General features: G+C 51.0%; 1 protein-coding gene across 2 annotated transcripts; it reads right to left on the bottom strand.

Annotated features, from left to right (window-relative positions):
• Nucleotides 1-215: 215 nt before the first annotated feature.
• LOC138260858 (ceramide kinase-like) lies at nt 216-179,408 on the bottom strand. Of its 2 annotated transcripts, XM_069209279.1 has the most exons (13): nt 178,901-179,406; nt 132,485-132,592; nt 114,061-114,183; nt 110,889-111,014; nt 108,186-108,249; nt 52,371-52,516; nt 46,677-46,751; nt 42,250-42,402; nt 18,350-18,455; nt 11,642-11,736; nt 10,281-10,480; nt 9,514-9,704; nt 216-851 (listed from the first exon to the last, which is right to left on the bottom strand). In XM_069209279.1, exons 1-13 carry the CDS (start codon nt 179,052-179,054, stop codon nt 776-778), a joined length of 1,617 nt encoding a protein of 538 aa, XP_069065380.1. In that variant the 5' UTR covers nt 179,055-179,406; the 3' UTR covers nt 216-775. The 2 variants fall into 2 exon arrangements, with proteins under 2 accessions (XP_069065380.1, XP_069065381.1); XM_069209280.1 differs by lacking the exons at nt 11,642-11,736; nt 18,350-18,455 and having other exon boundaries at nt 178,901-179,408.
• Between the last annotated feature and the right edge of the window lie 64,385 nt (nt 179,409-243,793).

Below are 243,793 nucleotides of genomic sequence, written 5' to 3'. Positions count from 1 at the left end.
TGACTATCAACTGCCCCAAGATATCCCTCACAGACCAGCACTTGCGAAGCATTGTTGCAGGCAAGTAACATTTGTGTGTGCTCTGTTCACACAGTTTATGCATGCGTGTAGGCATTAGTGTTCAGAAGCACTAAACCGTAGGTTGAGTTCGGTGTAGATCGTCTTGCAAAACAGATTTCTTGAACACGTACATGGAAAGAAAGCAGAGACACTGCATCCTCACAGGCATCTCTTTATTGGTGTTCGGTTCTGCAGGAAGCGCTGATCTGGTCAACGGTGCAATCCCACAAAAGAGACTTCTGCCCCTTTGCCCAGTGTGCTTCTTGGCAGTGACCCTCCACCATATGGGTCTGTGGTTCTGGGCAGACCAGCTGACCCGGGTTTCAGTCTACATGGAGATGGGACAACGCTAATGAATAACAGTACTTAGGTGACTACGGTGTTCCTACAACCAACTAACACCAAAATCTACTGGCAACAGAATCCAATACTAGGTCTTGCTCATAACCGAATCTAACACCAGCATCTGACGGGACCCAAGCCAGTCCGGTAGAATTAGAAGACAGGGAATTATGTTCCTGGGAGAGGGAGAGCAGCTCATGCTTCGTTCAGTTCTCTGGCCTCAGCTAATCCGGAGATGCCTTCACCATCCCAGGTCTGGCTGATGTTGCTCGGGCTCCTGTTGAGGTGACGCTGTCTGCCATGCTTGAGATGAACGAGACCTGCTTGAAGTGCCTGTTTGAGAATGCCGGAAGGATGAGAAGATGAGGCTTGGCTAGTATTTGAAGAGTGAGGCCCGCCGCACTCCTTCTATCCCACGGGCGAAGAGGTTCACCAGCTGGCAGTGCACTCTGAAAGAGAGGAGACAAAGGGGTTGACAATCTGTAAAGCATGTAGTGCACCATGACACTCTTACAAGCCTCCTGCCTTCAGTTTCTCCTGAAAGCACCTGGGTGGGGTTCCCCTATCCCCACACTGGAAATGTTTTAAAGACTTGTCTCAGTATTGTACACAATCATCAAGAGCCCACAGTGGAAATGGCCCAGGTGGGGTTTTCCAACTCAGTGTGTTTTTATCTAACCCCTGCCATGCAAGAGACATTACCACATGTGCGCCTGTACCCGTAGTCTCATTGCCCAGGCCCTGCTGCACATACCTCTGCGTAATAGACAGTCATTTTAAGATGACTGCGGCGGCCCCATATTATTCGGGAAACTCCCGTGGCCTTGGGTGTTGACCTGGCACTGATCATTTCAGCTGGAAGCCTGACACATATGTTGAGTTTATCTGACAGAGAAATCTAGCTGCAGAGCCCTTACCTTTGAATTTTCCAGGGTTCATACTGGATCCGGAAGATTTTTGAATGAGCAGTACCCCTGCGTGCTAGTAGATGGCTTCAATCGGCTCTGCACATCATCAGCTGCGCCGGAAGTGACATCCGCGTCACCTATATAGGCACCACCTCGACCTGCTGATGCCAGTTATTTTCTCAACAGTTAGCACTGATCCAGAGAAGAGCCACCCCTCTGTTTTTGACAGGGTTTTTTCAATGTTTTGTTGACTTCTTTTTAAAGGAATCCTTCCTCCTGGTAGTGTCGACGATGTCTTAGAGGAAGATGGGTTTTAAACCTGTCGTCGTGCCATGTTGGTTACAGACCCACACCTCGTGGTGTCTTAATTTGCAACCCCAACTCCAAGTCATGCTCTGAATGCCGGGCTATGGCACTGAAGACTATGAAGGAGTGGTTTGTGAAGCTGCTACATGCCCTGCAAACAGCACTGCATTGATCTCTGTCCCGGTCTAGTGGAAGGTCACAGACCACTCCAAAAGCCCCAAGTCCTCTTCATCCCACTCCAAGTCATCGGGACACTCTGGAAAGAGGCAAAAGAAGTTTCAACTCCTCCTCATCCATTGGCCAACGCGACGACGGAACAGCGGCGTTCAAGTCACAGTTCTTTGGAGCCGTTTCCAGGACCAACTCCACGCCTCCCCGCTTTTCTGATAGACAGTGTGACCCCTGCTCAAGTAAAGGATTCTACAAGGCTATGTGCTGCATATTTGAGATGGCCGACCCCTCCAGAGCTCCTTTTGATCCCGATGGGCCCCCACGGATCCAATGACAGACCTGACCAGCGTTGGTCGTGCCACTGCAACCTTCCCTGATGCTGATGCTCCCGGCGCCAGCCCCATTTGGATTCCTGAATCCGACACAGAGCTGGAACAGTCGATCAACACTGATTATGGGGCTAACAGGACGCTTGTGTTCTAGGTTGGGGCTGGAGCCTTATTCTGAAGGGCAAAGCCTCGGGGAAGAATGGGAGGGGTCACTGGACCCTTTAGAATACCAGTTAGAAGCACAGGGAAGCATGGACTGGTGTGAGGAACTGGGTGATGCCAGCATACTGGACACATCTCCTGATGTCGGTATGCTACGGAGCAGGGAGCGACATATGCTATGGTGGTGAAGAGGGGAGCTAAGATCCTGGTTCTTGAGTTGCCTCCTGTGGCGGGCAAGACTATCATCTTGTCAGAAGTGCTACAGCCGGGAACTTCCTCTTCAGAACCCCTGCTCCCTTGCAATGAAGCATTAACAGATGTCTTACTGGGAACCTGGTCCAAACCCAGTACAGGGGCTCCTGTGAGGAGGACAATTGCCCATCGCCCTCAACTGGGGACCCAAACTTCCTCCCCCAACACCCCATCCCTGAGAGCTTGGCGGTTCAAGCTGCTACATCCCTTGCACATGCCTGGACAGAGAATCCAAGAGACTGGCTAGCTTGGGAGAGATGTTTTCTTCCACCAGCCTTGCACTGTGGTTAGTGAACACCGCATGCCTATTGGGCCGCTACTCCCACACTCTGTGGGACACGGCTGTGCAAGTACTGCCACAGGTCATGGAGGAGGCCTGGGCTGTTTTCTTTCAAGCAATCAGTGATGGGAGAGACACAGCAAAGTCCACCATTAGGTGTGGTTTGGACACGACCAACTTACTGGGCAGAGTGGTTTTATCGGCAGTGGCGCAGAGACATCACACCTGGCTGAGAATATCTGGCTTTTCAGGGGATGTCCAGGCTGCCCTCATGGACATGCCCTTTGATGGCAACCATCTCTTCAAAGACCAGGCAGGCTCTGTGCTGGAGTACTTTAAGGACCCGCAGTTTACTGCCAAGTCCTTGGGCCTTTCTGCTGCCCCATGTCCCTAATCTGTCTATTGCTCCTTCCAAGGCTACAAAAGGGGCATTCAACTGTGCCAACCCTACTCCAACCACCGTCCTGCACATGCTTCCCAGCCTATGCGTGGGTGTAGTTCATACTGACACGTTGGGCAGGTAGCCAGAGGTCTACTACAACCACCAAACCCCCTGGCAGCCGCAGCCCCTAAGCCCTCTTAATCCTGCCCTACAAGATCATGAGCATCCAGTTGGTGGCAGAATCCGCCATCATTTCCACCACTGGCAGTCCATTAAATCAGACCGGTGGGTCCCACAGATCACTCGGAAGGGCTGCTCCCTCCCCTGGGAGTCGGTTCCTCCCCATATATCTCCATCTCATGAACGGCCGGCAGAGAATAACTTGTTGCTCCACCAGGAAGATGCGGCCCTCTTGGCCAAGGGGGCCATGGAGAGGGTTACTAAAAAGGACAAGGGTATTCATCCTGTCCTAGATCTACAAACCCTCAACCTCTTCCTCAAAACAGAGGAGTTCAGGATGCTCACATTGGCTCAGGTATCGTCTGTTCTGCACCTAGGATGCTGGATGGTTGTGTTGGACTTGCTGGACTCATATTTCCACATTCCTGTCTTGCCTGCCCGTCGGCGTTACCTGCGGCCTACAGTAGGTCACGAGCACTTTCAATTCACTGTGCTACCTTTTGTCCTTACTAGTGCCTCTTGCATGTTCACCAAAGTGATGGCGGAGGTCACAGCTCACCTGTGGGTATCAGGTGTGCCAGTCTTCACCTATCTCGATGATTGGCTGTTAAAGGCGACTCGCCCCTGCCTGTCATTTCCCATCTACAGACTACTGCAAACCTCTCACAATCAATTAGGTTCACTATCAACGTGCCTAAGTCACACCTGACTCCCTCTCAGAAGCTCCCTTTCATCCGAGTTGTTCTGAATACAGTGCAGTTTTGGGCCCATCCTCCCAAGTAGCGAGTCGAGGATATTCAGGCTATGATTCTGAAGTTTCAGCCTCTATCCTGGGTTTCGGTGTGAGACTGACTCTGGCATAAGCAGACTCTGCAGTGGGACCTGAAGTTCCAGAGGGAGCAGTATCAGGGGAATCTTTTTGACATGGTCCAGATCTTGGAGGAAACAGCAAAGGACCTGTAGTGGAGGCTAACGAACCGTGATTGGATGAGATGAAGACCCCTCTCCCTACCCCAACTAGATCTCACAGTAGGGACAGATAGTCACTCCTGGGATGTGAGGGTCACTTGGGAGAGGTGAAGGTCAGTGGACTCTGCTCTCCAGGGGGAATCTGCACTCCACATTAACATGCTGGAGCTCCATGCGACCCGACTGCCACTGAAGGCCTTCTTACCTTCCATCAAGGGAAGACTAGTGCAGGTGTTCACGGACAACACCACTGTCATGTCGCACTGCAACAAGCTGGGCGGGTGGGGTCATGGGCCCTCTGTCAAGAGGCCCTGTGTAAGAAAGCACCCTTTTTGACATGGTCAGACCCCACTTTTTGCCTGGTTTCTGAAGTGGCCTTGACAGTTAGTGTACTGGGTCCCTGTTAGCAAGGTCCCCAGTGCCCGATCTCTTTCCCAAAAACTGCACAATTGTTTTCTAGTAAATGGTACCCCTGGTGCCTGGGGTACTAAGGAAGGTCTCTGAGGGCTACAGCACCAATGGTGCCACCCCCAGGGACCCCTCACCAAACCCACACATTACTGCCCTTGAAGACTGCATGTGTTGGTGCAGGCTAAATTGAAAACATGACCTGTCACGCACCCCTGTGTTCCAGGCCCCCTATTGCTGCATGTGCCAGGTGTGCCACCCCTAAGGCAGGGTGCATCCAGGCACATGGAAGGGCATATATGCATGAGCAGATATGCCCCTGCTACGTCTCTGTTGATTCTGAGACACAGTAAGTGCACAGGAAAGCCATTTTAAATGCATGTACTGGACACTGGTTGTTACGTGTTCCCCAGCTACATGATGGCTTCTCTTAATCCTGGGATGTTTGGTATCAAACATCTCAGAATAATAAACCCTCACTGACCCCCAGTAATAGATTTATTAATAAATGCACACAGATGGCACCTTAGAGATGCCCCCTGAAAACCTACCAACTACTAGTGTGTTGACTGACTGGCCCTGACCAGTTCAGCCATAACAGACGTGTTTCTGGCCACCCAAGGTAAGAGCCAGGGCTCTCGAGGGCCGGAGACAAAAGCCTGCACTGGGCAGAGGTGTGACCCTCCTCGCCTAGACAGGATGGACATTCCAGGGTGGGAAGCTTCAAAAGCCTTGCTGCCTTTGTAATGCCACCCCAGTCTCCCCAAATGGCGGAGATGACCAATTCCCCTTCCTTACGCCACTTTTAGTGGCAGCACAGGCAGGAAAATTAATTTAATTAGGAGGAGTGCCCACTTCATGTCAGTCCCACCCCTAAGGTGGACGAGCTGAAGTGGACACTACTTTTCTAATTCCTTTATCCTGCTGGGAAGGAATTAAGCCACTAGGGTTAGGGATTGGCCCACTTCCCAGCGGAAGTGGTCATAAGAAGGGTGTCATTGCCCTAAAGGTAGTCAGCCCATTGACTACCGCCTGGCACTCCCCGTAGCACCCCTAAATTGAGCAATTAGGTGGCACCCCTGAACCCTAGACCTCAGATTTCGACAACCAAAGAAGAGTTGCATCTACAGATGAGGGAAAGAAGACGCAGCTGACCAAGCCAGGCTGCCTGCTGACCTCAAAGGACCCTGCACAAGAAGCCAACTCATCCAGTGTTTAATAAAGATTGAAGTTTCCCGTAGGCAGCGGACCTACCCTGCAAGAAGAAATTCCAAGGAAAAGACTCCTCAGCTGCTGGAACCATAGAAACCCGACACCTGAAATTACCACTGCACCCGACATCCAGGACCCAAGGTGCAGCCAACCAACGGTGCCAACACGGTTCCCCAGCTGCCCAGAGACTGAGTCCAGTATGGTCTCACTCATCTTGGACTTACCCAAGACGCCTGTAACCTCTGCAAGCCTGCCCCCTCTCCCACAGCCTGGTGGTGAGAGAAAATCCGACACAGCCAGCAACCACTGTACCTGTCGCCCCTGACCACATCCGAAGTGGGTTACTGGTTCCAACGATGTCCCCCGGCTCCTCTGAGCTCTAGTCCACCCTGGGTCCACCGCTGCCGGACTCCCTGATGACGCCTACAGCCTCAACACACAGGACCCCTCACCGCGAGTGCTCCCGGTTGAGGAAACCAGATTCCTCGAGACACCTCTGCATCTGTCGCCCCTGGGCACCAGAGAAGAGGATCAAAGATGCACCCACCTCCCTGAGCACCCAAAGTCTACTACCTACCTGCTTGTTGTCTCCGACTGGATTCCCAGCCAGAGCCTGCAGCCTATTCGTCATGATGTCCAACTCCCATTAAGAACCATTGGGCACCCAATGCCTTACTGCACCTCTGCACCTGGCCACCCGTGTGGCCTGTTGGTGGTTCTGATCAGTGGACAGTACTCACCTTTGCTGCCTGAACTTGACCTCATAAGTTGTTGTTAACACTGTGTTTGCTGAACATTGTTTTTCCTCCGCAGGATAACACTGAGGGAACTCTGAAAAGTGCACTAAGTATTGATTTGTGATACTGCAAAGTATTCATGCCTAAAAGTCTGCTTACTGGATTACGAAGTTCGTGGGTTTGAAACATGTATAAAAAGAATTGTTATTTTTCTAAACTGGTCTTGGATTTAGTCTGTGTGTGTGTCTCACATTTATTGCCTCTGTGAGAACAACAAATGCTCCGACAAGCCTAACTGCTCGCCCACACTACCACAAAATAGAGCATTTGTCTCATCTACTTTTGCCTCTGCAAAACCAACCGGGGATACTTTGGACTCTCTGCAGAGTGTACTTCATTTTAGTGCACAATATAGAGAGCCAGCTTCCTACACCCTGCTTCTCTGGGTATGGTTGGAACAGCAGGGCATAGCCCTGGTGGTTCAACCTCTGGCAGGTTCCCTGAACGCCAGAGTGGACAAACTCAGCCATCGATGCCTAGCGGATCACGACTGGTGTCTCCACTCAGAGGTGGCGTAAGGTCTCTTGCAGCAGTGAGGAGAGCCATGGCTAGATCTGTTCGCCTCCACCAAGAATGCACATTGTCAGCAGTCCTGTGCACTGGAGTTTCCAAGGCAGCTCTCGCTCTGAGACGCTTTTCATCTTGAGTTCAGCTCTTGCCTCCTGTACACCTGCCTATACCACTCTTGCCCAGAGTTCTCAAGAAGATCAGGAACGACCGGGCCCAAGTCATCATTGTGGCTCCAGGCTGGCCACGGACAGTCTGGTATCCTGAGCTTCTGCCCTCGAGCATTGCTCCTCTGCCCAGGCTGCCCCTTCATGGGGGATCTTCTGTTGCAGCAGCAGGGGAGGGTCCTCATGCTTATCATAGCCTTTGCTTAAACCTTCCTCTATTAATCAGCTTTCCATAAAATAATTTTGAAACAGATGGGCCTTATCAAAATGAGGAAACTTTCCTTGCAGGTTTAGGCAAAGGCAATGACAAGTAGGAGCAGATTAATGATGTTCACATCTGCTTGCCCTTCTAGTGATGTAAAACTTGATGAGATGTGACTCCATAACAAACAGAAGGAGAAGGTGATTCTCTTAATACGGTAGGTAAAATGGGAGATAATTGTGTGTGTTGAATAAAGGAGGTCACCTGTGAATTTGAGAGGACTGTTTTTATTTTTATGTTTATTTTCTTTTGGACTGTGTAAACACATTTTGAATATGTGCTGTATGTTAGTTGATCCAGGGTTATGCACAAAGAAAGGTATGAGAGAACACATCCAGATTAGAAAAGGTGTGAAAGTTGTTATATCAAAGAAATTAAACTAATTATCAATGTGACTTCTGTATATATGTCTTCACCATAGGAGCAGTTGGGCACCACAAGTATAGAGCTTGTGATGTAATCGCGTAGATTGAGAAGTCCAGGAAGGTAAAACCCATATCTGGGCACTTTGGGATCTGTAGATTCTTTGGTCCTGAAGAAAGCCAATGACCCTTTCGGGCAAGAGTGGGCTGAATCATGTCGACCTGACCTGATATGTGTGAAGGACACGTAATTCATTTTTAAACATACCTTACCTAGCCATAATAAAAGTTGGATTGTAGCTGAGTGATATAGGCATTTTTAGATGACTTTCACTGCACATTTAGTATTTTTGTTCGCAGTTACCTAATAGTTTCCTGGAAACTACTCCCTTGGTTAGTGGAAGGAGGAGACCCCATGATGATGCTATTAGCTATGAGTACACAAGAGTAATAATTTACTTGTGGTAAAATATAGCTGGTGGGGGACTCCCAAAAGAAACTAGAGGGACTCCTTGGTGAATACTGGGACAAGTGGTTACTCTCCTGTTAATATTAAAAGATTGTTGGTTGGGAAGCTGAGTGGTAAGCTGATAATTCTACCTCTCCTGTTTGATTCTGGTGTAGTTAGCAAGTACACCTAAATCCTGGATGTCTGTCTGTGGTCTAGGAGTGGTTTTCAAGGGCCTAAGCACTTGGTTGTGCTAGGTTGTCTCAGCCTCAGATGGGATAAGTGCTGTCATCAAGGCAGATTTGGATGGATTGTGGGCAGGTCTGTTCTTGGAGCATGGATGTGTGCGACCATCTCTGCCAACACAGGAGCAGTCTTTATAAAACTGTTAATATGGGCATGTGCCTGTTTGAGGAGCATTTGGTGCTCACCGTGGTCTATCAATGATCTCTGGGTATCTCTTTACCACTGGAGGTCTTCCAGAGCCCATTGTGGGTCATTAGATGCCCCTCTGTTTCAGACCTGTCTCAGGTGGGGCGTGTGCCTGCCACAGGAGGTGTTACCATAGTCTTCCAGGACCTGTCACTGATCAGTTGACATGTCTCGCCCTCAGAAGGTGTTTGAGTGGTCTTCAAGGACCTATCCTTGGGCATCTCCCTGCCTCAGGATGCTTTAGAGTTGTCTTCTAGGACCTGAGTGGGCATTTCTCTTTTTTCAGGAGGTGTTAGAGTTGGCTTCCAGGACCTGTCTGTGGTCAGTGGGCATGTCTGTCTTTCAGGAGGTGTAGAAGTGGTCTTCCAGGACCTGTCAATGGGCAAGTCTCTACCTCAGGAGGAGTCTGAGTGAACTTCCAGGACCTGGGTGGACGTCTCTCTCTTGGGATGTGTTAAAGTGGTCTTCTAGTAGCTGTCAGTGGGTGTGTCTCTGCCACAGGAGGTGTAGAAGTGCTGTTTGAGGATCAGCCACTAGGTGTGATGATTGGAGACCGTGCAGGGCGGTGGGTACTTACCTTACGCTAATGTCTTCATACGGCAGCACTTCCCCATCGCAGTTCCAGCAGCTCTGAGTACATGAAGTTCCACAGAGTCTCGCAAAGAAACTCTTTTTACTGCCAACTCCACCCTCAACATCACTCTCCTGCCTCCTGGGCATGAATCGCAGGGTCTTCACTCGATATACATCCACGAAGGGCAGGTCGAACTGTAGTGAGAAGAGAGAGGAGCTGCTGTCAGTTCAGAGCCTGTCTAGGTATAGCTGAGAGATCAAACCTATCACCAGGGAGAGCAGAGGTCTCCATGGCCTTTCTACAGAAAGCCAATGTCTTCTGAACAGGTCTCCAGAGAACTGAGACCGCCGGCTTGGGTTCCTCTTTTTTGATTTACACCAAAGATGAGCCCGGGTCCTGCTCCTTCACTTGCCCTGTAAATCACCCAAAGCTCTCCTCCACCTGTAACATCCTGTCAGCCTCCTCAAATTAGATTTCTCCTGACATACTCTCAGAATCACCCGTGATCCTCTACCTCGGCCACACCCAATAAATTGTTCCAAGTCCACCCCTGATGAGCCTCATGGATCGCCCCAGTGCCTCCAACTCATGCACAGCCAATGGATCGCTCCAAATCACCCACCCCCAGCTATCCTCGTGAATCGCCCCAGTGCATTCCCCTCAGTCACACCCAGTGGATCGCTCTGGGTCCTGCTTCCAGACGTGCTTCATGGATTCACCCCACCTTCCTGCTTCCTGACTGCCATGAGACTCACCCCAGCTCCGCATACCTGGTCCTTCTGGTTGGTGTGTCGACTCAGGTGACGTAGGAACTGGAACATGGAGCATTTCTTCACTAGGATTAGGTCGGCAGTGCCATCAGCGAGGTGGGCTGTGGGTGACAGTCCATCGGGGCTCTTTGGACAGGCACTGGAGATGGCAGTCAGATTGACAGCAATGAAGGAGCCTTCCGCCCTCTGCCAGTCACTATCTGTGGAAAAAGAAATGATTCAAGGTATAGCCAACCAGTCAACTTAATGGTAGAGGAGATCTGCAAGGGTTCTGGAGAGGGGCCTGGGAGAGCAGGATGAGAACATCTGCTACCTCAGGTGCCAGGATAGACAGTCCACTGAAGGATAGACAGTCCACTGAAGGACAGAAACGACCATCCCCCGCAGGTGTCGATGTCCAGGACAAAGAACTAACAAAGGGAGAGAAAACAAGTCCACCCACCCCTCAGGAGTCCATGTCAAGGAGAAAGAACAAACTGGGGGACACATGTACACACTGTGCCCTCAGAAGTCCATGTCCAGTGCAGAAACGTGACCATGGGAGGCGAGGAGGATGACCTCAGTCCCTCAAAAGAAATTGGATATATAGAGCCATATTTATGACCAGGTTTGCGTTACTCTTGCACCACGTAATATGGTGCAAGAGCGACGGAATTCCTAGGGCAGATTTTTTAAGCCACGCAAGGCCACCTTAAGGTGGTCTTGTGTGGCTTCACAAATCAACTAACGTAACGCAGCAAAAATCGCTGCGTTGCGTTACTTTGCCCTGGAAAGGCATACCATGGGCGTTGTGTGGGTGTTCCCATGCAACTCTCATGGATTTTGACGCATTCCTAAATTTACTAGATGTTGTAAACCTGGGAATGAATCAAAATATTGCACCTTCCCAAGGCAGGTGTAACGAGAAGAAACAGCTTTATTTCTCCTAGGTTGTTTCCTCTATGTGTGCTGCATTCTGCATAACGCATAGAAAGAGGAGTATGCCTCACAGGATTGTTTTTGTGCAAGAAGGTGCCTCTTCCTGCACAAAAACAATCCTGCATGGAACGCAAGCACCCTTGGACCATGATACAGGACGCATGCGTCAGCGCTAGGCAGCGAAAAGGGATACAGCGCAGGGGAAAATGCAGGGCTACGCGCTATTCTTTTAAATACTGTGCATTGTTGCCCTTTCCCTGTGACGCAGCACAGCAAGATGACTCGCCGCACTGCACTCCGTCACTTTTCCATAAATACGGCCCTTGGATTAGAGCCCTGTGCAGGGTAAAGTGTTCGGCGGGCGTTGATAGAGCGCTGCGCGCCCTACGGTGCAGGTAGGTGCAGCGCTTGGTGGGATCTCTGGGCGAGGCCTGGGGTCTTACTCGGATTCTGACGCGGATGTGTCTGGTTGGCTTTGGCCTCGGCCTCCTCGCAGTCTTCCTTGAGTCTTCCTGAGGACTCTGAGCAGACGAGGCACCTAGAAGAGAAGAGGACAGCAGGTGAGAGCGCGGAGGCCACAGTCACATGAGCATCCCAGGGCCAGCGGGGCGTGGAAGGCCGGGTGCTGTCGTCTATCCAAGGACGCTGGCTGGCGAGGAGAAGGCCACCGAAGGAGGCGAGGTGACCAGGGAGGGGAGCAGTTCATCTAGGTTCCTTAGGGTAGTAATTAGCACTTCACTGTAAGTACTAAGTAGACAGTTATTAGTAATTCCTCAGAGATACCAGTGGCATCCTTGCAGTGCATGCATCTCTCTTTCATACAGAGCTTTGCAAAGTCAAAAACCTGCCTTCAAATGTTCGTTTCCTCGATGCACAGGCAAGACCTCGCGCTTCTGGCCCATCCGGCTTGTAGCAGGGTGCATTAACCTGCGACTGAAGAAGCCATGAGGTTTGCAAGGTCCAGAACCAGTGAGAACGGAGCGTTGCAGGCCTTTTATGGAAGACCGGTTCTGCACTCCTGACCTGGATCCAGAGATGATAACTTTGCTTTTAAGAATTAAATAAATGTATCGTGGGTGCCCGGAGAAGTTCAGGGGTTCTGGAGAAGATGGTGTAGTTGGTGCGCGGAAGAGGTTCAGTGGAGGCTCTGGTCACTGAGGTGGCGAATGGTTGTGTTTTGCGCTCGGGTTTATTCTATGGAGCCATTAATGGTTGCAGAGCCAGGTGTCGCCTGGCTTGCTTTACTGAGTGACTATGCTCCCGGAAGGAACGCGTTGATCCCTAGAGTAATGGGAGGAATGAGGCCTGAAAGGTCACCCAGATCTCACTGCTTCCCCTTGGGATGTGAATTTAGTTTTCACTTTATTTGTGACGTGGCTATTCTTTCTTCAAGGCAAGTACCTCAGAAATGGGCAACTTTATTGTGCGTAGTCTCTTTTAGGAGGGTCTTAGATGGTGTAACACTGGATGTGCAGCGGATATCAGTCACCCAGCGGGGTCCATTCTGATATGTGGAGAAGGACTGACCCTGCTGAGTATTTTTATCCGCCGCCTCAGGATTGCGCAAAGATGCGCCTGGTTACTCGCATGAAGGCGCACGACGAGGAAATGATGGGGTACGCCAGGCGCTGAACTACAGCTGTTGATTTCATATGTGAAGCCTTATAATGTCTTATCAAGTGCAGCATGAGTTAAAACGTCAATGAAAGAAGTAGGTGAAGATGTATCAAAGTTTGGGGCTGATTCTTCTGGGGTGCTGTGGCTAGCATGGTCTCTGGGGCAGGAGAAGAGGGTCGGGTGCTTGTGTCTTTGAAGGGTCTATTGCAGGAAAGGGGCCCGCGGGACCAGTTGGCAGTGGAGCGCGTTAAGGACTGGTAACCAGAGCCTGTGCTCTTGAATGACACGGCGATCCCTTCTAGAGAATCTTTATTTACTGAAGGTACCGAGGCCACGTTATCCGCCCCCTCTCAGTTCATTGCAGGAAAAAGCGGGATGAGAGAAAGGAAACGCGTCAGTGAGTTTAAAACGTTATTGTGTCAGTTGAAATGAAGTTGTTTTTTTGCTGGTAATACACTTTCTTGAGGAGTCGTTTACTTGTTTTTTTCTTTTGCAGACAAGAGCATGCAATGAAACAATCTCTTCACAGAGGGGAAGAGAGTAAAGATGGGGAATGAGAAGGGATGCTGTTTCGGAGGTACCCACCTGAGCATCGTTACATGGTCTGGAGTGTTCCCTGTCGAAGCTTGATGCAGCTGCATATAGTCGGGAGCTGCATGTTTGTGGCAGCAATAAAGATGTATGTCTAGTGCTAGCCTGGTGCCTTCAATGAAATCAGGATTCTGTCAACACACCACGTGCAGAATCACCACCCTGTATAGAACTCATTGCTGTGCGGGTGATTACCGCACTCGGGGTGGACCCCCTCTGCGGTGAGTGCGGGAGGGGGTAGATCCCCTGCTCCAGGCCCTGGCGGGGGCTGTACCCCGGATAAGAGGGGGTGATTACCGCACTCGGGGTGGACCCCCCTCTGCGGTGAGTGCGGGGAGGGGGTAGATCCCCTGCTCCAGGCTCTGGCGGGGGCTGTACCCCGGGTAAGAGGGGGTGATTACCGCACTCGGGGCTGGACCCCCCTCTGCGGTGAGTGCGGGGAGGGGGTAGATCCCCTGCTCCAGGCCCTGGCGGGGGCTGTACCCCGGATAAGAGGGGGTGATTACCGCACTCGGGGCTGGACCCCCTCTGCGGTGAGTGCGGGGAGGGGGTAGATCCCCTGCTCCAGGCCCTGGCGGGGGCTGTACCCCGGATAAGAGGGGGTGATTACCGCACTCGGGGCTGGACCCCCCTCTGCGGTGAGTGCGGGGAGGGGGTAGATCCCCTGCTCCAGGCCCTGGCGGGGGCTGTACCCCGGATAAGAGGGGGTGATTACCGCACTCAGGGGCGGACCCCCTCTGCGGTGAGTGCGGGGAGGGGGTAGATCCCCTGCTCCAGGCCCTGGCGGGGGCTGTACCCCGGATAAGAGGGGGTGATTACCGCACTCAGGGGTGGACCCCCCTCTGCGGTGAGTGCGGGAAGGGGGTACATCCCCTGCTCCAGGCCCTGGCGGGGGCTGCACCCCGGGTAAGAGGGGGTGATTACCGCACTCGCGGTGGACCCCCCTCTGCGGTGAGTGCGGGAGGGGGTAGATCCCCTGCTCCAGGCCCTGGCGGGGGCTGTACCCCGGGTAAGAGGGGGTGATTACCGCACTCGGGGCTGGACCCCCTCTGCGGTGAGTGCGGGGAGGGGGTAGATCCCCTGCTCCAGGCCCTGGCGGGGGCTGTACCCCGGATAAGAGGGGGTGATTACCGCACTCGGGGCTGGACCCCCCTCTGCGGTGAGTGCGGGGAGGGGGTAGATCCCCTGCTCCAGGCCCTGGCGGGGGCTGTACCCCGGATAAGAGGGGGTGATTACCGCACTCAGGGGCGGACCCCCTCTGCGGTGAGTGCGGGGAGGGGGTAGATCCCCTGCTCCAGGCCCTGGCGGGGGCTGTACCCCGGATAAGAGGGGGTGATTACCGCACTCAGGGGTGGACCCCCCTCTGCGGTGAGTGCGGGAAGGGGGTACATCCCCTGCTCCAGGCCCTGGCGGGGGCTGCACCCCGGGTAAGAGGGGGTGATTACCGCACTCGCGGTGGACCCCCCTCTGCGGTGAGTGCGGGAGGGGGTAGATCCCCTGCTCCAGGCCCTGGCGGGGGCTGCACCCCGGGTAAGAGGGGGTGATTACCGCACTCGGGGTGGACCCCCTCTGCGGTGAGTGCGGGAGGGGGCAGATCCCCTGCTCCAGGCCCTGGCGGGGGCTGTACCCCGGGTAAGAGGGGGTGATTACCGCACTCGGGGTGGACCCCCTCTGCGGTGAGTGCGGGGAGTGGTACATCCCCTGCTCCAGGCCCTGGCGGGGGCTGTACCCCGGGTAAGAGGGGGTGATTACCGCACTCGGGGCTGGACCCCCTCTGCGGTGAGTGCGGGGAGGGGGTAGATCCCCTGCTCCAGGCCCTGGCGGGGGCTGTACCCCGGATAAGAGGGGGTGATTACCGCACTCGGGGCTGGACCCCCCTCTGCGGTGAGTGCGGGGAGGGGGTAGATCCCCTGCTCCAGGCCCTGGCGGGGGCTGTACCCCGGATAAGAGGGGGTGATTACCGCACTCAGGGGCGGACCCCCTCTGCGGTGAGTGCGGGGAGGGGGTAGATCCCCTGCTCCAGGCCCTGGCGGGGGCTGTACCCCGGATAAGAGGGGGTGATTACCGCACTCAGGGGTGGACCCCACCTCTGCGGTGAGTGCGGGAAGGGGGTACATCCCCTGCTCCAGGCCCTGGCGGGGGCTGCACCCCGGGTAAGAGGGGGTGATTACCGCACTCGCGGTGGACCCCCCTCTGCGGTGAGTGCGGGAGGGGGTAGATCCCCTGCTCCAGGCCCTGGCGGGGGCTGTACCCCGGGTAAGAGGGGGTGATTACCGCACTCGGGGCTGGACCCCCTCTGCGGTGAGTGCGGGGAGGGGGTAGATCCCCTGCTCCAGGCCCTGGCGGGGGCTGTACCCCGGATAAGAGGGGGTGATTACCGCACTCGGGGCTGGACCCCCCTCTGCGGTGAGTGCGGGGAGGGGGTAGATCCCCTGCTCCAGGCTCTGGCGGGGGCTGTACCCCGGGTAAGAGGGGGTGATTACCGCACTCAGGGGCGGACCCCCTCTGCGGTGAGTGCGGGAGGGGGTAGATCCCCTGCTCCAGGCTCTGGCGGGGGCTGTACCCCGGGTAAGAGGGGGTGATTACCGCACTCGGGGCTGGACCCCCTCTGCGGTGAGTGCGGGAGGGGGTACATCCCCTGCTCCAGGCCCTGGCGGGGGCTGTACCCCGGGTAAGAGGGGGTGATTACCGCACTCGGGGCTGGACCCCCTCTGTGGTGAGTGCGGGGAGGGGGTAGATCCCCTGCTCCAGGCTCTGGCGGGGGCTGTACCCCGGGTAAGAGGGGGTGATTACCGCACTCAGGGGTGGACCCCCTCTGCGGTGAGTGCGGGAGGGGGTACATCCCCTGCTCCAGGCCCTGGCGGGGGCTGTACCCCGGATAAGAGGGGGTGATTACCGCACTTGGGGTGGACCCCCCTCTGCGGTGAGTGCGGGGAGAGGGTACATCCCCTGCTCCAGGCTCTGGCGGGGGGCTGTACCCCGGGTAAGAGGGGGTGATTACCGCACTTGGGGTGGACCCCCCTCTGCGGTGAGTGCGGGGAGGGGGTAGATCCCCTGCTCCAGGCCCTGGCGGGGGCTGTACCCCGGATAAGAGGGGGTGATTACCGCACTCAGGGGTGGACCCCCCTCTGCGGTGAGTGCGGGGAGGGGGTAGATCCCCTGCTCCAGGCCCTGGCGGGGGCTGTACCCCGGGTAAGAGGGGGTGATTACCGCACTCAGGGGCGGACCCCCTCTGCGGTGAGTGCGGGAGGGGGTAGATCCCCTGCTCCAGGCTCTGGCGGGGGCTGTACCCCGGGTAAGAGGGGGTGATTACCGCACTCAGGGGTGGACCCCCTCTGCGGTGAGTGCGGGAGGGGGTACATCCCCTGCTCCAGGCCCTGGCGGGGGCTGTACCCCGGATAAGAGGGGGTGATTACCGCACTTGGGGTGGACCCCCCTCTGCGGTGAGTGCGGGGAGAGGGTACATCCCCTGCTCCAGGCTCTGGCGGGGGGCTGTACCCCGGGTAAGAGGGGGTGATTACCGCACTTGGGGTGGACCCCCCTCTGCGGTGAGTGCGGGGAGGGGGTAGATCCCCTGCTCCAGGCCCTGGCGGGGGCTGTACCCCGGATAAGAGGGGGTGATTACCGCACTCAGGGGTGGACCCCCCTCTGCGGTGAGTGCGGGGAGGGGGTAGATTCCCTGCTCCAGGCCCTGGCGGGGGCTGTACCCCGGGTAAGAGGGGGTGATTACCGCACTCAGGGGCGGACCCCCTCTGCGGTGAGTGCGGGAGGGGGTAGATCCCCTGCTCCAGGCTCTGGCGGGGGCTGTACCCCGGGTAAGAGGGGGTGATTACCGCACTCGGGGCTGGACCCCCTCTGCGGTGAGTGCGGGAGGGGGTACATCCCCTGCTCCAGGCCCTGGCGGGGGCTGTACCCCGGATAAGAGGGGGTGATTACCGCACTCGGGGCTGGACCCCCCTCTGCGGTGAGTGCGGGGAGAGGGTACATCCCCTGCTCCAGGCTCTGGCGGGGGCTGTACCCCGGGTAAGAGGGGGTGATTACCGCACTCAGGGGTGGACCCCCTCTGCGGTGAGTGCGGGAGGGGGTACATCCCCTGCTCCAGGCCCTGGCGGGGGCTGTACCCCGGATAAGAGGGGGTGATTACCGCACTTGGGGTGGACCCCCCTCTGCGGTGAGTGCGGGGAGAGGGTACATCCCCTGCTCCAGGCTCTGGCGGGGGGCTGTACCCCGGATAAGAGGGGGTGATTACCGCACTCAGGGGTGGACCCCCCTCTGCGGTGAGTGCGGGGAGGGGGTAGATCCCCTGCTCCAGGCCCTGGCGGGGGCTGTACCCCGGGTAAGAGGGGGTGATTACCGCACTCAGGGGCGGACCCCCTCTGCGGTGAGTGCGGGAGGGGGTAGATCCCCTGCTCCAGGCTCTGGCGGGGGCTGTACCCCGGGTAAGAGGGGGTGATTACCGCACTCGGGGCTGGACCCCCTCTGCGGTGAGTGCGGGAGGGGGTACATCCCCTGCTCCAGGCCCTGGCGGGGGCTGTACCCCGGGTAAGAGGGGGTGATTACCGCACTCGGGGCTGGACCCCCTCTGCGGTGAGTGCGGGGAGAGGGTACATCCCCTGCTCCAGGCTCTTGCGGGGGCTGTACCCCGGGTAAGAGGGGGTGATTACCGCACTCAGGGGTGGACCCCCTCTGCGGTGAGTGCGGGGAGGGGGTACATCCCCTGCTCCAGGCCCTGGTGGGGGCTGTACCCCGGGTAAGAGGGGGTGATTACCGCACTCAGGGGTGGACCCCCTCTGCGGTGAGTGCGGGAGTGGTACATCCCCTGCTCCAGGCCCTGGCGGGGGCTGTACCCCGGGTAAGAGGGGGTGATTACCGCACTCACTCAGTGGCGGTGGGGTTGCCTCGGGTAGGAGGGGGTATTTACCCGTCTCCGGGCGGGATCTTACCCGGTTCTGCAGCGGCTCTGGTCCCTGGGGTTGGACTCCACGTGCTCCGCCGCCTGGAACTCCACGGTCCCCGCGTAGCACCGGTTGCTGAGGACGGTCTTCAACCCTGCGGGAGAGCAAACGAAACTTGGGGTAACAGAAGACGGGGGGCTCACAGGTGTGTTATTTCAACTGAAATGGTGGGGTTAATCTATTCCATACAGCAAGGAAGATGATTCGGTATCTGTTATCTTACCTGTTTTTAAACTTTTATTTAAATTCTCCAATCGCTGAAACACAAGTGCACGCGCACAAACAACTAGACAATTTATATATATTTTTTTTTACAAGTGTTCAAAGTTGATTACTTTTGGTCAAACTTTTTTTCCTTATCCAAAGCTCAGCAACAGTTTTTCGACAAGTGTTTAAAATTATGGCCCATATTTATACTTTTTGACGCTAAACTGCGCTAACGCAGTTTAGCGTCAAAAAATTTAGCGCCGTCTAACGCCATTCTGAAGCGCCATGCGGGCGCCGTATTTATGGAATGGCGTTAGCCGGCGCAAGCAGACCGGCGCTGCCTGGTGTGCGTGGAAAAAAACCACGTAGACCAGGCAGCGCCGGCGTTGGGAAAAAATGACGTTAGGGCGTCTTAAAATGGGGCAAGTCAGGTTGAGGCAAAAAAATCGCCTCAACCCGATTTGCGCCATTTTTTTACGACACCCAGACGCCATTTAAATGACTCCTGTCTTAGTAAAGACAGGAGTCATGCCCCCTTGCCCAATGGCCATGCCCAGGGGACTTATGTCCCCTGGGCATGGTCATTGGGCATAGTGGCATGTAGGGGGGCACAAATAAGGCCCCCCTATGCCACAAAAAAAAATTAAAAAATATAAAAAAATTATACTTACCTGAACTTACCTGAATGTCCCTGGGGTGGGTCCCTCCATCCTTGGGTGTCCTCCTGGGGTGGGCAGGGGTGGCAGGGGGGGTCCCTGGGGGCAGGGGAGGGCACCTGTGGGCTCATTTTGAGCCCACAGGCCCCTTAACGCCTACCCTGACCCAGGCGTTAAATTGTGGCGCAAATGCGGGGTTTTTTGACCCGCCACCTCCCGGGCGTGATTTTTGCCCGGGAGTATAAATACGACGCATTTGCGTCGCCGTCATTTTTTTAGACGGGAACGCCTTCCTTGCATCTCATTAACGCAAGGAAGGCGTTCACGCAAAAAAATGACGCTATTTGCCCATACTTTGGCGCTAGACGCGTCTAACGCCAAAGTATAAATATGGCGTTAGTTTTGCGCCGAATTTGCGTCGAAAAAAACGACGCTAATTCGGCGCAAACGGAGTATAAATACGGGCCTATGTATGTATAGTAGTGAATACATTTTTGAAACAAAAGATGGACATAATTCCACCATGTTCTTAATAATACGTTTTAATCCTATCTACCTGCTTTTGTTAGCTAAAAAGAAAAAGTCAGGTATGTTTCTTTACAGTACTTTTCACAATACTGCTGAGCTGAAAGACATTCACATATGGTTTCAACATGTTCACTCATTTCACACGTACTAATCGCATGACACTCGAGAAGTCATTCACCTGGTGCTCTAGTCACATTCAATCATGCACGTGCAGCTCAGTCATCTTAATGATGCTTTAAGATTAGATGCCTTTAAGATGGTTATATTACTAAAGTTTCAACTTTAGGTACAAATCAATAATCCTTCTTCAGGACCCTATTTTCCACGCGAGAACATGGGTAAGCGCACAAACCGAAACAATGTTCCTTCCAGAATTATTCAGTCATTGGAGTCGACCAAACACTGAAGTGCAGTAGTTATGTCAGCAACATTTACTGTTCCTAATCCATACCTCGCGCGGATGGTTAGTGAGAAACGCAAACGGGACCCTGTAGTCCGCTGATCCAGCGGTTTAGCGCGTGATGCTGCTGAGTTACCAGGACACGATGATGCGCAGCGCAACGCGGATCCATACGAGAGCCTTCTTGGGTTACTGTTTCCAGCAGGTCCAAATGATGATGTGGAGCGCAACGCGGATCCATGAGAGAGCCTTCTTGGGTTACTGTTTCCAGCAGGTCCAAATGATGATGTGGAGCGCAACGCGGATCCATACGAGAGCCTTCTTGTGTTACTGTTTCCAGCAGGTACAAATGATGATGTGGAGCGCAACGCGGATCCATGAGAGAGCCTTCTTGGGTTACTGTTTCCAGAAGGTACAAATGATGATGTGCAGCGCAACGCGGATCCATGAGAGAGCCTTCTTGGGTTACTGTTTCCAGCAGGTCCAAATGATGATGTACAGCGCAACGCTGATCCATGAGAGAGCCTTCTTGGGTTACTGTTTCCAGCAGGTACAAATGATGATGTGCAGCGCAACGCGGATCCATACGAGAGCCTTCTTGGGTTACTGTTTCCAGCAGGTACAAATGATGATGTGGAGCGCAACGCTGATCCATACGAGAGCCTTCTTGTGTTACTGTTTCCAGCAGGCACAAATGATGATGTGGAGCGCAACGCGGATCCATACGAGAGCCTTCTTGGGTTACTGTTTCCAGCAGGTACACATGATGATGTGGAGCGCAACGCGGATCCATACGAGAGCCTTCTTGTGTTACTGTTTCCAGCACGTACAAATGATGATGTGGAGCGCAACGCTGATCCATGAGAGAGCCTTCTTGGGTTACTGTTTCCAGCAGGTACAAATGATGATGTGGAGCGCAACGCGGATCCATACGAGAGCCTTCTTGGGTTACGGTTTCCAGCAAGTACAAATGATGATGTGGAGCGCAACGCGGATCCATACGAGAGCCTTCTTGGGTTACTGTTTCCAGCAGGTACAAATGATGATGTGGAGCGCAACGCGGATCCATGAGAGAGCCTTCTTGGGTTACTGTTTCCAGCAGGTACAAATGATGATGTGGAGCGCAACGCTGATCCATGAGAGAGCCTTCTTGGGTTACTGTTTCCAGCAGGTAGAAATGATGATGTGCAGCGCAACGCGGATCCATACGAAAGCCTTCTTGGGTTACTGTTTCCAGCAGGTACAAATGATGATGTGCAGCGCAACGCGGATCCATGAGAGAGCCTTCTTGGGTTACTGTTTCCAGCAGGTACAAATGATGATGTGGAGCGCAACGCTGATCCATGAGAGAGCCTTCTTGGGTTACTGTTTCCAGCAGGTACAAATGATGATGTGCAGCGCAACGCGGATCCATGAGAGAGCCTTCTTGGGTTACTGTTTCCAGCAGGTACACATGATGATGTGGAACGCAACGCAGATCCATACGAGAGCCTTCTTGGGTTACTGTTTCCAGCAGGTACAAATGATGATGTGGAGCGCAACGCAGATCCATACGAGAGCCTTCTTGGGTTACTGTTTCCAGCAGGTACAAATGATGATGTGGAGCGCAACGCGGATCCATACGAGAGCCTTCTTGGGTTACTGTTTCCAGCAGGTACAAATGATGATGTGGAGCGCAACGCTGATCCATGAGAGAGCCTTCTTGGGTTACTGTTTCCAGCAGGTACAAATGATGATGTGGAGCGCAACGCGGATCCATACAAGAGCCTTCTTGGGTTACTGTTTCCAGCAGGTACAAATGATGATGTGCAGCGCAACGCGGATCCATGAGAGAGCCTTCTTGGGTTACTGTTTCCAGCAGGTACAAATGATGATGTGCAGCGCAACGCGGATCCATGAGAGAGCCTTCTTGGGTTACTGTTTCCAGCAGGTACACATGATGATGTGGAGCGCAACGCAGATCCATACGAGAGCCTTTTTGGGTTACTGTTTCCAGCAGGTACAAATGATGATGTGGAGCGCAACGCGGATCCATACGAGAACCTTCTTGGGTTACTGTTTCCAGCAGGTACAAATGATGCGGAGCGCAACGCGGATCCATACAAGAGCCTTCTTGGGTTACTGTTTCCAGCAGGTACAAATGATGATGTGCAGCGCAACGCGGATCCATGAGAGAGCCTTCTTGGGTTACTGTTTCCAGCAGGTACAAATGATGATGTGCAGCGCAACGCGGATCCATGAGAGAGCCTTCTTGGGTTACTGTTTCCAGCAGGTACAAATGATGTGCAGCGCAACGCGGATCCATACGAGAGCCTTCTTGGGTTACTGTTTCCAGCAGGTACAAATGATGATGTGGAGCGCAACGCGGATCCATACGAGAACCTTCTTGGGTTACTGTTTCCAGCAGGTACAAATGATGATGTGCAGCGCAACGCGGATCCATACAAGAGCCTTCTTGGGTTACTGTTTCCAGCAGGTACAAATGATGATGTGGAGCGCAACGCGGATCCATACGAGAGCCTTCTTGGGTTACTGTTTCCAGCAGGTACACATGATGATGTGCAGCGCAACACGGATCCATACAAGAGCCTTCTTGGGTTACTGTTTCCAGCAGGTACACATGATGTGGAGCGCAACGCGGATCCATACGAGAGCCTTCTTGGGTTACTGTTTCCAGCAGGTACAAATGATGATGTGGAGCGCAACGCGGATCCATACGAGAGCCTTCTTGGGTTACTGTTTCCAGCAGGTACAAATGATGATGTGGAGCGCAACGCGGATCCATACGAGAACCTTCTTGGGTTACTGTTTCCAGCAGGTACAAATGATGATGTGGAGCGCAACGCGGATCCATACGAGAACCTTCTTGGGTTACTGTTTCCAGCAGGTACAAATGATGCGGAGCGCAACGCGGATCCATACAAGAGCCTTCTTGGGTTACTGTTTCCAGCAGGTACAAATGATGATGTGCAGCGCAACGCGGATCCATGAGAGAGCCTTCTTGGGTTACTGTTTCCAGCAGGTACAAATGATGATGTGCAGCGCAACGCGGATCCATGAGAGAGCCTTCTTGGGTTACTGTTTCCAGCAGGTACAAATGATGTGCAGCGCAACGCGGATCCATACGAGAGCCTTCTTGGGTTACTGTTTCCAGCAGGTACAAATGATGATGTGGAGCGCAACGCGGATCCATACGAGAACCTTCTTGGGTTACTGTTTCCAGCAGGTTCAAATGATGATGTGCAGCGCAACGCGGATCCATACAAGAGCCTTCTTGGGTTACTGTTTCCAGCAGGTACAAATGATGATGTGGAGCGCAACGCGGATCCATACGAGAGCCTTCTTGGGTTACTGTTTCCAGCAGGTACAAATGATGATGTGGAGCGCAACGCGGATCCATACGAGAGCCTTCTTGGGTTACTGTTTCCAGCAGGTACAAATGATGATGTGGAGCGCAACGCGGATCCATACGAGAACCTTCTTGGGTTACTGTTTCCAGCAGGTACAAATGATGATGTGGAGCGCAACGCTGATCCATGAGAGAGCCTTCTTGGGTTACTGTTTCCAGCAGGTACAAATGATGATGTGGAGCGCAACGCGGATCCATACGAGAGCCTTCTTGTGTTACTGTTTCCAGCACGTACAAATGATGATGTGGAGCGCAACGCGGATCCATACGAGAGCCTTCTTGGGTTACTGTTTCCAGCAGGTACAAATGATGATGTGGAGCGCAACGCTGATCCATGAGAGAGCCTTCTTGGGTTACTGTTTCCAACAGGTACAAATGATGATGTGCAGCGCAACGCGGATCCATACAAGAGCCTTCTTGGGTTACTGTTTCCAGCAGGTACAAATGATGATGTGGAGCGCAACGCGGATCCATACGAGAGCCTTCTTGGGTTACTGTTTCCAGCAGGTACAAATGATGATGTGGAGCGCAACGCTGATCCATGAGAGAGCCTTCTTGGGTTACTGTTTCCAGCAGGTACAAATGATGATGTGGAGCGCAACGCGGATCCATACGAGAGCCTTCTTGGGTTACTGTTCCCAGCAGGTACAAATGATGATGTGGAGCGCAACGCTGATCCATGAGAGAGCCTTCTTGGGTTACTGTTTCCAGCAGGTACAAATGATGATGTGGAGCGCAACGCGGATCCATACGAGAGCCTTCTTGTGTTACTGTTTCCAGCAGGTACAAATGATGATGTGGAGCGCAACGCGGATCCATGAGAGAGCCTTCTTGGATTACTGTTTCCAGCAGGTACACATGATGTGCAGCGCAACGCAGATCCATGAGAGAGCCTTCTTGGGTTACTGTTTCCAGCAGGTACAAATGATGATGTGCAGCGCAACGCTGATCCACGAGAGAGCCTTCTTGGGTTACTGTTTCCAGCAGGTACAAATGATGATGTGGAGCGCAACGCTGATCCACGAGAGAGCCTTCTTGGGTTACTGTTTCCAGCAGGTACAAATGATGATGTGGAGCGCAACGCGGATCCATACGAGAACCTTCTTGGGTTACTGTTTCCAGCAGGTACACATGATGATGTGGAGCGCAACGCGGATCCATACGAGAGCCTTCTTGGGTTACTGTTTCCAGCAGGTACAAATGATGATGTGCAGCGCAACGCGGATCTATACGAGAGCCTTCTTGGGTTACTGTTTCCAGCAGGTACAAATGATGATGTGCAGCGCAACGCGGATCCACGAGAGAGCCTTCTTGGGTTACTGTTTCCAGCAGGTACACATGATGATGTGGAGCGCAACGCTGATCCACGAGAGAGCCTTCTTGGGTTACTGTTTCCAGCAGGTACAAATGATGATGTGGAGCGCAACGCTGATCCATGAGAGAGCCTTCTTGGGTTACTGTTTCCAGCAGGTACAAATGATGATGTGCAGCGCAACGCGGATCCATGAGAGAGCCTTCTTGGGTTACTGTTTCCAGCAGGTACAAATGATGATGTGCAGCGCAACGCGGATCCATACAAGAGCCTTCTTGGGTTACTGTTTCCAGCAGGTACAAATGATGATGTGGAGCGCAACGCGGATCCATACGAGAACCTTCTTGGGTTACTGTTTCCAGCAGGTACAAATGATGATGTGGAGCGCAACTCGGATCCATACGAGAGCCTTCTTGGGTTACTGTTTCCAGCAGGTACAAATGATGATGTGGAGCGCAACGCGGATCCATACGAGAACCTTCTTGGGTTACTGTTTCCAGCAGGTACACATGATGATGTGGAGCGCAACGCGGATCCATGAGAGAGCCTTCTTGGGTTACTGTTTCCAGCAGGTACAAATGATGTGGAGCGCAATGCGGATCCATGAGAGAGCCTTCTTGGGTTACTGTTTCCAGCAGGTAGAAATGATGATGTGCAGCGCAACGCTGATCCATGAGAGAGCCTTCTTGGGTTACTGTTTCCAGCAGGTACAAATGATGATGTGCAGCGCAACGCTGATCCATGAGAGAGCCTTCTTGGGTTACTGTTTCCAGCAGGTAGAAATGATGATGTGCAGCGCAACGCTGATCCATGAGAGAGCCTTCTTGGGTTACTGTTTCCAGCAGGTACAAATGATGATGTGCAGCGCAACGCTGATCCATGAGAGAGCCTTCTTGCGTTACTGTTTCCAGCAGGTACAAATGATGATGTGGAGCGCAACGCGGATCCATACGAGAGCCTTCTTGGGTTACTGTTTCCAGCAGGTACAAATGATGATGTGGAGCGCAACGCAGATCCATACGATAGCCTTCTTGGGTTACTGTTTCCAGCAGGTACACATGATGTGGAGCGCAACGCGGATCCATGAGAGAGCCTTCTTGGGTTACTGTTTCCAGCAGGTACAAATGATGTGGAGCGCAACGCGGATCCATACGAGAGCCTTCTTGGGTTACTGTTTCCAGCAGGAACACATGATGATGTGGAGCGCAACGCGGATCCATACGAGAGCCTTCTTGGGTTACTGTTTCCAGCAGGTACAAATGATGATGTGGAGCGCAACGCTGATCCATGAGAGAGCCTTCTTGGGTTACTGTTTCCAGCAGGCACTCCAGCTCTTCCCGAACTGATCAGCTTCAGCGCCCTTTAGTAAACAGGGATATATCTGCTTTCCTTAAGGCCACCTAATTCACTCTGCGCTTTCACACCAAGCACCGCCTGCCCCATACTCAGACAATGTGTGATTTTCATCTTTCAAACTGACATCATGTGTTGGGACGTGGAAGCATCTTACTCTCTACGCGCCGCCTCCGCATACTACAGATCCCCAATTTGAGGAAACCTTATAAGGTGTTAATTAAACTATGTGCTGCGATGTCACACGTTTAGCCCTTCCTTCGCTTAAATTAGAATTTGATCTCAATTGTTTAATAATTCCACATGGAATATCATTTTATCATCGATTTCGAAAAAGGCACCCAATGGCCGTTGACGAATTCGGTCACTTAATTAGCAAGGAATATACATCGTAGAAAATGAGTTAATGAATTGTAACAAAAAGGTGAGAAAATCTGCTGATAAAGTAACAGAAGCCCTTTGCTGAGCACGTCATCGGGTTGATGAAACCCTGCGCCAGGAAGAGCACGGATGGTGAGCTGCGGAGGTGAGCGAGAGGGTGGGGCGACATGCGCATCCTACAGGGCTCCTTCGTACTCAACCCAAAAATAGAAATATCCCGTATGACATTGATTGACTCTGACAACTAATGATTACAGAAGGCTGAATGATCATGACATTTTAAAAACACTGAGATCTCGATTGGGTCAGCAGGTTTCACTATTCTTTCTCGTTAACTGATTACGAAAGGACTTGTTTTGACGGTTTAGATTAAAATGTAATCTCAAATAAAGTAGTGATGCGATGTATTGACCATGTGGTTGTTTTCTGCACTGCTAATTACCCAGACATTACAGCACTCAAGACAACTTTTATAACGTCAATAAAAATATCAATGAATCATCAGAAGTCAAATTATTAAAGGAAAAAATGTGCATGGCGGGGCGCGACTTAGTTACCTTCGGACACGAGTTATGGTTACTTGAAATAACTATAACTGGCAAATGTTTATGGTTTGGCACAAGCAAATTCAGAAGCTAACTATAACTTCTGTGTATAAAGAAAACTACAGTGACAACAGCGGACACTCATAACCGCTCCTCTCTCACAGTTCCTGATCCACGCACACAAAGCACTGCACAACACCGGACCCACCTACCTCAACAACCGACTCAGCTTCCACACCCCCACCCGAAGCCTCCGCTCAGCCAACCTCGCCCTCGCCACAGTCCCCCGCATCCGAAAAAACACCGGCGGCGGCAGATCCTTCTCCTACCTCGCCGCCAAGACCTGGAACACTCTCCCCACCATCCTACGACAGACCCAGGACCTGCTGGCCTTCAGAAGACTCCTCAAGACCTGGCTCTTCGACCAGTAGCACCCCCCCTCCCCAGCGCCTTGAGACCCTTGCGGGTATGTAGCGCGCTTTACAAATGCAGTGATTGATTGATTGATTGATTGGTTCCACAAGTAAGAACTCGTTGCACTTCTTCCTCAGCACCAGCTGTTTATTGGAACTGCTGCAGCAAACAAGTTAACGTACACAATGTGGAATGGTGCACCCAGTCATTAAATAGTCCAGTATCCAGTATGTGTTTCAACTTGTCAACTTTCTTTATTCCATCATAACAGCACAACAGCCAATGCATTTTGTTCAATACACTTGAAATTCCTCTGGGGTCTCAATACAAAAACACTTTCTTTTTGATCAGTCATGGAAGTGGATTCCACATTGTTGGCGACATTCCGGTGTCTACAGTGGGGTGAAATCCCCCTCCTGCTTTGGCCGTTTGGGAAAAATCCTCCTATTTGGCCCGCATATATGCGACAAATAGTTTGTGGGATCGGATTATGACATGAACATGCACATGTTTTTTTATTAAGAGCCCTAAAGAATTTCAAGTGTGACTGTGTGCACCATTCCACATTGTGTACTTTTATAATGTCCCTGTGACGTTTGATTTTTCAAGTGAATTTGTTAGGTTTTTCTAATTATATGTTCGATGGCATGTGTGGCTGTAGATGCACATGCTCTGCATTATCTTGCCATCTAGTGCTGGGTCCGGGGTGTTACAAGTTGTTTTTCTTTGCAGAAGATGATTTTCGATTCACAGGATCGAGTGACGACTCCTTCTCGGTGATACTGCGCATGCGCATCGAGTCCTTTGTTAAATTGTTTTCTCTCCGCTGGCTGGTTCAGACGTGTAATCTTTTTCTCTGATTTCAACTTTCTTCCCGTCTTTTCTATAGTCAAAGGTATTGTACTTTCGATTGTGGTTTCTCTTCGCACATCGACTTTTCTATCTCGTCTGGTCCAGTTTTTAGACAGCACGCCCTTGTGGGCGCACCCAGCCAGCCTTCAGACCTACAAACTCATACAGCCAAAAATAATGTAATGCTGATGAAACGGACACCTTTCGATTTTGTCCTCGGTACCACTCGAAGTACCCTTAGACTGATCACCATCAGGTGCGTAACCTGTGCCTCTCACTGGATCATCAAAAGGCTACTTGTGAGGGGTGTCGATCATTTCGATCCAAGAATACTGTTTAGGGCTGACGAGGTCACAGGTTGGAGATGGCACACAGATCTCCAGAAGGCACCCCGGATAGTTTCAGGGAGGAACATGCACAAGAACAGTCACAACAAGAAGAAGCCGCCTTCAAGATTCGGATTCCAACATCAAGTCCGACATTCAGAGACCAGAACTAACGTCAGCAGACACCATGAGTACTGTGGGCCCCTCCTCACACAAAAACCCAGAAACAGTCCCTATAGAGGTCACACGACTACCACTGCAGTCAAACCACGGTCAGTCTCGGAACGTCAGTTCCGCTGCCCCACCTACCAGCTCGGGATGAAACTGATGAAGGCTGCTGCAGCTGCGGCATCAATCTCATCCACTTTAGTCTGACCTGCTATGGGCAGACTTTCAGCACCGACTGTATCTGCCTCGGGCTGAGCGTATGCGGAACAGAGTTTGGGACAGAAAAAGGTCCATCGACCAAAAACATTGGTTCTAAACCGTAAAGACACTGCAACTTCGGAACCTTTGGACTCAGGATATTCTTGTTTCACACCCTCCCCTATCCAGCTCATACTTGAGACTATGGACGCTAATCAGCACTGACTATACATTCAAGAAGGCAGAGGGCGCATTATAGCTTCATCTACTGTGACTTTTGGAAGGAAGCTAACTTTTCAGGAGGCAAGCCTCAAGCTCTTACACCACAGGCTCCTTTAGGGGTACATTTAGAGGCAATAATGTCATAGGCAGGGACAAATAAATAGCTCCTGGGGCTCAGCTTCCACAGCAAAGCATTGACTACCTCAAAATACCACAACCCCATATCTCACCAGTTGGGGGACGACTTCAGCACTACTACCACAATGGACAGACGTAACATCGGACCAATGAGTCCTCTCCATTATCCAACATGGTTATTGCCTGGAGCTTACTTCCACACCTTCCAACATCCCTCCTCGCACTCACAGGTCATCTCAGGAACACCTCGCCCTCCTCAAAAAAGAGGTACAGTCTTCTTCTGAAAGGGGCGACAGAACCGGTTCCATCCCAATATCACGGAACAGGAGTACACTCACTATACTTCCGCATTCCAAAAAAGTACAGGTCACTCACAGACCCATTCTGGACCTCAGGCATCTAAATCAATACTTTTTTTAATAACATTTTCACACGGTCACTCTTCATAATGTCATCTCACTCCTTCAACAGGACGATTTCATGATAGCTGTGGACCTGAAAGATGCATAGTTCTACACCCCCATCTACCCTGCACAATGCAAATATATAACAGGTTGTCATCTCACTCCTTCAACAGAGCGTCTTCATGACAGCGCTAGACCTAAAAGATGCATACGCCCACATCCCCATCCACCCTGCGCACCGCAAATATCTAACAGGTTGCCATCTCACTCCTTCAACAGGACGATTTCATGACAGCGCTAGACCTGAAGGATGCCCACATCCACATCCCCATCCACCCTGCGCACCGCAAATATACAAGATGTGTGGTCGTGGGCAAACATTATCAGTTCAAAGTACTCCATTTTGGGGTCACAACTGCTTCCAGGGTATTCAGCAAATGCCTAGGGGTTGTTGCAGTGCACCTCAGAAGACAAAAGTTTCAAGTCTTCTCCTACCTGGACGACTGTCTTACCAAAGTCAACACGCTACAACAATGTCAATTGCACACACAAGTTACAGTAAACCTTCTTCACAAGTTAGGGTTTACCATCAATTGTCTAAAATCTCATCTACAACCCCTTCAGATTCAGATTAGGGGTTGTTCTAAATATGCAATTAGGACCAGCATACCCCAATCCAGCTTGCATACAAAGTTTCCAAGATCATCTTCCTCAGTTTCCACAAGATCACACTACCACAGTCAAAACTATCATGTGTCTTTTAGGGATGATGGAATCCTGCATTGCCATCGTCCCACATGGCAGACTTCACATGCGACCGCTACATCAATGTCTGACTCCTCAACGGTCTCAGTCACAGGGTTGTCTTCAGGATCTAGTGTTGATAGACCTCCAAACCTACCACTCTTTACAATGGCGGAGCTCCTCACGCCTTTTAAAAGGGAAGCCTTTTGTTTGCTACCGTCAGTCTGAACACATTTACCTAATTAAAGCATCTGTCCAACATATTATTTGCTACACTTGCAAAAAGCCAAGTTGGCTTACACTTCAATCAGGCTAACCTTGCAGCCATAGTTGCATGCTTACAAAATAGAGAACACACTTTATTGTTCAGAATCCTAGTCATTAAAACCTTCATGGAAGGACTTAGATGAGTAATCCCACCTAGACTTCCTCCAGTTCCATCATGGAATCTTAATGTTGTACTTACTAGGCTCATGGGCCCTCCTTTTGAACCTCTTCTCTCATGCCCTATCCAGTTCCTTTCATGGAAGGTGGCTTTTCTAGTCGCAATTACTTCCCTTAGACGTGTCAGTGAACTCCAGGTATTAACTCTGGATGACCTTTCTTTCAAATACATAAAGATAAGGTGGTCCTTCGAACAAATCCAAGATTCCTACCAAAAGTGGTATCTCAATTTCATATCAGTCAGACCATTGATTTGCCTGTTTTTTCCCACAACCTGATTCAGTAGCAGAGAGAGAGCACTCCACACTTTAGATGTAAAGAGAGCACTCATGTACTACATTATCTGATAGAGACTTTTAGCTGCAGATTCCTTACCTTAGAATTTCATTGCGTCAGCTTGGAATCTGGAACTTTTGCAGAGCAATACACCACGCCCTCCTCAAAAAAGAGGTACAATCTCTTCTTCTGAAAGGGGCGACAGAGCCGCTGTGCTGTTGGGTGGCGTTGTTCATATCCGCGTGGCGTCATCGTTGGAGCCGCCTGTGACATCACGGTCGCCTTTAAAGGCACAACCCAGGCGGGCGTGCGTTAGTTCTTTTCCTTTGGCGTGGGTTAAAGCACAGATCCGGAACAGAGCTACCCTCTGTCTTTTTTCACAGGCCTTTTTCAACCATTTTGTCGACATTTTTTTGTGTCTGTGCGAGGATGACCTCGAGGAAGACCATATTCAAGCCATGTGACGCCTGCCATCGCGCCATGTCGGTGTCAGATCCACACTAGGTATGTCCCTGGTGCTTAGACTGAGACCACGACTCAAAGTCGTGTTCCGACTGCCAGACCATGGCTCTCAAAAGCTTTGAGGGAGCGATCCCTGATGCTAATGGCGGCCCGGCAGCCGACATCAGCTGGCATGACTCCTCATAGATCACAGTCCTGGTCGAGGAGGAGGTCGCAGAACCACTCCAGGAGCCCCAAGTTCTTTTTGTCCCACTCAAGGTCCTCAGGGCACTTGGGGAAGAGGCACAGGAAGAAGAAGTCCAAGCAGACTTCGATTTCACCTCGCCCATTGGCCAACAAGCCAAGTCAGGAATGTTGACATTGCAGGCACTGTTCTGCTGAAGCGTTGCCAGGGCAGACTCTGAACCTCTCCTACTTTCTGGGAGCTGGGGCAACCCCCACTCAGCTCAAAGAGTTTTACGAGGCCATGCATCTCGTATTTGAGCGGGCTGGCCCTGCCGGTGGGCCTTCCGGCCCTGCGGGGTTGGCAGGGGCCTCGTCAGGTTCCACACCGGCGGCTTCAGCCTCGGCACAGATGTGGGTCTCTTGGATCCAATATCGGATCCGGAACGACGATGAACCCACACAGGCTGCCTCCTCTGGCATCGCTCCCAACGTCTAAGCTCCCGGCGCCACCGGCGCCCACTGGTGGCGCGAGCCCATTTCTAATAACCGATGATCCAGAGCTGGAACGGCATCGCACGACGTTGATTCTGTCACAAACAGGTGCCAGGTCATTGCCTGAGCCTTTTTACAATCAGCCAGCCACTGGTGAGGAACGGGAGGGGTCTCAGGACCCTCTGGAGTCCCAATTGGGGCCAATGGACTGGTATGAGGATTTAGGAGAGGCCAGTGGACTAGATACCTCTCCAGATACTGGCATGCTCTCACCTCCTACGGTGGCAACGCAGGAGGGAGCATCGTATGCAATGGTGCTGCATAGGACAGTTGAGGCCTTAGACCTAGATATGCCTACGGTGCCGGCCAGGACTAACCTCCTGACTGAGGTGCTTCAGCCAGGGGTTTCCACATTGGAACCAATGTAACCCTTTAATTAAGTGCTCACCGATGCCCTGCTGGGGACGTGGTCGAAACCTAGCACAGGGGCTCCTGTAAATAGGACAGTTGGCCACTGCCATCGCCAAACTCCGGCTGATCCTAGCTTCCTCATGCAACACCCCACCCCAGAGAGCTTGGTGGTCCAAGCCTCAACTTCCCATGGCACCTTCCATTCCTCTCCCCTGGATAGGGAATCCAAGAGGCTGGATGAGCTTGGGAAGATGTTTTCCTCCTCCATCCTGGCATTGAGGTCGGTAAACACCTCATGCCTATTGCGCCGTTTTTCCCATACTTTATGGGATGCGATGAATCAGGTGCTGCCTCATGTCCTGGAGGACATACGGGCCCCTCTCTCACAGGCAGTCAAGGATGGGAGAGATGCAGCCAAGTTTACCATCAGTTGTGGATTGGACTGACTCACTGGGTAGAGCGATTTCTTCGACGGCGGCCCTTCGACGCCACACCTGGCTTTGTACTTCTGGGTTTACGTGGAATGTCCAGGCAAACCTCCTTCGATGGGGCCCACCTATTTGTCGAAAAGGCAGACTCAGTGCTGGAGTACTTCAAGGACTCCAGGGCTACGCCAACTCCATGGGCCTCTCGGTGACCCTTCACCAACAGTCTGTCTTTTGCCCCTTTCGAGGTTTCGGAAGGGGTGGGGTACTACGACACCCACAGACCAGCCACCATCCTCCACCAGGGCAACGACTTGCGCGGGGACGAGGTTGTGGTGTCTTCAGACCAAGAGGGTCAGGCCAGAAGTCATCCACCACCCAGCCCCCCACCTCCACAACGTCCAAGCCCTCAAAGTATGATTCTGCAAGACCATCTACGTCCAGTTGGAGGGAGGATTCAATTTCATTTCCCTCACTGGTGGTCCATAACATGGGACAAATGGGTTGTGGAGATCATATAGAAGGGCTATTCCCTCCCCTTCCAGACTTTCCCTCCCTCTAAGCCTCCATTAAAAGAACGCCTGATGGAGGATCACTTTGTTTTGCTCTGCAAGGCAGTTACGTCTCTCTTGGCCAAGGAAGCCATAGAAAGGGTTCCGATATCAGAAGTAGGCAGTGGTTGTTATTCCTGCTACTTTCTGATACCCAAAAAGAACAAGGGGCTTCACCCTATTCTGGATTTGTGGAATGTCAATCTCTTCCTCAAAAAGGAGAAATTCCAAATGCTCACTCTTGCTCAGGTCTTGTCTGCCCTAGACCGAGGAGACTGGATGGTCGCGTTGGACTTGTAGGATGCGTATTTTCACATCCCCATCCTGCCTGCCCACAGACGTTATTTGGGGTTCAAAGTGGGCCATGAGCACTTCAGCTTACCGTGCTCCCCTTCGGTCTCACCAGTGCCCCTCGGGTGTTCACCAAGGTGACGGCGGTGGTGGCAGCTCATCTGCTCAAGTTAGGGGTTTCAGTCTTCCCCTACCTCGATGACTGGATGTTGAAGGCTCCTTTGTCCCAGGCTCCCATCACCCACCTTCAGACTATGGCGAACCTTCTGCATTGGCTGGGGTTCACTATAAACGTGCTAAAGTCACACCTGACTCCCTATCAGAAGTTCCCATTCATCGGAGCTGTTTTGAACACAATGCAGTTTTGGGCCCATCCTCAGCAGCGAGTCCAGGATATACAGGTTATGATACTGATGTTGCAGCCTCTATCCTGGATTTCAGTGGCAAGGCTGCTACACCACTGACCTAGCACGAGGTGTTCCGGTCCTGGATATCTGTCAGGCAGTGACGTGGGCGCCAATGCACACGTTCGCAAAACATTACTGCCTGGACGGTCAGGTCCGTAGAGACGGGCACTTTGCCCGTTCGTTCCTACAAATCAAATCAAATCATTAACATTTATAAAGCGCGCTACTCACCCGTGCGGGTCTCAAGGCGCTAGGGGGGAAAGGGGGGGTTATCGCTGCTCGAACAGCCAAGTCTTTAGGAGTCTCCGGAAAGCGGAGTGGTCCTGGGTGGTCCTGAGGCTGGTGGGGAGGGAGTTCCAGGTCTTGGCCGCCAGGAAGGAGAAAGATCTCCCACCCGCCGTGGAGCGGCGGGTGCGAGGGACGGCAGCAAGTGCGAGGCCAGCGGAGCGGAGGGGGCGGGTGGGGACATAGAAGCTGAGGCGTCTGTTGAGGTATTCCGGTCCCTTGTTGTGGAGGGCTTTGTGTGCGTGGGTGAGAAGACGGAAGGTGATCCTTTTGCTGACTGGGAGCCAATGCAGGTGTCTCAGGTGTGCGGAGATGTGGCTGTTGCGGGGTACGTCGAGGATGAGGCGGGCCGAGGCGTTTTGGATGCGTTGCAGGCGGTTCTGGAGTTTGGCTGTGGTCCCGGCGTAGAGGGTGTTGCCGTAGTCCAGGCGGCTCGTGACGAGGGCGTGGGTCACGGTTTTTCTGGTGTCGGCGGGGATCCAGCGGAAGATCTTACGGAGCATGCGGAGAGTGAGGAAGCAGGCGGAGGACACGGCGTTGACTTGCTTGGTCATGGTGAGAAGAGGGTCCAAGATGAAGCCGAGGTTGCGGGCGTGGTCTGCGGGGGTCGGTGCGGTGCCGAGGGCCGTGGGCCACCAGGAGTCGTCCCAGGCGGACGGGGTGTTGCCGAGGATGAGGACTTCCGTTTTTTCAGAGTTCAGCTTTAGGCGGCTGAGCCTCATCCAATCTGCGACGTCCTTCATACCCTCTTGTAGGTTGGTCTTGGCGCTGGCGGGGTCCTTGGTGAGGGAGAGTACAAGTTGGGTGTCGTCGGCGTAGGAGGTGATGATGATGTCGTGCTTGCGTACGATGTCGGCGAGGGGGCTCATGTAGACATTGAAGAGTGTCGGGCTGAGCGATGAGCCTTGAGGTACGCCGCAGATGATCTTGGTGGGTTCTGAGCGAAACGGAGGGAGGTAAACTCTTTGGGAGCGGTTAGCGAGGAAGGAGGCGATCCAGTCCAGGGCCTGGCCTTGGATCCCGGTGGAGCGTAGGCGGGTGATTAGGGTGCGGTGACAGACGGTGTCAAAGGCAGCCGAGAGGTCGAGGAGAATGAGGGCGACTGTTTCACCGTTGTCCATCAGGGTTCTGATGTCGTCTGTGACTGAGATGAGGGCGGTTTCCGTGCTGTGGTTGGTTCGGAATCCGGTTTGTGAAGGGTCGAGCAGGTTGTTGTCTTCCAGGAAGGTGGTCAGCTGTTTGTTGACGGTCTTTTCTATTACCTTGGCTGGGAAAGGTAGAAGAGAGATGGGGCGGAAGTTTTTCAGGTCGCTTGGGTCAGCCGTAGGTTTCTTTAGTAGGGCGTTGACTTCAGCGTGCTTCCAGCATTCGGGGAAGGTAGCAGAAGAAAAAGAAGAGTTGATGACGGTCTGGAGGTGCGGGGCGATGATGTCGTCGGCTTTGTTAAAGATGAAGTGCGGGCAGGGGTCCGAAGGGGCGCCGGAGTGGATAGAGTTCATGATGGATTTGGTTTCTTCCGTGTTGATGTGGGTCCAGTTGTTGAGGGTGATGTCCGGGGAAGCGGGTTCAGTGGTGTATGGTTGGGTCTGGTGTCCGAAGCTGTCGTGGAGGTCGCTGATCTTGCGATGGAAGAAAGTGGCGAGGGATTCGCACAAATCCTGTGAGGGCGTGACGGCGTTGGCGCTGGCGCTGGGGTTGGAGAACTCTTTGACGATGCTGAAGAGTTCTCTGCTGTTGTGGCTGTTTTTGTCTAGTCTGTCGGTGAAAAAGTTCCTTTTGGCAGTGCGGATCAGGTGGTGGTGTTCTCGTGTAGCGTTCTTGAGGGCGGTCATGTTGTCAGCGGTGTGGTCCTTGCGCCAGGACTTCTCAAGGGCACGACAAGTTTTCTTTGATTCTTTGAGGGTGTCGGAGAACCAGAGAGGTTTTTTGGTGTTGGTCTGTCGATGCGTGCGTTTGAGGGGAGCAAGGTTGTCAGCGCAGTTGGAGATCCAGTTTGTGAGGTTGAGGCTTTTTAGTGTAAGGAGATCTGTCACAGCCCACCGCCTGGAGGTTATGGCTTGGTTATCTATTCTAAGGTAAGGAATCTGCAGCTGGAAGTCTCGCTCAGATGAACAAGTTGCTTACCTTGGGTAACGCATTATCTGGTGGAGACTCTATCTAGCTGCAGGTTCCTTACACCCACCCTTGCCTCCCTGCTCTGTGGGCATGTCTAATGGGGTCAGGGATTGTTCCTTTCAGGGCCCTAGTTTTTTGCACAGACTAAATGTTAGTTCTTTCCATGTCTCTCCTCTTCTGGCGTTAAAGTTCGAGGAAAAAGAACTGACGTACGCGCACCTGGGTGGTTCCTTTATAGGCGACCGTGACATCACAGACGGCTTCAACAAGGCCGCCATGTGGATTTGGACCACGCCACCGGACGGTGCACACAAGGGTATTGCTCTGCAAAAGTTCTGGATTACAAGCTGATGCCAGGAAATTCTAAGGTAAAGTATCTTCAGAGTCTCTACCAGATAATGCGTTCCCGAAGTTAAGTAACTTGCTCGACAGGACAAAAGAGTTTAGGAAAACAAAACAACTTTTTGGAGCTTTTGCTTTGACATTTAAGGGCAATCCAATTTCCAAAACTGGCATAGCTAGATGGAGTGTTAAATGCAAATAAACATGTTATGCTAAAGGAAAAAGCCAGTTGTCACGGATCCCTAGGGCACATTCCACAAAGACGTGCTAATATGGCATTTTTGTGAAATATTCCTTTAGTTGACGTATGCAGCTACTTGGTCTACACCGCACACATTCACAAAGCATTATTGTGTAGATGCACTAGCATGACAGCAGCAACGGTAGAACAGGATGTCCTAAGAACACTTTTCCAGACAACTGCAGCTCCCACAGGCTAGCCACTGCTCTTTGGAGGGACTGCTTTACAGTCTATGCCGAGCACGCGTATCTACAGCCACACATGCCACCAAACGGGAAATGCCACTTACCCAGCAGACATCTGTCTGTGGCATGTAGCGCTGTAGATTCACACGCGCCCTCCCTTCTCCTGTGGCTGTTGCAGTTACCTTACATTTCTATATATTTGTCTATATGTAGATACACTTGCATGGACATCTCTTTCTCGCTACTTCCTTCTCATTCCTCTTTTCTACCCGCCTGCGGGAAAACCATCTAACAAAGGACTCAATGCCCATGTGCAGTATCACCGAGAGGGAGGAGTCACTCGATCCTGTTACTGATAAAAATCATCTTCTACAAAGAACAACAACTTGTAACACTACAGACCCAACACTAGATGGCGGACTTATGCAAAGCATGTGGATCTACGGCACTACATGTCACTAACAGATGTCTTCTGGGTGTTGGAAAGTACCCTCCTTTTGGCATGGTTAACCCCACTTTTTGCCTGCTGTCAGTGTGTTTTGACTGTGTTCACGGGGATCCTGCTAACCAGGACCACAGTGTCTGTGCTCTCTCCCCCTAAATTTGTTCCTGACTTCGTATACCCCACAATTGGCTTACTGGTGGCCCTTCGTAAGTCCCTAGTATATGGTACGTAGGTACTTAGGGCATTGGGGCACCAGGGATTCCCCATGGGCTGCAGCATGTATTATACAACCCATGGGATCCAATGCAAAATGTGTCTGCAGGCCTGCCATTGCAGCCTCGTGAAAAGGTGCATGCACCCTTCATTGCAAGTCACCCCTATGGCAGTGTATGACGGATCCAGTCTCGTTGCCTGGGGGAATTCTATGGTAAGAAATTCTAAGGTAAGGAATCTGCAACTAGAAGTCTCTATCAGATGTACAAGTTACTTACCTTCAATAAGGATATATCTGATAGAGACATATTCTAGTTGCAGACTCTTTACCGACCCGCCCATCCTCCCCGCACTGCGAACTTATTTCTGGGGACAGGAACTTCCCTCTAAGGGCCCTAGTTTTGGCGCACCATTCTCAGTGTTCTTCATGGCTCTGCGCTACTTGCGTTGAAAGTCATGAAAAGAAACTGACGTCAGCGTGCCAGGGTGGCGCCTATATACGACTGCAGTGTCATCACAGCGACCACGACCCCAAAAGTCAGTCACTTATACAGGCACTCGTGCAGCCATCCACTCACCCATACAGACACTTCCACATCCAGTCAGTCACCCATACAGCCACTCATGCATGCACTCACCCACCTACCTACACAACCGCTCAGGCACTCATTAACTCACCCATACAGACACTTGCACATCCAGTCAGTCACTCATACAATTACTAATGCTCCCACACACTCACCCATACAACCACTTATACACTCAGTCACTCACCCACACAGGCACTCATACAGCCATTCACTCACCCATACACCTACTAATGCAGCCACTCATTCATCCATTGTTTAAAGTAAAAGAGATGTTTCTAACAAGAACCATTGTTTTGTGTTGAAACTTTTTGTGTTTTTTCAACAATTTTGGAGATTTCTTTGGGGGGTTTGGATATTTATTTTAGAAAAAAAAAAGTAACGACTTGCAATGGCAAGTAAAAAAAACAAACAAACAGTGAAATTCCAGACTATGGAAAAAATGTACATTTAGGTGCATTTATTATTTGCACAAGTACAGGGACTGCTTGCTCCCCTATAGTTAGAGTTGGAGTGCATTTTGGGCAAAAAATGTAAACTTTGCCAAACTCTGGAATTGTAGGTGTCACACTGGAGGGATGAGGAGTGCTTGATGACGTTCCCGGTTGGTTGTTCCCAGAAGATGTTGTTCCTTTCTCAGTCTCCAACCTTCCCATCTCTGCTCTTGCCGAATGAGTGGAGTGTATGGTGCCGAGGTGATTGTACATACTAGATGTACTGCAGCTGTAATCCTTGTCACTGCCGCTCGAAAGTACCTTCTGGCAGATTTTACAGGTCACTTTACGAGCATTTACTTTCTTTTGTCCTTCTGGAATACCGAAGAACTCCCAAACAATGCTCTTTTTCTTCCTTGGAGGCTCTTCTTGTTCCTCCTACACAATATTCTGGTCTTCCTCTGGGACATTTTCTGCAGCCACTGCCATTTTTCCAATGCTACCAAAATCCAAAATAGAAAGAAAACAAAATGCAGTCTCTAGCTCTTCCAGTAGAAGTGTGCACATGTGCTGCCACAGCTAAAATGATGGAGAAAAGAGGTGGGGCGTTTCTCTATCATTGACGGAAAGGTGTTCCACCTATGAGAAGCAACTTTTCCTATGTCACATGGGGTGCATAGCCGCTATGTGGCACTGTCGCGTAGAGGTTATGATTACATAAAGTATACCAAAGCAAGTTTAGAAGTGCATAATTTTGTTATCTGCACTATTGTTTCCACTATTAATAAATGTCTTTAGTTAAATTACACTTTAGAAGTGTGTGCTATTATTATATATATATATATATATTTTTTTTAAAACACCGTAGCCACCCACCCATGGCAATTCTGGAAATACGTGCTGCCAACATACACGTACAACATACATTCTCGTCGGAGTCGAGTACCCATGGTGGAGGTTTGCAATGGGTGCGCGACTCCCAAAATAAAAAAATAAAAAAAACAATAATAATTCTATTTTAGAAATATATATTGTAAATGAAATTGATTGGACATTCTTTAAGCTCTTTCCTTTCCTACAACTGATTAGATACAATCGTTATAGTGGTTTGATTGTCGGAGTGTAATTATATTACCTTATTTTTAAAAAACTTGAGAAATTTACTAAAGCAACCATAGGTAACAAAGACATAATGGATTTGAAATAGGATTATAAAAACCATAGAAATTCACTGACCAAACCAAAGGTTACACCGACATTATAATTAGGCTGACATTCCATATGTTCAAAACCATAGAAATTCAGCAGTTATAATTACCTGAGCTAACAACTTGCGGACCCGTAATGCACTGCTTATGACCTCACATATTACATCACTGATGAATATAGTTATGATCTGTTTAAAAACCTTTTTTTTTTTTTTTTACTTGCCTATATCTTTGCCACTGCCTCACAAATCTTCCCAAAACTTTCCAAAAAAATGTGTTTGTCACGTCAGCTGCTGTCTGGAAAGATTTGGGGTGATTCGTCAGGGGCGGACGAGAAAAAATGGGGGGGAGGGGGTGGAGGCCTAAAGCACGTTTTCCCCATGCATTTTTCCATAGGGATTTTGAACAGTGATAGCGCCGAAACTACTGGACAGTTACACCAAATCTGGCAGAACGGTAGATCCTGGCCCAGTAAGAGGCTTGTTTGTTCTGGTGTAATTCTGTTCAATAGTATTTGAGAAATTAAGGGGAAAACAAATTTGTATGTATAGGGACGCAAAGGATTCGCAACCCCTCCCGATCTCGCGGTGAGATCGGATTGGTTGATAACACACACAAGCTGTTCAAGTGTTGTCAGACATCTTGGGACTTTCTGATAACACCTGCGGTTTTCTGATATCACCTGCAGTTTTCTGATAAACTTTGTAGTTTTTTGATAACCCATGCAGTTTTCTGATATACATTGCAGTTTAGTTTTCTGATAACCCCTGCAGTTTTCTGATAAACATTGCTGTTTTCTGATAAACATTGCTGTTTTCTGATAAACATTGCAGTTTAGTTTTCTGATAAACCCTGCAGATTTCTGATAGCCCCTGCAGTTTTCTCTTAAACATTGGGGTTTTCTCTTAAACATTGCAGTTTTGTGTTAAACTGTGCAGTTGTCTGATAAACATTGCAGTTTATTTGTCTGATAACTCCTACAGTTTTCTGATAAACATTGCAGTTTTCTGATAACCCTTGTGGTTTTCTGATAAACATTATAATTTTCTGATAAACATTACAGTTTCCTGATAAACGTTGCAGTTAAATTTTCTGATAACCCCTGCAATTTTCTGATAAACATTGTCGTTTTCTGATAACCCATGCCATTTTCTGATAAACATTGCAATTTTCTAAAAAACCCTACGGTTATCTGATAAACATTGCAGTTTAGTTTTCTGGTAACCCCTGCGTTTTCTGATAAACATTGCAATTTTCTGATAACCCCTGCAGATTTCTGATAACCCCTGCAGTTTACTGATAAACATGGCAGTTTTCGAATAACACCTGCAGTTTACTGATAAACATGGCAGTTTTCTGATAACCCCTGCGGTTTTCTGATAACCCCTGCGGTTTTCTGATAACCCCTGCGGTTTTCTGATAACCCCTGCGGTTTTCTGATAATCCCTGCGGTTTTCTGATAAACATTGCAGTTTTCTGATAACCCCTGCGGTTTTCTGATAACCCCTGCGGTTTTCTGATAACCCCTGCGGTTTTCTGATAACCCCTGCGGTTTTCTGATAAACATTGCAGTTTTCTGATAAACATTGCAGTTTTCTGATAACCCCTGCAGTTTTCGGGCCCGATGAAGGGGTGTCTGAGATCTTGGTTACCTGCATAGTTGTATCTGAAGGGTCCCATCCACCGGTGCTGGTCGCTTTCCCGGAGCACGTCCCCGTAGAACCCGTAACCAGTCAGGGACACCGAGTATTTCGCCAGTCTGTTCTGATGGTGGACAGCACAGACGTCCAGGGGCTGAGAGTCACCTGAGGATGGAGAGCAGATGGAGGTGACTGCTCACCTGAGGTCACCCAGAAGGTCCGGGCAATAACTTGGGTGAGACAGAGATACTCATAGCTTAAGGGTCTTACCTGAGGTCACAGAGTCAAGGACACACCTGGGGTGACACGAGGTACCCAGCAATATGGGACTTACCGGAGGTCACACTGAGTCAGGGGCACATCTGGGGTGACACTTAAATACCCAGCAACAGGTGAGTTACCTAAGGTCACACAGAGAGTCATGGGCACACCCGGGCTGACACTGTGAAACTCAGCACCAAGGACCTCATCTTTGGTTCTACAGAAGGTCCAGGGCATCCCTGGGGTGAGAGTGAGGTAGGAGGAAGTGACAGAACTTGACTTACATTGGGACAGTGACTTAGTGGAGGACAGTGGTGCAGGGCAGAGGTGACCGTCATGTGCCAGCCCCAGAGTGGACACATTCAGCCTCGTTCAGAAGCCACAGTCGCATGAATGTGGTGCTGGCATGTGCAGACTGCCTTACATAATCCCTTTCTCAGATGCAGGGACCTCTTTACACATCACATGATGGTTTTCACCACCACACGTTTCTGAACACAAACACATGCAAAGTCACCTTGTCACCGCAGGTAACTCCCTACGAAATCTGGGGTGATACCGGGTGGTAACCAGTTTAGCACAGGCGGTATTCGCTCACCTTGCACTTCATGTGAGAATGAGGGGTGAGGAAATCACCAGAAATCATCCAAAACTCTGAGAAAATGAGTTTACACAAATATTTGAAGGCTGAAGAGAGGCATCTGGGGTCCAGAGTCTAGTAGAGAACTGGGGGTCACTCCTGGGAGAGGGCGCATAGTGCAAAGCCAGGGTCACTGCCAGTAGAGGGCGCATAGTGCAACGCCGGATCACTGCCAGGAGAGGGCACATAGTGTAATGCCAGGTCACTGCCAGGAGAGGGCACATAGTGCAATGCCAGGTCACTGCCAGGAGAGGGCACATAGTGCAGACCCGGGTCACTGCCAGGAGAGGGCACATATTGCAATGCCAGGTCACTGCCAGGAGAGGGCACATAGTGCAGAGCCAGGGTCACTGCCAGGAGAGGGCACATAGTGCAGACCCGGGTCACTGCCAGGAGAGGGCACATAGTGCAACGCCAGGTAACTGCCAGGAGAGGGCACATAGTACAGAGCCGGGGTCACTCTCAGGAGAGGGCACATAGTACAGAGCCGGGGTCACTCTCAGGAGAGGGCACATAGTACAGAGCCGGGGTCACTCTCAGGAGAGGGCACATAGTACAGAGCCGGGGTCACTCTCAGGAGAGGGCACATAGTACAGAGCCGGGGTCACTCTCAGGAGAGGGCACATAGTACAGAGCCAGGGTCACTGTCAGCAGAGGGCACATAGAGCAGAGCCGGGGGTCACAGAGTGCACACAGTGCAGACCCAGGTCACTGCCAGGAGAGGGCACATAGTGCAGAGCCAGGGTCACTGCCAGGAGAGGGCACATAGTGCAGACCCGGGTCACTGCCAGGAGAGGGCACATAGTGCAACGCCAGGTAACTGCCAGGAGAGGGCACATAGTACAGAGCCGGGGTCACTCTCAGGAGAGGGCACATAGTACAGAGCCGGGGTCACTCTCAGGAGAGGGCACATAGTACAGAGCCGGGGTCACTCTCAGGAGAGGGCACATAGTACAGAGCCGGGGTCACTCTCAGGAGAGGGCACATAGTACAGAGCCGGGGTCACTCTCAGGAGAGGGCACATAGTACAGAGCCAGGGTCACTGTCAGCAGAGGGCACATAGAGCAGAGCCGGGGGTCACAGAGTGCACACAGTGCAGACCCAGGTCACTGCCAGGAGAGGGCACATAGTGCAACGCCGAATCACTGCCAGGAGAGGGCACATAGTACAGACCCGGGTCACTCTCAGGAGAGGGCACATAGTACAGAGCCGGGGTCACTCTCAGGAGAGGGCACATAGTGCAGACCCAGGTCACTGCCAGGAGAGGGCACATAGTACAGAGCCTGGGTCACTCTCAGGAGAGGGCACATAGTACAGAGCCGGGGTCACTGACAGGAGAGGGCACATAGTGCAGAGAGTAGTCACTGCCGGGAGAGGGCACCTAGTGCAGACCCGGGTCACTGCCAGGAGAGGGCACATAGTGCAAAGCCGGGTCACTGCCAGGAGAGGGCACATAGTGCAGAGCCGGGTCACTGCCAGGAGAGGGCACATAGTGCAGTCGGGTCACTGACAGGAGAGGGCACATAGTGCAGAGCCGGGGTCACTGCCGGGAGAGGGCACATAGTGCAGAGAGGAGTCACTGCCGGGAGAGGGCACATAGTACAGAGCCGGACGGGGTTACTCTCAGGAGAGGGCACATAGTACAGAGCCGGGGTCACTCTCAGGAGAGGGCACATAGTGCAATGCCAGGTCACTGCCAGGAGAGGGCACATAGTACAGAGCCGGGGTCACTCCCAGGAGAGTGCACATAGTGCAACGCCAGGTCACTGCCAGGAGAGGGCACATAGTGCAGACCCATGTCACTGCCAGGAGAGGGCACATAGTGCAAAGCCGGGTCACTGCCAGGAGAGGGCACATAGTGCAATGCCAGGTCACTGCCAGGAGAGGGCACATAGTGCAGAGAGGAGTCACTGCCGGGAGAGGGCACATAGTGCAGACCCAGGTCACTGTCAGGAGAGGGCACATAGTTCAATGCCAGGTCACTGCCAGGAGAGGGCACATAGTGCAAAGCCGGGTCACTGCCAGGAGAGGGCACATAGTGCAGACCCGGGTCACTGCCAGGAGAGGGCACATAGTGCAGACCCGGGTCACTGCCAGAAAAGGGCACATATTGCAATGCCAGGTCACTGCCAGGAGAGGGCACATAGTGCAGAGCCGGGGTCACTCTCAGGAGAGGGCACATAGTATAGAGCCAGGATCACTCTCAGGAGAGGGCACATAGTACAGACCCGGGTCACTCTCAAGAGAGGGCACACAGTACAGAGCTGGGATCACTCTCAGGAGATGGCACATAGTGCAGAGCCAGGATCACTCTCAGGAGAGGGCACATAGTACAGACCCGGGTCACTCTCAGGAGAGGGCACACAGTACAGAGCCGGGGTCACTCTCAGGAGATGGCACATAGTGCAGAGCCAGGATCACTCTCAGGAGAGGGCACATAGTGCAATGCCAGGTCACTGCCAGGAGAGGGCACATAGTGCAGAGAGGAGTCACTGCCGGGACAGGGTACATAGTACAGAGCCGGGGTCACTCTCAGGAGAGGGCACATAGTGCAAAGCCGGGTCACTGCCAGGAGAGGGCACATAGTGCAGAGCCAGGATCACTCTCAGGAGAGGGCACATAGAGCAGAGCCGGGGTCGCTGCCAGGAGAGGGCACAGAGTGCCTCGATGGGGATCATACTCAGGAGAGGGCACAGTGCCTAGATAGGGGTCAAGTCACTCACAGGAGGGTGCACACAGTGCTTAAACGGGGGGGTCACTCTCAGGTGGGTGCACACAGGGCCTAGATGGGGGGGGTCACTCTCAGGAGGGGCACACAGCGCCTAGATGTGGGGGGGGGTCACTCTCAGCGCCTAGATGGGGGGTCACTGTCAGGAGGGTGCACACAGTGCCAAGATGGGGGGGTGGGGGGGGTCACTGTCAGGAGAGTGCACACAGTGCCTAGATGGGGGGGGTCACTCTCAGGAGGGGGCACACAGCGCCTAGATGGGGGGGGGGGGACACTCTCAGGAGGGTGCACACAGTGCCTAGATGGGGGGTCCCTCTCAGGAGGGGGCACACACCGCCTAGATGGGGGGCACTCTCAGGAGGGTCACACAGCGCCTAGATGGGGGGCGGGGGTCGCTGTCAGGAGGGTCACACAGCGCCTAGATTGGGGGGGGGGGGGGTCACTCTCAGGAGGGTGCACACAGTGCCTAGATGGGGGGGGGGGGGTCACTCTCAGGAGGGTACACACAGTGCATAGATGGGGGTCACTCAGGAGGGTGCACACAGTGCACGGATGGGGGGTCACTCTCAGGGGGGTGCACACAGCGCCTAGATGGGGGAAGGGGTCACTCTCAGCAGAGGCCCCAGGGGTCTGCACCAGCCTGAATTCACTGGACCCCCCTTAGTTGAGTTTGTTTCTGTAACCCCAGGCGCCTCACTGGACTCAGCTTGATGGAGGCGCTGCAGATGTCTATGATAAGGAGGTATGTGAGCCCCCGCACCCCGGTCCCCCAGACTCCCCCATGTCCGCCCCCACCGGACCCCCTCATACCTATAATGATGTGAAGCGCCGAAGTCATTGGGTCGTTGATTCCGACGGTGGCGAAGCAGATGCAGTCGGTGGACCCTGCGGGGAGAGAGGTGTGGTGGGTGAGTATGAGCCTGTGGCGCCTGCGAACTGTGCAACACCCTGTGCACTGCGACCTGTGCAGCGCCACCTGTGCACTGCGACCAGTGAAATACGACCTGTGCAACACCCTGTGCACTGCGACCTGTGCAACACCCTTTGCACTACCATCTATGCACTGCGACCTGTGCAGCGCCACCTGTGCACTGCGACCAGTGAACTACGACCTGTGCAACACCCTGTGCACTGCGACCTGTGCAGCGCCACCTGTGCACTTCGACCAGTGAACTGCGACCTGTGCAACACCCTGTGCACTGCGACCTGTGCAACACCCTTTGCACTACCATCTATGCACTGCGACCTGTGCAGCGCCACCTGTGCACTGCGACCAGTGAAATACGACCTGTGCAATACCCTGTGCACTGCGACCTGTGCAACACCCTTTGCACTACCATCTATGCACTGCGACCTGTGCAACACCCTGTGCACTGTGACCTGTGCAACATCCTGTGCACTGCCACCTGTGGAGCCCCCTGTGCACTGCCACCTGTACATCGTGACACATACAGCAACCTGTGCACCGTGACCTGTGCAACACTCTTTGCACTGCAATCTGTGCACTGCGACCTGTGCACGGCCACCTGTGCAATACGACTAGTACAGAAACCAGTGCACTGCGACCTGTGCAGCATCTTGTGCACTGTGACCTGTGCAACATCCGGTGCACTGCCACCTGTGCATCTTGGTCATACAGAAACTTGTGCACTGCGATCTGTGCAACATACTGTGCATTGCCACCTCTGCACTGTGATACATACAGAAACCTGTGCACTGTCACCATTGCATTGCGACATGTACAGCAACCTGTGCACTGTGACCTGTGCAACATGAGCACTGCGACTTGTGCATCACCACCTGTGCATCACAACACATACAGAAATTTGTGCACTGCGAACTATGCAGCATCCTGTGCACTGAGACATGTACAGAAACCTGTGCATCATGACATATACAGCAACCTGTGCACTGCCACCTGTGGAAAATCCTGTGCACTGCGACCTATGCATCGCAGCACGTACACAAACCTGTGCACGCTAGCTGTGCAACATCCTATGCACTGCAACCTGTGCACTATGACCTGCTGGGAGAGAGCTCAAGGGTGCCATAGCTTTGTAAATATGGAGCATTTCTGCTCTTCCCTTTCATGCAGCCTGTGTTGTGTAAAATAATAATAAATCTGCCACAAGGTCACTGAGCCGCTCCAGGCCGCTGCCTAGTGGTTGCTGTGGGTCTGCGGGTGAGTATGGTAATAACTCCTAGGCTGCTGCCTAGTGGCTGCTGTGGGTCTGCAGGTGAGTATAATTACAACTCCTAGGCGACTGCCTAGTGGCTGCTGTGGGTCTGTGGGTGGGTATGGTTAGAACTACTAGGAGGCTGCCTAGTGGTTGCTGTGGGTGAGTATGGTTATAACTCCTAGGCGACAGCCTAGTGGTTGCTGTGGGTCTGCGGGTGAGTAGATTATAACTCCTAGGCGACTGCCTAGTGGTTGCTGTGGGCCAGGTCATAACTTCTAGGCAGCTGCCTAGTGGTTGCTGTGGGTCTGCGGGTGAGTATGGTTGCTGTGGATGAGTACGGTTGCCGTGGGTGGGTACGGTTGCTGTGAGTCTGCGGGTGGGTATGGTTGCTGTGGAAGGGTACGGTTGCTGTGGGTCTGCGGATGGGTACAGTTGCTGTGGATGGGTACGGTTGCTGTGGGTCTGCAGGTGAATATGGTTATAATTCCCAGGCCGCTGCCTAGTGGTTGTTGTGGGTCTGCGGGTGAGTATGGTTGCTGTGGGTGGGTACGGTTGCTGTGGGTCTGCGAGTGGGTACAGTTGCTATGGGTCTGCAGGTGAGAATAGTTGCTGTGGGCGGGTACGGTTGCTGTGGGTCTGCAGGTGGGTACGGTTGCTGTGGGTCTGCAGGTAAGTATGGTTGCTGTGGGTGTGTACGGTTGCTGTGGGTATGCGGGTGGATACGGTTGCTGTGGGTCTGCGGGTGGGTATGGTTGCTGTGGGTGGGTACGGCTGTGGGTGGGTACAGTTGCTGAGGGTGGGTACAGTTGCTGTGGGTCTGCGGGTGGGTATGGTTGCTGTGGGTCTGCGGGTGAGAATGGTTGCTGTGGAAGGGTACGGTTGCTATGGGTCTGCGGGTGGGTACTGTTGCTGTGGGTCTGCGGGTGAGTATGGTTGCTGTGGGTGGGTACGGTTGCTGTGGGTCTGCGGGTGGGTACGGTTGCTGTGGGTCTGCAGGTGGGTATGGTTGCTGTGGGCGGGTAACGTTGCTGTGGGTGAATATGGTTGCTATGGGTCTGCGGGTGAGTATGGTTGCTGTGGGTCTGCGGGTGGGTATGGTTGCTGTGGGTCTGCGGGTGGGTATGGCTGCTGTGGGTGAATATGGTTGCTGTAAGTCTGCGGGTGAGTATGGTTGCTGTGGGTCTGCGGGTGGGTACGGTTGCTGTGGGTCTGCAGGTGAATATGGTTGCTGTGGGCGGGTACGGTTGCTGTGGGTCTGCAGGTGAGTATGGTTGCTGTGGGTGGGTACGGTTGCTGTGGGTCTGCGGGTGGGTACGGTTGCTGTGGGTCTGTGGGTGGGTACAGTTGCTGTGGGCAGGTACGGTTGCTGTGGGTCTGCGGGTGAGTATGATTGCTGTGTGTTGGGAACAGTTGCTGTGGGTGAGTATGATTGCTGTGGGTGGGTACGGTTGCTGTGGGTCTGCGGGTGAGTATGGTTGCTGTGGGTGGGTAGGTTGCTGTGGGTCTGCGGGTGAGTATGGTTGCTGTGGGTCTGCGGGTGAGTACGGTTGCTGTGGGTCTGCGGGTGGGTACGGTTGCTGTGGGTCTGCGGGTGGGTACGGTTGCTGTGGGTCTGCAGGTGAGTATAATTACAACTCCTAGGCGACTGCCTAGTGGCTGCTGTGGGTCTGTGGGTGGGTATGGTTAGAACTAGTAGGAGGCTGCCTAGTGGTTGCTGTGGGTGAGTATGGTTATAACTCCTAGGCGACCGCCTAGTGGTTGCTGTGGGTCTGCGGGTGAGTAGATTATAACTCCTAGGCGACTGCCTAGTGGTTGCTGTGGGCCAGGTCATAACTTCTAGGCAGCTGCCTAGTGGTTGCTGTGGGTCTGCGGGTGAGTATGGTTGCTGTGGGTGAGTACGGTTGCCGTGGGTCTGTGGGTGGGTACAGTTGCTGAGGGTAGGTACGGTTGCTGTGGGTCTGCGGATGGGTACAGTTGCTGTGGATGGGTACGGTTGCTGTGGGTCTGCGGGTGAATATGGTTATAATTCCCAGGCCGCTGCCTAGTGGTTGTTGTGGGTCTGCGGGTGAGTATGGTTGCTGTGGGTGGGTACGGTTGCTGTGGGTCTGCGAGTGGGTACAGTTGCTGTGGGTCTGCGGTTGAGAATGGTTGCTGTGGGCGGGTACGGTTGCTGTGGGTCTGCAGGTGGGTACGGTTGCTGTGGGTCTGCAGGTAAGTATGGTTGCTGTGGGTGGGTACGGTTCCTGTGGGTATGCGGGTGGGTACGGTTGCTGTGGGTCTGCGGGTGGGTATGGTTGCTGTGGGTGGGTCGGGCTGTGGGTGGGTACGGTTGCTGAGGGTAGGTACGGTTGCTGTGGGTCTGCAGGTGGGTATGGTTGCTGTGGGTTTGTGGGTGAGAATGGTTGCTGTGGAAGGGTACGGTTGCTATGGGTCTGCGGGTGGGTACGGTTGCTGTGGGTCTGCGGGTGAGTATGGTTGCTGTGGGTGGGTACGGTTGCTGTGGGTCTGCGGGTGGGTACGGTTGCTGTGGGTCTGCGGGTGGGTATGGTTGCTGTGGGCGGGTAACGTTGCTGTGGGTGGGTATGGTTGCTATGGGTCTGCGGGTGAGTATGGTTGCTGTGGGTCTGCGGGTGGGTATGGCTGCTGTGGGTCTGCGGGTGGGTATGGCTGCTGTGGGTCTGCGGGTGGGTATGGCTGCTGTGGGTCTGCGGGTGGGTACGGTTGCTGTGGGTCTGCGGGTGGGTACGGTTGCTGTGGGTCTGCGGGTGGGTACGGTTGCTGTGGGTCTGCAAGTGAGTATGGTTGCTGTGGGTGGGTACGGTTGCTGTGGGTCTGCGGGTGGGTACGGTTGCTGTGGGTCTGTGGGTGGGTACAGTTGCTGTGGGCAGGTACGGTTGCTGTGGGTCTGCGGGTGAGTATGATTGCTGTGGGTGGGTACGGTTGCTGTGGGTCTGCGGGTGAGTATGACTGCTGTGGGTGGGTACGGTTGCTGTGGGTCTGCGGGTGAGTATGGTTGCTGTGGGTGGGTAGGTTGCTGTCGGTCTACGGGTGGGTACGGTTGCTGTGGGTCTGCGGGTGGGTACGGTTGCTGTGGGTCTGCGGTGAGTGTGGTTGCTGTGGGTCTGCGGGTGAGTGTGGTTGCTGTGGGTCTGCGGGTGAGTGTGGTTGCTGTGGGTCTGCGGGTGAGTGTGGTTGCTGTGGGTCTGCGGGTGAGTATGGTTGCTGTGGGTGGGTACGGTTGCTGTGGGGCTGCGGGTGGGTACGGTTGCTGTGGGGCTGCGGGTGGGTACGGTTGCTGTGGGTCTGCAGGTGGGTATGGTTGTTGTGGGCGGGTAACGTTGCTGTGGGTGAGTATGGTTGCTATGGGTCTGCAGGTGAGTATGGTTGCTGTGAGCGGGTACGGTTGCTGTGGGTCTGCGGGTGAGTATGGTTGGTGTGGGTGGGTACGGTTGCGTACGGTTGGTGTGGGTCTGCGAGTGATTATGGTTGCTGTGGGTGGGTACGGTTGCTGTGGGTCTGCGGGTGGGTTCGGTTGCTGTGGGTGGGTATGGTTGCTGTGAGCAGGTACGGTTGCTGTTGGTCTGCGGGTGGGTACGGTTGCTGTGGGCCTGCGGGTGGGTACGGTTGCTGTGGGCCTGTGGGTGGGTTCGGTTGCTGTGGGTCTGTGGGTGGGTATGGTTGCTGTAAGCAGGTACGGTTGCTGTTGGTCTGCGGGTGGGTACGGTTGCTGTGGGACTGCGGGTGGGTACGGTTGCTGTGGGCCTGCGGGTGGGTATGGTTGTTGTGGGTCTGCGGGTGAGTATGGTTGCTGTGGGTGGGTACTGTTGCTGTGGGTCTGCGGGTGGGTACGGTTGCTGTGGGTCTGCGGGTGAGTATGGTTGGTGTGGGTGGGTACGGTTGCTGTGGGGCTGCGGGTGGGTATGGTTGGTGTGGGTGGGTACGGTTGCTGTGGGGCTGCGGGTGGGTATGGTTGGTGTGGGTGGGTACGGTTGCTGTGGGGCTGCGGGTGGGTACGGTTGCTGTGGGGCTGCGAGTGAGTATGGTTGCTGTGGGTGGGTAAGGTTGCTGTGGGTCTGCGGGTGGGTATGGTTGCTGTGAGCGGGTACGGTTGCTGTGGGTCTGTATGGTTGCTGTGGGTCTGCGGGTGGGTACGGTTGCTGTGGGTCTGCAGGTGGGTCTGCGGGTGGGTACGGTTGCTGTGGGTCTGCGGGTGGGTACAGTTGCTGTGGGTCTGCGGGTGGGTATGGTTGCTGTGGGCGGGTAACGTTGCTGTGGGTGAGTATGGTTGCTATGGGTCTGCGGGTGAGTAGGTTATTACTCCTACCTGCTGGGATGATTCCGATGCGGATGGATGAAGGCTGGAGCTCGGTCTCTTCATCATCCTCAGACACCCCCGCTTCACGCTGAGTGCGGCCGATGAGCCCGTGCATCAACTCACTGAACATCCCGTCACCCCCGACGCAAACCAACCTGAGGGGGAGTAAAGTATAGCGCTGAGAACACACTACTCACCAGAGAGCACTCACACTACTCACTAGAGAACACACTCACCACGCACAAGAGAACACACTACTCACTAGAGAACACACCACTCACCAGAGAACACTCACACTACTCACTAGAGAACACACACTACGCACTAGAGAACACACACTACGCACTAGAGAATCACACTACTCACTAGAGAATCACACTACTCACTAGAGAACACACTCACTACTCACTAGAGAACACACCACTCACTAGAGAACACACCACTCACTAGAGAACACACACACACTACTCACCAGAGTACACACACACTACTCACTAGAGAAAACTCACACTACTCACCAGAGAACACACACACTACTCACTACAGAACACACTTCTCACTAGAGAACTACTCACTAGAGAACACACTCACCACGCACTAGAGAACACCGACTACTCACTACAGAACACACTCACTACTCACTAGAGAACACACTACTCACTAGAGAACACACACTACTCACTAGAGAACACACACTACTCACTAGAGAACACTCACACTACTCACTAGAGAACACTCACACTACTCACTAGAGTACACACACTACTCACTAGAGAACACACTCACTAGAGAACACACTCACTAGAGAACACTCACTAGAGAACAGTCACCACGCACTAGAGAACACACTCACCACGCACTAGAGAACACACACTACTCACTAGAGAACACACTCACTAGAGCACATATTCACTAGAGAACACTCACTACTCACTAGAGAACACACTCACTACTCACTAGAGAACACACTCACAACGCACTAGAGAACACTAACACTACTCACTATAGAACACACTCACCACGCACTAGAGAACACACACTACTCACTAGAGAACACACACTACTCACTAGAGAACACACACTACTCACTAGAGAACACACACTACTCACTAGAGAACACATTCACTAGAGAACACTCACTACTCACTAGAGAACACACTCACTACTCACTAGAGAACACACTCACTACTCACTAGAGAACACACTCACTACTCACTAGAGAATACACTCACTACTCACTAGAGAACACACTCACTACGCACGAGAGAACACACTCACCACGCACTAGAGAACACTCACACTACTCACTAGATAACACACTCACCACGCACTAGAGAACAGTCACACTACTCACTAGAGAACACACTCACTAGAGAACACTCTCACCACGCACTAGAGAACACACACTACTCACTAGAGAACACACTCACTACTCACTAGAGAACATATTCACTAGAGAACACTCACTACTCACTAGAGAACACACTCACTACTCACTAGAGAACACACTCACTACTCACTAGAGAACACACTCACCACGCACTAGAGAACACACTCACCACGCACTAGAGAACACTCACACTACTCACTAGATAACACACTCACCACGCACTAGAGAACAGTCACACTACTCACTAGAGAACACACTCACTACTCACTAGAGAACACACTCACCACACACTACAGAACACACACACCACGCACTAGAGAAGAATGACTACTCACTAGAGAACACACTCACTAGAGAACACATTACTCACTAGAGAACACTCACACTACTCACTAGAGAACACACTCACTACTCAACACACTGCTCACTAGACAACACACTGCTCACTAGACAACACACTGCTCACTAGACAACACACTGCTCACTACTCACTAGAGAACACTCACTAGAGAACACTCACTAGAGAACACTCACTAGAGAACACTCACTAGAGAACACTCACTACTCACTAGAGAACACACTCACCACGCACTAGAGAACACACACTACTCACTAGAGAACACACACTACTCACTAGAGAACACACACTACTCACTAGAGAACATATTCACTAGAGAACACTCACTACTCACTAGAGAACACACTCACTACTCACTAGAGAACACACACCACGCACTAGAGAACACTCACACTACTCACTAGACAACACACTGCTCACTCGACAACACACTCACTAGAGAACACTCACACTACTCACTAGAGAACACACACTACTCACTAGAGAACACACACTACTCACTAGAGAACACTCACACTACTCACTAGAGAACACACCACACTACAGAACACACTCACCACACACTACAGAACACACTCACCACGCACTAGAGAACACTGACTACTTACTAGAGAACACAAACACTAGAGAACACTGACTACTCACTAGAGAACACTGACTACTCACTAGAGAACACATTAGTCACTAGAGAACACACTACTCACTAGAGTACACACTACTCACTAGAGTACACACACTACTCACTAGAGAACACACTCACTAGACACACTGCTCACTAGAGAACACACTCACTAGAGAACACACTCACTAGAGAACACACTCACTAGAGAACACTCACTACTCACTAGAGAACAGTCACCACGCACTAGAGAACACACTCACCACGCACTAGAGAACACACACTACTCACTAGAGAACACACTCACTAGAGCACATATTCACTAGAGAACACTCACTACTCACTAGAGAACACACTCACAACGCACTAGAGAACACTAACACTACTCACTATAGAACACACTCACCACGCACTAGAGAACACACACTACTCACTAGAGAACACACACTACTCACTAGAGAACACACACTACTCACTAGAGAACACACTCACCACGCACTAGAGAACACTCACACTACTCACTAGATAACACACTCACCACGCACTGGAGAACAGTCACACTACTCACTAGAGAACACACTCACTAGAGAACACTCTCACCACGCACTAGAGAACACTCACCACGCACTAGAGAACACACACTACTCACTAGAGAACACACTCACTACTCACTAGAGAACATATTCACTAGAGAACACTCACTAGAGAACACACTCACTACTCACTAGAGAACACACTCACTACTCACTAGAGAACACACTCACCACGCACTAGAGAACACACTCACCACGCACTAGATAACACACTCACCACGCACTAGAGAACAGTCACACTACTCACTAGAGAACACACTCACTACTCACTAGACAACACACTACTCACTAGTGAACACACTCACTAGAGAACACACTACACTACTCACTAGAGAACACACTACACTACTCACTAGAGAACACACTCACCACACACTACAGAACACACACACCACGCACTAGAGAAGAATGACTACTCACTAGAGAACACACTCACTAGAGAACACACTCACTAGAGAACACATTACTCACTAGAGAACACACTCACTACTCACTAGAGAACACACTCACTAGAGAACACACTCACTACTCAACACACTGCTCACTAGACAACACACTGCTCACTAGACAACACACTGCTCACTACTCACTAGAGAACACTCACTAGAGAACACTCACTAGAGAACACTCACTAGAGAACACACTCACTACTCACTAGAGAACACACTCACCACGCACTAGACAACACTCACACTACTCACTAGACAACACACTGCTCACTCGACAACACACTGCTCACTCGACAACACACTGCTCACTAGACAACACATTCACTAGAGAACACTCACACTACTCACTAGAGAACACACACTACTCACTAGAGAACACACACTACTCACTAGAGAACACTCACACTACTCACTAGAGAACACTCACTAGAGAACACTCACTAGAGAACACTCACTAGAGAACACACTCACTACTCACTAGAGAACACACTCACTACTCACTAGAGAACACACTCACCACGCACTAGAGAACACACACTACTCACTAGAGAACACACACTACTCACTAGAGAACACACACTACTCACTAGAGAACACACACTACTCACTAGAGAACACACTCACTACTCACTAGAGAACATATTCACTAGAGAACACTCACTACTCACTAGAGAACACACTCACTACTCACTAGAGAACACAAACCACGCACTAGAGAACACTCACACTACTCACTAGACAACACACTGCTCACTCGACAACACACTGCTCACTCGACAACACACTGCTCACTAGACAACACATTCACTAGAGAACACTCACACTACTCACTAGAGAACACACACTACTCACTAGAGAACACTCACACTACTCACTAGAGAACACTCACACTACTCACTAGAGAACACACCACACTACAGAACACACTCACCACACACTACAGAACACACTCACCACACACTACAGAACACACTCAACACGCACTAGAGAACACTGACTACTCACTAGAGAACACACACACTAGAGAACACTGACTACTCACTAGAGAACACATTAGTCACTAGAGAACACACTACTCACTAGAGAACACACACACACTACTCACTAGAGAACACACTCACTACTCAACACACTGCTCACTAGACAACACACTGCTCACTAGACAACACACTGCTCACTAGACAACACACTGCTCACTACTCACTAGAGAACACTCACTAGAGAACACTCACTACTCACTAGAGAACACACTCACTACTCACTAGAGAACACACTCACCACGCACTAGAGAACACACACTACTCACTAGAGAACACACACTACTCACTAGAGAACACACACTACTCACTAGAGAACACACTCACTACTCACTAGAGAACATTCACTAGAGAACACTCACTACTCACTAGAGAACACACTCACTACTCACTAGAGAACACACACCACGCACTAGAGAACACTCACACTACTCACTAGACAACACACTGCTCACTCGACAACACACTGCTCACTCGACAACACACTGCTCACTAGACAACACACTCACTAGAGAACACTCACACTACTCACTAGAGAACACACACTACTCACTAGAGAACACTCACACTACTCACTAGAGAACACACACTACTCACTAGAGAACACACCACACTACAGAACACACTCACCACACACTACAGAACACACTCACCACGCACTAGAGAACACTGACTACTCACTAGAGAACACACACACTAGAGAACACTGACTACTCACTAGAGAACACATTAGTCACTAGAGAACACACTACTCACTAGAGAACACACACACACTACTCACTAGAGAACACACTGCTCAACAGACAACACACTGCTCAACAGACAACACACTGCTCAATAGACAACACACTGCTCAATAGACAACACACTGCTCAATAGACAACACACTGCACACTAGAGAACATATTCACTAGAGAACACACACACTACTCACTAGAGAACACACACACACTGCTCACTAGAGAACACACACACACACTGCTCACTAGAGAACACACACACTGCTCACTAGAGAACACACTCACTGCTCACTAGAGAACACACTCACTGCTCACTAGAGAACACACTGCTCACTAGACAACACACTGCTCACTAGACAACACACACTACTCACTAGACAACACTCTCACTACTCACTAGAGAACACTCTCACTACTCACTAGAGAACACACACTACTCACCAGAGAAGACATCACTCACTAGAGAACACTCACTACTCACTAGAGAATACACCACTCACTAGAGAACACACCACTCACTAGAGAAGATACTCACTAGAGAAGACACTACTCACTAGAGGACACACACACTATTCATTAGAGAACACTCACTACTCACTAGAGAACACACTGCTCACTAGAGAACACATTCACCACGCACTAGGGAACACTCACACTACTCACCAGAGGACACACACACTACTCACCAGAGGACACACACACTACTCACTAGAGGACACACACACTACTCACTAGAGGACACACACACTACTCATTAGAGGACACACACACGACTCACCAGAGGACACACACACTACTCACCAGAGGACACACACACTACTCACCAGAGGACACACACACTACTCACTAGAGGACACACACACTACTCACTAGAGGACACACACACTACTCACTAGAGGACACACACACTACTCATTAGAGGACACACACACTACTCATTAGAGGACACACACACACTACTCACCAGAGGACACACACACTACTCACCAGAGGACACACACACTACTCACCAGAGGACACACACACTACTCACCAGAGGACACACACACTACTCACCAGAGGACACACTTACTACTCACTAGAGAACATTCACTAGAGAACACACTCACTACTCACTAGAGGACACACACACTACTCACTAGAGGACACACACACACTACTCACTAGATGACACACACACTACTCACTAGAGAACGCCACACTACTCACTAGAGAACACACTCACAACGCACTAGAGAACACTCACACTACTCACTAGAGAACACACACACTACTCACTAGAGAACACACACACTACTCACCAGAGGACACACACACTACTCACTAGAGGACACACACACTACTCACTAGAGGACACACACACTACTCACTAGAGGACACTCACTACTCACTAGAGGACACTCACTACTCACTAGAGGACACTCACTACTCACTAGAGAACACACTCACCACTCACTAGAGAACACTCACACTACTCACTAGATAACACACTCACCACACACTAGAGAACAGTCACACTACTCACTAGAGAACACACTCACTACTCACTAGACAACACACTACTCACTAGAGAACACACTACTCACTAGTGAACACACTACTCACTAGTGAACACACTACTCACTAGTGAACACACTCACTAGAGAACACACTCACTAGAGAACACACTACACTACTCACTAGAGAACACACTCATCACACACTACAGAACACACACACCACGCACTAGAGAACACACTCACTACTCACCAGAGGACACACTCACTACTCACCAGACAACACACACACTACTCACCAGAGGACACACACACTACTCACCAGAGGACACACACACTACTCACCAGAGGACACACTTACTACTCACCAGAGAACACCACACTACTCACTAGAGAACATTCACTAGAGAACACTCACTAGAGAACATATTCACTAGAGAACACTCACTACTCACTAGAGAACACACTCACTACTCACTAGAGAACACACTCACTACTCACTAGAGAACACACTCACCACGCACTAGAGAACACACTCACCACGCACTAGAGAACACTCACACTACTCACTAGATAACACACTCACCACGCACTAGAGAACAGTCACACTACTCACTAGAGAACACACTCACTACTCACTAGACAACACACTACTCACTAGAGAACACACCACTCACTAGAGAATACACCACTCACTAGAGAACACACCACTCACTAGAGAAGATACTCACTACTCACTAGAGAAGACACTACTCACTAGAGGACACACACACTATTCATTAGAGAACACTCACTACTCACTAGAGAACACACTGCTCACTAGAGAACACATTCACCACGCACTAGGGAACACTCACACTACTCACCAGAGGACACACACACTACTCACCAGAGGACACACACACTACTCACTAGAGGACACACACACTACTCACTAGAGGACACACACACTACTCATTAGAGGACACACACACGACTCACCAGAGGACACACACACGACTCACCAGAGGACACACACACTACTCACCAGAGGACACACACACTACTCACCAGAGGACACACACACTACTCACTAGAGGACACACACACTACTCACTAGAGGACACACACACTACTCACTAGATGACACACACACTACTCACTAGATGACACACACACTACTCACTAGAGAACGCCACACTACTCACTAGAGAACATTCACTAGAGAACACTCACTAGAGAACACACTCACTCCTCACTAGAGAACACACACACTCCTCACTAGAGGAGACGCACACTACTCACTAGAGGAGACGCACACTACTCACTAGAGGACACACACACTAGTCACCAGAGGACACACACACTACTCACCAGAGGACACACACACTACTCACCAGAGGACACACACACTACTCACCAGAGGACACACACACTACTCACCAGAGGACACACACACTACTCACCAGAGGACACACTTACTACTCACTAGAGAACATTCACTAGAGAACACACTCACTACTCACTAGAGGACACACACACTACTCACTAGAGGACACAACCACTACTCACTAGAGGACACAACCACTACTCACTAGAGGACACACACACACTACTCACTAGATGACACACACACTACTCACTAGAGAACGCCACACTACTCACTAGAGAACACACTCACAACGCACTAGAGAACACACACACTACTCACTAGAGAACACACACACTACTCACCAGAGGACACACACACTACTCACCAGAGGACACACACACTACTCACCAGAGGACACACACACTACTCACTAGAGGACACACACACTACTCACTAGAGGACACTCACTACTCACTAGAGGACACTCACTACTCACTAGAGGACACTCACTACTCACTAGAGAACACACTCACCACTCACTAGAGAACACTCACACTACTCACTAGATAACACACTCACCACGCACTAGAGAACAGTCACACTACTCACTAGAGAACACACTCACTACTCACTAGACAACACACTACTCACTAGAGAACACACTACTCACTAGTGAACACACTACTCACTAGTGAACACACTCACTAGAGAACACACTCACTAGAGAACACACTACACTACTCACTAGAGAACACACTCATCACACACTACAGAACACACACACCACGCACTAGAGAACACACTCACTACTCACCAGAGGACACACTCACTACTCACCAGACAACACACACACTACTCACCAGAGGACACACACACTACTCACCAGAGGACACACACACTACTCACCAGAGAACACACTTACTACTCACCAGAGAACACCACACTACTCACTAGAGAACATTCACTAGAGAACACTCACTAGAGAACATATTCACTAGAGAACACTCACTACTCACTAGAGAACACACTCACTACTCACTAGAGAACACACTCACTACTCACTAGAGAACACACTCACCACGCACTAGAGAACACTCACACTACTCACTAGATAACACACTCACCACGCACTAGAGAACAGTCACACTACTCACTAGAAAACACACTCACTACTCACTAGACAACACACTACTCACTAGAGAACACATTACTCACTAGAGAACACATTACTCACTAGAGAACACACTCACCATGCACTAGAGAACACACTCACCACACACTAGAGAACACACACTACTCACTAGAGAACACTCACTAGAGAACACACTCACTAATCACTAGAGAACACACACCACGCACTAGAGAACACTCACACTACTCACCAGAGGACACACTCACTGCTCACTAGAGAACACACACACTACTCACTAGACAACACACTGTTCACTCGACAACACACTGTTCACTCGACAACACACTGCTCACTCGACAACACACTCACTAGAGAACACACTCACTAGAGAACACACTACACTACTCACTAGAGAACACACTCACCACACACTACAGAACACACTCACCACAGAACACACTCACCGCGCACTAGAGAACACTGACTACTCACTAGAGAACACACACACTAGAGAACACATTAGTCACTAGAGAACACATTAGTCACTAGAGAACACACTCACACTACTCACTAGAGAACACACACACACTACTCACTAGAGAACACACTGCTCAACAGACAACACACTGCTCAACAGACAACACACTGCTCAACAGACAACACACTGCTCAATAGACAACACACTGCTCACTAGACAAACTCACTGCTCAATAGAGAACACTCACTGCTCAATAGAGAACACACTCACTGCTCACTAGAGAACACACTCACTGCTCACTAGAGAACACACACACTACTCACTAGAGAACACACACACACTGCTCACTAGAGAACACACACTGCTCACTAGAGAACACACTCACCACGCATTAGAGAATACTCACACTACTCACTAGAGAACACACTCACCACGCACTAGAGAACACACTGCTCACTAGACAACACTCTGCTCACTAGACAACACACTACTCACTAGACAACACACTACTCACTAGACAACACACTACTCACTAGAGAACACACACACTACTCACTAGAGAACACTCACTAGAGAACACACTACTCACTAGAGAACACACTCACTACTCACTAGAGAACACACACTGCTCACCAGAGAACACATCACTCACTAGAGAACACTCACTACTCGCTAGATAACACACCACTCACTAGAGAACACACCACTCACTAGAGAACACGCCACTCACTAGAGAAGATACTCACTACTCACTAGAGAAGACACTACTCACTAGAGGACACACACACTATTCATTAGAGAACACACTGCTCACTAGAGAACACATTCACCACGCACTAGGGAACACTCGCACTACTCACTAGAGAACACACTCACAACGCACTAGAGAACACTCACACTACTCACTAGAGAACACACACACTACTCACTAGAGAACACACACACTACTCACTAGAGAACACACACACTACTCACCAGAGGACACACACACTACTCACTAGAGGACACACACACTACTCACTAGAGGACACACACACTACTCACTAGAGGACACACACTACTCACTAGAGGACACTCACTACTCACTAGAGGACACACACTACTCACTAGAGAACACACACACTACTCACTAGAGAACACACACACTACTCACTAGAGAACACACACACTACTCACTAGAGAACACACACACTACTCACTAGAGAACACACACTACTCACCAGAGAACACACACACTACTCACCAGAGAACACACACACTACTCACCAGAGAACACACAAACACTACTCACCAGAGGACACACTTACTTCTCACTAGAGAACACCACACTACTCACCAGAGAACATTCACTAGAGAACACTCACTAGAGAACACACTAGAGGGGGGACACACTACTCACTAGAGGACACACACACTACTCACCAGAGAACACACACACACTACTCACCAGAGAACACACACTCACCACGCACTAGAGAACACTCACACTACTCACTAGAGAACACACTCACCACGCACTAGAGAACACTCACACTACTCACCAGAGAACACACTCACTACTCACCAGAGGGGACACACACTACTCACCAGAGGGGACACACACTACTCACCAGAGGGGACACCCACTACTCACCAGAGAACACACTTACTACTCACCAGAGAACACACTTACTACTCACTAAAGAACATTCACTAGAGAACACTCACTAGAGAACACACTCACTACTCACCAGAAGATACACACTACTACTCAGTAGAGGACACACACACTACTCATTAGAGGACACACACACTACTCACTAGAGGACACACACACTACTCACTAGAGGACACACTCACTACTCACCAGAGAACACACACACTACTCACCAGAGAACACACACACTACTCACCAGAGAACACACACACTACTCACCAGAGAACACACTTACTACTCACTAGAGAACACCACACTACTCACTAGAGAACATTCACTAGAGAACACTCACTAGAGAACACACTAGAGGACACACACTACTCACTAGAGGACACACACACTACTCACTAGAGGACACACACACACTACTCACTAGAGGACACACACACACTACTCACTAGAGGACACACACACACTACTCACTAGAGGACACACACACACTACAGGACACACACACACTACTCACCACAGGACACACACACACTACTCACCACAGGACACACACACTACTCACCACAGGACACACACACTACTCACCAGAGGACACACACACTACTCATTAGAGGACACACTCACTACTCACCAGAGGACACACTCACTACTCACCAGAGGACACACACACGACTCATTAGAGGACACACACACGACTCACCAGAGGAAACACTCACTACTCACCAGAGGACACACACACTACTCACCAGAGGACACACACACTACTCACCAGAGGACACACACACTACTCACCAGAGGACACACTTACTACTCACCAGAGGACACACTTACTACTCACTAGAGAACATTCACTAGAGAACACACTCACTACTCACTAGAGGACACACACACTACTCACTAGAGGACACAACCACTACTCACTAGAGGACACAACCACTACTCACTAGAGGACACACACACTACTCACTAGATGACACACACACTACTCACTAGATGACACACACACTACTCACTAGAGAACGCCACACTACTCACTAGAGAACATTCACTAGAGAACACTCACTAGAGAACACACTCACTCCTCACTAGAGAACACACACACTACTCACTAGAGGAGACGCACACTACTCACTAGAGGACACACACACTAGTCACCAGAGGACACACACACTAGTCACCAGAGGACACACACACTACTCAACAGAGGACACACACACTACTCACCAGAGGACACACACACTACTCACCAGAGGACACACACTACTACTCACTAGAGGACACACACTACTACTCACCAGAGGACACACACACTACTCACCAGAGGACACACTCACTACTCACCAGAGGACACACACACTACTCACCAGAGGACACACACACTACTCACCAGAGGACACACACACTACTCACCAGAGGACACACACACTTCTCACCAGAGGGGGGACACACTACTCACCAGAGGACACACACACTACTCACCAGAGAACACACTTACTACTCACCAGAGAACACACTTACTACTCACCAGAGAACACCACACTACTCACTAGAGAACACTCACTAGAGAACATATTCACTAGAGAACACTCACTACTCACTAGAGAACACACTCGCTACTCACTAGAGAACACACTCACTACTCACTAGAGAACACACTCACCACGCACTAGAGAACACTCACACTACTCACTAGAGAACATATTCACTAGAGAACACTCACTACTCACTAGAGAACACACTCACAACGCACTAGAGAACACTCACTACTCACTAGAGAACACTCACACTACTCACTAGAGGACACACTCACAACGCACTAGAGAACACTCACACTACTCACTAGAGAACACACACACTACTCACTAGAGAACACACACACTACTCACTAGAGAACACACACACTACTCACCAGAGGACACACACACACTACTCACCAGAGGACACACACTACTCACTAGAGAACACACTTACTACTCACTAGAGAACACACACACTACTCACCAGAGAACACACACACACTACTCACCAGAGGACACACTTACTTCTCACTAGAGAACACCACACTACTCACCAGAGAACATTCACTAGAGAACACTCACTAGAGAACACACTAGAGGGGACACACACTACTCACTAGAGGACACACACACTACTCACCAGAGAACACACACACACTACTCACCAGAGAACACACACTCACCACGCACTAGAGAACACTCACACTACTCACTAGAGAACACACTCACCACGCACTAGAGAACACTCACACTACTCACCAGAGAACACACTCACTACTCACCAGAGGGGACACACACTACTCACCAGAGAACACACACACTACTCACTAGAGGACACACACACTACTCACCAGAGAACACACACACTACTCACTAGAGGACACACACACTACTCACTAGAGGACACACATACTACTCACTAGAGGACACACATACTACTCACTAGAGGACACACACACACTACTCACTAGAGAACACACACACACTACTCACTAGAGAACACACACACACTACTCACTAGAGAACATACACACTACTCACCACAGGACACACACACTACTCACCACAGGACACACACACTACTCACCACAGGACACACACACTACTCACCACAGGACACACACACTACTCACCACAGGACACTCACACTACTCATTAGAGGACACACACACTACTCACCAGAGGACACACACACTACTCACCAGAGGACACACACACTACTCACCAGAGAACACACACACTACTCACCAGAGGACACACACACTACTCACCAGAGGACACACACACACACTACTCACCAGAGGACACACACTACTCACTAGAGAACACACTTACTACTCACCAGAGAACACAGTTACTACTCACCAGAGAACACACTTACTACTCACCAGAGAACACCACACTACTCACTAGAGAACACTCACTAGAGAACACTCACTAGAGAACACACTCACTACTCACTAGAGAACACACACACTACTCACTAGAGGACACACACACTACTCACTAGAGGACACACACTTACTACTCACTAGAGAACACACTTACTACTCACCAGAGAACACACTTACTACTCACCAGAGAACACTCACTAGAGAACACACTCACTAGAGGACACACTCACTAGAGGACACACTCACTAGAGGACACACACACTACTCAGAGGACACACACACTACTCACCAGAGGACACACACACTACTCACCAGAGGACACACACACTACTCACCAGAGGACACACACACTACTCACTAGAGAACATTCACTAGAGAACACTCACTAGAGGACACACTCACTAGAGGACACACTCACTAGAGGACACACTCACTACTCACTAGAGGACACACTCACTACTCACTAGAGGACACCCACACTACTCACTAGAGGACACCCACACTACTCACTAGAGGACACCCACACTACTCACCAGAGGACACACTTACTACTCACCAGAGGACACACTTACTACTCACCAGAGAACACACTTACTACTCACCAGAGAACACACTTACTACTCACTAAAGAACATTCACTAGAGAACACTCACTAGAGAACACACTCACTACTCACCAGAGGATACACACTACTACTCAGTAGAGGACACACACACTACTCATTAGAGGACACACACTACTCACTAGAGGACACACTCACTACTCACCAGAGAACACACACTACTCACCAGAGAACACACACTACTCACCAGAGAACACACTTACTACTCACCAGAGAACACACTTACTACTCACCAGAGAACACACTTACCACTCACTAGAGAACACCACACTACTCACTAGAGAACATTCACTAGAGAACACACTAGAGGACACACTAGAGGACACACACTACTCACTAGAGGACACACACACACTACTCACTAGAGGACACACACACACTACTCACTAGAGGACACACACACACTACTCACTAGAGGACACACACACACTACTCACTAGAGAACACACACACTACTCACCACAGGACACACACTACTCACCACAGGACACACACACTACTCACCACAGGACACACACACTACTCATTAGAGGAGACACACACTACTCACCAGAGGACACACTCACTACTCACCAGAGGACACACACACTACTCACCAGAGGACACACACACTACTCACCAGAGAACACACACACTACTCACCAGAGGACACACACACTACTCACCAGAGGACACACACACACACTACTCACCAGAGGACACACACTACTCACTAGAGAACACACTTACTACTCACCAGAGAACACACTTACTACTCACCAGAGAACACCACACTACTCACTAGAGAACACTCACTAGAGAACACTCACTAGAGAACACACTCACTACTCACTAGAGGACACACACACTACTCACTAGAGGACACACACACTACTCAATAGAGGACACACACACTACTCACTAGAGGACACACACACTACTCACTAGAGGACACACACTTACTACTCACTAGAGGACACACTTACTACTCACCAGAGAACACACTTACTACTCACCAGAGAACACTCACTAGAGAACACACTCACTAGAGGACACACTCACTAGAGGACACACTCACTACTCAGAGGACACACTCACTACTCACCAGAGGACACACACACTACTCACCAGAGGACACACACACTACTCACCAGAGGACACACACACTACTCACCAGAGAACACACTTACTACTCACTAGAGAACATTCACTAGAGAACACTCACTAGAGAACACACTCACTAGAGGACACACTCACTAGAGGACACACTCACTAGAGGACACACACACTACTCACTAGAGGACACACACACTACTCACCAGAGAACACACTTACTACTCACTAGAGAACACCAAGCTACTCACTAGAGAACATTCACTAGAGAACACTCACTAGAGAACACACACACTACTCACTAGAGGACACACACACTACTCACCAGAGGACACACTTACTACTCACTAGAGAACACACTACTCACTAGAGACCACACTACTCACTAGAGAACACACTACTCACTAGAGAACACACACACTACTCACCAGAGGACACACACACTACTCACCAGAGGACACACACACTACTCACCAGAGGACACACACACTACTCACTAGAGAACACACTTCTCACTAGAGAACTACTCACTAGAGAACACACTCACCACGCACTAGAGAACACACACTACTCACTAGAGAACACACACTACTCACTAGAGAACACACTGCTCACTAGACAACACACTACTCACTAGAGAACACACTCACTAGAGAACACTCACTAGAGAACACTCACTAGAGAACACTCACTAGAGAACACTCACTAGAGAACACACTCACAACGCACTAGAGAACACTCACTACTCACTAGAGAACACACACTACTCACTAGAGGACACACTCACCACGCACTAGAGAACAGTCACACTACTCACTAGAGAACACACTCACTACTCACTAGAGAACACACTCACTAGAGAACACACTCACTACTCACTAGAGAACACACTCACTCCTCACTAGAGAACACACTCACTCCTCACTAGAGAACACACACACTACTCACTAGAGGACACACACACTACTCACCAGAGGACACACACACTACTCACCAGAGGACACACACACTACTCACCAGAGGACACACACACTACTCACCAGAGGACACACACTACTACTCAGTAGAGGACACACACTACTACTCACTAGAGGACACACACACTACTCACCAGAGGACACACACACTACTCACCAGAGGACACACACACTACTCACCAGAGGACACACTCACTACTCACCAGACAACACACACACTACTCACCAGAGGACACACACACTACTCACCAGAGGACACACACACTACTCACCAGAGGACACACACACTACTCACCAGAGGACACACTTACTACTCACCAGAGAACACACTTACTACTCACCAGAGAACACCACACTACTCACTAGAGAACATTCACTAGAGAACACTCACTAGAGAACATATTCACTAGAGAACACTCACTACTCACTAGAGAACACACTCGCTACTCACTAGAGAACACACTCACTACTCACTAGAGAACACACTCACCACGCATTAGAGAACACTCACACTACTCACTAGATAACACACTCACCACGCACTAGAGAACAGTCACACTACTCACTAGAGAACACACTCACTAAACACACTACTCACTAGAGAACACACTACTCACTAGTGAACACACTCACTAGAGAACACACTACACTACTCACTAGAGAACACACTCATCACACACTACAGAACACACACACCACGCACTAGAGAAGAATGACTACTCACTAGAGAACACATTACTCACTAGAGAACACACTCACCACGCACTAGAGAACACACTCACCACGCACTAGAGAACATATTCACTAGAGAACACTCACTAGAGAACACACTCACTACTCACTAGAGAACACACACCACAGAACACTCACTACTCACCAGAGGACACACACACACTACTCACTAGACAACACACTGTTCACTCGACAACACACTGTTCAATCGACAACACACTGCTCACTCGACAACACACTGCTCACTCGACAACACACTCACTAGAGAACACACTACACTACTCACTAGAGAACACACTCACCACACACTACAGAACACACTCACCACACACTACAGAACACACTCACCACAGAACACACTCACCGCGCACTAGAGAACACTGACTACTCACTAGAGAACACACACACTAGAGAACACATTAGTCACTAGAGAACACATTAGTCACTAGAGAACACACACTACTCACTAGAGAACACACACACACTACTCCCTAGAGAACACACTGCTCAACAGACAACACACTGCTCAATAGACAACACACTGCTCAATAGACAACACACTGCTCAATAGACAACACACTGCTCAATAGACAACACACTGCTCAATAGACACACTCACTGCTCAATAGAGAACACTCACTGCTCAATAGAGAACACTCACTGCTCAATAGAGAACACACTCACTGCTCACTAGAGAACACACACACTACTCACTAGAGAACACACACACACTGCTCACTAGAGAACACACACTGCTCACTAGAGAACACACACTGCTCACTAGAGAACACACACTGCTCACTAGAGAACACACTGACCACGCATTAGAGAATACTCACACTACTCACTAGAGAACACACTCCCCACGCACTAGAGAACACACTGCTCACTAGACAACACTCTGCTCACTAGACAACACACTACTCACTAGAGAACACACACACTACTCACTAGAGAACACTCACTAGAGAACACACTATACACTAGAGAACACACTACTCACTAGAGAACACACACACTACTCACTAGAGAACACACACACTACTCACTAGAGAACACTCACTAGAGAACACACTACTCACTAGAGAACACACTCACTACTCACTAGAGAACACACACTGCTCACCAGAGAACACACTCACTAGAGAACACTCACTACTCGCTAGATAACACACCACTCACTAGAGAACACACCACTCACTAGAGAAGATACTCACTACTCACTAGAGAAGACACTACTCACTAGAGGACACACACACTATTCATTAGAGAACACACTGCTCACTAGAGAACACATTCACCACGCACTAGGGAACACTCACACTACTCACTAGAGAACACACTCACAACGCACTAGAGAACACTCACACTACTCACTAGAGAACACACACACTACTCACCAGAGGACACACACACTACTCACTAGAGGACACACACACTACTCACTAGAGGACACACACACTACTCACTAGAGGACACACACACTACTCACTAGAGGACACACACACACACTACACACTAGAGGACACTCACTACTCACTAGAGAACACTCACTTCTCACTAGAGAACACTCACTTCTCACTAGAGAACACACACACTACTCACTAGAGAACACACACACTACTCACTAGAGAACACACACACTACTCACCAGAGAACACACACACTACTCACCAGAGAACACACTTACTACTCACTAGAGAACATTCACTAGAGAACACTCACTAGAGAACACACTAGAGGACACACACACTACTCACTAGAGGACACACACACTACTCACTAGAGGACACACACACTACTCACCAGAGAACACACTTACTACTCACCAGAGAACATTCACTAGAGAACACTCACCAGAGAACACTCACCAGAGAACATTCACTAGAGAACACTCAGTAGAGAACACACTCACTAGAGGACACACACACTACTCAGAGGACACACACACTACTCACCAGAGAACACACACTCACCACGCACTAGAGAACACTCACACTACTCACTAGAGAACACACTCACCACGCACTAGAGAACACTCACACTACTCACCAGAGAACACACTCACTACTCACCAGAGGGGACACACACTACTCACCAGAGGGGACACACACTACTCACCAGAGAACACACACACTACTCACCAGAGGGGACACACACTACTCACCAGAGGGGACACACACTACTCACCAGAGAACACACACACTACTCACAAGAGGACACACACACTACTCACTAGAGGACACACACACTACTCACCAGTGGACACACACACTACTCACCAGAGGACACACACACTACTCACCAGAGGACACACCCACTACTCACCAGAGAACACACTTACTACTCACCAGAGAACACACTTACTACTCACAAAAGAACATTCACTAGAGAACACTCACTAGAGAACACACTCACTACTCACCAGAGGATACACACTACTACTCAGTAGAGGACACACACACTACTCATTAGAGGACACACACACTACTCACTAGAGGACACACTCACTACTCACCAGAGAACACACACACTACTCACCAGAGAACACACACACTACTCACCAGAGAACACACACTACTCACCAGAGAACACACTTACTACTCACCAGAGAACACACTTACTACTCACTAGAGAACACCACACTACTCACTAGAGAACATTCACTAGAGAACACTCACTAGAGAACACACTAGAGGACACACACTACTCACTAGAGGACACACACACTACTCACTAGAGGACAAACACACACTACTCACTAGAGGACACACACACACTACTCACTAGAGGACACACACACTACTCACCACAGGACACACACACTACTCACCACAGGACACACACACTACTCACCACAGGACACACACACTACTCATTAGAGGAGACACACACTACTCACCAGAGGACACACTCACTACTCACCAGAGGACAGACACACTACTCACCAGAGGACACACACACACACTACTCACCAGAGGACACACACACACACTACTCACCAGAGGACACACACACTACTCACCAGAGGACACACTTACTACTCACCAGAGAACACAGTTGCTACTCACCAGAGAACACAGTTACTACTCACCAGAGAACACAGTTACTACTCACCAGAGAACACACTTACTATTCACCAGAGAACACCACACTACTCACTAGAGAACACTCACTAGAGAACACTCACTAGAGAACACACTCACTACTCACTAGAGGACACACACACTACTCACTAGAGGACACACACACTACTCACTAGAGGACACACACACTACTCACTAGAGGACACACACACTACTCACTAGAGGACACACACACTACTCAGAGGACACACACACTACTCACCAGAGAACACACTTACTACTCACTAGAGAACATTCACTAGAGAACACTCACTAGAGAACACTCACTAGAGAACACACTCACTACTCACTAGAGGACACACACACTACTCACTAGAGGACACACACACTACTCACCAGGACACACTTGCTACTCACTAGAAAACACCAAGCTACTCACTAGAGAACATTCACTAGAGAACACTCACTAGAGAACACACTCACTAGAGAACACACACACTACTCACTAGAGGACACACACACTACTCACCAGAGGACACACACACTACTCACTAGAGAACACCACACTACTCACTAGAGAACACACACACTACTCACCAGAGGACACACACACTACTCACCAGAGGACACACACACTACTCACCAGAGGACACACACACTACTCACTAGAGAACACACTTCTCACTAGAGAACTACTCACTAGAGAACACACTCACCACGCACTAGAGAACACACACTACTCACTAGCAACACACACTACTCACTAGAGAACACACTCACTACTCACTAGACAACACACTGCTCACTAGACAACACACTGCTCACTAGACAACACACTACTCACTAGAGAACACACTACTCACTAGAGAACACACTCACTACTCACTAGAGAACATATTCACTAGAGAACACTCACTACTCACTAGAGAACACACTCACAACGCACTAGAGAACACTCACTACTCACTAGAGAACACTCACACTACTCACTAGAGGACACTCACACTACTCACTAGAGGACACTCACACTACTCACTAGAGGACACTCACACTACTCACTAGAGGACACACTCACCACGCACTAGAGAACAGTCACACTACTCACTAGAGAACACACTCACTACTCACTAGAGAACACACACCATGCACTAGACAACACACTCACCACGCACTAGAGAACATACAATACTCACTAGAGAACACACTCACTAGAGAACACACTCACTACTCACTAGAGAACACACTCAACGCACTAGAGAACACACTCACTACTCACTAGAGAACAAACTCACTACTCACTAGAGAACACTCACTACTCACTAGAGAACACTCACTACTCACTAGAGAACACACTCACCACTCACTAGAGAACACTCACACTACTCACTAGAGAACACACTCACCACGCACTAGAGAACAGTCACACTACTCACTAGAGAACACACTCACTACTCACTAGAGAACACACTCACTAGAGAACACACTCACTACAGAACACACTACACTACTCACTAGAGAACACACTCACCACACACTACAGAACACACTCACCACGCACTAAAGAATGACTACTCACTAGAGAACACACTCACTAGAGAACACACTCACTAGAGAACACACTCACACTCACTAGAGAACACATTCACTACTCACTAGAGAACACACATACTACTCACTAGAGAACACACTCACTGCTCACTAGACAACACACTGCTGACTAGACAACACACTGCTCACTACTCACTAGAAAACACACTCACTAGAGAACACTCACTAGAGAACACTCACTACTCACTAGAGAACACACTCACTACTCACTAGAGAACACACATACTACTCACTAGAGAACACACTCACTGCTCACTAGACAACACACTGCTGACTAGACAACACACTGCTCACTACTCACTAGAAAACACACTCACTAGAGAACATATTCACTAGAGAACACTCACTACTCACTAGAGAACACTCACACTACTCACTAGAGAACACACTCACCACGCACTAGAGAACACTCACACTACTCACCAGAGGGGACACACACTACTCACCAGAGGGGACACACACTACTCACTAGAGGACACACACTACTCACTAGAGGACACACACACTACTCACTAGAGGACACACACACTACTCACTAGAGGACACACACTACTCACTAGAGGACACACACTACTCACCAGAGAACACACACACTACTCACCAGAGAACACACACACTACTCAGAGGACACACACACTACTCACCAGAGTACACACACACTACTCACTAGAGGACACACACACTACTCACTAGAGGACACACACACTACTCACTAGAGGACACACACACTACTCACCAGAGAACACACTTACTACTCACTAGAGAACACCACACTACTCACTAGAGAACATTCACTAGAGAACACTCACTAGAGAACACACTAGAGGACACACACTACTCACTAGAGGACACACACACTACTCACTAGAGGACAAACACACACTACTCACTAGAGGACACACACACACTACTCACTAGAGGACACACACACACTACTCACTAGAGGACACACACACACTACTCACTAGAGGACACACACACACTACTCACCAGAGAACACACACACTACTCACTAGAGAACACACACACTACTCACCACAGGAGACACACACTACTCACCACAGGACACACACACTACTCACCACAGGACACACACACTACTCACCACAGGACACACACACTACTCATTAGAGGAGACACACACTACTCACCAGAGGACACACTCACTACTCACCAGAGGACAGACACACTACTCACCAGAGAACACACACACTACTCACCAGAGGACACACACACACACTACTCACCAGAGGACACACACACACTACTCACCAGAGGACACACACACTACTCACCAGAGGACACACACTACTCACTAGAGAACACACTTACTACTCACCAGAGAACACAGTTACTACTCACCAGAGAACACACTTACTATTCACCAGAGAACACCACACTACTCACTAGAGAACACTCACTAGAGAACACTCACTAGAGAACACTCACTAGAGAACACTCACTAGAGAACACACTCACTAGAGAACACACTCACTAGAGGACACACACACTACTCACTATAGGACACACACACTACTCACTAGAGGACACACACACTACTCACTAGAGGACACACACACTACTCACTAGAGAACACACACTACTCACCAGAGAACACACACACTACTCACCAGAGAACACACACACTACTCACCAGAGAACACACAAACACTACTCACCAGAGGACACACTTACTTCTCACTAGAGAACACCACACTACTCACCAGAGAACATTCACTAGAGAACACTCACTAGAGAACACACTAGAGGGGGGACACACTACTCACTAGAGGACACACACACTACTCACCAGAGAACACACACACACTACTCACCAGAGAACACACACTCACCACGCACTAGAGAACACTCACACTACTCACTAGAGAACACACTCACCACACACTAGAGAACACTCACACTACTCACCAGAGAACACACTCACTACTCACCAGAGGGGACACACACTACTCACCAGAGGGGACACACACTACTCACCAGAGGGGACACCCACTACTCACCAGAGAACACACTTACTACTCACCAGAGAACACACTTACTACTCACCAGAGAACACACTTACTACTCACTAAAGAACATTCACTAGAGAACACTCACTAGAGAACACACTCACTACTCACCAGAGGATACACACTACTACTCAGTAGAGGACACACACACTACTCATTAGAGGACACACACACTACTCACTAGAGGACACACACACTACTCACTAGAGGACACACACACTACTCACTAGAGGACACACTCACTACTCACCAGAGAACACACACACTACTCACCAGAGAACACACACACTACTCACCAGAGAACACACTTACTACTCACTAGAGAACACCACACTACTCACTAGAGAACATTCACTAGAGAACACTCACTAGAGAACACACTAGAGGACACACACTACTCACTAGAGGACACACACACTACTCACTAGAGGACACACACACACTACTCACTAGAGGACACACACACTACTCACTAGAGGACACACACACACTACTCACTAGAGGACACACACACACTACTCACTAGAGGACACACACACTACTCACCACAGGACACACACACTACTCACCACAGGACACACACACTACTCACCACAGGACACACACACTACTCACCACAGGACACACACACTACTCACCAGAGGACACACACACTACTCATTAGAGGACACACACACTACTCATTAGAGGACACACTCACTACTCATTAGAGGACACACTCACTACTCACCAGAGGACACACACACTACTCACCAGAGGACACACACACTACTCATTAGAGGACACACACACGACTCACCAGAGGAAACACTCACTACTCACCAGAGGAAACACACACACTACTCACCAGAGGACACACACACTACTCACCAGAGGACACACACACTACTCACCAGAGGACACACACACTACTCACCAGAGGACACACACACTACTCACCAGAGGACACACTTACTACTCACTAGAGAACATTCACTAGAGAACACACTCACTACTCACTAGAGGACACACACACTACTCACTAGAGGACACACACACTACTCACTAGAGGACACAACCACTACTCACTAGAGGACACACACACTACTCACTAGATGACACACACACTACTCACTAGATGACACACACACTACTCACTAGATGACACACACACTACTCACTAGAGAACGCCACACTACTCACTAGAGAACATTCACTAGAGAACACTCACTAGAGAACACACTCACTCCTCACTAGAGAACACACACACTACTCACTAGAGGAGACGCACACTACTCACTAGAGGACACACACACTAGTCACCAGAGGACACACACACTACTCACCAGAGGACACACACACTACTCACCAGAGGACACACACACTACTCACCAGAGGACACACACACTACTCACCAGAGGACACACACTACTACTCACTAGAGGACACACACTACTACTCACTAGAGGACACACACTACTACTCACTAGAGGACACACACTACTACTCACCAGAGGACACACACACTACTCACCAGAGGACACACTCACTACTCACCAGAGGACACACACACTACTCACCAGAGGACACACACACTACTCACCAGAGGGGGGACACACTACTCACCAGAGGACACACACACTACTCACCAGAGAACACACTTACTACTCACCAGAGAACACACTTACTACTCACCAGAGAACACCACACTACTCACTAGAGAACACTCACTAGAGAACATATTCACTAGAGAACACTCACTACTCACTAGAGAACACACTCGCTACTCACTAGAGAACACACTCACTACTCACTAGAGAACACACTCACCACGCACTAGAGAACACTCACACTACTCACTAGAGAACATATTCACTAGAGAACACTCACTACTCACTAGAGAACACACTCACAACGCACTAGAGAACACTCACTACTCACTAGAGAACACTCACACTACTCACTAGAGGACACACTCACAACGCACTAGAGAACACTCACACTACTCACTAGAGAACACACACACTACTCACTAGAGAACACACACACTACTCACTAGAGAACACACACACTACTCACCAGAGGACACACACACACTACTCACCAGAGGACACACACTACTCACTAGAGAACACACTTACTACTCACTAGAGAACACACACACTACTCACCAGAGAACACACACACACTACTCACCAGAGGACACACTTACTTCTCACTAGAGAACACCACACTACTCACCAGAGAACATTCACTAGAGAACACTCACTAGAGAACACACTAGAGGGGACACACACTACTCACTAGAGGACACACACACTACTCACCAGAGAACACACACACACTACTCACCAGAGAACACACACTCACCACGCACTAGAGAACACTCACACTACTCACTAGAGAACACACTCACCACGCACTAGAGAACACTCACACTACTCACCAGAGAACACACTCACTACTCACCAGAGGGGACACACACTACTCACCAGAGAACACACACACTACTCACTAGAGGACACACACACTACTCACCAGAGAACACACACACTACTCACTAGAGGACACACACACTACTCACTAGAGGACACACACACTACTCACTAGAGGACACACATACTACTCACTAGAGGACACACACACACTACTCACTAGAGAACACACACACACTACTCACTAGAGAACACACACACTACTCACCACAGGACACACACACTACTCACCACAGGACACACACACTACTCACCACAGGACACACACACTACTCACCACAGGACACACACACTACTCATTAGAGGAGACACACACTACTCACCAGAGGACACACACACTACTCACCAGAGGACACACACACTACTCAACAGAGAACACACACACTACTCACCAGAGGACACACACACTACTCACCAGAGGACACACACTACTCACTAGAGAACACACTTACTACTCACCAGAGAACACAGTTACTACTCACCAGAGAACACACTTACTACTCACCAGAGAACACCACACTACTCACTAGAGAACACTCACTAGAGAACACTCACTAGAGAACACACTCACTACTCACTAGAGAACACACACACTACTCACTAGAGAACACACACACTACTCACTAGAGAACACACACACTACTCACTAGAGAACACACACACTACTCACTAGAGGACACACACACTACTCACTAGAGGACACACACTTACTACTCACTAGAGAACACACACTTACTACTCACTAGAGAACACACACTTACTACTCTCTAGAGAACACACTTACTACTCACCAGAGAACACACTTACTACTCACCAGAGAACACACTTACTACTCACCAGAGAACACTCACTAGAGAACACACTCACTAGAGGACACACTCACTAGAGGACACACTCACTAGAGGACACACTCACTACTCAGAGGACACACACACTACTCACCAGAGGACACACACACTACTCACCAGAGGACACACACACTACTCACCAGAGGACACACACACTACTCACCAGAGAACACACTTACTACTCACTAGAGAACATTCACTAGAGAACACTCACTAGAGGACACACTCACTAGAGGACACACTCACTACTCACTAGAGGACACACTCACTACTCACTAGAGGACACCCACACTACTCACTAGAGGACACACACACTACTCACTAGAGGACACACACACTACTCACCAGAGGACACACTTACTACTCACCAGAGGACACACTTACTACTCACCAGAGAACACACTTACTACTCACTAAAGAACATTCACTAGAGAACACTCACTAGAGAACACACTCACTACTCACCAGAGGATACACACTACTACTCAGTAGAGGACACACACACTACTCATTAGAGGACACACACTACTCACTAGAGGACACACTCACTACTCACCAGAGAACACACACTACTCACCAGAGAACACACTTACTACTCACCAGAGAACACACTTACCACTCACTAGAGAACACCACACTACTCACTAGAGAACATTCACTAGAGAACACACTAGAGGACACACACTACTCACTAGAGGACACACACACACTACTCACTAGAGGACACACACACACTACTCACTAGAGGACACACACACACTACTCACTAGAGAACACACACACACTACTCACTAGAGAACACACACACTACTCACCACAGGACACACACACTACTCACCACAGGACACACACACTACTCATTAGAGGAGACACACACTACTCACCAGAGGACACACTCACTACTCACCAGAGGACACACACACTACTCACCAGAGAACACACACACTACTCACCAGAGGACACACACACTACTCACCAGAGGACACACACACACACTACTCACCAGAGGACACACACTACTCACTAGAGAACACACTTACTACTCACCAGAGAACACAGTTACTACGCACCAGAGAACACAGTTACTACGCACCAGAGAACACACTTACTACTCACCAGAGAACACCACACTACTCACTAGAGAACACTCACTAGAGAACACTCACTAGAGAACACACTCACTACTCACTAGAGGACACACACACTACTCACTAGAGGACACACACACTACTCACTAGAGGACACACACACTACTCACTAGAGGACACACACTTACTACTCACTAGAGGACACACACTTACTACTCACTAGAGAACACACACTTACTACTCACCAGAGAACACACTTACTACTCACCAGAGAACACTCACTAGAGAACACACTCACTAGAGGACACACTCACTAGAGGACACACTCACTAGAGGACACACACACTACTCAGAGGACACACACACTACTCACCAGAGGACACACACACTACTCACTAGAGGACACACACACTACTCACCAGAGAACACACACACTACTCACCAGAGAACACACTTACTACTCACTAGAGAACACTCACTAGAGAACACACTCACTAGAGGACACACTCACTAGAGGACACACTCACTAGAGGACACACACACTACTCACTAGAGGACACACACACTACTCACCAGAGAACACACTTACTACTCACTAGAGAACACCAAGCTACTCACTAGAGAACATTCACTAGAGAACACTCACTAGAGAACACACTCACTAGAGAACACACACACTACTCACTAGAGAACACACTACTCACTAGAGACCACACTACTCACTAGAGAACACACTACTCACTAGAGAACACACACACTACTCACCAGAGGGGACACACACTACTCACCAGAGGACACACACACTACTCACCAGAGGACACACACACTACTCACTAGAGAACACACTTCTCACTAGAGAACTACTCACTAGAGAACACACTCACCACGCACTAGAGAACACACACTACTCACTAGAGAACACACACTACTCACTAGAGAACACACTGCTCACTAGACAACACACTACTCACTAGAGAACACACTCACTAGAGAACACTCACTAGAGAACACTCACTAGAGAACACACTCACAACGCACTAGAGAACACTCACTACTCACTAGAGAACACTCACACTACTCACTAGAGGACACACTCACCACGCACTAGAGAACAGTCACACTACTCACTAGAGAACACACTCACTACTCACTAGAGAACACACTCACTAGAGAACACACTCACTCCTCACTAGAGAACACACTCACTCCTCACTAGAGAACACACACACTACTCACTAGAGGACACACACACTACTCACCAGAGGACACACACACTACTCTCCAGAGGACACACACACTACTCACCAGAGGACACACACACTACTCACCAGAGGACACACACACTACTCAGTAGAGGACACACACTACTACTCAGTAGAGGACACACACTACTACTCAGTAGAGGACACACACTACTACTCACTAGAGGACACACACACTACTCACCAGAGGACACACACACTACTCACCAGAGGACACACACACTACTCACCAGAGGACACTCACACTACTCACCAGAGGACACTCACACTACTCACCAGAGAACACACTTACTACTCACCAGAGAACACCACACTACTCACTAGAGAACATTCACTAGAGAACACTCACTAGAGAACATATTCACTAGAGAACACTCACTACTCACTAGAGAACACACTCGCTACTCACTAGAGAACACACTCACTACTCACTAGAGAACACACTCACCACGCACTAGAGAACACTCACACTACTCACTAGATAACACACTCACCACGCACTAGAGAACAGTCACACTACTCACTAGAGAACACACTCACTAAACACACTACTCACTAGAGAACACACTACTCACTAGTGAACACACTCACTAGAGAACACACTCACTAGAGAACACACTACACTACTCACTAGAGAACACACTCATCACACACTACAGAACACACACACCACGCACTAGAGAAGAATGACTACTCACTAGAGAACACATTACTCACTAGAGAACACACTCACCACGCACTAGAGAACACACTCACCACGCACTAGAGAACATATTCACTAGAGAACACTCACTAGAGAACACACTCACTACTCACTAGAGAACACACACCACAGAACACTCACTACTCACCAGAGGACACACACACACTACTCACTAGACAACACACTGTTCACTCGACAACACACTGCTCACTCGACAACACACTGCTCACTCGACAACACACTCACTAGAGAACACACTACACTACTCACTAGAGAACACACTCACCACACACTACAGAACACACTCACCACACACTACAGAACACACTCACCACAGAACACACTCACCGCGCACTAGAGAACACTGACTACTCACTAGAGAACACACACACTAGAGAACACATTAGTCACTAGAGAACACATTAGTCACTAGAGAACACACACTACTCACTAGAGAACACACACACACTACTCCCTAGAGAACACACTGCTCAACAGACAACACACTGCTCAATAGACAACACACTGCTCAATAGACAACACACTGCTCAATAGACAACACACTGCTCAATAGACAACACACTGCTCAATAGACACACTCACTGCTCAATAGAGAACACTCACTGCTCAATAGAGAACACTCACTGCTCAATAGAGAACACACTCACTGCTCACTAGAGAACACACACACTACTCACTAGAGAACACACACACACTGCTCACTAGAGAACACACACTGCTCACTAGAGAACACACACTGCTCACTAGAGAACACACACTGCTCACTAGAGAACACACTGACCACGCATTAGAGAATACTCACACTACTCACTAGAGAACACACTCACCACGCACTAGAGAACACACTGCTCACTAGACAACACTCTGCTCACTAGACAACACACTACTCACTAGAGAACACACTACTCACTAGAGAACACACACACTACTCACTAGAGAACACTCACTAGAGAACACACTATTCACTAGAGAACACACTACTCACTAGAGAACACACACACTACTCACTAGAGAACACACACACTACTCACTAGAGAACACTCACTAGAGAACACACTATTCACTAGAGAACACACTGCTCACTAGAGAACACACACACTACTCACTAGAGAACACACACACACTGCTCACTAGAGAACACACACTGCTCACTAGAGAACACACACTGCTCACTAGAGAACACACACTGCTCACTAGAGAACACACTGACCACGCATTAGAGAATACTCACACTACTCACTAGAGAACACACTCACCACGCACTAGAGAACACACTGCTCACTAGACAACACTCTGCTCACTAGACAACACACTACTCACTAGACAACACACACACTACTCACTAGAGAACACTCACTAGAGAACACTCTGCTCACTAGACAACACACTACTCACTAGAGAACACACTACTCACTAGAGAACACACACACTACTCACTAGAGAACACTCACTAGAGAACACACTATTCACTAGAGAACACACTACTCACTAGAGAACACACACACTACTCACTAGAGAACACACACACTACTCACTAGAGAACACTCACTAGAGAACACACTACTCACTAGAGAACACACTCACTACTCACTAGAGAACACACACTGCTCACCAGAGAACACACTCACTAGAGAACACTCACTACTCGCTAGATAACACACCACTCACTAGAGAACACACCACTCACTAGAGAAGATACTCACTACTCACTAGAGAAGACACTACTCACTAGAGGACACACACACTATTCATTAGAGAACACACTGCTCACTAGAGAACATATTCACCACGCACTAGGGAACACTCACACTACTCACTAGAGAACACACTCACAACGCACTAGAGAACACTCACACTACTCACTAGAGAACACTCACACTACTCACCAGAGGACACACACACTACTCACCAGAGGACACACACACTACTCACTAGAGGACACACACACTACTCACTAGAGGACACACACACTACTCACTAGAGGACACACACACACACTACACACTAGAGGACACTCACTACTCACTAGAGAACACTCACTTCTCACTAGAGAACACTCACTTCTCACTAGAGAACACACACACTACTCACTAGAGAACACACACACTACTCACCAGAGAACACACACACTACTCACCAGAGAACACACACACACTACTCACCAGAGGACACACTTACTACTCACTAGAGAACACCACACTACTCACCAGAGAACATTCACTAGAGAACACTCACTAGAGAACACACTAGAGGACACACACACTACTCACTAGAGGACACACACACTACTCACCAGAGAACACACACACACTACTCACCAGAGAACACACACTCACCACGCACTAGAGAACACTCACACTACTCACTAGAGAACACACTCACCACGCACTAGAGAACACTCACACTACTCACCAGAGAACACTCACACTACTCACCAGAGGGGACACACACTACTCACCAGAGGGGGGACACACTACTCACCAGAGAACACACACACTACTCACTAGAGGACACACACACTACTCACTAGAGGACACACACACTACTCACCAGAGGACACACACACTACTCACCAGAGGACACAAACACTACTCACCAGAGGACACACCCACTACTCACCAGAGAACACACTTACTACTCACCAGAGAACACACTTACTACTCACAAAAGAACATTCACTAGAGAACACTCACTAGAGAACACACTCACTACTCACCAGAGGATACACACTACTACTCAGTAGAGGAGACGCACACTACTCACTAGAGGACACACACTACTCACTAGAGGACACACTCACTACTCACCAGAGAACACACACACTACTCACCAGAGAACACACACTACTCACCAGAGAACACACACTACTCACCAGAGAACACACTTACTACTCACCAGAGAACACACTTACCACTCACTAGAGAACACCACACTACTCACTAGAGAACATTCACTAGAGAACACTCACTAGAGAACACACTAGAGGACACACACTACTCACTAGAGGACACACACACTACTCACTAGAGGACAAACACACACTACTCACTAGAGGACACACACACACTACTCACTAGAGGACACACACACACTACTCACTAGAGGACACACACACACTACTCACTAGAGGACACACACACACTACTCACCAGAGAACACACACACTACTCACTAGAGAACACACACACTACTCACCACAGGACACACACACTACTCACCACAGGACACACACACACTACTCATTAGAGGAGACACACACTACTCACCAGAGGACACACTCACTACTCACCAGAGGACAGACACACTACTCACCAGAGGACACACACACACACTACTCACCAGAGGACACACACACACACTACTCACCAGAGGACACACACACTACTCACCAGAGGACACACTTGCTACTCACCAGAGAACACAGTTGCTACTCACCAGAGAACACAGTTACTACTCACCAGAGAACACAGTTACTACTCACCAGAGAACACAGTTACTATTCACCAGAGAACACCACACTACTCACTAGAGAACACTCACTAGAGAACACTCACTAGAGAACACACTCACTACTCACTAGAGGACACACACACTACTCACTAGAGGACACACACACTACTCACTAGAGGACACACACACTACTCACTAGAGGACACACACACTACTCACTAGAGAACACACTTACTACTCACCAGAGAACACACTTACTACTCACCAGAGAACATTCACTAGAGAACACTCACCAGAGAACATTCACTAGAGAACACTCAGTAGAGAACACACTCACTAGAGGACACACACACTACTCAGAGGACACACACACTACTCACCAGAGAACACACACACACTACTCACCAGAGAACACACTTACTACTCACTAGAGAACATTCACTAGAGAACACTCACTAGAGAACACTCACTAGAGAACACACTCACTACTCACTAGAGGACACACACACTACTCACTAGAGGACACACACACTACTCACCAGAGGACACACTTGCTACTCACTAGAGAACACCAAGCTACTCACTAGAGAACATTCACTAGAGAACACTCACTAGAGAACACACTCACTAGAGAACACACACACTACTCACTAGAGGACACACACACTACTCACCAGAGGACACACACACTACTCACTAGAGAACACCACACTACTCACTAGAGAACACCACACTACTCACTAGAGAACACACCACTCACTAGAGAACACACACACTACTCACCAGAGGACACACACACTACTCACCAGAGGACACACACACTACTCACTAGAGAACACACTTCTCACTAGAGAACTACTCACTAGAGAACACACTCACCACGCACTAGAGAACACACACTACTCACTAGCAACACACACTACTCACTAGAGAACACACTCACTACTCACTAGACAACACACTACTCACTAGACAACACACTGCTCACTAGACAACACACTGCTCACTAGACAACACACTCACTACTCACTAGAGAACATATTCACTAGAGAACACTCACTACTCACTAGAGAACACACTCACAACGCACTAGAGAACACTCACTACTCACTAGAGGACACTCACTACTCACTAGAGGACACTCACACTACTCACTAGAGGACACACTCACCACGCACTAGAGAACAGTCACACTACTCACTAGAGAACACACTCACTACTCACTAGAGAACACACACCATGCACTAGACAACACACTCACCACGCACTAGAGAACATACAATACTCACTAGAGAACACACTCACTAGAGAACACACACACTACTCACTAGAGAACACACTCACAACGCACTAGAGAACACACTCACTACTCACTAGAGAACAAACTCACTACTCACTAGAGAACAAACTCACTACTCACTAGAGAACACTCACTACTCACTAGAGAACACACTCACCACTCACTAGAGAACACTCACACTACTCACTAGAGAACACACTCACCACGCACTAGAGAACAGTCACACTACTCACTAGAGAACACACTCACTACTCACTAGAGAACACACTCACTAGAGAACACACTCACTACAGAACACACTACACTACTCACTAGAGAACACACTCACCACACACTACAGAACACACTCACCACGCAATAAAGAATGACTACTCACTAGAGAACACACTCACTAGAGAACACACTCACTAGAGAACACACTCACACTCACTAGAGAACACATTCACTACTCACTAGAGAACACACATACTACTCACTAGAGAACACACTCACTGCTCACTAGACAACACACTGCTGACTAGACAACACACTGCTCACTACTCACTAGAAAACACACTCACTAGAGAACACTCACTAGAGAACACTCACTACTCACTAGAGAACACACTCACTACTCACTAGAGAACACACATACTACTCACTAGAGAACACACTCACTGCTCACTAGACAACACACTGCTGACTAGACAACACACTGCTGACTAGACAACACACTGCTCACTACTCACTAGAAAACACACTCACTAGAGAACATATTCACTAGAGAACACTCACACTACTCACTAGAGAACACACTCACCACGCACTAGAGAACACTTACACTACTCACCAGAGGGGACACACACTACTCACTAGAGGACACACACTACTCACTAGAGGACACACACACTACTCACTAGAGGACACACACACTACTCACTAGAGGACACACACACTACTCACTAGAGGACACACACACTACTCACTAGAGGACACACACTACTCACTAGAGGACACACACTACTCACTAGAGGACACACACTACTCACCAGAGAACACACACACTACTCACCAGAGAACACACACACTACTCAGAGGACACACACACTACTCACCAGAGTACACACACACTACTCACTAGAGGACACACACACTACTCACTAGAGGACAAACACACACTACTCACTAGAGGACACACACACACTACTCACTAGAGGACACACACACACTACTCACCAGAGAACACACACACTACTCACTAGAGAACACACACACTACTCACCACAGGACACACACACTACTCACCACAGGACACACACACTACTCACCACAGGACACACACACTACTCACCACAGGACACACACACTACTCATTAGAGGAGACACACACTACTCACCAGAGGACACACTCACTACTCACCAGAGGACAGACACACTACTCACCAGAGAACACACACACTACTCACCAGAGGACACACACACACACTACTCACCAGAGGACACACACACACACTACTCACCAGAGGACACACACACTACTCACCAGAGGACACACACTACTCACTAGAGAACACACTTACTACTCACCAGAGAACACAGTTACTACTCACCAGAGAACACACTTACTATTCACCAGAGAACACCACACTACTCACTAGAGAACACTCACTAGAGAACACTCACTAGAGAACACACTCACTAGAGGACACACACACTACTCACTATAGGACACACACACTACTCACTAGAGGACACACACACTACTCACTAGAGGACACACACACTACTCACTAGAGGACACACACACTACTCACTAGAGAACACACACACTACTCACTAGAGAACACACTTACTACTCACCAGAGAACACACTTACTACTCACCAGAGAACATTCACTAGAGAACACTCACCAGAGAACATTCACTAGAGAACACTCACTAGAGAACACACTCACTAGAGGACACACACACTACTCAGAGGACACACACACTACTCACCAGAGAACACACACACTACTCACCAGAGAACACACACACTACTCACCAGAGAACACACACACTACTCACCAGAGAACACACTTACTACTCACTAGAGAACATTCACTAGAGAACACTCACTAGAGAACACTCACTAGAGAACACACTCACTACTCACTAGAGGACACACACACTACTCACTAGAGGACACACACACTACTCACCAGAGAACACACTTGCTACTCACTAGAGAACACCAAGCTACTCACTAGAGAACATTCACTAGAGAACACTCACTAGAGAACACACTCACTAGAGAACACACACACTACTCACTAGAGGACACACACACTACTCACCAGAGGACACACACACTACTCACCAGAGGACACACACACTACTCACCAGAGGACACCACACTACTCACTAGAGAACACACCACTCACTAGAGGACACACACACTACTCACCAGAGGACACACACACTACTCACCAGAGGACACACACACTACTCACTAGAGAACACACTTCTCACTAGAGAACTACTCACTAGAGAACACACTCACCACACACTAGAGAACACACACTACTCACTAGCAACACACACTACTCACTAGAGAACACACTCACTACTCACTAGACAACACACTGCTCACTAGACAACACACTGCTCACTAGACAACACACTACTCACTAGAGAACACACTCACTACTCACTAGAGAACATATTCACTAGAGAACACTCACTACTCACTAGAGAACACACTCACAACGCACTAGAGAACACTCACTACTCACTAGAGAACACTCACACTACTCACTAGAGGACACACTCACCACGCACTAGAGAACAGTCACACTACTCACTAGAGAACACACTCACTACTCACTAGAGAACACTCACCATGCACTAGACAACACACTCACCACGCACTAGAGAACATACACTACTCACTAGAGAACACACTCACTAGAGAACACACTCACTACTCACTAGAGAACACACTCACAACGCACTAGAGAACACACTCACTACTCACTAGAGAACACACTCACTACTCACTAGAGAACACTCACTAGAGAACACTCACTACTCACTAGAGAACACTCACTACTCACTAGAGAACACACTCACCACTCACTAGAGAACACTCACACTACTCACTAGAGAACACACTCACCACGCACTAGAGAACAGTCACACTACTCACTAGAGAACACACTCACTACTCACTAGAGAACACACTCACTAGAGAACACACTCACTACAGAACACACTACACTACTCACTAGAGAACACACTCACCACACACTACAGAACACACTCACCACGCACTAAAGAATGACTACTCACTAGAGAACACACTCACTAGAGAACACACTCACTAGAGAACACACTCACTAGAGAACACACTCGCACTCACTAGAGAACACACTCACTACTCCCTAGAGAACACACTCACTACTCACTAGAGAACACACTCACTAGAGAACACACTCACTGCTCACTAGACAACACACTGCTGACTAGACAACACACTGCTCACTACTCACTAGAAAACACACTCACTAGAGAACACTCACTACTCACTAGAGAACACTCACATTACTCACTAGAGAACACACTCTCCACGCACTAGAGAACACACACTACTCACTAGAGACCACACTCACTAGAGAACATATTCACTAGAGAACACTCACTAGAGAACACACTCACTACTCACTAGAGAACACACACCACGCACTAGAGAACACACACACTACTCACCAGAGGACACACACACACTACTCACTAGACAACACACTGCTCACTAGACAACACACTGCTCACTCGACAACACACTGCTCACTCGACAACACTCACACTACTCACTAGAGAACACACTCACCACACACTAGAGAACACACTCACCACACACTAGAGAACACAAACACCACACACTAGAGAACACACTCACCACACACTACAGAACACACTCACCACACACTACAGAACACACTCACCCCGCACTAGAGAACACTGACTACTCACTAGACAACACACTGCTCACTAGACAACACACTCACTGCTCAATAGAGAAAACACTCACTGCTCAATAGAGAACATATTCACTAGAGAACACACACTACTCACTAGAGACCACACACACACTGCTCACTAGAGAACACACTCACTACTCATTAGAGAACACACTCACTACTCATTAGAGAACACACTCACTACTCATTAGAGAACACACTCACTACTCACTAGAGAACACACTGACCACGCATTAGAGAATACTCACACTACTCACTAGACAACACACTGCTCACTACTCACTAGACAACACACTGCTCACTAGACAACACACTCACTAGAGAACACACACACTACTCACTAGAGAACACACACACTACTCACTAGAGAACACATACACTGCTCACCAGAGAACACACCACTCACTAGAGAACACTCAGTACTCGCTAGATAACACACCACTCACTAGAGAACACACCACTCACTAGATAAGATACTCACTATTCACTACAGAAGACACACTATTCACTAGAGAAGACACACTATTCACTAGAGAAGACACACTACTCACTAGAGAACACATTCACCACGCACTAGAGAACACTCACACTACTCACTAGAGAACACTCACACTACTCAGAGGACACACACACTACTCACCAGAGGACACACACACTACTCACCAGAGGACACACTTACTACTCACCAGAGAACACACTTACTACTCACCAGAGAACACACTTACTACTCACCAGAGGACACACACACTACTCACCAGAGGACACACATTACTCACTACAGAACACACTTACTACTCACCAGAGAACACACTGACTACTCACCAGAGAACACACTTACTACTCACCAGAGAACACACTTACTACTCACCAGAGAACACACTTACTACTCACCAGAGAACACCACACTACTCACTAGAGAACACTCACTAGAGAACACTCACTAGAGAACACACTCACTACTCACTAGAGGACACACACACTACTCACTAGAGGACACACACACTACTCACTAGAGGACACACACACTACTCACTAGAGAACACACACACTACTCATTAGAGAACACACACACTACTCATTAGAGAACAGACTTACTACTCATTAGAGAACACACTTACTACTCACCAGAGAACACACTTACTACTCACCAGAGAACACACTTACTACTCACTAGAGAACATTCACTAGAGAACACTCACTAGAGAACACACTCACTACTCATTAGAGGACACACACACTACTCATTAGAGGACACACACACTACTCACCAGAGGACAAACACACTACTCACCAGAGGACACACACACTACTCACCAGAGAACACACACACTACTCACCAGAGAACACACACACTACTCACCAGAGAACACACTTACTACTCACCAGAGAACACACTTACTACTCACCAGAGAACACACTTACTACTCACCAGAGAACACACTTACTACTCACCAGAGAACACACTTACTACTCACTAGAGAACATTCACTAGAGAACACTCACTAGAGAACACACTCACTAGAGGACACACACACTACTCACTAGAGGACACACACACTACTCACCAGAGAACACACTTACTACTCACTAGAGAACACCAAGCTACTCACTAGAGAACATTCACTAGAGAACACTCACTAGAGAACACACACACTACTCACTAGAGGACACACACACTACTCACCAGAGGACACACACACTACTCACCAGAGGACACACTTACTACTCACTAGAGAACACCACACTACTCACTAGAGAACACCACACTACTCACTAGAGAACACACACACTACTCACCAGAGGACACACACACTACTCACTAGAGAACACACTTCTCACTTGAGAACTACTCACTAGAGAACACACTCACCACGCACTAGAGAACACACACTACTCACTAGAGAACACACACTACTCACTAGTGGACACACACTACTCACTAGAGAACACACTCACTACTCACTAGACAACACACTGCTCACTAGACAACACACTACTCACTAGAGAACATATTCACTAGAGAACATATTCACTAGACAACACTCACTACTCACTAGAGAACACACTCACAACGCACTAGAGAACACTCACTACTCACTAGAGAACACTCACACTACTCACTAGAGGACACACTCACCACGCACTAGAGAACAGTCACACTACTCACTAGAGAACACACTCACTACTCACTAGAGAACACTCACCATGCACTAGAGAACACACTCACCACACACTAGAGAACATACACTACTCACTAGAGAACACACTCACTACTCACTAGAGAACACACTCACTACTCACTAGAGAACACACTCACTACTCACTAGAGAACACACTCACTAGAGAACACACTCACTACTCACTAGAGAACACTCACTACTCACTAGAGAACACACTCACAACGCACTAGAGAACACACTCACAACGCACTAGAGAACACACTCACAACTCACTAGAGAACACTCACTAGAGAACACTCACTACTCACTAGAGAACACGCACTACTCACTAGAGAACACACTCACCACGCACTAGAGAACACACTCACTGGAGAACACACTCACTAGAGAACACACTACACTACTCACTAGAGAACACACTCACTACTCACTAGAGAACACACTCACTGGAGAACACACTCACTAGAGAACACACTACACTACTCACTAGAGAACACACTCACCACACACTACAGAACACACTCACCACGCACTAAAGAATGACTACTCACTAGAGAACACACTCACTACAGAACACACACACTACTCACTAGAGAACACACTCACTACTCACTAGAGAACACACTCACTACTCACTAGAGAACACACTCACTACTCACTAGACAACACACTGCTGACTAGACAACACACTGCTCACTACTCACTAGAAAACACACTCACTAGAGAACACTCAATAGAGAACACTCACTACTCACTAGAGAACACTCACACTACTCACTAGAGAACACACTCTCCACGCACTAGAGAACACACTCACCACGCACTAGAGAACACACACTACTCACTAGAGAACACACTCACTAGAGAACACACTCACTAGAGAACACACTCACTAGAGAACATATTCACTAGAGAACATATTCACTAGAGAACACACACTACTCACTAGAGACCACACACACACTGCTCACTAGAGAACACACTCACTACTCATTAGAGAACACACTCACTACTCATTAGAGAACACACTCACAACTCACTAGAGAACACACTGACCACGCATTAGAGAATACTCACACTACTAACTAGACAACACACTGCTCACTACTCACTAGACAACACACTGCTCACTAGACAACACACTCACTAGAGAACACACACACTACTTACTAGAGAACACACACACTACTCACTAGAGAACACATACACTGCTCACCAGAGAACACACCACTCACTAGAGAACACTCAGTACTCGCTAGATAACACACCACTCACTAGATAAGATACTCACTATTCACTAGAGAAGGCACACTATTCACTAGAGAAGACACACTATTCACTAGAGAAGACACACTACTCACTAGAGAACACATTCACCACGCACTAGAGAACACTCACACTACTCACTAGAGAACACGCACACTACTCATCAGAGGACACACACACTACTCACCAGAGGACACACACACTACTCACCAGAGAACACACTTACTACTCACCAGAGAACACACTTACTACTCACCAGAGAACACACTTACTACTCACCAGAGGACACACTTACTACTCACCAGAGGACACACACACTACTCACCAGAGGACACACACTACTCACTAGAGAACACACTTACTACTCACCAGAGAACACACTGACTACTCACCAGAGAACACACTTACTACTCACTAGAGAACACTCACTAGAGAACACTCACTAGAGAACACTCACTAGAGAACACTCACTACTCACTAGAGAACACTCACACTACTCACTAGAGAACACACTCTCCACGCACTAGAGAACACACTCACCACGCACTAGAGAACACACACTACTCACTAGAGAACACACTCACTAGAGAACATATTCACTAGAGAACATATTCACTAGAGAACACTCACTACTCACTAGAGAACACACTCACTACTCACTAGAGAACACACACCACGCACTAGAGAACACTCACACTACTCACCAGAGGACACACACACACTACTCACTAGACAACACACTGCTCACTAGACAACACTCACACTACTCACTAGAGAACACACTCACCACACACTACAGAACACAAACACCACACACTACAGAACACAAACACCACACACTACAGAACACACTCACCACACACTACAGAACACACTCACCACACACTACAGAACACACTTACCACGCACTAGAGAACACACTCACCACGCACTAGAGAACACTGACTACTCACTAGAGAACACACTCACTAGAGAACACATTAGTCACTAGAGAACACACTCACACTACTCACTAGAGAACACACTCACTACTCACTAGAGAACACACTCACTACTCACTAGAGAACACACTCACTAGACAACACACTGCTCACTAGACAACACACTCACTGCTCAATAGAGAACACACTCACTGCTCAATAGAGAACATATTCACTAGAGAACACACACTACTCACTAGACACCACACACACACTGCTCACTAGAGAACACACTCACTACTCATTAGAGAACACACTCACTACTCATTAGAGAACACACTCACAACTCACTAGAGAACACACTGACCACGCATTAGAGAATACTCACACTACTAACTAGACAACACACTGCTCACTACTCACTAGACAACACACTGCTCACTAGACAACACACTCACTAGAGAACACACACACTACTTACTAGAGAACACACACACTACTCACTAGAGAACACATACACTGCTCACCAGAGAACACACCACTCACTAGAGAACACACCACTCACTAGAGAACACTCAGTACTCGCTAGATAACACACCACTCACTAGAGAACACACCACTCACTAGATAAGATACTCACTATTCACTAGAGAAGACACACTATTCACTAGAGAAGACACACTATTCACTAGAGAAGACACACTACTCACTAGAGAACACATTCACCACGCACTAGAGAACACATTCACCACGCACTAGAGAACACTCACACTACTCACTAGAGAACACTCACACTACTCATCAGAGGACACACACAGTACTCACCAGAGGACACACACACTACTCACCAGAGGACACACTTACTACTCACCAGAGAACACACTACTCACCAGAGAACACACTTACTACTCACCAGAGGGGACACACACTACTCACCAGAGGACACACACACTACTCACCAGAGGGGACACACACTACTCACCAGAGAACACACTGACTACTCACCAGAGAACACACTTACTACTCACTAGAGAACACTCACTAGAGAACACACACACTACTCACTAGAGGACACACACACTACTCACTAGAGGACACACACACTACTCACTAGAGAACACACACACTACTCATTAGAGAACACACACACTACTCATTAGAGAACAGACTTACTACTCATTAGAGAACACACTTACTACTCACCAGAGAACACACTTACTACTCACCAGAGAACACACTTACTACTCACTAGAGAACATTCACTAGAGAACACTCACTAGAGAACACACTCACTACTCATTAGAGGACACACACACTACTCATTAGAGGACACACACACTACTCACCAGAGGACAAACACACTACTCACCAGAGGACACACACACTCCTCACCAGAGAACACACTTACTACTCACCAGAGAACACACTTACTACTCACCAGAGAACACACTTACTACTCACTAGAGAACATTCACTAGAGAACACTCACTAGAGAACACACTCACTAGAGGACACACACACTACTCACTAGAGGACACACACACTACTCACCAGAGAACACACTTACTACTCACTAGAGAACACCAAGCTACTCACTAGAGAACATTCACTAGAGAACACTCACTAGAGAACACACACACTACTCACTAGAGGACACACACACTACTCACCAGAGGACACACACACTACTCACCAGAGGACACACTTACTACTCACTAGAGGACACACTTACTACTCACTAGAGAACACCACACTACTCACTAGAGAACACCACACTACTCACTAGAGAACACACACACTACTCACCAGAGGACACACACACTACTCACTAGAGAACACACTTCTCACTTGAGAACTACTCACTAGAGAACACACTCACCACGCACTAGAGAACACACACTACTCACTAGAGAACACACACTACTCACTAGTGGACACACACTACTCACTAGAGAACACACTCACTACTCACTAGACAACACACTGCTCACTAGACAACACACTACTCACTAGAGAACATATTCACTAGAGAACATATTCACTAGACAACACTCACTACTCACTAGAGAACACACTCACAACGCACTAGAGAACACTCACTACCCACTAGAGAACACTCACACTACTCACTAGAGGACACACTCACCACGCACTAGAGAACAGTCACACTACTCACTAGAGAACACACTCACTACTCACTAGAGAACACTCACCATGCACTAGAGAACACACTCACCACACACTAGAGAACATACACTACTCACTAGAGAACACACTCACTACTCACTAGAGAACACACTCACTACTCACTAGAGAACACACTCACTAGAGAACACACTCACTACTCACTAGAGAACACACTCACTACGCACTAGAGAACACACTCACAACGCACTAGAGAACACACTCACAACGCACTAGAGAACACACTCACAACGCACTAGAGAACACACTCACAACTCACTAGAGAACACTCACTACTCACTAGAGAACACTCACTACTCACTAGAGAACACTCACTACTCACTAGAGAACACACTCACCACGCACTAGAGAACACACTCACTGGAGAACACACTCACTAGAGAACACACTACACTACTCACTAGAGAACACACTCACTACTCACTAGAGAACACACTCACTGGAGAACACACTCACTAGAGAACACACTACACTACTCACTAGAGAACACACTCACCACACACTACAGAACACACTCACCACGCACTAAAGAATGACTACTCACTAGAGAACACACTCACTAGAGAACACACACACTACTCACTAGAGAACACACTCACTACTCACTAGAGAACACACTCACTGCTCACTAGACAACACACTGCTGACTAGACAACACACTGCTCACTACTCACTAGAAAACACACTCACTAGAGAACACTCACTAGAGAACACTCACTACTCACTAGAGAACACTCACACTACTCACTAGAGAACACACTCTCCACGCACTAGAGAACACACTCACCACGCACTAGAGAACACACACTACTCACTAGAGAACACACTCACTACTCACTAGAGAACACACACCACGCACTAGAGAACACTCACACTACTCACCAGAGGACACACACACACTACTCACTAGACAACACACTGCTCACTAGACAACACTCACACTACTCACTAGAGAACACACTCACCACACACTACAGAACACAAACACCACACACTACAGAACACAAACACCACACACTACAGAACACACTCACCACACACTACAGAACACACTCACCACACACTACAGAACACACTCACCACGCACTAGAGAACACACTCACCACGCACTAGAGAACACTGACTACTCACTAGAGAACACACACACTAGAGAACACATTAGTCACTAGAGAACACACTCACACTACTCACTAGAGAACACACTCACTACTCACTAGAGAACACACTCACTACTCACTAGAGAACACACTCACTAGACAACACACTGCTCACTAGACAACACACTCACTGCTCAATAGAGAACACACTCACTGCTCAATAGAGAACATATTCACTAGAGAACACACACTACTCACTAGAGACCACACACACACTGCTAACTAGAGAACACACTCACTACTCATTAGAGAACACACTCACAAGTCACTAGAGAACACACTGACCACGCATTAGAGAATACTCACACTACTAACTAGACAACACACTGCTCACTACTCACTAGACAACACACTGCTCACTACTCACTAGACAACACACTGCTCACTAGACAACACACACTAGAGAACACACACACTACTTACTAGAGAACACACACACTACTCACTAGAGAACACACCACTCACTAGATAAGATACTCACTATTCACTAGAGAAGACACACTACTCACTAGAGAACACTCACTACTCACTAGAGAACACTCACACTACTCACTAGAGAACACACACACTACTCACTAGAGAACACACACACTACTCACTAGAGAACACACACACTACTCACCAGAGGACACACACACTACTCACCAGAGGACACACACACTACTCACCAGAGGACACACACACTACTCACCAGAGGACACACACACACCACTCACTAGAGGACACACACACACCACTCACTAGAGGACACACACACACTACTCACTAGAGAACACTCACTACGCACTAGAGAACACACTCACCACGCACTAGAGAACACACTCACCACGCACTAGAGAACACACACACTACTCACCAGAGGACACACACACACTAGTCACCAGAGAACACACACACACTACTCACCAGAGAACACACACACACTACTCACCAGAGAACACACACACACCACTCACTAGAGAACACACACACACCACTCACTAGAGAACACTCACACTACTCACTAGAGAACACACTCACCACGCACTATAGAACACTCACACTACTCACCAGAGGGGACACACACTACTCACCAGAGGGGACACACACTACTCACCAGAGGGGACACACACTACTCACCAGAGGGGACACACACTACTCACCAGAGGGGACACACACTACTCACCAGAGGGGACACACACTACTCACCAGAGGGGACACACACTACTCACTAGAGGACACAAACACTACTCACTAGAGGACACAAACACTACTCACTAGAGGACACACACTACTCACTAGAGGACACACACTACTCACTAGAGGACACACACTACTCACCAGAGAACACACACACTACTCACCAGAGAACACACACACTACTCAGAGGACACACACACTACTCACCAGAGTACACACACACTACTCACTAGAGGACACACACACTACTCACTAGAGGACACACACACTACTCACCAGAGAACACACTTACTACTCACCAGAGAACACATTTACTACTCACTAGAGAACACCACACTACTCACTAGAGAACACTCAGTAGAGAACATACTCACTACTCACTAGAGAACACACACACTACTCACTAGAGGACACACACACTACTCACTAGAGGACACACACACTACTCACTAGACGACACACTTACTACTCACCAGAGAACACACTTACTACTCACCAGAGAACACACTTACTACTCACTAGAGAACACCACACTACTCACTAGAGAACATTCACTAGAGAACACTCACTAGAGAACACACTCACTACTCACTACTCACTAGAGAACACACTCACTACTCACTAGAGAACACTCACACTACTCACTAGAGAACACACTCACCACACACTAGAGAACACAAACTACTCACTAGAGAACACACTCACTAGAGAACATATTCACTAGAGAACACTCACTACTCACTAGAGAACACACTCACTACTCACTAGAGAACACTCACACTACTCACTAGAGAACACTCACACTACTCACTAGAGAACACACTCACTGCTCACTAGAGAACACACTCACTGCTCACTAGAGAACACACTCACTGCTCACTAGAGAACACACACTGCTCACTAGAGAACATATTCACTAGAGAAAACAAACACTAATCACTAGAGAACACACACACTGCTCACTAGAGAACACACTCACTACTCACTAGAGAACACACACACTACTCACCAGAGAACACACACACTACTCACTAGAGAACACTCACACTACTCACTAGAGAACACACTCACCACGCACTAGAGAATACTCACGCTACTCATTGGAGAACACTCACTACTCATTAGAGAACACACACTACTCAATAGAGAACACACACTACTCAATAGAGAACACACACTACTCAATAGAGAACACACACTACTCACTAGAGAACACACACTACTCACTAGAGAACGCACACTACTCGCTAGAGAACGCACACTACTCACTAGAGAACGCACACACTGCTCACCAGAGAACACACCACTCTCTAGAGAACACTCACACTACTCGCTAGCTAACACACCACTCACTAGAGAAGACACTCACTACTCACTAGAGAAGACACTCACTAGAGAACACACTACTCACTAGAGAAGACATTCACTACTCACTAAAGAACACACTCACTACTCACTAGAGAACACACTCACTACTCACTAGAGAACATACTCACTAGAGAACATACTCACTACTCACTAGAGAACATACTCACTACTCACCAGAGAACACATTTACTACTCACTAGAGAACACACACACTAATCACCAGAGAACACACTACTCACCAGAGAACACACTACCCACTAGAGAACACACTACCCACTAGAGAACACACACACTACTCACTCGAGAACACACTACTCACTCGAGAACACACTGCTCACTAGAGAACACATTCACTACTCACTAAAGAACACACTCACTAGAGAACATACTCACTACTCACCAGAGAACATACTCACTACTCACCAGAGAACATACTTACAACTCACTAGAGAACACACTACTCACTAGAGAACACACTACTCACTAGAGAACACACACACTACTCACTAGAGAACACACTGCTCACTAGAGAACACACTCACTAGAGAACACTATTCACTAGAGAACACACACACTACTCACTAGAGAACACCCACACTACTCACTACTCAGTAGTGAACACACACTACTCTCCAGAGAACACACTTACTCACCAGAGAACACACTCACTCACCAGAGAACACACTCACTAGAGAACTCACTACTCACTAGGGGACACACACATTACTCACTAGACACACACATTACTCACCAGGGAACACACACACTACTCACTAGAGAACACACACACTACTCACTAGAGGACACACTCACTGCTCAGAGAACACACACACTACTCACTAGAGGACACACACACTACTCACCAGAGAACACACTTACTCACCAGAGAACTCACTAACTCACTAGAGAACACACTCACTAGAGAACACACTCACTAGAGAACACACTCACTACTCACTAGAGAACACACTCACTACTCACTAGTGAACACACTCACTAGGGAACACACAGCTCAGTAGGGGACACACACATTACTCACTAGAGGACACACACATTACTCACTAGAGGACACACACACTACTCACTAGAGAACACACACACTACTAACTAGAGAACACACACACTACTAACTAGAGAACACACACACTACTAACTAGAGAACACACACACTACTCACTAGAGAACACACTCACTCCTCAGAGGACACCCACACTACTCACTAGAGAACACACTACTCACTAGAGAACACACACTACTCACCAGAGAACACACACTACTCACCAGAGAACACACACTACTCACCAGAGAACACACTCACTGCTCACTAGAGAACACACTACTCACTAGGGGACACACACATTACTCACTAGAGGACACACACATTACTCACTAGAGGACACACATTACTCACTAGAGGACACACACACTACTCACTAGAGAACACACACACTACTCACTAGAGAACACACACACTACTCACTAGAGAACACACACACTACTCAGAGAACACACACTACTCACTGGAGGACACACACACTACTCACCAGAGAACACACTTACTCACCATACTCACCAGAGAACACACTTACTACTCACTAGAGAACACACACACTACTCACTAGAGGACACACACACTACTCACTAGAGAACACACACAATACTCAACAGAGAACACACACAATACTCACCAGAGACCACACTTACTACTCACTAGAGAACACACTACTCACTAGAGAACACACTACTCACTAGAGAACACACACACTTCTCACTAGAGAACATACTCACTACTCACCAGAGAACACAATGCTCACTAGGGAACACACTACTCACCAGAGAACACGCTGCTCACTAGGGAACCCACTACTCACCAGAGAACACGCTGCTCACTAGAGAACACACTCACTACTTACTAGAGAACACACTACTCACCAGAGAACACACTCACTACTCACCAGAGAACACACTACTCACTAGAGAACACACTACTTACTAGAGAACACTCACTACTCACTAGAGAGAACACTACACACTACTCACTAGAGAGAACACTACACACTACTCACTAGAGAGAACACTACACACTACTCACTAGAGAACACATACTACTCACCAGAGAACACATACTACTCACCAAAGAAAACACTCGCTACTCACTAGAGAACACACTCACTACTCACTAGGGGACACACACATTACTCACTAGAGGACACACATTACTCACTAGAGGACACACACATTACTCACTAGAGGACACACACATTACTCACTAGAGGACACACACATTACTCACTAGAGGACACACTCACTACTCAAAGAACGCACACTACTCACTAGAGGACACACACACTTACTACTCACCAGAGAACACACTTACTACTCACTAGAGAACACCACACTACTCACTAGAGAACACTCACTAGAGAACACACTCACTAGAGAACACACTACTCACTAGAGAACACTCACACTACTCACTAGAGAACACACTCACCACGCACTAGAGAACACAATCACCACGCACTAGAGAACACACACTACTCACTAGAGAACACACACTACTCACTAGAGAACACACTCACTACTCACTAGAGAACATATTCACTAGAGAAAACTCACTACTCACTAGAGAACACACTCACTACTCACTAGAGAACACTCACTGCTCAATAGAGAACACACTCACTAGAGAACACACTCACTACTCACTAGAGAACACACACTACTCACCAGAGAACACACTTACTCACCAGAGAACACACTTACTCACCAGAGAACACACTTACTCGCTAGAGAACAGACACTACTCGCTAGAGAACACACACTCCTCACTAGAGAACACACACTACGTACGAGAGAACACTCACACTACACGCACTACTCACTAGAGAACACACACTATTCACTAGAGAACACACACTACTCACTAGAGAACATTCACACTACTCACTAGAGAACACAGAACACACACACTACTCACTAGAGAACACACTACTCACTAGAGAACAGAGAACACACTACTCACTAGAGAACAGAGAACACATTACTCTCTAGAGAACACCCACACTACTCGCTAGAGAACGCTCACTAGAGAACACTCACTACTCACTAGAGAACACTCACTACTCACTAGAGAACACACAAGCTACTCACTAGTGAACACACTACTTACTAGAGAACACACACTACTCACTAGAGAACACACACTACTCACTAGAGAACACACATGCTACTCACTAGAGAACAAAGAACAGACACTACTCACTAGAGAACACACATTACTCGCTAGAGAACAGACACTACTCGCTAGAGACCACACACTACTCACTAGGGAACACACACGCTACTCTCTAGAGAACACACTACTCACTAGAGAATAGAGAACACGCTACTCACTAGGGAACACACGCTACTCACTAGAGAACACACTACTCACTAGAGAATAGAGAACACACTTCTCACTAGAGAACACACACTAATCACTAGAGAACACACACACTACTCACTAGAGATCAATCACTACTCACTAGAGAACACACCTACCAGAGAACACACTCACTAGAGAACAGTCACTAATCACCTAGAGAACAGTCACTACTCAATAGGGAATATTCACACTGCTCACTAGAGAACAGATACTACTCACTAGAGAACACACATATTGCTCACTAGAGAACACTCACACTGCTCACTAAAGAACACTCACACTGCTCACTAAAGAACACTCCCACTGCTCACTAGAGAACACTCACTAGAAACACTACTTACTAGAGAACACTCACTACTCACTAGAGAACACACACTACTCACTCACTAGAGAACACTCACACTACTCACTAGAGAACACACTCACTAGAGAACACACTCACTACTCACCAGAGAACACACTCACTACTCACCAGAGAACACACTCACTACTCACCAGAGAACACACTCACTACTCACCAGAGAACACACTCACTAGAGAACACACACACACACACACTACTCACTAGAGAACACACTGCTCACCAGAGAACACACTCACTACTCACCAGAGAACACACTCGAGAGAACACACACACTACTCACTAGAGGACACACACACTACTCACTAGAGAACACACTCACTACTCAACACACTCACTACTCACCAGAGAACACACTCACTACTCACTAGAGAACACTAGGGCATATTTACAAGGCCCTTGTGCCTCCGCTGGTCACCTTTAGTGACACACAGTGGTGCGGACCTCTCAGCCATATCTGAGGTCTCGCAGCGCCACTTCGTGTGGCTCTGAATGCCTCATGGATAGGGAGTAAGGGAAGGCAGCACAAATCGCTGCGTTGCCTAACTCAGCGCTCTGGAGGTGTTGCGGTGGGTGTTCCCACACCACACTCCCATGGTTTTTGACGTATTACCAAATTTACAAGACCTAGCAAACCTGGGGGATGCGCCAAAACATTACACGCCTCCTAAGATTGTTTTTGTGCATGAAGGAGTCCCTTCCTGCAGAGTAACAATCCTGAACCCATGCAGACACCCTTGCACCGTTTCAATACAGCGCAAACGCAGTGGGAAAGGACAGGAATGCGCCACAGGTACGGCACAATCCTGCCCTTGGACGCAGCGTAGCACGGTGACCTGCTGCGCTGCCTTGCGCCACAAAGCCCAGAGATATGGGCCACTGTGACCAGTGGACATGCCTGCTTCAGACCCCGGCCTGCACTAGGCACTAGAAGGACACTGTGACCAGTGGACATACCTGCTTTAGACCTCGGCCTGCACTAGGCACTAGAAGGACACTGTGGCTAGTGGACATGCCTGCTTCAGATCCCGGCCTGCACTAGGCACTAGAAGGACACTGTGGCTAGTGCACGTCTGGACCAGATCCAAAGGGGTACGACTAGAAGACATGGTGACCACTTATAGCCAGGGCATGCTGCGACCACATCGCACTTATATGCACACGCAGGAGTGCACCCGATTACCCTGTTTGTAAAACCAATAGTCAGTTTATTTGCAACTGTAACAGAAGTCAGTGTGTCCCCTTCTGGGTAGAAAAGAATTTAGAAAGGATCAGTACTGGGACCTGGTCCCAGGCCCAGCTCTCCCCGTTCTCACTCCTTTCTCCTTGCTTTTCCCCCTTGGTCTCACTGCTCTCTCCTTGCTTCTTCCCAGTTTGTTGTTCAGCACCCCACGCAGCTCTACACATCACCCCCTCTCCGGTCGTCCACAGGGCCCTGAAGGCCTGGCTGTTCAAATGAACCCCTGGACCTGCAGGTGCCTGGATACCCTGTTGGTTTATTACCCACGCTTTACAAACCCTGCTTGATCGATTAAACCATTAAACCGAACTGGCAATAAAAGTTGTCAAGATGTAAGGCTACATGTAAATACTGAAATTATTACATTTTATTTATGTTTCTATCAGAGTTTTCTAAACCAACATCACCATAAAGGTCCCGAGTACAAGTGGCTCATGAATTTGCAGAAAGTTCGGTAACTCATAGTGCCGCCGGAATGCTGAGTTTATTGGCATGTGTGTTCCACATATATGTGTACATTCCAAACCTCCTAGAACTAACTGAGGGGGGCGAATGGCTAAGAAAACATTGAGAAACTTGCTTTTTGGCGTGGTAAGCACCCCAATCTGCATGTTCTTCCCCACTTTCAGGACTGAACTCGTATTAGGTGATAATTATCACAGATGGTGACTGGTAATAGGGACTCGAGAGTAGCTATGACTGCTCGGCCTCATCGCCTCTGGAAATGTTTGCCATCCAGTGAGATCACAGTAGTTGCTGGTCCCTGGGGTTGCGGGCAATAGGTACTACTTGTTACAAGGATTTCCCAGCTGCCCCGGAGTTTGCAAAGCCCAGGAGAACTGACCTGTAAATATAGTGGCTCCTGGGGCAGCCCAAGGGCCAGCTTTGTGTATTATCAGACTTTGAGTGGGGTGGGAGTTTCTCTCCAAAGGCCAGGGTCTAGGCCTTCATGGGGTTGCTTGAGCACAGGTTTCCACGGGCACCAAAGGGCTATGGGTAAAAATACTCCCTCTCATGCTCACACTCACCCATCCACACCTTGCAGGTCCTCCTGGAGGATGTGATCTCTGGCATGGTTGGCCCGGGTGGTTTCTGAAAGAGAGTGCATTAGTATCTTAAAGAGCAGGGTCAACCACACAGGACCAATTAAGACCATCAAGAATCAGGTGTGCCCACCCTTACCACCCACAACCACCATGACCACTCAACACAACCAGATCATAAGGGCTCACCCAGGGCTTCTAGATGCATCCTGACCACTCAGCCCACCATGACTGCTCAACACAGTGCAGATCACACGGGCGCATCCAGGGCTTCTAGAGGTATCCTGACCACCAAGACTACTCAACAAAGGCCAGATTACAAGGGCTCATTCAAGGCATCTAGAGGTATCCTGACCACCCAGACCACCATGACTGCTCAACAAGTCCAGATCAAAAGGGCTCATCCAGGGCTTCTAGACACATCCTGACCACCCACACCACCATAACTACTCAACACAGTCCAGATCACAAGGTCTCATCCAGAACTTCTAGAGGTATGATGACCACCAAGACTACTCAAAGCAGTCCAGATCACAACAGCTCATCCAGGGTGTCTAGAGGTATCGTGACCACCCAGACCACTCAACACAATCCAGGTCACAAGGGCTCATCCAGGGCTTCTAGAGGTATCTTGACCACCCAGATCACCATGACTACTCAACACAGTTCTGATCACAAGCTCTCATCCATGGCTTCTAGAGGTATGCTGACCACCAAGGCTACTCAACACAGTCCAGATTACAAGGGCTCATTCCGGGCATCTAGAGGTACCTTGACCAGCCAGACCACTCAACACATTCCAGGTCACAGGGCTCACCCAGGACTTCTAGACGCATCCTGACCACTCTGCCCACCATGACTACTCAATACATTCCAGATCACAAAGGCTCATCCAGGGCTTCTAGAGGTATCCTGACCACCCAGACCACCATGACTGCTCATAAAAGTCCAGATCACAAGGACTCATCCAGGACTTCTAGACACATCCTGGCCACCCAGACCACCATGAATACTCAACACAGTCCAGAACACAAACGCTCATCCAGGGCTTCTAGAGGTATCCTGACCACCATAACTGCTCAACACAGTCCCCAGATCACAAGGGCTCACCCAGGGCTTCTAGACGCATCCTGGCCACTCTGCCCACCATGACTACTCAACACATTCCAGGTCACAAGGCTCACCCAGTACTTCTAGACGCATCCTGACCACTCTGCCCACCATGACTACTCAACACATTCCAGATCACAAAGGCTCATCCAGGGCTTCTAGACACATCCTGACCACTCAGCCCACCATGACTACTCAACACATTCCAGATCACAAGGGCTCATCCAGGGCTTCTAGAGGTATCCTGACCGCCCAGACCACCATGATTACTCAATACAACCCAGATCACAAGGGCTCATCCAGGGCTTCTAGAGGTATGCTGACCACCAAGACTACTCAACACAGGCCAGATTACAAGGGCTCATTCAGGGCATCTAGAGGTATCTTGACCAGCCAGACCACTCAACACATTCCAGGTCACAAGGGCTCACCCAGGGCACATAAAGACGCATCCTGACCACTCAGCCCACCATGACTACTCAACACATTCCAGATCACAAGGGCTCATCCAGGGCTTCTAGAGGCATCCTGACCACCCAGACCACCATGATTACTCAATACAACCCAGATCACAAAGGCTCAACCAGGGCTTCTAGATGCATACCGACCAAGCAACACAACCCAGATCACAAGCGCTCAACCAGGGGTTCTAGACACATCCTGACCACTCAACACAATTCAGACCACAAGAGCTCAAACGGGGCTTCTAGACGCATTGTGACCACCCGCAACCACTCGCAGGTGCTAGGATGAACACCATTCCACCCTGATCATCTGAGACTATCCAGAACCACAGCAGCCACCCAAACCTCCCCTACCATCCAGGTTCACCCTCAGTCCATGGAACCACTCAGAATCATCTGGGACCACCCTGTACCTCCTAGGATTGGGGACTCTCTGAAACAGAAAGAATGTGCATTAGTATGCATTAGATAGAGAGAGGCCGACCACACAGGAACAGTCATGCTCATCATAACCCCTCGGGATCACATTGACCACTCAGCACAATCCTGACCACAGCGGTTCACCAAAGACTGCTGGTGGTTCTTTGCCCACCCAGTGCCACCCACAAAGGGCTTAACTCACTATAAAGGACCCCCATGCACATGCTGGCATCAGCGTACAATTCAGATGACCTGGGACCACCCAAAATTACCCTATCATCCAGTTTCGCCCTCACCACATGGAACCACTCGGGATTCTCTGGAACCACCCAGGACCACCCTAAACACACAAGATGATGCTGGACACCAGCGATCTCCCGTGGCCCACCCAACTCACATAAGTCTGGCAACGACATAGCCTACCACCTCACTACTCAATAGCGCCCTGAGCCCAGTACCACTCCAGACTGTCAGGTCCAAACCAGCCTCCTGTATCAAAGCAGAACCATCCCAATCAGAGAAGGAACAACAAGAAAGAACAAAGAGAGGATGGAGGAAGAGAACGGTGAGAGGAAAGGAGCAGAAGAGGGGAGGGATGAAGAAAGTGAGGAAGCGAACATGAGAAGAAGGGGAGGAACGGAGTAGTGTAGAGGAAAGAGGAAGAGAGCACAGTCAGTAGGAGTGAGATGTGTACCAATCACTCGAGTTCGGATTCCTGCCAGCTGAAAGAGCGGGGACACCTTGGAGTAGATCCGGACGGCCTGACCGCGGCCACCAAAGGGGTTGATGAAGACCAGGAGATTCTTTGGCCTCCTCCCACCTGACGGGATAAAAGAAGGCATTAGACTCATTGTGGACCAGAAAATGCAGCTGTGGGTCAGCCAAGGACTTCAGAGACTGAGAACGAAGACAGGCCTAGAACCATTCAGATGTCACTGAGAGAGACTAAAAATGAATACAGGTCTAGAACCTAAGATGACCTAGAACCATTTAGTCAATGCCTTCAGGTGCCTCGGAGACTGACAACGAAGACAGGCCTAGAACAGAGTGGTCTAGAACCATTCAATGTCTTCAGGCGCCTCTGAGAGAGACTGAGAACAAAGACAGACCTAGAACCATTCATTCAATGCCTTCAGGTGCCACTGAGACCTACAACAAAGACAGGCCTAGAACCTAGAGTAGTCTAGAACCATTCAATGTCTTCCAGCGCCTCTGAGAGAGACTGAGAACAAAGACAGACCTAGAACCTACAGTGACCTAGAGCCATTCAGTCAATGCCTTCAGGTGCCACTGAGACTGACAACGAAGACAGGCCTAGATTCTAGAGAGGCCTAGGACCATTCAGTCAGTGCTGTTAGGCGCCACTGAGAGAGACTGACAAGGATAACAGGCCTAGAAGCATTAAATCAATACCTTCAGGTGCCACTGTTACAGACTGACAAGGAAAACAGACCTAGAACCATTACGTCAATACCTTCAGGTGCCACTGAGACTGACAACAAAGACAGGCTTAGAACCTAGAGTGGTCTAGAACCATTCAATGTCTTCAGGCGCCTCTGAGAGACTGAAAACAAAGACAGGCTTAGAACCATTCAGTCAATGCCTTCAGATGCCACTGAGCGAGACTCAGAATGAATACAGGCCTAGAACCTAGGATGACCTGGAACCATTTAGTCAATGCCTTCAGGTGCCTCGGAGACTGACAAGGAAGACAGGCCTAGAACATAGAGTGGTCTAGAACCAGTGCCTTCAGGCCCCTCAGAGAGACTGACAACAAAGACCGGCCTAGAACCATTCAGTCAATGCCTTCAGGTGCCACTGAGACTGACAACAAAGACAGGTCTAGAAACTAGAGTAACCTAGAACTACTCACTGAGTGCCTTTGGGTGCCAGTGGGAGGGACCAAGAACAAAGACAGGCCTAGAACCGAGAGTGACCTAGAACCATTCAGTCAAGGCCTCCAGGCATCACTGAGAGAGACTGAGAACGAAGGCAGGTCTAGAACATATAGTGACCTAGAACATTCAGTCAGTGCTTTCACGCACCACTGAGAGAGACTGAGATCTAAGACAGGCCTAGAGTCTAGAACCATTCAGTCAGTGCCTTCCGGCACCAGTGAAAGACACTGAGAACGACGACAGACCTAGAACCTAGAGTGACCAAGAACCATTCAATCAATTTCTTCAGGTGCCACTGAGAGAGACTGAGAACAAAGACAGGCCTAGAATCTACAGCGATCTAGAACCATTCAGTCAATGCCTTCAGGCGCCACTGAGAGAGAGACTGAGAACAAAGGCAGGCCTAGAATCATTCAGTCAGTGCCTTCAGGCACCACTGAGAGAGACTGAGAACAAAGCTATCCCTAGAACCTAGAGTGATCTAGAACCATTCAGTCAGTGCCTTCAGGTGTCATTGAGACAGGCTGAGAACGAAGACAGGCCCGGAACCTACAGTGACTTAGAATCATTCAGGGCCTTCAGAATCCAGTGAGATGATGATGAGAATGAAGACAACCCTAGAACCCATAGTGATCTTAAACCATTCAATGTCTCCAGATGCCACTGCGACAGGCTAACAAAAACAGGCTTAGAACCTAGAGTGACCTAAAACCATTCAATCAATGCCTTCAGTTGCCACTGAGAGAGATTGATAACGAACACTGGCCTAGAACCTACAGTGACCTAGAACCGTTCATTCAGTGCCTTCAGGTGCCACTGAGACTGACAATGAAGACAGGCCTACAACCTAGAGTAACCTAGAACCATTCAGTCAATGCTGTCAGCCACCACTGAGAGACACTGAAAACAAAGACAGGCCTAGAACCTAGAGTAATCCAGAACCAGGTCAATGCCATCAGATGCCAGTGAAAGATGTCTAGAATGTAGGCACGCCTAGAACCTAGAGTGGCCTAGAACCATTCAATCAATTCCTTCAGGCACCACTAAGAGAGACTGAGAACGAAGACAGACCTAGAGCCATTCATGCTTCCATGCCCTCTGCCCCACGCTTCAATGCCCTCTGCTCTCCTCACCCATGCTGCATGTCCTCCTCTGTCATGGTTCCATGCCCTCCTCTGTCATGCTTCAATGCCCTCTGCTCCCCACTCCCATGCCCTCTGCCCTCCTCTGCCATGATTTCATGCGCTCCTCTCCCATGCTTCAATGCCCTCCTCTCCCATGCCTCCATGCACTCCTCTCTCATGCTTCCATGTCCTCTGCCCTCCTCTCCCATGCTTACATTCCTCCCTCTCTCATGCTTCTGTGTCCTCTGCCCTCTTCTGCCATGCTTCCAGGCCTTCCTATGCAATGCTTCCATGCCTTCCTCTCCTGTGCTTCTGTGTCCTCTGTCCTACCCTCCCATGCCCTCCTCTGCCATGCTTCCATGCCTTCCTCCGCCATGCTTCTGTGTCCTCTGCCCTCCTCTCCCATGCCCTTCTCTCCCCTGCTTCTGTGCCCTCTGCCCTGCTCTCCCATGCTTCCATACCCTCCTCTCTCATGCTTCTGTGTCCTCTGCCCTCCTCTCCCATGGCCTCCCCCTCTTCCGTGCTTCTGTGCCCTCTGCCCTGCTCACATGCGTTCATTCCCTCCTCTCCCATCCTTCCATGCCCTCCTCTGCCATGCTTCTGTGACCTCTGCCCCCCTCTCCCATGCTTCCATTCTCCCTTCTGCCATGCTTCCGTGCCCTCTGCCCTCCTCACTCATGCTTCTGTGTCCTCTGCCCTGCTCTCCCATGCTTTCATGCCCTCCTCTTCCCTGCTTCTGTGTCCTCTGCCCTCCTCTCCCATGCCCTCCTCTTCCCTGCTTCTGTGTCCTCTGCCCTGTTCTCCCATGCATCCATGCCCCACCTACCCCCACCCCGGTACTCACCATACTGCTGAGTTCTCTGCTGCAGGAGCTGCACCCACTGATGACTGAGGTCTCGGTCCTGGGCGGTGAACACAAGCGTCTCCAGGGACCACTGCTGCCCCGTGCTCCTCTTCACGTAGAAGACTGAAGGCAAAAGGATGAGTCAGTGACCAGTGAGAGAACAGAGGACAAGAAAGAAGTCAGAGACCAATGAGAACACAGAGGACAAAAAGGGAGTCAGTGACCAATGAGAACACAGAGGACAAAAAGGGAGTCAGTGACCAATGAGCACAGTGACAGCAACAAGAGTCAGTGACCAATGAGAACACTGAGGACAAGAAGATGAGTCAGTGACTAATGAGCACAGTGAGAGCAACAAGAGTCAGTGACCAATGAGAACACTGAGGAGAAGGTAGTCAGTGACCAATGAGCACAGTGAGAACAAGAAGATGTCAGTGATCGATGAGAACATTGAGAACAGGAAGATGAGTCAGTGACCAATGAGCACAGTAAGAGCACAAGAGTCAGTGACAAATGAGAACACTGAGGAGAAGGGTCTCAGTGACCAACGAACACAGTGAAAGCATGAAGATGAGTCAGCTCCCAATGAGAACTCTGAAGATAAGAAGGGAGTCAGTGACCAGTGAGCACAGTGAGAACAAGGAGATAAGTCAGTGACCAATGAGAACACCAAGGACATGAAGATGAGTCGGGGACCAATGTGCACAGTAAGAACAAGGAGATGAGTCGGTGACCAATGAACACAGTGACAGAAACAAGAGTCAGTTTCCAATGAGAACACAGAGGACAGGAAGATGAGTCAGTGACCAATGTTCACAGTGAGAACAAGGAGATGAGTCAGTGACCAATGAGAATACTGAGGACAGGAAAATGAGTCAATGAGCACAGTGAGAGCAACAAGAGTCAGTGACCAGTGAGAACACGGAGGATGGAAAGAGGAGTCAGTGACCAATGTGCACAGTGAGAGCAACAAGAGTCAGTGACCAATGAGAACACTGAGAACAAGAAGGGAATCAGTGACCAATGAGCACAGTGAGAGCAACGAGAATCAGTGACCAATGAAACCTAGGAGGACAAGAATGGAGTCCGTGACCAATGAGCACAGTGAGAGCAACAAAAGTCAGTGACCAATGACAACACTGAGGAAAGGAAGGGAGTCAGTGACCTGTGAGAACAGCAACAACAGGAAGATGAGTCAGTGACCAATGAATACACTGAGGACAAGAAGGGAGTCAGTGACCAATGAGAACACTGAGGACAGAAAGATGAGTCAGTGACCAATGAGCACAGTGAGAACAACAACAGACAATGACCAATGAGAACACTGACGAGAAGAAGGGAGTCAGTGACCAATGAGCACAGCGAGAACAAGATGAGTCAGTGACCAGTGAGAACACTGAGGACAGAAAGATGAGTCGGTGACCAATGAGCACAGCGAGAGCATAAAGATGAGTCAGCGACCAATGGAACACCGAGGACAAAAAGGGAGTCAGTGACTAATGAGAGCACTGAGGACAGGGAGATGAGTCTTTGACCACTGATAACACTTAGGGCCAGAAGGGAGTCAGTGACTAATGAGAACACGAGGACAGGAAGTTAGTGACCAATGAGAACACTAAGGGCAAGAAGACGAATCAGGGACCAATGAGAACAGTGAGGACAGGAAAATGAGCCAGTGACCAATGAGAACACTGAGGACAAGAAGGGAATCAGTGACCAATGAGCACAGTGAGAGCAACAAGAATCAGTGACCAATGAAACTTAGGAGGACAAGAATGGAGTCAGTGACCAATGAGCACAGTGAGAGCAACAAGAGTCAGTGACCAATGACAACACTGAGGAAAGGAAGGGAGTCAGTGACCTATGAGAACAGCAACGACAGGAAGATGAGTCAGTGACCAATGAATACACTGAAGACAAGAAGGGAGTCAGTGACCAATGAGAACACTGAGGAGAGAAAGATGAGTCAGTGACCAATGAGCACAGTGAGAACAACAAGAGACAATGACCAATGAGAACACTGAGGAGAAGAAGGGAGTCAGTGACCAATGAGCACAGGAGAACAAGATGAGTCAGTGACCAATGAGAACACTGAGGACAGAAAGATGAGTCAGTGACCAATGAGCACAGCAAGAGCATAAAGATGAGTCAGCGACCAATGGAACACTGAGGGCAAGAAGGGTGTCAGTGACTAATGAGAACACCGAGGACAGGAAGTTAGTCAGTGACCAATGAGAACACTAAGGGCAAGAAGACGAATCAGGGACCAATGAGAACAGTGAGGAAAGCAAGATGAGTCAGTGACCAATGAGAACACGGAGGACAAGAAGGGAGTAAGTGACCAATGAGCACAGTCAGAACAAGAGGATGACTCCGTGACCAATGAGCACACTGCGGACAAGAAGATGGGTCAGTTACCAACAAGCACAGTGAGAGCAAGAAGGTCAGTCAGTGAACAATAAAAACACTGAGGGCAAGAAGGGAGTCGGTGACCAATGAGCACAGTTGGCAAGAAGGGAGTCAGTCACCAATGAGAACACTGAGGACAGGAAGATGAGTCAGCGACCAGTGAGAACACTGAGGGCAAGAGTCAGTGAACAATGACAACACAGAGAGCAAGAAGATGAGTGAGTGACCAATGAGAACACTGAGGGCAAGAAAGAAGTCAGTGAATGTGGGAAACTGGTACTTTGTGTAAGTCTCCCCGCCCCTAACACACACACTTTTTGCCTGGTTTCTGGATGCCAATTGGACTGAAGTGCACTGGGATCCTGCTAACCAGGTTCCCAGTGCCAGTGTTTTTTTCCCTAAAAACTGCAAAGTTAATTGGCAACACCTTTAGCTGCCACTATGAGTCCCTAGTAAATGGTACTGAAATACCCAGGGTATGGGGTACTAAGGGTAGGCAATGAGGGCAGCAGCACTGATTGTGCCATACTGTAGGGCCATGCATTCAGGTGCACCCAAGCGCCTCCATAGCAGGCTGAGTGTTCTGGTGCAAACCTAAAATACAAACTCAACATGGCACACTCTCTGTGTGCCCTGTCCAACCTACACTGCATGCAATATGGGTAAATCACCACTCTGACAGGCCTCCTAGCCCTAAGGCAGGGTGCACCAAACCATATGTGAGGGCATAGTTGCATTAACGATATGCCACCAATGTGTCCTTGCCTAACCTGGGACACAGTGAGTGAACAGAGCAGCCATTTTAAATGCATCTGCTGGACACTTGTCATTAAGAGTTTCACAGCTACATGATGGCCACTCTAAACACTGGGTGGTTTGGTATCAAGCAACTCAAAATTATAAATCCAAACTGGTGCCAGTATTGGATTTATTACAAAATGTACCCAGGGGTCCCTTAGAGGTGCCCCCTGCAAAAGCTAACTACTCTTGCATGGTTGCTGGCCAGTCACAACTAGCCTGCCACTTCTAGACACAAGCCTGAACCCCTGGGGTGAGAGCACCTGCTCCCTGGGATTCAGAACAAAGCCCTTCATGGGTGGGGGTCCTAGCACCCCCTTCCCTCAGGAATGTGCAGTGCCCTGGGGGCAAGCTTCAAAGGGCTTACCGCCCTGGAAACTTGACCCCCAGGCCTGCTGCTAGTAGCAGATGGCCGTTCCTGTTGCAAACTCCCACTTTTGGCAGGACCAACAACGGAAAACTCAAGCAAAGGATAGGAGGAGTGGCCCCACCTGGCCTGCACCACCTCAAAGGTTTTGCATGTGAGGGGGACTCTCCATTTCATTTTCCTCCATCTTGGGTGGAAGGAAAATAGCCAATCAGGTGTAGGGATGTGACCTTTGCCCACCAGAAGTGGTCACTTAGTGGGTGTAGGCACCCTAAGGTAGATGACCAATTGGTCACTACCAGGTTCCCCCTAAAACACCCACTAAATACAGTATTTAGTGGGCATCCTTACACCAAAGAATCAGATCCAATGGACAGAAGAAGACCAGTAATGAGAAGATCTGAAACACGAGATCTATGGACCTGCAGCACCAAAGAAAAGGCGCCAACCCCTGCCTGCCGCACCCAGGAAGCAACAATCGCCACTGATGAGCTGCTGGACAGCTCTACAAAAACCGCAGAGGACCTCCAGGCTTTGCAAATCACCAGAGAACTCCCTCCAGAGTGGAGGTACCACTCTAAACCCACAAGAAACCAACAAGCCAGTGAGAGTCACTTCACTGACCAGCCACTAACTCCAGAACTGGACATCACAGCTGGACCAAACTGAACCCGGCGCCTGCAAGGACAAACCCTGCGAGTGTGCCAAGTTTGGTGGCACTGCGCCCTCTAGGAGCCAACTGTGCCAATACCCTGGGTATAGGTCAGCCCACGTCGGACACCAAGAAAAACAGCCCGCCCGGGGCTGCAAAAGGACCGGGAGGAAGCCCCAGTCCTGGGCCTTCAGAAGCAACCTCGACCTCCTGCTAGAGTGCCCCTGTTGTCCTGCAACCGACTCTTGACCCAGCTTACCTCCTGATCCAGAGGGCATCCTTGCGCACAGCCGCTGGCTCACCGATTCGCTCTGCACCCGGCCGCCCGATGTCCTACACAGAAGAATCAGCTGTGCCCTAAGGGTCCCCCACCCCTTGCAACCTCAACACTCCGAGGGGGCCCGCAGGATTCACTGTTACACTTACCTGTGCAGTGCTTTCCCAAGTGGTCCCCCCACAGTGGCCCTGTACCAGCTCCAGAGAACTTCTCTGCTGATCCCGCCGGAACCAGGAGCCACCCAACCTCTCCAGCTGGCACAGTGTGCCCACTGATGACCTCGACTGACCTGCAAAAGAAGAACTTGGTAAACCCACTGTGTGATTTTATATGCAATTTTAAATGTTATCCTTCATTGAGTCCTATGGTGCATAATTACGCTCAAAAATACTATTTTTATTAAACATCAAAAATGAATATCTCAAAAAGTACTTAACCAATTTTGATGATGTTGGTCTTAAAAATTACATAAAAATCTGAAGTATTTTTATGAATTGGTCTTGAGTTATTCCTTTGAGTGTGAGAGTTGCAAGATTGATGCTGTGAGTACAACAAATGCTTTGCACTTCCCCACAGTTGGCCTAACTGCTCGATCAAGCTACCATAAAAATTGGAGCATTAGGTGGTCTCATTTTTACCTCTGGAAACCAATGTGTGGTTGCCTGGACCCCCTGCACAGTGTGCCTAGCTTTGCACACTACATAGAGGGCCAGTCTCCTACAGTGACCAATGAGCACAGTGAGAACAAGTAGATTTAGTGACCAATGACAACATCGCAGACAAAAAGATGAATCAGTGATCAATGTGCATAGTGAGTGGAAGAAGATGAGTTAATAACCAATCAGAACACAGAGTATAAAGACCAGTCAGTGACCAATGATGACACAGAGTAAGAAGGAGATCCATACAGGTGAAGCGTTCTTAGGAAAATGTAGGCCTCAGCAGAGAATTCCGAGGAAAGTCCTAGAACCTGAACACACATGACCCAGTGGAACCTCAAGACCTGAGGATAGAAACCTTAAGAGAGCCTCAGGGCCTGAAGATATAAACCTCAAGAAAGCCTCAGGACCTGAGGATAGAAACCTCAAGGGAGCCTCAGGGCCTGAGGACAGAAACCTCAGGGGAGCCTCAGGACTTGAAGATATAAACCTCAAGAAAGCCTCAGGACCTGAGGATAGAAACTTCAAGAGAGCCTCAGGACCTGAGGATAGAAACCTCAAGAGAGCCTCAGGACCTGAGGATAGAAACCTCAAGAGAGCCTAGGGCCTGAGGATAGAAACCTCAAGGGAGCCTCAGGGCCTGAGGATAGAAACCTCGGGGGAGCCTCAGGGACTGAGGACAGAAACCTCAGGGGAGCCTCAGGACCTGAAGATAGAAACCTCAAGAGAGCCTCAGGGCCTGAAGATATAAACCTCAAGAAGGCCTCAGGACCTGAGGATAGAAACCTCAAGAGAGCCTAGGGCCTGAGGATAGAAACCTCAAGGGAGCCTCAGGGCCTGAGGATAGAAACCTCGGGGGAGCCTCAGGGACTGAGGACAGAAACCTCAGGGGAGCCTCAGGACCTGAAGATAGAAACCTCAGGGGAGCCTCAGGACCTGAAGATAGAAACCTCAAGAGAGCCTCAGGGCCTGAAGATATAAACCTCAAGAAGGCCTCAGGACCTGAGGATAGAAACTTCAAGAGAGCCTCAGGACCTGAGGATAGAAACCTCAAAAGAGCCTCAGGACCTGAGAATAGAAACCTCAAGAGAGCCCCAGGACCTAAGGACAGAAACTTCAGGGGAGCCTCAGGACCTGAGGACAGAAACTTCAGGGGAGCCTCTGGACCTGAGGATAGAAACCTCTAGAGAGCCTCAGGACGTGAGGATAGAAACCTCAAGAGAACCTCAGGGCCTGAGGATAGAAACCTCAAGGGAGCCTCAGGACCTGAGGATAGAAACTTCAAGAGAGCCTCAGGACCTGAGGATAGAAACCTCAAGGGAGCCTCAGGGCCTGAGGATAGAAACCTCAAGAGAGCCTCAGGGACTGAAGATAGACACCTCAGGGGAGCCTGAGGATAGAAACCTCAAGGGAGCCTCAGGGCCTGAGAATAGAAACCTCAAGGGAGCCTCAGGGCCTGAGGACAGATACCTCAGGGGAGCCTCAGGGCCTGAGGATAGAAACCTCAAGAGAGCCTCAGGACATGATGATAGAAACCTCAAGAGGGCCTCAGGACTTGAGGATATAAACCTCAAGAGAGCCTCAGGGACTGAATATAGATACCCCAGGGGAGCCTTAGGGCCTGAGGATAGAAACCTCAAGGGAGCCACTGGGCCTGAGAATAGAAACCTCAAGAGAGCCCCAGGACCTGAGGACAGAAACTTCAAGGGAGCCTCTGGACCTGAGGATAGAAACCTCAAGAGAGCCTCAGGACGTGAGGATAGAAACCTCAAGGGAGCCTCAGGACCTGAGGATAGAAACTTCAAGAGAGCCTCAGGACCTGAGGATAGAAACCTCAAAAGAGCCTCAGGGCCTGAGGATAGAAACCTCAAGAGAGCCTCAGGGACTGAAGATAGACACCTCAGGGGAGCCTGAGGATAGACACCTCAAGGGGGCCTCAGGGCCTGAGAATAGAAACCTCAAGGGAGCCTCAGGGCCTGAGGACAGAAACCTCAGGGGAGCCTCAGGACCTGAAGATAGAAACCTCAAGAGAGCCTCAGGACATGATGATAGAAACATCAAGAGGGCCTCAGGACTTGAGGACATAAACCTCAAGAGAGCCTCAGGGACTGAATATAGATACCTCAGGGGAGCCTTAGGGCCTGAGGATAGAAACCTCAAGGGAGCCTCAGGGACTGAAGATAGACACCTCAGGGGAGCCTCAGGGCCTGAGGATAGAAACCTCAGGGGAGCCTCAGGGCCTGAGGATAGAAACCTCAAGAGAGCCTCAGGACCTGAGGATAGAACCCTCAAGGGAGCCTCAGGGCCTGAGGATATAAACCTCAAAAGAGCCTCAGGGCCTGAGGATAGAAACCTTAAGGGAGCCTCAGGGCCTGAGGATAGAAGCCTCAAGAGAGCCTCAGGGACTGAAGATAGACACCTCAGGGGAGCTTCAGGGCCTGAGGATAGAAACCTCAAGGGAGCCTCAGGACCTGAGGATAGAAACTTCAAGAGAGCCTCAGGACCTGAGGATAGAAACCTCAAGGGAGCCTCAGGGCCTGAGGATAGAAACCTCAAGGGAGCCTCAGGGCCTGAGGATAGAAACCTCAAGGGAGCCTCAGGGCCTGAGGATAGAAACCTCAAGGGAGCCTCAGGGCCTGAGGATAGAAACCTCAAAAGAGCCTCAGGACCTGAGGATAGAAACCTCAAGGGAACCTCAGGGCCTGAGGACAGAAACCTCAGGGGAGCCTCAGGACCTGAAGATAGAAACCTCAAGAGAGCCTCAGGACCTGAGGATAGAAACTTCAAGAGAGCCTCAGGACCTGAGGATAGAAACCTCAAGAGAGCCTAGGGCCTGAGGATAGAAACCTCAAGGGAGCCTCAGGGCCTGAGGATAGAAACCTCAAGGGAGCCTCAGGGCCTGAGGATAGAAACCTCAAAAGAGCCTCAGGACCTGAGGATAGAAACCTCAAGGGAACCTCAGGGCCTGAGGACAGAAACCTCAGGGGAGCCTCAGGACCTGAAGATAGAAACCTCAAGAGAGCCTCAGGACCTGAGGATAGAACCCTCAAGGGAGCCTCAGGGCCTGAGGATAGAAACCTCAAGGGAGCCTCAGGGCCTGAGGATAGAAACCTCAAGGGAGCCTCAGGGCCTGAGGATATAAACCTCAAGAGAGCCTCAGGGACTGAATATAGAAACCTCAGGGGAGCCTCAGGGCCTGAGGATATAAACCTCAAGGGAGCCCCAGGACCTAAGGACAGAAACTTCAGGGGAGCCTCCGGCCCTTGAGACAGAAGCCTCAGGGCCTAAGGATAGAACCATAAGGGGAGCCTCCGAACCAGAGGATAGAAGCCACGTTCCCCTCTCCCTGAGCTGGCTCTTTCTTCTCCCGCCTTTAGTTAGCTCCAGTTGGTCTGTTGTGGGCTGGGGCCTTTCTTCCTTCAAAGGAACACATCTCCATGTTTGTCTCAGGCTCTCGGTGTTGAATCACTGCTCAGCTCGGAGCCTCCACCTTGGAACCACTTCTTTGTATTTTATATCCTGATGAAGAAACAGGAAGGTTGAGGAGCACTTTGATTTCAAGTTACTGACAGGCTTTACTTGAGCCGGTACTCACAGGTACGGAGCACCAGCACTTCTTGACAGGGTGTAAACTGCGTGTAGTAGTGCAGAGTCCTCTGGGTAGGGAGCATCGGCACTTCTACATTTCCCTTCCCCCACCCGCTGAAGAGCTCTGCTGTCCTGCAGACAGCTGAATATCCTTAAACAACAAGCACTGGTGAAGCCCATTGGCTTTGGGACCTATTGGCTTTGTCAATGGTTTTTAGTGATGTTGTCATGCGTCCCCGATGGGCAGAGTGGCTAAACAGAAACAAGCATTGGCAAAGCCATTGAGCTTGGAAGTCGTGATGTAGCCTTGTTTTCTGGGTATCATTGGCAGTTCGCTACTGGCCATTGCCACTGGAGCAAGGTTAAGACAGTGAGGGTGGTGAATGCACATCAAGCATAAACTGCAAGCCTCAATGGCTGCAAGCAATGAGGTGGCCGGAAGCCGTAGAGTAACTGATTACTGGTTGACTGAGCATTGTAGGGTTTTAGAGTGTTGTGAGCAGCAGAGGGAGCAGAGCAGTCCATCCTGTCACATACAGCCGCTCACTTGGCGTGTATATCTTCTTTTTCTATTGGCCTGAACATCTGTCAAGTAAGAGTTAAGCGGCTCCCTAAAGGATAATGAAAACTGCCATGTAATAATGCTCTCATGAGTAGCTACTGTGACAGGTACGGCTGCCCTCATTTAAAAAGAACTGACTCACTTCAGTCGCACTGTCAAACGACCATCACAGCGCAAATGATAGTAAATTAGGAGGTAACATGGTTTTCACAAAACAAACAGTGGAACAGCAACCACAGAGAATGGATTCACTGTAAAAAGATGATTTCAGTCAGCACACACTCAGATAGGCCCAGCAACAGCCGAGAACTACAAAGAGGGATGAGAGCTGAAAGGGACAGGCATCACGGCCACCTGCAGTTCCCAAGGCCTGCGGCTGCTCCCACTGACAGCAACGTGCGGCCCATAGGTGCAAACAACAAAGAGTGGTGTTTCAGCCACAACTGCTGACTATGGAGCTGGGAAATGCCGGTTTGCGTCTCGGCTTCGGCTCAACATCCAGCGATTCTGGGCAAATCACTTAATCTCCCCTGCCTAAAAAAATTAATCTGTCCTTGTGTAAAGTAACTGAAGGTCCTCCAGAAATACCTTCAGGTGGTGTTTGTGCTATATAAAACTGCACTTAAACCAAAGACAAAAAACGGAGCGAGTGAAAACACAAGCACTCGTTTGGAGGGCTCCAAGACAAAGGAAAAAATAACTCCCAAAACAGGAGCACTAGATGGACTCAAGTACTCTGCCCATGCTCTGGGGGTGGGAAGAGGACGATACATTCATGCCATGGACAAATGGGGAGAAAGCATTTGAGGGCAATGATGAAGCCAATGGGCGGGCTGAATCCCACAGATTGAACACAACACGTCTTTTAGATATGAGACCTAAAAAGATGCTATGATGGCTCTGTGGCCGCATGATAATGTAGGTGAGAACATGCATCACCACACATACATGTGCCCTCAAAACGTTGGGAGCGTTTTTTTCATTCGTGTATACACCGCTCGAAAATGGATTCACAATCTAAAAGTCCAATGTAGTGCCAAAGCATTTTTTTCTCATTAGCAGACTGAAGAAGCAACACAGAGGGTGTGGGTGGGGGAAGCACATGCGCAAGAGCAACATGCAGCGGGGGAGAAGCACATGGGTGAGAGAGAACAACATGAGTTTAAAAGAGAAGTACACGGGCAAGAGAGAGCAACACAAGTCCAAGTGGAAGAGAGAAGCACGAGAGTGACAGCTGGAATAGACATGCACTCAAAAGAAAAATTGCCCCCTAAGAGTGAGCAGTGGATGGGTCACAAGTGAAAAGGCTAAACTCATGGGAAAGACAGACAGAAGATGGAGAAGGAAGTGATCAAATAAGCAACAAAGAAATCAGAGTGCCAGTAATACCAACCAATGGTAAACAATAGGTGCGCTTTAAGGCCATTGTAAGATCTTGTATGCTGACATTATGGCCCTCATTATGAACACAGTGGTGTTTACCGCCATGTTCAGGCTGGCGGTCATTTAGCCCCCCCCTGGGACCCCGTCGGCTGCATAATGAACATTTTGCTGGGCCGGCAGGCAGAAACATTGCTTCCGCCCGCAATGCCTCTGTGCGGCGGTGCAGCTGCACCTGTCGCGCAGATCACTGCCTGTAAATCGGGCAGTGACCTGCACGAAGGGGCACTGCACCGGGGCACCTGCACTGCCCATGTCAAGTGCATGGGCCCCCAGGGGACCCCGGAGCACCCCTTCCGCCAGCCTTTTCCTGGCGTGGGAACCCACCAGGGAAAGGCTGGTGGCTGTAGGGATCATTATCCGAGAGGCAGCAGCCCTGCCCTGTTGGTTGATGATTCCTTCCACCGTCAGGCTGCCTGTCGGAGGCAGCCTGGCGGTGGAGGAGGGCCACCTATGGCGGCCCTCCATGTGTACATTGTATGGCGGTTCAGCACGCCATGCTGGTGGCGGTCTTTTTACCCACCGCCGGCATGGCGGGCTGAACCCCTGGGGATCATAATGACTCCCCAAGTCTTTTGCAACCAAACAGCTGTGCTGTCTCATAGGCTTTACCTACAATAGACGCTTACTCCCCGGAGATAACCGTTAGCCACCATCCATCTTGGTTTTCATCATCTTTGAAACCTTTTACATTTTTACTTCATATGTTTATGATGTCGCCTTTGCTCTGTGGCCTTGTAAAATCAGCAGCCTTGAGAATTGTGAGTTGATGTCTCCTTCACCAGGAGACAGTGCTTGATTCCCTGCCAGGTTTGTGTTGGAGGTAGAATGATTTATTTTTTTGAGTGACCCCAGTCTGGCTCCTGGCGACAGTGACCACCTCCTTGGGTGGATCTGAATGGAGTTTGTAAGTCCGCATCGTGGTCTCAATTGCCGTCACTGGGGCCACCTTGGATTGGGCTGCCAGGGCATTGGTCTAGTCTTCACGTGGATGGTTGTGCGTCATGGTCAAAGAGTCATAGATCTTCTCAGCTTGGAGCAAAGAGCGTGAGAGATTTTTTAAGCAGACCCAGGATGTGGCTAAGAGCTGCCTGGGACGGACAATTTTGGATAGTGGTACTTTTGAATAAAAACATAATAGGAGGATACCCCAGCTGGCTGCCTATAGAGGGACGCGCACTTCTACAAGTGGCCTCGCCGGACTGGTGCCCAACTCCTAAGAGCCAGGTGGGGTCTTGCGGCTATTTTTAAGTTAAAGGATTTAATGACTTCCGGAAGTTATTAGCACAGCTAAAACCCATCAGCATGATTTGTTGAGGTTCCCCATGTCTTGGTCTTCATGGAGCTATCACCAAGGCCCTGAGGAGGTTCTTGATGCATCAGCGTTCCCAGATCCCAGAGGGAGGCTGGTGGATAGAGAGGGGTTGGATCTGGTCCTTTCCTAACTGAGAGGAATGTGGCAAGGATTCCTTTACCGACTCTGCCCTTTTTCCCCACTTGTGCTCCCCTTCTGCCAGATCCCTGCCTGTGATTATGGGTGTTAAGGAGGCCATGCAGCAGGAGAAGCAGATGGGGGCAGCCACTGCTTCAGGCCTATGCACTAGGACGTACCCTGTGGAGGCTCCATATGTCCTCTCACTCTGGCAGTAGATCCAGTGCTTCCAAACCTGGCAGGTGGATCCTCTGCGCTCACCGAGGTCTTCCTCTTCTGAGGTTGTAGATGAGACGATGGATGGGGCTCAGCGAACGTCTACCCAGGAGTTACCTTCTACAGGAGTCTTCATCGCATCCCTCTTCTGCCTCTCGAAGTTTGGTCAGAGACTAACATTCTCTGTTTTTACTTCATGTGGAGCTTTTGTCACAGTCAAAGAGGGGGGCAGGATAAAATTCTCTACAGATGTTGGTTCCCTTGTAACTCCCTGCCCCCCTTCTCTGGAGAGGGGAGAGGCTTTGATCCCAGAGGTGCCATCTGCTTCAGGACCCAAAGAAGAACAAGCAATGGGAGCGTATTCTCATCTCTTCCTAGTGCCAGCGTCTTTAGGGGGTTTCATTGAATCATCAACGTGAAGAGTGCCTCTCACTTTGTATGAGCAGCCCATTTCAAGATGGACACTTTACAGACTATAATCAGTCAAGATGCATTGGATTGGGCGGGAACCTATGTAGACGTTCCATTTGACTTTCTCATCAAAACTGCCACTTTTTGCAATTCTGTCCAATCACTCTCCATTCGAGGTCCAGCACTTCAGCATGAAACACACCTTCAGGGACTTCCCAAGCTGCATAGCAGCCTTCACAACAATGCAACTCCTCTGTTATTCAGCTTTGTATAACGCTCTTATCAACTGAGGGGCATCCAGGCGCTGAACTGGTCCAGTCCTTGGCAGATGTAGAGACTCTTTGCAAACTCCTGTCCTCAGTGAGGCTCTTGACGGTAAACAAGGCAGGGTCTTTGGGTCATTGAGGCGTAGAACCAGGCAGACGTGGGCACCGTCGGTCAGATCAGTTCTCACTTGAAGGCCTCGCTGTGTCTCCAGCCAGCTCCGGCTCGGAGTTGGATGAATGTCCAGACTGAGAGGGTGAGCTGCTCTCCCTTGGTCAGGGGTGAATCTGCTTCTTTCTTCTGAGGATTGCTGGATCTTTACTTCCTTATGTCTTACGCTATCTTCTAGTTTTCCTTCATAGAAGGTGCCCTTTTCCATATGGTGCGGACTTGTCCAGCACCTATCCACTTCTGGGGAAAAGTGGGATGTGAGATCGCTAGGGTGCTTGGCCGAAACACTGACCTTACCACCAAGATTGCTCTTTGGGGTCTTTTGGATGGGACTGGGGGGGGACTGAGAACTGAAAGGACATTTGTTGGGGTGGCTACCTCAGTGGCGAAAAGAGACACTGCACGCAACTGGAGATTGCCAACACCCCCCTCAATGGAGACGTGGCGAGAGGGTGCAGGCTGGTTTGCTCGCTAGGAAAAACCAATCCATGAGGCACGGAGTTACCCCTGGAAACAAGAAAAGACTTGGGGCACTTGGCGGACGTATTATGGGCTGGATGTGGTATCTTATTTTTGTACCTGCAACTATTATGTACTTATCACATAGTAGTGTCCCTTTGTTTTATTGTGTGTTGATATCACTGAAAATCAATAACCTTTGGTTTTAAAAATAGGGGCAATGCCATACTCCCTGTGTGCTACTCATGCTTCCTAGCTGAAGGGTCTTGGGTGGGGACTGCTCTGATCTGTTTCGCCTCATGGGTCTTCTCTTTGGTTTTCTCCGCTTACCACTCATTCAAAGGCTACTAAATCATCCAGTGAGGTTTGGTCAGAAGATCATCCTTGTGGTTCAATTTGACCCCAGAAAGCTTGATTTCCAGGTCTTGGTCACGTGGCTTCTGTTCAGGAGTGGATGCTCCCAGTGTTTCATTCTCCTCTTCATGCTCCTCCCCTCTCACAGTTGTCTTTTCAGAGAATACACCTTTTGATGTGAAGGTTTACCGACCGGGCTTGCAAAAATCAGGGATCCCTTCAGCCATGGTTGTAGAGACTTCCAGGCATCAGTCTACTTGTAAAGCCTATCCCCATCCTTGGATCTCCTTTAAAGGCCATGTGCAGGGTGAGGGCTGCATCAGCAGTGAAAGGACCAGAGTTCAGTTTCCCCAAGAGGGGGTTGTCTGGGTGTTGTCTCCTGCTACCCTGAGTATTCATTGTGTGGCCAGCAGAACTTTTAGGGAGGCTTGGGGGGGGGGGGGGGGGGGGATGTTCTACTCAGTTCTTTGTCTCAAACTTTACCAGTTTTGTCCTGGGGCTGCCCTCCCTTGGATCTCCATTGTTTTCTTTCCATACTGCAGAGGGGGCCCTTTGAACCAGTAGAGGAATCTTGCCTAACATTTCTCATCTTTGTGACCTTTTTATGGTTGTTATAACCTCAGCTAGGAAGTTGGTAGAACTGGGGTATTTGGTTTTCTGGCATCCTACATTTATATTCTAACAGGTACAGTCCTTCTTCAGCTAGGCCCAGGTGAGAGGCAGAGATTCTCCCTCTGATTTCCCACACTAACCCTCTCACTACGAAGCAGGTTGACTTGCACATCCAGGGTGTTTGCAGGGCTGGGGCTGTTTCTATCCACTTGGAAAAGCTCTCTGCTTTCCATCAGTGCAACAACCTCTTTGTGAACTCAGGTGAAGCAGAGGAAGGGTCTTCTCTTGCTACCTTGAGCCTCTGGGTGAGGCAGCCATTTCTTCTCAAGTGACCTCTCAGGTGCGTTCGATAAGGACACAGGTCTCGAGGGTAGGTTAATAAACCTGCTATCAAGGAACTAGAAACTATTAGTTCCTTTGACTGACCTTGATCCTTCTAAGCGCTATCCTGATATTGGGGATGGTTGACTTTGTTATACGAACATAACTAAGTAAGTGACTACCTACCTTAGATTTCGTTGAATATTTATTCCGGAATGTTGGAGTAGATTGTTTTTTGGTCCTGAAGAAGCGTCATAGGATCCGGCTGGACCACTTGGATGCGAAACATGTAGACCTGTTATAGAGCAATACCACATAGTATCTATCTTTTTAGAGTGGGTGACCATCATCCATCACCCTGACACTCTGATTTGTTTTTAATCTTGGTCTTCATCACATATAACTGATTAAATTATGAGTGATATTTGTTGATGATGAACCAATTTTAACTTTTTCTATTTCACTCCACTTACACATGGGCTCTCCAAATTGGGCACCCTTTCAAAACAAAGGTTTTTGGATGTTCAACTTACTGAGCACCCCGGTTAAGAGCTTCCCCGTGTGGGGAGCCCGTTAGGCATTGCAGTACCAGCCTAACGAGGAGCTGTCCCAATGATGAAGCCAGTCATCCATTGTGATGCATGAGGGTCCTTGCTCCTGTACATTTCTGGCTCACTTTAAATGTCTAATTAGATAGGAACAGTGTACTCTTAGATTGTTTACGACTTTATTGGGAGGCTGTACACTGGACCTGTAATCTCCCGGTCCCTCTCCTTTTGATCCGCGGAGTTACCTGCACCTGCTCAAGAATGTTCCACTGGAGAGGTGACTGTCTTGTGAGCCCGGGTGTGAGGGCTCTCGCTCACAGACAAATGTCAAGCAGCTCCTGGGGCTGCACCTCTCACCTTTGCATCTCATTAGCAGACTGATGTTAATCCTTAATTTCCTCTGACATTTGGCAATAGGGGTTTAATTGCGGGCTCAAAATGAGTGAGTGAGTTTTTTTTTTCATTCACGTACACTTGGGGTGTCGCATACTTTCGGTTTATGACTTTATTTTTTCAGTTTAAGCGCTTTTTATTGAGAACATAATCAGAAATAGTAACAAGGTAACAGTGCTTTTGAACATGTGAAAGATATTACAATTATGATACAGGTTTCATCCGTATGAGTAAAGAGAGAGAAGTAAAACGAGGGAACTAGAGTTTCAAGAAAAAACTGTAAATCAGAGATAGAAAAAGGAGGGGTAGAAGACGGAAGAATAAATGTAAACTGGATAAAGGCTGGAGTATTATAAAACAAGACATTGTGAGGAATATAAATGAGCATTACTTATCTTAATAGAGGATAAATCTATAAAAAAACAATTCAGAGAGGTTTGGGAAACTTTTCAGCAAAAATATCAACTGATTTATTTTCGTAACTAAGTGTTGAGAAACAAAGTTACTGATCACGATATTTGTTCTTTAAGAGCTGAGGCAACCTGGGGTACATATGCCCTGTGTAAATGATGATTGAAGCAACCCACATGCCGCCAGGCCTTACAAGAAACGTGAGTATTGTTTTTCCAATTAGAAGTTAGTTGTTGAAAGGCTGTAGCTAGCCATGTGTCCAGTAGGTGAAGTGGGTGCGTCAGGTGGGACCAAACCGGTGCTCGGCTTCCTAAGATAACATTATGTATTGTATGTGGGATGTTGATTTAAAAATCCTAGTAAGCTGACCCCTAACCTGTCGCCAGAAAGCAGCAATGTGACGACAAAGAAATTATATATGCAACAAATCACAATTCGATGGGCTGCAGGACCAACAATTATCATGAGTAGTGGCCTTCATTTTACGCAAGAGCCTAGGAGCAGCAAATAATTTATTATATAAGAACACTCTTTGGGTCACATTTGCTGCTCTTGAAACTGCGTAACTAAGAGCAGATCTTGCCCCAACGTTGAGTGCATCACTGCACATGCAAATCATGTTCCCATGGCAACTCTAAGGCAGAATTGGTTCTCGCTGCGGAAAGAGGGACAAGGTGCGTATACATAGAAGCAGGTTTACAATGATGCCTTACTGAAGTAAGTCATGTATGTTCCTACTGAGGTGACATGTTAGCTTGTAAAGATGAAATGCAGTCATGAATGTGCTGAATTAACTATGTGTATTTATGATAAAGTCATTGGGGTAACTTAAAAAGTGTCTGTACCCTGGGAAACGGAAGAGGAACATCATGAAAAATTAATTGGTTAAGAAATGTAACGCCTTTCTCTTCCCTTGTTTTCCAAAAGAAGACTGTTATTTATTTTAAGGTGTTTATTGTACCAGGGAGATGAATTTATAAAGTTAGTGTGGGATAAGGATTTTGAAAAATCAGAGGTTTTAAAACTTTACATGAGTGCACAATGGAGGGATGGGTTGGAAAGCTGATTTCTATGAAAAGAACAAAAATTCTGCAGATGGACAGGGGGAAATGAAAGAGGACTCAATGGGAAACCGTGAAGGTTTAGGAAAGTCAGTATTATGGTGAAGCCAATGGCAGGACTGTTTCAGGCAACAAGCATCACAGAATATACAGAAATTAGGAAAATGTTTCCGCCATAATTTTTAGTAAGTTTTAACTGTGCAAGGACATGTTTATTATTATTCCATTAGAAATGAGATAGGGTAGAATACTTTTTTTTTTAAATAGAGCAATAAAATATGAACAGGGATCATGGAAATGAGGTTCATTACACATGGAGATTGCATAATTTTAAGAGAACTTAACCTTCCCTACCTTGATATAAATGAAGTTTTTGATTCAGTACAATAATTCCCTTCTGTTTATGACTTCTGTATTGTTTCTTTTCTGCAAAGCTCCTGTCCAGCTTGTGTATCCCTCACTTCTGAGGGCATGGACAAGGAAGGGAAGGGAGCTGATAATGTTCAGATTACTTGGGTAATTCCGTTAACTCTGATTTTTCCTTCCTAGTCCAAGGCCTTACTCCCCCCGGCCTCCCTCCTAGCCGCAGCTTTGGCCTTTGGCTTGGGTAGTTGTGCCGGTACGTGTCATGGGCAATAAGCCCTTTTATAGGGTATCGCAGGTGGGGTAAGAGGCTTTCTATAGGATATTGCTTTAAAGTGTGTCTGCAGGAGGTGTCTTTGTCACATGTAAAGACTGGAACAAGGAAGACAAAAATCAGAGTAAGTGGGTTGCCTGACGAATCTGAGCATTTCAAGCACTGGTAATTGATGCTTGAGAAAATACAAAAATTGAAATAAAAAGAAACTACTGGAATTAATCACTCAAATAAATCACTTTTATTGAAAAATCAACAGGAAGGACTTCTGTATGAGTGCCCTCCTCATAGGTGACAGAAGTGCCCCCGACCACCCTATTGTGCACCCTGAAGCTGGGCGCAAGGCACTGTACCCCCTATTCCGCATTCACTCTCCGCTCACCTGTGAACTGGTTCTCTGGTCCGGGGGGCTGTGGGTCTAGGTCCGAGACACCCCCCCTTCCCACACAGACGTGGACGACCTCGGTGACTGGCAGGCGGAAGCTCTGACCTGCAAGAGAGAGGGAGAGAAGTGACCTGACGTAGGGTTTGTTTTACCAACAGGAGTCCAACCACTCTCTCTGCCGTCTGTCCTGAAAGAGAGGCAGCCCCCCCAGCAGGGGTGGGTGAATGATTGCTAACAAAGGGCAGCCCCCCAGCAGGGGTGGGTGAATGATGGACACAGGCAGGGGGTGGATGTGGGTGTATGATGGGTAACAAGGGGCAGGCTCCTTCAGCAGGGGTGGGTGTATGATGGGTAAAAAGAGGCAGCACCCCCAACAGGGGTGGGTGTATGATGGGTAACAAGGGGCAGGCTCCTTCAGGAGGGGCGGGGTGTATGATGGGTAACAAAGGGCAGCCCTCCCCCCCCCCCCAACAGGGGTGGGTGTATGATGGGTAACGAGGGGCAGGCTCCCTCAGCAGGGGTGGGTGTATGATTGCTAACAAGGGGTAGGCCCCCCAGCAGGGGTGGGTGAATGATGGGCAAAGGCAGTGGGTGGATGTGGGTGTATGATGCGTAACAAGGGGCAGGCTCCTTCAGCAGGGGTGTGTGTGTATGATGGGTAACAAGCGGCAGGCCCCCAGCAGGGGTGGGTGTATGATGGGCACAGGCAGGGGGGTGTATGATGGGTAACAAGGGGCAGGCCCCCAGCAGGGGTGGGTGTATGATAGGCACAGGCAGGGCTGGGTGTATGATGGGCACAGGCAGGGGGGTGGATATGGGTTGTATGATGGGCAACAAGGGGCAGGCTCCTTCAGCAGGGGTGGGTGTATGATGGGAACAGGCAGGGGTGGGTGTATGATGGGTAACAAGGGGCAGGCCCCCAGCAGGGGTGGGTGTATGATGGGCACAGACAGGGGGTGGATGTGGGTGTATGATGGGCAACAAGGGGCAGGCTCCTTCAGCAGGGGTGGGTGTATGATGGGTAACAAGAGGCAGCACCCCCAACAGGGGTGGGTGTATGATGGGTAACAAGGGGCAGGCTCCTTCAGGAGGGGCGGGGTGTATGATGGGTAACAAAGGGCAGCCCCCCCCAACAGGGGTGGGTGTATGATGGGTAACGAGGGGCAGGCTCCCTCAGCAGGGGTGGTTGTATGATTGCTAACAAGGGGCAGGCCCCCCAGCAGGGGTGGGTGAATGATGGGAAAGGCAGTGGGTGGATGTGGGTGGATGATGCGTAACAAGGGGCAGGCTCCTTCAGCAGGGGTCTGTGTGTATGATGGGTAACAAGGGGCAGGCCCCCAGCAGGGGTGGGTGTATGATGGGCAAAGGCAGTGGGTGGATGATGCGTAACAAGGGGCAGGCTCCTTCAGCAGGGGTGTGTGTGTATGATGGGTAACAAGCGGCAGGCCCCCAGCAGGGGTGGGTGTATGATGGGCACAGGCAGGGGGGTGTATGATGGGTAACAAGGGGCAGGCCCCCAGCAGGGGTGGGTGTATGATAGGCACAGGCAGGGCTGGGTGTATGATGGGCACAGGCAGGGGGGTGGATATGGGTTGTATGATGGGCAACAAGGGGCAAGCTCCTTCAGCAGGGGTGGGTGTATGATGGGAACAGGCAGGGGTGGGTGTATGATGGGTAACAAGGGGCAGGCCCCCAGCAGGGGTGGGTGTATGATGGGCACAGACAGGGGGTGGATGTGGGTGTATGATGGGCAACAAGGGGCAGGCTCCTTCGGCAGGGGTGGGTGTATGATGGGTAACAAGAGGCAGCACCCCCAACAGGGGTGGGTGTATGATGGGTAACAAGGGGCAGGCTCCTTCAGGAGGGGCGGGGTGTATGATGGGTAACAAAGGGCAGCCCCCCCCAACAGGGGTGGGTGTATGATGGGTAACGAGGGGCAGGCTCCCTCAGCAGGGGTGGTTGTATGATTGTTAACAAGGGGCAGGCCCCCCAGCAGGGGTGGGTGAATGATGGGCAAAGGCAGTGGGTGGATGTGGGTGGATGATGCGTAACAAGGGGCAGGCTCCTTCAGCAGGGGTCTGTGTGTATGATGGGTAACAAGGGGCAGGCCCCCAGCAGGGGTGGGTGTATGATGGGCACAGGCAGGGGGGTGTCTGATGGGTAACAAGGGGCAGGCCCCCAGCAGGGGTGGGTGTATGATAGGCACAGGCAGGGCTGGGTGTATGATGGGCACAGGCAGGGGGGTGGATATGGGTGTATGATGGGCAACAAGGGGCAGGCTCCTTCAGCAGGGGTGGGTGTATGATGGGAACAGGCAGGGGTGGGTGTATGATGGGTAACAAGGGGCAGGCCCCCCAGCAGGGGTGGGTGTATGATGGGCACAGGCAGGGGGTGGATGTGGGTGTATGATGGGCAACAAGGGGCAGGCTCCTTCAGCAGGGGTGGGTGTATGATGGGTAACAAGAGGCAGCACCCCCAACAGGGGTGGGTGTATGATTGGTAACAAGGGGCAGGCTCCTTCAGGAGGGGCGGGGTGTATGATGGGTAACAAAGGGCAGCTCCCCCAACAGGGGTGGGTGTATGATGGGTAACAAGGGGCAGGCTCCTTCAGGAGGGGCGGGGTGTATGATGGGTAACAAAGGGCAGCCCCCCCCAACAGGGGTGGGTGTATGATGGGTAACGAGGGGCAGGCTCCCTCAGCAAGGGTGGGTGTATGATTGCTAACAAGGGGCAGGCCCCCTAGCAGGGGTGGGTGAATGATGGGCAAAGGCAGTGGGTGGATGATGCGTAACAAGGGGCAGGCTCCTTCAGCAGGGGTGTGTGTGTATGATGGGTAACAAGGGGCAGGCCCCCAGCAGGGGTGGGTGTATGATGGGCACAGGCAGGGGGGTGTATGATGGGTAACAAGGGGCAGGCCCCCAGCAGGGGTGTGTGTATGATAGGCACAGGCAGGGCTGGGTGTATGATGGGCACAGGCAGGGGGGTGGATATGGGTTGTATGATGGGCAACAAGGGGCAGGCTCCTTCAGCAGGGGTGGGTGTATGATGGGAACAGGCAGGGGTGGGTGTATGATGGGTAACAAGGGGCAGGCCCCCAGCAGGGGTGGGTGTATGATGGGCACAGACAGGGGGTGGATGTGGGTGTATGATGGGCAACAAGGGCAGGCTCCTTCAGCAGGGGTGGGTGTATGATGGGTAACAAGAGGCAGCACTCCCAACAGGGGTGGGTGTATGATGGGTAACAAGGGGCAGGCTCCTTCAGGAGGGGCGGGGTGTATGATGGGTAACAAAGGGCAGCCCCCCCCCCCAACAGGGGTGGGTGTATGATGGGTAACGAGGGGCAGGCTCCCTCAGCAGGGGTGGTTGTATGATTGCTAACAAGGGGCAGGCCCCCCAGCAGGGGTGGGTGAATGATGGGCAAAGGCAGTGGGTGGATGTGGGTGGATGATGCATAACAAGGGGCAGGCTCCTTCAGCAGGGGTCTGTGTGTATGATGGGTAACAAGGGGCAGGCCCCCAGCAGGGGTGGGTGTATGATGGGCACAGGCAGGGGGGTGTCTGATGGGTAACAAGGGGCAGGCCCCCAGCAAGGGTGGGTGTATGATAGGCACAGGCAGGGCTGGGTGTATGATGGGCACAGGCAGGGGGGTGGATATGGGTGTATGATGGGCAACAAGGGGCAGGCTCCTTCAGCAGGGGTGGGTGTATGATGGGAACAGGCAGGGGTGGGTGTATGATGGGTAACAAGGGGCAGGCCCCCCAGCAGGGGTGGGTGTATGATGGGCACAGGCAGGGGGTGGATGTGGGTGTATGATGGGCAACAAGGGGCAGGCTCCTTCAGCAGGGGTGGGTGTATGATGGGTAACAAGAGGCAGCACCCCCAACAGGGGTGGGTGTATGATGGGTAACAAGGGGCAGGCTCCTTCAGGAGGGGCGGGGTGTATGATGGGTAACAAAGGGCAGCTCCCCCAACAGGGGTGGGTGTATGATGGGTAACAAGGGGCAGGCTCCTTCAGGAGGGGCGGGGTGTATGATGGGTAACAAAGGGCAGCTCCCCCAACAGGGGTGGGTGTATGATGGGTAACAAGGGGCAGGCTCCTTCAGGAGGGGCGGGGTGTATGATGGGTAACAAAGGGCAGCCCCCCCCAACAGGGGTGGGTGTATGATGGGTAACGAGGGGCAGGCTCCCTCAGCAAGGGTGGGTGTATGATTGCTAACAAGGGGCAGGCCCCCCAGCAGGGGTGGGTGAATGATGGGCAAAGGCAGTGGGTGGATGATGCGTAACAAGGGGCAGGCTCCTTCAGCAGGGGTGTGTGTGTATGATGGGTAACAAGGGGCAGGCCCCCAGCAGGGGTGGGTGTATGATGGGCACAGGCAGGGGGGTGTATGATGGGTAACAAGGGGCAGGCCCCCAGCAGGGGTGGGTGTATGATAGGCACAGGCAGGGGTGGGTGTATGATGGGCACAGGCAGGGGGGTGGATGTGGGTGTATAATGGGCAACAAGGGGCAGGCTCCTTCAGCAGGGGTGGGTGTATGATGGGAACAGGCAGGGGTGGGTGTATGATGGGTAACAAGGGGCAGGCCCCCAGCAGGGGTGGGTGTATGATGGGTAAAAAGCGGCAGGCCCCCAGCAGGGGTGGGTATGATTGGTAACAAGGGGCAGGCTCCATCAGCAGGGGTGGGTATGATTGGTAACAAGGGGCAGGCCCCCCAGCAGGGGTGGTTGTATGATGGGAACAGGCAGGGGTGGGTGTATGATGGGTAACAAGGGGCAGCCCCCCAGCAGGGATGGGTGTATGATGGGAATAGGCGGGGGTAGGTGTGATGGGTAACAAGGGGCAGCTCCCCAGCAGGGGTGGGTGTATGATGGGCACAGGCAGGGGTGGGTGTATGATGGGCACAGGCAGGGGTGGGTGTATGATGGGTAACAAGGGGCAGGCCCCCAGCAGGGGTGGGTGTATGATGGGCACAGGCAGGGGTGGGTGTATGATGGGTAACAAGGGGCAAGCCCCCAGCAGGGGTGGGTGTATGATGGGTAACAAGGGGCAGCCCCCAGCAGGGGTGGGTGTATGATAGGCACCGGCAGGGGTGGGTGTCTGATAGGCACCGGCGGGGGTGGGTGTCTGATGGGCACCGGCGGGGGTGGGTGTCTGATGGGCACCGGCGGGGGTGGGTGTCTGATGGGCACCGGCGGGGGTGGGTGTATGATGGGCACCGGCGGGGGGGTGTATGATGGGAACAGGCGGGGGTGGGTGTATGATGGGAACAGGCGGGGGTGGGTGTATGATGGGCACAGGCAGGGGTGGGTGTATGATGGGCACAGGCAGGGGTGGGTGTATGATGGGCACATGCAGGGGTGGGTGTATGATGGGCACAGGCAGGGGTGGGTGTATGATGGGTAACAAGGGGCAGCCCCCCAGCAGGGGTGGGTGTATGATAGGCACAGGCAGGGGTGGGTGTATGATGGGCACCGGCGGGGTGGGTGTATGATGGGCACCGGCGGGGGGGGGGGTGTATGATGGGCACCGGCGGGGGGGGGGGTGTATGATGGGCACCGGCGGGGGTGGGTGTATGATGGGCACCGGCGGGGGTGGGTGTATGATGGGCACCGGCGGGGGGGGGGGGTGTATGATGGGCACCGGCGGGGGTGGGTGTACGATGGGCACAGGCAGGGGTGGGTGTATGATGGGCACAGGCAGGGGTGGGTGTATGATGGGCACCGCTGGTACAGAGGCAGAAGTGGCTAGATTTGGGTTCCGCCAGCTACTCGAGCCAACCTGCCCACCTAACACTGAGACCCCTTCCTCATGGGACCCCCCGTCCTACTGAGATCTCCCCCACTTTCATATCAAGCTCCCTCACCCCACTCCTGCTTATGATGGCTTCACCTCCGGTTTGATAGTGACATCATAGGCTTCTAATCTGATATAGTGATGTCACAGACCGGTGACCTGATGTGATGACGTCATAGCCCTCACACCTGGGCTGAGGAGGGGGTGGAGTTTGCTAATCTCCGGGCTGGACACAGCTTGGAGCCGAGTCCCACAAACCAGTCCTGCGGGTCAGTCCGCCCCACCCACACCCAACCACACCCCCCCAGCCTCGGGTCACTGCTCCCGTCACCCAAAGGAAGAGCAAACCGGTCTAACCAGGGGCAGCCCAGGAAGAGCCGCACCCCAAGGGCATTCATTAAACCTGCACCCACACAGCTGAACTCTCAAAGAGGCCCCATGACAGCTGCGCCCTCAAAGAGGCACCCTGACAACTGCACCCTCAAAGAGGCCCCATGACAGCTGCGCCCTCAAAGAGGCACCCTGACAACTGCACCCTCAAAGAGGCCCCCTGACAGCTGCACCCTCAAAGAGGCCCCCTGACAGTTGCACCCTCAAAGAGGCACCCTGACAGCTGCACCCTTAAAAAGGCCCCCCGAGAGCTGCATTTTCAATGACGCAACCTGATAGCTGCACCCTCAAAGAGACACAATAACAGCTGTGCCCTCAGAGAGACACCCTAAGAGCTGCACCCCCAAAGAGACAACATAACAGCTGCACCCTAAAAGAGGCATCCTGACAGCTGCACCCTCAAAGAGGCACCCTAACAGTTGTGCCCTCAGAGACGTCATGACAGCTGCACACTCAAAGAGGCACCCTGACTGGTGCACCCTCAAAGAGACACAATAACACCTCTGCCCTCAGGGAGACACCCTAAGAGCTGCACTTTCAAAGAGGCCCCCTGACAGCTGCACCCCTAAAGGCGTACCCTGAGAGCTGAACCCTCAAAGATACACCATAACAGTTGCACCCTCATAGAGGCACCCTGAGAGCTGCTTTCTCAAAGAGGCCCCGTCAGCTGCACCCTCAAAGAGGCCCCCTGACAGCTGCACCCTCAAAGAGGCCCCCTGACAGCTGCACCCTCAAAGAGGCCCCCTGACAGCTGCACCCTCAAAGAGGCAACCTGGTTGATTCACTCTCAGAGAGACACCATGACAGCTGCCACCCAAAGACGCACACTGAGAGCTGCACCCTCAAAGATACACCATAACAGATGCACCCTCATAGAGGCACTCTGAGAGCTGCTCTCTCAAAGAGGCCACCTGAGATATGCACCCTCAAAGAGGCCCCCTGAGAGCTGCACCCTCAAAGAGGCCCCCTGAGAGCTGCACCCTCAAAGAGGCACCCTAACAGGTGCACCCTCAAAGAGGCACCCTAACATGTGCTCTCTCAAATAGGCACCCTGAGAGCTGCACCCTCAAAGAGGCACCCTGAGAGCTGCACCCTCAAAGAGGCCCCCTGAGAGCTGCACCCTCAAAGAGGCCCCCTGACACCTGCACCCTCAAAGAGGCCCCCTGAGAGCTGCTCCCTCAAAGAGGCACCCTGAGAGCTGCACCCTCAAAGAGGCCCCCTGAGAGCTGCACCCTCAAAGAGGCCCCCTGAGAGCTGCACCCTCAAAGAGGCCCCCTGAGAGCTGCACCCTCAAAGAGTCGTCCTGTCAGCGGCACCCTCAAAGAGGCACCCTAACAGCTGCACCCTCAAAGAGGCCCCCTGAGAGCTGCACCCTCAAAGAGGCCCCCTGAGAGCTGCACCCTCAAAGAGGCCCCCTGAGAGCTCCACCCTCAAAGAGGCGTCCTGTCAGCTGCACCCACAAAGAGGCACCCTAACAGCTGCACCCTCAAAGAGGCCCCCTGAGAGCTGCACCCTCAAAGAGGCCCCCTGAGAGCTGCACCCCCAAAGAGGCCCAATGTCAGCTGCACCCCCAAAGAGGCCCCCTGAGAGCTGCACCCTCAAAGATACACCATAACAGATGCACCCTCGTAGAGGCACCCTGAGAGCTGCTCTCTCAAAGAGGCCACCTGAGATATGCACCCTCAAAGAGGCTCCCTGAGATATGCACCCTCAAAGAGGCCCGATGAGAGCTGCACCCCCAAAGAGGCCTCTTGAGAGGTGCACCCTCAAAGAGGCCTCTTGAGAGGTGCACCCTCAAAGAGGCCCTCTGAGAGCTGCACCCTCAAAGAGGCCCCCTGACAGCTGCACCCTCAAAGAGGCACCCTGACTGATTCACTCTCAAAGAGGCACCATACCAGCTGAGCCCTCAGAGAGGCACCATACCAGCTGCCGTCCAAAGACGGACCCTGAGAGCTGCACCCTCAAAGAGGCCCCCTGAGAGCTGCACCCCCAAAGAGGCCCCATGTCAGCTGCACCCCAAAGAGGCCCCCTGAGATATGCACCCTCAAAGAGGCCCGATGAGAGCTGCACCCTCAAAGAGGCCCGATGAGAGCTGCACCACCAAAGAGGCCCCCTGAGAGCTGCATCCTCAGGGAGGCCCCCTGAGAGCTGCATCCTCAGGGAGGCCCCCTGAGAGCTGCATCCTCAGGGAGGCCCCTTGAGGGATGCGGGTCACAGTGGCGCCACTGTGTGTCACTCGATTCCCGGCTGAAAGCCGATATCACATGGTGAGCTGGAAACCCTCGCACAGAGTTGGTTTCCAGCTCGTCCTCGGAGTCTCTGGACAGCCGATGTCCACTGAGGGTTTTTAAACCTCCCTAAGACATGTGTGCTGTCCTCAGACGCTTCCGGGCTTTGACTGTGGAGGGCATCAGGCACCCGAGGCCGCACAGAGGCAGAATACAAAATGATGGGGCCACCTGCGGAATGTGATAAGGGGCCTCTGAGTCTCCCATACATCCCTGAAGGGCTGCAGGGGGCTGTGTTACACCCCTGAGGGTGAACTAAGCACAGGCCTGCCCCCTCTTCACACGGTAAGTATGTTTGAGAAGATAGCAGGTCTGGGGCCCTTAATGGTCCTCTGGACGCAGGACTAGTGACCCTCCGCATCCCTGGATGAAGAGGTCCCCCATCCCTTCAAAGTGCCAGGGCTCCAGGCAGTGGCGTGGGCTCCCACACCAGTGAGAAACTACAGAAAGTTGTGTGGACTCCAAGAGAAGAAGATGCTGGGGAAGGCGAGGCTACTCCGGGTGTGATCTGGAGGAGACCTCCCCATACGCTGGGCGAGGCAAGTGGACCACCCCGCGTTCCTGCATCTCTCAGTGCCCACTGGTACCACCGACCAGGTCTTCTTATGCACCGGGCAGCTACCCACCCCTGCAGCGCCCCCTGGCTTCCAGGTGTCCCACCTGATCCACACAGCAGCAGACCCACGTCTGATGCCCCCCAAAACAGCGGCGCCTGCTACCTTCATTAGACGTCTAAGCAATGGACAGGATGGAGAACCCGCCGAGGCCCCCTGAGGGTGGGCAGCAGCCCTTGACCAAAGCACATGATTAAATAAAAATACATCACAGGACGGGACCACTCTCCCATGGGTGGTCTACACGACATTCAAATATTCTTCATGAGAAGGGTTCCTTCTCTAGTCTACAGCTGTCCCCAATACCACAAAAAGTTATATACTAAATTCATACATCTCACACAGGACTCAGGGGCTGAATACATTGGTGATTGCTGCTATGAAAAGAGAGAGAGATTGCACTGAAAATATATAGGAAGAAGGTGACCTTGTTGTCCGTTGTATCCGGACTCACAGCAAACAAGCAGCCGGGTGCTGCTAGGGGCCTGGGGCGCGTTTACTGCTATGGTCACAGCATTCACAGACAGGTGCTGCGAGGCCAGCGACGGGTGACTCATTCCGTAGGGCATCACTCACTCCAAGCGAGCACCCAGTTGTGTGCCAAGAGGGCACCTTAGGTGCCAGGAGACGACAAAGGTGGTTTTATACCCGGGCTGGAAGCAGAACCCGGGAGTCAACCAGGACAAACCACCATCGGTTCCAGATCAGAGACGTAGGGATCGCCGTCCTAGTCCGAACCGGAGGATGCTCGGTGTTTAACCCGAAGATCCACGCCAAGCAAGGTCCCCAGGGCTTCACGGTTACTGCCGCAGGGAGCCGGCGAGAGGGCATCCCACATCCCTCGAGTGTACCCTGTGCCACCCCTGGGCGCCACCCAACAGCGCACGGGTCGCCCTTACTGATGCCGGACCTTGTGATGCTCAGAGGAGGAGCTGCCCCAAATAAGATGCGTTTCATCATCTGCTGTACAAGCCCTGGAATAATAATAACCATTTCCATTACTAACTGCTCCTGGCTGCTTATTAATTCATGAAGCCTGCGCAGAGCACAGGCCTCAAACCAGGAAGAGATGGCGTTTGCCAACAATGTGACCCCGCCTGGAAAAAACTAGACACTTCCTTATCCAAGGCCTCAAATATGAGGAACTGAAGGGGCGCCTGCGATGGGGGATTCACCCACAGGACCGGAGACTGCACAAGTTTGAATGTATCTATGGTGCATGATCTTTGGAGAAAGATGGACAACAGTGGTGTACGAAAGGTGTACATCAGGTGTAGGACCGGTGTAGGACCGGTGTAGGACCGGTGTACATCAGGTGTAGGACCGGTGTACGACAGGTGTAGGACCGGTGTACGACAGGTGTAGGACCGGTGTACAGCAGGTGTAGGACCGGTGTACAGCAGGTGTAGGACCGGTGTACAGCAGGTGTAGGACCGGTGTACGACAGGTGTAGGACCGGTGTACGACAGGTGTAGGACCGGTGTACGACAGGTGTAGGACCGGTGTACGACAGGTGTAGGACCGGTGTACGACAGGTGTAGGACCGGTGTACGACAGGTGTAGGACCGGTGTACGACAGGTGTAGGACCGGTGTACGACAGGTGTAGGACCGGTGTACGACAGGTGTAGGACCGGTGTACGACAGGTGTAGGACCGGTGTACATCAGGTGTAGGACCGGTGTACGACAGGTGTAGGACCGGTGTACGACAGGTGTAGGACCGGTGTACGACAGGTGTAGGACCGGTGTACGACAGGTGTAGGACCGGTGTACGACAGGTGTAGGACCGGTGTAGGACCGGTGTACGACAGGTGTAGGACCAGTGTACATCAGGTGTAGGATGGGTGTAGGACCGGTGTACGACAGGTGTAGGACCGGTGTACGACAGGTGTAGGACCGGTGTACGACAGGTGTAGGACCGGTGTACGACAGGTGTAGGACCGGTGTACGACAGGTGTAGGACCGGTGTACGACAGGTGTAGGACCGGTGTACGACAGGTGTAGGACCGGTGTACGACAGGTGTAGGACCGGTGTAGGACCGGTGTAGGACCGGTGTACGACAGGTGTAGGACCGGTGTACGACAGGTGTAGGACCGGTGTACGACAGGTGTAGGACCGGTGTACGACAGGTGTAGGACCGGTGTACGACAGGTGTAGGACCGGTGTACGACAGGTGTAGGACCGGTGTAGGACCGGTGTAGGACCGGTGTAGGACCGGTGTACGACAGGTGTAGGACCGGTGTACGACAGGTGTAAGAAGGGTGTAGGACCGGTGTACGACAGGTGTAGGACCGGTGTACGACAGGTGTACGACAGGTGTAGGACGGGTGTAGGACCGGTGTACGACAGGTGTAGGACCGGTGTACATCAGGTGTAGGATGGGTGTAGGACCAGTGTACATCAGGTGTAGGACCAGTGTACGACAGGTGTAGGACCAGTGTACATCAGGTGTAGGACCAGTGTACGACAGGTGTAGGACCGGTGTACGACAGGTGTAGGACCGGTGTACGACAGGTGTAGGACCGGTGTACGACAGGTGTAGGACAGGTGTACGACAGGTGTAAGAAGGGTGTAGGACCAGTGTACGACAGGTGTAGGACCAGTGTACGACAGGTGTAGGACCAGTGTACGACAGGTGTAGGACCAGTGTACGACAGGTGTAGGACCGGTGTACGACAGGTGTAGGACCGGTGTACGACAGGTGTAGGACCGGTGTACATCAGGTGTAGGATGGGTGTAGGACCAGTGTACATCAGGTGTAGGACCAGTGTACGACAGGTGTAGGACCAGTGTACATCAGGTGTAGGACCAGTGTACGACAGGTGTAGGACCAGTGTACGACAGGTGTAGGACCGGTGTACGACAGGTGTAGGACCGGTGTACGACAGGTGTAGGACAGGTGTACGACAGGTGTAAGAAGGGTGTAGGACCAGTGTACGACAGGTGTAGGACCAGTGTACGACAGGTGTAGGACCAGTGTACGACAGGTGTAGGACCAGTGTACGACAGGTGTAGGACCAGTGTACGACAGGTGTAGGACCAGTGTACGACCGGTGTAGGACCAGTGTACGACCGGTGTAGGACCAGTGTACGACCGGTGTAGGACCAGTGTACGACCGGTGTAGGACCGGTGTACGACAGGTGTAGGACCGGTGTACGACAGGTGTAGGACCGGTGTACGACAGGTGTAGGACCGGTGTACGACAGGTGTAGGACCGGTGTACGACAGGTGTACGACAGGTGTAGGACCGGTGTACGACAGGTGTAGGACCGGTGTACGACAGGTGTAGGACCGGTGTACGACAGGTGTAAGAAGGGTGTAGGACCGGTGTACGACAGGTGTAGGATGGGTGTAGGACCAGTGTACGACAGGTGTAGGACCGGTGTACGACAGGTGTAGGACCGGTGTACGACAGGTGTAAGAAGGGTTTAGGACCGGTGTACGACAGGTGTAGGATGGGTGTAGGACCAGTGTACGACCGGTGTAGGACCAGTGTACGACCGGTGTAGGACCAGTGTACGACCGGTGTAGGACCAGTGTACGACCGGTGTAGGACCAGTGTACGACAGGTGTAGGACCAGTGTACGACAGGTGTAGGACCAGTGTACGACAGGTGTAGGACCAGTGTACGACAGGTGTAGGACCAGTGTACGACAGGTGTACGACAGGTGTAGGACGGGTGTAGGACCGGTGTACGACAGGTGTAGGATGGGTGTAGGACCAGTGTACGACAGGTGTAGGACCGGTGTACGACAGGTGTAGGACCGGTGTACGACAGGTGTAAGAAGGGTTTAGGACCGGTGTACGACAGGTGTAGGATGGGTGTAGGACCAGTGTACGACCGGTGTAGGACCAGTGTACGACCGGTGTAGGACCAGTGTACGACCGGTGTAGGACCAGTGTACGACAGGTGTAGGACCAGTGTACGACAGGTGTAGGACCGGTGTACGACAGGTGTAGGACCGGTGTACGACAGGTGTAGGACCGGTGTACGACAGGTGTAGGACCGGTGTACGACAGGTGTAGGACCGGTGTACGACAGGTGTAAGAAGGGTGTAGGACCGGTGTACGACAGGTGTAGGACCGGTGTAGGACAGGTGTAGGACCGGTGTACGACAGGTGTAGGACCGGTGTACGACAGGTGTAGGACCGGTGTACGACAGGTGTAGGACCGGTGTACGACAGGTGTAGGACCGGTGTACGACAGGTGTAGGATGGGTGTACGACAGGTGTAGGATGGGTGTAGGACCAGTGTACGACAGGTGTAGGACCAGTGTACATCAGGTGTAGGACCAGTGTACGACAGGTGTAGGACCAGTGTACGACAGGTGTAGGACCAGTGTACGACAGGTGTAGGACCAGTGTACGACAGGTGTAGGACCAGTGTACGACAGGTGTAGGACCAGTGTACGACAGGTGTAGGACCGGTGTACGACAGGTGTAGGACAGGTGTACGACAGGTGTAAGAAGGGTGTAGGACCAGTGTACGACAGGTGTAGGACCAGTGTACGACAGGTGTAGGACCAGTGTACGACAGGTGTAGGACCAGTGTACGACAGGTGTAGGACCAGTGTACGACAGGTGTAGGACCAGTGTACGACAGGTGTAGGACCAGTGTACGACAGGTGTAGGACCGGTGTACGACAGGTGTAGGACCGGTGTACGACAGGTGTAGGACCGGTGTACATCAGGTGTAGGATGGGTGTAGGACCAGTGTACATCAGGTGTAGGACCAGTGTACGACAGGTGTAGGACCAGTGTACAGCAGGTGTAAGATGGGTGTACAACTAGTGTACGACAGGTGTAGGATGGGTGTACAACTAGTGTACGACAGGTGTAGGATGGGTGTAGGACCAGTGTACGACAGGTGTAGGACCAGTGTACGACAGGTGTAGGACCAGTGTACGACAGGTGTAGGACCAGTGTACGACAGGTGTAGGACCAGTGTACGACAGGTGTAGGACCAGTGTACGACAGGTGTAGGACCAGTGTACGACCGGTGTAGGACCAGTGTACGACCGGTGTAGGACCGGTGTACGACAGGTGTAGGACCGGTGTACGACAGGTGTAGGACCGGTGTACGACAGGTGTAGGACCGGTGTAGGACCGGTGTACGACAGGTGTAGGACCGGTGTACGACAGGTGTAGGACCGGTGTACGACAGGTGTAGGACCGGTGTACGACAGGTGTAAGAAGGGTGTAGGACCGGTGTACGACAGGTGTAGGATGGGTGTAGGACCAGTGTACGACAGGTGTAGGACCGGTGTACGACAGGTGTAGGACCGGTGTACGACAGGTGTAAGAAGGGTTTAGGACCGGTGTACGACAGGTGTAGGATGGGTGTAGGACCAGTGTACGACCGGTGTAGGACCAGTGTACGACCGGTGTAGGACCAGTGTACGACCGGTGTAGGACCAGTGTACGACCGGTGTAGGACCAGTGTACGACCGGTGTAGGACCAGTGTACGACCGGTGTAGGACCGGTGTACGACAGGTGTAGGACCGGTGTACGACCGGTGTAGGACCGGTGTACGACCGGTGTAGGACCGGTGTACGACAGGTGTAGGACCGGTGTACGACAGGTGTAGGACCGGTGTACGACAGGTGTAGGACCGGTGTACGACAGGTGTAAGAAGGGTGTAGGACCGGTGTAGGACAGGTGTAGGACCGGTGTACGACAGGTGTAGGACCGGTGTACGACAGGTGTAGGATGGGTGTAGGACCAGTGTACAGCAGGTGTAAGATGGGTGTACAACTAGTGTACGACAGGTGTAGGATGGGTGTAGGACCAGTGTACGACAGGTGTAGGATGGGTGTAGGACCAGTGTACGACAGGTGTAGGACCGGTGTACGACAGGTGTAGGACCGGTGTACGACAGGTGTAGGACCAGTGTAGGACCAGTGTACGACAGGTGTAGGACCAGTGTACGACAGGTGTAGGACCAGTGTACGACAGGTGTAGGACCAGTGTACGACAGGTGTAGGACCAGTGTACGACAGGTGTAGGACCACTGTACGACAGGTGTAGGACCAGTGTACGACAGGTGTAGGACCAGTGTACGACAGGTGTAGGACCAGTGTACGACAGGTGTAGGACCAGTGTACGACAGGTGTAGGACCAGTGTACGACAGGTGTAGGACCAGTGTACATCAGGTGTAGGATGGGTGTAGGACCAGTGTACAGCAGGTGTAAGATGGGTGTACAACTAGTGTACGACAGGTGTAGGATGGGTGTACAACTAGTGTACGACAGGTGTAGGATGGGTGTAGGACCAGTGTACGACAGGTGTAGGACCAGTGTACGACAGGTGTAGGACCAGTGTACGACAGGTGTAGGACCAGTGTACGACAGGTGTAGGACCAGTGTACGACAGGTGTAGGACCAGTGTACGACAGGTGTAGGACCAGTGTACGACCGGTGTAGGACCAGTGTACGACCGGTGTAGGACCAGTGTACGACAGGTGTAGGACCAGTGTACGACAGGTGTAGGACCAGTGTACGACAGGTGTAGGACCAGTGTACGACAGGTGTAGGACCAGTGTACGACAGGTGTAGGACCGGTGTACGACAGGTGTAGGACCGGTGTACGACAGGTGTAGGACCGGTGTACGACAGGTGTAGGACCGGTGTACGACAGGTGTAGGACCGGTGTACGACAGGTGTAGGACCGGTGTACGACAGGTGTAGGACCGGTGTACGACAGGTGTAAGAAGGGTGTAGGACCGGTGTACGACAGGTGTAGGATGGGTGTAGGACCAGTGTACGACAGGTGTAGGACCGGTGTACGACAGGTGTAGGACCGGTGTACGACAGGTGTAGGACCGGTGTACGACAGGTGTAGGACCGGTGTACGACAGGTGTAAGAAGGGTTTAGGACCGGTGTACGACAGGTGTAGGATGGGTGTAGGACCAGTGTATGACCGGTGTAGGACCAGTGTACGACCGGTGTAGGACCGGTGTACGACAGGTGTAGGACCGGTGTACGACAGGTGTAGGACCGGTGTACGACAGGTGTAGGACCGGTGTACGACAGGTGTAGGACCGGTGTACGACAGGTGTAGGACCAGTGTACGACAGGTGTAGGACCAGTGTACGACAGGTGTAGGACCAGTGTACGACAGGTGTAGGACCAGTGTACGACAGGTGTAGGAAAGTACCATCTTGCCTGGCATGTTACCCCCATTTTTACATGTATGCTAGTTTGTTTTTGCCTGCCTCACTGGGATCCTGCTAGCCCGGTCCCCAGTGCTCATAGTTTGTGGCCTGAATGTGTTACCTGTGTAGTGACTAACTGTATCACTGAGGCTCTGCTAATCAGAACCTCAGTGCTTATGCCCTCTCTGCCTTTAAATTTGCCACTATAGGCTAGTGGCCACTTTTACCGATTTCAATTGGCACACTGGAACACACTTATAATTCCCTAGTATATGGTACCTAGGTACCCAGGGTATTCGGGTTCCAGGAGATCCCTATGGGTTGCAGCACTTCTTTTGCCACCCATAGGGAGCTCAGACAAACCTTTACACAGGCCTGCCACTGCAGCCTGAGTGAAATAACGTCCACGATATTTCACAGCCATTTTCACTTCACTTTAGTAACTTATAAGTTACCTATATGTCTAACCTTCACTTGCTGAAGGTTAGGTGCAAATTTACTAAGTATGAGGGCACCCGTGCACTAGCAAAGGTGCCCTCACATCGTTTTGGGCCATTTGCCCGAACTTTGTGAGTGCAGAGACACCATTACACGCGTGCACTACATATAGGTCACTACCTATATGTAGCTTCACAATGGTAACTCCGAATATGGCCATGTAACATGTCTAAGGTCATGAAACTGTCCCCCCATTCCAAATCTGATATTGGGGAGTCAATTCCATGCATCCTGGGGGCTCCAGTATGGACCCGGGTACTGCCAAACCAGCTCTCTGAGGCTTGCCCTGCAGCTACAGCTGCTGCCACCTCACAGACAGGGTTCTGACCTCCTGGGGTCTAAGCAGCTCAGTCCCAGGAAGGCAGAACAAAGCATTTCCTCTGGGAGCAGGGTGTTACACCCTCTCCCTTTGGAAATAGGTGTTAAAGGCTGGGGAGGGAATAGCCTCTCCTGGCCTCTGGAAATGCTTTGAAGGGCACAGATGTAGGAGCTGTGTAGTACTTGTGTAGGAGTGGTGTACGGCCAGTGTAGGAGTGATGTAGGGGCTGTGTAGTCCTTGTATAGGTGTGATGTAGGAGCAGTGTAGCACTTGTATAGGAGTGGTGAAGGGCCAGTGTAGGAGTGATGTAGGGGCTGTGTAGTACTTGTGTGGGAGTGGTGTACGGCCAGTGTACGAGTGATGTAGGAGCAGTGTAGTACTTGTGTGGGAGTGGTGTACGGCCAGTGTACGAGTGATGTAGGAGCTGTGTAGTACTTGTGTAGGAGTGGTGTATGGCCAGTGTAGGAGCTGTGTAGTACTTGTGTAGGAGTGGTGGAGGGCCAGTGTAGGAGTGATGTAGGAGCTGTGTAGTACTTGTGTAGGAGTGGTGTACGGCCAGTGTAGGAGCTGTGTAGTACTTGTGTAGGAGTGGTGGAGGGCCAGTGTACGAGTGATGTAGGAGCTGTGTAGTACTTGTGTAGGAGTGGTGTACGGCCAGTGTAGGAGTGATGTAGGGGCTGTGTAGTACTTGTATAGGAGTGGTGTAGGGCCAGTGTAGGAGTGATGTAGGAGCTGTGTAGTACTGGTGTAGGAGTGGTGTACGGCCAGTGTAGGAGTGATGTAGGAGCTGTATAGTGCTTGTATGGGAGTGGTGTAGGGCCAGTGTAGGAGTGATGTAGGAGCTGTGTAGTACTGGTGTAGGAGTGGTGTACGGCCAGTGTAGGAGTGATGTAGGGGCTGTGTAGTACTTGTATAGGAGTGGTGTACGGCCAGTGTAGGAGCTGTGTAGTACTTGTGTAGGAGTGGTGGAGGGCCAGTGTACGAGTGATGTAGGAGCTGTGTAGTACTTGAGTAGGAGTGGTGTACGGCCAGTGTAGGAGTGATGTAGGGGCTGTGTAGTACTTGTATAGGAGTGGTGTAGGGCCAGTGTAGGAGTGATGTAGGGGCTGTGTAGTACTGGTGTAGGAGTGGTGTACGGCCAGTGTAGGAGTGATGTAGGAGCTGTATAGTACTTGTATGGGAGTGGTGTAGGGCCAGTGTAGGAGTGATGTAGGAGCTGTGTAGTACTGGTGTAGGAGTGGTGTACGGCCAGTGTAGGAGTGATGTAGGGGCTGTGTAGTACTTGTATAGGAGTGGTGTACGGCCAGTGTAGGAGCTGTGTAGTACTTGTGTAGGAGTGGTGGAGGGCCAGTGTACGAGTGATGTAGGAGCTGTGTAGTACTTGTGTGAGAGTGGTGTAGGGCCAGTGTAGGAGTGATGTAGGGGCTGTATAGGAGTGGTGTAGGGCCAGTGTAGGAGTGATGTAGGGGCTGTGTAGTACTGGTGTAGGAGTGGTGTACGGCCAGTGTACGAGTGATGTAGGAGCTGTGTAGTACTTGTGTGGGAGTGGTGTACGGCCAGTGTACGAGTGATGTAGGAGCTGTGTAGTACTTGTGTAGGAGTGGTGTACGGCCAGTGTACGAGTGATGTAGGAGCTGTGTAGTACTTGTGTAGGAGTGGTGTACGGCCAGTGTAGGAGCTGTGTAGTACTTGTGTGGGAGTGGTGTACGGCCAGTGTAGGAGTGATGTAGGAGCTGTGTAGTACTTGTATAGGAGTGGTGTACGGCCAGTGTAGGAGTGATGTAGGAGCAGTGTAGTACTTGTATAGGAGTGGTGGAGGGCCAGTGTAGGAGTGATGTAGGAGCTGTGTAGTACTTGTGTGGGAGTGGTGTACGGCCAGTGTAGGAGTGATGTAGGAGCTGTGTAGTACTTGTGTAGGAGTGGTGTACGGCCAGTGTAGGAGTGATGTAGGAGCTGTGTAGTACTTGTGTAGGAGTGGTGTACGGCCAGTGTAGGAGTGATGTAGGAGCTGTGTAGTACTTGTGTAGGAGTGGTGTAGGGCCAGTGTAGGAGTGATGTAGGAGCTGTGTAGTACTTGTATTGGAATGGTGGAGGGCTGGTGCAGGAGTGGTGTAGTACTGGTATAGGAGTGGTGTAGGAGCTGTGTAGTACTGGTATAGGAGTGGTGGAAGGCCAGTGTAGGAGTGATGTAGGAGCTGTGTAGTACTGGTATAGGAGTGGTGTAGGGCTGGTATAGGAGTGGTGTAGGGGGCGTGTAGTACTTGTATAGGAGTGGTGTAGGACAGGTGTAGTGGCTGTGTAGTACTGGTGTAGGGGCCATGCAGTACTGGTATAGGAGCGGTGTAGGGCTGGTATACGAGTGGTGTAGTACTGGTATAGCACTGGTGTAGTACTGAAATACAAGTGGTGTAGTACTGGTATAGGAGTGGTGTAGGGCTGGTGTAGGAGTGGTGTAGGGGCCGTGTAGTACTGGTATAGCAGTGGTGTAGTACTGGTGCAGGAGTGGTGTAGTACTGGTATAGCAGTGGTGTAGTATTGGTGCAGGAGTGGTGTAGAGCTGGTGCAGGAGTGGTGTAGAGCTGGTGCAGGAGTGGTGTAGGAGTGGTGTAGGGGGCGTGTAGTACTGGTATAGGAGCGGTGTAGTACTGGTATACGAGCGGTGTAGTACTGGTATACGAGCGGTGTAGGGCTGGTATACGAGTGGTGTAGGGCGTGTATACGAGTGGTGTAGTACTGGAATAGGAGTGGTGTAGTACTGGAATAGGAGTGGTGTAGTACTGGAATAGGAGTGGTGTAGTACTGGTGTAGGAGTGGTGATTCCGATTGCTCTAAAGACTGCTTTTGACGCCGCATGCCCGAGTTTTTTTCTTGCCATCACAGAAGGCTACACGGCAGGGCAGGGTCCACGTCAGTCATCACTGCAGACTCTGTGTGGCAGGTACTGACCCTGGTGGTAATCCACACCACGAGGACCCCTGTTCCACCCAATGAAATATCGGAGCCCTGTTTACCTGCTTACTGCCTAACGCGATGTGTGATTCTAGACTGAAGCCCTGAAAATACTGCCTAACGCGATGTGTGATCCTGGGCTGATGCCACGTGTGAGCTCAGACAAGCCTCACCTCTTCACCAGGCTCTAGACTGAAGCCCTGAAAATACTGCCTAACGCGATGTGTGATCCTGGCTGATGCCACGTGTGAGCTCAGGCAAGCCTCACCTCTTCACAGGCTCTAGACTGAGGCCCTGAAAATACTGCCTAACGCGATGTGTGATCCTGGCTGATGCCACCTGTGAGCTCAGACAAGCCTCACCTCTTCACAGGCTCTAGTCTGAGGCCCTGAAAATACTGCCTAACGCGATGTGTGATCCTGGGCTGATGTCACGTGTGAGCTCAGACAAGCCTCACCTCTTCACCAGGCTCTAGACTGAGGCCCTGAAAATACTGCCTAACGCGATGTGTGATCCTGGGCTGAGGCCACGTTTGAGCTCAGACAAGCCTCACCTCTTCACCAGGCTCTAGACTGAGGCCCTGAAAATACTGCCTAAGGAGATGTGTGATCCTGGGCTGAGGCCACGTGTGAGCTCAGACAAGCCTCACCTCTTCACCAGGCTCTAGACTGGGGCCCTGAAAATACTGCCTAAGGAGATGTGTGATCCTGGGCTGAGGCCACGTGTGAGCTCAGGCAAGCCTCACCTCTTCACCAGGCTCTAGAAAGAGGCCCTGAAAATACTGCCTAAGGAGATGTGTGATCCTGGGCTGAGGCCACGTGTGAGCTAAGGCAAGCCTCACCTCTTCACCAGGCTCTAGACTGAGGCCCTGAAAATACTGCCTAAGGAGATGTGTGATCCTGGGCTGATGCCACGTGTGAGCTCAGACAAGTCTCACCTCTTCACCAGGCTCTAGACTGAGGCCCTGAAAATACTGCCTAAGGAGATGTGTGATCCTGGGCTGAGGCCACGTGTGATCTCAGACAAGGCTCACCGCTTCACCAGGCTCTAGACTGAGGCCCTGAAAATACTGCCTAACGCGATGTGTGATCCTGGGCTGAGGCCACGTGTGAGCTCAGACAAGCCTCACCTCTTCACAGGCTCTAGTCCGAGGCCCTGAAATACTGCCTAAGGAGATGTGTGATCCTGGGCTGAGGCCACGGGTGAGCTCAGACAAGCATCACCTCTTCACCAGGCTCTAGACTGAGGCCCTGAAAATACTGCCTAACGCGATGGGTGATCCTGGGCTGATGCCAAGTGTGAGCTCAGACAAGCCTCACCTCTTCACCAGGCTCTAGACTGAAGCCCTGAAAATACTGCCTAACGCGATGTGTGATCCTGGGCTGATGCCACGTGTGAGCTCAGACAAGCCTCACCTCTTCACCAGGCTCTAGTCTGAGGCACTGAAAATACTGCCTAGCGCGATGTGTGATCCTGGGCTGATGCCACGTGTGAGCTCAGACAAGCCTCACCTCTTCACCAGGCTCTAGTCTGAAGCCCTGAAAATACTGCCTAACGCGATGTGTGATCCTGGGCTGAGGCCACGTGTGAGCTCAGACAAGCCTCACCTCTTCACAGGCTCTAGTCCGAGGCCCTGAAATACTGCCTAAGGAGATGTGTGATCCTGGGCTGAGGCCACGGGTGAGCTCAGACAAGCATCACCTCTTCACCAGGCTCTAGTCTGAGGCACTGAAAATACTGCCTAGCGCGATGTGTGATCCTGGGCTGATGCCACGTGTGAGCTCAGACAAGCCTCACCTCTTCACCAGGCTCTAGCCTGAAGCCCTGAAAATACTGCGTAAGGAGATGTGTGATCCTGGGCTGATGCCACGTGTGAGCTCAGACAAGCCTCACCTCTTCACCAGGCTCTAGACTGAGGCCCTGAAAATACTGCCTAACGCGATGTGTGATCCTGGGCTGAGGCCACGTGTGAGCTCAGACAAGCCTCACCTCTTCACCAGGCTCTAGACTGAGGCCCTGAAAATACTGCCTAACGCGATGTGTGATCCTGGGCTGATGCCACGTGTGAGCTCAGACAAGCCTCACCTCTTCACAGGCTCTAGACTGAAGCCCTGAAAATACTGCCTAAGGAGATGTGTGATCCTGGGCTGAGGCCACCTGTGAGCTCAGACAAGACTCACCTCTTCACCAGGCTCTAGACTGAGGCCCTGAAAATACTGCCTAACGCGATGTGTGATCCTGGGCTGATGCCACGTGTGAGCTCAGACAAGCGTCACCGCTTCACCAGGCTCTAGACTGAGGCCCTGAAAATACTGCCTAACGCGATGTGTGATCCTGGGCTGATGCCACGTGTGAGCTCAGACAAGCCTCACCTCTTCACCAGGCTCTAGACTGAGGCCCTGAAAATACTGCCTAACGCGATGTGTGATCCTGGCTGATGCCACGTGTGAGCTCAGACAAGCCTCACCTCTTCACAGGCTCTAGTCCGAGGCCCTGAAATACTGCCTAAGGAGATGTGTGATCCTGGGCTGAGGCCACGGGTGAGCTCAGACAAGCCTCACCTCTTCACCAGGCTCTAGTCTGAGGCCCTGAAATTACTGCCTAACGCGATGTGTAATCCTGGGCTGATGCCACGTGTGAGCTCAGACAAGTCTCACCTCTTCACCAGGCTCTAGACTGAGGCCCTGAAAATACTGCCTAAGGAGATGTGTGATCCTGGGCTGAGGCCACGTGTGATCTCAGACAAGGCTCACCGCTTCACCAGGCTCTAGACTGAGGCCCTGAAAATACTGCCTAACGCGATGTGTGATCCTGGGCTGAGGCCACGTGTGAGCTCAGACAAGCCTCACCTCTTCACAGGCTCTAGTCCGAGGCCCTGAAATACTGCCTAAGGAGATGTGTGATCCTGGGCTGAGGCCACGGGTGAGCTCAGACAAGCATCACCTCTTCACCAGGCTCTAGACTGAGGCCCTGAAAATACTGCCTAACGCGATGTGTGATCCTGGGCTGAGGCCACGTGTGAGCTCAGGCAAGCCTCACCTCTTCACCAGGCTCTAGAAAGAGGCCCTGAAAATACTGCCTAAGGAGATGTGTGATCCTGGGCTGAGGCCACGTGTGAGCTAAGGCAAGCCTCACCTCTTCACCAGGCTCTAGACTGAGGCCCTGAAAATACTGCCTAAGGAGATGTGTGATCCTGGGCTGATGCCACGTGTGAGCTCAGACAAGTCTCACCTCTTCACCAGGCTCTAGACTGAGGCCCTGAAAATACTGCCTAAGGAGATGTGTGATCCTGGGCTGAGGCCACGTGTGATCTCAGACAAGGCTCACCGCTTCACCAGGCTCTAGACTGAGGCCCTGAAAATACTGCCTAACGCGATGTGTGATCCTGGGCTGAGGCCACGTGTGAGCTCAGACAAGCCTCACCTCTTCACAGGCTCTAGTCCGAGGCCCTGAAATACTGCCTAAGGAGATGTGTGATCCTGGGCTGAGGCCACGGGTGAGCTCAGACAAGCATCACCTCTTCACCAGGCTCTAGACTGAGGCCCTGAAAATACTGCCTAACGCGATGTGTGATCCTGGGCTGATGCCAAGTGTGAGCTCAGACAAGCCTCACCTCTTCACCAGGCTCTAGACTGAAGCCCTGAAAATACTGCCTAACGCGATGTGTGATCCTGGGCTGATGCCACGTGTGAGCTCAGACAAGCCTCACCTCTTCACCAGGCTCTAGTCTGAGGCACTGAAAATACTGCTTAGCGCGATGTGTGATCCTGGGCTGATGCCACGTGTGAGCTCAGACAAGCCTCACCTCTTCACCAGGCTCTAGTCTGAAGCCCTGAAAATACTGCCTAACACGATGTGTGATCCTGGGCTGAGGCCACGTGTGAGCTCAGACAAGCCTCACCTCTTCACAGGCTCTAGTCCGAGGCCCTGAAATACTGCCTAAGGAGATGTGTGATCCTGGGCTGAGGCCACGGGTGAGCTCAGACAAGCATCACCTCTTCACCAGGCTCTAGTCTGAGGCACTGAAAATACTGCCTAGCGCGATGTGTGATCCTGGGCTGATGCCACGTGTGAGCTCAGACAAGCCTCACCTCTTCACCAGGCTCTAGCCTGAAGCCCTGAAAATACTGCGTAAGGAGATGTGTGATCCTGGGCTGATGCCACGTGTGAGCTCAGACAAGCCTCACCTCTTACCAAGGCTCTAGACTGAGGCCCTGAAAATACTGCCTAACGCGATGTGTGATCCTGGGCTGAGGCCACGTGTGAGCTCAGACAAGCCTCACCTCTTCACCAGGCTCTAGACTGAGGCCCTGAAAATACTGCCTAAGGAAATGTGTGATCCTGGGCTGATGCCACGTGTGAGCTCAGACAAGCCTCACCTCTTCACAGGCTCTAGTCCGAGGCCCTGAAATACTGCCTAAGGAGATGTGTGATCCTGGGCTGAGGCCACGGGTGAGCTCAGACAAGCCTCACCTCTTCACCAGGCTCTAGTCTGAGGCCCTGAAAATACTGCCTAACGCGATGTGTGATCCTGGGCTGATGCCACGTGTGAGCTCAGACAAGCCTCACCTCTTCACAGGCTCTAGACTGAGGCCCTGAAAATACTGCCTAACGCGATGTGTGATCCTGGGCTGATGCCACGTGTGAGCTCAGACAAGCCTCACCTCTTCACCAGGCTCTAGTCTGAGGCACTGAAAATACTGCCTAGCGCGATGTGTGATCCTGGGCTGATGCCACGTGTGAGCTCAGACAAGCCTCACCTCTTCACCAGGCTCTAGACTGAAGCCCTGAAAATACTGCGTAAGGAGATGTGTGATCCTGGGCTGATGCCATGTGTGAGCTCAGACAAGCCTCACCGCTTCACCAGGCTCTAGTGTGAGGCACTGAAAATACTGCCTAACGCGATGTGTGATCCTTTGCTGATGCCACGTGTGAGCTCAGACAAGCCTCACCTCTTCACCAGGCTCTAGTCTGAGGCCCTGAAAATACTGCCTAACGCGATGTGTGATCCTGGGCTGATGCCACGTGTGAGCTCAGACAAGCCTCACCTCTTCACCAGGCTCTAGACTGAGGCCGTGAAAATACTGCCTAACGCGATGTGTGATCCTGGCTGATGCCACGTGTGAGCTCAGACAAGCCTCACCTCTTCACCAGGCTCTATACTGAGGCCCTGAAAATACTGCCTAACGCGATGTGTGATCCTGGCTGATGCCACGTGTGAGCTCAGACAAGCCTCACCTCTTCACAGGCTCTAGTCCGAGGCCCTGAAATACTGCCTAAGGAGATGTGTGATCCTGGGCTGAGGCCACGGGTGAGCTCAGACAAGCCTCACCTCTTCACCAGGCTCTAGTCTGAGGCCCTGAAAATACTGCCTAACGCGATGTGTGATCCTGGGCTGATGCCACGTGTGAGCTCAGACAAGCCTCACCTCTTCACAGGCTCTAGACTGAGGCCCTGAAAATACTGCCTAACGCGATGTGTGATCCTGGGCTGATGCCACGTGTGAGCTCAGACAAGCCTCACCTCTTCACCAGGCTCTAGTCTGAGGCACTGAAAATACTGCCTAGCGCGATGTGTGATCCTGGGCTGATGCCACGTGTGAGCTCAGACAAGCCTCACCTCTTCACCAGGCTCTAGACTGAAGCCCTGAAAATACTGCGTAAGGAGATGTGTGATCCTGGGCTGATGCCACGTGTGAGCTCAGACAAGCCTCACCGCTTCACCAGGCTCTAGTCTGAGGCACTGAAAATACTGCCTAACGCGATGTGTGATCCTGGGCTGATGCCACGTGTGAGCTCAGACAAGCCTCACCTCTTCACCAGGCTCTAGTCTGAGGCCCTGAAAATACTGCCTAACGCAATGTGTGATCCTGGGCTGATGCCACGTGTGAGCTCAGGCAAGCCTCACCTCTTCACCAGGCTCTAGACTGAGGCCCTGAAAATACTGCCTAAGGAGATGTGTGATCCTGGGCTGATGCCACGCGTGAGCTCAGACAAGACTCACCTCTTCACAGGCTCTAGACTGAGGCCCTGAAAATACTGCCTAATGCGATGTGTGATCCTGGGCTGAGGCCACGTGTGAGCTCAGGCAAGCCTCACCTCTTCACCAGGCTCTAGAAAGAGGCCCTGAAAATACTGCCTAAGGAGATGTGTGATCCTGGGCTGAGGCCACGTGTGAGCTAAGGCAAGCCTCACCTCTTCACCAGGCTCTAGACTGAGGCCCTGAAAATACTGCCTAAGGAGATGTGTGATCCTGGGCTGATGCCACGTGTGAGCTCAGACAAGTCTCACCTCTTCACCAGGCTCTAGACTGAGGCCCTGAAAATACTGCCTAAGGAGATGTGTGATCCTGGGCTGAGGCCACGTGTGATCTCAGACAAGGCTCACCGCTTCACCAGGCTCTAGACTGAGGCCCTGAAAATACTGCCTAACGCGATGTGTGATCCTGGGCTGATGCCACGTGTGAGCTCAGACAAGCCTCACCTCTTCACCAGGCTCTAGACTGAAGCCCTGAAAATACTGCCTAACGCGATGTGTGATCCTGGGCTGATGCCACGTGTGAGCTCAGACAAGCCTCACCTCTTCACCAGGCTCTAGTCTGAGGCACTGAAAATACTGCCTAGCGCGATGTGTGATCCTGGGCTGATGCCACGTGTGAGCTCAGACAAGCCTCACCTCTTCACCAGGCTCTAGTCTGAAGCCCTGAAAATACTGCCTAACACGATGTGTGATCCTGGGCTGAGGCCACGTGTGAGCTCAGACAAGCCTCACCTCTTCACAGGCTCTAGTCCGAGGCCCTGAAATACTGCCTAAGGAGATGTGTGATCCTGGGCTGAGGCCACGGGTGAGCTCAGACAAGCATCACCTCTTCACCAGGCTCTAGTCTGAGGCACTGAAAATACTGCCTAGCGCGATGTGTGATCCTGGGCTGATGCCACGTGTGAGCTCAGACAAGCCTCACCTCTTCACCAGGCTCTAGCCTGAAGCCCTGAAAATACTGCGTAAGGAGATGTGTGATCCTGGGCTGATGCCACGCGTGAGCTCAGACAAGACTCACCTCTTCACAGGCTCTAGACTGAGGCCCTGAAAATACTGCCTAATGCGATGTGTGATCCTGGGCTGATGCCACGTGTGAGCTCAGACAAGCCTCACCTCTTCACCAGGCTCTAGACTGAGGCCCTGAAAATACTGCCTAAGGAGATGTGTGATCCTGGGCTGATGCCACGCGTGAGCTCAGACAAGCCTCAACTCTTCACCAGGCTCTAGTCTGAGGCCCTGAAAATACTGCCTAAGGAGATGTGTGATTCTGGGCTGATGCCACGCGTGAGCTCAGACAAGCCTCACCGCTTCACCAGGCTCTAGTCTGAGGCACTGAAAATACTGCCTAACGCGATGTGTGATCCTGGGCTGATGCCACGTGTGAGCTCAGACAAGCCTCACCGCTTCACCAGGCTCTAGTCTGAGGCACTGAAAATACTGCCTAACGCGATGTGTGATCCTGGGCTGATGCCACGTGTGAGCTCAGACAAGCCTCACCGCTTCACCAGGCTCTAGACTGAGGCACTGAAAATACTGCCTAACGCGATGTGTGATCCTGGGCGGATGCCACGTGTGAGCTCAGACAAGCCTCACCTCTTCACCAGGCTCTAGTCTGAAGCCCTGAAAATACTGCCTAACGCGATGTGTGATCCTGGGCTGATGCCACCTGTGAGCTCAGACAAGACTCACCTCTTCACAGGCTCTAGTCTGAGGCCCTGAAAATACTGCCTAACGCGATGTGTGATCCTGGGCTGATGCCACGTGTGAGCTCAGACAAGCCTCACCTCTTCACAGGCTCTAGACTGAGGCCCTGAAAATACTGCCTAAGGAGATGTGTGATCCTGGGCTGATGCCACGCGTGAGCTCAGACAAGCCTCACCTCTTCACAGGCTCTAGTCTGAGGCCCTGAAAATACTGCCTAATGCGATGTGTGATCCTGGGCTGAGGCCACGCGTGAGCTCAGACAAGCCTCACCGCTTCACCAGGCTCTAGACTGAGGCCCTGAAAATACTGCCTAAGGAGATGTGTGATCCTGGGCTGATGCCACGCGTGAGCTCAGACAAGCCTCACCGCTTCACCAGGCTCTAGACTGAGGCCCTGAAAATACTGCCTAAGGAGATGTGTGATCCTGGGCTGATGCCACGCGTGAGCTCAGACAAGTCTCACCTCTTCACCAGGCTCTAGACTGAGGCCCTGAAAATACTGCCTAAGGAGATGTGTGATCCTGGGCTGATGCCACGCGTGAGCTCAGACAAGCCTCACCGCTTCACCAGGCTCTAGTCTGAGGCCCTGAAAATACTGCCTAACGCGATGTGTGATCCTGGGCTGATGCCACGTGTGAGCTCAGACAAGTCTCACCTCTTCACCAGGCTCTAGTCTGAGGCCCTGAAATACTGCCTAAGGAGATGTGTGATCCTGGGCTGATGCCACGTGTGAGCTCAGACAAGCCTCACCTCTTCACCAGGCTCTAGACTGAGGCCCTGAAAATACTGCCTAACGCGATGTGTGATCCTGGGCTGATGCCACGTGTGAGCTCAGACAAGCCTCACCGCTTCACAGGCTCTAGACTGAGGCCCTGAAAATACTGCCTAGCGCGATGTGTGATCCTGGGCTGATGCCACGTGTGAGCTCAGACAAGCCTCACCTCTTCACCAGGCTCTAGACTGAAGCCCTGAAAATACTGCCTAAGGAGATGTGTGATCCTGGACTGATGCCACGTGTGAGCTCAGACAAGCCTCACCGCTTCACAGGCTCTAGACTGAGGCCCTGAAAATACTGCCTAACGCGATGTGTGATCCTGGGCTGATGCCACGCGTGAGCTCAGACAAGCCTCACCGCTTCACCAGGCTCTAGACTGAGGCCCTGAAAATACTGCCTAAGGAGATGTGTGATCCTGGGCTGATGCCACGCGTGAGCTCAGACAAGCCTCACCGCTTCACCAGGCTCTAGACTGAGGCCCTGAAAATACTGCCTAAGGAGATGTGTGATCCTGGGCTGATGCCACGCGTGAGCTCAGACAAGTCTCACCTCTTCACCAGGCTCTAGACTGAGGCCCTGAAAATACTGCCTAAGGAGATGTGTGATCCTGGGCTGATGCCACGCGTGAGCTCAGACAAGCCTCACCGCTTCACCAGGCTCTAGTCTGAGGCCCTGAAAATACTGCCTAACGCGATGTGTGATCCTGGGCTGATGCCACGTGTGAGCTCAGACAAGTCTCACCTCTTCACCAGGCTCTAGTCTGAGGCCCTGAAATACTGCCTAAGGAGATGTGTGATCCTGGGCTGATGCCACGTGTGAGCTCAGACAAGCCTCACCTCTTCACCAGGCTCTAGACTGAGGCCCTGAAAATACTGCCTAACGCGATGTGTGATCCTGGGCTGATGCCACGTGTGAGCTCAGACAAGCCTCACCGCTTCACAGGCTCTAGACTGAGGCCCTGAAAATACTGCCTAGCGCGATGTGTGATCCTGGGCTGATGCCACGTGTGAGCTCAGACAAGCCTCACCTCTTCACCAGGCTCTAGACTGAAGCCCTGAAAATACTGCCTAAGGAGATGTGTGATCCTGGGCTGATGCCACGTGTGAGCTCAGACAAGCCTCACCTCTTCACCAGGCTCTAGACTGAGGCCCTGACAAAGGCTGGAGAACAATCTCACGACACTTTCAAAAGTAGGAGCCCGAGACTCAGCACTTACATGGACTGCAGTGTGTTAAAACATCACTTCATTCCGTAGACTCTCACGGGGACTCTCAAAGAACCGCTGCAATTATGCGGCATAATGCGGCACATTTCATGATAACCGGTCAAATGACAAAACAAGGAAGTATCGTTAACAGTCTCCGCCTCCTCCGTCCCAGGGTGACTCACAAATATGGCGATGAACCCCTGGAAGTGGGCAGTCCCCCTGCACAGGAGCGTCCGCCGGTGTCGCTGCAGTTTTTATTAACTTTTGAGTGGTTTGAGCTGGAAACATAAAACATTGTTCAAATCTAACAATGTATGTAGCAGATGGTGGAATATGTGCAGGACCTCTGGGATTAATGACGTTTTTTTAACCACGGCATTTTCCGCATAATTATGGATTTGCGCCATTTACCACAGGATCCATCATCTGTTACATATTTTGCAGATTTTCACCCAGATGTTTCTATCTCCAACGGATCACAAGTGACCGAAAACGCAGTAAGACTTCACCACCAGCGGGAGGCGCTTCACAAAGGGTGCGAGGTCAGCGCTCTGAAGCTTGGCGCCTATTTTGGGCGCTAAACTGGTCCTAAGGAGGTGAAACCGCTTCTCAGAGTGTGGCGACGTTTAAACCACCCATGAAATAATACTGTCCAGAGCTTTAAATGGGCAGGAGCTGTCAGGTACTCGGTAATATATAAGTACGACGGTGGGCCAATGACCCACATCCACCTGTCAGGGGGTACACCCTGCCCTCTCGGAGCTCTGTCAGACCCTCCTCCCTGCCCCTGGGAGGGGGTACACCCATGCCTCTCTCTGCCCCTGGGAGGGGTACACCCATGCCTCTCTCTGCCCCTGGGAGGGGTACACCCATGCCTCTCTCTGCCCCTGGGAGGGGGTACACCCATGCCTCTCTCTGCCCCTGGGAGGGGGTACACCCATGCCTCTCTGCCCCTGGGAGGGGGTACACCCATGCCTCTCTCTGCCCCTGGGAGGGGTACACCCATGCCTCTCTCTGCCCCTGGGAGGGATACACCCATGCCTCTCTCTGCCCCTGGGAGGGGGTACACCCATGCCTCTCTCTGCCCCTGGGAGGGGGTACACCCATGCCTCTCTCTGCCCCTGGGAGGGGTACACCCATGCCTCTCTCTGCCCCTGGGAGGGGGGGTACACCCATGCCTCTCTCTGCCCCTGGGAGGGGGTACACCCATGCCTCTCTCTGCCCCTGGGAGGGGGTACACCCATGCCTCTCTCTGCCCCTGGGAGGGGGAGGGGGTACACCCATGCCTCTCTCTGCCCCTGGGAGGGGTACACCCATGCCTCTCTCTGCCCCTGGGAGGGGGAGGGGGTACACCCATGCCTCTCTCTGCCCCTGGGAGGGGTACACCCATGCCTCTCTCTGCCCCTGGGAGGGGGTACACCCATGCCTCTCTCTGCCCCTGGGAGGGGGTACACCCATGCCTCTCTCTGCCCCTGGGAGGGGTACACCCATGCCTCTCTGTCCCTGGGAGGGGGAGGGGGTACACCCATGCCTCTCTCTGCCCCTGGGAGGGGTACACCCATGCCTCTCTCTGCCCCTGGGAGGGGGTACACCCATGCCTCTCTCTGCCCCTGGGAGGGGTACACCCATGCCTCTCTCTGCCCCTCAGAGGGGTACACCCATGCCTCTCTCTGCCCCTGGGAGGGGGAGGGGGTACACCCATGCATCTCTCTGCCCCTGGGAGGGGTACACCCATGCCTCTCTCTGCCCCTGGGAGGGGGTACACCCATGCCTCTCTCTGCCCCTGGGAGGGGGTACACCCATGCCTCTCTCTGACCCTGGGAGGGGGTACACCCATGCCTCTCTCTGCCCCTGGGAGGGGGTACACCCATGCCTCTCTCTGCCCCTGGGAGGGGGTACACCCATGCCTCTCTCTGCCCCTGGGAGGGGTACACCCATGCCTTTCTCTGCCCCTGGGAGGGGGTACACCCATGCCTCTCTGCCCCTGGGAGGGGGAGGGGGTACACCCATGCCTCTCTGCCCCTGGAAGGGGGAGGGGGTACACCCATGCCTCTCTCTGTACCTGGGAGGGGGTACACCCATGCCTCTCTCTGCCCCTGGGAGGGGGTACACCCATGCCTCTCTGTCCCTGGGAGGGGGTACACCCATGCATCTCTCTGCCCCTGGGAGGGGTACACCCATGCATCTCTCTGCCCCTGGGAGGGGGTACACCCATGCCTCTCTGCCCCTGGGAGGGGGTACACCCATGCCTCTCTCTGCCCCTGGGAGGGGGTACACCCATGCCTCTCTCTGCCCCTGGGAGGGGGTACACCCATGCCTCTCTCTGCCCCTGGGAGGGGGTACACCCATGCATCTCTCTGCCCCTGGGAGGGGGTACACCCATGCATCTCTCTGCCCCTGGGAGGGGTACACCCATGCATCTCTCTGCCCCTGGGAGGGGGTACACCCATGCCTCTCTCTGCCCCTGGGAAGGGGACACCCATGCCTCTCTCTGCCCCTGGGAGGGGTACACCCATGCCTCTCTCTGCCCCTGGGAGGGGTACACCCATGCCTCTCTCTGTACCTGGGAGGGGGTACACCCATGCCTCTCTCTTTACCTGGGAGGGGTACACCCATGTATCTCTCTGCCCCTGGGAGGGGGAGGGGGTACACCCATGCCTCTCTCTTTACCTGGGAGGGGGTACACCCATGCCTCTCTCTGCCCCTGGGAGGGGTACACCCATGCATCTCTCTGCCCCTGAGAGGGGTACACCCATGCATCTCTCTGCCCCTGGGAGGGGGAGGGGGTACACCCATGCCTCTCTCTGCCCCTGGGAGGGGGTACACCCATGCCTCTCTCTGCCCCTGGGAGGGGTACACCCATGCATCTCTCTGTCCCTGGGAGGGGGGGTACACCCATGCCTCTCTCTGCCCCTGGGAGGGGTACACCCATGCCTCTCTCTGCCCCTGGGAGGGGTACACCCATGCCTCTCTCTGCCCCTGGGAGGGGTACACCCATGCCTCTCTCTGCCCCTGGGAGGGGTACACCCATGCCTCTCTCTGCCCCTGAGAGGGGTACACCCATGCCTCTCTCTGCCCCTGGGAGGGGTACACCCATGCATCTCTCTGCCCCTGGGAGGGGGAGGGGGTACACCCATGCCTCTCTCTGCCCCTGGGAGGGGGTACACCCATGCCTCTCTCTGCCCCTGGGAGGGGGTACACCCATGCCTCTCTCTGCCCCTGGGAGGGGTACACCCATGCATCTCTCTGTCCCTGGGAGGGGGGGTACACCCATGCCTCTCTCCTGCCCCTGGGAGGGGTACACCCATGCATCTCTCTGCCCCTGGGAGGGGGAGGGGGTACACCCATGCCTCTCTCTGCCCCTGGGAGGGGGTACACCCATGCCTCTCTCCTGCCCCTGGGAGGGGTACACCCATGCCTCTCTCTGCCCCTGGGAGGGGGGGTACACCCATGCCTCTCTCTGCCCCTGGGAGGGGGGGTACACCCATGCCTCTCTCTGCCCCTGGGAGGGGGGGTACACCCATGCATCTCTCTGTCCCTGGGAGGGGGGGTACACCCATGCCTCTCTCCTGCCCCTGGGAGGGGTACACCCATGCCTCTCTCCTGCCCCTGGGAGGGGTACACCCATGCATCTCTCCTGCCCCTGGGAGGGGTACACCCATGCATCTCTCTGCCCCTGGGAGGGGGAGGGGGTACACCCATGCCTCTCTCTGCCCCTGGGAGGGGGTACACCCATGCCTCTCTCTGCCCCTGGGAGGGGGTACACCCATGCCTCTCTCCTGCCCCTGGGAGGGGTACACCCATGCCTCTCTCCTGCCCCTGGGAGGGGTACACCCATGCCTCTCTCCTGCCCCTGGGAGGGGTACACCCATGCCTCTCTCTGCCCCTGGGAGGGGTACACCCATGCCTCTCTCCTGCCCCTGGGAGGGGTACACCCATGCCTCTCTCTGCCCCTGGGAGGGGTACACCCATGCATCTCTCTGCCCCTGGGAGGGGTACACCCATGCATCTCTCTGCCCCTGGGAGGGGTACACCCATGCATCTCTCTGCCCCTGGGAGGGGGAGGGGGTACACCCATGCCTCTCTCTGCCCCTGGGAGGGGGTACACCCATGCCTCTCTCCTGCCCCTGGGAGGGGTACACCCATGCATCTCTCTGTCCCTGGGAGGGGGGGTACACCCATGCCTCTCTCTGCCCCTGGGAGGGGTACACCCATGCATCTCTCTGCCCCTGGGAGGGGGTACACCCATGCCTCTCTCTGCCCCTGGGAGGGGGTACACCCATGCCTCTCTCTGCCCCTGGGAGGGGTACACCCATGCCTCTCTCTGCCCCTGGGAGGGGTACACCCATGCCTCTCTCTGCCCCTGGGAGGGGGAGGGGGTACACCCATGCCTCTCTCTGCCCCTGGGAGGGGGTACACCCATGCCTCTCTCTGCCCCTGGGAGGGGTACACCCATGCCTCTCTCTGCCCCTGGGAGGGGTACACCCATGCCTCTCTCTGTCCCTGGGAGGGAGTACACCCATGCCTCTCTCTGTCCCTGGGAGGGAGTACACCCATGCCTCTCTCTGCCCCTGGGAGGGGTACACCCATGCATCTCTCTGTCCCTGGGAGGGGGGGTACACCCATGCCTCTCTCTGCCCCTGGGAGGGGTACACCCATGCATCTCTCTGCCCCTGGGAGGGGGTACACCCATGCCTCTCTGCCCCTGGGAGGGGTACACCCATGCCTCTCTCTGCCCCTGGGAGGGGGTACACCCATGCCTCTCTCTGCCCCTGGGAGGGGGTACACCCATGCCTCTCTCTGCCCCTGGGAGGGGGTACACCCATGCCTCTCTCCTGCCCCTGGGAGGGGGTACACCCATGCCTCTCTCCTGCCCCTGGGAGGGGTACACCCATGCCTCTCTCTGCCCCTGGGAGGGGTACACCCATGCATCTCTCTGCCCCTGGGAGGGGGAGGGGGTACACCCATGCCTCTCTCTGCCCCTGGGAGGGGTACACCCATGCCTCTCTCTGTCCCTGGGAGGGGGTACACCCATGCCTCTCTCTGCCCCTGGGAGGGGTACACCCATGCATCTCTCTGTCCCTGGGAGGGGGGGTACACCCATGCCTCTCTCTGCCCCTGGGAGGGGTACACCCATGCATCTCTCTGCCCCTGGGAGGGGGTACACCCATGCCTCTCTGCCCCTGGGAGGGGGAGGGGGTACACCCATGCCTCTCTGCCCCTGGGAGGGGTACACCCATGCCTCTCTCTGCCCCTGGGAGGGGGTACACCCATGCCTCTCTCTGCCCCTGGGAGGGGGTACACCCATGCCTCTCTCTGCCCCTGGGAGGGGTACACCCATGCATCTCTCTGCCCCTGGGAGGGGGAGGGGGTACACCCATGCATCTCTCTGCCCCTGGGAGGGGGAGGGGGTACACCCATGCCTCTCTCTGCCCCTGGGAGGGGTACACCCATGCATCTCTCTGTCCCTGGGAGGGGGGGTACACCCATGCCTCTCTCTGCCCCTGGGAGGGGGTACACCCATGCCTCTCTCTGCCCCTGGGAGGGGTACACCCATGCCTCTCTCTGCCCCTGGGAGGGGGAGGGGGTACACCCATGCATCTCTCTGCCCCTGGGAGGGGGGGGTACACCCATGCCTCTCTCTGCCCCTGGGAGGGGAAGGGGGTACACCCATGCATCTCTTTGCCCCTGGGAGGGGGGGGGGGTACACCCATTCATCCCTCTGCCCCTGGGAGGGGCGCACGCCTGGCCCTCACACCTCTGCCAGGCTGGCTATGTCTAGATCCTGCTCACATCCTGTTGGCAGCAGCAGCCCTGGGAGTGGCGCCACAGCTCCCGCACATTGTGTTCTTATGACTGTGCCGGGGCTGGGTAAAGAGGAACACCCAAGGGTGCAGAGGAGGAGCTGAGGGTACAGACCTCCTGTGGGCACAGAGGAGGGCCTGAGGGTACAGACCTCCTGGGAGTACAGAGGAGGGTTTCAGAGAGCAGACCTCCTGAGGGCACAGAGGAGGACTTGAAGCTACAGATCTCCTGAGGGCACAGAGGAGGGCCTGAGGGTACAGACCTCCTGAGGGCACAGAGGAGGCCCTGATGGTGCAGACCTCCTGGGAGTACAGAGGAGGGTTTCAGAGAGCAGACCTCCTGAGGGCACAGAGGAAGACCTGAGGGTAGAGACCTCCTGAGGGCACAGAGGAGGGCCTGAGGGTACAGAGAGGACTTGAGGGTACAGACGTCCTGAGGGCACAGAGGAAGACCTGAGGGTACAGACCTCCTGAGGGCACAGGAGTGGACAGACCTCCTGAGGGCACAGAGGAGGACCCGAGGGTACAGACCTCCTGGGGGGCACAGACACAAACACGGCAGCCAATAAAACTAACTTTTTTGAAAAGTACAATACCCATAATTATTACGTCATAGCATCACTACCAATCATCGTATATGCGGACATAGGTAACTGCAAAGTTCCATTACAGTTCCTCTTTCTTTGCTGTTCGACAACGAGATAAGTGCTATAAGTGTTTCTCGCCCACGTTTGCACGTGTATTCCTTAAATGTATGTTGTACCTACGGGTTACCGCACGCGGCCGGGGTGCTTGGCGGCAAAGGGGGAACGAAACGCTGATGATAGTCCTCTTTCCAGCTCGCTGCCCGCGCGCGGGTGGGTTCCAGATTCGCATCTGGACAGCGAGCTCGCGCCACCAGGCTCCGCGAGCGGCAGTCGGCTCCGCGAGCGGCAGTCGGCTCCGCGAGCGGCAGACGGTCGAGCAGAGCGTTCCCCTCACACCCGTGTGCCGGGGCTGTAACCATGCATCACAGGTTACCCTGAGGGGTGATATCGAATAATAAGGACTCTAAAGCAGTAGCTTCTAGTCAGAACTTCTGCCTCTACACGGCCACAATTGTTGGGGACCCCCATATATATGTGACCCTCACAGTGAGCATTCCATTATTATTATTATCGTTAATCAAATCGTACTGCTCACGATGAGTGAAGGCAGAACCAGGGCGGTGCAGCCTCACTAATGAGCAGGAAGATTCGCTCCTCGTGGACACATCGGTGGCGCAATCCGTTAACAGGGCCCTAGCGGTCGCCCCTATGGGCAACCCAATCCCGTGGCCCTTCCTTTCACCAGTCACGACCACCCTCATGCACCCCCTTGGTCCGCCTGTCCCAAGCATCCTCTGATTACCAACCCTCCGCCAGCGACCAAGCCTCGCCCTATTGCACTCCGGGTATTGCCCCGACGCACCTCACTCCCATCACTCCGACTCAGGCGGTGATGCTCTTCCCCAAAAACATCGAAGACACTCCTCTGACGAACTTCACGCCCCCCCTCCTCAGAAGCGTACATCCCACTTTTGAGCCAAACAAGATTGTGCACCCCAGCTCCTCCGACTGGACTCCTCTCCCCTCAGTGAGAGAATACGCCCCCACATACCTAAGCAAAGCCTCAGACAAAGACGTACAGAATCAACGCATTTGCGAGTGCCCAGGCCTTGACATTCCTGACAAGGTAGCTCTAACCCCTGAATTACACCCGAACCTAGCAACCTTCCTAAAACGCTCTACCAAAGACCCTAAGAAGGGCATCAACAGATCCTGGAAGTCCTGCCAGGACAAACTTTTAGACCTTACTGGTTCCTTAAGCAACATTTTACATCTAGCAGTTGCGGCAAAGGAAGCTTGGTTCTAAGATAGACCCTGACACCCTGCTGGTTGGGCTCAGCGAGCATTATGCATACTGGGGAATGCGAATTGTGCCATCTCCATGGAAAGGAGAAGATCTGTCCTGCTTCGTATACACCCCAAACTTGCAGACATCGCTAATGTGGAGCCGAGCCCCCTAGCCAACTGACTTTTGTTCGGCAGTAAATTTGTTAAGGATTTGAGCAAATGTGTCCATACATTTACAGCAGTCGATAAAGCCCAATCATCCCTAAATAAAGTCTTCCAAAACCGGATTTTTGCCAGGGCTGGAAGAATCAGAGGGAATCTGTCCAGTTGCTCCATCACACCTAGCCCTCATCAAGGCTACACCTCTGTAGGCAGAGGTATTCGTCTCAACCCGGAGACACATTCTACCCAGCCAGCGCACAAGCAGGTCGCGCCCGTCTTAACCGGGGCAGTTTCCGAAGCAATTACAACTCTGGTTCCAACCCTCAAGGTAGGCTTGATTTCTCCCTCACTAGTGACACTAAGGGGCAGAACCAGATTTTTTCTACACAGTTGGTCAGCACTGACTTCAGATCAATGGGTACTAGAGACAGCAGCAGGTTTCCATCCAGTGCTTTTGGGAAGTCCTCACCAGATGCCCTTACCCCAACCAATTCATTCTTCCCAGCTAGATCTAGCTTTCATGCAGCAAGAAATTCAGCAACTGCTGGTCAAAGGCACAATTTCCTCATGTCCTCAAGACCCCTCAGGGTTCTGCTGCAATATTTTAACAGTAGACAAGAAAGGAGGGGGGGGTCAACGTCTTGTAATCAACCTGAGGGGGTTCACCACTTGGGTACTATATCGCCACTTCAAGAGGGAAGGTATCCATCTTCTCAGGGACATTCTCAGAGAAGGAGACTTGATGGTACGACTGGACCTGAGGGATGGCTATCTCACAATTCCGATTCCAACCCCCACAGGAAATATCTACAATTCAGGTGGCAAGTTCAATAGCTCTACTTCAAAGTCCTCCCATTCGGCCTTTTCTCTGAAGCTTGGTGCTTCACAAAAGTTATGCGACCAGTGGGGGAGAATCTCCATGCCAGGGGAATCGGAATGATCGTCTACTTAGACAACATTTTACTTCTAGCCAAGGACGCTCCTTTTCTCTTGCATCAACCATTCAGTTGCTACAGGATCTGGGATTTCTAATCAATGCAATGAAATCCGCTCTTATGCCAGCTCGACAAGTGGAATTTCAGGGATTCGAGATCGACTCTTTTTCTTCCCTTCTGCCCCCTACAGCCCAGAAATTACACTCAATCCAGAAGGAGATCAGGTCCTCTCTTTACAAAGACAAAATATTCCTCAGAGTTCTGGCCAGGATAGTAGGTTTACTAGCGTCTTCCATACAGGCCCTTTTCCAGCGCCTCTACATTACAGAGCGCTACAACAACGGAAGATTCATCACCTCCAGAGGGGCAACGCCTGTACGGAGCTTGTAGCCCTCACCCAAGAGACATGCAGTGAGCTCCAATGGTGGTCAGATCACGTCAGCATGGCACGGCAGTGGCATTTTCGGCTCTCGACCAGACATCATTCTGGAATCAGATGCCAGCAAATGGGGTTGGGGAGCAATGTTTAAAAGAGTACGAAGATCATACTGGAGAGTCCCGCCAGTCTCCTGTGGGTCAATTACCGTTTGCACTTCAGAGACCTTTCCATCCAGTATCTGCGGCTACTCTAGCTCGTTGGGTGGGATGGATTCTCACTGAGGCAGGAATACACACTTCCGTTTTTAGAGCCCACTCTGTACGGGGGGCTAGGGCATCAAAATATTTTTCCATGGCTCTCGGTTACAGGACAGGCTGGTCATGCCACTCTACATTTAAAACATTGTATTACAAACCGATTTTGGATGAAGCCTCAGTTCTCCTTTAACAGCTTTAAACAAGCATAATCCAAAGCCTCCGGTCCCGACATAGAATAAAAACATTTCTAGCGTACACGACAAGAATTTAATTCTATTAAGGACACAGAGGCGAGGATTATCTCACCCTTTAGTGTCAAGACTTCCCACCCAGATTGGTTTCTGTTTTATGCTTATCAGAATTCAAATGTGCACCAACGTCTTAAAGAATGCTTATCTTCATTTATGACTAATCGTATACAGTGTATTACTTGAACATTAAACAGCTGGATATTTCATGGTTATTTCTCTTTATTAAATAAACAAGAAGAAGAGGGACCGGGAGATTTAATCAGGTCCAGTGTACAACCTCCCAAATCAGTAAAACATAAAAAAAAAAAAGGTACACTGTTCCTAAGAAAAAGTGTGTGGACACAGGTTCAACTCCGATACTCATAATATTTAGGAATGCAGGCCCTCACAAATCCTTTGGATGTCATGCTTCATCATAGGGCCCGCCCCACGCCAGACTGGCACTGCAATGTCTGACAGGCCCCCAGAAGGGGGCACTCAGCCGGAGATCTTCAGTGACAGCGTGTGCCAAAAACCAAGGTTAGGAAAGAATTCAAGCCCACCCTTGTACAAAGTGAAAAAGCAGAAGAAAAACAGAAGAAAATTGGCTCAAGGACCTCGAAGCTGTGAATTTTATTGAAACAGAGGGCCTTGGTCAAGCGAGCCCGGGACAAGAGTACGCCGGGTAGGTTTCCGGCTACTGGACTGCACGACTAATAGTCACGTGAGTCTAATGGTACTTTTGATCCTAAGGAACTCGTTCCCGAGGTGGGGAGTGTTCGCCTATTTAGGCATTTTACAGTGTACTGTTTAAGTAAGTAATTTTGATTCTTCAGATGATTCATCTAAGGCAGTGGTTCCCAACCTTTTGATTCCTGAGGACCCCCACTGAATCACTACTGGATGCCGGGGATCCCCAAGCAATTTGTACAATTTAAATATCAAACATTAAAACAGTAATTCACAAAAAAATACACAAAAAAGTACACACAAAACAAATACCCAAATTACTAAAGATACAATTATTTGATGTTTAAAAAATATGCAAAAAACGATAGAATTTTAATGGTAATATTGGCGCCGCATCTTGGCCACTAACCGTTCAATGTTTGGTTTTATTTAGGAAAGCTGACTCTTCACGTCAGAGTCTACATTTCCCAAGCAAAATCAGTTTTTATTTTTTAGGTACATAAGATCTGAGAAAGCTTTTTCACATAAATATGTGGTGAGGAAAGGAAATAAAATCATAAGGGCCTTATATCTCCACAGCCTCTCTGTCACATGTAATTCATTTGTTTTATAGCACCTCGCATACCAGTGTAGGGTGTCGGAGCACTTTACAGGGGACTAAAAGGTGTAGGATTCATATGTGATCAACACTGGAAGGCATTTTCTAAGAGTACTTGGCCTGGAGAAGCACAAACTCTAGATTCAGAATATAACACATTGGTTAGCATTGCTTTTAATAATAAGAATGTATTTCTACACAAGCAAACCATTTTTAGCAGCATAAGGTTAATGAAAAACTGGGAAAAAAACAAACTTTCTAATTTGTGCCATGCAGTTTGGATGCAACTCTGATGACAGTTCATAAGATTACCTTTGTAACTTATAAACTGCACAGTAACACAAGAATCTCTGTGACAAAAGTAGTAACCCACTGTGCTATGCACATAAAATACTTTTCTTTGCATGATACACGTTCTTTACAGCAGGCATACTAACCACCTGTGCTACCTTAGATGAGTCAAAACTACCACTAGAAAAAACTATTTCTCTCCAGCAGGAACATTAATCACCAGAGTTAACTTGACGTTTTTATTTTTGCTGGAAAGTTGACTGCTTTACAGGGAACTTTGCAATGCTTTTAAAACTGCTGCACAAATGAAGTCTTTAATATAAAAGCACGCACATATTTCTGTCCAGAAGCCCAGGCCTGCGGACCCCCTGGGAATGTGTCACGGACCCCTGGGGGTCCGCGGACCACAGGTAGGGAACCATTGATCTAAGGTATTTGGCATAGCAGAAAGAGTGTCATATCTATTGGTCCTGGCGAAGCCCCGCACGATCGATAGGGGCATCAAGGGTGCAAAACATGTTGACCATATATATGATTATGTACTGAAGTCATAGGGAAGAAGGTCCATATTATTCCTGTTTTTAGCGAGTGGAGGACCTTTATTTCACGTCCACTCCTGATGTGTTTTTAACCTTGACCAAGGCCCTCTATTTCAGTAAAATTTACAGCTTCGAGGTCCTTGAGCCAATTTTATTCGGTTTTTCTTCTGCTTTTTCACTTTCTACAAGGATGGGCTTGAATTCTTTCCTAACCTTGGTTTTTAACACACGCTGTCACTGAAGCGCTCCGGCAGAGTGCCCCCTTCTGGGGGCCCGTCAGACATTGCAGCGCCAGTCTGGCGTGGGGCGGGCCCTATGCATGACATCCAAAGGATGTGTGAGGGCTTGCATTCCTAAATATTATGAGTACCGGAGTGGAACCTGTGTCCACACACTTTTTCTTAGGAACAGTGTACTTTTTTTGATAGTTCTCTTTATTCCTAGTTTCAGATCAGAAGACTATGTGATGTTCCCGAGCTGATTCTCGTGTTGTCTTTCGTCCCGTTGGTCTGATTTTTCCTTGAATCCTACTGCCTCCACGTGGACCCAGCTATTGGATTTCTTATTAAGACTTTATTAATACTACTAGGACTTTAATGCTCAATGCAAAAAGGAACTGTTATGGATCTTTGCAGTTATCTATGTCAGTATGTACTATGATTCGTATTGATGCTATGACATAATAATTATGGGTGTTGTAGTTTTCAAAAAAGTTTATTTTATTGGCTGCTGTGTTTGTAAAGTAATAAACAGCAAAGAAAGAGAAGCATAATCCTCGCCTCTGTGTCCTTAATAGAATTGAACATTTTTGTTGCATAGGCTAGAAATATTTTTATTCACATCATGAAAATTCCCACCATAAAACCCTTTTCAGTGAATTTTCTATAGTAGAAATGAACAGCTTGGAGTGTTGAGAGCTCCTCTGAGGACATTGGACAGCTCTTGGCTTCTAATGGCTGGTAAGAGCCCGTAGCTCCAGCTTTCCACTCTGTCTTCATAGTTCTCCAGCGGCTATAAGCCTATCATAATTGATCAACATAAAGAATAAACTGACAATGGGACTAAGACGTGGTCCCAGTCAGGCCTAGATCCAGACATATCATTTCAACAAAGCTGGAAATACCGACGCAGAACACTGCTTACAAGATCCAGGTTCAAGACCGGCACATTATTAGGTGGTTAAGGACCTGCCTCGGTTGTATATAGAACCACAGGTGGAATTTCCACAACGTGCACCTTTAGACGGGACTCCACACCTCGCGTACATTGTGCGATAAACCAACACTTGAGACTTTGGGGCATATTTTCAACCCCGCAGTACCACCTTGTACCACTCAAGCATCATTTTTCTAGACGCTAAGGCGGCATTAAGAATGCCTCTCTCATGCGCCGTATTTACAAAGTGGTGCAAAGCTTGCATTGTGCCACTTTGTAAACCCTTGCGCCACATTGTGCTTGCGCCAGACATGATGTATGCAAGGGGGCGTTCTGAAGCAGGGAGGCTGCAAAACAATGGTGCCGTGAAATTTACAACATTTCACTGCGCCATTTTTTTCTGTCATTTACGCACCCATTTTGATCAATGGGCCTCCCTGTGATTTGCTGCACTAGCGTAAATTTTTGACGCTAGTGCAGCAAAGCGCCACAATAGCGTCCAGAATGTTGCCACTATTGTCCTAACGACCGCCATGGTGCGCCGTATTGTAAATACGGCGCTACCATAGTGTTGTTTGGTGGGCCAGGGACTACGCAAGAAAAGTGGCACATTGGCACTGATTCACCACGTTCTTGTAAGCCTGCCCCATTGTTCTGGAGAAGGGAGACCTTTCGTCAAGTGCCCAGGAGAGCGTCTTTGTCAGAGTTACTCCCAGGTACGTAAATCTTTTACTGTCTCCAGACCTCTCCCAGGACAACACCAGGACCAGGAGATGTACGAGCTCAGTCTTCTGTCAACAGAAAGGTTCTGAGCTCTAGCGAATGAGGCTACAATCTCCAGTTGCTTCTGTAAACCTGCCGGGGAGGAGAGGGTAATACAGAGTCGTCGACATCCAACAAAGTGATATTCATTGATTCCTAACTTTGGAGGATGAGTGATTTCTTTTATGAAAGCTGGAATATTGGAGCAATGTGAAGAAGACAAGAGCTGGGCCAGCTTGCGGCTTCCTCTTCCGCCATTACCAGCCCTCGTACTCATTTCCAGAGCCCGGCAGGACTTTTAGCCAATTTTCAGAATGAAGGTTCATCAGCGGGAACAGCAGCCCAATGGGATACCCAGGGGTATATGGCGGCACTGGCCTCTCAAACATATCTATGAGGCCACGCAGCGCCACCTTGTGTGCCTTTGAATGGCCTTATATACAGACAGTCATGCAGAGCAAGCCGCTGTGGTCCCTTACGCTGCACCATGAGGGCGCTCAATGGGTCTTGCGTGGGAACACCCACACAACATCTGGGGGTTTTTACGCATTCCCAGATTTAGAAGAGCTTGTAAACCTGGGGCAACCCCAAAACCTTACGCCGCCTCAGGACAGGTGCAGCAAGGAGAAACGATTTCAATTCTCCTCGCTTGTCCTCTTTCCATGTCTGCTGTATTACGCACATAGAGAGAGAAACACGCCTCTCGGGAATGGGTTTGTGCAGGAAGGTGCCACTTCCTGCAGAAACACAATCCTGTCGACAACGCAGACACCGCTGCACCATGGCGCAAGGGTGGCTATGTTTGCACTGGGCAGCTAGGTCTGCGACAGCGCAGGGGGAAGGACAGAGATGCACGGTATTTTGTAAAGACGGTGCTTTCCTGACGTTTTACATTGGCGTAGGGCATCGCAGCAAGAAGACTTGCAGAGCTGCCCTATGCAGTTCCTTGTAAATATGCCCCTAATGTGCCCGTGTCCAGAGTCAGAAGCCTTGCTGAAGTCTACATATGTCACATATTTCTTACTCAAATAGTCAAACATTATCTATTGTGGACTAAGCCTTATGCTGTAAATCTTGAAGTGTGAGTAGGAACACATGGGTTCAGAGAACTAGATGACAAGATACTTACCGTGCCATGGGGGACGGGACAGGGGTCATATGGTGACCTCTTTAAGTGTCCTTCCACACAAGTCCCAGTGGAGGCTTTTTAGTGGAGTCTTTCGGCTGCTGTTTGACAGGACTGTGAACCTTTGGGAAATGGGTTCAGGGTGCAGAGCTCCTGAAAACCCTCCAGTGACACCAAGATAAGCCAGAGATCTCAGGGTAACCATGAATTCCGATCAATCCTTCATACCACGTGTGAATAACATCACAAGGAGAGCTTTCTACACAATTAAAACACGGTTTCATCCTCCCGTCTTCACACTCGTAATCTCCAAGCTTGGCTATGCCAACAGCCCATACCCTCGCGGACACAGATTCACCATAAACAAAATACAGGTCATCCCCCATGCTGCCACAAGACTCCTCCTCTGCCTTCACCCAAGAGAACGCCTGACTTCAGTCCTGCAATCACCTCAAAGGGCTGACGACACCTCCCCCAGCACTCACCTGCCGCCCCCCCAGCACTCACCTGCCGCCCCCCCAGCCCTCAGCATTCACCTGCCGCCCCCCCAGCCCTCACCTGCCGCCCCCCCTGCCCCCAGCACTCACCTGACGCCCCCCCAGCCCTCAGCATTCCCCTGCCCCCCCAGCACTCACCTGCCACCCCCCTCCCTCAGCTGCCGCCCCCCCCACCCCAGCACTCACCGCCGCACCCCAGCACTCACCTCCCCCCCAGCACTCACCTGCCGCCCCCCCAGCACTCACCTGCCGCCCCCCCACCACCAGCACTCACCTCCCCCCAGCACTCACCTGCCGCCCCCCACACCCCCAGCACTCACCTGCCGCCCCCCCCACCCCCAGCACTCACCTCCCCCCAGCACTCACCTGCCACCCCCCGCCCACCCCCAGCACTCACCTCCCCCAGCACTCACCTGCCGCCCCCCCAGCACTCAGCATTCACCTGCCGCCCCCCCAGCCCTCACCTGCCGCCCCCCCTGCCCCCAGCACTCACCTGACGCCCCCCCAGCCCTCAGCATTCCCCTGCCCCCCCAGCACTCACCTGCCACCCCCCTCCCTCAGCTGCCGCCCCCCCCACCCCAGCACTCACCGCCGCACCCCAGCACTCACCTCCCCCCCAGCACTCACCTGCCGCCCCCCCACCACCAGCACTCACCTCCCCCCAGCACTCACCTGCCGCCCCCCACACCCCCAGCACTCACCTGCCGCCCCCCCCACCCCCAGCACTCACCTCCCCCCAGCACTCACCTGCCACCCCCCGCCCACCCCCAGCACTCACCTCCCCCCCAGCACTCACCTGCCACCCCCCGCCCACCCCCAGCACTCACCTCCCCCCAGCACTCACCTGCCACCCCCCGCCCACCCCCAGCACTCACCTCCCCCCAGCACTCACTTGCCGCCCCCCCGCACTCACCTGCCGCCCCCCCAGCACTCACCGGCCGCCCCCCGAGCACTCACCGGCCGCCCCCCGAGCACTCACCGGCCGCCCCCCCAGCACTCACCTGCCGCCCCCCCCCAGCACCCCTCCCTCACCTGCCCCCCCCAGCACTCACCTCCCCCCAGCACTCACCTGCCACCCCCCGCCCACCCCCAGCACTCACCTCCCCCCCAGCACTCACCTGCCACCCCCCGCCCACCCCCAGCACTCACCTCCCCCCAGCACTCACCTGCCGCCCCTCCCTCACCTGCCGCCCCCCCCAGCACTCACCTGCCGCCCCCCCCAGCCCCCAGCACTCACCTGCCGCCCCCCCTCCCTCACCTGCCGCCCCCCCCAGCCCCCCTCCCTCACCTGCCGCCCCCCCGGCACTCACCTGCCGCCCCCCCCAGCACTCACCTGCCGCCCCCCCCCAGCACCCCTCCCTCACCTGCCCCCCCCAGCACTCACCTGCCGCCCCCCGGCCGTCTCCCAGCTCCTCCATCCAGCTCAGGTGTTTTCTGTGCAGGGTCACACGGTGGCTCCTGCTCCTCAGGCGCAGCAGGGAGTGGAAGGTCTCCGGCTCCATCCGGGGGCCCCGATCCCCCTCGGGGGCGGACTCCATGGGTCCCGCCCGGGTCTAGGTTACTCCTGGGCTCTGGGGTCCCGGCGGATCCTTCTCTGGGGGCCCCTGGTCTCCCGGCTCCGGGTAGGTCGGGTCGGTTTCTGGGCGGATCCCACTGATCACTTGTTCTCGGTCTCTGGGGCCAGCCCTGGTTCTAGACCCCCGCGGGTCGGTCCCTGGGAGCAGCTCTCCGGTGAGTCTCTGGTTCCTGATCTCCCGTGTGATCCTCGGCACCAGCCCCTGGCTTCGGACGGCCCAGAGCGGGTCCCGGCTGCACCTGTGCCCGGAAGTGCCAGGTGCCTCCTCCGGAGCCTCCTCCCAGCCCCTCCGGCCTGGACCCCTCCCTGGGGCGGGGCGGAGGTACCTGTGCGGCCGGGGCTGCTCCTTCCCCCCTCCGCCGGGGTGTGACCCAGAGACTGGGAGGTGGCTGACTCTGCCCCGGGGCTGCTGGCCTCTGAGGAGAGGGTGTAACATGTGACTGACTTTGCCCCGGGGCTGCTGGCCTCGGAGGAGAGGGTCTAACATGTGACTGACTCTGCCCCGGGGCTGCTGGCCTCGGAGGAGAGGGTCTAACATGTGACTCACTCTGTCCCGGCCCTGCTGGCCTCTGAGGAGAGGGTGTAACATGTGAATGACTCTGTCCCAGGCCTGCTGGCCTCTGAGGAGAGGGTGTAACATGTGACTGACTCTGTCCCAGCCCTGCTGGCCTCTGAGGAGAGGATCTAACATGTGACTGACTCTGCCCCGGGGCTGCTGGCCTCTGAGGAGAGGGTGTAACATGTGACTGACTCTGTCCCAGCCCTGCTGGCCTCTGAGGAGAGGATCTAACATGTGACTGACTCTGCCCCGGGGCTGCTGGCCTCTGAGGAGAGGGTGTAACATGTGACTGACTCTGCCCCGGGCCTGCTGGCCTCGGAGGAGAGGGTGTAACATGTGACTGACTCTGTCCCAGCCCTGCTGGCCTCTGAGGAGAGGGTGTAACATGTGACTGACTCTGCCCCGGGGCTGCTGGCCTCGGAGGAGAGGGTCTAACATGTGACTGACTCTGCCCCGGGGCTGCTGGCCTCTGAGGAGAGGGTGTAACATGTGAATGACTCTGTCCCAGGCCTGCTGGCCTCTGAGGAGAGGGTCTAACATGTGAATGACTCTGTCCCAGGCCTGCTGGCCTCTCAGGGGAGGGTCTAACATGTGGCTGACTCTGCCCCGGGGCTGCTGGCCTCTGAGGAGAGGGTGTAACATGTGACTGACTCTGCCCCGGGGCTGCTGGCCTCTGAGGAGAGGGTGTAACATGTGACTGACTCTGCCCCGGGCCTGCTGGCCTCTGAGGAGAGGGTCTAACATGTGGCTGACTCTGCCCCGGGCCTGCTGGCCTCTGAGGAGAGGGTCTAACATGTGGCTGACTCTGCCCCGGGCCTGCTGGCCTCTGAGGAGAGGGTGTAACATGTGGCTGACTCTGCCCCGGGGCTGCTGGCCTCGGAGGAGAGGGTCTAACATGTGACTGACTCTGCCCCAGGGCTGCTGGCCTCGGAGGAGAGGGTCTAACATGTGACTCACTCTGTCCCGGCCCTGCTGGCCTCTGAGGAGAGGGTGTAACATGTGAATGACTCTGTCCCAGGCCTGCTGGCCTCTGAGGAGAGGGTCTAACATGTGAATGACTCTGTCCCAGGCCTGCTGGCCTCTCAGGGGAGGGTCTAACATGTGGCTGACTCTGCCCCGGGGCTGCTGGCCTCTGAGGAGAGGGTGTAACATGTGACTGACTCTGCCCCGGGGCTGCTGGCCTCTGAGGAGAGGGTGTAACATGTGACTGACTCTGCCCCGGGCCTGCTGGCCTCTGAGGAGAGGGTCTAACATGTGGCTGACTCTGCCCCGGGCCTGCTGGCCTCTGAGGAGAGGGTGTAACATGTGGCTGACTCTGCCCCGGGGCTGCTGGCCTCTGAGGAGAGGGTGTAACATGTGACTGACTCTGCCCCGGGGCTGCTGGCCTCTGAGGAGAGGGTGTAACATGTGGCTGACTCTGCCCCGGGGCTGCTGGCCTCGGAGGAGAGGGTGTAACATGTGGCTGACTCTGCCCCGGGGCTGCTGGCCTCGGAGGAGAGGGTCTAACATGTGACTGACTCTGCCCCGGGCCTGCTGGCCTCTGAGGAGAGGGTGTAACATGTGACTGACTCTGCCCCGGGGCTGCTGGCCTCGGAGGAGAGGGTGTAACTTGTGACTGACTCTGCCCCGGGGCTGCTGGCCTCGGAGGAGAGGGTGTAACATGTGGCTGACTCTGCCCCGGGGCTGCTGGCCTCGGAGGAGAGGGTCTAACATGTGACTGACTCTGCCCCGGGGCTGCTGGCCTCGGAGGAGAGGGTCTAACATGTGACTGACTCTGCCCCGGGGCTGCTGGCCTCGGAGGAGAGGGTGTAACATGTGACTGACTCTGCCCCGGGCCTGCAGGCCTCTGAGGAGAGGGTGTAACATGTGGCTGACTCTGCCCCGGGCCTGCTGGCCTCTGAGGAGAGGGTCTAACATGTGAATGACTCTGCCCAAATCCTGCTGGCCTCTGATGAGAGGGTCTAACATGTGACTGACTCTGCCCCGGGCCTGCTGGCCTCGGAGGAGAGGGTCTAACATGTGACTGACTCTGCCCCGGGCCTGCTGGCCTCTGAGGAGAGGGTGTAACATGTGACTGACTCTGCCCCGGGGCTGCTGGCCTCTGAGGAGAGGGTGTAACATGTGGCTGACTCTGCCCCGGGGCTGCTGGCCTCGGAGGAGAGGGTCTAACATGTGACTGACTCTGCCCCGGGCCTGCTGGCCTCTGAGGAGAGGGTGTAACATGTGAATGACTCTGTCCCAGGCCTGCTGGCCTCTCAGGGGAGGGTCTAACATGTGACTGACTCAGTCCCAGACCTGCTGGCCTCTGAGGAGAGGGTGTAACATGTGACTGACTCTGCCCCGGGCCTGCTGGCCTCTGAGGAGAGGGTGTAACATGTGACTGACTCTGCCCCGGGGCTGCTGGCCTCTGAGGAGAGAGTCTAACATGTGACTGACTCTGCCCCGGGCCTGCTGGCCTCTGAGGAGAGGGTGTAACATGTGACTGACTCTGTCCCAGCCCTGCTGGCCTCTGAGGAGAGAGTCTAACATGTGACTGACTCTGCCCCGGGCCTGCTGGCCTCTGAGGAGAGGGTGTAACATGTGACTGACTCTGTCCCAGGCCTGCTGGCCTCTGAGGAGAGGGTCTAACATGTGACTGACTCTGCCCCGGGCCTGCTGGCCTCTGAGGAGAGGGTCTAACATGTGACTGACTCTGTCCCAGCCCTGCTGGCCTCTGAGGAGAGGGTCTAACATGTGACTGACTCTGCCCCGGGCCTGCTGGCCTCTGAGGAGAGGGTGTAACATGTGACTGACTCTGCCCCGGACCTGCTGGCCTCTGAGGAGAGGTTGTAACATGTGAATGACTCTGTCCCAGGCCTGCTGGCCTCTGAGGAGAGGGTCTAACATGTGACTGACTCTGCCCCGGGGCTGCTGGCCTCGGAGGAGAGGGTCTAACATGTGACTGACTCTGTCCCGGCCCTGCTGGCGTCTGAGGAGAGGGTCTAACATGTGACTGACTCTGCCCCGGACCTGCTGGCCTCTGAGGAGAGGGTGTAACATGTGACTGACTCTGCCCCGGACCTGCTGGCCTCGGAGGAGAGGGTGTAACATGTGAATGACTCTGTCCCAGGCCTGCTGACGTCTGAGGAGAGGGTCTTACATGTGACTGACTCTGTCCCGGGCCTGCTGGCCTCTGAGGAGAGGGTCTAACATGTGACTGACTCTGCCCCAGGCCTGCTGGCCTCGGAGGAGAGGGTGTAACATGTGACTGACTCTGTCCCAGGCCTGCTGGCGTCTGAGGAGAGGGTCTTACATGTGACTGACTTTGCCCAAGTTCTGCTGGCCTCTGAGGAGAGGGTCTAACATGTGACTGACTCTGCCCTGGGCCTGCTGGCCTCTAGGGGGAGGGTCTAACATGTGACTGACTCTGTCCAAGTTCTGCTGGCCTCTGAGGAGAGGGTCTAACATGTGACTGACTCTGCCCCGGGGCTGCTGGCCTCGGAGGAGAGGGTCTAACATGTGACTGACTCTGTCCCGGCCCTGCTGGCGTCTGAGGAGAGGGTCTAACATGTGACTGACTCTGCCCCGGACCTGCTGGCCTCTGAGGAGAGGGTGTAACATGTGACTGACTCTGCCCCGGACCTGCTGGCCTCTGAGGAGAGGGTGTAACATGTGAATGACTCCGTCCCAGGCCTGCTGACGTCTGAGGAGAGGGTCTTACATGTGACTGACTCTGCCCCGGGCCTGCTGGCCTCTGAGGAGAGGGTCTAACATGTGACTGACTCTGCCCCAGGCCTGCTGGCCTCGGAGGAGAGGGTGTAACATGTGACTGACTCTGTCCCAGGCCAGCTGGCGTCTGAGGAGAGGGTCTTACATGTGACTGACTCTGCCCAAGTTCTGCTGGCCTCTGAGGAGAGGGTCTAACATGTGACTGACTCTGCCCTGGGCCTGCTGGCCTCTAGGGGGAGGGTCTAACATGTGACTGACTCTGCCCAAGTTCTGCTGGCCTCTGAGGGGAGGGTCTAACATGTGACTCACTCTGTCCCGGGCCTGCTGGCCTCTGAGGAGAGGGTCTAACATGTGACTGACTCTGTCCCAGCCCTGCTGGCCTCTGAGGAGAGGGTCTAACATGTGACTGACTCTGCCCCGGGCCTGCTGGCCTCTGAGGAGAGGGTGTAACATGTGAATGACTCTGTCCCAGGCCTGCTGGCCTCTCAGGGGAGGGTCTAACATGTGACTGACTCAGTCCCAGACCTGCTGGCCTCTGAGGAGAGGGTGTAACATGTGACTGACTATTCCCCAGACCTGCTGGCCTCTCAGGGGAGGGTCTAACATGTGACTGACTCTTCCCCAGACCTGCTGGCCTCGGAGGAGAGGGTGTAACATGTGAATGACTCTGCCCTGGGCCTGCTGGCCTCTGAGGAGAGAGTCTAACATGTGACTGACTCTGCCCTGGGCCTGCTGGCCTCCGAGGAGAGGGTCTAACATGTGACTGACTCTGCCCCAGGCCTGCTGGCCTCGGAGGAGAGGGTGTAACATGTGAATGACTCTGTCCCAGGCCTGCTGGCCTCTGAGGAGAGGGTGTAACATGTGGCTGACTCTGTCCCAGCCCTGCTGGCCTCTGAGGAGAGGGTCTAACATGTGACTGACTCTGCCCCGGGCCTGCTGGCCTCTGAGGAGAGGGTGTAACATGTGACTGACTCTGCCCCGGACCTGCTGGCCTCTGAGGAGAGGGTGTAACATGTGACTGACTCTGCCCCGGACCTGCTGGCCTCTGAGGAGAGGGTGTAACATGTGACTGACTCTGCCCCGGACCTGCTGGCCTCTGAGGAGAGGGTGTAACATGTGAATGACTCTGTCCCAGGCCTGCTGGCGTCTGAGGAGAGGGTCTTACATGTGACTGACTCTGCCCCGGGCCTGCAGGCCTCTGAGGAGAGGGTGTAACATGTGGCTGACTCTGCCCCGGGCCTGCTGGCCTCTGAGGAGAGGGTCTAACATGTGAATGACTCTGCCCAAGTCCTGCTGGCCTCTGATGAGAGGGTCTAACATGTGACTGACTCTGCCCCGGGCCTGCTGGCCTCGGAGGAGAGGGTCTAACATGTGACTGACTCTGCCCCGGGCCTGCTGGCCTCGGAGGAGAGGGTCTAACATGTGACTGACTCTGCCCCGGGCCTGCTGGCCTCTGAGGAGAGGGTCTAACATGTGACTGACTCTGCCCCAGGCCTGCTGGCCTCTGAGGAGAGGGTCTCACATGTGACTGACTCTGCCCCGGGCCTGCTGGCCTCTGAGGAGAGGGTGTAACATGTGAATGACTCTGTCCCAGGCCTGCTGGCCTCTCAGGGGAGGGTCTAACATGTGACTGACTCAGTCCCAGACCTGCTGGCCTCTGAGGAGAGGGTGTAACATGTGACTGACTATTCCCCAGACCTGCTGGCCTCTCAGGGGAGGGTCTAACATGTGACTGACTCTTCCCCAGACCTGCTGGCCTCGGAGGAGAGGGTGTAACATGTGAATGACTCTGCCCCGGGCCTGCTGGCCTCTGAGGAGAGAGCCTAACATGTGACTGACTCTGCCCTGGGCCTGCTGGCCTCCAAGGAGAGGGTCTAACATGTGACTGACTCTGCCCCAGGCCTGCTGGCCTCGGAGGAGAGGGTGTAACATGTGAATGACTCTGTCCCGGGCCTGCTGGCCTCTGAGGAGAGAGTCTAACATGTGACTGACTCTGCCCCAGGCCTGCTGGCCTCTAGGAGGAGGGTCTAACATGTGACTGACTCTGTCCCAGGCCTGCTGGCCTCTCAGGAGAGGGTGTAACATGTGACTGACTCTGTCCCAGGCCTGCTGGCGTCTGAGGAGAGGGTCTTACATGTGACTGACTCTGCCCAAGTCCTGCTGGCCTCTGAGGAGAGGGTCTAACATGTGACTGACTCTGCCCCAGGCCTGCTGGCCTCTGAGGAGAGGGTCTCACATGTGACTGACTCTGCCCCGGGCCTGCTGGCCTCTGAGGAGAGGGTGTAACATGTGAATGACTTTGTTCCAGGCCTGCTGGCCTCTCAGGGGAGGGTGTAACATATGACTGACTCTGTCCCAGACCTGCTGGCCTCTGAGGAGAGGGTGTAACATGTGACTGACTATTCCCCAGACCTGCTGGCTTCTCAGGGGAGGGTCTAACATGTGACTGACTCTTCCCCAGACCTGCTGGCCTCGGAGGAGAGGGTGTAACATGTGAATGACTCTGCTCCGGGCCTGCAGGCCTCTGAGGAGAGAGTCTAACATGTGACTGACTCTGCCCTGGGCCTGCTGGCCTTCGAGGAGAGGGTCTAACATGTGACTGACTCTGCCCCAGGCCTGCTGGCCTCGGAGGAGAGGCTGTAACATGTGAATGACTCTGTCCCAGGCCTGCTGGCCTCTGAGGAGAGAGTCTAACATGTGACTGACTATTCCCCAGACCTGCTGGCCTCTGAGGAGAGGGTCTAACATGCGACTGACTATTCCCCAGACCTGCTGGCTTCTCAGGGGAGGGTCCAACATGTGACTGACTCTTCCCCAGACCTGCTGGCCTCAGAGGAGAGGGTGTAACATGTGAATGACTCTGCCCCAGGCCTGCTGGCCTCTGATGAGAGAGTCTAACATGTGACTGACTCTGCCCTGGGCCTGCTGGCCTCCGAGGAGAGGGTCTAACATGTGACTGACTCTGCCCCAGGCCTGCTGGCCTCGGAGGAGAGGGTCTAACATGTGACTGACTCTGCCCCGGGCCTGCTGGCCTCTGAGGAGAGGATGTAACATGTGACTCACTCTGTCCCGGGCCTGCTGGCCTCGGAGGAGAGGGTCTAACATGTGACTGACTCTGTCCCGGCCCTGCTGGCCTCTGAGGAGAGGGTCTAACATGTGACTGACTCTGTCCCAGCCCTGCTGGCCTCTGAGGAGAGGGTCTAACATGTGGCTGACTCTGCCCCGGCCCTGCTGGCCTCGGAGGAGAGGGTCTAACATGTGGCTGACTCTGCCCCGGGCCTGCTGGCCTCGGAGGAGAGGGTCTAACATGTGACTGACTCTGCCCCGGGCCTGCTGGCCTCGGAGGAGAGGGTCTAACATGTGACTGACTCTGCCCCGGGCCTGCTGGCCTCTGAGGAGAGGGTGTAACATGTGACTGACTCTGCCCCGGGCCTGCAGGCCTCTGAGGAGAGGGTGTAACATGTGGCTGACTCTGCCCCGGGCCTGCTGGCCTCTGAGGAGAGGGTCTAACATGTGAATGAGACTGCCCAAATCCTGCTGGCCTCTGATGAGAGGGTCTAACATGTGACTGACTCTGCCCCGGGCCTGCTGGCCTCGGAGGAGAGGGTCTAACATGTGACTGACTCTGCCCCGGGCCTGCTGGCCTCGGAGGAGAGGGTCTAACATGTGACTGACTCTGCCCCGGGCCTGCTGGCCTCTGAGGAGAGGGTCTAACATGTGACTGACTCTGCCCCGGGCCTGCTGGCCTCTGAGGAGAGGGTCTCACATGTGACTGACTCTGCCCCGGGCCTGCTGGCCTCTGAGGAGAGGGTGTAACATGTGAATGACTCTGTCCCAGGCCTGCTGGCCTCTCAGGGGAGGGTCTAACATGTGACTGACTCTGCCCCAGACCTGCTGGCCTCTCAGGGGAGGGTTTGACATTGACTGACTCTGCCCCAGGCCTGCTGGCCTCTAGGAGGAGGGTTTGACCCTGACTGACTCTGCCCCGGGCCGGCTGGTCTCCGAGGGGAGGGTTTGACACGGACTGACCCTGCGCCCCCGCCAGCCTCTCCCCAAAGCTAGGGGTGAGATGAGAAGGTTCCAGGGGGGACCCAGGCAGGAGTCCTTAGGGGCTCCTTGGCCACACAGGGTGGGGGTCCCCGCCCCCCCCCCCGGGCAGCCTCTCACCCCCCTTATAAAGGTCCTGTTCTCCGCCTGGACATTGGGTTTATTAGGCGTAAAGGTGCTTTACATAGGCGCAGTTCTATTAACACCGGCGTAATGCCGCGTAATTTCAGTAACTTCCCATTGTGCCCATCAGCGAGCTCCCCAAAAGTAGGCTGGGACCCCGCATCACGTGTTTACACTGTGAGTGGCAGAGAGTTCAGCGGGAGGGGCCTGGCCAGCATGGGAGGGGCTACTGGGTGCGACCCTTGTGTTGTGTGTTGTTTTTTAAGCACCAAACGTGGACGTATCTTACACAATTTGAAACGAAATCCGTTTTGTGTAATACACGTAATTTTTCTGAAAACTTGCGACACTACACAAAAGCAAGATACACGAATTACACACACTTCCTGTTCTACCCTCCTGTGGTTTCCTGGGGTGGCCAAACGGCGCTCGCCAGTTCCCCCGCCCTGTGCATTTTATGGTCCAGTGTTGTGGCTTCGTGTCGCCGATGGTTTGGTGTTGCCCTGTGGGTCGGACTTCACTGTCTGGGACTAGGGTTTACTGTGTTTGATGCTCCGGTGTCGCCCTGTACGGTGGTTTTGTTGTCCTGGGGTTTGCTCTCCCCTGTGAAGTGGTTTTGTTGCCCTGGGGTTTGGTCTCCCCCTGTACGGTGGGTTTGTTGTCCTGAGGTTTGGTCTCCCCTGTGAAGTGGTTTTGTTGTCCTGGGGTTTGGTCTCCCCTGTGAAGTGGTTTTGATGTCCTGGGGTTTGGTCTCCCCTGTGAAGTGGTTTTGTTGCCCTGGGGTTTGGTCTCCCCTGTGAAGTGGTTTTGTAGCCCTGGGGTTTGCTCCCCCTGTGAAGTGTTTTTTTTGTCCTGGGGTTTGGTCTCCCCCTGTGAAGTGGTTTTGTAGCCCTGGGGTTTGGTCTCCCCCTGTGAAGTGGTTTTGTTGTCCTGGGGTTTGGTCTCCCCCTGTGAAGTGGTTTTGTTGTCCTGGGGTTTGGTCCCCCCTGTGAAGTAGTTTTGTTGTCCTGGGGTTTGCTCTCCCCTGTGAAGTGGTTTTGTTGTCCTGGGGTTTGGTCTCTACCTGTGAAGTGGTTTTGTTGTCCTGGGGTTTGCTCTCCCCTGTGAAGTGCTTTTTTTGTCCTGGGGTTTGGTCTCCCCCTGTGAAGTGGTTTTGTTGTCCTGGGGTTTGGTCTCTACCTGTGAAGTAGTTTTGTTGTCCTGGGGTTTGCTCTCCCCTGTGAAGTGGTTTTGTTGTCCTGGGGTTTGGTCTCCCCTGTGAAGTGGTTTTGTTGCCCTGGGGTTTGGTCTCCCCTGTGAAGTGGTTTTGTTGCCCTGGGGTTTGGTCTCCCCTGTGAAGTGGTTTTGTAGCCCTGGGGTTTGCTCCCCCTGTGAAGTGGTTTTGTAGCCCTGGGGTTTGGTCTCCCCCTGTGAAGTGGTTTTGTTGTCCTGGGGTTTGGTCTCCCTCTGTGAAGTGTCTTTGTTGTCCTGGGGTTTGGTCTCCCCCTGTGAAGTGGTTTTGTTGTCCTGGGGTTTGGTCCCCCCTGTGAAGTGGTTTTGTTGTCCTGGGGTTTGCTCTCCCCTGTGAAGTGGTTTTGTTGTCCTGGGGTTTGGTCTCTACCTGTGAAGTGGTTTTGTTGTCCTGGGGTTTGCTCTCCCCTGTGAAGTGTTTTTTTTGTCCTGGGGTTTGGTCTCCCCCTGTGAAGTGGTTTTGTTGTCCTGGGGTTTGGTCTCTACCTGTGAAGTGGTTTTGTTGTCCTGGGGTTTGGTCTCCCCTGTGAAGTGGTTTTGTAGCCCTGGGGTTTGGTCTGCCCTGTGAAGTGGTTTTGTTGCCCTGGGGTTTGGTCTCCCCTGTGAAGTGGTTTTGTAGCCCTGGGGTTTGCTCCCCCTGTGAAGTGTTTTTTTTGTCCTGGGGTTTGGTCTCCACCTGTGAAGTGGTTTTGTAGCCCTGGGGTTTGGTCTCCCCCTGTGAAGTGGTTTTGTTGTCCTGGGGTTTGGTCTCCCCCTGTGAAGTGGTTTTGTTGTCCTGATGTTTGGTCCCCCCTGTGAAGTGGTTTTGTTGTCCTGGGGTTTGCTCTCCCCTGTGAAGTGGTTTTGTTGTCCTGGGGTTTGGTCTCTACCTGTGAAGTGGTTTTGTTGTCCTGGGGTTTGCTCTCCCCTGTGAAGTGGTTTTTTTGTCCTGGGGTTTGGTCTCCCCCTGTGAAGTGGTTTTGTTGTCCTGGGGTTTGGTCTCTACCTGTGAAGTGGTTTTGTTGTCCTGGGGTTTGGTCTCCCCTGTGAAGTGGTTTTGTTGTCCTGGGGTTTGGTCTCCCCTGTGAAGTGGTTTTGTAGCCCTGGGGTTTGGTCTCCCCTGTGAAGTGGTTTTGATGTCCTGGGGTTTGGTCTCCCCTGTGAAGTGGTTTTGTTGTCCTGGGGTTTGGTCTCCCCCTGTGAAGTGGTTTTGTTGTCCTGGGGTTTGCTCTCCCCTGTGAAGTGTTTTTTTTTTGTCCTGGGGTTTGGTCTCCCTCCTGTGAAGTGGTTTTGTTGCCCTGGGGTTTGGTCTCCCCTGTGAAGTGGTTTTGTTGTCCTGGGGTTTGCTCTCCCCTGTGAAGTGTTTTTTTTTTGTCCTGGAGTTTGGTCTCCCCTGTGAAGTGGTTTTGTTGTCCTGGGGTTTGGTCTCCCCCTGTGAAGTGGTTTTGTTGTCCTGGGGTTTGGTCTCCCCCTGTGAAGTGGTTTTGTTGTCCTGAGGTTTGGTCTCCCCTGTGTAGTGGTTTTGTTGTCCTGGGGTTTGGTCTCCCCCTGTGAAGTGTTTTTTTTGTCCTGGGGTTTGGTCTCCCCTGTGAAGTGGTTTTGTTGTCCTGGGGTTTGCTCTCCCCTGTGAAGTGGTTTAGTTGTCCTGGGGTTTGGTCTCCCCCTGTGAAGTGGTTTTGTTGTCAGGGGGTTTGGTCTCCCCCTGTGAAGTGGTTTTGTTGCCCTGAGGTTTGGTCTCCCCTGTGAAGTGGTTTTGTTGTCCTGGGGTTTGGTCTCCCCTGTGAAGTGGTTTTGTTGTCCTGGGGTTTGGTCTCCCCTGTGAAGTGGTTTTGTTGCCCTGAGGTTTGGTCTCCACCTGTGAAGTGGTTTTGTTGTCCTGGGGTTTGCTCTCCCCTGTGAAGTGGTTTTGTTGTCCTGGGGTTTTGTCTCCCCTGTGTAGTGGTTTTGTTGTCCTGGGGTTTGGTCTCCCCCTGTGAAGTGGTTTTGTTGTCCTGGGGTTTGGTCTCCCCTGTGAAGTGGTTTTGTTGTCCTGGGGTTTGGTCTTCCCCTGTGAAGTGGTTTTGTAGCCCTGGGGTTTGCTCTCCTCTGTGAAGTGGTTTTGTTGCCCTGGGGTTTGCTCTCCCCCTGTGAAGTGGTTTTGTTGTCCCGGGGTTTGGTCTCCCCTGTACGGTGGTTTTGTTGTCCTGGGGTTTGGTCTCCCCTGTAAAGTGGTTTTGTTGTCCTGAGGTTTGGTCTCCCGTGTGAAGTGGTTTTGTTGTCCTGGGGTTTGCTCTCCCCCTGTGAAGTGGTTTTGTTGTCCTGGGGTTTGGTCTCCCCCTGTGAAGTGGTTTTGTTGTCCTGGGGTTTGGTCTCTACCTGTGAAGTGGTTTTGTTGTCCTGGGGTTTGGTCTCCCCTGTGAAGTGGTTTTGTTGTCCTGGGGTTTGGTCTCCCCTGTGAAGTGGGTTTGTAGCCCTGGGGTTTGGTCTCCCCTGTGAAGTGGTTTTGATGTCCTGGGGTTTGGTCTCCCCTATGAAGTGGTTTTGTTGTCCTGCGGTTTGGTCTCCCCCTGTGAAGTGGTTTTGTTGTCCTGGGGTTTGCTCTCCCCTGTGAAGTGTTTTTTTTTGCCCTGGGGTTTGGTCTCCCCCCTGTGAAGTGGTTTTGTTGCCCTGGGGTTTGGTCTCCCCTGTGAAGTGGTTTTGTTGTCCTGGGGTTTGCTCTCCCCTGTGAAGTGTTTTTTTTTTGTCCTGGGGTTTGGTCTCCCCTGTGAAGTGGTTTTGTTGTCCTGGGGTTTGGTCTCCCCCTGTGAAGTGGTTTTGTTGTCCTGGGGTTTGGTCTCCCCCTGTGAAGTGATTTTGTTGTCCTGAAGTTTGGTCTCCCCTGTGTAGTGGTTTTGTTGTCCTGGGGTTTGGTCTCCCCCTGTGAAGTGTTTCTTTTGTCCTGGGGTTTGGTCTCCCCTGTGAAGTGGTTTTGTTGTCCTGGGGTTTGGTCTCCCCTGTGAAGTGGTTTAGTTGTCCTGGGGTTTGGTCTCCCCCTGTGAAGTGGTTTTGTTGTCCTGGGGTTTGGTCTCCCCCTGTGAAGTGGTTTTGTTGCCCTGAGGTTTGGTCTCCCCTGTGAAGTGGTTTTGTTGTCCTGGGGTTTGGTCTCCCCTGTGAAGTGGTTTTGTTGTCCTGGGGTTTGGTCTCCCCTGTGAAGTGGTTTTGTTGCCCTGAGGTTTGGTCTCCACCTGTGAAGTGGTTTTGTTGTCCTGGGGTTTGCTCTCCCCTGTGAAGTGGTTTTGTTGTCCTGGGGTTTGGTCTCCCCTGTGTAGTGGTTTTGTTGTCCTGGGGTTTGGTCTCCCCCTGTGAAGTGGTTTTGTTGTCCTGGGGTTTGGTCTCCCCTGTGAAGTGGTTTTGTTGTCCCGGGGTTTGGTCTTCCCCTGTGAAGTGGTTTTGTAGCCCTGGGGTTTGCTCTCCTCTGTGAAGTGGTTTTGTTGCCCTGGGGTTTGGTCTCCCCTGTGAAGTGGTTTTGTTGTCCTGGGGTTTGCTCTCCCCTGTGAAGTGGTTTTGTTGTCCTGGGGTTTGGTCTCCCCTGTGAAGTGGTTTTGTTGTCCTGGGGTTTGCTCTCCCCTGTGAAGTGGTTTTGTTGTCCTGCGGTTTGGTCTCCCCTGTGTAGTGGTTTTGTTGTCCTGGGGTTTGGTCTCCCCCTGTGAAGTGGTTTTGTTGTCCTGGGGTTTGGTCTCCCCTGTGAAGTGGTTTTGTTGTCCCGGGGTTTGGTCTTCCCCTGTGAAGTGGTTTTGTAGCCCTGGGGTTTGCTCTCCTCTGTGAAGTGGTTTTGTTGCCCTGGGGTTTGCTCTCCCCCTGTGAAGTGGTTTTGTTGTCCCGGGGTTTGGTCTCCCCTGTACGGTGGTTTTGTTGTCCTGGGGTTTGGTCTCCCCTGTGAAGTGGTTTTGTTGTCCTGGGGTTTGCTCTCCCCTGTGAAGTGGTTTTGTTGTCCTGGGGTTTGGTCTCCCCTGTGAAGTGGTTTTGTTGTCCTGGGGTTTGCTCTCCCCTGTGAAGTGGTTTTGTTGTCCTGGGGTTTGGTCTCCCCCTGTGAAGTGGTTTTGTTGTCCTGGGGTTTGCTCTCCCCTGTGAAGTGGTTTTGTTGTCCTGAGGTTTGGTCTCCCCTGTGAAGTGGTTTTGTTGTCCTGGGGTTTGGTCTCCCCCTGTGAAGTGGTTTTGTTGTCCTGAGGTTTGGTCTCCCCTGTGTAGTGGTTTTGTTGTCCTGGGGTTTGGTCTCCCCCTGTAAAGTGGTTTTGTTGTCCTAGGGTTTGGTCTCCCCTGTAAAGTGGTTTTGTTGTCCTGGGGTTTGGTCTCCCCTGTAAAGTGGTTTTGTTGTCCTGGGGTTTGCTCTCCCCCTGTGAAGTGGTTTTGTTGTCCCGGGGTTTGGTCTCCCCTGTGACGTGGTTTTGTTGTCCTGGGTTTGGTCTCCCCCTGTGAAGTGGTTTTGTTGTCCTGGGGTTTGGTCTCCCCTGTAAAGTGGTTTTGTTGTCCTGGGGTTTGCTCTCCCCTGTGAAGTGGTTTTGTTGTCCTGAGGTTTGGTCTCCCCCTGTAAAGTGGTTTTGTTGTCCTGGGGTTTGGTCTCCCCTGTAAGGTGGTTTTGTTGTCCTGGGGTTTGGTCTCCCCTGTAAAGTGGTTTTGTTGTCCTGGGGTTTGGTCTCCCCTGTAGGGTGGTTTTGTTGTCCTGAGGTTTGGTCTCCCCCCTGTACGGTGGTTTTGTTGCCCTGGGGTTTGGTCTCCCCCTGTGTAGTGGTTTTGTTGTCCTGGGGTTTGGTCTCCCCCTGTGAAGTGGTTTTGTTGTCCTGGGGTTTGCTCTCCCCTGTGAAGTGGTTTTGTTGTCCTGGGGTTTGGTCTCCCCTTGTGAAGTGGTTTTGTTGCCCTGGGGTTTGGTCTCCCCTGTGAAGTGGTTTTGTAGCCCTGGGGTTTGCTCTCCCCCTGTGCGGTGGTTTTGTTGCCCTGGGGTTTGCTCTCCCTTGTGAAGTGGTTTTGTTGTCCTGAGGTTTGGTCTCCCATGTAAAGTGGTTTTGTTGTCCTGGGGTTTGGTCTCACCTGTGAAGTGGTTTTGTTGTCCTGGGGTTTGCTCTCCCCCTGTAAGGTGGTTTTGTTGCCCTGGGGTTTGCTCTCCCCTGTGAAGTGGTTTTGTTGTCCTGGGGTTTGGTCTCCCCTGTAAGGTGGTTTTGTTGCCCTGAGGTTTGGTCTCCCCCCTGTGAAGTGGTTTTGTTGTCCTGGGGTTTGGTCTCCCCTGTGAAGTGGTTTTGTTGTCCTGGGGTTTGGTCTCCCCTGTGAAGTGGTTTTGTTGTCCTGGGGTTTGGTCTCCCCTGTAAGGTGGTTTTGTTGTCCTGGGGTTTGGTCTCCCCTGTAAGGTGGTTTTGTTGTCCTGGGGTTTGGTCTCCCCCTGTAAGGTGGCTTGGAGTCACCCTGTAGGGTTTAGTGACACCCTGTGAGGTGGTTTTGTTGCCCTTTGTGGTGTCTTGCAGTCACCCTGCATGGCGCCGGGTCACCCTGTAGGGGGTTGGTCTCCCCTGTGAAGTGGTTTTGTTGTCTTGGGGTTTGGTCTCCCCTGTGAAGTGGTTTTGTAGCTCTGGGGTTTGGTCTCCCCTGTAAAGTGGTTTTATTGTCCTGGGGTTTGGTCTCCCCTGTGAAGAGGTTTTGTTGTCCTGGGGTTTGGTCTCCCCCTGCGAAGTGGTTTTGTTGTCCTGGGGTTTGGTCTCCCCTGTGAAGTGTTTTTGTTGTCCTGGGGTTGGTCTCCCCCTGTGAAGTGGTTTTTTTGTCCTGGGGTTTGGTCTCCCCCTGTGAAGTGGTTTTGTTGTCCTGTGGTTTGGTCTCCTCCTGTGAAGTGTTTTTTTTGTCCTGGGGTTTGGTCTAACCTGTGAAGTGTTATTGTTGTTCTGGGGTTGGTCTCCCCCTGTGAAGTGTTTTTGTTGTCCCGGGGTTTGGTCTCCCCTGTGACGTGGTTTTGTTGTCCTGGGGTTTGGTCTCCCCCTGTGAAGTGGTTTTGTTGTCCTGGGGTTTGGTCTCCCCTGTAAAGTGGTTTTGTTGTCCTGGGGTTTGCTCTCCCCTGTGAAGTGGTTTTGTTGTCCTGGGGTTTGGTCTCCCCCTGTGAAGTGGTTTTGTTGTCCTGGGGTTTGCTCTCCCCTGTGAAGTGGTTTTGTTGTCCTGAGGTTTGGTCTCCCCTGTGAAGTGGTTTTGTTGTCCTGGGGTTTGGTCTCCCCCTGTGAAGTGGTTTTGTTGTCCTGAGGTTTGGTCTCCCCTGTGTAGTGGTTTTGTTGTCCTGGGGTTTGGTCTCCCCCTGTAAAGTGGTTTTGTTGTCCTAGGGTTTGGTCTCCCCTGTAAAGTGGTTTTGTTGTCCTGGGGTTTGGTCTCCCCTGTAAAGTGGTTTTGTTGTCCTGGGGTTTGCTCTCCCCCTGTGAAGTGGTTTTGTTGTCCCGGGGTTTGGTCTCCCCTGTGACGTGGTTTTGTTGTCCTGGGGTTTGGTCTCCCCCTGTGAAGTGGTTTTGTTGTCCTGGGGTTTGGTCTCCCCTGTAAAGTGGTTTTGTTGTCCTGGGGTTTGCTCTCCCCTGTGAAGTGGTTTTGTTGTCCTGAGGTTTGGTCTCCCCCTGTAAAGTGGTTTTGTTGTCCTGGGGTTTGGTCTCCCCTGTAAGGTGGTTTTGTTGTCCTGGGGTTTGGTCTCCCCTGTAAAGTGGTTTTGTTGTCCTGGGGTTTGGTCTCCCCTGTAAAGTGGTTTTGTTGTCCTGGGGTTTGGTCTCCCCTGTAAAGTGGTTTTGTTGTCCTGGGGTTTGGTCTCCCCTGTAGGGTGGTTTTGTTGTCCTGAGGTTTGGTCTCCCCCCTGTACGGTGGTTTTGTTGCCCTGGGGTTTGGTCTCCCCCTGTGTAGTGGTTTTGTTGTCCTGGGGTTTGGTCTCCCCCTGTGAAGTGGTTTTGTTGTCCTGGGGTTTGCTCTCCCCTGTGAAGTGGTTTTGTTGTCCTGGGGTTTGGTCTCCCCCTGTGAAGTGGTTTTGTTGCCCTGGGGTTTGGTCTCCCCTGTGAAGTGGTTTTGTAGCCCTGGGGTTTGCTCTCCCCCTGTGCGGTGGTTTTGTTGCCCTGGGGTTTGCTCTCCCTTGTGAAGTGGTTTTGTTGTCCTGAGGTTTGGTCTCCCATGTAAAGTGGTTTTGTTGTCCTGGGGTTTGGTCTCACCTGTGAAGTGGTTTTGTTGTCCTGGGGTTTGCTCTCCCCCTGTAAGGTGGTTTTGTTGCCCTGGGGTTTGCTCTCCCCTGTGAAGTGGTTTTGTTGTCCTGGGGTTTGGTCTCCCCTGTAAGGTGGTTTTGTTGCCCTGAGGTTTGGTCTCCCCCCTGTGAAGTGGTTTTGTTGTCCTGGGGTTTGGTCTCCCCTGTGAAGTGGTTTTGTTGTCGTGGGGTTTGGTCTCCCCTGTGAAGTGGTTTTGTTGTCCTGGGGTTTGGTCTCCCCTGTAAGGTGGTTTTGTTGTCCTGGGGTTTGGTCTCCCCTGTAAGGTGGTTTTGTTGTCCTGGGGTTTGGTCTCCCCCTGTAAGGTGGCTTGGAGTCACCCTGTAGGGTTTAGTGACACCCTGTGAGGTGGTTTTGTTGCCCTTTGTGGTGTCTTGCAGTCACCCTGCATGGCGCCGGGTCACCCTGTAGGGGGTTGGTCTCCCCTGTGAAGTGGTTTTGTTGTCTTGGGGTTTGGTCTCCCCTGTGAAGTGGTTTTGTAGCTCTGGGGTTTGGTCTCCCCTGTAAAGTGGTTTTATTGTCCTGGAGTTTGGTCTCCCCTGTGAAGAGGTTTTGTTGTCCTGGGGTTTGGTCTCCCCCTGCGAAGTGGTTTTGTTGTCCTGGGGTTTGGTCTCCCCTGTGAAGTGTTTTTGTTGTCCTGGGGTTGGTCTCCCCCTGTGAAGTGGTTTTTTTGTCCTGGGGTTTGGTCTCCCCCTGTGAAGTGGTTTTGTTGTCCTGGGGTTTGGTCTCCCCCTGTGAAGTGTTTTTTTTGTCCTGGGGTTTGGTCTCCCCTGTGAAGTGTTTTTGTTGTTCTGGGGTTGGTCTCCCCCTGTGAAGTGTTTTTTTTGTCCTGGGGTTTGGTCTCCCCTGTAAAGTGGTTTTGTTGTCCTGGGGTTTGGTCTCCCCTGTGAAGTGGTTTTGTTGTCCTGGGGTTGGTCTCCCCCTGTGAAGTGTTTTTTTTGTCCTGGGGTTTGGTCTCCCCCTGTGAAGTGGTTTTGTTGTCCTGGGGTTTGGTCTCCCCTGTGAAGTGGTTTTGTTGTCCTGGGGTTTGCTCTCCCCTGTGAAGTGGTTTTGTTGTCCTGGGGTTTGGTCTCCCCTGTGAAGTGGTTTTGTTGTTCTGGGGTTTGGTCTCCCCTTGTGAAGTGGTTTTGTTGTCCTGAGGTTTGGTCTTCCCCCTGTACGGTGGTTTTGTTGCCCTGGGGTTTGGTCTCCCCTGTGAAGTGGTTTTGTTGTCCTGGGGTTTGGTCTCCCCTGTGAAGTGGTTTTGTTGTCCTGGGGTTTGGTCTCCCCCTGTGAAGTGGTTTTGTTGTCCTGGGGTTGGTCTCCCCCTGTAAGGTGGCTTGGAGTCACCCTGTAGGGTTTAGTGACACCCCTTGAGGTGGTTGTGTTGCCCTTTGTGGTGTCTTGCAGTCACCCTGTATGGCTTGGGGTCACCCTGTAGGGGGTTGGTCTCCCCCTTTAGGTTGTTTGGTGTCGCCCTGCAGGGTGGTGTAATGTGTGTAGTGTTGGGGCCCTGGGCCCCCATGCTACTAAAATGGACGACATGTCCTCTGACATGAGCTATGCACAGGTTCCTCTAGTCGGGTGGAACCATTGAGTAAGAGGGCCTGGAAAGTGGGGGTGCACGTGGAATGTGGGGGTATTCTTGCAGCGAGGAAGTATCTATGCCAGGTTATCTGTGGGGGTGCCTAGCATCTGTTGGCTCTTTGAGTAAGTCAAGCAATGCTGGAACAGAATCTGGCCCGGGGCGTGGGTACCAGTGGTGCAGCCGGTGCAGTGGCACCGGGGCCCGAGTGGTGAGAGTGGCCCAGACTGGATTGCATCAGCAGCAGTTACTGTAAATTTACAGACTTTTTTCTTTTGTTCAGATTTTTTCTCCTTTTGGTTTTCGTTGCCTGCCGGGGGCTGCTGTATGTACTGTTGAGGGGGGGGTGGGGTGCTGGGGCGCAGAGGGCAGTGGGTGGTGGAGAGGAAGGCTGGAGGGCGAGGCCCTGTCTCCAGGGGGCTGTGTCCCACCGCGGGGCGGGCACCTGCTCATCATTACACAATCTGCTTCATGATTGGATGGCCATGCTGTCAATCATCCATCACAAGAAGCTGCTTGGCACTGGGTGCCAGGGCCAGTGCCAAGGGGGTGAAGACGTCTCTGGTGGCCGCTCAGCTCCGGCCGGGGTGGGTGCCAGGGGTCCTGGGCACCCTGGCACGGAGCTGCTTGTAGGGTCACCTGGGGCGGAGAATAGGTCCCGACATGAGTGGGTTAGAAAGCTGCAACAGTCAATCGAGCCCATCGGGGCATCTGGGACCTTGCAAGGGCAGGGGGTGTCTGCTAGGCTGCGAGGTCTGAGCTCCCTGCGGGCAATGCGTGGGTGATACCCGAGGCATCAGCAGGGTAAACCCCCCAGACGAGCAGGAACCAGCCACAAACAGCAGGAACCCGCCTACCCTGAGCTGTCTGCCCTGCTCCACCACTGCCCTGCTCTACCACTGCCCTGCTCCACCACTGCCCTGCCAAACCACTCCACCACTGCCCAGCTCCCCCACTGCCCTGCTCCACCACTGCCCTGGCCCACACTGCCCTGCTCCACCACTCCACCACTGCCCTGCTCCACCACTGCCCTGCTCCACCACTCCATCACTGCCCTGCTCCACCACTGCCCTCCTCCACCACTCCACCACTGCCCTGCTCCACCACTGCCCTGGCCCACACTGCCCTGCTCCACCACTCCACCACTGCCCTGCTCCGCCACTGCCCTGCTCTATCACTGCCCTGCTCCACCACTCCACCACTGCCCTGCTCCACCACTGCCCTGGCCCACACTGCCCTGCTCCACCACTCCACCACTGGCCTGCTCCGCCACTGCCCTGCTCCACCACTCCACCACTGCCCTGCTCCACCACTGCCCTGCTCCACCACTGCCCTCCTCCACCACTCCGCCACTGCCCTGCTCCACCACTCCACCACTGCCCTGCTCCGCCACTGCCCTGCTCCACCACCACTGCCCTGCTCCACCACTGACCTGCTCCGCCACTCCACTGCTCCACCGCTGCCCTGCTCCACCACTGCCCTCCTCCACCACTCCACCACTGCCCTGCTCCACCACTGCCCTGGCCCACACTGCCCTGCTCCACCACTCCACCACTGCCCTGCTCTGCCACTGCCCTGCTCTACCACTGCCCTGCTCCACCACTCCACCACTGCCCTGCTCCGCCACTACCCTGCTCCACCACTCCACCACTGCCCTGCTCCACCACTGCCCTGCTCCACCCCTGCCCTGCTCCGCCACTGCCCTGCTCCACCACTCCACCACTGCCCTGCTCCGCCACTGCCCTGCTCCACCACCACTGCCCTGCTCCACCACTGCCCTGCTCCACCGCTGCCCTGCTCCACCACTGCCCTGCTCCACCACTGACCTGCTCCGCCACTCCACTGCTCCACCGCTGCCCTGCTCCACCACTGCCCTGCTCCACCACTGACCTGCTCCGCCACTCCACTGCTCCACCGCTGCCCTGCTCCACCACTGCCCCGCCTAAAATCTGTTTCATCACCTGCTGTTTCACTCCAGCACAGGTTGTTTTAATCTTTATACGAAAACAGGTTTTACTCCCGAGACCAAGTTCTCAAAGGCTGCATGGCAGTGCTTGTAAAACACCTACCTTAACACCACAACTGTAATGCGCTCCCATCAGTGCCCTGCCACGCTGTGTGCAGTGGGGCTCACAACAGCCTACGCGTGAAGCTGCCTGCAGTTCCCGCAGGCACCTGAATACACTTAGGACCAGACAGTGCATCCCTTCATCACAACAGTAACACAACCTACAACAGCTAATAACCCCTAAAGCCCCCCACACTACAACACACCCCTCATATGCAAACACTGAATACCTTTAACAACTAGCACATCTCTCCACCAACCCTATAACTTTCCAAACAAAAGCAACCCCCACACAACGGATCCTAAACAATACAACAATTCAGTAACCATGACAACCTTCAAACACAATATCACTTGCCAGAAGGAAACTAAAAACACAAGGAGCCAACACAAGCCCGCAGGACTCCCTGATCGTACCTTCCCACCACAACCTCCCAACTTCTACACACAAGACCGCACAAAGACCCCCACACACATCTAACCACACAACCGCCTCTTCACCTCCAGCAGCAGCCACAAGCGTAACTCACCCCTGACCCAGCAACATCAGGCTGCCCTGTCCCCCTCTACCGCCCCCTCCCCGCAGGACAAGAAGAAAGAAACACAACATATAAAATGCTGACGCAACAAAATCCTTTTAAGATCCTTGCAGGGGCGCAGCTGGGTGTGTAGGATCGGGGGCGGGAGCTTCAGACCCCCCTAAATCACACCGGGTACAGCTGAGCAGCGGGGGAGGGACACTCCAGGGACAGCAGTGTCTGGTTAGCAGCACTTAAAGCAAAATATGTTGTAAAATCACATAAACCTTGAAGACCTCCTACACAGAGAAGGAAGAGGGTGTGTGTTATGGTCTGTGTGTGCGCGGAACAATCACGTGAAATCCAGCAGAGACTTCGCCATGCCGGAGTGGACGCCCCCGCTCGCAACTACTGACTGGGAAGTGCATTTGTGAGGGGGTGTAACACCCCAAACACCCCGGAAGCTACGCTTTAGCAGAAACCCCACCAGACCTCACTTTCATTACTGACCCACGGCTCAGCGGAGATTCTGCACCCACATGCCACAAAGCCACCGCCTGCTGTCCACGTCATTAACCAAAGACATCACATTGGCAATATTGGAGGAGGCCTCCCTGTCATCCATAAAAACAACACGTGACAATATCACCATGGCGGTGGTGAGTCCTTGATGACAAGATATCACCCAACTCCATTCATATATAGGCCACCCACAGCAATGACATCCTACATGATCCAGTTAGTAACCAACACCCATCTGGACCACCCAACCTATACACTGTACAACACCTCAACATATGGTTTGACAAGAAGAATCTAACCACAACCACAGCTATCGCATCCAACCCTGAAGGGTTACAGCAGTTTGTTTCTGGCCCAACTCACAGCGCAGGACAAACTCCAGATGTCACCTTCGCACCCATAGGACAAGCCACAGTTACAGACAACTCCCCCATTAGCTTGAGCGACCACAACTTCATCACCTTCGAGATCTACACACCTATCAATAACAACACCTCAAAGAGAACAAAAATCAACAACAGCAAACACTCACACAGACAATGGAAACAACTAGAGATCTAGAAATGTAACACCCTCCTTGAAAAAACACCACAACTGGGGAACAGCAGGAGATGAAAAAGACAAAAGTATGCACTGGCACTATAACCGAGCCTACAGACGAGCCGTCAGCACCACAAGGAGACACCACTGCTACACGCGCATAACTGAAGGAGACTTCCTGCAGAGGGACTCAGGAGAATGCAGCACACAGAGGGGAACAGGGAGAAATGAAGATCTTTCTCCTCGTTGCGCCTCTGCTGGGGAGGCGTAAGGTTTCAACAAATTCCCAGGCTTACACGTCCTTGTAAATTTGGAAATGCGTCACAGCTCATCGGTGTTGCGCAGGAGTCCCACGGAATGCCACCGATGCAGAGTAAGGCACCGCAGCAACCTGCCCTTCCTCGCCTTACGACATGTCCGTAAGGCCACGCAAAGTGCTTTCGCGTGGCCTCACACATATGGCTCTGTAGTCTGCTCTGCTGGAGCGTCAAAACGTGACGCCCCCGTTGCGCACTGTCTGCGCGTAAAGATGCCCCATAGCTTTATGGTTAGACAGCTTGTCTGCTGTGGCAGTTATCAATTACCAGAGTGCAAAGTGGCCTTTAGCCCGTTAGCTACTCAAAGCCTTAATCTATAGCTGCCTTTCTTCAAAGTATAGTGTCGGTATGTAAGATACGGGGCTGATGCACTGTCTTCTTTCAAGTTGCCAGAGTTCAGAACCCAGCCACCAGCGGTGAACAAAGTGAGGACAACATTCCAGAAGTATGGAGCCCACCGTCCCAGAGCTGATCTCAGGTGCCTTTCCCCAAGGATTGGGCGTGTGCATGGTAGGCATATGATGCAATGTTGAGTAAGCTACATGGGGGGCAGTTTAGTACAGTGGGGGTCCTTAAATTCACAGTGAATGTAGAGGCTGGCCTGGTTTGTAGTGGGTACCTTGGGTACTTAGACCTTATACCAGGTCTAGTTATCCCTTATTATCCCTAAGATATTTTTGTTACTGTGTCACCCAAATAACTACCTTTATTTTTGGTAAAACTGAGTATTGTCTTTACTGGTGTATAAGTACTGTGTTACTATAAGTGGTATTGCAGGAGCTTTGCATGTCTCCTAGTTCAGCCTAAGCTGCTCTACTATAGCTTCCTCTATCTGCCTAAGCTGCTAGAACACTACTACATTCACTAACAAGGGATAACTGGACCTGGCACAAGGTGTAAGTACCCCTTGGTACCACTACAAGCCAGGCCAGCCTCCTACATTGGTGGTGCAGCGGTGGGATAAGTACTTGCAATTGCTTTAACACTTTTTTACCTGTGCTTTTCACAAGAAAAGCTTGCTCCACTACTTAGAGCATATATATATAATATATACCTAGATTTTTTTTTCGAACTTTCTTAAAAGTTCTTTAAACTTTCGAAAGTATTACAAATTTCTGAGAAGTTTCCTCTTTTATCTAAAAAGTTAGCCCTGTTATTCTACTAACTTTTTAGTCACTTTCCTAAACTTTTTTCTTACAATATGTCTTCTGTAGAAGCTACCCCTAGGGTTGTCAGGACTACCTATGAGAATCTAAACTTTAAAAGTTTGAGGGGTCTCTGCACCGAAAGAAGTTTAGGGATTGTGAAGAACCCCAATAATCCTCTTAATTTTTTTTCTCCAAGATGACCAGGGACTTAGCACTGGTCCAGATCAGACAGGGGAAGAGGTAGAGGATGACTCCAACCAGGAAAGCTCAGAGGAGCAAGATGACAATCCTGGGGAGGGTTCTTCCACAGACCTATCTGTCAATAAGCCCCCTAGTATAACTGGTAGTGGTAAGGATTCACACTCAAGTAGGGCTCCCTTCACCCCCAGAGGCCAGGTCACTAGAGTGGCCCCTGTTGGAGATAGGTCTGCCTCTGCACACTCTCATCTTACCTCTGTTTCAGAGGCTTCACATAATTCTAACCCTGAGGACCAGTCCCTAGATAGGGAACTTAGAAAGCTGAGGTTAGAGGAGGCCAGACTGAAGCTAATGCAGCAACAGTTGGCCTTAGACAGTGAATCCCTGGCTGTGGAGAAAGAGAGGCAGGGTTTGGGGTTAGTTCCCCATGGTGGCAGCAGCAGTTTTAGGAATACAAATGTTAGGGAATCCTCATTTGATTCTAGGAATCTGCACAAAGTTGTCCCTCCTTACAAGGATGGTGATGACATCAACAAGTGGTTTGCTGCACTTGAGAGGGCCTGTAAAGTTCAGAGGGTCCCTCAGGTACAGTGGGCTGCTATGCTTTGGTTATCCTCACTGGCAAATGTAGAGATAGAGTTCTGATTGTCAGAGAGGATGATGCAAATAATTACCAGGTTCTTAAAATGCACTCTTTAATGGTCTGGGCTTAACCACTGAACAGTACAGACTTACGTTCAGAGAGACCAGAAAGGAGTCATCACAGGACTGGACAGACTTTGTGGACTGTTCTGTGAAGGCCCTAGAAGGTTGGTTACATGGCAGTAAGGTGACTGTAGGAGGCTGGCCTGGCTTATAGTGGGTACCTTGTGGTACTTACACCCTGTGCCAGGTCCAGTTATCCCTTATTAGTAGAATAGAGGTGTTTCTAGCAGCTTATGCTGATAGAAGGTAGCTATGGCAAAGCAGCGTAGGCTGAACTAGGAGACATGCAAAGCTCCTCCTATACCACTTATATCATATGCACAATATCATAAGAAAACACAATACTCAGAGTTACTGAAAATAAAGGTACTTTATTTTTATGTCAATATGCCACAGGTATCTCAGTGAGTACCCTCAGTAAGAAGGTAAGTAATATACACAAGATATATATACACAAACCCAAAACAGGTAAGTAAGAGTTAGAAAAGTAATGCAAACAGTGTAGAATTACAATAGGTTGCAATAGGCAAACATAGGTCCAGGGGCAACACAAACCATATACTCCAAAAGCGGAATGCAAATCACGAATTGACCCCAGACCTATGGGAGCTTGTAGAGGGTCGCTGGGACTGTAAGAAAACAGTCAGGGTGTCCAAGATACCCCACCCCAAGACCCTGAAAAGTAGGAGTAAAGTACACCGACTACCCCAAAAGAGCACAATAGTCATGATAGGGGGATTCTGCAAGAACAACAAACACCAGCAAGGCACTGAAGGTGGATTCCTGGACCTGAGGACCTGCAAAGCAAGGGGACCAAGTCCAATAGTCGCGACAGTGTCCAGGGGGGGCAGGACCCAGGAAACCCCGGATGAAGGTGCAAGTAAGCTGCCTCCGGGAGGAAGAAGCTTGGAGTTCTGCAACAACGAAGAGTACTAGGAGCTTCTCCTTTAGATGGAAGATGTCCCACGTCGCGATAGAAGTTGCAGAAGTGTTCCCACACAGAAATACCGCAAACAAGCCTTGCTAGCTGCAAGGGTCGCAGTAGAGGTTGTTGGGTGCTGCTGAGGACCAGGAAAGACCAGGATGTCGCCCCTTGGAGGAGGAGATGGAGGGGGCGCTCAGCAACTAAGAGAGCCCTCACAGAAGCAGGCAGCATCCGCAGAAACACCCGAACAAGCACTTAGAAGATTTGTGAACCGGAGTCCACGCAGAGTTACAAAAGAGGGTTCCACGACGTCGGAGGCCAACTCAGCGGGTTGAGCACTGCAGGACGGAGTGCTGGGGACCCAGGCTAGGCTGTGCATGAAGGAAATCCTGGAAGAGTACACAGAAGCCGGAGCAGCTGCAAATCACGCAGTACACAGGTTTGCAGTTTAGCGTGGGGAGGTAAGGACTTACCTCCACCAAACTTGGACTGAAGGATCACTGGACTGTGGGAGTCACTTGGATAGAGTTCCTGTGTTCCAGGGACCACGCTCGTCAGGATGAGAGGGGACCCAAAGGACAGGTGATGCAGTCTTTTGGTGCCTGCGTTAGCAGGGGGAAGATTCCGTCAACCCACGGGAGATTTCTTCTTGGCTTCTGGTGCGGGGTGAAGGCAGGCGACCCCCAGAGCATGCACCACCAGGAAACAGTCGAGAAAGCCGGCAGGATGAGGCGCTACAATGTTGCTGGTAGTCGTCTTGCTACTTTGTTGCTGTTTTGCAGGCGTCCTGGAGCAGTCAGCGGTCGATCCTTGGTAGAAGTCGAAGAGAGAGATGCAGAGGAACTCTGGTGAGCTCTTGGATTCGTTATCTGAAGAATTCCCCAAAGCAGAGACCCTTATAGCCAGAAAAGGAGGTTTGGCTACTAAGAAAGGAGGATTGGCTACCAAGAGAGGTAAGGGCCTATCAGAAGGGGCCTCTGGCGTCACCTGCTGGCACTGGCCACTCAGAGCAGTCCAGTGTGCCCCCAACACCTCTGTTTCCAAGATGGCAGAGGTCTGGGCCACACTGGAGGAGCTCTGGGCACCTCCCCTGGGAGGTACTGGTCAGGGGAGTGGTCACTCCCCTTTCCTTTGTCCAGTTTTGCGCCAGAGCAGGGCTGGGGGATCCCTAAACTGGTGTAGACTGGCTTATGCAGAGATGGGCACCACCTGTGCCCATCAAAGCATTTCCAGAGGCTGGGGGAGGCTACCCCTATCCAGCCCTTCACACCTATTTCCAAAAGGAGAGGGTGTAACACCCTCTCTCAGAGGAAATCATCTGTTCTGCCTTCCTGGGCCAGGGCTGCCTGGACCCCAGGAGGGCAGAAACCTGTCTGAGGGGTTGGCAGCAGCAGCAGCTGCAGTGGAAACCCCGGAAAGGCAGTTTGGCAGTACCCGGGTTTTGTGCTAGAGACCCAGGGGATCATGGAATTGTCCCCCCAACACCAGAATGGTATTGGGGTGACAATTCTATGATCTTGGACATGTTACATGGCCATGTTCGGAGTTACCATTGTGACCACGTGTGTAATGGTGTCCCCGCACTCACAAAGTTCGGGGAATTTGCCTGAACAATGTGGGGGGCACCTTGGCTAGTGCTGGGGTGCCCACACACTAAGTAACTTGGCACCCAACCTTCACTAAGTGAAGGTTAGACATATAGGTGACTTATAAGTTACTTATGAGCAGTGATAAATGGCTGTGAAATAATGTGTACATTATTTCACGCAGGCTGCAGTGGCAGGCCTGTGTAAGAATTGCCTGAGCTCCCTATGGGTGGCAAAATAAATGCTGCAGCCCATAGGGATCTCCTGGAACCCCAATACCCTGGGTACCTAAGTACCATATACAAGGGAATTATATGGGTGTACCAGTGTGCCAATGAGAATTGGTAAATTTAGTCACTAGCCTGCAGTGACAAATTTGAGAAAGCAGAGAGAGCATAAACACTGAGGTTCTGGTTAGCAGAGCCTCAGTGATACAGTTAGGCACCACACAGGGAACACATACAGGGCACATATTATGAGCACTGGTGTCCTGCCTGGCAGGATCCCAGTGACACAAGGGCTAAAACAACATACATACAGTGAAATATGTGGGTAACATGCCAGGCAAGATGGTACTTTCCTACAGTGACTGATTATGAAAGCCTATATAACTTGATTCTGAGAGAGTATATCTTAAATAATTGTGTATCTGACTTGTTACATCAGTATCTTGTGGACTCAGATCTGACCTCTCCCCAGGAATTGGGAAATAAGGCAGACAAATGGGTCAGAACAAGAGTGAACAGAAAAGTTTATACAGGATGTGACAAGGATGGCAAGAAGCATGATGGTGAAAAATCTCAGGGCAAGCATGGGGATAAAAGTAAACATAAAGATCCTTCTTCAGGTCCAAAACACTCCTCTGGGGGTGGAGATAAAACTTCTTCATCTTCTTTCTCTTCACACAGTCAGAAAAAGCCTTGGTGCTATGTGTGTAGAAATAAAGGCCGTTGGCCAGGGGATACGTCCTGCACAGGTAAAGCCCCTGAGCCTACCACCATTAGGACATCAGACTCTAGTGCCCCTAGCAGTTGTGGTAATAGTGGTGGGACTGCTGGCAATAGTCAAAGTAAGGGTGTAATTGGGTTCACTTTTGGGACCATAATAGAAACTGGGGTAGTCAGTCCCAAGACAGTTTCTGTCACACCTGGTGGCATTGGCCTTGCCACCTTGGCTGCTTGTCCCCTTAACATGGATAACTACAGGCAGTCAATATTAATAAATGGCGTTGAGGCCCAGGGCTACAGGGACACAGGTGCCAGTATCACTTTGGTGACTGAAAACCTGGTGTCACCTGCACAACACCACCTTGGGCAGAAGTACCAAGTTACTGATATCAATAACTCCACTCAGTCTTTCCCCTTAGCTGTAGTTCAACTTAGTTAGGGTGGAGTTACCGGCCCTAAGCAGGTGGTGGTATCACCTAGCTTGCCTGTAGATTGTCTCTTAGGGAATGACCTAGAGGCCTCAGGTTGGGCTGAGTTAGAGTTTAGTACCCATGCATCCATGCAGGGTATCCCTGAGGAATTGTTTCCTCTCATTTCTGGTGAAATAAAAAAGCAAAGGAGAGAAAAAGGAATGAAATCTCAGGATCCATCAAAGTATCCCTTCCCCACCCTGCCACTAAGGATACCATTCCTGTGGTGTGAGAAACCTCTCCTGGGGTGGAACCTGTAACAAGGAAGCCCTCAGCTACCACAGCTGAACTCCCAGAGGTAAAAGTACCTCTCTGTGGAACTACTAAGCCAGATGTGCAAAATTGCACCATTTTAGTAAATATGGAGCATCCCTCCAGCCCTCCCAGAGAAACTTTAGTGCAGCAGCCCTGCACTGCCTCTAAACACTTAGGACAGCAGCCCTGTCCTGGTGTGGAGTTTATAGGACAGCATCCCTGCCGTGCTCCAACTCAAGAGAAACAGCAACCCTGTTCTCTCTTACAACCATATGGACAAGGCTTTTGCCCAGCTATGGCTTTATTGAGACAGCCTCCCTGTCTAGCATTTCCTGCATTTGACATAGGCTCAGTGGACCAATCCCACTGCACAATTTTAAAACATACTCATAGGAACTCTGAAAATATACACTCACACTGTTGGTTAGGTAAACATCTACAAACATGGTGGTTTACATCCCCACAGGGAAGTGACCATATAGTGGATGATAAAGGGAGTAACCAGTCTATTGCAGATCTACTCTCCACTTATCACCACTTAGACAATAAAGTCTCAACTGGCCAAGGTTAGCTTGCAGGGGCTTTGCATGTCTCCTAGTTCAGCCTAAGCTACTCTGCTATAGCTACCTCTACCAGCCTAAGCTGCTAGAACACTACTACATTCACTAACAAGGGATAACTGGACCTGGTGAAAGTACCCAAGGTACCCACTACAAACCAGGCCAGCCTCCTACAGGCAGCACTCCTGGAGCCTTCATCTGTGGGACACAGGGGAGAGTATGAGAGAACAAGTTGGTCCAGCCTTATTTCTGGGATTGTACACGCAGGTGATGGGTTGGTTTAATACTAGTTGTAGGTAGCAGTATTCTCACTGGCCCTTGACTGTTTTGTGCTGAAGGATGAGGGGGGGTTTGATGGGTACTTAGGGTGCAATGTATTGTGGTGCTTGCATTTGTTTGGTTTGTTATGCATAAAATAATAAACAAATTAAAACAAAATACACAAGTGAAAGGGGCCTGGTGAATGAACTTATCTGCGGAAGAACCCATCAACTAAAGAGGTTGTGAAGCACAGACTAACTGCCAGCACCCCTTTTGACATGAAGTGAAGGATAATCAACCCAGAAGAAAATGATCTTGGATTAGGAAATCATTTGTTTAGGAAACAGAGGTCATAAAAAGCCTTAGGCCATTTGGAATCAGACAGAGTGCAAAGGATATGTAATCTCTAATGCTGGCAAGTGCTGGCTACTAACACCCTGCATTAAAGAACTAGAAGCAGGCTCAAACATTTGTGAAATCAAGTGAATTCTACAAAGTAAATCTGCCAGGGCCACTGACGAGGTGCTTCCTCAGAAATGAAAGGGCATTGGTAAAATTTGGCAGTTATATATCCTGAACTCTGGTATAATTAAACCTCCTGCATAATAAGCAGCAGATCTGTAGAGTGCGTGATTGCCTATAGACTCCAACATTCCCAGAAAAATCTTCCAAAAGACAAGTCCGTATTTAAGAGTTCCAGAAAACAACCAGGTCTTCAGCATTTTCCTAAACATAGACAGACTAGCTAGAGATCTCAGATCCCAAGGCAAGGAGTTCCAGAGCATGGACACATAGTAGGTGAAGCATCTACCACCCCAACTGGCGTTATTTATTTTGGGGACCTCTAGAAGTTTAGCAGAAATTGATCTAAGAAAACACCCTGGTGTGAACCTCACAAAAGGCTTTCGAAATATTCTGACCCAGTCCGTGGAGAGCTTTGTGTACAAGGCAAAACGCTTGACATTTGATCCTTTCCTTGACTGGTAACCATTGAAGGCTACTAAGAGCCGTGTGATACGGGTAATAATTTGGAGATTTTCAAAAATGCCCTGCTGCAGCAAGCTGGCTGTGTATACACTACACCCAAGTGAGAGACAGTGAGCACAGAGTCCAGGGCTCCCCACAGGCTTAACAGAGGCTAAAGTAGATAATTCTAACGCTCTCTTTTGTGGTAGTGTGGTCGAGCAGTAGGCTTATCAGAGGGTAGTGCAAAGCATCGTTGTACACACAAGCAATACAAGAAACACTCAATGACGTAACTCCAGATCAATAGGTTTTTATATAGCAAAAATATTGTTGTTACTTTATTTCTAGAACCACAAGATTCTGATTGCAGGTAAGTATGTTTGCAAGTAAGTAGCTAGCACATGTATCAACACCACTTTGTTTCACTTTGGCTAGTAAAACAGTTTTCAAATAAATATCAATAATCTGTTTTAAAAGATGACAGTGCAATTTTCAAAGAGAGTTCTGGGGGAAGAAAAGTTAGTACAGTTTCGAGGTAAGTACAAGACTTACAGTTCCAGTCTCCGGGGGTTAAGATGTCCACAGGTTGGGGTTCAAGTCAACCCCAAACACCCACCACCAGCAACACGGGGCCGGCCGTGTGCAGAGTTGCTGCAAGATTTTAAATGGGCTCCTATGGAGAGTGAGGCACTCAGAAGTGGGTCTGCCAGCAGGTAAGTTCCTGCATCTTGAGAGGGCCGACCTGGGGGGTTTAGGAAAGCACCGGGTGGGGGGGCAGCACCAAACACCAACCCTCAGTGGCACAGGGGCGGCCGAGTGCAAATTCAGCACCAGGCTCCCAATGCTTTTCAATAGGGGGACCCCGGGAGTCACAAGTAGGCTGCAGGTTGGCTCCAGGAGGTCGGTTCAGGGAAACCACAGGCTGGACAGGGAGGAGGGATGCCTGCTGCATGTTGCACCGGATGTCGCGTTCCCCAATGCCAGGGGGCTGCGGGTGCAGGGTACCATTTGGCTTCAGGTATCTTCTTGAGGTCGCCAGGAAATTGGTGAGCTAGGTTCCGGGGTGCCCCCTTAATTCTAGATTTAGGGGCGTTACAGGGGTCAGAGGGCAGTAGCCAATGGCTACTGTCCCTGAGGGTGGCTACACCCTTCCTGTGCCCACTCCCTTTGGGGAAGGGGGCATATTCCTAACCCTTTTGGTCCCTGTCCTCCAAACCAAGACGGAGGATTCTGCGGGGGGCACTTCAGCTCTGAACACCTTAGGGGTGGTCCTGGCTGGAGTGGCCACACCTCCCAGTTCTACCTAAGTTTCCAGCTGGACTTGCCACCAAAAGTGGAGCTTTGTCCAGGTAGGGGGAGGAGTGGGGGGGCATCTCCATTAGTTGGAGTGCCCTGGGGCACTGTAACAGGAGGCCTGAGCCTTTGAGGCTCACCGTCAGGTGTTACAGTTCCTGCAGGGGGAAGTGTGAAGCACCTCCACCTAGAGCAGGCTTTGTTTCTGGCGTCAGAGAGGCCCTCACACCATGGGGTCAGAAAATTGTCTGCTAGTGGCAGGCTGGCACAGACACATCAGCCCTACACTACAGGGTTGGGTAAAATACAAGGGGCATCTGTAAGATGCCCTCTGTGTGTTTTTACAATACATCCAACACTGGCATCAGTGTCGGTTTATTGTGCTGAAAAGTTTGATACCAAACTTCCCAGCCTTCAGTGAAGCCATCATAGAGCTTTGGAATTCGTAATGACAGACTCCCAGCCCATATACTTAATATGGCCACACTACACTTACAATGTCTAAGAATGGACTTAGACACTGTAGGGGTGTAGAAAGCTGTCCCTCTACGTAGCGTGAAAAGCTAGGCACACTGTGCAGGGGGTCCAGGCAACCACACATTGGTTTACAGGGGTAATAACTAGATCACCTAATGCTCTAATTTTTAAGTTAGCTTGGTTGAGCAGTTAGGCCAATCTTGGAGAAGTGAAAAGCATTTGTGGTACTCACAGTATCAATCACGCAACTCATCCATTTGAAGGAATAACTCAAGACCAATTTATAAAAATACTTCATATGTTTATATAATTTTTAAGACCAGGATTATCAAAATTGGTTAAGCACTTTTCGAGATATGGATTTTTAAAGTTTCATAAAAACAGTCTTTTTGTGCTTAATTACGCACCGTGGGAATCAATGGAAAGTCACCTTTAAAAGTACATATAAAATCACACAGTAGCTTTACCAAGTTCTCCTTTTGCAGGTTGGTCAAGGTCATCTGTGGGCATGCTGTGCCAACTGGAGAAGTTCTGGCGGCTTCCGGTTCCGGCGGGAGCAGCAGTGAAAAGTCTCTGGAGCTGGTGCAGGGTCACTGCGGGGGACGACTTGGAAAAGGTCTGTGCCGGTAAGTTTAGAGGTGGTTCCTAGGGGTCCCCTTGGAATGTCGGGGTCGCAATAGGTGAGGGGCCCTTAGGGTACAGGGCACAGGGCGGCCGGGTGCAGAGCGAATCCGTGAGCCAGGAGCTGCGCGCAAAGATGGCCATCGGATCTGGAAGTAAGTCACTTCAAGGGTCATTTACAGGACTCTGGCAGGAGGTCCGGAGTGTTCCTGAAGTCCCTCGACTGGGGCTTCCTCCTGGTCCTTTTTCACCCTGGGTGGGCTAGTTTTCCTGGTGTTCGACAACAGTTGACCAATACCCACAGTATTGACACGGTTCGGCCACTGGAGGGCGCTGTACCACCAAACTTGGCACACTTGCAGGGTTTCTCCTCGTGGCCCTTGGTGTGTTGTCGGGTCCAGCTGTGACTTCCGGTTCAGGAGTTAGTGGCCGGTCAGTGAAGTGACCCTCACTGGGTTGTTGGTTTCTTCTTGTTGCAGAGTGGTGCCTCCACTCTGAGTGAGTCCTTGGGCGGCTGATGAAGCCTGGGTTCTTGCGGTCTGTTTAGTTGTCCAGCAGCTCCACAGCGGCGATTGTCGGGTCCTGGATGCAACAAGCAGTGTTTGGCACCTTTACTTTGTGCAGCAGGTCCACAGTTCTTGTGCTTTGAATTTTCTTGGAGATGTTCTTCTTTGTGTCCTTTGAATCTGATTATCTGGTCTAGGGGTGCCCACTAAATACTAAATTTAGTGGGCATCTTAGGGGAACCTGGTAGTGTCCAATGGGATACTTACCTTTGGGTGGCTACACCCACTATAGTGACCACTTCCCGTGGGAAGGGTCACTTCCCTATGCCTGATTTGCTATTTTCGTTTAATCTAAGATGGAGGAAAATGGAATGGAGTGTCCACCTCGCAGGCAACACCTTAGGGGTGGTGCATGCTAGGTGGGGCCGCTCCTCCTACCCTTTGTATGGTTTCCCACCTTTGCTCCAACCAAAAGTGGGGTTTTGCAAAGGGGTTGACCATCTGCTGCTATCAGCAGGCCTGGAAGTCGAGTTTCAAAGGTGGTAAGCCCTTTGAAGCTTGCCGCTAGGGCAGTGCACATTCCTGAGGGAGGGGGTGTTAGCACCTCCACCCAGGATGGACAATGTTTTACAAACCAGAGACAGGGATCTACTCCAAGGTTTGTAGGTTGGGTGTCTGGAGATGGCAGGCTGGATAGAACCAATCAGCAACCATGCCAGGGTAGTTAGCTTTTGCAGGGGGTACCTCTAAGGTGACCCGTGTGTAAATTTAGGGATAAATTTAACACTGTAGCAGTGTGGATTTATCATTCTGAGTTGTTTGCAGACTGGCCATCATGTAGCTGGGAAACTTGTGATGACCAGTGTCCATCACATGTATTAAAATGGCTGCTCTGTTCACTCACTATGTTCTAGGTTTGGCAAGGACACAGTGGGGGCATATTGCTCATGCAGCTATGCCCTCACATATGATACGGTGCACCCTGTCTTAGGGCTGCAATGCCTGCCAGAGGGGTGTCTTACCCATATGTGACGGGCTAGAGCCTGCGCGCCCGCACATGGCTATCACTTGTGCTGACTCTGCCGCTGTTGCGCCGAAGCTTCCTGGTCATGCTGCCTGTGATTGGTCAATCGTTCCGCAGCGGCGGGACGCCAGCAGTTCAAATATACCAGAGTCAGCACTTTCAGCGTTGAGAGGTGGAAAGGAGAGAGACGAGGAGCAGAGATCGACGGTGAACCAGCCCCGAAGGTACCATCCGGGTATCGGAAGAGGAACCGGGAGGCGGTTCCGAGAAGACCCTGTTCCAGGCGACCGGGAGGCCGAACTGCAGCATCCCGCCACGCTCCAGGAGAAGTGTGGCCATTCAGGTGCGTGGGACTACGTCCCTGAGTGACTGTAAATAAGAGAGAGAGAGAGAAAGGAGTGGAGTGAAAAGGGTAACACAGGGAAAAGGGAGGAGGGAATAGACAATCACCAGGGAAACGGGAAGGCACGAGCACTAGGGTAACAGGAGGGGAAAGGGGAAAAACCCAAACGAGGAGCAGGGAGAAACACTAAGACTTACCGACAGATACCGTAGACCGCCATTACCATTAAAGGGGTCGCCGAAGCCCAAGTACAGAAACTGCTGAATACTAAGGGAAAACAGAAAGACAAGAAAGATTAGGAATCAGAAGAATACGAAAACAGAAGACAAGTACTGGCTAACCTGAGAAAAGGAGAGTATTGTAATATTGACACACAGAAAGACAGGAAAGATAACGACATTGTGTAAGAAAGAGATATCATTAAAAGATCACTTACAGCTCTTGTTCTTTTCTCTCCACATGCGCTTCCCGGGGGAAAGTCCTGTGAACAAGAAAGAGAGAGATGGTCGAGTAAGGAACGGACCTCAAGAACAACCCACCAATTAAAGCCCCGCTTCGCAAAGACTGAAACAAACCTACCTGAAGTCCACTATATACCATAACTTCAATAAAAATCCTTCGTTTTTAAACCTTTAACGCAGTCTGGAGTGGTTCCTCCACACCCACACGGTTACACCATAGTATATGCAGTGTATGGTGGACAGAGCACACAGTGTGCCATGTCAAGTTTGTGTTTTAGGGTTGCACCAGTACACCCAGCCTGCAATTGCAGTGCTGGGGCATCTGGATGCATGACCCTAGAGGGTGGCACCAGTGCTGCTGTCCTCAGGGGCCTAGCCATAATACCCCATGCCCTGGGTACCTAATTACCCTTTTACTAGGGACTTATAGTGGTAGTTAAGGGTGTATCCAATTGTGTCAATGTATCACAACAGTTTTAGAGAAAGAGCTCTGGCCCAGGGAACCTGGTTAGCAGGGGCCCTGGGCACTACAATTTCTAGGGTACATCATACATCAGGCAAAAAGTGGGGGCTAACCATGTCAAAAAGAGGCCTTTTCTCACAAGGGGCATACTGCTCATGCAAATATGTCCTCACCTGTGGTATAGTGCATCCTGCCTTAGGGCTGTAAGGCCTCCCATAGGGGCGACTTACCTATGCCACAGGCAGTGTTTTGTGGGCATGGCACCCTGAGAGGGATGCCATGTCGACTTTGCCTTTTTCTCCCCACCAATACACACAATCTGCAATGGCAGTGTGCATGTGTTTGGTGAGGGGTCCCTTACGGCAGTACAACACATGCTGCAGCCCTTTTGGACCCTCCCTGGCCATAGGGCCCTTGGTACTACTGGTACATTTTACAAGTGACTGATCTATGTGCCAGAGGTGTGCCAATTGTGGAAACAATCTTACAGTTTTAGGGAAAGAACACTGGTGCTGGGGCCTGGTTAGCAGGGTCCCAGCACACTCTCAGTCAACTCAGCATCATTATCAGGCAAAAAGTGTGGGAGGGGGTAACTACAACAAGGGCCAGTTTCCTACACCTAGCGGCTGCATTTTGGAGCAATTGGAGTTTTTAGCGAATGCTTCTGAGTGCAAATAAAGGGCATTACAATAGTCTATTTTTTAGGTAACCAATGCCACAATTACAGATTTTTGAAGCTGTTGGGGAATAAAGGGAAAAATATTTTGTTAAGATTCTAAGGAGATCAAAGCAGGAAGAGGTAATCTGATTTATTTGTTCAGAAAAAGACCATTTATCATCAAAGGTAAGTCCCAGATTTCTCACTTTTTGTACTGGGGAGGGCAAGGCGCCACCAAGTAGTGTTTTAGAAAGTTGCTTCCTTACCAAAGAGTTAAGACCTCAGTTTTATCGCAGTTTAGTTTCAGGACGTTTTCTGCATCCAACTATCAGTTCCATACATTGTAGGAAAGTACCCTCTTTTTGGCATGTTACTCCCAATTTCTGCCTGATGTCAGTGTGTTTTGGCTGCTAGCCAGGACCCCAGTGCTTATGGTTTATGGCCTGCTTGCCAGTGTGTTTCACTGTTTTTGAAAGTATGCTTGACTGTGTCACTGGGATCCTGCTAACCAGGACCCCAATGCTTATGGTCTCTCTGTTTCCAAATTGATCACTACATACTGGTAACCTAGTATTTCACTTCAAATTGGCATACTGGTCACCCCTTATAAGTCCCTAGTATATGGTACTTAAGTGCCCAGGGCATTGGGGTTCCAGTTGATCCCTATGGGCTGCAGCATTACTTTTGCCACCCATAGGAAGCCCATGAAAAGGCTCCTACAGACTGCCATTGCAGCATGTGTGAAATGGTGCATGCACCCTTTCACTGCCATCTTCACTGCACCAGGTCACTTATAAGTCACCTACATGTCAGGTCTTCCAAAACTGAAGGCTGGGTGCAAGGTACCTGTGTGTGAGGTAACCCCTACACTACCAGAGGTGCCCCCACATCGTCCAGGACCATTTTCCCAGAATACATGAATGCGGGGATGCCATTTTATGCGAACACTGGACATAGGTAAATACCTATGTGCAGCTTCACAATGGCAACCCCGAATATGGCCATGTAAGGTGTCTAACAACTGGGAATTGTATCCCAATACTGATTCCAGTACTGGTTGCACAATCCCATGCACTCTGGGGGCTCCACAGTGGACCCCCAGTACTGCCATACCAGTCTTTTGAGGTTTCCCAGGCAGCCCCAGCTGCTGCCACCTCACAGACAGGTTCTGCCCTCCTGGGGCTTCAGCAGCTCAATCCCAGGAAGGCAGAACAAAGGATTTCATTTGGGAGAGGGGTGTTACACACTCTCCCTTTGGAAATAGGTGTTACAGGCATGGGAAGTGTACCCTCCCAGAGCCTCTGGAAATGCTTTGAAGGGCACAGATGGTGCCCTCCTTGCATAATCCAGTCTACACTGGTTCAGGGACCCCCAGTCCCTGCTCTGGCACGAAACTGGACAAAGGAAAGGGGAGTGACCACTCCCTTGTCCATCACCACCTCAGGGGTGGTGCCCAGAGCTCCTTCAGCGTGTCCCTCAGTTTTGCCATCTTGAAATCCAAGGTGGTGGGGTACTCTGGGAGCATCTGAGTGGCCAGTGCCAGCAGGTGACATCAAAGACCCCTCCTGGTAGGTGCTTACCTGGTTAGGTGACAGTCCCCCTCTCAGAGCTATTTAGGGACCCTCCTCTGGGTGTTTCTTCAGATTCGGATTGCAAGACTCCAGCAGGAATCTTCAGTATCCTTTACTTCATTTTCTACCGACGGAACCGCAGCTGAACCCTCCAGAAACTCTACAAACTGCAACAAAGAAGCAAAGATGACTTCTGCAACATTGTAACTTCAGCTCCTGCCAGCAACTGCAACAGATTCCAGGTTGTGCATCCTCCGAGGACTGCCTGTCTTCAGCCTGCACCAGAAGAACCAAAGGAATCTTCCGTGGAGTGACGGAGTCACTTCCCTGCTTCAGCAGGCACCTCTCTGCAGCAGCGACCGGTGGTGTGGATCCCCTCTCCAGACGACGAGCGTGGTTCCAGCAACACATGTGGTGGACTAAATTTACCCCAACAGTCCCAACGTCCAGCTGCCCAACTGTGGTGGAGGTAAGAGCTTTCCAAGGCTTGTGTGCGACCTTCCATAAAGTTCTTTGTGCACAGCACAGCTTAGGCCCCCAGCACTCCATCTTGCAACGCGCAGCTTCCTGAGTGGTTCTCCGGTGGCGTAGAATCCCTTTGTGTTGTGCTGCATAGGCGTCCACTTGCACCTTCTTTGTACCCGTGCTGTGGGACTCCTGTGCATGCTGCCTGGTCTTCTGAGGGCTCATTGAGTTGCTGAGAGCCCCCTCTGTTTCCCTTTTCTGGGTAGAGGCCACCAGATCCCTGCTGGTCCTGGGAAGCACCATTTTCCTCCAACCGCGAGCTTTGCGTGTGCCAAGGCTTGGTGGAATCCAGCAACGTAAACAAGACTGCAATCATCCATCCATTGTGGGACATCTTCTGCACCAACCAGGAACCCGCATCTGTCCTCTTGGGTGCATTACTGACTTTGTCTTCTCACTGATGGTTCTTTTTTTGCACTTTCATCCGGGTTAGCAGGGGCTCCTGTTCTCCCTGGACTCTTTGTGCTTCTTGGACTTGATCCCCTTCTTCCACAGGTCTTCAGGTCCTGGAATCCATTGTTGGTGTCTTGCAGTCTCTTCTGGTTTTTGCATAATCTTCTATCACGACTTTTTGTGTGTTTCAGGAAACTTGCTGTACTTTACTCCTGTTTTCCTGGGCTCTGCAGTAGGTTCTGTTACTTACCTTTGGTGTTTTCTTATGCTCCCAGCACCCCTCTACACACTTCATTTGGCTAGGTGGGAAACCGACTTTTGCATTCACTATTTTAGTATATGGTCTGTGTTCCCCCTAGGCCTGTTGCAACCTACTGTGATTTTCACTATTTGCACTGTTTTCTGAGTGTGTACTTACCTGTTTTTGGATTCTAGTGTATATATTGTGTATATTACTTACCTCCTAAGGGAGTATAGTCTCTAAGGTATTTTTGGTATTTGTGTCACCAAAATAAAGAACTGTTATTTTTGTAACACTGAGTATTATCTTTCATGTGTGTGAGTACTGTGTGACTACAGTGGTATTGCAAGAGCTCTGCATGTCTCCTAGATAAGCCTTGGCTGCTCATCCACACTACCCCTAGAGAGCCTAAGCTGCTAGACACTGACTTCATTTCACTAATAAGGGATGGCTGGACCTGGTATAAGGCGTTACCTTTGGTACCCACCACAAACCAGGCTAGCCTCCTAGATGCCTTCCTTAAACTTTTTGGCTTCTTCCTCACTCTTTGATGATAGCGATACAACGGTTTGTGTATCATCCACACAGGAAATAACTGAATAATCATAACTATGAATCGGATTAGCTAAGAGGGGTGACATAAATGTTAAACAGGGTGGGCCTCAATTAGGACCCCTGAGGTACCCCACATGGGAGAAAAACGATTTGGACACAGAATAACCAAAGGTCACTGCCTGCTCTCTACCCTGCAAAGTGAAAGTGTGGACTTACTCAAGAACTCTGCTGTGATCAGAAAGCTAAAACAACAGATGATGGACGGAATGCAGAACAATTCAAACATTCTGTGGAACGTTTCTGCAGGACTGGTCGAATCAAATGAACTATGCCTTTCCTGCATTCAGCATGATCACAAGAGTGGCGATTTTCATGAGACATCGCTCAGCTTCGTTGGTTCTTATCACTCCAGTGTGGATGAGTCAACCATGGTTTCCATTTCTTCTGGAATTATCCATTGTTCTTCCTCTCCTCCTCCTGAGCTTTCTGCAGCTCCTTCTGGATCCAGTGGGATCCCCCCACCCTCTCCCTCTCCTGTTAGAGGGTCAACTGACTCTCATGGCCTGGAAGATTTCAGGAGACATGAACAGATGCAAGGCATTTCGATTTCAGCTGCCTCTTTTTTTATACAACAGGCTTGGGCTCCTTCCACCTGTAAACGATATTCTTTGGCATGGAAGAAATGTGTGGGTGGGTTGGTGCCTTCGAGAGAAGGTGGATCCCGTGGGATCTGAAATAATTTCAGTCAGCGATTTCTGCTGGGCATGAATGGATAAATAATAAACCTGTAGGTCAACTTCCCTTAATATGCAAGCTACTTAAGGGTAGTTAATCCTACTAAACTGCGTTACTCTTGTGGGATGTAAATGTTGTTATCTTTTTTGGATGCATGGCCAGATAATTATGTGTTGTCTATGAAACAGTTATCTGCAAAACTAACAATGTTATTATGTTTAGCTTCCTGTCGAAGAGTCTCTGATGTGAGAGCTCTAGATTTAGCAGGTAGGTTATTTTCTCCTACAGGAGTGTCATTCCTTATTTCTAGGCACACAAAATGTATGTCTACTTCAATAGATTATCCTGCTTTTCCTCATAACCAAAAGCTTTGTGTTGTCAAGTGTTTAAAGGTATATAAAGAACGTACAGCTAGTCATAGACCTGATACGTTAGGTCCTCATTGAATTGCTCTTCAAAAACCTTTTCGTCCAGTCTCGGCCGCCACGCTGGCGCGCTGGGTTAGTTGGATTATGTCCAAGGCAGGCCTAGATATATCTGTTTATGGTGCTCATTCCACCAGAGGAGCCATTGCTTATAAGGCTTTTTTGTTGGGTTCTAGATTGGAGGATATTTTGCGAGCAGCAGAATGGTCAAGTGATTCCATCTTTAAAATGTTTTATTATAAACCAGTTCTATTAAGGACACGGAGGTGAGGATTATCCCATCCGCTGGGAGAAGGTATCTTTTATTTATCTGTAAATGTTTTATTACATAGGTTTGTTAAAGTTTGCCCTCCCATTGTTGAGTTGTTACAGTTGAAAGTGAACCTATATTTTCTTTTATTTCAGGAAATTATCCCAAACAGTCATAAGGAGTCATAGATTTCAACTTTCGCTTGGATGCAAAAGGTTTTTCTAGTTTCTTGGAACTGGAGATGGCCATATGATCGTGTTGGATTCTTCATCTTCGGAGTTTAATTTTGAAAAGGAAGAGGAGATGTTTTGTTATCTCTCTATTTTGTAGACTGTATTGGACTGTTATTGGTGGATAATATAAGGGGCGTGATTCAAAGCCTCATTATAGTGTGTTTTCTATTTCTACTGTTTTTCTATTGGCTGCTATGTTTTGGAGTAGTAAAGATTGAGAAACCTAATTCTATGTCAAGACCGGAGGCTTCAGATTATGCTTCTTCTTCTTTGCTGTTTATTATTTCACAAACCACAGCAGCCAATAAAATTAACTTTTTAGAAAAACTACAATACCTATAAACATGATGTCAATGCATCAGTACCAATCATAATCCATACTGGTACATATCCCTGAGATCCATAACCGTTCTTCTTTTTTGCTGCTTCGGAAGAGATAAGTACTATAATTTTCTCTCTCTTCGTTTTCATTGTGTTGCTTGCATTGTGTGATACCGCCACCACCAGAGTCATAAACAAGGCAGAGTTGAACCGCTCAGACCTTCTCCGGCAGCGTGCGGTCGGCCGTATTTTTGGATTTAACGCACCCAGTGGGGTCTCAGGAGGGAAGGCGGACTAGCGCCTGGCGAGCGAGGACCGCAGTCCTCATTTCTAGCTTGCGGCCAGTGCACTTTTTGCGCCGCAGGCTCACTTTCAGATTTGAATTCTGACAGCGAGCTCACGCCACCAGATTCGGCAAGATTAGAGTCGGCTCCCGTATATCCTTAACAGTTGAGCAGAGCGTTCCCCTGTCGCCCGTTTGCCAGGGCTGTAATCAGGCTATTACAGGTCATTCCTGAGGGGGGTATAAATATATATACATATACCTCATAGAAAAGAGGACTTTGAAGCTGTAGTTTCTAGTCCAGCATTCTGCCTCCTGCATGGCCACAAGAGTTTGGCCCCCCAAATACAGATTGGATAGTGAGCGTTCCACCACTTCTCAGTTCATACTGCGCACCATGAGTGAACGGCAGAGTCAGGATGATGCTGCCTTCCTTAAAGAGCAAGAGGATTTGCTCCTCGCTGAGGACATTGTACATGTCCTGGACGCCACAGTGGCTCAATCAGTCAGTAGAGCCCTGGTGGTCGCCCTACAACCTATCGCTAGACAACTTAAGCAGTATGCTTTGACAGTCCCTCCCTATGGCCAGTCTACCCTCATGCCCCTTACAGCCACTGGTCAGGAGAGATCTGCGCCAGGTCCCGAATGGCCTCATGCAGCGCCTATGGCCCGTCTGTCCCAATCTTAGGCATCTTCTGACCACCAATATTCGGCGCAACCATTCACCAGCACCCAAGCTCTATCTTACCCCCCCAGCTGATGCCTCTGATGCCTCTCATTCCCCCCAGTCTGACTCAGACTATGATCTCACCCTCAAAAACATCGCAGACATTCCTCTGACGAATGACAGGCCCCCACCCTCCTATGACGCTCCTACATCTTCCCTCAGTTTTAACCCTGATGGGATTGTGCATCCCAAGTCATCAGACTGGCCCCCCCTTCCTGCAGTGACAGACTATGCCCATGCAAGGCTAAGGAAAGCTTTGAATAAAGATGTCCGGAGTCGCCTCCGGTCCGAATGTCCTTGCCCTGACATACCTGACAAAGTAGCCTTGACCCCTGAGCTAGACCCAAATCTACCAACCTTTCTCAAATGCTCCACAAAAGACCCCAAGAAGGGCATACACAGATCCTGGAAGTCCTGCCAGGACAAAGTCCTGGATCTTACTGGTCCTCTATGTAAGATTCTACACCTGGCAGTTGCAGCGAAGAAGTCTGGCTCTCAGATAGACCCTGACACACTAGCTAGATGGGCTCAATGCGCATTATGCATATTTGGGAACACTAATTGTGCTATCCCCATGGAAAGGAGAAGATCTATTCTGCTACGAATAGATCCCAAATTGGCAGACCTCGCTAACGCAGAGTCAAGCCCCCTAGCCGACGGACTATGGTTCAGCAGTAAATTTGTGAAGGACTTGGGCAAATTTGCCCATACATCTACAGCACTGCACAAGGCTGAGATATCCTTGAATAAGGTATTCCAGAACCAAATTTTTGCCAGGGCCGGCAGACATAGAGGGCATCTGTGTGGCCGCTCCACCGCAAACAGCCCTCATCCAATCTACACCTCTTCAGGCACAGGATTTTCGTCTCCCCGAGACACATTCCACCCTACCAGAGCATGAGCAGGTTGTGCCCATTCCAACCAAGGTGGTTTCAGAAACAACTACAACTCTGGCTCCAACCCTCAAGGGAAGCTTGATTTCTCCCTCCCTAGTGACACTAGGAGGAAGAACCAAACTTTTTCTGCACAATTGGTCGGCGCCCAGACCAATGGGTTCTGGAGACAGTGGTAGGTTTCCATCTAGATTTTTTGGGGAATCCTCAACAAACATCCTTACCACAACCTATCCATTCTTCCCAACTAGTGCTAGCTTTTATTCAACAAGAAGTCCAGCAACTGTTGCTCAAAGACTCAATTACTCCGTGCCATCCAGACCCTTCAGGTTTCTGCAGCAATATCTTTACAGTAAACACGTCTTGTTATCAACCTGAGGGAGTTCAACACCTGGATACTATACAGGCACTTCAAGATGGAAGGTATCCATCTTCTCAAGGACATTCTCTGGGAATGTGACTGGGTGGTACGAATGGACCTGAAAGATGCCTATCTCAAGATTCCAATCTTTCCTCCCCACAGGGAATATCTCCAATTCAAGTGGGACAGTCAATGGTTCCACTTCAAAGTCCTCCCATTTGGTCTTTCATCTGCACCCTTGTGCTTCACCAAAGCTATGCAACTAGTGGTAGAGAATCTCCATGCTAGGGGAGTTCGAATGATCGGCTATTTAGACGACATGTTGCTTATGGCCCAAGACGGCCAACTTCTCGTGCAACATTTAGATTGGACCATACAGTTGCTCCAGGAACTGGGTTTTCTGATCCATGTAAAGAAATCCGCTCTGACACCATCTCGTCAAATGGAGTTTCTGGGATTCCAGATCGACTCTTTTTCTTCTCTCCTATCCCTTCCAGCCCAGAAGTTACAATCGATCCGGAAGGAGATCAGGTCCACTCTCCAAAAAGACAAAATATACCTCAGAGTCCTGGCCAGGATAGTGGGATTACTAGCGTCATCCATACAGTCTATATTTCCAGCGCCCCTGCATTGCAGAGCGCTACAGCGTCTAAAAATTAATCACCTCCAGAAGGGTCTCTGTTACACGGAGCTCATAGCTCTCACCCAGGAGACGCGCTGCGAGCTCCAGTGGTGGCTCGACCACATGGCAGCATGGAACGGCAGAGCCATTTTCGGCTCTCGGCCAGATATCATTCTGGAATCAGATGCCAGCAAATGGGGTTGGGGAGCCAGATGCAACTCCATCTCCACGGAAGGCCAGTGGTCACGCGAAGAATCTCATCTTCACATAAACTGCTTGGAGCTGTTAGCAGGCTCTTTTGCCATAAAAACTCTGACCCCTCGTTCCAACTGTTGGGTTCTCTTGCGCATGGACAGCGGCTCAGTGGTCCGTTACATCACCAAGTTAGGCGGGACAAGATCTCGTGTTCTAGTAGAGATAGCAAAGGAGTTGTAGGAAAGTACCATCTTTCCTGGCATGTTACCCCCAATTTTACATGTATGTCAGTTTGTTTTTCCCTGTCTCACTGGGATCCTGCTAGCCAGGTCCCCAGTGCTCATAGTTTGTGGCCTGTTTATGCCTGTGTAGTGCCTAACTGTGTCACTGAGGCTCTGCTAATCAGAACCTCAGTGCTCATGCTCTCATTGCCTTTAAATTTGTCACTATAGGCTAGTGACCACTTTTACCAATTTAACCCAGGGTATTGGGGTTCCAGGAGGCACTCTGGAGGCCTCTGAGTGGCCAGTGCCAGCAGGTGACGTCAGAGACCATCTCCTGATAGGTCCATACCTAATAAGGTAGCCAATCCCCCTCTCAGGGCTATTTAGGGTCTCTCCTGTGGGTTCTCTTCAGATTCTGCTTGCAAGTTTCCAGCAGTGGGCTTTTCCTCAGATTACGACCTGCAAGAATTCGTCAGGGTTCCTCTGCACTTCTCTCTTCGACTTCTGCCAAGGATCGACCGCTGACTGCTCCAGGACGCCTGCAAAACTGCAACAAAGTAGCCAGAAGACTACCACCGACATTGTAGCGCTTAATCCCTCCAGCTTTCTCGAATGTTTTCTGGTGGTGTATGCTCTGGGGGCTGCCTGCCTTCACCCTGCACTGGAAGCCAAGAAGAAATCTCCCGTAGGTCTACGGAATCTTCCCCCTGCTCCAGCAGGCACCAAACTTCAGCATCACCGGTACTCTGGGTCCCCTCTCATGCTGCCGAGTGTGGCCTCTGGAACACAGGTGGTGGACCAAAGTGACCCAGACTGTCCAGTGGTCCAACAGTCCAAATTTGGAGGAGGTAAGTCATTGCCTCCCCTCCCCAGACAGTAATCCTGTGCACTGTGTGATCTGCAGCTACAAGGGCTTCTGTGCACATTTCCAAGAAATCTTGCATGCAGAGCCGAGCCTAGGTCCCCAGCACTCCGTCCAGCAATGCTCAGCTCCCGGAGTTGATCTCCGGTGTCGTGGGACCTCTCTTTGCAGTTTTGAGACGACCGCCGTGTTCAGACTTCTTGAACCCGTGTTCAAGGACTTCTGCGGGTGGTTCCTGCCTGTGCGTGGGCTCTCTACGCTGCTGAGGGCCCCCTCTGTCTCCTCTCCCAAGTGGCGACATCCTGGTCCTTCCTGGGCCCAGGCAGCACCCTTTTCTCCAACCGCGACTCTTGCATTTAGCAAGGCTTCTTTGCGGTATTTTGCCAAGGAAACAACTCTGCATCCTCCAGCACGCTGTGGGACATCTTCTGCATGAAGAACTTCCTACCACCTTTCGTTGTTGCAAATCCTGCAGCTTCTTCCACCCAGAGGCAGCCATTTTGCACCTTCATCCAGGGTTTAGTGGGCTCCTGCCCCCCCTGACACTTTAGCGACTCTTGGACTTGGTCCCCTTCCTTTGCAGGTCTTCAGGTCCAGGAATCCGTCTTCAGTGCTTTGCAGTCTGTTGTGGTCCTTGCAAAATCCTTTATCACAACTTTAGTGTGTTTCTGGGGAAATAGTAGTACTTTACTCCTGCTTTCCATGGTCTTGGGGTGGGGTCTCCTTTACACCCTTAGGCCCATATTTATACTTTTTGACGCACAACTGCGCCAACGCAGTTGTGCGTCAAAAATTTTACCGCCGGCTAACGCCATTCCAACGCGCCAGGCAGGCGCCTTATTAATGGAATGATGTTAGCCGGCGCTGCGGACTGGTGTGCGTCAAAATAAATGACTAACACCAGGCAGCGCCGGCGTATGGGAAAATGGGGGTTGTGAGTCAAAAAAGGGTGCAAGTCAGGTCTGAGGCAAAATTCAGGCCTCAAACCGGATTTGCGCCATTTTTTCTGACGCCCAACCTCCATTGACATGACTCCTGTCTTAGCAAAGACAGGAGTCATGCCCCCTTGCCCAATGGCCATGCCCAGGGGACTTATGTCCCCTGGGCATGGTCATAGGGCATAGTGGCATGTAGGGGGGCCCAAATCAGGCCCCCCTATGCCACAAAAAAAATCGGAAAAAAATACTTACCCGAACTTACCTTTACTTCCCTGGGATGGGTCCCTCCATCCTTGGGTGTCCCCCTTGCGGTGGGCAAGGGTGACAGGGGGTGTCCCTGGGGGCAGGGGAGGGCACCTCTGGGCTCCTTCCGAGCCCACAGGTCCCTTAACGCCTGCCCTGACCCAGGCGTTAAAAAACGGCGCACATCAGGCGGTGCGCCGTTTTTTAAGGCCCACCCCCTCCTGTGCGTCAAAATGACGCCAGAGTATAAATAAGGGGCACAGGCCTTAAAGTCATTTTTTGGAAGGGAACGCCTACCTTGCATATAATTAACGCAAGGCTGGTTCCCCCTTCCAAAAAATGACACACATGGTGGAATTTTGACTCCTGCGGTGTCGATCGTCAAAGTATAAATATGGGGCAGGGTTTGCGCCGATTGTGTGTCAAACTTTTTGACGCACATTCGGCGCAAACAGAGTATAAATATGCCCCTTAGTGTTTTCTTACACTCCCAGCGACCTTCTACACACTACACTAGCCTAGGGGTCCATTTGTGGTTCGCATTCCACTTTCTTAGTATATGGTTTGTGTTGCCCCTAGGCCTATTGCATCCTATTGTGTTCTACAGTGTTTGCACTACTTTCTGACTGTTTTACTTACCTGATTTGGTTAGTTGTGTATATTTTGTGTATGTTACTTACCTCCTAAGGGAGTATATCCTTTGAGATATTTTGGCACATTGTCACTAAAATAAAGTACCTTTATTTTTAGTAACTATGAGTATTGTCTTTCTTATGATATAGTACCTATATGATACAAGTGGTATTGCATGAGCTTTGCATGTCTCCTAGTTCAGCCTTGGCTGCTCTGCTATAGCTACCTCTATCAGCCTAAACTGCTAGAACACTACTACACTCTACTAATAAGGGATAACTGGACCTGGCATAAGGTGTACGTACCATTGGTACCCACTACAATCCAAGCCAGCCTCCTACAGGCGTTTTGGCACTATTGCCTTCAAAATCAGATTACAGTGACAGTGGAATACCTTTCAGGTCAACTCAATACAATAGCGGATTGGAACTCCAGATACCTCCGAGACCCCAGCGAGTGGAAACTCTATCCTTTGGTGTTCCAAGCCCTTCAAAGGAGATGGGGCCAATGTCACATAGATCTATTTGCGTCTCGCCTCTCCCATCAGCTGCATCGGTTCTACTCTTGGAGAACAGATCCCCTGGCCATAGCCAGGGATGCATTTCTTCAACAGTGGACAGGCCCTCTCCTGTTTCCCCCCTTCATAATGATACCCAGAGTAGCAACTCAATCGCTCATTCAGAAGGCAAAACTAATTCTGATCACTCCTCTTTGGAGAGCTCACCCTTGGTTTCCAGTCGTCCTGGAAATGTCCAGCGACTTTCCGGTTCGGATTCCTTCAATCCCAGAGTTTTTGTTGGACCCAGCAGGTCAGTCGCATCCCCTTCTGATCCAGGACAAACTGCATCTTATGTCCTAGTGCATTTCCGGCAACGCTGGCATCTGCCAGACCTTTCAGAATAGTTTGTTTTCTTCTTTTCAGCATTTAGGTGAGACTCCACCCATAAATGCTGCGCCTCGGCCTGGCGTAGATGGGTGGGTTGGTGCATCCCTGGGGATTTGTATCCCTTGGGGGCCCCCATTGCTTCTGTAGTAAACTTCTTGGCAGAGATAGGTTCTGAAGAGCTAAGCTTCTGCTCAGTCAATAATTACAGATCAGCTGTATCAGCAGGTCACGCGTTCTTAGACGGAAAACCAATAGGGGAACACCCTCTTGTGTCTAGGGTGACAAGGGGTATTCGTTTGGTAACCCATCTCAGCCGAGGTATGCCCATCTATGGGACGTGAATATCATCCTAAAACTTTTACGACACTGGCCTTGTAATGCCGACTTATGTAGGAAGCAACTGTCAGCTAAACTGACTATATTATTGTCTAATATCATGTAGAAGGGTGTCAGAAGTGAGAGCTCTAGATATTTCTGGTCGCGTCTTCTCCCCAGATGGAGTTAAATTTTTGATATCCAGAAGAACAAAAACGTTTTCAAGGCAAGTAACTTACCCTAGTTTTCCAGAAGATGCTAAACTGTGTGTGGTACAATGTTTAAGGGAGTCTGAGGACCGTACCAGGGAATTCCGTCAATCGCCTAGAGGTCAATTGCTAATTGCACTTCTGAAGCCTTTCCATTCAGTATCTTCAGCTACTTTAGCTCTTTGGGTAAGATGTATTCTGTCTGAAGCAGGAATAGAAACTTCAGTTTTTGGGGCCCACTCTGTACGGGGAGCTAGGGCATTAAAATCTTTTTCTCTTGGTTCTCGGTTACAGGACATAATGAGGGCAGCAGACTAGTCATCCGACTCTACATTTAAAACATTTTATTACAAACCAATTTTGGATGTAGCCTCGGTTGTCTTACAACAGCTTTAAACAAGCATAATCCGAAGCCTCCGGTCCTGACATAGAATAAAAAAATTCTAGCGTACGCGACAAGAATTTTTAATTGTATTAAGGACACGGAGGCAAGGATTATCTCACCCATTAGCTTCAGAATTCTATATCAGGACCAGAGGCGAGGATTATGCAGTCCTTTCTTCACTTTATTTACAACAGCAGGTTCAAACAAGATCGGAACAAAATAAACTTCAAGCCCCATGATGCCTAAGTAACCATGACAACCCATAGCCAATCCAATGTCCATAACGAGGAGTGTATATATATAACTGATGGGCACAGTCCTTCCTCTTTCTTCACTGCTGCCCGTCAGTTAAGTCCTTGCTCCTTCTTGTGCTTTTGGGGGATCGGGATTGCCTTGTGTTATTGTGCTGTTGGCCGTGACATTTCTATTTGCTTTGCTTGCGCGAGGAACGTTCCTCGCATTCCAAACATATTTGTTCTTCGCGCTGTAGTCATTTGCCCGAGCACGTGGTGCGGTGACGCCCTGTCACCAATAGGGTGCGTATCGCGCTTGACAATCGTAGAATTCAGCGCTTTGCGCGCTGCATTCTCTAATCGTTTTGAGCCTGTCAGGAGCCTGCCCTCGGGGTTTCCTGATTTTTTACAGCTCCCAACCCTTGCCTACACCGCGTGGCGGTAAGAGCAGGTTTTCCTGCAAATCTTTCTTCCCTTGGGGGAACCCTTTTGGGGTATATATATATATTTCTGACATTTTCAGCATTTTGAGCACAGCAAGGGGGCTGCCCAGTTGAATTAGGTTGGACGTTTGTTCATTGGTGCTCTCACCCCTTTCATTGACGCCCCTGGGTGGGGTAAGTGACGTATTTGATCTGGTCTGGCCCTGGGCCCTTCTCCTGTGGTATTTTTAGTGTTTGGGGTTTGTTGATATTTTCCTTGTGAGATGTCTTCGTCCACCCCTTCCATGGACTCTCTCCTGGATCATGCCTACGCCCCATCTTTGGGGACGGAGGAAGTCTGGCCTCCTCAGCGCCATCTTCCTGAGGGCATGGTAGGTTGGTTTCACAGGTGGTGGCGAAAGCCCTGGCACCCCTGCAGGATAGAGTGGACAAGCTGATGCATACAGTGTCCCACTCCGCTAATGTTTTGGGGGATATGGACCCTCAGGCTAGTACCTCTAGGACTCCTTCTTCCTCCAGGAAGCGTGACGCGGGGCACCTGGAAGGGTTCGCCCGGTTAAGGGCGGCCTTCTGCAAGAGTGTGCGAACGCTGGACCCTGTACCCTGCCGGGAGGATGTATCACCCGGAGAGCATGGCAGCTCTGCTGCCCTGGCACTGGATCCCTTCGTGGGATCACCCCATTTGGGGGGGGTGACTCCGATGACGAGGGCTCATCGGAAGAGGGTCGCATTTTGGGTAGACCTTGGCGCCCATCTGCGAACACCTCTAGTGTTGAGGAAGAAGGTTGGGACTCCGATATGTTTGACCCGGAGGACATCTACCATCCTCGGTCCTCCGAGTGGGTCCCTAATCCCATGGTGGCGGCCTATTTGGCTAAGGCTATCCACCATCCTTTGGAGCAAGAGGTTCGGGCCCGTTTGCAGGTGGAATGCCCCAGGCCGGCGCTTGGCGACAAGGTGGCAGCTATGCCTTCATTGGATCCAAAGCTATGTACTTTCTTTTCTAAGTACATGCGCGATCCTAAGAAAGGGATCAATCGTTCTTGGCGGTCTTGTCAAGATAAACTTTTAGATGTGTTGGGTCCATTGACAAAGATCATTGAATTAGCTGATTCTAAGACCTCAGGAGAGCCGTTACAGACGGACTTGGTCGCAGGATGGGCGCAAAGGGCGGTTTGTCTTTTGGGCAACGCCAATTGCGCTATATCTACGGAGAGACGGCGCTCTCTCCTGATTAAGATTGACCCTAAATTGGGGGAACTGGCGACGTCTGAGGCTGGTGCAGTAGCCCAGGGCAATCTCTTTGGCGACCCCTTCGTGAAGGAGCTTGGGAGATTTGTGGCCACATTCGCCACCTTGGATAAAGCGCAGTCTTCCATGCGCAAGATCTTCCCGGGAAGGTTTTTGCTGGGGCCGGGCGAGGAAGGGGTCGCTCCTCTGGCCGCTCTCAGCAGTCAGGCCCCTCCAGAGCCCAAGGAAAGCGGAATAACAGTTGGAACGATGGCCGTCAGGGGACTTTCATTCCCAACAGAGTCTCTGGTCGAGGACGTTCCTCCCGTTTTCACAGAGGCAACTCCAACTCTCAGGGAGGAAGCACAGATGAGCACTACCCTTTTTTCCCCTCAAGAGCTAGGAGGCATAATTGCTCTCTGCAGAAAATTGGGCGTGACTTACGTCCAACCCTTGGGTTTTGGAGACAGTGTCGGGTTTCCGCATAGAGTTCTATGGGACCCCTGTTCAACCGGTTCGCCCTCCTCCCATTCGGTTCAGCATTCAGGACTCCCAATTGATAGACTCGGAGGTCCAACTTCTCCTGGGCAAGGGGGCTGTTGTCCCGGCACCTCTTCATCCGAGGGGGTTCTTGAGCAACATCTTCCTGGTCGAGAAGAAAGACAAGGGTTTCCGTCCGGTGATAAACCTAAAGGCGTTCAACAAATGGGTGGTTTATCGTCATTTCAAGATAGTGGGAATCCATCTTCTCAGGGATCTTTTATGTCAAGGGGATTGGATGATCCGTTTGGATCTCAAGGATGCTTACCTTACGGTCTCCATTTACTCTCCTCACTGCCGTTTTCTGCAGTTTCAATGGAGGAGTCAGATCTACGAGCTCAAGTGTCTCCCATTCGGCCTTTCTTCAGCACCGTGGTGCTTCATGAAGTTGCTGAAGCCGGTGGTCGGGTTTCTGAGGACACAGGGTGTCAGACTGATTATTTACTTGGACGACATCCTTTTGATGGATCAGTCCAGGTCGCAACTGTTGTGTTACACGAACATGACTATTGCGCTGTTGCAGGACCTGGGTTTCGTGATCAACACGGAGAAGTCCTCCCTTTGCCCATCTCAATCCAGAACGTTTTTGGGTTTCGTGGTGGACACGACGTCCGCAACGCTGAAACTTCCGGAGCACAAGGTCTCCAAGATCAAGAAGGAGATTTCCAAGGTGCTCCGCAGGGACAGGACCTCCCTCCGGCAGATTGCCAGGATTGTGGGTCTTCTGTCGTCCTCTATCCAGGCCATCTTTCCGGGTCCCCTGCATTACAGGGCCCTGCAATGTCAGAAAGCCTCTCATCTCCGGAAAGGACATACCTATTCGGCTCTGGTGGAGCTCTCTTCGGAGGCTCGTTCGAAGATGCAATGGTGGTTGAGCCACATGGATGCATGGAATGGGAAGGCCATATTTGGCTCTCTCCCCGACCTGGTGATAGAATCGGATGTCAGCAGACTGGGTTGGGGAGCCAGGTGTGGTCAGATCTCCATGGGTGGTCAGTGGACTTCGGAGGAGCTGAACCTTCACATCAATTGTCTAGAGCTTCTTGCGGGCTCGTTTGCGATTCTGTCCTTGACACGCGACAAGATTTCCTGTTGGTTCCTTCTTCAGATGGACAATATCTCAGCTGTCCAGTACATAAACAGACTGGAGGCACTCGGTCCAGAGTCTTGGCGGACATGGCAAAGGATTTTTGGCATTACTGCCTACAGAGACAGATTTTGGTTACAGCGGAATATCTCCCGGGGATTCAGAACCACGTGGCGGATTGGAATTCCCGTTATCTCAGGGATACCAGCGATTGGCGACTGGATCCAGAGATCATTCGGTCTCTGATGGATCGCTGGGGTCCTTGTTCTGTGGACCTATTTGCCTCTCGTTGGAATGCCCAGCTTCCGACTTACTTCAGTTGGAAGCACGATCCGGGGGCGAGCGCAGTGGATGCGTTCTTGCACGATTGGTCGAGCGACCAATGTTATTCTTTTCCTCCGTTTCTTCTAATTCCCAGAGTGGTGGCTCAGGTCCGACGTCAGCGGGCGTCACTGATCCTGATATCTCCGGTTTGGAAGGCTCAAGCGTGGTTCCCCGCTCTTCTGGAGTTGTCATGGATGGCCCCTCTCAGACTTCCGTATGCCTTGGGAGTCCTCCGGGACCCACTGGGTCACCCTCATCCTTTGGTGCTTCAAGGACATCTCAATCTCATGGCTTGGAGGATTTCAGGGGACGTTGGGAAAACGTCTGCCTTTCACGGGACGCTACAGCCCTTATCAGACAGTCGTGGGCTCCAGGTACCATCAAACGCTATAGATCGGCCTGGAACAGATGGGCTCGTTGGTGTCTGGAGAGGGAAGTGGATCCCGTGGGGGCCCCCGTTGAGTTCATAGTCAATTTTTTGGCAGAACTTTTTACCTCAGGTTTGAGTTATTGTACTATTAACTCTTTTCGTTCCGAGATTTCAGCAGGGCATAATACTATCAATGATGTCCCGGTTGGGGAACACCCCTGGGTAAGTAAGCTCTTGAAAGGGGCTCATTTATCCCGACCTCCTGAAACCTCTGTACTCTAAGTTATGGGATGTTAACAAGGTTCTTAATTTCCTTTCCTCTTGGCCAGAGAATCGTTATATATCCAGGAAACAGATTTCCGCTAAGTTGGCGATGCTTTTGTGCCTTGTTTCTTGTAAGCGTGTTTCAGACATGTGCGCGCTTTGGATGTGTCAGCCCGGGTTTTCACCCCGGAAGGGGTTACTTTCATTATTTCTAGGCAGACCAAAACAAGTACCAGGTTTGTTTTGTATCCCAGTTTTGATTCTCACCCTAAGTTATGTGTGGTTAGAAGTTTACAGACTTATGAAGCTGTCACGGAGGAGGATAGACCTCCGGGGGAAAGGCAATTCTTGATTACTATCAAGAATCCATTTAAGGCTGTGTCTTCCCCTACCATCTAGGTGGGTTCGTTGGACCATGTCATAATCTCGGATTGACATTTGTTGTTTTGGAGCTCATTCCACTAGAGGTGCGATGGCTTCCAAGGCCATTATGGTCGGTGGGAGATTGGAGGATATCATGAATTCAGCAGATTGGTCCTCGGAGTCGGTTTTTAAAGAAATTCTATTTAAACCGCTCCATAAAGCTGCATCATTAGTGGTGAGTAAGCTTAGAACTTGCATAATTCTCGTCTCCAGTCCTGATATAGAATGTAAAATGTCCTAGCTATCGTGAAGGAGACCTTCAATTCTATTAAGGACATGGAGGCGAGGATTATCCCTCCCTCATACTATAGCAGTATTTCCCACGCAAGTTAAGTTATATACCATGGGCCAGATGTAGCAAAGGGTTTTACCCATTCTGTGTCTATGGGAAAATGTGTTCGTACATATGGCCCCATTTGTGGGAGACCTTTTTCTTACAGGTCAGTGGTAATTTTTCTTAACTGCAAAGGTTATTGGTTTTATGCATACTAATGATGTCTCAATTTGGTGATGACCTTGTTCTTTATTATGCTTCTAATGTTATTATTCTGTTCATTAACACGTTGAATATTCTAGCAGGTTCATTGCTTTTGAAGTATGTTTGTTCCGGTGTCTGATCTTTTCCTTATTTTGTAGGAGGTGATTCCAAAGGAGAATGAAGTTGCGAGTTCCTTAACTTTCTTCAGTGAAGAAGAGGAAGGACTGTGCCCGTCAGTTATATATATACTCCTCGTTATGGACACTGGAGTGGCTATGGGTTGTCATGGTTACTTGGGCATCATGGGGCTTGAAGTTTATTTTGTTCCGATCTTGTTTGAACTTTAAACCTGCTGTTGTAAAAAAAGTGAAGAAAGGACTGCATAATCCTCTCCTCCGTGTCCTTAATAGAATTGAAAGTTTCCTTCACAATAGCTAGGAAATTTTACATTCCCACCCAGAATTGTTTTTTCTCTAAGGCTTATGAGCAATCAAATGTTCAACTAATTGTCTGCAATGATGTTCATGTTTCTTGTGTTTATTGCTAAATACACTGATAAGCTTATTTCCATATATGAATGCATAGGTACAATGTGTTAATTCAAACAGTATACAACTGAATATTATGTGGCTATTTTTCTTTATTCCCAGTTTCCGATCAGAAGACTGCGTGATGGACCAGAGGTAGACTACGTGTTTCTTCGGGTCTGTTGGCCGGTTACCTTTTGGACTCTGCCGGCTCTCCGCTGGATCCAGTTCTTGGATTTCTTGTTAAGACTGTTTTATTCTTGAATTTAAGACTTTTAATCCTCACTGCAAAGAAAGAGGAATGGTAATGGAGGTTCTCAGGGATATGTTCCAGTATAGACTATGATTGGTGGTGATGTTTTGACGTCACATTTATGGGTATTGTAGTTTTTCAAAAAAGTTAATTTTATTGGCTGCTGTGTTTGTGAAATAATAAACAGCAAAGAAGGAGAAGCATAATCCTCACCTGTGTCCTTAATAGAAATGAAAATTCTTGTTGCAAAGCTAGAAAATATTGTATCCTCCTGCTGCTGCTTTGCCCACAGTGCCAGGAGAGCTGACAGTGGCCCCTCGGGTTAGATCACCCGCTGCACGTCATAGCGGCGGGACCCCCCCCACCTGGTCACCCACCCGGATCCCACAAACTCAGACCACACCAATTTTGCTTTTATGGAAGAATTGAGGCCACAGTTTATTAGGCAATTTTTCAACTTACAAGCAATCCTTGAACCACCATTTTAAGTTTTTCAAAGAGCTATTGCCCTTCTTTTCATGGGCTTCCCAAGCACATTCAGTGGCAGCCAGTCTGCCCCAGGTGCCCTATTGCCTGGGGGTGTGGAACCATTCATTCGCATTCAGGGCAAGCGTCAGCTTCCTTTCACTTCTAGTGCATCCCCTCAATTCCTTCCAGGTAAGCATCTGCTTCCAACCCAGCCAGGTGACCTTTCTTAAAGCCCACCAGGTGACCATTCACTTCCGGTATCACTATTCATTTCATTCAGTGCAAGCATCAGCCTCCAGCCCAAGAATGAACTGATATTCTCAGTAAACATTTCCAACTTTCTTTCCCCAAACTGCCCGAGCCTTGCGTCGAAATTCCGGTGGTAATCAAATCATGACAATGTAATTAGCTTATACCCTAGCCCAAGCTTCTCCTTCGCATGAAGGGATCCGGCTCTCCAGCCACCCAAGCAGCACCACTGTAATTACTTGTGCGATACCGGCAACATTAGGGAATCATCAAACAGGCGCAGAGCACCGCCACTTAAGAGGAACCAAACGGCAATCAGACCAAAAGCATCCCTGTTATGTAATGTGTTTTACTTGTAGGAATATAGAGTTATGTAGAATGTTATGAATTAAAAGAATGTTGGGTTGGAATAGAATGTGAAGGGTTGGAAGGGAGGCAGTTGGAGATTACCGGGGTGGCAGACAGAGGTCTTGGAGGTGTTGGCGTGTATCTACAACTTAAATAAACTATAGTTACTGGATACGGCGTTTCCGTGCATTGATACAACAAGAATTTTGGCGACGAGAGCTGTATTTTATCAGCAAAGGACTCACGCAGCAAAGGAATCACGATGATTCGACTCCTTACTTCAGCTACATGAAGTGAGTAATGCCAACACCTCCCGCTTCCTATTTCCAGAATTGAATTCGTTTTTTGGTGTCCCTCGCGAGCCCGCCTTAGCCCTGAATTTATTGTTTTTTCCAAGGAGTTTACTTGTTTGTTTTTCTGTGGGCTGTGAGAGGCGCGAGGCATGAACGGTTTCACTCGTGCCCACGGATTCTTAGAAGGGCGCGAGGCAGTGACTGCTGCACGCACCCATTGATGTAACCCTCGCGCCCACGGATTATAAGAAGAGCGCGAGGCGCCGCGCGCAGTTCGCTCCATCGACGTAATACTCGCGCACACAGAATTGAAAGGGGCGCAAGGTATCAACCATACTCGCTTCACCGTTGCCATTCCCTGGATACATACTGCATTAACGCGATATATTTATTTACCTGATTTTACGCTGTACGTTATACAGAGACTTTCTGCTCGTGGCTGTCCGACTTCAACACTTTAATCTTTCACTCTGCACTCTCTATCTAGAGTTCAAAGGTCAAATTCTACTCCTGGTGAAAGACTAGCATTGCTGGTGGTGTTTTTGTTTTTTGTTCTTTTGGCGGCCATCTTTGGTGTACTACTCAGGGTAAAATGAGTGCTGCACAAACTTTTACCCTCACTCCTCCACAGCCTTTTCTGAACTCTACAGGTGATCAACATGTTAAATGGCTGGAGTGGAAGGAATATTTTTTGAATTATTTAGACACCATTGATGACGAAGACTTATCTCCAGTTAAAAAGAAGATAATTTTATTACATTGCTTGGGTCCCATGGGCCTTAAAGTGTACAATTCGCTGGAAAAGAAGGTTCAACAAGTTGGAGACTCTGATGTTTTCGCTCATGCCTTAGAAGACTTAGATATTATTCGACCTCTGTTTGCATTGCTACTGACAGATATAGGGGGTCATTCTGACTTTGGCGGGCGGCGGAGGCCGCCCGCCAAAGTCCCGCCGTCAGAATACCGCTGCGCGGTCAAAAGACCGCCGCGGTAATTCTGAGTTTCCCGCTGGGCTGGCGGGCGACCGCCAGAAGGCCGCCCGCCAGCCCAGCGGGAAACCCCCTTCCATGAGGATGCCGGCTCCGAATGGAGCCGGCGGAGTGCAAGGGGTGCGACGGGTGCAGTTGCACCCGTCGCGATTTTCAGTGTCTGCTTGGCAGACACTGAAAATCTTGATGGGGCCCTGTTAGGGGGCCCCTGCAGTGCCCATGCCATTGGCACTGCAGGGGCCCCTGACACCTGTTACCGCCAGCCAGGTTCTGGCGGTCAAAACCGCCAGAGCCAGGCTGGCGGTAAGGGGGTCGGAATCCCCATGGCAGCGCTGCCTGCAGCGCCGCCATGGAGGATTCCCTAGGGCGGCGGGAAACCGGCGGGACACCGCCGGTTTCCCGTTTCTGACCGCGGCTGTACCCGCCAGCCTGTTGGCGGTGCATCTGCGGTCCCCGGCCCTGGCGGTTTTTACCGCCAGGGTCGGAATGACCCCCATAATTTATTTAGTCGAAGACAAGAGAAAACAGAATCTATTGAAGATTATGTTTCTGAGTTAAAAAAATTAGCACTTACCTGTAGGTTTGGTGGGTTACACAATGAGCTGATCAGAGATCAGGTAATTATGCATGTAAACAATTCACATATCCAAGAGAGGTTGTGGGTGCATGGCGAGTCACCTTTGGAGGAAGTTGTGACCCTAGTCAAAAAAGCCGAAATTTCAAATAAATGTGCAAGGGCTATTTCTCTTGAGAAAAAAAGAGGTACAACATGAAATAGTTAACAAGGTTAAATTTAAAAAGAATAGTCAAGAAACACTAAGGAAACAACCTGAAATAAAGTCCAATGAGAGGAAGTGTTTTCGATGTGGTAGTAAGGAACATCTAGCATTTTACAGGAAATGCCCTGCAAGTGACCAGACTTGTGCTAAGTGCGGTATTAAGGGCCATTTTGCCAAGGTATGCAGGAAAGGTAGGAAGGTTGCAGCTGTTGTCGGTATGTCTGATTCAGAATGCAATTCCGATTCTAGCATATACTGTAAGTCTCATGAGTGTGTCCTAGGAATAAACAGTGAGTCTGATCACCCGGTTGTAGGAGATCAGGAGGAAGTAAACCACACTGAAAATTCTGGTGTTTCACACCTATGTGTGCAATCAAGAAACAAACCAGTTTGTGAGATTATTTTGGGGGGAGTGCATGTATTAATAGTGGCCGATTCTGGTTCCCCGTACACAATTGTTAACAAGAGACTATGGAAGAATAAATTCGAAAGGGTTCTTGGACCTACATTAATTACATCTGATGTGTCTCCAGAGAGTTTCACTGGTGAATCAATCCCTATGATCGGATTTAGAGAGGTAGTTTTTGAGTTCAAGGGGAGGAAAGCTGTAGGTAAATTATATGTTGCTAAAGAGGGCCCATCAGTATTAGGTTGGTTAGATCAAAGAGCTTTGAACATTGTGTTAGATCCGAATGGTGTGGAACAAGTTAAGATAGTGAATGATAACAGAGATTATAGCATCACTTTGAGGCACAAATTTCCAGAACTCTTTTCTGAAAAAATTGGTGCACTTAAAGACTTCACGCATAGAATTGTTTTGAAGGTCAATGCGGTACCGAGGGTTCACAAATCTCGGAATATTCCTTGGGCGATAAGAGATGAAGTGAATAAGGAATTGGAGTCTCTCTTACAAAGAGGTATAATTGAGGAAGTGGATGCCTCTGAATGGATTTCCCCATTGGTGGCAGTACGTAAGGCCAATGGGAAGATTTGTTTATGCATCGACTTGAGGTACTTAAATGACAACATTGTGGTGGAGCGATTTCCTTTGCCAAGGATATCTGAAATGATTGCCTGGACAAAGAACATGGAGTGGTTCACCTCCATTGATTTATCGTCCGCTTACCATCAGGTAAGATTACATGAGGATAGTAAAAATTTGACTGCGTTCATGACTCCACAGGGTTGTTTCCATTATGTTCGCATGCCTTTCGGATTGGCTTCAGCTGCAGAAGTTTTTCAAAAATTAATGCATAAACTATTCAAGGATGTAGAAGGTGTGATTGTATTCCAAGATGACATTTTAATCATGGGAAAGAACAGGATGCAACATGATGAGGGAGTTAACTGCGTTTTAGGTATCCTAAGAGAGAAAGGTCTAACAGCTGAATTTTCAAAGTGTACATTTGGAGTTCAACATTTGAACTATTTGGGTCATGAAATCACTATGAGTGGGATTAGACCCAAAAAGGAGTTGTTGTCTGCCATTAGAGGTGCCCCAGCTCCTAATAATAAGGACGAATTAAGATCTTTTCTGGGTTTAGCAGAATTGTATGCGAGGTTTGTTAGAAACTTTTCAGAGAAAACTTTTAATTTAAGGCAATTGTTGAAGGAAAGGTGTAAATTTGCATGGACAAGTGCTTTACAGCAAGACTTTGAATGTATTAAACAAGAGATTTGTGAGGGTAAGGCGTTGGCAGGATTTGATCCTGATCTTGCTTCAATTCTCACCACGGATGCATCTAATAGGGGTTTTGGTGCTGTGTTAAGCCAGAAAGATGTTAATGGTGCGGAGGTCACTATAGCATTTGCTTCAAGAGCACTTTCTCCAACAGAGGAAAGGTATTCTGTTATTGAGAGAGAGACCCTTGCTGTTGTTTGGGGTCTAGAGCATTTCAGGAATTTTCTTTGGGGTTTTGACATTGAAATTAGGTGTGACCATAAACCCCTAATCAAAGTTTCAACTACTGAGGGATTGATAAAGGCCACTGCAAGATTAGCTAGGATGTCCATAAGATTGTTAGACTTCAAGTACAGATTAGTATATGTCCCAGGAGTTAAGAATAAGGTGGCGGATTGTTTAAGCAGATTGCCTCTACCTCTCCAAGAAGTGGTGAATGATGACGAAGAGCTCATGGTTGCTTGGTCGGGAAATTATGATTGGACGGCCATTAGTTCGGAGGTTTGGGATGAAACAAACTCAAATGACTATGTTAACCACGTTAAAGAAATATATTCATGAAGGTTGGCCGGGAAAAAAAAAAAAGATTTCAGCTGAGCTCAAATTTTTTTTTGAGTTGCGTGATGAATTATCAGTAGACCATGGTAAGGTTTGGAGGGGTAACAATAGTTCCACCTGAGAAATTAAGGGACTCCATTATTAAAATAAATCATGAGGGACATTTAGGTATAGTCAAGACTAAGAAGAAAATTAAAGAGAACTATTGGTGGCCTGGTATGGATGCTAATATCGAGAGGATTGTTAGGAGTTGTGATCTATGCATGAATGCTGACAAATCTCTGGTAACCCTAAAACCAATGTTACATCCTGTACCTTGCCCTGAGATGGCTTGGGAAGTTGTGGGCTTGGATATAATGGGACCCATTATTGAGGAAAATGTACAATGGTACATTATAGTAGTGGTAGATTACTTCTCAAAGTGGCCAGAGATTAAAATTGTTTCGAGTGCAAGTTCGAGGAATGTTCTCATATTTTTAGAGGAACTTTTTCAAAGAGAAGGATTACCTAGGAAAATCATAACTGATAATGGTGTTCAATTTAAGAGTGAGGAGATTAAGGAATTTTTAGAGAGAAATGGCATTGAACACAAGTTGGTTTCTGTTTACCACCCGAGTGGGAATGGAGAAGTTGAGAGGTTTATTCGAGTTATTAAAGATTCTTTGCAGTTAGCTAAGTATAAGAAAATTGATTGGAAAACCAGTGTTAAGAAAATGATTTGGATGTACAGAACCACCCCGACTGTAACAGGCCACACTCCTTTTACTGTCATGAGAGGAAGAATTCCATTCATGAAAGATAACCAGGGTTGGTTACGTAATTCTAGATTGAAGGAATGGTCACCTACTGAAATTAAGGCAAATATTCTAAAGGCACAAGATCTTTATAAAACCTATGTTGATTGTAAGAAAGGTACTAAGGATATTAGATTGGAAAAAGGGGATGTTGTTCGTGTCAAACTATCAGGTAAAGTTAAAAAAGGTGATACAAGGTTTTCGCAACCTAAAACTGATCTTGAAGTATACAAAAATTCTGCTAAATTAAGTGATGGGCGGGTATGGCATATGAGTCGTTGTGCAAAGTTAGTAAAAGATTTTTCTGACGTGAATGAGAATTCTTCGACTGAAGCTATAAAGAATTATTCGTGGTTAGAAACTGTTTATAATGACTTCCGTTCTGGAGCGGCAAACATTATGGGAGCAGATTCTGCGTCAGAAGATACCTTTGTTAAGAATGACAATCCTACACGGGAAGTGGATGACGATCCTACATAGGAAGTGGAAGTTTCTGACAACTATTTGGATCACCATGAAAAGAATGGAACTTATAGAAGCAAACTGGGTAGAAATATTAAGAAACCATTGCATTTAAAGGACTATATCGTAGATTAGATGTTTCTTATTTGTAATTTTGTTGTTCATCTTTATATATATATATATATTTTTTTTTTTTTTTTTGGGGGGGGGGGATTTTCTTCTAAGGGGGAAGATGTGTTATGTAATGTGTTTTACTTGTAGGAATATAGAGTTATGTAGAATGTTATGAATTAAAAGAATGTTGGATTGGAATAGAATGTGAAGGGTTGGAAGGGAGGCAGTTGGAGATTACCGGGGTGGCAGACAGAGGTCTTGGCGTGTATCTACAACTTAAATAAACTATAGTTACTGGATACGGCGTTTCCGTGCATTGATACAACAATCCCTTAACTCCGGGCACCATCTAAGGAAGAGCAGACGCCTCACAGGGGCCTAAGTGCATTGAGGCGGCACTGCATGCAGCTGTTCACAACTGCACGCCACAAAATACCCCATGCCTAAAGTCAGCTACAACGGCCTCAGGTGAATGATCAGAGTATGACAAAACAATGCTACATAACCCAGCCCCCACCAGCCTGAAACAGAAATAGCACTATGCACAGCTAACATCATGGCAAGGATTGTACCTACGTCAATGCGATAATATTGTACAAGAACCCCACACATCACAGCCACAAGCATGAGGTAATTAAGCTAGACACCACACCCATATCCCTGATATGAGTAGAAAAAGCAGCAAACAAGACTCCCCTAATGCATCATTAAAACTGGCACCACCCTACACTTCGTACCTCTTGTGAAACTAAACCACATGGTACTTAATCTCATTAATGGCGATGTTGCATTGCTGAAAACTCTAGCCATGCTGCGTAGCCTTTCATCTCTGCCTGCCCCCCTCACCCCGCAGCAGCAGCAGCACCGCTGGACTCCGAAGAATCCCCAGGGGAAGGAGGGCCCGTGCCAGGCGCCCGCAGCTAGACACCCTCCGACCCCCCTCACCCCGCTGTCCTCCGAAGAATCCCCCGGAGAAGGAGGGCCCGTGCCAGGCGCCCGCAGCTGGACACCCTCCGAGCCCTCCGAGCCCCCCTGACCCCGCTGTCCTCCGAAGAATCCCCCGGAGAAGGAGGGCCCGTGCCAGGCGCCCGCAGCTAGACACCCTCCGCACCCAGGACACCTCCCTATGGGTAGGACTGGGCCAGACCCGGTGTCCCCTCCAGACCCAGTAACTACCAGGCCGGATTCCCCCTCCCTCCCGGGCTCTGCTCGCCGGAGGCGCCTCCGTGACCTCTGACAGGGGCACACTCAGGCCGGAAATAATACTACGGAGCGGAGGCCGCGCGTGCTCTTCCGGGGCGAGTGATGTCAGCCAATCCCTGCAGCGGAAGAGAGCCCCGCCCCTCGGACTGTCAACAGCAGCCTTAGGCCCGTCACTCATCAGCGGGGCTCCTTAGCAACGCCCGTTGGCCTGTCACTCAACCAGACGCTCCCTAGCCCCGCCCCACACTCGGCCCTGGCTCCGCCTCCTGGCTTCTCACTCATCCCTACGCAGCTTCACCCCGCGCCCGTGCCGGTACTCTTAGCCCCGCCCCTCACGCAGCTCTAGCCACGCCCCTCGTCCTGTCATTCATCCGCACGCAGCCGTGGCCCCGCCCTCTCCCGGGCCTTCCCGCTGTCAGTCGCCGCCGCCGCCCGGAGAGCAGCTGCGCCGCACGGGGTCCGGACCCTCGAACCCGACGGCGGACCTTCCGCCTCACCAGCGGAGGGTAAGTACTGTCTCCATGGCAACCGGCCAAGCCAGCCTCGGTGTACTGTCCCCATGGCAACTGAGGGGCGCGAGTGGGGACCCCACAGCGTCCTGTCACCATGGATACCGAGGGCAGGGACTGGGCAGAGCTCAGCTGGTGTGTGGTGGAGGGTAGAGATGGGTGGAGGTGTGCGGTGGAGGGTAGAGATGGGTTAGAGGTGTGCGGTGGAGGGTAGAGATGGGTTAGAGGTGTGCAGTGGAGGGTAGAGATGGGTCAGAGGTGTGCGGTGGAGGGTAGAGATGGGTCAGAGGTGTGCGGTGGAGGGTAGAGATGGGTTAGAGGTGTGCGGTGGAGGGTAGAGATGGGTTCGAGGTGTGCGGTGGAGGGTAGAGATGGGTGGAGGTGTGTGGTGGAGGGTAGAGATGGGTTAGAGGTGTGCGGTGGAGGGTAGAGATGGGTCAGAGGTGTGCGGTGGAGGGTAGAGATGGGTTAGAGGTGTGCGGTGGAGGGTAGAGATGGGTTAGAGGTGTGCGGTGGAGGGTAGAGATGGGTCAGAGGTGTGCGGTGGAGGGTAGAGATGGGTCAGAGGTGTGCGGTGGTGGGTAGAGATGGGTTAGAGGTGTGCGGTGGAGGGTAGAGATGGGTTCGAGGTGTGCGGTGGAGGGTAGAGATGGGTTAGAGGTGTGCGGTGGAGGGTAGAGATGGGTGGAGGTGTGCGGTGGAGGGTAGAGATGGGTCAGAGGTGTGCGGTGGAGGGTAGAGATGGGTCAGAGGTGTGTGGTGGAGGGTAGAGATGGGTTAGAGGTGTGCGGTGGTGGGTAG

Source organism: Pleurodeles waltl, chromosome 10 (assembly GCF_031143425.1).
Source record: "Pleurodeles waltl isolate 20211129_DDA chromosome 10, aPleWal1.hap1.20221129, whole genome shotgun sequence".
NCBI classification, from domain to species: Eukaryota; Metazoa; Chordata; class Amphibia; order Caudata; family Salamandridae; genus Pleurodeles; species Pleurodeles waltl.
The sequence above is the reverse complement of the archived record's forward strand: the minus strand, read 5'-3'. Positions and strand labels throughout refer to the sequence as shown.

Excerpts from the sequence above, each read along its gene's own strand:
- LOC138260858 (XM_069209279.1), bottom strand. The coding sequence starts at position 179,054 with ATGGAGTCCGCCCCCGAGGGGGATCGGGGCCCCCGGATGGAGCCGGAG. Across the intron at positions 132,593-178,900 it reads AGACGGCCGGGGGGCGGCAG|GTCAGAGCTTCCGCCTGCCA; the intron begins GTGAGTGCTGGG and ends TCTCTCTTGCAG. Across the intron at positions 42,403-46,676 it reads GGCGCTTCACATCATTATAG|GTGACTCTCAGCCCCTGGAC; the intron begins GTATGAGGGGGT and ends CTCCATCCTCAG.